We start from the raw sequence: 288,358 nt of genomic DNA on the forward strand, positions 1-288,358 counted from the left end.
AGACATATCATTACAATAATAAATTCAGCTGGCATAAACCCAGCGGACTCTTAGCACAGATGTGGGTGAGTTTGCTAGAGAGCCGCCTACTGGGAGTTGGGGGGCATCAGTCGGTATGTTTTCCAAAAAGAGTTAAGAGCATTTGTTGATCAGCTTTGAGTCAGCTTTGGCATGTCAATTAAGAGAGTTTCTACTGCTTTGTAACTTTATATAGCTCTTTCCAGGACATCCAAGGCTTTCCAGAGCTCTTTACTCGTTGTACATGTGGGATGAGCCATTCCCTGTAAAGACAGCAGAGGCATATCTCTGCTACTTTACTGCTGGGAAATATGGATTCGGAATCCAGCTATTACATGCTCAATGTTACAGAATTATGACACCGAATGCTCTTCCTGGATGCTGAGTTCTTTCTCTGTCCCATCAGTTTTTGTGACCACAGCATTGCCTCCTGCCCCAGCAACTTTATTATCTTTTTAAGAGTTTATTGTGCTCAAGACCTTCTGTGGCAGTTTTATTCTTTGGCTTTATTTCTCAGCATCAAGACTCAGTATCAGTCAAATGCTTTCATTGCTAATTTTCCGTTTCATTTTTAATAGGGTAGCTAAGTTGCATTATCGAGTTCCTACACAAGAACATTGGTTTCCATTAAAATTCACAGGTTGTCAAGAAGTCTGGACTTTAAAGGGTTAAGAAAATTCTATGGACTGAATGTTTGTGTACTATACCCAAGTTAATTGTTGAAGCTTTAACGCCCTATGTGATGGTATTTGAAAGTGGGGTCTGTGGGAGTTAATTAGGTTTAGGTGAGGTCATGAGGGTGTAGCCCCCATGATGAGATTAGTGTCCTTATAAGAACAGAAGAGACCCGAGCTTCCTCTCTCTTTCTTCCATGTGAGGACACAGCAAATAGGCCGCCTTCTACAAACCAGGAAAAGAGCCCTCAGCAGAAACTGACCATGCTGGCACTCGGATCTCAAACTTCCCAGCCTCCAGAATCATGAGAAAACTTTGTTTGTTGTTGAAGCTGCCCAGTCTATGGTATTTTGTCAAAGCAGCCCAGGCCAACTAACATATAAAACAGAACAATTTGAAAGTCATGCAAATTAACATTGAAATAGTATCCCTTATCAGTCATGGGAAGAAATAAGAGGGTAGCAAGAGCCGAAGGGGCTGACCTAAGCCATTGCATACATATGTGTGCAATGACCCCTCCAGCATTATTAGGGGAATTTCTGTGAGAAGGACACATCACTGCATCATGAGGTAACCACAGAGGTAAACCAGCTATTTTTTTTTATAACCATGGTAATTGAGATCCTATAATTTTCAAGAACATGATGTTACTGCCTACTTCCCATGCCACATACATTCTTTTCACCTTTCTTGATTTTTACACTCTTGCTTTCTTTTTCACTTGCTTTCATATTTTCATTACTCCTTTTGGAAGTATGCAATTTAAGATTTACACACTGCACTTTGCACTCCCTTGGTAAACAGGTGTTACAAAATAATACATAACAAATACAGAAAAGCCTTAGAAGGAAACTTATCTTGATGCTAGAGAAGTCAAATGGTAAAATAATTGCTAAAAGTGGCTTATAAAGAAATTGATTCAGATTTGGATGAAAGAGCTCAGTGGAAAAACAGGTTAAAATCTCTATATGTTATGATCACATTTTTTGTAAATGTTAAAAATCTACATATAAACATATGTGCCCATACATTGTGTTTGAGTGAGTGAATGCTAAGAAAGGGGGGGAAAAGGAAATCTGGAAGGATATATACCGAAATGTCAAAGTTAATCCCCGAAGGGTTGCAATTAAAGAGGCCTTCTTATTTTTCTCCTATATATTTTCTAAATATTTCTAAAATAAGAATTTTAAAATAAGAATGAACTTTTTTTATTGGAAAACAAAACTGTTTATATTTATTTTTTAAAAGGGGAACTCAGACGAATACATGTTACAAGTATTATCAAAACATATCTCTAACCCTAACAGATTGCAGAGTTCAAAATCAACCTGGTCTCTATTCTATCTTTTCCAAGGAAATTTACTCATTGAAATACCAAAACACCATTAATCTCCTGGACGTGGTTTTGAGGACATTAAAGTCAGTCTACAGTATGTATATGTCCATAGACATGTATAATGGGGAGATATAAAGGACTAGGGGAAATTATTAGTCAAAATGAAAGTTTACAAAATCTGAAAAAAAACATACTTGGAAGTCAGAACCAAAACATATATGTATATGACTACATTCGTCGAGTATAGGGACCAATGATACAAAGCACAGTATTTCTTCATCCTATCCATGTGTTAACCAACTAGAGTGTAAGAGAGCATATGCACAAAGTATCGATCTGCCTCCAGCAAATGCTACTAAAACACAAAAATCTTCTTTGTCAGTACACTGTCAAATTCAAAGAATAAGTAATTATTAATATAAGGAAAATTCTGGGGTTTTATATTGATTCATAATTTTTTTTTCCGGAAGTGGTCCTAAAGCAAACTTGGAAAACAAGAAGTTCAAGGGCCAATGAAAGTGTAAATTGAAGTTAAACTGGCAATAACAAAAAGATCCAGTTGGCTATATGACCCCCTTGCTGAGTTCTTGGTACACAGTCTCAAGACTTACAGTGTCATGGGGGGTTGGAAGGAGAAGAAAGAAAGATACATGAATGATATTTATTTTGAAAGTACAACATTGACAAAAGAATATCAACTCCTCTCTATTGGCCCTGATCCATTGGATTCCAAGTTGAAAGAATGTTTCCTACTTACTGATTTGGGAGGGGTGGAGAAAGGTGTTGAAGAGGGATGAGAATGGAAAAAGAGAATGCAACCTGATATGCATCTGATTTACAGATCATAGTGCCAAAGAGGGCAAAGTACTGGTTTCCTAGAGTTCTTTTTACCTGTGATTTCCCTTCAAATAAAGGGGAGGGTGGAAATTTACCTGTTTTAAATGGCAACATGGAACAAAATCACCATCAAGTGGCCATTCATTCATCCCACAAGAATTTGTGGAGGCACTGCCATGTGTCTGGCAATGTGTTGAGGGTGTAACAGGGTCCAAGACATGGTCTTTATCCTCAAAGAATTTAAGTTCAGGGAGAAGTTAATTGAAGACAGCATTTCTATAAATATCACTTTTTAAATTTTTTTTAAATGTCCATTTCAAAATTTACTTAATAACAGATATCAAAACACATGAGGAAAAATCTGATAAAAATAAAAGAAGAAATAGGAAAATCCGCAATTATTATTGAAGACTTCAACCCTCAAAGGAGTAATTATTGATAGAACAAGTAGACAGAAAATGAGTAAAGATATGGATGACATGAATAAAATTATCAACGAACTTGGCCTAATCAAAACTTGTACACACTCCATCCTAAAATAGCAGAATACATATTTTTTGGTGAACATGGGATATTCACCAAGATGTATCATATTATAGCCTATAAAAGAAGTCTTAACAAATTTAAAAGAATAGAAACCACACAAAATATGTTCTTTGCCAATAATGGAATTAAACCTGAAATCAATAACAGACAGCTGCAAAAATCCCCAAATATTTGGAAATTCAATAACACATTTCTAAATAATTTATGGGTCAAAGTAGAAGTTACAAGAGAAATTAGAAAATGTTTTGAGTTGAATGAAAATGTCAATGCAAAATATGTAAACATGTGGGATACAGATGAAGCAATGTTTACATAGATATTTATAGCACTGGATACTTATATTTGGAAAATAGTCTAAAATCAATGATTAGACTTCTGTGTTAAGAAACTAGAAAAAGAAGAGAAAATTGAAACCAAGCCGGCATAATAAAGGGAATAATAAATATCATAGTGGAAATCAATGAATAAAAAACAGAAAAGGCAATAGAGAACATCAATGGAACCAAAAGCTGGTAAAAACACAAACAAATTTCTATTTCTAGCTGTAATGGACTGGCTTGAACCACACTAATCATCCCAGAGAAAGCAACAAAATAAATAAGTAAAATAAAAATTTGGAAAAAGTTGAAACATGATGCATCAGAGAAGTACCAAACTACCCAGAAGTTGAGGCATCAAAATACCGGAGAAAAGGGAATTATGTCAATCTCATACCAATATTCTTTGCAACTTTCCCCTCAACTCATGTAACAATTCGCATCTGATGCCAGGCCCCACAGACTGAGAAATGCATCAGAAAGCACTAGCTAAAAGGCAGAGAAGCTAAACAGATTTTTTTCTTTTTTGTAGTTTACAAACATATGGTGATAAAAATTGGGATTAAAGTCCCACCAAGAAGGTGGAGCCCTGGTCATTATGACAGGCTTATAGTTGAGATCGTAAGGGTCCACACTGGAGAAATAAAGGTAAACTATAAATAAAGCAGGACTTACAATTCCTGAATCCTAGCCTCAAATCAGCTCAACTCCTGACTGGATTAATGTAATCTTCCCTACTCTCCCTGAAAATGCCAAAATAAACTTCTGTGAAGACAGAAATCATCAGCCAGAACCTCTACAATTTTTATACACAATATCCAGGTGTCAATCAAAAATTACTCTGCATATAAGGAGACAGGATGAAGACAATCCAGAAAAGAAAGAGGCACACAGATATTGAGATATTAGACTTATCAGGAACGGGCTTTGAAATTACTCTGATTTACATATTTTTAAAACAGTTGAAAAGAGGAAAATTTCTTTTTTTTTAATTAAAGTCTATTGGGGTGACACTGATTAGTAATAGTGTCAGATGGGTAATAGACTTACTGGGGTTATCATTTTGTGAGGTATATAAATGTCTAATCACTATGTTGTTCTGTACACCTGAAACTAATATTGTAGGCCAATGGTAATTGAAAAATAAATTTTTAAAAATTAAAAAAGAAAAAGAGGAAAATTTCAACAGAGGACTGGGATCTCTGAAAAGTAATCAGATGGAAATTCTTGAATTGATAATTATATACCCTAAGTTAAAAAGTCAGCAGGTGAGTTTAGCAGAAGATTTATACAACTGAATAGATAATAAGTAAATAGGAAAATAAGTCAATTAAAAATACCTAGAATATATCACATAAAAAATATAATAATGTATAATACAGAGAAGAGTGCAAAAGATATGTAGGATAAAGAACTAAGATACATGGAATTTGAGTCTAGAAGGAAAAGAGAGAGAAAATGGGGAAAAGTAAATATTAAACATATAATAACCAGGAATTTTTCAAAACTGATAAAAAAAAATAAAGGTCAAGATCTGATTCAAGTCCTACTGTGAACTCAAGCAAGACAAAAATAAAGTTACTCATAGCACATCAAGGTAAAATTGCAAATAAATAAATAAATAGAAAATATTCTTAAAATCATCTAGAAAAAAAGGGTATTACAAAAGAGCAGCATTATGAGTAACAGATAAATTCTGACAGAGAAATAATGGAGGCAAGATATTTTAATATGATACCTTTAAAGATCTGAAATAAAATAATTCCAATCTGGATTTCCCACTGAAATCTTCCCACTGAAAAAATCTTTCAAAGATAATTTAAAAATACAGAAATTTTCAAACAATCAAAAATTAATATTTTTCCTCACTAACAAAACTGTAATACATACATATGCATATATATTAGGCAGAAAAAATAATCTCTAATGATTTCACAGAAACCCAGAAAGGAATGAGAAGCAACAGAAAGGCTAAATCTATGTGAACATTGACTACACAAAATAATAATAATAATAATAATAATAATAATGCCTTATGAGATGCACAAACACACACACACCCACACACACACACAGACACACACTTAAAAATATAAAACAATACCATTCACATGGCAGGGAGATGGGAGGTGGTAAATAAAATTCAAAAGTTCTGAAGTCCATCTCTGCATTGTACAGAAAATGGTAAGAATATTATTTTTTATTAGATTCTAATAAGTCAAGGATGCTTGTCATAATTTCAAGAAAAACCTCTAAAGAAACAGTAATGACAAATGAGGAAAACAAAATAATAAATACTTGCTTAATCAAAAATAAAACAAGAAAGTAGAGCAAAATAACAAAAAAGAAATGTGATATATGAAATATAGTAATGTGGTAGGTGTAAAATATAATGTACCAATAATCATATTAAAGATAAATGTAATAAAAAATCCAATTAAAAGATAAAAACTTTCAGGCTGAATTTTAAAAATTGATATGCTGTTTACAAGAGATCACATTAAATGCAACAGGTAGATTGAAAGTGAGAAAATGAGAAAGGATGTATCATGCAAATAACCGAAAGAAAGCTATTACGGCTGTGCTAATATCAGGCAAAGTAGATTTTAGGGTAATAATATTACTGGAGTAAAACAGGGACAGTTCATAATATTAAGAGCATCAATTTATAAGGAAGATGTGACTATTAAATTTGAGTGTATCTAAAAATATAGCTTCAAAATATGTGATGAGAAATAAACTGTGTAAAAGGAAAAATAAACTAACTGCCAATCATAATGAGACATTTTAATACATCACTAGCATATCTGAGTTCACTTGCAGCTGGAGAAATAGTTTCCCATACACCGACAGCTTTCCTTGTCAAGTGCCTGCACATCTTTGCTTTCTGCCTGGGGGCTTTCTTTGGAACCTTGGGAGTGCCCATCTTTAGAGTCTAAAGATGCACATACACAGTCAAAAAATACAAGGGAGTTAGTGCTTCTGGATACAATCTTCAACTAATGGAAGATGAGAATTGATAGATAAATTATTTTGCCTTACTGTATAAGAGTGAGAAAAATTTGAGTCATGTGTTACATGAGTCAGAGGATCCTAAATAGCATTAAGACCCAGTTTTCAAGAGTGGTAACCAGGTCAGTAACATGCCCTTTATTGACTTTTTTCTCTATTCCTATCTCACTTTCTCCACTGCCTTCATGAAATTTCTAGGATTACCAGTCATATAAACTACCTGAGTCCAGGTACTTTTTTCAGTGTGTGATTTTTGAGGGAACCCAACCTAAGATAACAATAGCTCTCTTAGTAGCAAACAGTAAGAAATACCATTCAAAATACAGATTTTAAACAACATAATAAAAAAACCTGACCTAATTGAAATATACAGAATACTGCACCCAGAAACCACAAAATGCAAGAGTATTATTTAGAAAAGCATTTTTAAATTTCCAAACATTAGAGAATTTTTTTCTTTGTTATTGATTTCTAGCTTACTTCCATTCTGATTAGGGAACATATGCTTAAATTCTTTAACAAATTCTGTGATTTGCTTTACAACCTAACATATGGTCAATTTTGGTAAATGTTCCATGTGTTATCTGAACAGAGTTTGTATTTTGATGACTACATGTAAAGTGGTAACCTGGAAGGCATTCTGGAACAGATAAAGGGCACTATGCAAAAACTAAGAAAATCTGAATAAAGTATACACTTCAATTAATAACCATGTGTCAATATTGGCTCATTAATTGTATCAAATATGCCATAATAATATAAAATGTTAATATAGAAAAAATTGAATATGGAGCATATGGGAATTCTCTGTATTATCCTCACAATTTCTCTTCATGGTTTTAGTAAACATAAAACTTCTCTAAAATACAAAGATTATTTTTAAATACAATACCAATTATAATCACTTGAAAAAATAGAATACTTAGGTATAAATCCATACAGGATCTGTATGCTGAAAATTACAAAATATTGATGAAACAAATCAAAGAATATCTAAATAAATGGAAAGACATACCATTTTCATGGATTGGGAGACTCAACATAATAAAGATGTCACATTTCCTAAAATTGATAAACAGGTTAACATACTGCCTATAAAAATCCCAGCAAGGTTTTTATTAATATATACAAGATTATTTTAAAATTTCTACACTTGGTCTTAGCCAAAAAGCCGAGAAGTAATGTATTTTAAAATTTCTATGAAAAAAGCAAAAGGAATTACAATAGCTAAAATTTTGAAAAAGAAGAATGAAGTCAGAGGAATCCCACTATCTGATTTCAAGATTTGTTACATACAGACAACAATCAAGACTATTATATTGGCTGAGGGATAAACATAGATCAATAAAACAGAATATAAGTCTTAGAAATAGACCCACACATGTACAGCCAACAGATTTTTGGCAAAGGTGCAAAAGCAATTGAATGGAAGAAAGATAGTCTTTTCAACAAGTAATGCCAGAGCAACTGGATATCCTTAGGCAAATAGTGAACCTCAACGTAAGTTTCACATCTTATACAAAAATTAACTGAAAATTGACCATAGATGTAAATGTAAAGTTATAAAACTTTCAGAAGAGAACATAGGTAAAATATTTGGGACCTATGGCTTATCTAAGTGTTCTTAGACGTGATACCAAATGCACAATCCATAAAAAAAAAAATCAATAGAGTTCAGCAAAACAAAATCCTTTGCTCTGTGACAGACCCCTATAGTCAAGAAGGTAGAGTAAACACTGTGCCTGCATCCTTCTATGAACACATTAAAATTACAGCTAAATTATAAAACAACCAACCTGGAGAATCATCTGCAGTCTAGCCTAACAGAATCCCTATGACTAAAAATATAAAGAAGCCATGACGATACTGGTAGGAGGGGCAAAGACATGGAATTGGCCCCAAACCTCCGTGTGGCAGTTGAGAATCAGGAAGGATATCTTGGCTTTGGAGAGTCCCCCCAGAACAGCGAGGGACCCTAGCCCCCAACACCAGACTCCCCAGCCCGGAGTACTGGTGCCAGCAAGAGGACCCCCAAAACATTTGGCTATGAAAAACAGTGGGGACTCCAACCATCTGGGTTGGAAGTCTGCAGGAAACCCAGACGTCCTCTTAAACAGGTTGAGCACAGACTCACTAACTCACAGGCACTCACCTTGGGCTCCAGCAGAAGAACAGTGACTCAGGAGGCATTGGAGACATATGGGAGGGCAGACTGAGATGTGTGGCTTCGGGGGGGGAAAACTGGAGGACAGTCAGCATTTTCCCTGTGTGAGGTCCTCCTCTGTGCAGCCGGCAAGCGGGCGCCATTTTTCCCATGTTGAGCCTGCCCCCGCCACCACCAAATCTGAATCTGATTGGCCTGGTGAGCTCCACTGCTCCACCCTGCTGACTCAGGGAGACCCCGCCCCACCCAACTCAAACAATACCAGAGGCACTTTCTCTATGACCAGCCAGCTCCACCTGCATTGCACTCTTTCTTGAAAATCTATCAGAGTCCTCAGGATCCAGATGGGCGGCAGCTGGCCTCAGTGGGCTCTGAGATTTTGCTGAGTAGCTCCAGGCTCAGCACTGGCACCAAACCAGAGTCTACATTAACTTTTTGACCACAACTCTTCCCACTCTAATGACTCTCCTGAGATCCTGCCTCACCCACTCATTTACCTACCGCACAAGGCTTTATCAGTGGCTGAACCTTAAGGGAGTTGGTAGGAGGCAGCAGGCCTCAGGGTGTCCTGACTTTTTGCAGAGCTACCCCAGGCCTGGTACTGGTGGCAGCCATCCTCAATTCTCAGGCCTGGTACTGGTGTGGCCTCTCCCATGCACCTCCAGTTTTAGCACAAGGAACGAACAACTGTGGATCTCTTTGTAACTCCTACCAGGTAGTCCCTGGCTAGTCACAGGCAGTGGGTGACCTGGGCATGCAAACAGAGTCCCTTGCAAGAGGCCTCAGAACAAACGTACTTAGAGGTTGGCTTCAGAACACAGTAGAACACCACCTAATTAGCCCCACAGCAGTACACATAGGCACCAGAGCCCACTGGGGCAAACCCCATTCAGTGAGTTAAGTCTCCTACACAGCACCTTATAAGCTATGAATATGGCCAGACCCCAAAACCAGTCAACCTAAGGGTCAGTCTCACCCACAGACATGCCAATAGCAATCAAGGCTCAACTATAATAGAAAAAAAAAAGAAATAAATATTATGAATACTAATCGCAATAGCTATATGTCTATCAACAATTACTTTCAATGTAAATGGATTAAATGCTCTAATCAAAAGACATAAGGTGGCTGAATGAATAAGAAAGCCAAACCCTTACATATGCTGCCTACAATAGACTCACCTCAGATTGAAAGATATGCAGAGATGTAAAGGGATAGAAAAGATATTTCAAGAAAATGGAAACAAACAAAAAAGCTGTGGTAGCAATACTTATACCAGACAAAATAGACTTTAAAATAAAGTCTATAAGAAGAGACAATGAAGGACCCAGTATTCCCACTTCAGGGTATTTATCTGAAGAAATCCAAAATGCTACTTCAAGGGGACATGTGCATCCAGATGTTCACTGCAGCATTGTTTATAGTGGCCAAGATGTGGAGACAGCCTGGGTGTACATCCATGGAAGAATGGATAAAGAGAAGATGGTACATATATACAACGGAATATTGCTCAGCCTGGAAGGGAATGAGTTCTTGCCATCTTCAGCAGCATCAGCGGACATGGAGGGTGTTGTGCTGAGTGGAGTGTACCAGACAGAGAAAGACAGATGCAATGTGAGTTCACTTATATGTGGAGTCTAAGAACAAAAATAATGAACAAAACAGAAACAAACTCAGAGATACAAATAACATTTTGATGGTTGCCAGATGGGAGGTGGGTTGGGGGTGTGAGTGAAAGAAAGGGAAGGGATTAAGAAGTACAAATTGGTTGTTACAAAGTAGTTATGGGGGTGTAGGGTATAGCACAAGGAATAGTCAATATTACTGTAATAACTATGTGTGGTGTCAGATGGGTATTAGATTTATCATTGTGATAGATTGGAGGGGGTTGGGAGGCAGAGTGAAAAAGGTGAAGGGATTAAGAAGTATAAATAGGTAGTTACCAAGTAGTTATGGGGATGAAAAGCATAGGGAACACAGTCAATAATATGGTAATAACTATGTATAGTGCCAGATGGGTACTAGACTAATCAGGTGCATCACTTCTTAAATTATATAAATGTCTAACCCCTATGCTGTGCACCTGAAATTAATATAAAATAATATTGAATGTTTTAATAAGGGGGGGAGGTGAAGGGGAATAAGAGGTCCAAATTTCCAGGTATGAAACAAGTAAGACATGGGGATGTGATGGACAGCATGGGGAATATAGCTAATAATATTATAATAGCATCATACGGTGTCAGATGGTTACTGGACCAGTGATCATCATTGAGATCACTTCTTCAGGTGTATAAATGTTGAAAAATCATGGTGTACCCCTGAAACTAATATAATATTGTATGTCAGCTATATTTTTAATAAAGTATTTTTAAATGATGAAAGACAACCTTGGAAGAGTATGTTTTTGTAAACCACATATGTGACAAAGGGCTCATATCTATAATGTATAAAATCTCTTAAAATTTGATAGTAAAACAAGCAACCCAATTAGAAAAGGGGTAAATCACATGAAATGACATTTCACCTCAGAGGATATATGAATGGTGAATAAGCACGCACACACACACACACACACACACACACAATATAGTCAACATCACTAGGCATCAGGGAAATGTACATTAGGACTGTGATAAGTTATAATTACACACCTATTAGAATAACTGAAATAAAATGAGAACACCAAATGCTGATGAGGATGCAGATAAACTGGATCTCTCATATGTTGATGGTATAAATGGAAATGGTACAGTTACTCTGGAATACAGTTTGACGATTTCTTTAAAAACTAAAATGTGCTTACCGTGCAACCCAGCAAACACTCTTATGCCTTTGTCCCAGAGAAATCAAAATTTCAGTGTTCACAAAACAACTTACATACGGATGTTCAACTGATTTACATCTGGAGGAATCAGTTGGTTCCCCCAGATAATAAATATAGCATTACCTTGATGGTAGCTTCTCTAAATTCCAAATGTGCATTATAGTTTAACTTGACATTGCATGGCTCAAATGAAACTCTTCCATTCTACAAGGTTTGTCATCATAGGAAGAATTCAATCATGTCAGAATAGAAGACTCAGTTCACGCGAACTACAAGAAAAAATTAGCTTTAACATGAGTGGTGCTTGTAACTTTTTCTCTAAAAAAGAGGATATGGGACATAAAAAAATATCTGGAGAGACATAATGGCAGCTGTTCTTACAGAATAGCATTCTGAATATATTGGCATATTATCTTCCAAAATAATTCTTTAATGGTTGTTACCAGTTAGTACTGTTTAGTCTGAAATTTTGAAGTTTTGTCTGGGGTAACACCATCTGAGTAGTTCCCTTTTCCTCATTGAAATGGTCAGAAATATAAGTGTGAGAGAGAACAGAAGATTTAGCAAGGCTGCAGATTATGGCATTTATCCCATGTTCAAAGGCAATGCAAAAAGGAAGCCAAGAAGATGTCTTTATTCTTCTGTGAGAATTCTATTGTTCTTTGTGTTCTAATTATGAAATTTGAACTAAAAAGGATGAAAGGGGAGTTCAATCAACAGTATAAAGTGTATCATCTCTGGAAATAGTTCTTAACAATTTAAATGGCAGGCTTCTGTACCCTGGGCTGACCCAATAGTTAAAGCAATATTCTGTAATACTCCAAACAGTCTGCAAAGCTGTATTTCTTGATTCATGTTCCAGACAAATTATAAAGCTGTATGAGAGAGAGAAAACACTGCTAATCTTTCATGACTGTTAGGTGGTTTTACAGAAATGTAATTGTAAAAACAAATTTCTTGGGTGCAGGGGAAAAAAAATGTTGTGCCATTTCCTCATTTCAAAACGAATTCACTTATTCTTTAATCACAGAAAAGAAAAAGCTTTCCAAATTGAACTAAAGGAAATGTAGGGAATTTCCACAAAAGAGAATTTTAAAATAAAAAAGACTTCAAGAATACCTTCACTCGTTAGAGGCCCACAGGGGACTTAGAGTAACCTGTGGCCACAGCAATCTAGAATTAATATCTTATATTTGGAATATCAACATGTTTGGGAATTTAAAAAGAGGAAAGCTACATGAAATTAAAGCATCTTGGGTCATTATTTATGTATATAATTTACCCCTCTCAGGCACACTCAGACATATGTAAAAGACATAACTGTCTCTACTTCCATTTGAGATTTTTTTTCAATAAATGAAACTCCAACCATAAAAGCAGTTGACAAAGTGAAGTTACAAAAAAGCTGTCAGAAGGCCTGTGTGGGAGATACATTCTCCATAAGCTCAAGTGCTAGGAATCTGAGAAGCTTTTTAAATGGATTCAGAGACCTTTGAAAAAAGCAAGGTCCCCTTCTCCAGTAATTGAATTTGACACCAATGTTCTTTGGATGCTAGGGCTGTACAGGGTATTTTCCCATCCACATCGAGGCTAAATTGGAGACGGTGACCTCTGATAGACTAGAGCAATCCAGGAAGTAATGGAAACCTCACTTCATAGAAACTGGTGACAGGTTGGTATTAAATGCTGAGCTGGCCAGGAACAGTCAAATTCCTTTTCAGGGAGCCTTTTGGCTTCCAAAGAAATGGAGATTTTTCAAAAACATTCTACAAATGCTTTTTTCCCCAACTTGCTCTAACTAAATTGAAAGTTACCATCTAAGATCACCTCAGATTTGGGAAACAAGCAAGACAAATCCAAATGAGATATCCTAGCGAGGAAGTAAACGGAATTCACTACTGTTTTACCGAATTTACTGATAATAGATAAGAAGGAGTGGAGCACGTAGACAGAGGTTTGTGTTTAAGGATGTTCCTTGCACTGTTGTTTAAAATAGTAAAGAAGAAAACAACCTCCATATAGGAGAACAAGAAATTGGTTAAGCTAAGGTACATCATAAAATGGAATTTTATTCAGTCATTAAAAAGAATGTTTTTAAATAATATTTAATTAAAATAAATAACAAAATAAATTTCTCATGCTATATTATTGTGTAAGCAAGACAGGGAATTTTATCCTTTAATGGATATACATATGTGTATCCACATATGTGTAGAATAAGAAAATCAGAAATTATTGAGTAATCATCACTGGGCAACAAAATAACAAATAGTTCTTATTTTTATCTTTTGTTAAATTGTATAGTTACTAAAATGAATATGAACTGTTTTATAACCAGACAATTGAACAAAGTAGCTAAGCGAGTGAAGACATGATTACAGTCATTTTTAACCACTAAAATTTTGTTATATTTACTTGCTTATTAATAGTTAATTCAGTTGTTAAGGATTATTAAAAACATTGTGTTAGAACTTCTGAGAAAAAAGGTGGCCTAGAGAATATATGTTTGCATAACTCGCCTCCTAGAAATTCACAAAAGAGAATAAAAACAATTAAGAATAGAAAGTAAAATTTTATCTGTTATAAAACTTGAGAAATGACACAAACCTATACAACAAACTCTGAAGAATGTATGTAAACTATAATTAAGTGCCTATCACAAGAGTAGACTGAATATCTCCCTTATTCTTTTCCTTTCAAAATTAATTGGTTGAATAACTTCTGCTACATCCATATCATTATAAAGAATAATTTTGGTCTATACAAATTGACATACGGAGATGTATTATTAAATAAGAAAAGAAAGACACTGAAAAGTATATAAATATAGATATAGAATAGGTAAGTACATACATATATTATTTATAATTATACATTTCTATAAATATATACCGTGTAAGTGCACAGTGGAAAGTTCATGAACTTAATTGTCTGACATACACAAATACAGCCGACCCTTGAACAATGTGGGTTTGAACTGCATGGGCCCACTTATACACAGGTTGTTTTTCCATTGACCAGGGCAGTTCAATTGACCCACACAGTTCACTTTATAACAGTTCAATTTACCTGCTCAGTTCATGCCCATGTTTTTCAAGGGCCAACTGGCAGTTTGGAATCTATATATGTGGCAAACTAACTTAAGCGACACGTGGATATTTCACTTTCAAGGTGGTTGGTGTCCCTAACCTTTGTGTTATTCAAGGGTCAACTGTACATAGATTTCTCCTCTGGCCATGACAGTGTGATACTGAACTTGACTTCCCAACAATTGTAAAACTGGACAAAATATATGAGCCATTTTCAGACACTGACAAACAGACAATACAGGCTGAGAGAAGGGAAACACATGAGATAAGTCCAACAACTACTCCACAATTGTCCTGATTTTCTGCCTTGTATTTTTGTCTACCATAGATCAGGAAAGTGGAGCCAAGCAGAGCAGCAGTATTGCTGATTTGGGAGCAGTTGTTGGAGTTCCAGGCTATGGAAGCAGGGGGAATTTTCAGAGCAGCGTACATAAGAAAAGAGAGGTATGTGGGGTGGAGTTGGAGTGGGGAGTCTCATCGTGATTCATTAGAGTACTAGGGTTAGGACTGGACAGATTGTGCAATCGGGTGAGATTCTACAAAGCCAAGCAGAGATGGCCTGGTACAGGGCTAACCAATGATATTTGAGGTTGTGCAGTGTTAGGAGACATTGGAGTCCATTTCAGTAATAAACAAGAGATTACACTGAGTATAGTGCTCATTTGGTAGACAACAACCATGTGATTAAGAGGTACACCTTAGAATTTGGCCCAAAACTGAAATATACCAATCTTTGCAAAGACTAAAAACAATCCTTACAGAATCAAAATAATTTGACAGGATTTAATGTCTGCCAGAAAAAAAAGTTAACATGTTTCATAGCAAAACAACATAATTCATAGTCTCTACAACATCATTCACAATATCCAGCATATATTCCAAAATTAGTAGAAATGCGAATAAACAGGAAAATGTCACCCACAGGTGACAGGAAAAGTAGTTAACAATAACAGGTCCCCACATGACCCATATATTAGAAACAGCAGATAAATATTTAAAGCAGCTATTATAAAATGTTTAAGGTCTTAAAGGAAAAATATAATCATAATGAATAGAAGGATGGGGAAATTTAGCAGAGAAGTACTATTAAAAAATCAAATGGAAATTTACAAATAAAATATATAATATCTGAAATAAAAATAATAATTAAAAAAAAACCTCACTGGATGGGCTTCCTAGCACATAGGGAGAGCAGAGGAAAGAGTCTATGAACTTGAAAACAGATCAATAAAATGTATCAAATGTTAAGCACATAGAGGAAAATCACTGAAATGAAATGAACATAACCTCAATAACCCATAGGGGAATATTAAGAGAGTAAATGAAGCAGAACAAAAATTTAAAGAAATGATAGCAGAGAATTTCACATATTCAGTGAAAAAGATCAACATATAGTCCAAGAAGCTAGCAAAATGCAAATAGGAAAAACAAAGAGAACCACATCTACACACATTATAATCAAACTACTGAAAACTAAAGATAAACATCCTAAAAGTAGCCAAAGAATATGTTACATATCAGGGAACAGCAGTATAAATAATGACTAATGTCTCATCAGAAACAACAGAATCCATAAAAAAAAAAAAAAAAAAAAAAAAAGTAATGGTATCCTTAAAGTGCTGAAGGAAAAACACGTCATCTAAGACTTTTATAGCTAGAGAAAATATCCTCCAAAAATATAGAAGAAAAATATTTTCAATAAAAACTGACAAAAATCTGTCACCAGCAAATATTTACTAAGAATATTTTAAAAGAAGTCATTCAAACTGAAGGAAAAATGATACCAGATGGAAATTCAGATCTACAGAAAGGAATGAACAGCACTGAAAATGATAAATGAGAAAAATATATTAAGGATATTTTTTATTTTAATAACTTAAAAATTATATAATTCTTTATAAGAAAAATTATAAGACTAAGGGTTTAAAATGCATAAAAGTAACATATATAACAAGAGCACAAAGTAATTGATATGGATAAAAATATATATTCAACGACTGCAAGCTACACTTTTTTTTTAAAGGGCATAGCACAGCTCAGTCATAAAATAAGTTTTGATACTTTCAAAGATTGAAATATCACATAATGTTTTCTGACCAAAATAAAATTGAATTTTAGAAATAAATAAAAAGTTTATTTATAAAAGCACTTCCAAATATTCCATGAGTCAAAAAAATATGAGAGAAATTAGAAAATATGTAAAATGAAACTATAACATATCAACACTTGTGGGTTATAACTAAAGCAATGATTAGAGAGAAACACAAAGCTTTGTATTTAAAAAGAAGAAAGATGAAAATTGTCAAAAGTTTCTCTTTGAAAACATTAATAAGATGGATAACCCTAGCAAGACTGATGAAAAAAGAAAAAAACACAAATTATTAAAATTAGGAATGGAAAAAATAATATCTCTCCATATTCTACAGGTATTAACAAGCTACTAAGGGAATATAGTGAATAATTTTATGTCAATAAATTTGATGACATAGATGAAAAGAACAAATTCCTTGGCAAAATAGCAAATGTAAATCAAAAACAAGATGAACCATAAAATCTAAATACACTCATATATTTAAGAATTTCAATTTGTTTAATCAAAATCTTCCCACAAATCAAACTCCAGGCCCATTATTTTCACTGGTGATTCAAATATTAAAGAAGAAATAATGCCAATCTTACACAAAGTCCTTAAGAAAAGAGAGAAAGAGAAAACACTTCTCATTTTATGAGAAAGAAATAGAAGGAAACGTTCTCAAAATGAAAAGGGGAATTTTCGAAAAACTTGCAGCTACCATCATATTTAATAGTAGAAGACCGAAAACTTTCTTCCTGGGATAAAGAAAAAAGCAAGAATATCTGCTCTTATAAGTACTATTCAATAATGTACTGAACTTAACCTGAAAGACTATAAAAAGATCTGAAAGAAAGAAGCAAAACTGTATCTATTTGAAGATGACTTGATTGTCTTAATTTTTTAAATCCTACAAAATTTATTTAAAAAAATACTAAAACAAAAAGTGGATTTACCAACTTAAATATAAATTAAACAATTATCTTGTATATACTAGCAGCAAAATGTTGGTAAACAAAATTTTATAAACAAGTACTTGTGCAATAGTATCAAACCTATAGAGCAAATAAGTGAATGTAGCAATATCATAGGATACAAAATCAATGAACAAAAATCAGTTTTACTTTCATACACTAGAAACAAACATTTAAAAAAAATAAACTATTTATAATATAATCCAAAAATATAAAACACATAGACATAAATTTAATAAAAGATTTGCAAGACATCTCCACTAAAATCTACAAATATTACTCAGAAAAACTGAAGATTTAAATAAATGGACAGATACACAATGTCCATAGACTGGTGCCTTAATATGCTTAAGATGTCAATTTTCTTTAAACTTATGAATACATTCATCCCAACACCAATCACAATGCTGGCAGGCTCTGTTTTAAAATTTTTAGGAACATTAAAAGATCCTTGACTAGCGAAAACATTTTAAACGTAAAAACAAAATTGGAAGACTTACAATACCTGATTCTAAGGCACTCAATAATTAAAACCATATGGTACTGGTATAAGGCTAGGGAAATAGGGCAATCAAACCGAACAGAGAATCCACAAGTTGACCTGCACTTATACAATCATTAAATTTTGACAAAGCACTTAAGCCATAGAATGGGGAAAAGATGGTCATTTCAACAAATGATGCTGCAGCAACTTCACATTCGTGTGGGGGAAAAAATTGAACCTCAATTCCTACTTTATACAATACACAAAAATTTATCCCAGATGAACCACAGACCTAGAACTTCTAGAAAAATAAAAACAAAACAATGTCTTCACAACCTGGGTATAAGCAAAGGTTGCTGAGACGGGACACATAAAGCAATGACCATAAAGGAAATACACAGGTACACAGGACTACATCAAATTAAAAGCTTTTGCTCATTGGAATACAACTTTAGGGAATAGGCAAGAGTGTGAGAAACATTTGTCATCCAGGGTGTCATGAGGGGTCTCAGCTCCCGCTCCCCACATAAGAACGCAGGACATGGTGAGGCCAAAAAGGAACACCCATGGAGCCACAGGTAGGGGAGTCATACCACTATATTCTCGCTGGCCGCCAGGCGAGACACACGAAGTAGGAGCCACACGATCCTCAATCCGCCGTCCACTTCTCTGCCAACCAACCAGCCAATCAATGCATCAGCAGCAGCCAATTGGCCAACCGGCTACAGTCAACGGCCAACCACCACCCAAGCCAGCACCCCCCCTCCACATGAGGCCAAGAGCCTGGAAACTGCTCTCTGGGACTCTCTCCCCACAACATTTATAAATTATTTATTGTACAAAAGGCTTATATATGGAAAGTATGAAGAACAACTCAATAATAAAAAGAGAAACTCAATTAAAAAGGAGCAAAAACTTAGATATTACAAAGTGCTCAACATCCTTATTTATAAAAATGCAAACTAAAACCACTACACAACTACAAGACCAGTTAACAGTAAAAAGGATTCTAAATATTAGTGATGATGTACAAACAGAACTCTCATGCACTGTTGGCAGGGGTATACAGTGGTACCATCCATTAGCAGATCATTTGGTAGCTTCTTATATAATTAAGCTACGCTACCCAATGACCTCGCAATTCCACTCCTAGGCATTGACCCATATGAAATGAAAATATTCAGCCACAAAAAGATATGTAGAAGAATGTACTCATACATAATACTTCTCTTCGTAATAGCCCCAAACTGGAAACTACCCAAATGTCCATCAACACATTGTGGTTTATTCACCCAATGGGACACGCTCAGCTGTAACAGGTAACAGACTCTGATACTGACAATACCTTGATGAAACTCTAAATAAAAGATGGACACAAATACGATGTGTGGTATGCTCTCATTAATATAAAGCATTAAAGAGGAAACATGATGTAAGATTGAAAACAGAAGAGCAGTTGTCTTGGAAATTGCAGGAAGGGGCAGAGGGAAATTTCTGGGTATGATCCCAACGTGGCAGCAGCAGGTCCAGGAGTCATCTTGAGACAAGGGCAGGGACCGTCATTTGTTGGCATCTCTTTTCAAAAGTAAAAACTGATAAATTGGACTGCATAATGTTTTTAAAATTCAGCTTGTAAAAAAATCATCATAAATAAAAGAAAAATGACAAAATGGAAAATGTATTATTTGTAAAACGTAAACAATGGGGTTAATACAAAAGACTTTCTACAAATCAATAAGAAACAAAATAAACATCCCCATAGAAAAATGAATGGGCAATTCATTTTACAGCATAAGAAACTCAAATAGAAAAAAAGGGCAAAGCTTTTTTAAATATAGGAAAAGGTGGCCCTACTAGTAAAAGCAGAAAGTGAAAATCAAACCAAGGAGATACATATGGAACATCAAAAATATGGCTCTGTTAAAATATAGAAACGTGTTGATAGGGAAAGTTTTCTAATTTATGTTAAAAGTCCAGAGAAAGTGAAAATATACCAAGTATAGTATGACTCAATATTTTAGAAATGTATGTATTATAATATTATAAAGTCATATAATTATTACATACAAATATTTTAGTATATTAATTATATATCAAATCATATTAACAATTATTAATTATATATCCTTATTATATTTATATAATGAATTATATTTTGATCACATACTATATTATATTAATAAATATTAATACTTATTATCATTGCTTTTAGAATGTATTTAGGTATACATTTCTTAAAGATAATCAACAAAATATTAAAATGTTTACCTTAAGGCACTGGTGTAGGTGTGAATAAGTTATGGGGTATTTTCACTTTCTAATTTTATGTTTTATATTTTGAAAATTTGAGGGCCATATCTAGTAAGACCAGAGTGAAAGTAATAAAAATGAAGAGTGATAATAATTATTCTAAAACTGTCCGGGAAATCAATGCACAGGGTGTAGACCTATTAGACGTGCTTCCTTGGGGAGCAGGCAAGCATGCTGATTCCAGGGAAAGGCGTCTTCTCTGGATAGTGGGGAGGTGGAATGAGGATTGAATTGTAAAGAAATTAGAATTTAGATGAAAGGAAGCAGGTTCAGACAGTAAAAGACCAAATTTCCACTGGCATCAGAGGTGACGGTTTCAAAGTACTCTCACTCTCCTTGCTTACTTGACCCTTACTATCACTCGGTTAGGTAAACGGGGTGGACATGATGAGTTACACATACGTGGCGCACTGTGGGACCAAAGGTTACCAATCGAGATCTTATCACTTTATGATTTGGATTTTGGACAGTCCATCTGGTTTGGCTCTCAGGAATTTTAAGCTTCTTTTTTTTTTTAATGAAGTGTATTTTGTCCAGTTACAACATGCTCATTATTTAAATGGAAAAATAGACATAAAAATAGAAAAAAAATCACTTATTATCACTGCCTTTAAGACAACCATTCATAAAACAAGGGATTTCGGGGCCAAAGTGTATGCATGGGATATATATTAGTAGTTTCCCAAAAGGATTATGCTAATATATATTCCAATCAACAATTTACTTCCATTGAATATAACCGATTAAAAAATTGTATCCTTCCCTTGAAAACCCAATGAACAACGTCCCGGCCCCATCCTGTGTGACAACACACAGTCCCTGTATTCTCTTGAGTTCATTTCCGTTGTTATTTCTGACATTCTTCTGGGTACTCTTGCAGTACCCATACATTCATCCCAGTAACTGCTGTTCCTCCCGTTCTAAACAACTGCTCTGGGCCTCTCTGCATGTCATGTTGCCATCTAGTAATTTCCTTGCCATAAGTCTATGGCTTACCCAAATCTACACCATTCCAAATGTGGATACAGGCTTGACACTTAATTCCATAAAGCACAGCTAAAATGAATGTATTGGGAGTTAGTAAAAGGAGAACAGAATATAAGTGAAAAAACATTTCAGCTAGTTCTTTAAATTTCTTTGCTCCAAAAGCAACAAAAGAACAAGACAAACAAATGAGAAACAGAAACTCATAGACACAGACAATGGTTTGGTGGTTGCCAGAGGGTAAGGGGGGTGGGGGGTGGGAGATGAGGGTAAGGGGGATCGAATATATGGTGATGGAAGGAGAACTGACTCTGGGTGATGAACACACAATGGGATTTATAGATGATGTAATACAGAATTGAACACCTGAAATCTATGTAATTTTACTAACAATTGTCACTCCAATAAATTAAAAAAAAAAACATTTCAAGAAAAAAAAAATTTATTTGCTCCTTGTCTTAGTCTGTTTGGGCTGTTATAACAAAAATGCCATAAACTGGGTAGCTTATAAACAATAAGAATTTATTTCTCATAGTTTGGGAGGCTGGGAAGTCCAAGATCAAGGTACCAGCTTTCAGACTAGACCCAACTGTTCCTTTTTTACCTCAGCCACAGGAAAACATTACTACAAAAATCCTACCTGAAATCCAATTTCCCCCCCACTAAGACAAGATTTATATCACTTACATATAACTTACTACACCAATATCTGAAGCACCTTCATTCCGATTTTGATGCTGTCCCCAAAAACTCTGGGTGGCTTACATGTTCCTATCTCAACATAGACAAATGGAGAGTCTGCTAGGGACAAATTCCAGCTGCCACCCCAGAATGCAGACACTTCTTAAGACTCACCAAATAGTAATTTTTCATTTGCCAACAATTGTAAGATTCAAATTTCATCCTAGCCACAGGAAAAAACACACAAAAAACAAAACATAAACTCCCAGCAATGTTACGGCAGTCATTTGTCCATATAACAACATGAAAAATCAAAGCTCATTTTTTTCTTTGAATCCACGTCTTTGATGACATTCAGTTATTTATTCAGGATTTAGATTGTTTACGTAGCCTCTGACTCTTATCTTTTCATGTACCTGACGCTTGCCAGGTCTATGTTCTGTGGTTATCTCTGCTTCCTGCCACAACAGACCAGCGGATCATAAACTCACAAGGCAGGAACCACTAGATGAAAAGAAGGAAAATAACATGAAATTTAGGGAATGGGTTCCAATGATCTCCTAAGAAGGTTGTATAGGAACTGCCCTTACAGTGTCACCACAGGAACCATTTGAACTCTGCCAACAGGCTACAGGACTCAGGGCCAACTTGGGACACCTGAGTCCAACACTGGCCTCGTGTCAAGGTTCATTATCCAGGCTCTTGCTGCTTTCTCTGAAACCAAGACTGCTGGCTTCAAAACTTCTAGAAAGAATGTCCCTGAAAATTTTGCTTTCTGCTATTCATTAAGCCAACAATATTTGTGAGCACCAACTATGTGCCAGGAGCTCTGCTGAGCACCAGGTTCTTAGCAGTGAACCGGACCAACACTCTCTTGACCTTCTAGTAGGGAGCACAGACATGGGACACATCACTTTGAAAGGTAGCACAAGGTGCTGTGAGCACTGCACAATAATTGCTTTGGTTCCCCACCGAGCACCTCCTTCACTCCCTTTCCTCAGAGCCACACTAGCACCTTGCTTCTCCAGAGCTCTTTCCAACCTCAAGCCTCTGTATGGACTTCCATACTTCCCCCACCAGCCCCCTGCCTGAATAAACCTCTGTCTATTGGCAGATGACACAATATTGCTACCTGCTAGCACCTTCTCCTACCTAGACCATCCGGAAGCTCAGGGCCTCTTTGATGCTCACGCTCACTTCTCATCATTTCTTCCATCTGGGCCTGTCCAGTCTCCAGTGAGTAACCAGCCCTAATTTGGAGAAAGGACGCAAACAGATACAAGGGGTCCAGGCATGACATTAACAGAAGCTAAAAACCATGTAGAAAGAAATCTCCCTATGGTAAGTTGTAATCTAATATCCAGCTTTCTAAAGAAGATAGTGAGATTAGTTATGTTATTTTTCTTACCCTTGAAACTGTATTTGTTATTAAACTCATCTAAATGAATAAATAGGCACATAACTTGGGAAGAAAGTCAGTCAGACTTTAATTAAACAACTTGTTTTTCTACCCCAAGAGTTGTCTAATAGAGAACTGTGTTTTGCAGGTATGTGCATTGAGTCAAGTGTCAGAGTCAGACATTTTGGAAGAAAGTTCTCTGGTAGAAAACAGAGTATAAGGTATCATATTCATAATTTGTAATTAATGGACCAACTTCATGCAGTGGGGAGAAATACTTTGAATCTTATATTTTTAACACAGGTTGTAAAGTTCCACACCATTAATCAAAAGGAAGGAGACATACACCAGCCTCTGAAGTTTAGAAATTATTGACTTCACTGATTTTTAAAATTTTGTCCTTCAATTAGTACAATAAAGGAAAAATGAATTTTAGCTGACGGAGCAAATTAAAAGCACAAAAAATCTTTGTTGGGACAATGAAGCATTGCGATATAAAATGGAACAGTGCACAGAGTAGGGCCACAAGTATTTTTTTGCTATATCTATCTTCTGATTTTAACCCTTTATATACATAAACAGCAGCAAATAATCAAATAAACATGCAGTAAGTCATAGAAGAACATAACTGAAATTTAACCTGCTCAAGGTTTCAAGAATATGTCTTTTCCTCAATTTTATCAGTATAGAGTACAGTATAGTGTCTTACTCTAAAGAGAAACGCTGATCAAAACCTCACAAAAAAGGTACACATCATACTCGAATAGAGAATTTTACTCTTCTCCATTCTGACATTGTTAGCTACTCCATCATCAGGAGATCACTTGTGCTTTCCTTTCATGCTGGCCTGAAAGCTCTCCTTTAAACCACAGGCCAGAAATTTGGTCTGCAACAAGGAGAACCAGCGTGAGTCTCATGAAAAGGACTTTATCAGGTATTTTTAACAATTGATATTTCTAGGAATAGACTTAGGAGCTGACATCTCTTAGTAAATGTCAGAGGGACTCAGGATTTCCAGGATATTTTTGAATTCAGTACCAGATAATTTTATGACTCAAGATCCAATGGAACAAGAATAAATTAAGAAAGACTGAATGAACTCAAGAGGAAAATCTAATTGTAATTATTTTGAATAATGTTGAGGAGTCTTTAATGTTCTGTTTTCTGATGGCTGTATGAGAAAGCCCTTTCTCTTTCTTCTTAATCCATTTCTTTATTTACTTTGTGTTTTAATTGGGGTAAATATGTATAACACGAAATTTGCCATTTTAACTATTCTGAAGTGTACAGTTCAGCCGCATTATATTCACAATACTGGGCAAATGTTACCATATCTATTTCCAAAATTTTTTCATTACCCCAAACAGACACTCTGTACCCTTTAAGTAACAACTTTCCACTTCCCCTGCTTTGCACCCAGTTTCTGGTAACCTCCAATCTGTTTTCTGTCTCTATGAATTTGTCTATTCTGGATAGTTCATGTAAGTGGGATCATACAATATTTGATCTTATATGTCTGGATTATTTCAGTTAGCATATGTTTTCAGGATTCATTTATGTTGTAGCATCTACCAGAACTTCACTTTTTATGGCTAAATAATTTTTCATCGTGTGTATATATAACATTTTGTTTATTCATTCATCTGTTGGTAGACATTTAGATTGTTTCCACCTTTTTGCTAGTTCGAGTAAAGCTGCAATGAGCATTTGTGCAAAAATATCCATTTGAATGTCTGCAATTCTTTGGGGTATATTCTTAGGAGTGGAATTGCTGTGTCATCTTCTTGATCTATGTCTAATCTTGATTTTATAACCATGTGTTTAAATTTTGTTCTCTGACTTCAAAATTTGGAAACAGGTACTTTTACTGAGATTTTTTATTTTTTTACTTTTAATGCCAATGTGATTATTTTACATTCATTTAATAAAACTCATCAGAATGTAATTGAACAAAATGAATGTATAATAAAGGTTGTACAAGGAGTATCACATTTCAGAACAAATCTCATTTAATCAGATATGAAAAGCTCACTACTACAGATCAAGAGTTACACTTCATGGGTGGAACCAATGCCTGCAAAATTCTCCTAGGAAACTGCTCTCAGGTCTGTTCTTTGCTTGACAGGGCCCTAGACTTCCAGGTAGTAAGACGGGTCTCTTCCTCTTGAGCCAGGAACCTTAGGAGATTGGAGAACATTTCACAGAGAGGGATTCACTCAAATTTGTAGACACTGCAGGGTAAAGATGATGGAGATAAATTACTTAGGATTGGCTTTTTAGCCTCAGAATAGAAGAAAAAATATAAGCAATGTTTTATTACATTTTTGGAGAGTAGAGATTATTGAAAAATCCAAACGTATATATTTTTTACAAAACCTTGACCAAGTTTATTTTTCTAATTTTAATAGTTGCTTAAGGCCATGTGATTCTAGATTTAATGACCATACTACATCTTATATGCGTTAATACTGAATGCTGCTTCTATGAGAGCAGGTTAAAACATGAGACCACCCTCTTATGAACCAAGAATATTTCCTGGAGGTAATTTATGAACAACAAAACAAAAAAGAAAATACAAAAGTTGGAAATAGATGAAAAGATGACCCATCTCCTTTCAAATGTCCTAGATAATGTCCTAGGGCATTACCTAACAGGATTGTCCAAGGATTATAGGATTCTTTATGAGTATGTACTTTAATAATTTTACTATCAGGGTATTTTACAAGTCTACAAGGGTAGACTAAATTCTGTACAAAAATAATTATTTAAATGATTTTTGTCCTATGGCAATGTAAATGAATGTTGCCCTGTAGAGAAGATTTCCAATCAAAGGTGAGAGTTGTATTGGCCATAAAAATGGCATTCACCAGTCTTGTGCGTTAATGAGTTTTGTATGTGACAGAGCAGTCTTGTTTTTCAGTGACTATAAACCCTTCTGCCTCTCACACTTTTTATAGCCAGCTTACCATCCTCTTGGTTTTTTCATTCATGAGTTAAATAAATCTTTGACATGTGCTCACTTAAAAAAGAAGAAAAAGCTATAAAAGAATGGGTAAGTTAGACTAGCTGCAGATTTTCATGAAAAGCAAGAAAAATCCAGATTACATTGGAGTATTATCTTTAAAGAGCTCAGAGAAAATAACTGCCAACTTAGAAGTTATACTTTTATACCACTACTGACTAAGGTAAAATAAAGTTGCTCTCAGACACACAAAGATAAGAGAGATAGCCATCTCTTTAAAAGAACTATTAAATGAAATAGTTCAATGAAAAGAAAAGTAAACTAAGTAGGAATGGATGAAGGTCTTTTTAAAAAAGAAATGGTGAAAAAAAGTTCTAGACCCAATAACATGAAAGTTGAAAAATTAAAGGAGAGGTTAGTGTATAGCAAAACATTTTCTTGGAGAATGAGAAAATAATGAACAAGTTTAGATTTGGTCAAAATATTTATAGTTACCTATATATTTTTAAATTTTAAGAGTACTAAAAATATTAGAAATATAATATAACTTCCAAGCCAGCATAACAAAAAATGAACAAGTTAGAAATCACTATTAATCCAACAGAAGAGAGAAAAGTGGGAGAGAAAAACAATAATAAACCAGACAGGCTAAATTAGATATTGGAAATACATACAAACACATTAGTAAACATGAAAAATATATAAATAAATGAAACTCATCTATTAAAATACAGGGATTGTCAGGTGGGTCTTTTTCAGCTACATGGTGTTTTTAAGAGATACTAAAACAAAGTGTCACAAAAAGATTTAAAATAAATTGTACAAAAAAACATATTCCAGGCAAATATGAAAAAATAATAAAAATCTAATATAGCAAATTATGACCTGATAAAATAGAATTTAAGGCAAAATAATTAATAGAGATAAAAAGTTATACTGTATAACATCAAAGGGACATTTTCTAGCAATAAAGTATGAAAATCATGAAATTGTGTGCACTGATGGGCATAGTTTTAAAATATATAAAGCCAAAAATTGATAGGATTGCAATGCAAAATTGATATACTTTTATCAAACAGAAAGATCTAGTTGGGAAAATATTATTGAGGCCAAAGAATTTAATGACAAAATTAACAAGTTTACTTTAAGAGCAAACATAAAATATTTGCCAAAAAAATGTTCTGCCTAGATCACAAAGGACATTGTCATACATTTCAAGGAACTGATCCTGTTGAGAATACATTCTCTGATAACAATGTAACTTAACTGAAAGTCAGACAATAAAGACATGACAGATATTATATATGGCTGGGTCTAGTTTGATGTCTTTTCCCCCATGAATTTTGTAATATTTTTAGGTTACAGAAAACATCACAATAAAAATAACAACAGATTTAGAACAAAACAGCATACCAAAACTTATGAAATGGAGACAAAATGTGACTTAATTAGAGACTATATGGCCTAAGTCTATTATTGCAAAGGAAGTATTGAAAATAAATGTAGTCAGTCAGCTTATGAACCTGGGGAAAATCAATAAATTTAAATATAAGAAGAAAGGAAATAATAGATATGACTTCCAAAATTAATAAGATTGATTGGAAAATTTAAAGACTATTTTTAAGACAATTTTTTTTTAAAACTATATACCACAAAAATGTTTGACAACACTGATCAAGAAAAAAAAGAAAACACAGAAATAATTTTAGAAAAAAAGGGAAATTACTCAACACATTTAAGATTTTTAAAGACTAATAGAATATTGTCAACAATCTCATGTCAATATATTTGAAAACATAATCAAAATGTATAACATTCTAGAAAAATGCAAATCACCAAACTTACTTTATAACCATGATGGTTCATAAACCATTATATAAATTTACTTTTAGTATCTTTCCCCAAGAGTAGATACAAAACTCAGATCCGTTAACAAATCTTCAGGAACAAATAATCTTTATATAATATGAAATAATTTCAAAGACTAGAAAAAAGGAAAGATTTTCCTATATATCAAAACATGTCATGTACAGTTCAAGAAAGGAAAAATTATAGGTTAATATTATAAAAGTAGATGCAAAAATATCTAACTGAAGTATTAGCAAATACAATCCATTAATGTAACATTTTTTTTAAATCAGGAAAATATAACAAAACCACCAGGATGACCAATTAGAGTTTACCTCAGAAATGCAAGATAATTTGCTATTAGACAAAACCTCACACAGTAATAGATTAAGAAAGAAAAATTGTATGACTTTCCAATAAATAAAAAACAGAATTTAATAAAACTCAATAGCTCATTAATAATACTGTTAATATACTAAAAATAAAAGGTAACTTTCTTAAACCTCAATAAAGATTTCTACCAAAAACCTATAGCAAATGTTACAGATAGTGTCAACACTTTAAAAGCTTTCTCTGCCATCACCATTTTTATCGTGCATGATACTAGAAGTCTTAGCAAAAACAATAATAAATGAAAAATAAATTCCATATATTGAACTGGAAAGGAAAAAACACAATTTCATTACTTACTGATAATGCAATTATCTACATAGAAAAATAACAGAAAATGTGCAAAAACATTGTTAGAACCAAGCAAGAAAATTAATAGAGATTGTGGATTCATGGCTATCATATAAAATGAGTATTTTCTATGCAACAGAATAAAATATTGCCTGAAAGTAATAATTGAAAATGAACAAAAATCTACTCTTTAGTAATCACTCCTTCCTGCCGGGAAACCTTCAGGCTTTTATTCTTTATCATCCACATTCATGAATTTTGCCAAGATGTGCTTGGATGTCTGTCTTTTCTCTTCAGTCCTTCTTGGAACTCTGAGATTTTTCATTCTCAAGGCTGTCTCCCCTTACCTCATGGATATTTTCTTTTAGTGTTTGTTTAATAATACAGAATAACATATTCACATATGAAGTCTCTGGGATCTATCCCTACCTCATTTCCTTCGCGATTTCTGTCTCTATGCGTTTGCTCTGTGCTCTGAAATCGTTCTTATGCTTCATCCGCCAGCCTGCTGATCAGGGTCTCAACAAGCTTTCCATTCATTGTCACCAAAAGACTGGTACCTAGTAAGATACTTCTCAGCAGAGACTGAAACAGAGCCCAAGGCCTAATCTTTGTCCAACAGCATAAAGTGCGTGCATCTAACTGGCCCAAGAGAAGCATGCAGCTTGGGGTGTAGGAAATAAAGAAAATGTATTTAGGCTGCATATTTCTACTCATGCATTTGGCCAAACGATCCCACTCACTTTAGCACCAAAGTATATGAAACTGTACACATGTTGTAATAAATGCAGTAAAAGGGTAGAAAATCATTAGTGAGAACGTCTGAAATATTATCAAAGGACTTAAAAGAATTCATAAGGAAACGGAGAGACATACCATATTCATAGATGGGAAGGGTCAGCATAATGAAAATGTGACGTCTCTTCAAATTAGTTGATAAATTTAATACAAATTCACCAAAAACTGCACACAAATTTATGGAGCTTGATGAATCGAATGTAAAATTCATATGGACGATTATACATTCAAGAAGAGCTAAGATAACTCTCAAAAAAATAAAAGAGACAGAAAATTTTCCATCTGACGTATGATAGCTTACTTTAAAGTTAGAATAATTAAGACAGTGTGGTATTAAATGTAGTGATAGAGTTATAGATAATAGTAATAGTACCGTGTTTCCCCAAAAATAAGACCTAGCCAGACAATCAGCTCTAATGCGTCATTTGGAGCAAAAATTAATATAAGACTGGGTCTTATATTATGTTATATAAGACCCAATCTTATATTATAGTAAAATAAGTCGAGGTCTTATAGTAATTTTTGCTCCAAATAACGCATCAGAGCTGATTGTCTGGCTAGGTCTTATTTTTGGGGAAACATGGTAATAAAAGCCAAGTAAATTCATGCTTCTTTGGGGCTTCAAAGGATGACAACGAGGTCAGCCGATCAGTGAATGAGATTAAACATTTTAAAACTTCTTTATCATTTTTAGCTAAAACTGAAAGAGAAATTAATTTTGACCAATATTTAATATGCAGACTGGCATTGCATCCTTCTAGGTGCTTATGGCAATAGACAGGGGTCACCTACAGTGGGTGAGTACCCCGACCGGGTGGCAGTCCTGCAGCAAAGAGGAGTGGCCCTCAGCCACCATGAACTATCCCTCAAAATGCTCCAGATTAAGTTTGCAGCGATAACACTACATTAAAATACATTCCTCATGTCATTTATAGGAAGATCAGTGCAGCAAAGATGTTGAAGCCAGAAATGCACAAAGGGCTACAGATTGCCATCCGCATGGTTAATTCTGTTGAAACAAGACCTTTTAAATACAGTAGAAAATTTATAATATTTCATAATAAAATAGGCAAGAGATGATGAAAATCTGTTCGACAAAGATGTTCATGGTTTAGTTTGTAGCAAGCTATTTAAAATAATTGTAAAATTTACTGATGAGCTATACATTTTCTTTAACATAGTAACAACTGTTCGCAGTTTGCCAACCTTTTCTTTGATGAAAAGCAGTTCGAAGGAGTTCGCTACTTAAAAAACAAAAAAAGTTACATTTAATCTGCCCCTTAAAAAGCTAGGTAACTTTTTATCAATGGTTGACTAAGAAACTGCTTTTCAAAATTCAGTCTATAAATTAGATTTTGAAAAAGGATATTTGGGAATGTTTCCATAATTATGCAGTTCTATTGTTACAATATTACCTTCTATGAAATGTATTATATATGCGTATTTAAAATTGTAGAAACACAATTTTCTAACTTGTTTAATAATAAAACAAATGAAACATTTCTGTGGGTTTTGAACCCGGCCTCTGCCATGTGTGAGGTTTGATGGTGAAGAAAGCCTCCATTATCACATAGTGGGGACACAGATGACATGGGTCATTACTTCGAAGTACAGTAAATGCTACAGAAGCAGGGCTCCTGATTCAGTCTCTCGGGGGAAACGAAAGCTTCCTGGAAGAAGTGATATCATAGCTGAAATCTGAAGGAGACCTACGAAAGAAAGAACGTGTTAGAGGAGGTCATAAGGAAAGTGGGATGGTTCTCCCAAATGGACCATGGCTTCACAGGCCCTCTGGCTTTAGAAGGAATTTTGCTCTGATGCTGACATCACAGATTCTGACCTTGACAGGTTTGGTGGGTTTTTCACCTGGAAATTGAGACTGGTAATGTCACCAAGGGAGACATAGAGGAAAAGGCAGCTAAGATCAAAATGAGGTCTGGATACAGAAACGCTGCCTTCTTTTCCATACCCCTTCCCATCACCTCTCAACACTCCTCAGCCCTTAATCCCTGTTCCTTAAAATATCCCACCTATACGTCAGGATCAGTAACCTGACCCAAGACCAGCTGTGTCACTCTTTGTGTTTTTGTTATCTCTTTCCTACATATGCTTGACAAGAAAAGTAGTACCTAGATTGTCACTTGAATGTAGAAGGAATTATGGTGATTAATGCCTGTCTTCCTGTGCTCCATATAGGCTAGCAGAGGAGTCTCTTCACTGAGTTTTCCATCAAGCCCAGCTAGTAATGCAATGATACTTTTTCTTTTGCTATGAGGGGAATTCACACAGAGAGGAAAGACCATATGAGAACACAGGGGTAAGGCAGCCATCTACAAGCCAAGGCCAGAGGCCTCAGGAAAAACCAAACCTGTTGACACCTTGACTTTGAACTTCCAGACTCTAGAACTACAGGAAATAAATTTTTGTTGTTTAAGCCACCTGGTTTGTGGTATTTTGTTATAGCAGTCTTAGGGAACTAATACATGGCGGCATTAAAAGAATTTGCATGTAATCTTTGGGAAGTAAAAAATAGTAAAAGTACCTGCAAGTTGGAAATAGGCAATTTCAAAAAAGGCCATTTGACTTTCAAATCAGAAACAGCATGAATTCCAAAAATTGCAGGTGGGTAGAGTTGAAATGAATTCCCTTTGACAAAATTTTGGACAAGATTATTAAACAGGTGGCTGGTAAGCTCTTAGAAAATGGAGACATGGAGCCACAAAGCAGAAGCTAGGTTCACTCAGATAAGGTCATGCTGAGCTAACCTCGTTTCCTGTATTGATAGGATAGTAGATGGAGATCCTGGGGAAAAGCCACAATCATACTTTATCTAGATTTCAGTAAGATATTTAGTAAAAGGCCATCGTGCGATCCTTCAGGGACAGTTAGAGAAATGTAGACTGAATGAGATTTGGCATTGGGTGGATTTGTGGCTGAAATCAATCGTTGAAATCAATGATCCCAGGACATTCATCAAGAAAGCATTATGAACTTGGAGGTTAAGACCCACATTTATGTCCATAGCAACGACTAGTTAAAACTCTGATACATACACACATGCAAACACAAAAATTAGGTGTAGCAAAGATTGTTCATTGTCTTTCAGTTTCCCCCTTCTTTCAGGTAATAGAATGTTTAGCTGAGTAGACCAACATACAGAAAAACAGACTGCTTTTCCCAGCCTTTGTTGCAAGTTGGAATAGCCAGGTGACTAAGTTCTGTCGAGTCAGATGAGAGCAGATGTGATGTGTTCTGGGAATCGCGCCTCCCCTTTACCTTTTGCCCCTTCTCACTGACTAGAGTATGAACATGTTGGTGAGCCAACTTGGTCCAGGGATGGTGGACACATAAGATAGAAGGCACTTGGGTGTCTGACCCCGTAGAGTCTTCCCACCAGCCCTAGACTGCTTAGACCCAGATAGTGAAGAAAGAAATAAACGTCTTCCTTTTTTAAGCCACTGTCACGTTGAATCTCTGAGCACCTGAACCTGTATCCTAAGTAATTGAGCCTGCTTATCTGATTGGCAGAGGACATTAAGCTGAGGAGGATAACTAATACATTCACAGGAGGCCAAGAAACTCTGAATCGGGCGGAGTGATGAGCCTGAATTTACAGAACGCATTTTAACAGTCTTGCATTTATGCCAAAACAATCAATTGCATAATAAATGGTAGGAAGAGCCGCCATACAACAAGTCCACGTATTTAGAAAAAGGAAAAGAATGTAATCTGACTCCAAAGCCAGAATCTTAGGCTACAGTAAATAAATGTGCTGTCATCCTCAATGATATTCAGAGCTCCACCCATTTGACTCTGATCAGACCACAGGAAAGCAGCCAGGGGGCGACTAGGACAGGAGCAATGGAGAGAGTGCAACCTTTTTACTGAATGGTCTGATCTCCATGGACATGCAAACAGAAAAGGGGATTACTTTCTCCCACATGGCCTTCAAACACACTAGGTTGAACCTCTCCCTTTGTCACCACTTGGCATCTCACACAAACTCCATAGCTTTAGTGTTATATTCATTTATAATAATAGTCTCATGATTCAAAACTCATTTTCAGGTAGCAAAAATATCAGTCTTGATGACTGACAGTTGTGAGAGAAAGAGATTTCATCATATACTTTAGAGTTTTGTACCATAAATTCCAGTATAAATCAAAAGTTCCATGTTGCGTCCAATTCAAAGCTTCTCCCTTTCCCTGGTTCAGGCCAGGCTCCTGGCTCACGGCACCAAGGAAGAGGATGGGGTCTGCCCTAGCACGCTCTCTCCTGGCTCTTCCCATCCTCTTCTCCCACTCACTGCTGCTTCAGGCAGAACAGGTCGGAAATGGGGTAAAAAGAAACAGCACAAAATCATAATGATAACAATAAAGGGATCAAAGTCTTTTCACTTAGCTGGAGCTATGGATGTTCTCTCTCTCAGCTCCTGCCAGCTGGCCGTCCTGTTCTCCATCACGGCAGGACTCCAAATGCTGGCCCACTCCCAGAGCCAATTTAGGGGCTAATCGGTGACCCTCATCTCACTGCTAAACTGCACAGCTCTGTGACTCCTTCATGGATTCCACCGGAATTTTGTTAGCCTCCCTCAACCCTGACGTCTATGTAATGTGGTCAGAGACTCTTACTGCCCTCATAAGCAGGGCTACCCTGTGAGCTGGGGCCCATTGGGACGGCTTCTCCCAGCTCCCGTCTGCAGCCTTCACTTGGACCATGTCCAGGACACAGCCTTGATATACACACACTAGCAGTCCAGCCTCCTCTGCCAGCTGCCTCCCTTCCTGCCCTTTACCACAGGCAGATGCCACCAGCCTCGGGTCTCCAGTATCTTTAGGCAGGAAAGACACCAGTCCCCATGGGCATACATCCTCCTAGACTCGAGGGGACAGATGTAACCTCCCTTAAGAACACTCTGGGTCCTCTCTACTTGCATGTACCAGGATAAGCCTGACTTTCTACACTCCATGTGTCCGGCTCACCTCCTGCAGGGACCCAAATCTCTATGAACAATTCCCTTGGAGCCCCTCACACTTGGTTCAGGGTCACCTCTTCATTCCTCATGGGAAAGGAAGCAGAAGAGCAAAAGTTTTCACCCTACAGGTTGAATCCCTATGCTAAGCCAATCAATTGTCTCTCTGAGCTCTCCTTTCTGCCTTTATAGCGTAGATAGCTGCTGGAGGTAGGAGTTTCACCCAGAAGTATATGTCTGGCAGCTCTTCCTTAGACTGTAAGGGGATTTGGGGCTTGAAAGAGACTACTAATTGTGCCCCAAAAGTTCATAATCATAAACTTTTAGCATATAACGAAAAGCACATAGTTACCCAACCAGCAACTGTATTTCCCTCACCTCTTTGTAGCTATGGTTCTGGATTGAAATGTAGGTCTAACAGTCAGATTAACTTGCCTGAGATTAGAAGGCAGAAGGCAGGTACAGGTAACCTCTTCTGGCTATCGCTGCTGGTAGCAAGGTCACAGGCTCATCTCTAGACCAGGTTTTCTGGGCAGTGGCTCAGCTTGATCTTTACCTGCTGTCATGCCTTAATTTCAGCATCATTTCCCACCTGGAGAAGCAGGGAATTTTCAAAATCATCAAGTCCTTTCTGCTTTCAACAGCATTTCCTTTTGTTTCTCTCTCCTTTCATATTTCAGTAAGGGGCAAGAACAAGCCAGAAGGCAGCTTCGACAGTCTGTCTGAAATCTCCTTCGCTATAGATCAGCCAGTTCATCAGGTGCATTTTTCATTTTCATGTTAACACAGGCAACGACCTTGCTAAATGTGTTGCTACTATGTAACAAGTAGTATTCCTCGTATGACTCGAAGCCCTCACCACAGTTTCTTCCAAGGCCATCGCATTTCTACGGAGGGCTTCTTGATGGCTATTCATGCTTTCACGAACACTCTCCTCAAAGTCCTTCCAGCCTCTGCCCACGGTCCAGTTCCAAAGCCACTCCCCCATTTTTGGGTTTGTTACAAAAGCAGCCCACTTCTAGGTACCAAAATCTGCAGTAGTTATCTATGGCTCTGTAAGAAATTACCTCAGAATGTGCTGGCTTCACACAGTTTCTTTGGGCCAGGAATTTGGGGCATTTTACTGAATGGTTCTGGCTCAGTGCCTCTCATGAGTTTCATCAGGATGTGTGATGGACTGCAGGTTTGTATTCCGCCCAAATCCACATGTTGAAACCCTAACCACCAATAGGATAATATCCCTGGGTGGGAACGTTGAGAGGTAATTAGGTTAGATGAGGTCGTGAAGGTGGAGCCCACATGATGCAGTTAGCATCCTGATAAGAAGAAAAAGAAACTTGCACTCCCTCTCTCCACCACGTGAGGACACGTGGCTGTCTGCAAACCAGGAAGTGGGCCCTCACCAGACATCGAATCTGTTGGCACCCTGATATTGGGCCTCCCAGGCACCAGAACTATGAGAAATAAATTTCTGTTGTTTAAACCACCCCGTCCATAGTATCCAGTTATAGTACACCAACTAAGACAAGATGGCAGCGGGGGTTACTGTCATCTCAAAGCATGACTGGGCTGCAGTATCACATTTCAACGTGGCTATTGGCAGGAAACCTGTTTCTCACCACGTGGGCCAGTCCGTGATTTCAAGGCCAGGGCAAGGAAAATACAAAATCATCCTACAATATCTTTTAGCAGCACAAAGTAAGGAAGTGCTCAAAACATTTCTTTTTCTTTTTCTTTTTTTAATGAAGGTATGTCAAAAGAACCCAAGACTCAATCTGAAAAGGTTCCTGGTGACCAAAGCTAATGTAATTTGGACAGCACAATGACAATCATATTGAATTATCATCCACAGAATAAAATAAATACCCTTGAGTCCATGCTTATATAAATAAATAATTGGATAGATCAACAAAAAAGAAAGGACAAATCTTCCTTAAAGAAGAATTCCAATTAATACATATAGAAGGAATCAGGGAAGTTGAAACCACCATTAGAACACAATATGTATTACTGTAGGCAAGATTAGCTGATAATTGCTAAAATTAGTGGGTGAAACTTTAAGAAGAAACAAGGTATTTGCATCCCATTTGTATCTCTCCCCAAATTTGCTAATTGCTGTTGTGGTTTGAAAACACAACCACAAATTCTTTCATATCCTCCTCTCCTGGAGATGGAGTGTCATTCCCCTCCCCTTGAGTTCAGGCGGGACTTAATGACCTGCTTCTAATAAAGAGACTACAGACCCCGCCTGAATGACCTGCTTCTAATAAAGAGACTACAGAAAGGCGAAAATAATAACTTTACCATTGAGGGAGCCAACAGGCATCACCTTAACCAACCGATCAAGGTAATATCACTGTAACTGGCCTTAGGTACCCAATGACATGATATATGAGAAGGGTATATCACATCTCTGATATTGTTCCCTAAATCCATAATCTCAGTATATTCATGAGAAAACATCAGATAAATTCAAATCAAGGGGCATTCTACAAAATACCTGACCACTACTCCTCAAAATGTTTAAGGTCATGAAAGACAAGAGAGAGAAATGGTCCCAGATCAGAATAAACTAAAAGGAGACATGACTAAATGTGATATGGTGTCCTAATTGGATCCTGGAACAGGGCATTCATGGAAAAACTTGGTGAATTCAAATAAAATTAGTTTAGTTAATGGCATTGCACCAATGTTAATCTCTTGCTTTGAACAACTGTGTCATGGTTCTGTGAGGTGCTAACCTTAGGGAAAGCTGGGTGCAGGGTTATGGTGACTCTCTGTACTCCTTCACTCCTTGGTAAATCTAAAAGTATTTAAAACTAAAATGTTAAACAAACATAGGTTTGGTTGCAAATAATTTGGTGAGAGGCATGGATGGAGATATCTCTGATCTATGAGGTAAGAAGTCAAGTAATTTGCTGAGAAAAATAAGGATAGAAGAAAGAGACTTCTGAAAGCCCTTAATACTACTTGCTAGAAAGTCTATTCTGCATTTTAACAAATTATCTAAAAAAAAAAATCACCATAATTTGCTGTAATTGTGCTATGTCTCCACAGAGGTGTCACTCCTGTATTCTCTGGGCATGCTGTAGTGATGTAAGAGGTTCAAATCAACCTTTTCAGCAAAAAGACAAGTTTCCCAATTGATGATGTGAGGCAAGAAATGATGAGTTTTCACCTGAGTCAAGCATGGATTCCAGTGTCCCTCTGTGTGACACCAATAAATAACTGGCCACTGAACCCAGGATCTCAAGTTTAACAATGTAATGCCTCTGTCGCATGAGCGGCTAATCATTGATATAGATCTAAGATTAATAAGAAAAATATACTGTTTACTCAAGTTGCATTTTCATACTATCCTATTATATTGGGATACAGCTTATATATTCTCTATTAGCAGGTATGTCGCTAACATCTAGCTGAAATGCACAAAAGTAAACAACATTTAGCTTTAGCTTCATGATCTATCTAGAACGATGTCTTCATTTTTCTTAAACATTTGATATGTTACGCCACCCAGACAGAAAATAAAACACAGTGTAGGATACACACATACTAACCATAAAAACAACCATATTGCAACACCAAAACATATTTATAAAATTGGTCAAGGAAACTGAATTTAACATATGCTGTTATCATACAAGTATTTTTAATGAAATAACATTTTATATTTATATAGCACCTTTCTTCCAAAGAGCAAAAATATGCCTTACATATTATTACTCATCCTTGATAGGTGGGTAAGTAGCAAGTTTTAATACCAAGTTTTAATCACTGGGCAACCAAAACAGCATACAGCATACAAACAAACCACCCACAGTGAGCCAGACTTGGAATTTCCAGCCCCTAATCCCCTACTCACTTCTACTCACCCTTTTCTCTGCAATCTTAAAACCTAGTTGGAATACTGGTGGAAAAATAAAATAAAATAGAGTAACACTTGAGGGATAAAACAGGTTTCTACCAGCTTGCTAGGAAGCTGATGGTAGAAACTGCTGAAAGTTCAAAACAATGCTCAAACCTTGATCATCTGCCTGGGCAATCTATACCGCAGCCTGGGAAAACTTAAATACATTCTAAAATATGTTTCAAATGGCTGTCGAGGCTTTCTGTAGTTACAGGAGTTGAAGTAAAGCCCATGTCCCAGTCAACTGTCACCCCATGTGAAGATGGTCAACAGCAAATCAATTAGCAACACGGGACAGATAAATTTGAGTAGCACAGGAATTCTTGCTTAAACCCTAACTTCAACAAGATAGGAGATTTTGGGTGATGCACTACTGAGAGCTCGTTAGAAAATTATTCAAAGGACTGAAAAAGTCTCTTTAAAGATAAATGAAATTTTAGACATAGTCAGAGCCTAAAAATATGTCTTAAATAAGAAAATTACCGGAGGATGAATTTCTTAAGAGCAGGTATGTCTTTTAAAAGCTTTTAATATACTTACTTTCCAGTTAACTCTAGGCCATCCAAAGGTGTACACAGTACTCTTTTTTTGTTCGGATAATATGCAGTCTAAGGACCTTTATCATACATAACCATGTATTAACCAATGTCAGCGAACTTAGGAGAAATATCGGACATAAAGGGGGTAATACAAATGTTCAGGGGTCAATTTCTGAGTCAAAGGGACAAGGAAGGAAAGCCATATTATATTCTAATAACAAATTTCAATAATGTGAAAAACACACAGAAATAACAGTCACTGTTTAGTAAGCACTTTCTATGCACTAGGATGGGTCCAGCACCAGGAACATCGTGTGGATTATCTCACTTCATCATCACAAAACTCCTCTGAGATACTTTGATTTTATACACAGGGAGGCTAAAAAACTCATCAGAGGTCAGGCCGGTACCAGTAGCTGCCTGACTCCAAACCATTTACTGAAGCTGCCTGACTTTTTCTCTGGCTTCCCAATTAGTGCAGAGACCCACGTCTTACCTCTTGTTTCTTCCCATGCACGGCAGAAAAATCTAAAAGCCATCATTTTGTAACATCAAACATTGGAACAAACAATCCATTAAAATCTTACTGATAGAAACTCTCCCCAAAGCCTGACAGCAAGAAATTCAGACAAAAAGCACATATTTTCACTACTTTGTTGTTCATGGGTTTAAACCTTGATTCCTATTTTGAGCTTCGTTTGGCTGCTTTTAAACCTATGGCTTTGTACCATGAAGCTGCAAATATTGTTAAGGACTTTTTTTTTTAAAATGCAACCAACTACAAAATAGTTGATGACTCCCTCTTCAACAGTCTAATTTATTTGAACTATAGTAAATTACAATGATACACCTTTAATTAATTAATGGAATTAATTAGTTAGTTAATTAATTAATACCCCTGGCAGATCAAGGTTTTTATCCAGAGAGCTTCTTGGCCCACAAAGGAGAGGAAAAAGTAATGATCCTTCAGAAGTCTGAACTTCCCCACAGCTGGAGGCCCACCTTCAGGGCAGCATGCCCTCTGTGAGGTCACAGAGAAAATTAGATCTTCAAAAAAGGGCTGTGCAGTCTGCATACTGGCCTCCAATGAATCAATTGGGAGAGAGAGCTATTGTTATAATTAAGCAAACCCACCGGTCATCTTGATGTTTCTTCTTACCTCCACCACTGGACGGACTTACTTTTAATCTGACTAACTACTAAGGCTCTCCCCCGCCCCTAGAGCCAAAGCAAGAAAATGAGGAGGAGGAGAGGCCCGTCTCCAAAGACCCCATCCTTGGAATAAGGACTTTTCCCTTCACCTCCTTGACATCTACAACTGCTGAGCTGTTTCTATTTTACTACTCCCCCCACCCCCATCAGCTTTAAAGCACTAAGCAACTTTTCTGCCACCTGTGGAAACCTCAGGACACAAACACACACACACACACACACACACACACACTCACACACATTCACACACACACACACACACACACACACACACACATTGTCTGCCAAACTTAAGGCTTTGCACAACGCCCCCTAACACCACACCCACCGCCACGCCCCTGTCCCCTGACCAGTTGGTTGGTTTCTTGCCTTAGCATCACTCAGGCCTCCCTCCTAACACCCAACCCCACTGTGTTGATCCATGATGGAGTTCCTCTTTCACCTGAACTATTCTTGAGTGGTCCTCCCATTCTTTTAATTTTGAAGGCTGTAACACCTTTCTGCCAGAGTTGTCCGGGTCTTAGGTTGATATTCAAGCCACCAATAATATTCTCCTGACCATCCATGAACACACATTTTTTCCCCCACATTCTCCTTCTCCTAGCGCAGAGATCAAAGTCATCTTCTTTTACTTCCCCTGACCTCCTTTCTAATTGTCTGGCCTCTCATGGCATTTGTTCACTTGTCCAAATGTTTGTTTAACAACTATCTACTATGGTCCTGGCACTTAACTAGGTACCAGGAAACAAGTGACTAAGACACAGTCCTTGCCATAAATAAGCTTATGTTCCTGTGATGGAGACTAGTCATTAGACCATTAGAGAACACAGGTGGAAGGGAGGACATACAGTTAAGCCTAGGCCATTAGAGGACCCTCAAAAGCGCCAACCCACCCAAAGGGGTATTCTGCCTCTCTCTCCTTACTCTTCAGGTTTCATGTATTTCCAGAGCTTAGTTTCACTAATGTGTTTAACTATTTTCCTTCCTATCAGCCGTCTCCACAGAGACACCAGGTCAACCTGCCTAACTCCCAATCTGAATCATCATAACACGTCCCAGCCGGCAAGTCCTATATCCCTGCCTAGGTTCATCACCCTCTCACTATAAATACTCCCACAAACATCAGAATGCTTCAAACCCCTATAATCAAACCCACCTCAGCCCATGTTTGAGTTTTCTTAATCTGCCTATGATTTGGACATGGTGAATTATCAATAAAGTAGGTTTTAAATTACCTTTGAAATCAACATTTGTTTTATCTTTTTATCTCAACTTCTGATCTTTATGAAGATGAAAAAAAAGAAAAATCCTCTGTTCATGTTCATTCTTTTGGCCCCTAATTCTCTTAGTGACATTCCGCATGTATCCTCAGTGACTGGCCTTTCCTTTTCCTTCTGGCTTTGAATTAGCATTGGCCAACTTCAGAAAAATCATCTTTACTAAAGTGGCTCTGAGAGTAATTGAGTCAGAAGACATATGCAGTCCCTCAGAAATTGTTTTAGCTGCACTGTCAGTTTTGAAATAAACAGCCTAATAAGGGGTCACATGCATGAGTTTTAAAAGCTATTTATTTATCATGTATTCAAAACCCTTAATCAATTTATAAGCCTCATATTAAATTTCAGTTGTCATTCTTTTTCTCATCATGATTCCTTAAGAAACCAAAATACCATTATGGTGTTCCTTTTCTAAAAACACAAACAAAAAAATGACTGTGAGAGAAAGCTACAGAGAAGGACAGAAGCATGGAATTAGGACCAAGAACCACATTCAAACCAGGTTCCACAACTTACCTACGGTGTGATTTAGCCTCAATTATTTAACGTCTTTGAGCCTCAGCTCCCTTATCTATTAAATGGAGAAAATAACAATCCCTGCCTTGGTCAGTGTTTGTGAGGATCGGTGAGGCTGAGTGAAAGTCCTCAGCAGAGCGTTCCCCACCCCACCAAGCCCTTCTTTCTGACCGTCTCCCTCCCTGAGCTGTCCCCACACCCTGCAGATCTTGTCCTGCTGCTCTGGTCTCTTCTGATCCTCCACTCCGTGACCTATACCCAGTGGAGATCCTAATGTTCCCATCCTACACTCTGCCCTTTTCATTTTATAGCCTCTCTCTACGACATCTTGTCCACACTAGTGGCTTCCATTTTCAGTTGCCTCCAACCTCTAATTTGAATTTCAGACCTTTCTGTGTAGGGATTGACACAATATCTCCATTTGGGAATATCTCATACTCCATGGGTCTAAACCAAGCTCAAATTCTCTCCTAACTCTAGTCGTCCTATCTGCCGTCCCCCACCCATGTTCTCCACTTCAGCTAGTGGAACTGCCATTCAGCCAGCCATGCAAGCCAGAAACCAAGAAATCAGCCTTGACCCTCATCCACCCCCCCAAATCCAACCATCACAAATCCTTCCATAAAGAGCTCATACATGTACCTTTAGACCTGCATCTTCATTCTATCACACTGGTCTGAGTTACAAGCCGCCCCATCCCACCCACTCCTGTGCTGCAGCTGGAGTGTCCTTCCCAATATGCAAATATCATGGCCTCATTTCCCTGCATCAGCCCTTTCACGGCTTGGCATTGCTGTTTGGATCTGAAATAAAAATCTTAATGAGACCTATTCGATCCCACGTGGCCCTGCCCTGGCTCCTCCTCCAGCCTCCTCTCCCATTGCTTTCCCTCCCCTTTACCAGACCTCAGTTCAAGTTCACTTCTTCAGAATGATATCCTATGACCCCTTGAACTAACTAGTTTAGACCCTTCATTTAGACATTCCCTTCTCATCACCTGATTTTACTGCATGGCACTTATCACAGTTTGCTATTATATAATAGTGTGTTACTTTTCATCAATGTCAGTCTCCCATCCTAGAATGTGTGATCCAGCGGGACTGGAAATAGGAATGTCTTTTTAATCCTGAACTTCCTGGTGGCAGGTCCCAGTGCAATTTCAATATGTATCTATTGCATTGTCAATGGCATTTTATTAAATGATGACTCTCTTTTTGAATTAATTAATATTGAGATAGGCCAGCAGAGTGGTTAAGATTCCTGATTCCTCAGACAAACTGCCAGGATCCATTTCTGGCTCTGCCACTCACTAGTTGGGTGACATTGGTCAAGCTGCCACTGTCCCCAACACCCCCTCTCCAAAACTGAGTAATTGCATAGGAAACACAGCCAGACAAAAGTTAGCTTCTCAGCAACCAGTTAAACAAAACCCAATCTTTAGCCAAATACCAAGAATACATTTTGTGTCTTTTAAAACATGCCCTTCGTTAACATTAGTTCATTGCAGAGGACATTTAAAAAAAAAAAAAGAAAGAAAGAAAGAAAGAGTGGACTCACAGCCTATTGTGTTTTGCTAGCAAATAATATCCCTGATGACACCTTATGAGGACGTCAGCTCACACCCATTTCCAGTGCAGGGTCTCCTTGAAAATAGGTTTCCCTCTGAGTCCCTTTCCTGTGGTGCCCCAGCTCTCCTGCAGCCTACCAGCTGACAGGGCTTCTCCTCCCAGAGAAATACAGCCAGGCCCCAGGCCCCATGTACAGAGAACAAGGCTGGGCTATGCCCTCTCCTGCAAGCAATCAGCACAGGCCCTCAAGCATGAGATTTAATTGCTTGTTCATTATTTTAGCTCACAGGGGCTACAAGGAAGCATGGCATTTCTGAGCGCACCATCCAACAGGACCCTGGGAGCTGTCAAGATTCAAAAATAACAACAGAAACGAGAAAGGAGCCTGTCTTGAGCTGAATGGCTTCAGGTGCCCGTGACTCAATAAGAGGGCCCTGATCAAAACGTGTGGCAGACCCTCGCTGTTTGTTCTGCCCCTTTCAATTCTATTTGAGCAGGGAGGAGAGTGCCACAAAGAGATGAGAATTTGAACTCACAGCCCCTAAGTGTACCAATGTCCCTTTTCTGCCTGATTGTATACCCAAAGTGCCTGGAAAGTCAATAACTTCCCATGGTCTCACAGCAGAGCCAAAAGATTAAAAAAGAGACATTGTCCCTTTGAAGATGTGGAAAGTAATAAGTGAGCAGGCTGAATCCTCTTTGGGTTTAAAAGCCTGTGCAGTGCTAGCAGTTCTGCTTTAAGGTGTCAAAATTGCCTTAAATCTTTAGCTTTGTTATACCTACTGCTGCACAGATATAATAGAGCCAGGCTGACTCTCTCAAACAATTTGAAGATCGTTTTTTTTTTTTTCCTCGAAAAACTTTGTTGAAATATATATATTAGCACAGACTTTTTCCTTAACATTTTCTGTTTTAAAAGATACTGTTGTTTCAGATGCTTCTTAAGACATCAGTAGCTTGCTTTAAAAAAAAAAATCGGACACCATCTATGAGGTTTTGAACACAAAGGTTATAGCTAGTTCTCCCCCCCACATTTTATTTCCACCTTTGGAACAGATTTGACCTCGTCTCTCTAAAGGCAGAAAATTTCGACAAAGGCAGGAGGACTATTTAAAGTGATGAAAAAGATTCTGAATGAAGGATTATGCCTTTGATGAAGCGTGAAAGAAATGCAGTCTTAGGAAGTGGATAAAAGTCAATAGCAACCATTCTTTGCTTTGGAGAAAACCTTGAAGGTGCACTTCGCCCATTGATGTTAAAAATAAAAAATAAAAACAAACAGAGACTAGTGAGTTTTCTCATTCTCCCGTACATTCTACATTCGCATGATGGAAACATACTGAATTCCATAGGGCCCCTGACAAATTCCAGGCTCAGAAATGGGATGGGAACCTGCGAATACTAGGAGGAAACATGAGTAACGAAGCTCTGACTAGAGAGAAGCCTCCTCCAACTCTCTCATCCCAAAAGAGAAGATAAATCCTGGACATGCAAACGCAAACAGCTATGAACACTTGTCCTGCAGGAGAAAAGATGGGGAGAAGGTCATTTAGAAAGAAGACCTTGAAAGAATGCTACAAAGATGTCCTTTCTCCCTCTTCTCTTTCCACCTTTTCCCTATGATGACCTTGCTCTCTGAAGCAACCCCTCACCCCCATCCAGCTCCAGACTCTACTCTCTAGCAGGGGCCGGACAGACGCATTTCCCAAAAGCAGGTGAAAAACAGGCAGGGGTCTCAGACTCTGTCATGTACAACTCAGTCTTCTGTGGGAGAGACACAGAATAAACTGTCTGTGTCTGCCTGTCCTACATCTGTTGGACTGAACTACTTAAACATAAAGACTAAATGTTCTCAACAACGAGATTCCTCTTATGCTTTACTTATGGTGCTTACAGATGAATATTTACTAAAAAATTAAATTTAATTTAAAAAATCATCCTACAGCAAATGTGGTTTCTGAATCTTGAGTGGGAAGAATAGCAGTACACCAGGAAATGTCTCACTGCCCTCCTGTCCAGCTTCTCAGGGGCTGCAGGGTTTAGCAATATTCTGCATGGTATCCAGGAGTTCCATGCCTTTACTCCTATGGCCCATCCTGGCTGCATTATTTTATGAACAGATCCAGTCACTCTGCCGGTGTCTGCCGTGTCTGCATTGCTTTCAGAAGCCAAGCTCGCCAGACAGAGCAATTTCTTAATGGAAAGAATTTGTTATCAGTTTAGGCCACAAGCCTGAATCTTTGAAACAGCATGACTCAGATAGTTCAGCACTCAGAGAATTAAGGTTTCACGTCCCTTGTCTTTATATGAGGTTTCTTACTCTCTTGAGGGTGAGAGAATTAAATTACTGGCACCATCTCACTCATCATCCATTTAGTATTTATGAGTACCTACTATGTGCAAGAGGTAGTGGGAAGTATGGAGATCAAATTTTTAAAAAGCGACTACCTCCGAGGAAGTCAATTAAGCTTATAGATCTTAGAATCATAAGAGTTAGAAAATACTTTGAAGGTTTTATGTAATCCAAGTGCTTTGCTTTACAGATAAGGAAATAAGGCCCCTGAATTGTAACTCCTCATAATGAATGGCCAAGGAAATTCTCAGACCCAGGTCTCCTAACTAAAATACGGCCTGTCCCTTTCCGTGCTGTTTCCTAACACTCAAGGGACTCCAGCATCACCAGATCCCAGAGGCCTGCGTGGTTGACAAAACTGGTGCTGTGGTTGCCAAGCAGGAAGACACAGCACTCACTGAGTGCCACCCCGGGGCCAGCCAGCCCACAGCAGGAGGTGCACACACACACACACACACACACACACACACACACAGGCTCACACACTCACATAACACTCACCACACGTGTGCGTGACAGCATTAGTATTCTGGATCTACGTTAGAGATACCTGGGTGCAGAGCGGGTAAGTAACTGGCTCAAGGTTGAACAGCATGCGTGGTGAACCAATGACCGACGCCCAGGATGCCTAACTTCCAGCCCAGGCTCTGACCCCTACACGTCAGCAGCCTCACTCGCCATCTCCTTTCGTTATTCTCTTTGTTTCACTTCTACGTATTTCCAACACCCTCATTGGTACTGAATAATGGAATCATAATTTTTGAGACGGAAACATTCTTAGAGACCATTGAGCCCAGATCTCTGATGTTAGAGGTGAGGGAGCTCACCCAGTGACGTAGCTGTCATCATATCTCTAGTGTGGTGCAAGCTCCAGAGAGCGCACATTGAGAGATAAATAAGGTGAGGTCCTTTCTGTCCTGCCAACACTAGTCCATCCATGGTTTGGTTCAATGGGGGTGTCACCCTGATTTCCCCATGCCTCAGCAACCAGTAAGTGTTAATGAGGTGACATTATCAATAAAAACAAGTATAAATAAATACATACACATATGAGACACATATATATTTGTGTGGGTGTGAGCCACACCTGTTAATGAACTTCCTGCCTCTGCCAAAGTCTACACCTACTTACCCCGGAGTCTGCCTGGCTAGACCGCTACCCTCCCCACTGGTTGGTGCTCACAACCCCAGATGTCACTTGACAGTAGCCCTCCCTCATGACCTCAGCTGGTCAGACCATTCCTAAAAGTGTTGCTACTGTTTGGAGAGTTGATATCTGTACTGTCTGAATTGGAGGACCCTGGTCTTCAAGGAACCAAGGCTCCACTGTGATTCATGCTTGACAAGACCTCTCCTCTACCTCCAGGCACCATCTGTCTACAATGGTGAACCAGGTACAGAGACAGCCAACTTCCCCCTTCACCTTGTTCTCAGGTATTCTTAGCTAAACTCGATCGCAACTCCTCCGGAAATCAGCATTAAGGGGGCCCCCACCAAGCCATACAGCAGATTTTTGGAAGGACCTAAAGCCAGGTTAGGTGTCTGTTGGAATCCCCACTACATACAGATCACTAATCTAATTTAATTTGGTTTAAATTTTATAAATTATTCAACAGAAGTAAGAGCGCAGTTCGACAAACTTTTCTAACCATGTCCTAGGTATTTTCTCTCTCCTGGATATTTTAGGTGAAAGGGCATGTCACGTGCACAAATACATTTAAGCTGTTTTTCTTTAAGGGAAGCAAAGTTATTTAATTGCACAATAAGAAGCATATTGTTGGAGAAAACGACTCCCTGTTTATTGCATGCATAACTTCATTTATGCATCCATGAGAAAAGGGTAGATGTACCAGAACCTAGGTGAAGTGTAATTATTGAAATTGAGCATAAAAGTGAGCTTTGGATATCCTAGAAGCCAAAATAAAAAGTAAAATAGATGAATTATATAATTCTTAACTGTTATGCATCTAAGAGAGTTATAAAGTATTTCACCTAATATCCAAAAGCCTACCATCACATGAGGAAAGTGTAGCTCTTTATAGAAAGGGAATAAATCACCCAAAGAACAAGGTTGCCGGGGGCACTGTCTGGGTGGTCCACACTGTACTCCTCATAACAGTTTTACATAGAGGCAGAAACAGACTTCATCCGACTTCTCCTTATGCAGAGCAGAATATAAAGCTTATTCAGTGAGAGTTCTGAGCAGGTCCTTTTGCAAGGACCCGCTGCTCTGACCACACGTAGCTGTACCTCTGCTGGGCCCACTTCCTGGACGGACTACACAGCTGGTACAAAGCATCACGTAATACTCTTTAGAGCCTGACTTACAGATGATCCTTGATATTTACTTTCCTCATAATTTGCAGCCTAGGCTAGCTTTCTTGTATTGCTAGGACATAGAAAAGGTGTATTTTAACTCCTGTCACTTTAAACACCCTCTTCTCCTCCCCCATAACCAAAACACAAAAAGAAGCTTGGACCCTGGGTCTGGACTCAAGAAGACCTGTGGTAGTCTCTTGGGTTCAGGGTCACTGTAAGGACATCAGAGCTTACTTAAGCCAACCCCAGGTATCCAGAGTCAACCTCAAGAGGAAGGTAATGTGTGTCCAAAGGCATGTGGCTGGAAGGATGTGAGGAAGTCGGGATGGTGTTCCAGCCTGGAGGAACCTAGTTGGGGCAACAAGATCATGAAGGAACCAGAAGAAAACAGGATTGCGTGGGAGGCTCGAGAGTATAGGGTTCAAGAGAGCAAGCTGTGAAATCAGAAAGCCCTGGCTCTGAATCCCATCTATACTCCTTTACTAGCTACCTGGCTTTGGGCAAATTAGTTACCTTCTCTGTGCCTCAGTTTCATCATCTGAAGCACAGGGAATACCTCTTGATATTTTTGTGAGAGCTGACTGAGAAAATGATGTGAAGGATGTAGCAGAGAGCTGGACATTAAATTCTTGAGAAATGTAACTGTTATCATTACAATTTCGTTGCCATTACCACTATTGCTTAAATATTAGAAAATTCAGAGAAAGAGAGATCATTGGATGCTGGAAATAAAGTTCATAATTTTGCCTGGGCTCTGGAGTCTGAGAGGACCATATTTGAATCTCTATTGATTATCGAAACAAATTTACATAAGAAACTCAATCCCTCGTGGAACCTCAGTTTCTTCACCTGTAAAGTGGGAACATTAATATCTACCATGTGTTGTTTTTCTCTAAGGAAAAAAACAGGTTATTTAGTTGTCCAATAAGAATCTGTGTGCAGAAAATAACTCCCTATTTATTGCATACATCAATTTATTTATGCACCTATGAGAGAAAGGTAGATGCACCAAAACCATAGGAACAACATATAAGTCATTTGATTACAGTTTTTGGCCTTAGTAGACCCTTAGTAAACAAGAGTTCATATTAAGACTATGAGGTGACTAGATTCAAGCACAACCTCAAAAAATGAGCAGAATTAAATTGGTAAGTGGAGAGGTGAGGATGTTGCAAGATGAGGGGACAGCATGACAACCAGCATAGAAGGAGGATGAAGCATATGAGATCTGAGAGGAATTAGGGAAATAGCCAGAATGGTAAGAGGGATTCACTGGGAAGCAGTGACAGGCGATGTTGGATAAAGAAACAACAGACTCAAACACCAAGATGCAGTCTGAGGACCTCCCAGGAAGCAGCCATGGCGGGTTCTGAAGCAGCGAATGGGCTGATGAAATCAGAGTTGTGAAAGTCAGCCCTGATACGTGTCGTGGATGGAGCAAGGAGAAACTTGAGAGGTGTAATCTTGGACACCTAGGGCTAGTAGATTAATAAAATTCTGAACACTTCCGGCAGGTACCGCGCAACTCGCCTTTTCCCACCTAATTGGATTTCACGTGGATACCCACTTGCCCCATTACTGATCGTCACTATTCCAAGACTCAAGGGATCTGTAGATATGGATTCCATAACGATTCTAGTCACTCACCTTCTGCTGATTTTTAGCTTAAAACACAGTAGAAAATTATTGACATTATTTCCTTGAAAACCCTTCCCTGCCTGTACATGTCTGTGTCAATAATTGTCATGTTGGCAATTGGAAACGGGCCTTTGGCAGCTCGCCTAGGAATGTCAAATAGTCTCCATTAGCTTTGAAAGCTCTGAGTTTCAGTAATGGGTTGATACTCTACCTGATATGATTGTACAAAATTACATAATTGATTTCTGGGACACTGCACCGCACAAATTTTATAGGTTTCTTTTATTTTGTGCCTCAAAAGGCAAGTGCACTTTCGTTCATTTTCCTCAGTGAGAGGATTTCAAGTCTTGCTCCTGGCTGGTCCAGATTAAACTCAGGTATTTTATAAGCCTGTACACCCGTTTTCTCAGTTATTTTACACATCAAAGCCTGTGATTTCCTTTGGCTTCCAGGAGTTGGTAACTAAAAAGTGGCCCTGAGAATGTTAAGACTCACCAACTATATATAGGAGCATAAAATATATCATTCCCAGAGCAGGGGAAGTAATGAACATTTCTTAACTGTGGCAGTATTTTTACGGGTTTTGGGGTGTGTGTTTTTTCCAGCTTTATGATTGTTACAAACATAGTGTTTGTTACATATCTTTAGAGCATATTTGGTAAGTGCAGGCATTCTCCTCTTTAAAGAACTAGTTATTTCTAACCTCAAGAAAGCCTGTGGTCAGGGAACAATGACAAGGTAAGAAAGAACGGGCTGCCATGCCAATCTATTCTGTCTGTGTCCATGGCTGCAAGGACTAATGGGTTCCCATTCAGGCATGACTGCACTGTCTGGGCCAAAGCAGAGAGGAAAAGCTGAACTGGCCACATTCGGTGACACCAGCTAATTGTCCTTAATATTGAAACAATGGCCATGACAAATCCAAGGCTGAGAGGGGGAAAATACGAGACATTAGGCTGAATAGGTGCTGAGGGAACTGTGAGTGGATTTTGAAAGCCACATCTTACATGAAGAGAGAGAGGAATATTATGAAATTCAAAAGGCTTATAATGAGAATAATAATATTCTTAAAGGCTGTTGAAAGGCAAGAGGAACTGAATTCTCAAAGAAACCTTCCGAATGAAAATTATTTCATTTGTTTAATTAGGCTCATAAGCTGAATGCTAACCTGAGTCCCAATTAATCCATATTCAGGTATCCTGATTTTCAGACTGACGGACATGATTTTCAGACGAACGGACAAGCTTTTCATGCTTCTTTCTTCTCCTTGAGAAATACATTTCTTTTAGATAGGACTTTTCAAAAGATTAATAAAAATAGGTTGCCATCAACAGGCAATCCCCGAAATATTTCCAAATAAGAAAAGTGACAACCTGAACACTACTGTGCTATCGGAACCAAATGTTATGCCTTGTTAGGGAAGATGCCCAGCTGCACGCTGGAGTCTCTGAGCAAAGCCGGAACGCAGTCCTTCTTCTGATGTTCAAGGAAGTTGTGATAGAACCAGAAACTCCACAACAGATACGGTGTTCTTGTTTCATGCTATGACATTACCAGAAGTGTTACCTTACTTCTTAAATGACAATCAATTAAAACGAAGTTTGTTTTGAAATTTTCACAACTTCCTCAGAAGTGCATGGGACATGTGCTGAGGTATTAGAAAATGAATGCTTACTCCTATCTCATGCTCACTCATTATTCAATGCTTATTTCAGTCAATATGAATAGCTTGACTGTTCTACAATAGGGACCGTTGGACAGGCAGTTAAGGACACAAGAAATGGAAATTCAGTACAGTCCCCGCCCGCATGGAAAAGAGAAATACCCTGAAACAAAAAGACCACTCATTGTTTGCACTTGCAAAAAATATCACTTGTGTAGGCAGGGTTGAAAACCACTGTTGTATAAATGCCTTTCCTCTCAGGTCACTAGCAAGTAAACTGCAGTAATAATAATTATCACTATTAGTTGTTGATAATTATATTAGTTGTCCACAGTTGTCTATGATTGTTATCATCACTCTCATTGTTCAGCACATACAAGCAATGTCTGAGCATTCACGCATTTAATTCTCATACCAATCATATGAACTAAACATCGATATTATTCCCATTTTTAATATACTTGTCCCAAATCACATAGGAGCAAGTGGCAAAAGAAGAACTAGAACCCAAATACCCCAAACTCTAAGGGCCTTCTTTCCTAAAACAGAATCCAAACTCCTGATTTTAAGTTAATTGATTTTTTCCTGTCAAAACATAGCCACACCCAGGAGAGGTATCACGCTATGAAAGTTGGCCTGATTCTCTCAGTGGACACCGGCCTGATGTTTGCCAGTCTTCTGAGTGAATGCACAGGACAACCTCACCCGGCTGTGGAAGGCACGCATTAAGATGGCAGCAGCACTGGCTAGAAGGAGCTGGATTTCTGCGCCATCCCTTAGAGAAGAGCTTCTAGGAAAAGCACCCAGCTTGCCCTCAACTGTTGCAGGAACAAGGAGTAAACCTGGATCATCTTAAGCCACTAAGATTTGAAGGCTGCTCTCTCAGCCGCTCATTTTCTTATCTTGATGTATGAAGTCTGACAATTGTGAACTTGTTGCAACGATGTTGCTAACCTTTTTTGACATCACAGGGATTATTCATTATGAACTTGTACCAACTGGACAAACGGTTAACCAAGTGTACTATTTGGAAATGCTGAAAAGGCTGCGTGGAAAAGTTAGACAACCTGAACTTTTCGCCCACAATTCATGGCTCTTGAATCATGACAATGCACCAGCTCACACGGCACTGTCTGTGAGGGAGTTTTTAGCCAGTAAACACATAACTGTATTTGAACACCCTCCCTACTCACCTGATCTGGCCCCAGTGACTTCTTTATTTACCCAAAGATAAAGGGAATATTGAAAGGAAGACATTTTGATGACATTCAAGACATCAAGGGTAATACGACAACGGCTCTGATGGCCATTCCAGAAAAAGTTCCAAAATTGCTTTGAAAGGTAGACTAGGCACTGGTGTTGGTGCATAGCTTCCCAAGGGGAGTACTTCGAAGGTGACCATAGTGATATTCAGCAGTGAGGTATGTAGCACTTTTTCTAGGATGAGTTTGTGAACTTAATAGTCAGACCTTGTATATACTCTCCTGTGTTAACAATATGGAAATACTCATGAATGATTTACAGTTCAATTTCTCAAATTCAGCACAAATATTCCAAATCTCATCCTCACCAAGTACAAGTTTAGCAACCACTGAGCCAAGACTCTGAGGTTGGCTGAGTTAACTAACCAAAACCAACAATAGTCCAAAAAAATTCTCTAACAGTCTATCCAAGGACACTCACCCTCTGACAAACCGTTTCTTCTGGAGTCTTTCTAAGGTAATCAGCTTATTTATGTCATGCCCATCTTAGCTGACTATTTTGAGCTCTACCTTAGAAAACCATTTCAGAAAGCCCCCTTTTTAAAATCCTCCTAAAACTACATATGTGAGTGGGTAAGGCATGTCAGTTTATTCCAGCTGCTCACAGGATACAACCTCTGTAGGTTGAAGATGCTGTTCCAGTTAATCAATTACAACCCATATGGGGCTGTTTTAATCAGTGCTTCAAGATGCACCTGGCAATAATTAACTTTCATAGGTAACAATAGCAAGAATATAAAAAGTGTCCCTCTACTGTTGCAAATGCTGGTTTCATTTCGTATCATCTGAGGTTCTCTGGTGTCCCATAAGAGCAAGGTCCAGTAGCATATTCCAAAAGCAAATGAATGGTTTTTTCGGTCTTTTCATTCTCATGATCATGGTACAAAATTCTGATTGCCACAGCCTGGTGGTCAGTGGGACTTACACTCATACTGAATGATGGCTTAGGGGTATTGCATACACACAAGCTAAACTTGTCATACAGATGTTCGTTCACTTAAAATATTTTTAAAGAAAGTTTGGCAAAATGCAAAGCTGGGATGTGACAGCTCTATGACAGATCAATCAAATAAAAGAGATAACAATGGAAACTCTGCATCAACTTATGGCACAAAAATTAGCAATGGGCTGAGTGATCTGAAGACTCAATTCAGGGTTTCATGTTCTCATATTTTTAAGTTATTAAGTAAATTTGAGGGGATTTTTTTTGTCTTATAATAGGTTATCTAGAGATAGAGAAAATAAACCATCCGATAAGAATATTTAAAAATAAAGAACGACATTTTTAACCTGGATTTATTGTACATACAGCAGTATGACAGTATAAGAGAAACTAGGGGGAACAAAAATGTGTACACAACTGGCATTGGTCCAGTGGTGTTTCAGCTCAGGAATTTTTAAAAATAGCAACAAGTTTGATACACACACGCACACACACACTCACAGGCTTTCCTCATATAAAAGATGCTTCTTTGGGTAAAAGCAGTATTTCTCAAAGAGTGGTCCTAGGAAGCTGTAAAAGAGAATCACCTGGGATATTTCATAAAAATCAGATTGCTCAGCCTCACCCTAGATCTAATGAGTCAGAATGTCTGGGGCCTTGACACAGGGCTGTAACAATCACGGTATGACTCTGAGAACCCCTCGCAGAGACAGATCACTTGTGAGAGATCAAGTGGGAGAAGTATATCGCATCACAGACAGACAGCATTCTTCTGCAAGAGAAATTAACCTGCAAAAGAAGTGATTTTTTTTAATTGAGATATTAAAAATCAGAATAAATAAGAAATCATTAAATATGTCTATCTAAATAAAACAGAGATAAATGAAAGGTTATTATGAAAAAAAAATCATTCTGCTTCCAATACAGATAAATTTAATGTTTACCATTTTTATTCTACTAACTAGAAATAAAGATCTTAAGATTTACATAGATAATAACCAGATAGACAGATAGAGATTACAGTCCCCAATGTGACTAGCAAACAGTTGAAGAGAATACCTTTTATTCTTTATTTTATATTCTTCCCACTGCTAGCTTCCTTCTGTTTTTAACAACAAAGACTCCATACCAGTCAAAGGGGAAAGGTTTTGAAGTAGCTATTAGAGAGACAGTTTGTCCCCCAAAACAGCCAGCGCAATTCCACCTTCACATATCAGAACTGCTCAGTGGGAAGTTAAATTCTGAGAGCTGTTCGGTCAGGATTTAATATTACACCTTTCCATTTATAGCTTGGCATCCCAATCTACTCTATTCAAGATACTGGTACCCAGTCCCTTCATCATTGTTCGGAGACTCGTGCCAAGTGCCACTGGAAAGAGATGTCACTTGAGGAATGAAAATCCTATTTTCAAAGGAAAAAGATGAGATGTCCCACACTTTTAGACCACACGGACGTTTCAGTACATTCTAACAAGAACGTAAGTATAAGAGCAAAGCAGAAACCCACAAATGAAAATACGGTAAGAAACTTGGTTATCTGTACATGGAACAGATTTTAGCTGCCCAACACAATTCATGATGACAACTGTTGCAATGCCAAACTGTCTCTATGACATTCTAAGGTGCATTTGAGAGAAACACATAAAAATATCAGCATAGAAATGAGCATACAGTGCCCATATAAAGAAAGTGACTATATCATCCATAAGCACGAGAGGGCCAGCACATCTTTTTTGGCCCTTCATGAAAGCCCCACTGTCTTGCACACTCCTTGACTCTTGCAGTTATGCATAAATACATAAATAAATAAGTTTATTTTGAAAGGACAGAAAATGCAAATCTTAATGATTTTCTGAGCTTTCCCAAAACTATCAAAAGAAGTCCCAAGATATAACCTATCTTCACACTGTCTTACCAAATTACTTCCTAAATATCTTTCAAACTTCCCATGCTTCTCCATCCCTGCCCTGCTCACCTTACTATCAACCATCCTCAGCTCTCTCCTAGATCACTACAAGAATCTTTTAAAGGATCTCCCTGCATTGAGTCGAGCCCTCCTTCAATCTTTTGTTCATATTTCACACACAGTCATCTTTTTAAAATGCAAACCTGATACACACACACCACAAGTCATATTAAACCATTTCAGTGATTCTCATTGGTCTTAGAATCAAGACCAAAATGTTCGATTGGCTACTAAGACATTCAAGGTCTGGCTCCTGTCCACCTGCACATGGTCACCTTGAATGCTTCAGCCACTCAGACTGCTCTTGGTTCCTGTAATATACCACGTTCCTTCTGCCACACGGCTGAAGACACTTGCTGTGTCCTCTACCAGGAATGCTTCCCCACCACCCCCCTTCTTTGCCTTTCTTTCTTTGTCTAATTACAAATCTTCTTTCAGATCTCAGCTCATGTATGTCTTCCTCAAGAAAGCCTTTGTCACCATTCATGTCTAAATCACATCCAGTTACGTAGTCTTAAATCACGGTAGACCTCTCTCTTTGAGCACTTAGGGTCATCATTATTTTATGTTCATTTATGTGAGTCTTTGATTAAAACCTATCTTCTTTGCTACACTGATGCCCTATGAAGGCAGGGATTATGTCTTTGAGTTTTACTCACCAATGTATCCCCATCATCTAGCAAAGTGTTTGGTATTAAAATAAGTTCACAATATTTTTTAAGTCCATGAATCCATTAGGGGACCAGTGGTATCCCATAAGTCTGTTCCACACTGATTCCATATTCCTAGGTCCCAGGTTGTTGTGGTTATTGTTTTTAAAGCATGGAAGTTTCCCTCTTACTTGTCAAACTGACACACATTTATATGACTTCACCAAGTTAGTAATGGTGTGCAAAGTCAGAATCAGACATCTGTTGGAAACAGAAGTCCAAAGTATTCCCTAGAAAAGGAGTCGGATTTTTTTTTAAAATTTCAATAACCACATCCAGAACATTTTTAGGTCCTCAGGAAGCTTCTTGGGTGTTTAGGCTAAAACAACTGGTTCCAGGATGGCTACCATGGAATCTGGTTTCATACAGTTCAGAAAACAAAGTGTGGAATTACAAGACAGATATTGTTTAACAAAATGCTACTTCTCAGTCTCATTCATCAAACCACATAATATCCACCAGAATATGTGGATCGGTTAGTGAGTAGCTCTGCATATTTTTTAACTTCTAAAAATCTACCAAAATATTTATCTTTAATAAATATTTAATAAATAATAAAATTAACATATATAAAGAGAGATTTGGGAATATACACTATACAATAATTTTGCAAGGTAGATACATTAATGTTACTATTATCCAATTGTAAATGAAAAATCTAGTGGTTGCCAGAGGTGGGGGGTGGGCAAAATGGGTGAAGGGTGTCAAAAGGTACAAACTTCTAGTCATAAAATAAGTAAGTCCTGGGAGTAATGTACAGCTTGGTGACTATAGTTAATAATACTTTATTGCATATTTGAAAGTTGCTAAGAAAGTAAATCTTAAAAGTTCTCATCATGAGAAAAATATTTTTGTAACTACATATGGTGACAAAGATTAACTAGACTTATCGTGGTGATCATTTCACAATATATGCAAATATCAGAATCATTACATTGTATTCATGAAACTAATAATGTTATATGTCAATTATACCTCAATTTAAATAAAAATAAAAACAAGAAAAATCTAAGGCTCAGTTACTCAGTGACCCAACTGAGATTCAAACCTATCTCAATCTACCATGACCACCACCTACCCCCTTAAGAAAGAAAAAAAAAATGTGTTGATTGGCTTATGCAACATAGCACATTAAATATTTTAGGGCTGGTTTAAAAATGTATAAAAGTGATCCAGTTCATACCATTCAGATTTTCCCATTTAAGATAGTTTTCATAAATTTTTTTCTGAAATAAAGTCTGTAAGCAGAGTTTAGAATTTCATTCCACACTAAGACAAAGGATAAAATGTCTTCAGAGTTCCAAGCACGTTCCTTGCTATTTCACTCACACAGAGGTCTGCTCTTAAATTTTTTTTCTGTTTCATTCAAAAAGCAATTCCACTACCAACCTGAGGTTAGCTGCATTAATCTAATGTCAACTCCATTATTGTTAATTATTTTATGGTGGCTATATTTTAACAGAAGGGGTACAAAGATCCCTCATGTCATTTGATAGCCCACTAAGAATTATATTGAAATAGCTACATTGATTTCCAGATCTCAGCAAGCAACTAGGACATAATTAAACTTTTATCTCTGCAAATTTTGCTGTCTTTTTTTTTTTTAACCTGGTTACCTATTGTTCAAGAGACTAATCTTATTTTGCTTCTCAGGTGGCCTTAAAATTTCATTCAATGCTTAAGAAATAAATTAAAATAAAAGACATGTAATATCTGGACATTTCTCAAATAAGAATTTCCATTGGCATATTTTCTCTGGGTTCATTTTTTTTTCCTGTTTCTTATTTGACTTTAATAAAGCTATACTCTATTGAAGTTAAATAAAAGCATTCCTCTGAGCACTTGGAGTTAAATTAAAATAGCTATAAATCTGAAGAAGCAGCCATTTAAAGATTGTACTTGACCTACCTTAGCAGAAATAACCTGTAGCTGTAGAAAAAGTCGGCCCTACTGGGACCCGCTATGCAAAACCGACTTCAAGTTCCCATGCTTTTCCCTCCTACAGCACCTCTGTCACCTCACTGTACTCCCTCTTCATCCCCGCAAGAGGCCTTAAACTTGATGAAAAGGAAACTTTCTCTCGGCTTCTGGAAATTTTTTCTTCCATTTAAAAAAAACTTTCAAGTGAAGGAGCAGTATGGTGGACTAAGAAGCAGGGAGGGTGCGGAAACACCAGCCTAAAAATAAACTTGAATCCAAAGTCCCCTTAATTCTCTATGTTACACGGGACAGGTCTCTTGGTACTCTCTTCCTTCAGTTTTCACATCTGAAAATCTGATGGACTAGATTAAATCCCAGAGCCAGGACTAAGATGACAAAAGTTGAGGCACTTACCATCCACACAAAATATATAGAAGTGCCAAAAATTAAGATGTATGCCAAAAAGTCCAGGATGAGCAAAATGTTTAAATAAAGACAGGCTTGATTGTCCATTGGTCTCGGCAGCACAACTCTGCCACTGACCCTGATTTAGATCCACTTCACACCCTGCCTCCCTCTCACATTCTACGACGAGGCTCCTAGTCTCTGCTGGTGGCCTGGGCATGGCCATCACCCAGGCTCCCCTAAACCTGGACAGGAAGGTTCAGCCCACCACAGTCCCAAGGGACATTTTCAGGACAACCTGTGAGAGTGACTGGCGCCTTCCTTTTAAGTCTCCTCCTGTTGTCTCAGGGAGACGGTGACTTCATGTGCCTTCATATCATGACCCTGCGTATGATCAAGATTGAAATCACAATCTCATTTCCCTAAGAGCTTTGGGAGGGCACAGATTTCCAGCCAGCCGCCTCGGGCGCCACCCTGTACCCTGACTTGCACTGACTTGATTAGTCTGCAGCTTCAGGCTGAAGACAACGTGGGACATACTTTCAGAATTTCTGGAAGGCTGTCCCCTCCCGACACTGCATTTCCCTGCCCTTGCTTACAGCCTCAGTAGGGCCGTCCCTGCAGACTGCCTCAGGGAAGGGTGACATGGCCTGGAAAGAGGAGGAAGCAAAGGCCAGGCTGGACTGGAAGGGCAAAGCTTCCAGCCTCCCACGAGTAGATCCAAGTTCCCACTCTGTTCCTAAGGAGAGCTGGTTAGGGGGAGTAGGCTTAGAACACCAGCGTAGGGACCACTGTGATGTGACTCACAGCAAGCAAGATAACTTCATAAAGGTTCCCCCAAGCCCTAGGTGTGGGGGGAAGTGGTGAAAGGTCCTAGCATGCCTCTGAGGCTGCCAAGGGAGCAGTGAAACGATGGCCGGGCTCCAAGGAGCACAGGGGGGGTCTCCGAATTGGAAACACTGATTTTTTGCAAAAATATAGCAAGCTGCAGCTCTTTCCCAAGGAAGTTCGTGGCTTCCACTCTCTTTTTGCCCTAGGTGCTCTCCCTAAAGCCCTGTCTACACAGCACAGCATGAAATGGGAGCCCATGAGTATCCATTTCTGTGTAGGAGGCGAGTCTGAAGGAGGGAAGAAATAAAAGGCCCTATCAGGGTGCTGAGGTCCTATCGCGCCTCCGCTCACATCCAGGCAAGCAGCTCTCCACTGTTCACTGCAGGCAACATTCATAAATCCGGAGACGTCACCTTTTTTCTGAAACTATAGTTACTTAGATAATTTGATCTGCTCCCTCGCTTGCTCCCATACTGCTCCTGTGCCTGGAGATTTATAAGGGCTTCGATATTCTTCTTTCATATTTAAAAACCCTTATGCAAATTCTGCCAGCAGCACAGCAAACTAAAGTTCTTGCATTAATGCTCCGTATTATTCATATCCAAAAATTCCATTTAAATCTCATTAAGCTGGTGACATAAATCCAAACAAACTGGAAAATGCCCCGTTAAGGTGGAAAAGTGACATATGTCTCCCAGGCCCCCAGGCAGAACGAGTCAGAAGGAAACAAATGATGTAGGCGCTGCCCATTTGGGACAATATACCAATGGACACATACGTTACTTTTCCGCCTTTAACTGTTCATGGCCTTCCTGTTTTTATCTCAATAGCATTTAAATGAAGTATTTGTCAGCAACTATTTCTAGTAATGTGACGTATGTGATTCAGTGAGGCTGCAGGCTGAGTTTCTGGAAACAGAGCAGTACCCTGGGAAAATCATAAAATGTCTGTCTGCTAACGGCGTTTTTTGATTTCCCTCTAGGCATTTCGTAGGGTTCGCAATATAATTTATCTGTCATGTAGTATTAACAATATACCTTTCAGGGACTTAAAGATGAGTGGGGCCCCTGAGCTGCCGTCTCAACTTGCCAAACACTGAACATCCTGCATGTCATCGTGTCTCATCCCTAATCCAGTTTTTCCTTCAAAACAATTATAATAATATCCGCGGGTTACAGAGGCTTTACAATAGAACTGCACTCTTTAGGACCATTGTTAATTGCTAATTATTCTACATTTTAATTCTGTAATGTGTTTAGTTTAGAGATTTGGGGAGTTGGGGAGGATCAGCTTCGGCCTTTTTCAATTGCAAATCTGAGTTTATCTTCCCTTTTGAGGTGAATAAGCACAAGTTCAGACTAGTACTTTGAATGACACTATTACAATATCATAATCATTTACATATTTTCCTCAAAAAAAATGACTTTGGCATAGCTTTCAGCAGCTGCAGGACTCTCAGAAGGTTTAATAAGAGTATCTTAAAACGATATGAAAGCCCCTGCTTATTGAAAGTAAAATGAAGTCTTTAGCCAATGTTCACAGCTCTCCAACCACTCTTGTCAAACCTTCAGAGATGGCACCAGAAAAGAAGACATGTTTGCTTCCATGCCCCTGGGGACCTAGTTCTGTTCTCTGTGGTTGTTAAGAGCAACAGGCATTATGGTTCCCAATCCCTATCCATTTTAGAGAAAGAGAAGGAGAATGAAAGAGACACACAGAGAGAAATGGAGAGTGACTAGATCAGTGAACATAGCCAAAGAAACAAATTTAATATGCCTACTGCCTGGAATGCATTTCCCTCTTTCACCTACAGAGCTCCTACTCGCCCTTCACATCTCAACTCAAATGTGGCTTCCTAGAGGGAGCCTTTCCCCATTCCACCTCCCACACACTAGGTGGAGCACTCTTGTGACAGGTTCACACAGCATTGTGCTCACTTGACTTCACAGCACTTCTCAGTTTGTCATTGTGAACGCAGAATAATGAGGTGGATAGATCGTAACCTCTGCAGCGACCCTGCCTGGGTTGGCATCACCTCTGCCACTTCCAGAGTGACCATGGGCAGGGTGCTTACCTTCTCTGCCTCAGTTTCCTCATCAGTAAAACAATGAGTTATACTCATACATGTAAAATGCTTGACAAATAGAAAAGGATCGGTAAACTTGAACATTATTATTATTATTTTACATGTACAGTTGTCTCCCTCCTCCATTAGATTGAAAACCCATAAAGTTAGGGAGTCTGGTGTGGTTATCTAGAACATAACTCACTTTTTGGCTGAATAGATATTGATGGATGAAAGATACCAGTGATCGAAAGCATTCTTGTAATTATCAAAATGTGTCATTTCAGATGTATCTCTATGATGCTTTCTTATTTAAAAAAAAAAAAAAAAAAGAATGTTATTGAAGTCTAATTGATACATAAAACTGCACATATTTAAAGTGTACAATTTGGCAAACTTTGATATATGTCAATATACACAAAACCATCACCACACCATACGAAAATAGTGAACCTGTAGGTCCCTCCTACAGTGCCTCCGCCCCCACCCTCTCCCAGCCCGAACCACTGAATTGTTTTCTGTCACTATGAATCAGTTTGCATTATTGAGAGTTATAGAAAGGGACTCATACTATGCACTCGTTTTTGTCTATTTCTTTCATTCAGCATAATTATTTTGAGATTCATTTATGTTGCTATGTACAAGGTCTGACAATTGCTAACCTTTTTTGATATCAGAGGGATTATTCATTATGAATTTGTACCAACTGGACAAACAGTTAACCAAGTTTACTATTTGGAAGTGCTGAAAAGGCTGTATGAAAAAATTAGACAACCTTAACTTTTTGCCAATTCATGGTTCTTGCATCATGACAATGCACCAGCTCACACAGCACTGTCTGTGAGGGAGTTTTTAGCCAGCAAACAAATAACTGCATTGGAACACCCTCCCTACTCACCTGATCTGGGCCCCAATGACTTCTTTCTTTACCTGAAGATAAAGGAAATATTGAAAGGAAGACATTTTGATGACATTCAGGACATCAAGGGTAATATGATGACAGCTCGGATGGCCATTCCAGAAAAATAGTTCCAAAATTGCTTTGAAGGGTGGACTAGGTGTTGGCATCAGTGCATAGCTTCCCAAGGGGAGTACTTCAAAGGTGACCACAGTGATATTCAGCAATGTAGTAGGTAGCACTTTTTCTAGGATGAGTTTGCACACTTAAGTGTCAGACCTTGAATATCAACATTTTGTTCTTTTTTATTGCTGAGTTATATCATATTGTATGGATACACCATGGTTTGTTTATTCATTTACCTGTTGATAGATATTTGGGTTGCTTCTAGGATTTGGCTATTCCAAAAAAAGCTGCCAGAATGTTGGATGTATGCTTTCTTTCCTCGTGTGTGAATACCTGTTAGTGGAATAGCTGTCCGCATAATAGATGTGAGTTTAACTTTTTAAACAAACTGCTAGATTGCTTTCCAAATTGATTGGAACATTTTACATTCCCACCAGCAGTGTTACAAGTGTTCCATTTCTTTCTCATCCTCGCTAATACTTGATATGGTCGGTCTATTTAATTTTTCATTCTAATAGGTATGAAGTATTATCTCACTGTGGCTTTTATTTACATTTCCCTAATGACTAATGTTGAGCATCTTTTCATGTGCTTATATGACATCTATGCATCTATTTTGGTAAATTGTCCATTCAAATCTTTGGCCAATTTTTTATTGGGTTGTTTGTTTTCTTATTTTTGAGTTTTGAGACTTGGTTATACTGTTAAAAGATAAACTAAGGCATATTAAAATTTTTTAGAGTTTATCTGAGTAAAAATCAATTCCAATCAGGCAGTGCTAAACTGGAAGTGGTTAAGACAACTCTAAGCCAAAGGAAAGACTTTTATAGAGACGACACAGAAACAAGGCAAGGAAATTATTTGACTGGCTATAGCGTAAGTGTTTGCCTTATTTGGAAAAGCTTATTTGGTTGGTTGTCTTCAAGCTTTGCTTTCTTAACCTTGAGGCATTTTCAGGCTTAGCTTTGATTTGTTTACACAGGCTGCTAAGGTATTAGAACCACGTCAGTCTAATGGCCTCCTTGTTTAATTAATTTAACAATTCCACTTTCTTGGTCATCCGCTCATACTTGGGAAAAGTACCAATAATTTGGTAACAGTGCCATCCTCAGTCATCATCAAGGTTGTTTTTCTTGTCTCACCTTGAAACTTGTAGGTTATGATGTCAGGTTCGTGGAAGAATTGTTTCTGCTGTTCATTGTGTTGTTCATTTTGTTTCTGTTTTTGCAAGTACAGTGGGACCATCTGGTGAACCACTGATGGCTGCAAACACGCATTTAAGACCCTTGAGAGAACATCACACCAGGGAGATTATAGTGATCCCTCTCAGGAGGTAAAACCAAGAGATGGAATTCTGCTCTTTAGCCAGGGTTCCTATGACCCAAACCAGTTGGTTACCAAATCAATCAAAGAATGTGCCTAAATCAGGCATCAACCCAATTTAGCCAAGTGGCATGTTTGTTAATTCCTATATTTGCTACAACATCATCGGTATTGATCCAAGTAACAGGAGGTATTTGCCGTGGCACAGACTCCTCCTTGTTCAGTCAATAGTAATCTAAAGTAATCCTAGAACCTGAAACCACCTTAGCAAGAAAAGTCTAGGCACTTCTGTTGTGCAGATGAGGCCTTACAGGCAGATTCAGCAATAACTGCCAGAGGTAAGGAGTAGTGCCATCCCTTGCATTAACAAAGAGAAAAAGCACGTCATGGGTAGCAAGGCAAAAGGAATAAAGTTTTCATAACGGAGCTGAAGACCTTGATCCATGATCTTAGGAGAGCTGTTCACCCCAAGATGTCATCTGCTTCTGGGGAGGAATCTCTCTGATCAATTTTAATTTCAGATCTCCAGCTGGTATGCAGTTCAAAGAGTCTGGAGGAGCCTTTTTAATTGGGAGATGTGGACACAAGATTCAAGACCCTGAATGTTGTTGTGTTTTTTTTTAATTAAAGTTTTTTGGGGTGACAATTATTAGTAAAGTTATATAGATTTCAGGTGTTCAATTCTAAAAGACCCTGAAATTTGACTACAATTTGGGTAATGAGGACAACCTGGCATGCTCCCTTCCGAGAAAGTTCAAGAGCAGTGTCCGTTTTCAGTGATTCCAAATCAGAAGGGTAGGAGAAAATAAGAAACATTACTTTGGAGAGTCATAGCCAAATATTTGAGGAAACTAAAAGAATTCAGGATCTAGTACAGTTTATAGGTATATAACAAAATCTCAAAGCCAATGAACAGAATTAAAATCCAATATCTAATATCCACAAGATTATGCTGTGATTTCCTACTGAAACAGATTTTTTGCTCTCTGGACTCAGTCCAGTTTAAGGCAGATGCAACACAAAAGCTGTGGAGCTCAGATATCAGACAGGGACTTACACATGATCTCCAGAGGCAGCGAGAAAGCAGAGAGCAAAAGGGGCTCATTGGGTAGCTCACGTCTGCTTGTTGCTCTGGGCGCCATCAGGAGTCTCCACTTCTGCCCCCAGAAAGGTTGAGAAAAACTGAGTCATATTAAACATTTTAAGAATTTATTTGAGCAAATACTTGATTCTAATTGGGCAACATCCAATCAGTAGTGGCTAGGAGTGCTTCACAGACAGGACCTGGGGGAAAACATGTATAGAGAAAGGGCAGAATCAAAGCCAGAAAATATTTGATTGGCTGTAGCTTAAACATTTGCCATATTTGGGAAAAGCTGCTTGGTTTTTTGTTCAATTCATTGTCCATAGGTTTTGATTTCTTACCCTTGAGGCATTTACAGGCTTAGGTTTTGGTTTGCTTATATGACTCTTAAGGAACTAGTATCACCTTAGTGGCCTCCTTTTTAATTAATTTAACAATTTATTCTGCTCATAGGTTCTTTATCAGATACATGTTTTGCAAATGTGTTCTTCCAGTCTATGGCTTGTCTTTTCATACTCTTATTAAAGAGCTAACGTTTTTATTTTGGTAAAATTCAAGGGTTTTTTTATGGATCATGCCTTTAGCGACATATTTAAGAAATCTTTGTCTAACCCCAAGATTTTCTCCTGTTTTCTTACATGTAGAAGTTTTCTTGTTTTAGACTTTACATATAGGTCTATTTTTCACTTTGGAGTTTCTATTGATATGTCTTCAAGTTCACTAACCTTGGTTTCTCATTGTCTCTGCCACATCAAGCCATTGTATAATGTGAGGATAAAATAACGATAGTTCCAGGAACGCAAGGACTCAAAAATTTTGCTTCCCATGCATGTGTGTTAAAGATGCTATCATAGCACATGGAATCTTGGAAAAAGGAGCCAACACGACAGAAAAGCAACCAAGTCCTAGACTAAGCCTTCTTCAAAAGACCTAACCAGCAGACAGATCAGAGCAAGAGGAAAAAGGGAGAAGGAAGGTTTCCAGGAGAGAGGGGGCATAAAGCGGGAGGAGATGTGCTAATAGCTTACTGGATGTGCGTGATTATTTGAAAAATGGATGGTTACACATTTGGCAAGATTTTTATTCCAAAGAAAATAGTTTAAAACAAACAAACAAAAAAATAAGCAAATCGAAAAATTGCAAATAATTAAGTCCAAGAAAAACAAAAAGTTGTATAAGAAAGGAAGTCAAATAATACTATGCTATATGATTTGACAATGAAAGTATTTACTACTCATAATAATACAAAAACTGTCAGATAATTAACCAAAAATGTACTGTACTCATCTGGGAGAATGGGTAAGTTGGGAGAGGAATCGTAAGCAAGCTAAATCCTCAAATGCCACTAGGCAACATTAAAAGGTATTGTCTAAAATTAAAGAATCAACAGTATAAACAGATTTCTTAGAGATATGGAGGTAAATATCTGAAGTTAACAGCTAGAAGAATTTGAAGTGATTGTTTCTGGAGTGGGGGGTGGCAAGGAGGGTGTTCAGGGAGGGTCAAGCCAAAGAACTCTCTCAGAGAGCTGAGCAAAAAACCCAAAGAAATGGAAAATGTTTTAGTTTTTTAAACTATGTACATATATTACTTTGATCATTTTCAAAAATTGATCTTTCAGGAGGATGGTTAATTCAAATATTTACTTTTCAATTTCTGATCAGTGTTGCCTGAATAGAGCCCTTGGCTAAAGAAAATCAGCAGGGCAATATGGCCACCCAGGGAGAAGGCACGCCAGTAGTGTCTGCCTTTCTCTTTGTCTTGTGGGAACATCTCTCATATTCCATTTCCTCTCTTAGCCCTCTTTGACTTCTATTTCCATCTTTGCACTCTTCCCCCACCCTAAAAGAGTTCCTGAAAGGTCACTCTGCTCTAAAATTGGAATAAATCACTGCTTTCAAAGAGAAAGTTATGCTTTTGACAGAATTACATGCAGGAGTGAAGGGAGTGGAAGTTGTGGATTATACTCAAAATGCAGCCACCATTTACTCTAAGTGGTGTCACCCAGGAAAATGCAGTTCTGCTACAGGCAGATGCAGTTCTCTCAGGGCTGCTGGGTGTTGGTGATGTCGCCGTGGTCCTCTCCAGATACTCTGTCCAGGGGAGGGGGTGTTGTTGGTGAAAACAGCCCAGCTCAGACAATGCAGCAGCTGCCTTGACTAAGAATAGAATCCTGTGTTTGATTTGAATTAGCCATTTGAAACAAGAGCAAAACAGCTCTGAAAGTAGTACCATCTGTTTTCCTTTAAGGCTGGGTCATAAATAGCAAGATGAAAATATATTTCCTGTTCTGGATTTGTGACCTGAACTCCCTTTTGCTGCATTGTCACTGACCACTTTTGCTATAAACACACATGACATTAATTTGGCAGCTGTTGGCTATAAGGTGGTTAGAATTTGCTGTTTTGTTTTGTTTTGAATCTCTATACTTCTGAAGAGCTCCTTTATTTCACCCTTCACTGGTTAAACAAGGAAATATAAAGAAATTATTTTTGGTATTTTTTTTAAGGCAACTCACACACCAAATAAGCCAAGTGATCAAAGGGTACAAAACTATTGCTGAAAATTCCTGTGTGGTAGAGAATACTTTCAAGGTCAAGGTCAAAGTGAATGAAGATGTAAGGGAGAACACACAGAGTTCATCCAGCATCTATTACTAATCCCAATAATATAAGGAGAGAGGAGGGGCATAGAGAGAGCAAACACGAAGGGGGGGAGAAGAGGGAAGAGGGAAGAGAGAGAGAGAGAGAGAGAGAGAGAGAATTCCCAAAAGCAATAATTATTCCTTCCATGGAGATCACCAGATAATCCTTGAGTATTTCTTAGCTAAGATTTCCAGCAATTGTAAATTCTGGTTTATCAGCTCTTTCTATGATTATCTTTTTAACTCTCATTCATACTAAAAGACTGTTGTTTTTCTTTGATTACTCAAAGGGGAAAAGCTATGAAGGCTGGTAGTAACCCATTTGTTGGGTCAGCTTGCTCAGCTTCCAATGTCTGGGAGCCATTTCAAATGACAGACATGCAAACATGAAATGAATCATAAAGGGCTGTGGTTTCAAGTTCTAGATAAGGCAGCTGTGAAAGAAGCTATACCTAACAAGTGAATGTCTCCACATGTTAAAACGTTTTGTTTTGTTTAGTGATTTTGAAGGAAAAGACAGGCTTGAAACAACAGAAACGTTATGAGGCCACTCCCTGAGTTACTGAAGATGCTGCCTTAGAGACCTGGTGCAAATGCTGGGTGCCCGTGATGCAGCTGAACACTTGGGAGTGATGAAGCCCAAGCAAAGCCGTGACCATGCCGACATCAGCTGAGAGGTCACAATAGAAAGACAAAGATTGGGAAGAACTTGGTCATCTCATGCTTGGACTAACACAAACATCTTCTGACCGGCCTTCTGTCTGCAGCCTCAGACGATCCAGACTGTTCTGGACCAGGTCTTCAGATTAATCTCCCTTAAAACACAAAACTTGTAACAACAAAACAAACCCTCCATGTAGTTCCCATTTCTGCAAAACAGCCCCTCGCCTCCTCTTTCAGCCTGGTCTCCCGTGGCTCACCATGGCCCTGCCTCTGTTCCCCCATCTCCATCTAGATCCTACCCATCCATCCTCCTGGACATGGTCTCACTCCCCATTTCTCATCGTTTGCTCCATCAGCCCAGCCCATGAGAACTCCATGAAAGAACAGAAAAATAACAAATATGCTGGGGAAACACTGCCTATTGAGTCTTCCTGTTGGAAAGTTACTAGGTAATGTCATAAACGGCCCTGAGAAGTCACATGAGAAGTCACACTTCGCACAGTGAAGAAGCCTCTTTACAGCCAGTGCAGCCTCAATGTATTTGACCTCAGGACCCTTTTACTCCTAACAAATGAGGGGTTTTTAGAAACCACTCAGAAAAGCATTAACTCCAACTCCACCTCTTTCAGAAAATTACTTCTGAACACTCTATATCCTTGCTCTCACCCCTGACTTTAATGTGTAGTTATTGGTTGCACCTCTAGTGTGATAAACTTGTCATGGCTGGTTATCTGCTTATGGATGGATGTCAAAATAATGTTAATAGATACCATCCAACAAGAACCAGCTACTTTCCAGGAATGATACCAGATGTTTACAGATATTTCCTTTCTTTAGTTTATTTAGTTCTGACAATCCTGGGAAGTAGGTGGTATTAGCTCCATTTCACCCATAAGGAAAGCAAACCTCAGACACACCCAAGTCTGGGTAACACAGAGGCTAAGTGCTGGGCCTGTGTTTCAGTTCTGGTTCTGCATCTAGTCCCCATGTCAGGCTGTCTACCAGTGTTCTGCACATTCAATTAGACTGGCCACTCCTTGAGAAACAGAGACTGACTTGCCTTCTCAGGAGCTGGCACGTGGCAAATGTTCAGCACGTGCTCATTAGTTGGCTAAGACCAGCGATGAAACAACATACTTTATACAGAGTCGTGAGTCTTGTACAATCAGTGTATATTACACTGTTCCCTCCACTGCCCATTTTTTTAATTCTTTAAAATTTTTATGAGAGAAAATTATATATCCCCTAGGATAAATTCTTCTTCTGGGACAAAGCACCTAATTCTTACAGATGTTTGAAACTGCTACCCCTTCCTGGCATAATTAATAAAGAATAGCTATCTTTAGTGATGACAACTTGGAGCATCTGGCAGTCTTCTCTCTGAGGCTGAGGTTGATGTACCATGATCTGGGAGATGGGAGACTGAGGACCAACAGCCTCCTTCCTCCCAGAGAAGCTGCAGCATCTACTGGTTAAGAGCCCCAATTATTGAGTGGGAATCCTAGGTGGTACAGAATAGTGACCCAAAGACCGATTCTAGCACCAGCCCACCTGGGTTGAAATCTCAGCATCGTTTCTTACAAACTGTGTAGCCTCACGCAAGTTATTTCACTTCTCCTTGCTTGACTTTCCCCATATGTCAAATGGGGATAATAATGTTATGTACCCCATAGCACTGGAGTGAGTAGTAAATAAGGTAATACATGTCACATAATCCCAAAGAATGGCTGGCAGGTCGTAAACATTTAATAGTTGTTGGATATTTTTACTCTATTCATGGGCTACCTGGAACTCTTGGTTGATCATGTTCATAACTACTTTTAAATAATAATAATAATAATCTAATTATATTGAATGTTTATCACATGCCAGATACATTCTAAGTGCTTTCTAGATATCTTCTCACTCACCCTCCTTACAACCTTTAGGTAATTACTACTTTTATTCTCATTTTACGGATGGGGAAACTGGGAGCTAAAGTTGTTAAAGAGTTTGTCCGAGGCCATTTCGTAATGATGCTGCTGCTTCTAAATCAAGCTCTGCCTGAGTGCAAAGCCCACACTGCTCATCACTATTTTGTGTGCCATGATCCTGCCTTTACTCTTGTCATTTCACCGCCTGCTATGCCCACCTTATACGGTCCCCAGCTACTCAGATTCTACTCCTCAGTGAGCCTGACTCATGCGCTCTCATCCCTGAGCCACGTTAGCTCTCATGGACTGAGACACACCATCAAGCTCTTTACTGGTTTCATGTGTGTCCAACGGCATGTTGCAACCAAGAGAGGAAATATTTTTGTTTTTCTTCTAGATCACATAATTCTTAACAGAGCAAATATTCATGACTTGATCAACACGTTAGTTAATTGGGTATGTTAGATTTCAGCTACCATTTCAGTTTAAAATACATTTTATCAGTGACAGAGTTTAGAAGAAACATTCTTCCTGATCACTCTTGGAGACACCAGAATAATAATTGCAAATTATTATACTGATGATTAATCTTTACACAGGACCATAGTAATTTTTCTATGTTGGATTTTTCTGCATGTTTTGTTAGGAAGGTTATAAGGGCCACATGTCCTTCATAGTCACCTTTTGTCCAGTTTACTTTCGTTTCAGCATATAAACTAGGTCTTACATATCATTGGTAAAAAAGAAAAAAAGGAAAAGAACAAAGTTATATGCAATGGTTACTTTTTAAGATAAAAGAAAAATGAGGGTTAGGGGAAAGACTTCAAAGTTAATTTACAGAAATCCAACTATATCCTTGACCTGTGCAGACCCCAATAAGGCATTAATTACAAAAGGATTAACACTTTTCTCCATTGTAACAATGGAGTCCTCTGTCAATGGAAGGTGATAACGATATTTGCATTTATCCATTAGCATGGGATTCATAGATTATGAGAAAGGTCTTAACACTCTTCCCAAATGAAGTTAAGCAACACAGGAAGGGAAAGAGCTGCCTTTATAGCCTAAACAGTACTAGGTAATTTTTTAAAAATCCCAGAATGCCTTGCCCAGTCTCTGCCCAAGCTAGCTGGGGCACTACGAATGTGCTGGTTGCCAGTATTTACTCTGCTTGCATGGAACTGTCTGCATTTCATCAGGAACTGATTGCAAGGATATTTTACAAGAAACTATTTCCTTGTTCTTCTGCACTGTCTACTCAGCTTTCCCCTTTTCCTCTGCCCACTAGGGTGACTGTCAAATTTCAGAGTGGATGTAACGACTCAGTGAGAAAGGGATAAACAAACACTACTTCTTCCCTGAATGATTCAATATGTTGCAGCCATTTTAGAACAAAGAACAACAGTAGCACAATCAATTTTAGTTATATACATCTAGAGTTATTTTTTTTCATAACTAAATTCTGACACCAACTCCACTGCCTATCCCTTGAAACAGGATTTTATACTTTCCGTGGTATGACACGATTCTATAAAAATGTTGCAAATATGAGGAGACTCAGGCCAGCGAAAGAGAAAAAGGATTTATGAATAGTATACACACTCTCAGTGGAATTTTTCTTACTCTTTCAAGTTTGTCTTCCCATCTAGGCCAAGCAGTAATGCTGCCAACATCTTTATGGGCATGAGGAAGCTTTTCACACGCTGTAACCTTGAAAGATGAATGGAAGACTATCTAAGAACTTTCCTCACATGTTCATTTTTCCTCCATGAAAAGGATATTTGATTGAAAATAAACCAGACTTGACAAAGGTGCCAAATTCCACTGCATTTCTGCCACTATTTAAACCAGGCACTTTTTCCTCACACACCCTGAGGTTAGAGCGCTTAGGCAACAGAAAGGGATATGGCAGCATTATTTTATAGTCTTGGTGTGGTAGGCAGAGTACTAAGCTGACCTCCAGGATCTCCATCTCCTTGTGTTATGGCCGTGATTATGTTACATTACATGGAGAAAGAGATTTTTCAGACATAAGTAAGGTTACTAATCAGTTGACCTTGAATTAATCAAAATGGAGATTCTGTGGGAGAGTCTCAGGTAATCATATGAGACCTTTCAAAACAAAGTATTTTTTCCAGGTGGGAGCAGAAGAGGAAGTAAGTGAGCTTTGAAGGAGAGTGATTCAACATAAGGGGGCGCTCTCTATTGCTGAAATGGAAGGACCCTGAGGCAAGGACCTGAGTTGTCCTCTGGGAGCTAAGAGTGGTACCTGGCCAGCAACTAACAAGAAAACAAGGACTTCACTCTTACAACCACAAGGGCCTGAATTCTGCCAAAAATCTGAATGAGCTTGGAAGCGAATTCTTTCCACAACCCAAGGGTGGTGCAGCTGACCCCTTGAGTTTGGTCTTGTGAGACACTAGACAGAGAACCTAGTTGAACCTACCCAGACTATTAACCTACAGAACTATGAGATAAAACATAGGTATCGTTTGAAGTTCTTAAATGTGTGGCACTTTGTTACCAAGCAATAGAAAGTGAATACATTTGGTATTAACTGAGACTGGTCTGTAAACTTTTCCCACTATTTTCCTGCTTCATTTTCTTTCCAACCAAAATATATTCATGGATTCCTAAACATACCTTTTGCTTTCTCCCACTCAGTCGTTCCACACATTAATGTGTCATCTAGAAGGCCCTTCTTCTGTTTAGCCAAGGCCTTTAAGACCAATTCATAGCTCATCACCTGAAGGAAAGGAGCCTGACACAATTTTCTCTTCCAAATCAAGTAATCTTCACCTGTATAATTCAATTGCCATTCAATGATGCTCTACTTTGTGGCAACTTTTCCTATGTGATCCATGTTCTTATTACTATTTATTTTCTTGTTAATTACATAGTAAGGCTTTTGAAAGCAAATTCTCCTAATTTGTATTCCCCTTTCTACCTAATACATACCTGGCACATCACAGGCACCCAGTAAACCATTGTTGATTTGTTTTGTTATAAAGTATCTCCCTTCAATCTTAATGAGATTAAATGACACCAAAAGTCCAAAGAAATCCTCATTAGCCAAGCGATGGGAATCTCAGCAGTGACCTGCCCCACATTCTACTTGGCCTTTCACTACTGTGAACCCTGAACACACTTAAACTGTCAAAATTAAAAATGTATCTGCAAAAACAAGATAATCACAGAAAGTAATTTTTGTCAATTGATTTGTGTGACTTTCAGTGACATTGTAAGCTCCCAACTAGTCCCTGAGCTGCCAATTTGCATAGAAAGGGACGTGCTCTCTCTGTATTTATGAAAAATACGCTATTTGAATGAATGTGGAGGAGAAGAAAAGAGCAGCAGAAATATAAAGAGTGTTGAACTGCACACTGTTGACAATTAAGAATGATCAACATAACAGGCATGAAGAAGCAAGGCCGGAAGTTACCCGTAGTGTTGCAAGCCATGCAGATTTAATTCAATCCCTTAAAATACAAATAGGACTTAAAATCCCAGCTAAGACATTTACTAAACTAAATGAACCTATTTTAAAGTTTCAGGGAAGAGCAACAAGAATGCAATTGGGAAAAATAATGAAAGTCAACTTCGTCACACTCCAATGCCTTTGCTCTGATGTTACTGTCCAACCCCATAACAAGACGTTGTTCCATAACCATCTGAAAATTAAACTCAAACTTAAAAAATATCACTATCTATTTTTCTTTGTTTCTCGAAGGAAAATGTGAAATAAAAATCAATTTTACATGTCTTTTTTGTGCTCTCTGTTATATAGAGGGTTGGCTGAGACTCTGACAGGCTATTTTGTTTATTCTTCTGCATTAGGCAGGGCCACACTTAATCCTTTCTTGATAGGAAAATCTCTATCATTTTTAAAGACTTTCAGAGAAGGAGATTTCTTAGGCTCTCTCTAACCCACTAAGGTAGTTAATAACTTTTCTTATTATCTAGCCTAAATCCTTCACACTAGGCTTAAGACTCATTTCTTCTTGTCTGACTGTTCACGAAAGGTAGGGGGGAAAATTTATCACTCTCTTTCATGTAAGAAATACTCATATACTGATAATAATTATGGAATCAGCTCTACAATCTCATAATGAAATATTCCAAAGCTATTGTGGTTCTCTGCTAAATTTTCTGCAACTTCTCCTGCCTTCCTTCAACTATAAACCTGAAAAAATGGTTGCTAACCTCTGTTAAGGATATAATTAGCTGATACTGAAGTCCTTGGTAGTTTTTGTATGTTACACCTTGGGCACCTGTCCAGGGCCATATCTCAGGAATATAGGATGAAATAAATCATTCCAGGCTTTCAGCACTCCTACAAATAATTTTATGAGGATAATTTGGTTGGAATGAGTATTGAGGGCAGCTATGAAAAGTGAAAATAAGTCACAGAAAGGTTGCCTATATATAAAAAAGAAAAAAGTTGGAAAGGAAATATGTCACAGTGTTAATAGCAATTATCCCTGGATGATGGTACAATAATGTGAACGTGTGTGTTGTCTTTCTTTACATTTTTCTATATATTTTTTCCAAACTTTTTGTTATGTGTTAAGTTTTAATGAGAAAAGAATAAATAGTATTTGTAATGTGGTGTGTGTGTGTGTGTGTGTGTGTGTGTGTGTGTGAGTGTGTGTGTGTGTGTGTGTGTGTGAGTGTGTGTGTGTGTGTGTGTGTGTTGGAAGGGGTAAGGAGGAGATGCCTAGTGGAGTTATGTGAGAATAAGGTGGTGGGTGACCAGCCATCCCAGTTTTCACACTAAAAGTCTTATATTGTTAATTTTGCATGGGGCCCCTCACTCAGTCCCAAGCAAACCTAGATGGTTTGTCACCCTAAAGGAAACCAGGTGAGGGGACTTTGTACATGCTGCCCATGGACAGCTGGGGGTGGGAGTAGACCAGAGCCACTATTTTTCCCACCAGCTGGAAACCACTCTCCTCTTCCTGAGGACTGCTCAGGGTCCTTAAGTTTTGAGGACTCAAGCAACACCCCAAAAACCGGAGGTGCCAAAAAATGTATACAAGTGGACACTTTGGTCAGCGCTGCTCAAGCAGTGGTTCACCATAATCAGAAGTGTCTGGACACTGATGGTAACCACTCTGAGCACCTTTTGTAATTGCAGAAGTCAAACATGAATTGTATTCATCTTTTGTTATCGGTATATATTCAGTATTACAATTTTAATACAGTTTTTTCCTTTCTTAAAAATGTGCATATATTTTTTGGCACCCTCTACATGGAAAAGTAGGAACAACTTTGTGTTCTAATCATGTTCTCCTTTTCATCTACAGAGCCACTTTTCTGATTCAGGCCAAGGCAATAAAGCTATTTTAGATTGGATCAAAACAGAAGATTCTAGACGTATTGGCTTGCTTTGCTTTTGCTTTTTTTTTTTTTTTTTTTTTTCCCTTTCTACTCAGGTCACAGGAAATCAGAAATACCTCAATCACACCTTCAAGTGCCATCTTAAAGATACAGATGTGCCTTCATGTCAGCATGTTGACTCTAGTACCTTAAATCAGGCACTAGATTTTTCTACCCATGGAGCCAGCTTTGAGCAAAACTGTGCAGCAAGAACAGTGCTGACTTTTAATGAGTCTTTACTCTGGTCAGAATCACCCTTCTCTCCATCAAGAGCCCAGTGACTATCTCAATACCTTTGCTGTAGTGAAGTACGTTTGTTTCCAAAAATGTTGTATGCTGGTAGTGGATCCATCAGCGCCAGTATAATATCATTTTAGAGCAAAGGTTTTCAAGTAAGGCATGCATACATAGCTCAGAGCACATCCATGGTCAAATCTTCCCTCCAAGCCCCCGTTCACCCTCTTGTAACAGCAGTAACAGTCATATTACTATCGACCTCAGAGGCAATGCATATAACATGCCTAGAACAGTGTCCAGCATATATAAACATATGTGCATACACACACACACACACACACACGTACCAGCAAGAAAAGAGCCTTAACTCCAGTAGGGAATCCAGTGACTGCATATAACATGCCAGCATATATATATGCCAGCATATAACATATAAATGCCAGCATATAACATGTCCAGCATATATAAACATATGTGCATACACACACACACACACACACACACACACACACACACACGTACCAGCAAGAAAAGAGCCTTAACTCCAGTAGGGAATCCAGTGACTGGGCTAAATATCAGGACACAAGATGAGTAAGAGGTGGCCTGTGTCCTCAATGAGTTTAGAGTCCAGTACAGGGAAGACATGTACCCAAATAATTTCAGCACAACTTGTTCTGTTCTCTGAGAGCTCTCTGAGTAACAAGGCATGTGGGTAATGAGTGATGGGAAGAGGAACATCATGGAAGCTTACGCAGAGGAGAGCATGTTAGAACTAAATCTTTCAAGTAAAAATTTTTAAATTTTTTTAAATTTTAAAAGTATTCGGCTTCACTATTTAAAAAGTCAAAACACATAAGCAAAAAAAAAAAAAAAAGAAATTTAAGATTATTTGTGACCCCAATGTCAAGAGTTAACAACTTTTAGCATTTTTGTATCCTCCCATACTTTCACATACACAGGTAAAATACATATGAGTATGTATCCTTAGTGAGGGATATATGATACAGACTATTTTGTAATCTTTTTTTTTTTTTACTTAAAAATATAGCATGAACAGTCTTCCATATAGAGAAATGTAAAAATAAATTAAGTAAAACTTTTTAAGTGGCTGCATAGTATTCTACCATAAATGTATATGCAATTTTCTTTTTAACCAAATCCTCTAATGGTTTCCAACTGGGTTATGCTGGATACTCTCATTGAATGGGAACTTGGTTTACTTAAGAGGAGTGGCTTGATGTGATTGTGAGGAAACAGTCCAGGCATCATGGGAGATGGGTCCCAGCAAAAAGAATTCCAAGGGCACCAATATTCCAGCTGGAGACCAAGGTCTGGAATTAAGGCGATAGTGGGCATACAGAAAAGAGCCCATCCTGGGTATTCCTGGGTTTGAATTTATAGGATTTGGGAGCTGACCGTGGGGCACTAAATCAGAGGGTAGGTGTGCCTTAGTTGGGGCTTTCTCCTGGATGCTTATTAACCAAGAGAGAATCCAAGAACCGTGTGTTTGAGGGGATGTGGATATTTTGGATTCCTTTCAGGACGTGTTGAGGTTAAAAAGCACATGAAACACTGATGTGGTGATGATGAGACACCAAATCGATAACTCCAGATCTGTCCCAGGTAGAGAAGCAGGTTTGGAAATCTCCAGTATGATGTACACGGTGAAGCCTTGGGCTGGGAGAAGATTGTCTGGAAAGGTGTGCAAGTGTGCAGGACGGCAGGCAAGGACAGATCCGAGAGGAAGACTACAAATCAAGGAAGAGGGACCAGCCACTGAGTCTGAGATGTGAGCACAGGCCACTGAGGGGTGAGAGAGGAGAAGCATTGCCGGAAAAGAGCCTTGGAAAAGGCTTATCTCTGTGACAGTCTCATGCTGCTGGAGGACCCAGATAATTCCCACAGGACTTGTTAGCTCTCCTGTGGACATGCCCTTCCCCTGAGGTACAGCCACCATTGATGACGTAGTAAGAAATGTGAGAACCATATCGAAGGCCAGTGGGTGGTTCAGGCTTGGCTATTAGGATTGAACACTAAAATATCCTAGAGGGAATCTCTCAAACTCTACTAGAGCACACATAAAAAATGGGGGAGAGACTTTTATAGTCATATGCGTGCAAGCACAGAGGTAAGCATTCAGATTGCATTACTCACTGCAGGACTTTTCAGAGGCTTTGATATGCTCACTCTAATTGTGCTTCTCTAAGAGAGGAAAGTGGTGGATGACATCTTCCAAACTTCTGTAACCATAGAATGCTTTTCCACATTGAACACCTACTAACAACTCAGAGATCACGCCCATTCAGAAAAGGCAGTGTAGGGAATGCTGACCTAGAGAAGTGCCGGGCAGGTACCATGCATAACCTCAAAATCAGTTACAATAACAAAACAAAGCAGCTAATTTACTTTGTCTGCAACAAAATAGGTCAGATTCCAAAGGGAGAAAGGCAATAAAGACCAGGAGTCTTTTAGTGCCATATTTCATTAGTTCTGAGACACAAATTTCTTTTTACATTTTTATATCTCTGAGATCCAAAATCAGGATGTGTCTCAGAGTTCGCATCTGCCAATCTCTGCCCTGTGGCAGTCACAACACAGGTCTCATTGTCCAAGCATGACCAAACATTAGTGATTTGGAGGGGGGCGGAAATCCCAGAAAATTAGAAATGCACTCTTGTAATGAGCTCACAATCGAATGTTTGTGGGAGCAGGTTGGAGTTGGGAACTAAGCGTTCAGCCCCATTCTTGACCAGGGAGTCAAAGCAGGTCCATACATCATTGCAAAGCTAGGTAAAGAGCTGCATACCGATGGCTTTCAGAAATCTTACAGATTCCTTAAGAAAAGATTAGCTCCCACTGTCTTTGAAGGCACAGATATACCAGGGGTGCAAAAAAAAATGTACACACATGACTTGTATTCATCTTTTGTTATCAGTATATATTGAGTGTTAAAATTTTAATACAGTTTTTTCCTTTCTTAAAATGTATATACATTTTTTTGGCACCCTTTGTATATATACAAACATGGACATCAGTGACAATAAATGAAAGTGATGCAGAAGAACTGGACTTTGGATGTGAAGAAGCTTTAGGAATTCTTTAATAACTTAGTTCCCTTATAGTTTCCTTTTTTCTGTAGGCAAAAGAGTGATAGATGATAAAAACCTATGTCTAATTCAAAGAGTTCTTTAAATGAGTGTAAAATAAATTCTAAGTGATACGAAAACATTGTATCACAGTTTAATGGGCAGTGATTTTTCCTACTTAGTGGTATATAAAATAATGGGCATTTAAAATCAATTGTGACTTAGAATTAAGGGAATGCATAACTGGCTTTTAATAAATGTGTTGTATCCAATTCTCTCTCTAAAAAAAAAAATTGCATTTCATTCTTAAATGGCTAAAATTCCCAAGAAAAGTCAGTTAACTACCTTTAGAGTGAACTTGTGAGAACAGCTGTTGGTTATCTTATTTTCAGAGTTTCAAAGTCATCAGTCTCCTCTTACTGAAAATCTCTACCAAACCACCTCCTAAAGCAACATCTCTTTAATAGGCGTCTGCCTCTGAGCTGTCCTGGGGAACAAGACTTTGCACTAGACCAACTCTCTGTAGAAAACCTCATCTCCTCTTCTAAGTTCCTGTTTTACTCTGCAATTCTCTTTTTTATATTAGGTTGGTGCAAAAGTAATTGCAGTTTAAAAGGTTTAAAAAAAAAAATTGCAAAAACCGCAATTACTTTTGCACCAACCTAATCGTTGGAGCCAATGGTAAGGCCACTGGGCTTGCACTGATCTCAATTAAATACTCTGTGGGAGGCAGAGGGTAGGGTGACCCAACACTGCCTCTCCCCTCTTCATCTCCTCTCTGTAAAACAAGGGGATGAGATAAGACATCCTCCAGGTCCCTACTGCATTAACATCCTACATTTTATGTGGGTTTCTCCAAAAGACCAAATGTATTATTGATATTTTACTTGCATTTTATACAAAACAAGCATACTATACTTACTGTTAACCATTTCACCTTAATACCTAAGCAGACACAGTTCTTGACCACTCTCAGCATACTGCCGAATAGGGAAACGTGACCGATTAACATATTTCAAAAGGTCACATAACATATACCAGCACCTCTCTGAAATGTTTGACTGCCATGTTTTAAAATTATATGTGTTCTTATCTTGAAAGGAACCAGAAGTGCTGGATCTTAATAAGATCATCATTCCTAAGTTGAGATGGGCCATATAATGAAGTTAACAATTTATATAATCGACAGTCACTAGCCCACAAGACGGAGAGGTCAAGTTCACATCCATCTTGTTTGCTGTGGTGTCCCTAGCACGGAGCATGGCACAGTCATGTAGTAATTGCTCAACACCTATTTACTAAATGAGTAAATGAATGACCCAATGGCATTGAGAAACTGAGGGCAACATGTATTTTTAAACGCCTAATGCGTGTGTCTGTTGTAAACCACCACAGACAAGTACAGAAGATTTAATGAGACTAATCTTTCCTCTGAACTTTCTTCCGTCCAGCACACAGTCTAGAAATATAGTAATGAAGGGGGTCAAATACATCGTGACGGAAGAACTGACTGGGTGGTGAACACACAATTCTATATATAGATGACGTATCATAGAATTATACACTTGAAACCTATATAATTTTACTAACCAATGTCACCCCAATAAATTTAATATTTTTTTTAAGAAACTTGCATTGCTCTTGGCCCTAGGGAAATGGGTGATTGATATTGACATTGGTGGGATTATTTATAATATTCATGCACAGGCATCTTCTGTCACTAATTATAAACCACACAGCTTCAATTATAGCAAAAGAGGAATGCTAATCTGTATGTTTGAATTTTGTTTTTTGAACACTCATTAACCTCTTGGGAGAAATTTTAAAGAAAACAGTAGATGGAAAGATGGATGCCCAGACACCAGAATTAACATTCCCTATAAAAGGGAATGCTTCCCAAACTCTAATGGGAGATGTTATTTGGAAGCAGAAAATTTACTCTTGGAGAGGAATAAAGTCCTTGAGGCTTTTACCCGACAAGGAGAGATGAGTGTTTGAGTGTGATTCTGGGAAATGTGCTCAAACAGCCTCTATCCAGCCCCTGGGAGCTGGTCGGGAGGGAACTGGAAGGCTACTCGAAGATGCCTGCCCCAGCACGAGCAGGCAGGAAGGAGTCAGAGCAAAGCTGCCCTGCGCCTGTGGAGATGCCATGCATAGCAAGAGAGTGCCAAGGCTGCTACGGCACCCAGCAAGAAAGAGGACATGGCATGGGTCTGAATCCCAGACCCATCACTGGTTTAGGAGTCTGAGGCTAACACTGCTGCCACTCAGGGACTTGTTTATTCCCGATTTTATGTGACTTGGAAAGGGAAGAATAACACAAAAAGTCACTTAACATTGGAGGTGGACATTCAAATACTTACTGTCTTCCCTGACCAGTTTTCTGAATTCCCAGAATTCTTGTGAAAGCTATCTTTCTCACCAGAGTTCATAAAATTCATTCACTGAATTAAGCTGGAAATTTTGTCAGAACAAGCTCATTCTCATATGGTAGCATCTCTGGGTCTTTGCATGCTCAAAAAAAAATTATATATATGCAGAAAAACAAATTAAAAAATTGGGAGATGGTGAGCACAAGAGAATGTTATTCTGATATTTTCCAAACCTGAAGAAATATTTGAATCAGAGAATTCTGTATCTATCGCAACAGAAATGTACACCTTAATTCTATACTATTTTGATTCCCTGCATCATACCAATATATTATCTATTGATAGGAACCAGCCTATAGATTTTTTTTTTTTTGTCAGGCTGTGTAATTTAATTGATCATATGTAACTAAATACTATAGTCAAGTGATAAATTGTAACCTGATAGTATTACTCAAATCATCTCCATAGATCACAGAGTTATGTATTGAACAGAAGCATATTCAAGACCCTAAAACCAGTGGCACAATTTTTAAAGTTATGAGGCTATTTGGTGGTGTCAGGGAAAGTAGAAATGAAGATTAATTTCATCCAACATCTCTAATACTTATTTATCCTGAGGGGGGAAAATGCAACTGCAACATTGCTCATTATTTCATAAGAGTTTGGAATGTCTGTTTTCACCAAGACAGCCCCATCCTTTCGTTGGAGGGAAGTTGGAAAGGGGAAGAGATGCATACAAAGGGCATGATAACATTCTTCTCCACACATGTGCCATTTTTCCACTCTCCTTTCCTGTCTTCCAGTGTGTGGCCCAGTTGAGTTTTAACCCAGTTGAGGCCTGGAGAGAAAAGTTTCAACAGATGGCTTCAGACCAAGGCTGCAGACCTTTGTAAACTTGTCTCTGTGTCTTCCCACACAGGCCCACTCAGAGAGGGAGTCTGGAGCCCAGCACGTGCTGAATGGAAACTAGACATGCTTGTCTGTTTTGACCCTTGTCTCCATGGTAAAAGATGAGGTAACCTTGCATACTTCTCCCTGAGGAAAATATGATGAACACTAACCAATTCAAGCTAGAATAAATTAAACAGAAAGAGTTCGCCAATTCTAAGAGGGCCAGAGTTTTCTATACATATCGTCAAGTACCAGCCCCAATAAGCTTCCAATAAATGCGTAATAGATAAATGGATAATCATGAAGCCAATATTATTTCATCAAATTGGAAACAGGAAAATCAAGAAAAATCAAGTCAGAGAAGTTGAGAAAACACAGAGTTTAACTAAATCGTAATACAGAGAGATTTATTTCTCTATTTGCAAAGAATCATAGCTAAGCCCAGTAAATATAGTTCACGTATATATCTCATATTTTAACTGATTAAAACTTTCTAGGTATGCAAATAAATTATATCATCAACAGAAACCTCATCTGGATGTTCCCACCATGAAGAGAAGATTACTAATTATTGATGAAACAGCATTCCATGAGTCAGCAATAGCCATTCTGTAGATAAGTAAATAAATAATAAACAAAAGAACTAAAAGTCCAAACTGTGTATGTGTGTGTGTATATATATATATATATATATATATATATATATCCACATATGTACATATATGTAATATATGTGTGTGTGTGTATATATATATATATATATATATATATATATATATATATATAAAATTTTATGAGTTGTGATAAGTTCGCAAACTCGTCCTAGAAAAAGTGCTACATACCTATTGCTGAATATCACTATGGTCACCTTCAAAGTACTCCCCTTGGGAAGCTATGCACCGACGCCAGCGCCTAGTCCACCCTTCAAAGTAATTTTGGAACTTTTTTTTCTGGAATGGCCATCAGAGCTGTCGTCGTATTACCCTTGACGTCCTGAATGTCATCAAAATGTCTTCCTTTCAATATTTCCTTTATCTTCAGGTAAAGAAAGAAGTCATTGGGAGCCAGATCAGGTGAGTAGGGAGGCTGTTCCAATACAGTTATTTGTTTACTGGCTAAAAACTCCCTCACAGACAGTGCTGTGAGAGCTGGTGCATTGCCGTGATGTGAGAGCCATGAATTGTTGGAGAAAAGTTCAGTGCTTCTAACTTTTTCACGCAGCCTTTTCAGCACTTCCAAATAGTAAACTTGGTTAACTGTTTGTCCAGTTGGTACAAATTCATAATAAATAATCTCTCTGATATCAAAAATAGTTAGCAACAGTGTTGTAACAAGTTCGCGAACTTATTGTCAGACCTCGTATATTCCATATATAATAATGTTTTTAAAGGCAGGTCATGCCCAGAACAAAATGGAAATCACCTGACATATGAATGTCATCCACTTACCTCTAGTCTGTTATTATATAGTTATGTACTTCAATATAGATTTGGGGCATTGCAATTTATTTTATATTTAATATTACTATTAAATGTTTCTATGACTGACAAATATTTTACATTAAAATATTTTTAAAAGTCACATTTCATTTTTAAACTGTCTGAACAAAACAAGCAAAATGATGGAATACTTCAAAGAAGATAAACTATAGCTCTCATTTCCAAAAAAACCAAAAAGGGAGCTCTCTACATGATGAAACAATTAATTTTTGGAGCAGCCTAATTTTTAAAAATGCAGCTACTGTAAAATGTGCAGTGATGTTTCTCTTTCATTTATTAAAGAGAAAGTCTTGTGAAATGAGATTTATACCATTGAGCTATGAATGAAAAAAGGGGCTGGCAGCCAGGGGAAGAGCTGAGTCTACACCTACCATATGATCCAATATGACTTCTGATATTAGATGACTATGTGATCCTATAAATAATAGAAATATACTGTTCTCATTTTTAATGGGATATTTTTGAATGCCACATATTGGAGTAGAACAAAGTTATATGAATGATGTTTTATATTTCTATATATATTTCACCTTCATAAAATGTAAATGATTAAATTTATCTAATTTGTTTTTGTTCTGTTTTGACTAATTAAATTTGATCACTTCTTGCAGCAATTAATTTATCCAAGAAACCTTTTTTTAATATTTTAAACCAGACATTTTCTTAATATTTTAAACCAAACTTATCTAATAAACTACTGAAGTTCCAAGAGTAGATCATAATTTTAAAATTGCATCACATTCAAAATACAGTGAGTGCATCTTTGCCTTAAACACATAGCCAGAGTAGCTGTGATTTCAGCAAGTAGTTAAAAAGTCTACAGGACTTCTGCTTTCCAGTCCAGCATATAGGAGTTTGAAAGTTATCACTCCAAATAACAAGTCACAGGGCAAACCACTGCCTCAAAAACTGGAAAGATAGACAGAAAGATACAGAGAATCACAACTTACAAGAACAGAAACCCCTGAGCAGAAACCTCCAGAGTAACCAGTGCCAGGGCAGGAAAAACTGAACTGTAATTGAGGTGTTGCAGGAGTTTCAGTTTCAACTCTGAGAGATAAAACCTTTAAGGAGACTCAGTCATAGTGTCCCGTTCCCCCACACACACACACACTTGTGAGTTGTCTCTCCAAGAGATGGACCAGGTTCTCACAGTGAATATGAGAGGAGAGAAACCTTGTGCTTCTGGCAGGAGGGGGGAACAGAATCATTTAGAAACATGCCAGCGCATTCTATTCTTTACAAGTCCTGTCCTCAAGAGAATCTATTTAAAGAACCTAAAATCTTGGTGTTTTATTAGAGCCTAACTGCCCTAAAAGAAGGGAAATACCAAACTCCAGCCCACTCTAGCTATCATGTTTCACCTAAAAGGGCAGGGAGGCTGAGATGCATTTGTAAAATTCACAGTCCAGAGGCATATGCTCACTGAGTCTTATTCATAGGACTATGGATCTGTTACCTTCCCCTCAACACCTCACCACATCACTAAACACTTATTTACTGCAGCTTCTTTCACCCAGTATATCATGTACAGCTATCGGAAATTTACAAGGGACTCTAAAGGTAAAAAACACAATTTGAAGACACAGAGCCAGGCTTTGATATGGCAGGGATGTCGGAATTGTCAAAAATTTAAAAACAAAATTCTTGAAAGAAACAAGGAAAAAAGAAACAAACTTTAGAGGAACAAATATAAAAAATTACATCTGAAGAGATCCAAGATGGCAGAGTAGATAAACACTGTGCCTGCTTCCTTCCATGAACACGTTAAAATTACCACTAAGTTATAGAACAATCAACCTGGGAATCATCTGAAGTCTAGCTGAACAGAAGTTTTATAACTAAGGATATAAAAAAGCCATATGGAGACTGGTAGGAGGAGCAGAGACGTGAAACGAGCTGGCCCCAAACCTCTGTGTGGTGGTTGAAAATCAGGAAGAATATCTCATCCACGGAGGAGCAAAAGACCCCAGCCCCACACCAGGTTCCCGAGCCCAGAGTGCTAGGGCCAGGGAAAGGAGCCCCCACAACATCTGGCAGTGAAAAACACTGGGGATTCTGACCATCAGGGTGGGATGGAAGGCTGGGAGAAACCCAGACATCCTTTTAAGGAGCTCGTGCAGAGACACACTCGCTCACAGACACTCACCCTCGGCGCCAGCAGAGGGATTGGTGAGTTGAGGGATGTCAGAAGCACAAGGAGGGAAGAATGAGGTTGTGGCTTCTGGGAGGGGTGGCGGAGGACTAGAGGACAGTATTTTCCATGTGTGAGGTCCTCCTCCCATGCAGCCAGCAGGCAGACGCCATCTTTCCTCTGTTGAGTCCACCTCCACAGGCCAAATCTGAATCTGATTGGTCTGATGAGCTCTGCAGCTTTATCCTGCTGACTCACTGGTAACCTGCCCTACCCACCTCCCCCCCAATGCCAGAGGCACATTCTCCCTGAGCAGCCAACTCCACCCATACTGCAACCTTTCTTGGAAAAATATCAGAGTCCATGGGCCCCAAACTAGTGGCAACTGGCCTCTGTGTGTTCTAAGACTTTTGCTGAGTAACTCCAGGCTCAGCACAAGCACCAAACCAGAATCTACATTAACCTCACCTCTTTCCACTCTTGACTCCGTGTGACCCTGCCTCACCCAACTTGCGTACAACATGAAGTTTTATTACTGGCTGAACCTTAAGGGAGCTAGCAGGTGGCAGCAGGCCTTGGGATGTCCTGGCTTTTTGTAGAGCTAACCCATGCCCAGATGTGACAGACACCCTCAGTACACAGCATGGCCTCTCCCATGCACCTCCAGGTTTAGCACAGGCAGCAAGCAATGGTGGATCATTTTGTAGCTCCTACCAGATAGTCCCTGGCCAGACACAGGCAGTGGGTGACCTAGGCCTGCACCAGAGCCCCTACCAAGGGGTCCCAAAACCAACATACTTGTAGGTTGTCTTCAGACCACAGCAGAGCACTGCCCAATTAGCCCCGCAAGTAACACATCCAAAGAGCAGTTTCTACAGGTACCAGAAAATCCCGCTGTGTTGGATAAGTGCCCCACACAGCAACCTGTAAGCTGTGGATGTGGGCCAAACCCCACAGCCAATCAGCCTGAGGGCCAATCTCACTCATTGATGTGCCAATAGCAATCAAGGCTCAAATATAACAGGAGGGCACACACAACCCACACAAGGGACATTCATGGAGCACCCAGAGCAGGTGACCAAGGAGTTTATGCCAGGACCCCACAGGACACCTACCATGTAAGGTCAGCCGACCAAGATTGAGAGATGTAGGAGATCTACCGATTATATAGAAACAAACACAGAGAGGCAATCAAAATTTGGAAACAAAGATATACATCCCAAATGAAAGAACAGGAGAAATATTCAGAAAAAGAACTAAATGAAATGGAGGCAAGCAACATACCAGACACAGAGTTCAAAACAACGGTTATAAGGATGCTCTAGAAACTTAGTGAGAACTTCAACAAAGAGATTGCAAGCATAGAAAAGGACATAGAAACCATAAAAGAGAACCAGTCAAAAGTGAAGCATACAGTAACTGAAATGAAGAATACACTAGAAGGAATCACTGGCAGACTAGATGAAGCAAAGGATCAAAACAGCGATTTGGAAGACAAGCTAGTAGAAAACACACAATCAGAACAGCAAAAAGAAAAAAGAAGCCAATAAAATAAAATAAAATAATAGATTGGTTAAAAGACCTCTGGGACAGTATCAAATGTAACAACATTCGCATCATAGGGGTACCAGAAAGAGAAGAGAGAAAGCAAGGGATTGAGAAACTATTTGAAGAAATAATGACTGAAAACTTTCCTAACCTGGTAAAGAAAATAGATATACAAGTCCAGGAAGTGCAGAGTCCCAAACAAGATGAACCCAAACAGGTCCATACCAAGACACATTATAATCAGAGTGGCAAAGGTTAAAGACAAAGAGAGAATCCTAAAAGCCACAAGAGAAAGGAAACTAGAAATTTATAAGGGAGCTCCCATAAGATTGTCAGTTGATTTCTCAACAGAAACTTTGCACGCAAGAAGGGATTGGCACAAAATATTCAATACGATGAAAAGCAAGGACCTACAGCCAAGACTACTATACCCAGTAAGGCTCTCATTTGAAATCGAAGGACAGATAAAGAGCTTTCCAAACAAGAAAAAGCTAAAGGAGTTCATCTGGAGATTATAATGCTAAGCGAAATCATTCAGACAGAAAAAGCAGAGAACCATATGATTTCACTGATATGTGGTATATAAACCAAAAACAACAAACGAGCAAGACGAACAAATGAGAAACAAAAACTCATAGACACAGAAATTGTTTAGTGGTTACCAGAGGGTAAGGGGGGTGGGGGGTGGGAGATGAGGGTAAAGGGGATCAAATATATGGTGATGGAAGAAGAACTGACGCTGGGTGGTGAACACAATGGGATTTATAGATGATGTAATACAGAATTGTTCACCTGAAATCTAACTTTACTAACAATTGTCACCCTAATAAACTTTAATTAAAACAAAAATCAGACAGTCAAACACAAATGTCATATGATTTCACTTATAAGTGGAATCTAAAGAACAAAACAAACAAATGAAACAGAAAATAACTCAGAGAACGTTTTGATGGTTGCCAGATAGAAGGGGTGTTGTGGGTGAGTGAAAAAGGAGAAGGGATTAAGAAGTACAAATTATTGTTACACAGTAGTCACGGCGATGTAGGGTATAGCATAAGGAATATAGTCAATAATATTGTAACAACTTATTGTATTATTGTAATATTGTAATATTGTATATAATAGCAACAAGGTATTCAACTATTTATGCATATATATATATATATATATATATATATATATATATATATATATATACACTTTTATATAACTGAAATGAAAGACAGCAATGATAAAAGAGACAGGAGGGAGAAATTAGGACTATTTTCTTATTATAAGGCACTTACAATACCTATGAAACAGTATAATGCTAGTTTAAAATCGACTTGGGTTAATTGTAAATGTGTATTGTAAACTCTATGGAATCGTTTAAGAAGAAATAAAAATAAAATTGTCTTAGTTCATTCCATCTACTATAACAAAATACCACAGACTGTGTGTCTCATAAACAGCAGACATTTATTGCTTACAGTTTTGGAGGCTGGCAGTGTCAGCATGGCAGGGCAAGGGACTCTTCCAGGTCACAGACTTCTCATTTCATCCTCACAGGTGGAAGGGGTTAGGGAACTCAATGGCATCTGTTTTATAAGAGCACAAATCCCGTTCATAAGGGCTCCACCCTCATGACCTAATCACCTCCCAAAGGCCCCACCAACTAATGGTATCATTTTGGGGGTTAGGATTTCAACATATGAATTTGGAGGAGACAAACATTCAGACCATAATGGAGGTATAAATAATATGCTAAGAAAGGAAGAAGAAAAAAACCAGAACCATATAAAATGCTCAATTAAAACCACAAAAGTAGAAAAGAGTGAAAGACAAAAATAGGACGAAGAATAAGAGCAATTAATAGAAGCAGTAACTTTGTTGTTTTCAGTTTTATATACCACATATTGGTGAAATCATATGGCTCTTGACTTTTTCTGTCTGACTTATTTTGCTTAGCACCATCCATGTTGTCGTGAATGGCACTATTTCATTTTTTCTTAGGGTAGAATAGCAATCCATTTTGTATATAAACCACATCTTCTGTATCCAATCACTTATCGAAGGACACTTTTGTTGTTTCTATGTCTTGGCCACTGTAAAAAAGCTGCAATGAACATCGGAGCACATATATCTTTATGGATAAACGTTTTCAGATTTTTTTGGATAGGTAACCAGGAGAGGGATTGCTGGGCCATATGGTAATTCTATTCTTAATTTTTTTGAGGAAACGCCACACTGCCTTCCATAGCGGCTGCACCAATCTGCATTCCCACTAACAGTGTATGAGGGTGTATATAAAACTAAAAACAACAAAAGAACAAGAAAAACGAATGATGAAACAAAAACTCATAGACACAGACAATAGTTTAGTGGTTACCAGAGGGTAAGAGGGGAGGGGGGTGGTAGATGAGAGTAAAAGGGATCAAATATATGGTGATGGAAGGAAAACTGACTCTGGATGAACACACAATGCGATATATAGATGATGTATTACAGAATTGTACACCTGAAACCTATGTAAATTTACTAAAAATTTTCACCCCAATAAACTTTAATTTAAAAAAAGAAAAAATAATAGAAGCAGTAACAAATATGCTAGAATCAGTAACAGAAAGATAACTAGTAAACCCCAAAATATATAGAGATTAAACAATACATTTCTAAATAACACATGGGTCAAAGAAGAAATCTTTAGGAAAAATTTTAAGACATTTGTAACTAAATCAAAATTAAAGCACAACTTACCAAAATTTGTAGGATGCAGTGAAAGCAGTGCTTAGAGAGAAATTTATAGCATTGAATACATAAATATTTTTAAAAGACATAAAATCAATAACCTACATTTTCACTCTATGAAACTAGAAATAGAAGAGCAAGTTAAGTCCAAAGTAAGCAGAAGGAAAGAAATATTAAGAATTAGAGAGAAAAACCTATGAAATTGGAAACAGGAAATCAATAGAGAAAATAAAGACAACCAAAAGGTAGTTCTTTAAAAAGATCAACAAAATTGATAAGCATCTAGCAGGACTAACGAGGAAAAAATAAAGAAAGAGGACACAAATTACGAATATCAAAAATGAAAGAGAGAGCATTACTACAGATCCTATGGACATTAAAAGGATAATAAAGGGACACTATGAACAACGCTACATACTTACAGATCTGATATCTTAGATGAAATGGACCAATTCATTGAATGATACAATTTGACAAAATTCGTGCAAGAAATAGACAATCTGAATAGGCCTCTGTCTATTAAAGAAATAGAATCAATAATTAATAAACTTCTAAAGCAGAGAATACCACTCCAAGATGGGTTTACTGCTGAATTCTACCAAATATTGAAGGGGAAAAAATAATACCAATTTTCTACAATCTCTTTAAGAAGGTAGAAGCAGAGGAAATACTTCCTAACTCATTCTATGAGTCCACCATTACACTAATACCAAACCATAAAAGACATTACAAGGAAAACTACAGAACAATATTTCTCATTAACATAAATGTAAAAATCCTCAACAAAATATTAGAAAATCACATCCAGTAATGTATAAAAAGAATTATACACCATGCCCAAGTAAGATTTATCCCAGGTATGCAAGGCTGGTCCAACATTCAAAAATCAACTAATGTAATCTCTCATATCAACAGGCTAAAAAAGAAAAATCACATGATTATATGAATAGATGCATTAAAAATATTTGACAAAATTCAACACCCATAGAGATGAAAACTCTCAAAAAGCTAGGCATAGAGGAAAACTTCCTCAACTTTATAAAGTTTATCTACAAAAATCCTACAGCTAATATACTCAAACTTGTTCCACTAAGATGAGGAACAAGGCAACGATGCCCCTCCCACCACTCCTTTTCAACATCATACTGGAAGTAATAGCTTAATGCAATAAGAAGAGAAGAAAACAAAAGGTATAAGGATTATGAAGGAAGAAATAAAACTGTCTTTGTTCACAAACGACATCATTGTCTATGTAGAAAAACCAAAAGAATTGATTAAAAACACTCCTGGAACTAAGAAACATTTATAGCACGGTTGCAGGATACAAGGTTAATATACAAAAATCAATTGCTTTTGTATATACCAACAGTGAACAAGTGGAATTTGAAATTAAAAACCCAATACCATTTACATTAGCACCCCCAAAATTGAAATACTTAGATATAAATCTAACAGTCTAACAAAAATTTTCATGTTATCAGATAGGAAGCCTCTGGATTGCCAAGATGTCAGTTATCCCCAACTTGATCTATAGATTCAATACAACCCAATCAAAATTCCAGCAAGTTATTTTGTGGATATTGACAAACTGATCCTAAAGTTTATATGAAGAGGCAAAAGACTCAGAACAGCCAATATAATATTGAAGGAGAATAAAGTTGAAGGACTAACAGTACTCAACTTCAAGACTCACTTCATTACAACTACAGTAATCAAGACAGTGTGGTATTGGCAAGAGAATAGACAAATAAGTCAATGAAGCAGAATAGAGAGCCCAGAAATAGACCCATATAAATATATTCAACTGATCTTTGATAAAGGAGTAAAGGTACTACAATGGAGCAAAAATTGTTTTTTCAACACATACATATCAAAACTCCTGGAACAGCAGGAGAGTCATGTGGGAAAAAATGAATCTAGACACAGACCTTACACTGTTTACAAAAATTAACTCAAAATGGATCATAGACCTAAATGCAAAATTGTGAAACTCCTAGACTATAACATAGGAGAAAATCTAGATGACCTTGGTTATGGCAATGACTTTTTAGATACAACACCAAAGGAAGGTATAATCTGTGAAAGAAATAATAAGCTGGACTTCATAAAATAAAAATGTCTCTTCTGCAAAAGACTGTGTTAAGAGAAGGAGAAGACAAGCCATAGATTAGGAGAAAATATTTGCCTAAGACATATCTAATAAAGGATTGCTATCTAAGATACACAAGAACTCTTAGTACTCAACAATAAGAAAATAAACAACCCGATTAAAAAAAAAATGGGCAAAAGACCTAACCACACATTTCATCAAAGAAGATATACAGATGGAAAGTAAGCATATGAAAAAAATGCTCAATATCATATGTCCCTAGGGAAATGCAAATTAAAACACAATGAGCTACCACTCCACTACACACCTATTAGAAGGACAACAATCTTAACACCACCAAATGTTGGCAAGGAGGTGAGACAATAATAACTCTTATTCATTGCTGGCGGGAATACAAGATTGTATAGGCACTTTGATGACAGTTTGGCAGTTTTTTACAAAACTAAATATACTCTTACCATACAATCTAGAAATCACGTTTCTTGGTACCTACCCAAATGAGTTGAAGAATTATGTCCTTATAAAATATGCACATGAATGTTTATACCATCTTTTCCCGAAAATAAGACCAGGTCTTATATTAATTTTTGCTCCAAAAGACACATTAGAACTTACGTTCAGGGAATGTCATCCTGAAAAAATCATGCTAGGGCTTATTTTCCGATTAGGTCTTATTTTCGGGGAAACACATAACAGCTTTATTCATAATTTCTGAAACTTGGAAGTAACCAAGATGTCCCTCAGTAGATGAATGGATAAATAAATTGTGCTATCTCCAGACAATAGAATATTATTCAGCCCTAAAAAGAAATGAGCTATCAAGCCATGAAAAGACATGGTAGAACCTTGACTGCATATAACTAACTGAAGGAAGCCAGTCTGAAAAGGCTACATACTGTACGATTCCAATCATATGACATCCTGGAAAACTATGGATACAGTAATGGTTACAGGGATTGGGGGAAGCAGAGAGATGAATAAGCAGAGCACAGAGGATTTTTAGGGTAGTGAAAATACTCTGTATGATACTCTAATGATGAATACATGTCATCATGCATTTGTTCAAACCCATAGAATGTACAACACCAAGAGTGAACCCTAAGGTAAACTATGGCTTTGGGTGATAATGAGGTGTCAATGCAGTTCTACCAATTGCAACAAATATACCACTTGGTACAAGATGTTGACAGTGAGTAAGGCTGTGTGTATGTGGGGACAGGGAGTAGGAGAAAATTCCACCCAATTTTGCTGTGAACCTACTCTAAAAATAAGTTTATTTTTTAAATTTGTTCTAATAAATGATATGTTTTTCTTTTTTAAAAAGTCCACAGTGAACCGTTTGCTCCTCTCTTGCATTTTGATATCATGTTCACATGGCATTTCCCTGTGTGTGTCTCTGCTCCCAAGTTTCCCCTTTTCATAAGGACACCAATCATATTAGCTTAAAGGCCCACACTACTTCTACTTATCTGCAGCACCACTATTATCTAGAAGGTCACATTCACAGGTACTTATTGCTTGGACTTCAATATATGAGTTTTGGGAAGACACAATTCAACCACGACACATGTCTATGCCCATAACACCATGCTGGGCTCTGTTGGGGATCCAAAATATTATAAGGCAGCCTGCACTTGAGACCATGGCAAAACTTATACACAACCACAGCAATGGCACAAGTGATATCACTGGAAAGTAATGAAACAAGGATGAAGTGAGGAGTATTGATACTTCTGGTGTGGCTTCAAAAGAGGGCGTTAGAGACCACTCACAGGTTGGTATGGACCCTTCTGGGCTGCAAGCTTACAATCAAGCTTCCTAGAAGCAGTGAGGATTGAGCAGGGACACATCCAAGGTCAGTAAGTAGGAGCAAGATGAGAAAACTTCCTCTATTGCACTGGGTAGCACCTCCCTTCCAGGGTCTGAGAGTAGCTGGATGTTGGGCACTGTAGGGGGCTCATCTAGGGGAACAGTGAACAGATGATAAAGCTAGAAAATCAGAGGTGAGGCGAGATTGCAATAACCCGAAATGATAAATGAAGGCTCTGGGTGAAGTGAGGCCTCTGGGGTTTTGGAAATAGGAAGTGAAGTAATAAAGCAACATTTCAGAATGAGGGGTATGTGGACTTCATTGGAGAGGAAATTTATTCATTCAACACATGTTTATTGAGGCCAATCTCTCTGCATGAGAGAAGATGATATACAACACGTATTCTTTCTAAAGTAAAAGATCATGTACTATTAAAATACCCATTTATAGCGAGATTAAAGCTGGGGCCTGCCTGACATGTGAATAATCTCAGGAAGCTGGCGAGCTGGCCGGCTTTTATCTGTTTGTGTTTTTTCCTTGATTGCCATGTGCTAGATTTTTACTCATGAATAATCCTTGAAACTCAATTCCATCCTCACTCTTCAGCACACTGCATGTTCTCACACTCAATGGACCACAAAAACAATGTTAATAGACCCAAAATTCTACTCCAAAGAGGAAACAGGGTGGAAAAAACAGCAGCTCTATAAGAATCATAACTGACCCCCAGTCATCAGAGAATTGGGCCCTGGAGGAGGAAAACCAAACATAATTAAGTAAAATTGTATTTATTGCTCAAATTCCCAATTACATAAATCAAAGGTATTTTCCTCAATACCGCACTGTATACTGTATATCACATGGATTTATAGGCTTTAGGATTGATTGAGCCAACTACCATACGTGTTACCTCAGCAGGTTCTCTATCTCTTGGTGTCAGCAAAAAAAAAAGACAGTTACTTTTACATTCAAGATGAAATCACACTATATTTTGAAAGTACATGTCATCTCAAAAAAATTATGCTTAGGCAGGATTTTTCATATAAATAATTCCCTACTGGGCAATCTATCAGAGGCTGTTTTTTTTTTTCTTCTTTCTCCTTCTTTTTTAAAAGTTGGCTTTGTATTTTTTTTTTTTTTAATTAAAAGGATAAACCTTAAAAGCTCATCTCTAATAGCAGACTTGGTAAGAAAAAAACAGAGAAATTTTTTCTGAAAAATAATCTTCCTTATTAAGCGATTATAGTTTATCCTCTAGGTTCATGATTCAATAGATAGAAAATTTGTAACCCTTATCTTTTATTAATATTCATTACCTATGGTTATATATATTAATGTTGAGTTTGCACATAGCTGCAAATAATCTATCAGCTTATTTATCCTTTTTTTCTCTTGAAATTTTGACTTTTTATTTTATGAAATCAGAGAAATTTAAATTTCTATTATGAGAAATCTTCTGCCATTGGTCCAGAGTTTAAATTAAAAAATAAGAGTCATTACCTTTCTTTTGTTTCAGTGTAATTATCAAAGCAATATAATAACATTACAGAAAATGGACAAAATAGAGACTCTCCTATGGATTTCTACCTTCTAATCCAGCTAATGTGATTTTTGAAATATTTGTAGTATTTCTCCCATTTGCAAATATTTTATAATTATAGTGTTTATAAAATTTGGTGTCCTATTTTTTTCGGGTTAAGAGAGATTTCTAGTAGCAGCAGTCATTCTTCCTGACACAGGCATGTAGCTACACAAAGTCAAGTGTAGAGAAGGGAAGCCTTTCCTTTGAGCATGAAGCATGGTGGTTTTGGAAGCGTCAGCATGTCCTTGGGGAGAAATCTGCCTTCTTGGACCAAGGGGAGCACCATGGGAATTCTCAAAATTAACCCTGGAAAAGCAGCATGGGACCAGCTTTGGAAGGGTTGGGGAACAGCTTGAAGGTCCGAGAGCAGATCTAGACTTGTTGCAATTAAGCACATGAAGCTCTCGTTTCTGGACAAGAGCATGAACTACAGGAGCCCCAGCTTTGGAAAGCGCAGCGAGCAGCTGAATGAGGGCTACCCACGGAAGAGAGAGTGGACACGGGGAACTATGCCAGGCATGAAGTGGTAAGCCCTTGAGTTAGGGTCACAGACATGGAAATGGTGAAGAAATCTGGCTCTAAGACATTTGAAGTTATGAAGTGACGAGACTGGTCAAAAGACTCTTGAGGCTGAAGAAATAAAATAACTCAAAGGTCAAATTTGCGCTCACTCCTCATCCCAGGAATCGTCCTCCTTCCCACTTTTCCTCCCTTGTCCCCCACCGCACCCCCATTCCCTAAGAAAGGATAAGCCCCCCACCCCAACTTTAGATCGCTCAGAGTCTCAGGAGACATGTACAGGTGGGTGGGGTCGCCCAGCGTCGGAAGGAGACCACATTCTTTCTTATACTTCTTTTTCTCACAGAATTGGCAAATTTTGTTACCCACAGCCCCTTCCAGGTTCTGTGTAGCTGGGTGAAAAGTGGATCTGGGTGTACCTGGACCTCAGCTTCTCTGTCTCAAAGCAGGCACATGGGAGTGTCTGGTCCCCAGGACAAGACCCGGAGGAGTGGGAGCCAGGAAAAGGCAGGGCAGGGGAAGGCAGGGTAGGGCAGGAGACCCCACTTAGCCTCCAGCCCGAGGACCTACCAGATTGAAGAGCCAAGATCTTGTCTTACTATTACCACTAGACACCACTTCCCATGCAGGTGTTATCCTGAGTCTCTCTACATTGAGAAGCTGCGAGGGCAAAGAGAGAAGATGGGGCAGGGTCAGACAGGCCTGGGTCTCCTGTAGTGAGTCCACCCTGACAGCTTTGAACTGCTGAGTGAGAGCTGCCCACAGACCGTCTCCTCATTACCTATCCATCTTTAAAAACAGTCAACATTTAAAATGAGGAGAATCCATACAAAAGAATTTGGATTTCCACCTCCTTTACACAAAAAATTGTGTCATCTAGCAAAACTGTACTGGGCCCTAATTCACAGGTGGCAACATTTGGCTGGAGCAGAGCGGGGATGTCACCTGAGGGCTGTTTTCTCCTCCAGGGTCCCCACCTCTGACATCTCCTGAGATGTTAGGCATTAGACCAGAGACACTTGCCACTTATTTTAATGCTCTGGCCACTGCTTTTCCTATAGTGGTTAAGAGATGGATATATTTCTTGTACCCATGTCTCTACAAAAAGTGGAAATGTAAAAGTTAGATTAAGAGAGCCTATGTTCAAAAAACCAAAAATATTCCTATAGGTTTAATATGCAAAAAACATAAACAAAAACAAAAAATCCCTTTCCTCATTTAGTTTTTCCCCTTGTTGACTGAGGCACTTAGGGGCGACGATTCCACTGTCAATATGGTAATCCAGATGTCGGTTTTTTTTATAGAAATGATAATAGTTTGTGTTGTCCATGTCTGCATAATAAGAAAATGCCAAAAAGTTTGGCACAAACAATTATTGTTATTATTATTAAGCACTAATGTATGAAGAGCTCTCCGCAAGAAGCTTTTTCGTGTAAATAGCATCTAAACCTTTGTGGTAGGTTTCATTCTGCCTACTTTACAAATAAAGAAACAGGTGGAAGAAGATTAATTGCTGGGTCTCCAATCACAAAATCAATAAGCAAGCGGGGATCTGAACCCAGGTCTACTTGCCCCCTCACCCGACCCCGCCCTGAGCCCAAGTTCTTCCTTGCATCACATGGCCCTGCTTTAATGTGCAGATCAGAATCATGACAGGAAAAGTCTCCTAATGGTATTTTTGCTTGTTGTTTCAAAGCTCTAGATTATTTGTACAAAAATTAAGATGTGGGTCGAAATTTACATATTGTAGAACATAACAGGACTGGTGAGGTGAGTTACCACACTAGTTTCTATGCCAATCACCTAGCAGAGTAAAGAGGCATGTCCCCAGTGCCCATTTTCAACGGAGCATTAGGATCTCAGAGCCTGGCTAGCTCAGGCATCTTCAAACTGTGTTCCTCGGAACCCTAGACATTTATCAGAGGGGCTTCAGGGTCATTCACCCCTCCCTTCAGCCAGAGCAGTCCCACTGTTACCTGTTCCACTTGCTCGCACTTCCTAGCAAGTGTCAGAAAAGCGGTGACACCTGCAACAAGTTTGAAAACTCATGAGCTAGGCCAATCTCTTCTTTTTGCCAAAGAAAAAGAACGGGAGATTTTTTTAGAGATCTGAACTGACTCCCCTCAGATTATACACAGCTATTAGAGGGAGTTAAACCTAAAACTCTCGGAGATTGTTGCTGTGTTTAAGGCAATAAGTCTGAGGTTATAGCAAGGACCCTGGGGAGTTTGAAGTGCTGGTGACAGTGCGATTCTGCAATGCCACACGCCATGCTCTTTCACGGCTTAGTGCTTTTCTACCTAGTGTCATGCTTGGTTGTGCACATGCAGGCTCTAGAAGCTAAAAGATGTCACTCACTTTTTCCTACAAATGTCAAGGTTTTTGTGATGCACTCAATTGTTTGTACTTAGACTCCTTTCTGAATTCTAAGTAATGCTCATTCCTTTCCAAATCTAGCACGAGCCTTCATTGTCCATCAACTTTAGTGAAACTTAAATGGGTAGGGTATCTTCTATTAATAGCACTCTATGAACAATTAGGTAATAAAAATTAATCTGGAATTTAACCAGCTAGTTATATATATATGAAACCAAAAAAAAGTTAATATAAATCAAAGGAGGGGAAAAGTTTTAAAAAGTCCTTGGAAAAAAAATAGCAAATGGGAGAACAATTGTAAGGAGTTGGTTCATACTGCTTAAATGTGATTACTATTTATCATCATGTTGAGTGCTATGCAAAATGTAATGGTAATTTTGACTGAGGTCAAACATGTAATTTAGTAATTCTAAACATGCAATAGTTGTCTTTTTAAGTTGGCACAATAGCAATTATTTTCTGATCTACGAAACTGGCTCAGAGCCCCGATATCCTAAGGATTGATGATTCCCAGTCTGGTGACCCCGAAACCAAAATGCTCATGGCACCCCCGAAACCTGCGTCACTGTTATTGCCTCTAGTGGATCTAATGAATTTAGGTTTCTTATATTACTGTAGCATTTTATTAAAACCCTTTGCTTCATCTTCTATCAGATGAACAGACCATCCAACAAAACTGTAACCTAAAAACTGTTACGTAAAGAAACCACATGGCTCAGAGTGGGACCTCAGTAGGCTACCCCTCCGTAGCTATATTACTAAATAACACCAAAACTGCCATCTCACCTACTGGTCAATTCAGTTAAACACATGATTTTTTTGCCCTAACAAAGCTGTTGTTGAACTAAATTGATCAAATCCATTGTCCAATGTGGCATCACATGATTTCACCTCTAGTGCTTATAAAGTAACTCAAAGGCTGAAAATAAAATCTGTTCTTAATAAACCTAAGGGAGGTGGGTTCTCATTGTCTTTTACCTCAGTGTCCACAGCTATAAAATGAGAATTTTAATTACACCCAACTTCCTAGGAATTATGCTAGAAATCTGAATAAATAGTACACACTATGCCCTGCTAAAATATTTGGTGCTTGGGCATGGTGAGAAAGGAGACTCCCCTTTGCTTCATCTTAAGTTCTCCCCTTTTGCCTGCTGATATGTGAACGAACCTGCATCCCCCAGCAGTTCTGCCCAGGCTATGAGCTCTGCTCGTGAGCATCAGGGCAGGCTCAGAGCAGAAGGACCTAAAGGGTGCATTGATGAATGGACCCTGAGCTTCTGGCAAATGGTTCTGAGGACCTTGAGGGATGGAGGAAATGGGGAGAGAGAAAAAATACATTTAATAAGCAGGTAAAGGTCATTTTCTTGACCATTACAATTATCTCTGGCCCTTCTGACACCTTCTCAACATCCCCAGATGCCCTCAGCTATGCACAGCCCCAGAATTAGTATCCTAAGGAGCCTTGGACATTGTACTATCCTCCAGACCTTTCCCTCCTTCCCATCCCCTCTGCCTCCTGGTCCCATCAAAATTACTTCCCATAATGCTTTGCATTATGTTCTAGGCTTGCTTTAGCTTACTTCCTAGACCACAAGTCCCTTGAGCAGAGAAACCCTCACTTCCTCAATGCCTCACACATATCTGCCAGGCTCAGTCACATATCAAAGGTCAACTGGAGTGACCAAGCCATATATCTCGCATCATTCAAGCTTGTTCATATGGTGCTAATCACAGCAAGTCCCAAAAACAAGTGACTTTCAAATCTCTGCTTACATCGTGCTTACTATCATTCCATTGGCCAAATCAAGTCACATGGCTAATCCCAGAGTCAACGTGGGAGGAAACTACTCAAGGGTTTGATATAGGGAGACGTGACAAAATCAGGTGCTGTTATTGCCACCTCCCTCATGTGACCTCCACCCTGGTGGTAGAAGTGGAGGTGAGGATGGTGAGAAGTAGATGGATTTTTATTGTATTTAATCAGTGGAGACAACAGGGCAGGTAATTGATTTGGTGGGAGATGAGGGAAAAGGAGAAACAACAGATGACTGAGGCTTGAGCAACTGTGTAAAAGTCGATGACACTTGTTCACAGGTGGAAGATGGGAAGGCAGTCATACCTGTCCTGTCCACCTCTGTCTCTCCAACTGCGTACACCAACTCTCAAAATTTTTGGTTTCAGAACACTTTCACATTCTTAAAAGTTATTGAGAACGCCAAAGAGCGTTTGTTCATGTGGATTTTATCCACTGATTACTGTAACATCCGAAATTTGAACTGATGAATTTATAAAGTGTTAATTCATTTTTTAAAAACAACATTAAACCCATTACGTATTGCCATAAATAATATAATTTTATGAACAACAAGTACTTTCTAAAACAAATAAGAGTGATGAGAAAAGCACTGTTTTGTAGTTTTGCAAATCTAATATCTGGCTTAAGAGAACACAGCTGAATGCTATTTGTGCCTCTGAATTTCATCTGTTGAGATATTTGTTTTGCTTGGTGCATATGAAGAAAATGCAGTCTGGCAGAGATAGGCTGTTGGAAAAGGGCAGAGTATTTTATAGCCTTTCCAGATAATTGTGGGTATTCTTCAATACTATGGCAGAATTCAACAATGGTCATTTCTTAAATGTTAGTTATGATATGGCATCTATGAACTTTTTCCTACTTGGTTATGTTAAAGTCCACTTATGTATTCTGCACTTTGAATGGATCTTTTACTCATACATTGATTAGTTGGAAAAGATTGTTTACTAATTTATGCAAATCTTCCAATTGCTGATTCTGTCATTATATAATAATTTTTAAAACCCCGCATTCATTAATATTACCACCAACTTCACCAAAACATTTTTAAGCATTGGGAAGCTATCAAGCTCATAGTGGCAGATATAAGTTTTCCAAAATTGTAATTTTCACTTGAAAGCTCAGATTTTATCATTGGCAACAAATTCTGTCAGTTGTTTTCCTAGGAGAGTCAGGCTCCCTTCTTTTGATTTTAAAAGAAAATGTCTGCCAAGTATCCAAGTATGAATAACCAGTTTTTCTATTAGATGTTTTCAAGTGAAAAATAGCATTTTATGCAAAAAGCAGTTAGTGCCCCTCACGACTCAATCACACAACTGCTTCTCCTCCAGACAACCATTGTACGTCACCATGTAACAGAAGCATTTTATGTGTACGTCCCGATTTTTCACACAGAATACTAAAACGGTGTACTCAAGGGCCAAGGCTTAATAAAATTAATAACCTTTAATGCTGTATCAAGAACATTCTTAAGTGACATTGGCATTAGTTTTATTTCTTTGTTTTTTTCTCTGCATGTTTGGTGGTGAGGAATGCAATGAATTTCAGGACAGCTTGGGGCCACTGCTTTCATTCATGCTAAGACACCAACAGTTTGTACCATCACTGCTTTGGCACAATTAGTGCAAAAGAAAAATAACATCTAATGTTATTCTGAAAATAGTTTTTACTCACTGATCTCTCCCTTAACCTTGGGGACCCCCAAGGGCTTGTGGATTACACTTTGAAAACCAACCCATCCAGTGAAAATTTATATAGATGAAATTTATCTACTTAGAGATATAAATTTATATAGAAAGATTTTTCTTTCCCCATACCTTCCCACTAAGAGGAAATAGCCTCAAGAGAACGCCATAAAAATAAGTCATTTCTTTGCAAGTATTAGACACATATTAATGAAAGCAATTTGTATGTATAAGATAGTCAAAACAAAAGTAAAGGTGAAAAGATAGACATTCCCAGATGAAAATTCAGGACTTAGTTATGGAGTAACATTGGCCTGGGCACAAGACAAAACCCCAAGACCACACTGGAGAGCAAAGGGACATGGAATGTGAGAAAGAACGGAAGAGCGTGGTTTTAGACAAGAAAGCATCTCGGAAGCCAAATTTTGAAAGGCAAAAAGAGGCAAAGATTGACTAGAGAAAAGACCTTTCATATAGAAGTTTCTGTGTAAGCAAAGGCAGAACCTGACATGGAAGAAAGAATTGTTAGTGGTTAAGAATAGCAGCTCTGGAGAGCAACTGATCTAAGCTCGGATTCTGGGTCTGCCAATTTGGGGTGTGTAGTCTTACGACTTCAGTGAGTAATAGTACCTCCCTATGCCTCAGTGTCCTCAGCCATAAAATGGGTATAATACCAGTATCTCTTCCCTAGGATGATCATGAGAATTAATGTAATCCTGGATGCAAAATATTTCCCAGAGTGTCTAACCCATGGTAGGCTTTCAGTAGAGGTTCGCTAGTGGCAGTAGTAGCTGTCGGGAGTTGGGGAGGGAGGAGAAGGAAAGTTAAAGCAGGATTTGACAGGACATGGAGGAAGAACAGCACAGTAAGACAGCTGAGCTGGGAAGAAAAGTGCTCATAGAATATTCCGACATGACACCAAAAGGGGGGGATGTCGAGAGGCAGTTAAAGAACTTGAATGCCGGGCCAAGAGGGTTGGATTAAACTATCAAGCAGGAAGTTGCTGCTGAGAGATCCTGGCCAGGACAGTGAAATATTTTTTTTTTCTTTAAGACCAGTATTTGAGGAAAACTTACAGTGACCTGGGCCTAGAGACAAGAAGCTGTGTGTTGGGAGGCACGTCAAAGGTGGAACTTGTAGGTGGAACTTTTTATTGTTTCCAATGAAAGAGACTTCACAGATGAGGCAAATGAGACTGAGAAAATGAGACCTAGTGGCAAGGGGTGGCACCGTCTGTCGAGGCCTGAGTCCCTCTCTGGCTGCCCACTTCTGTTAACCGTTGCACTCCAAATGGATCGATCAACTCCCATGTCATATTCGAGTGAAACTGTTTCCCCATTTGGGGTTGAAGTTTAAAGCGCACACGCTCAAACACACACACACACACACACACACACACACACACTGCATTGCAACACTGACTATCTAAGATACCTAAAACTCGAAGTTCATCCTAACACCATTAAGATAAACTCAGAATTCTTTGTAGTCTGTGATTGCTCACCAACCTCATCGCGTGACACTTCCTCCAGTGCACTTACTTTATCTGGAGATTTTCAGTTCAGAGTGACCAGAAACCAAGTCCTACTAGCTCAGGAAAGTAAGTGTGTACAAGTTGTGCAAGGGAGGGGGCAGATGAAGGGAGCCAATTCCTCAGCAGACGCAACTGATGACTCAGTTGCATTCCAGCCACATCAAGCTGATGGAAGTTTTCCAAACACAGGGGCTCTCTGACCTCTAAGACGGAGGCTGGAACGTGAGGGCACACCCACCTTCCCAAGGGAATCCCAACCGACCTTCCCCTACTCCTTCCTGTACCTCTCAGTTCACCTCTGCTACCCCAGGAAGCCATTTCCTGACCACTGCACAGCCCAGCCCCTTCCCCACAGGCCGAAATGCCCTCCTCTCCCTTCCCTAGCAGCCTCCTGTGTCTCTTTTGAGAACTTGTCTTTCAAGAGTGGTCCCCAGGGTCTCTGGGGACCAGGTCAGGAATGCCGCAGCTCAGGCCCTTCTCCAGACCACTAACTAGGAATCCGCATTTTTAAAATTTATTTTCAATGACAGTTGACATTCATTATTATTTTATATTAGTTTCAGCATAGTGGTTAGACATGTTATATAATTTACTAAGTGATCTCCCCCATTACTCTAATACCATTTTAACAAGTTCTCAATTATATTCCTAGGCAAATTACAATTTGAAAAGTGCTATAAATTAGAGAATTGGCATCTTAATTTTATAACAGTTGCTTATGTACATGTTTCTCCTTGAAGACAGATATTTTCTGTTGCTAGCTACGTTACTTGAAGAGGACCTACAACATAATAGGTGTTCAATACATGCTTGCTGGATAGATAAAGGAATAATGATGAACACATTGAATGCGACTTGCTCTTACCTGTTTGTGAATGATGTCTAAACTAGAACTCAAATAGTTATCTAGGAGAGAATGCATTTTCTCTTCATCAGCAGCAGAAACATTAAACATATAGATAATAAATTCCTTTTAAGGGCCCTATTTTTAAATGCCTACTTATTTATATCAGCTCCACCTGTTCCTTTATTGAAAACTCCTATTTGGTTTTACAGAGAAATTAAAATATTCCAATAGTCAGAACATGCATATGCTCTAGGAATAAAACCATCAAAATACATACTTTTTAATTAGGCCTTAAATGTTGACCAATGAATCTTTATGACAATTATCGACTTTGTAAATCTCACCCTAGATTAATGCGGTACAATCTTGCATCTAAATTATTTTCAATCAATATTTTTATTTGGGGTTTTTTCCCCCCTTTTTCATCTTCTCAACAAACAGAGGTGGTTGTGAAGAGCAGTTTGTCATTTTTAAGGCGCGAGGATTAGGCTTTGACTAATTGGAAGATTCGCCCATTATTTAAATGAAACTTGTTTGCAGTTTCATCATCCGTGTGGATCTAGAAAGGCGGCCGACTGGCCCATCAATTTGGTTAGAAAAGAATAAATGAATAAGGAGACTGACAGTGTCCTCTCATGGGAGGCTCTCTGTCGTTATATTGTTTCTCCAGTATTAATTACCCACGTAAAAATAATTCACTAGGCTGCACTATTATCTGCCTTGCTGTAAGCTCCCCAGTCAGCTGCCTCCTGGCCTGCCTCTTCGCACATTTACATCTCCTGATGTCAGCAAGTGTTGTGCAGTGATGTGTTCCCTGTCAACAAACACTGGGAAGCGGCTCCAGGCAGCCGAGAGTTATTTCGGCTTTAGGCTGCTTCTGAAGGTGAGGCTAGCTCTCATCCACCCTGTAGGAAAGACGCATTGACAACCCTGGCACCCCTTCTCCTGCTAGGGTTTTAAAAGATAGTGCCAGCACCTTGTGCATGAGGTTTCAGAGGAGATGCCACAAAACTGATGAAAAGGGAGGGGGCAGAGAAAAGGAGGAGGAGAGGGAATTAGTGGGCCACCTCCATCTTGTTCTATGAAAGGTTCCAAACCATCAGCATTAAAGATTTGACCTACCCATCCCTGCACTGTGGAAGGGGTGAAGGAGGAATGGATTCTGATGACAGTGAAATGAAGGACTGACTTTGACTCAGGGAGCAGAGGGATGCAGAGATGCGGAGACACTCAGTAAAGGGCAGGACAAATGGGGCTTGGGCATAAAGGTCCACATGGTCTCAGTATTAGATGTTAAGGGGCCTTTTCTTTCTGCCCATTCTTTCTGGCAGATTCATGTATTCTTGACTACAATTTGAGCTCTCTATTAGACCCAGTTCCCAAATCCCGTGTATTAGTCTGCCCAAGCTGCTTTAACAAAATACCATAATCAGAGTGGCTTAAACAACAGGCATCTAGTTCGCACAGTTCTGGAATCTGAGTAGTCCAAGATCAAGGTACCAGCAGATTAGATTCTGGTGAGAGCTGTGTTCCTGACTTGCAAACAGTGCCTTCTCCTCACTGTGACCTCATGTGTCATGTGTCAGAAAGGGGAGTGGGGGGAGAGAGACAGAGGGAGAGGGAGAGGGGCGGGGAGACAGAGAGAGCGCACACTCACACTGGTGTGTCTTCCTCTTGATATCCCATCCTCACCTCATCTAAACCGTTAGCTCCCAAAAGCCCCACCTCCAAATACCATCGTATTGGGGGTTAAGGCTTCAATACATGAATTGTGAGGAAATACAAACATTCAGTCCATAATCCCTGTCAAGTGTTGACCTACCATTAGGTGATACACTAAAACAGCCTTTTCTTTTGCTTTTCACCCTAAACCAAAGTCGTTTTCTGGATATGCTGCATAATCACCATTTTACTAGATAGAGCTGGAACTTCATTCTCCCAGGTGCAGCCCAGGCCTCCCTCTCCAGCCTCAGAGCTTCCCACTGCCCACTGGGGCCCCACACCCTACTCTTCACGCACCAGCCACGCCCACTCACCGCAAGGCCAGGATGTCCTTCCCCCTCCTCCTTCACCTGGCTTCTCCTCCTCACACCTCAGGACCCAGCCTAGGCAATGCCTCATTCTCCAGACTGATATGGGTCCCCTCGAGCACCGTTACCAGGCTGTCCTATAACACCCTTCTAAAAAGGCGCCAGTCACCATGCAGCCAACATAAAGCATAGCGCCTTCCTCCAGCCTTCAAAGCTACTCCATGGTTGCTTCTTGCAACTGAGTTATAATAATACATGAAAGAAAGGAGGGACAGAAAAGTCACAGTCGTGATGATATTCTCTCATTCTCTCTTCTCTCTCTCTCTCTCTCTCTCTCTCTCTCTCTCTCTCTCTCTCTCTCTCTGCTCCCCCCTCCCTCCCCCCCCTTTCCCTTCTTGGAAAAGGATGACCAGGTTTTCATCCTAAATGGAAAAAAGCAGAGTAGGAATAAGCAGAAGGAAAATGCAGTCCCCATCGTGCTCTCCCTCTCTGCTCTCACCCGTCTTCCACAGCCCAGCTGAGAAGAGGAGGGTGTTCTTTCTCTGCAGGGGGATCCCTACAACCTTGCTCCTCACCCTGACCAGAGCAGGATGTCCTGAGGCAGATTGGGGGATTTCGAAATGTCCCAGCTCTTCCTGCTGCCTTCCTTGGTGGCACACTGAAGGTCCCCTTCCCCAACCAACAGAGGGGAAGCTTCTGGAGCAAAGAGAATGAGTGACTTCCAAAAGGCTTTTTGCTGCTTTCAGCATCACAGCCAAATGTCCTCACCTCTACTCTACATTCGGTGTATTTCAAATTTTGTTTTTGCCATCCCTTCCCTTTTCATCTTCAGACTTGCGTGTTTTCTTGCCTAAACTTCAAGTTTGAAAATAAAAACTCACCCAAAAATGAAGTCACATTGCCTACGGCAGTAGAGTTGGTTGGTTTCTTGCTTGTGTTTTCTGTGCCTGACTGTCGTACGTTTCAGTCTTCTTCCATATGGCCCACACAACAGTGCCCTCAAAAACCCCATGGTCTTGCATAGAGTAACACTACTGTACTGTGAACTCAAAAAAAAAAAAAAGAATGTTTACGATGGTAAATTTTCTGTTATATTTAACCACAAATTTAAAAAAAAAAATTAAAGTTAAAAAAAAATCATGAAGTCAGAAATCTCTATGGTTACTTTACTGATATGATAGCAAAGTATAATTTTCAATAGACAACTGTATGAATTATCTCTATGTAGCATGGGGTGAATATATATTCAAGTCCTAACCCCTGGAACCACGGAATGTGAGCTTATTTGGAAATCGAGTCGGTGTTGTAGATGTTAGTTAGGATGAAGCCCTACTAAAGTAGAATGGGCCCTTAATCCAACAGGACTGGTATCTGTATAAGAAAAGAACACACAGAGAGACACAGGGAAGAAGGTCATGTGAAGGTGAAGGCAAAGATTGGCAGGATGCAGCTACCAGCCAAGGAATGCCGAGAATTATTAGCAACCACCAGAATCTAGAAGGGTAAAGGAAGGGTTTTACCTTAGAGCCTTCAGAGATACCCTAGCACTACCAGCACCTTGATTTTGGACTTCCAGCTCCCAGAACGGTGAGAGAACAAACTTTTGTTATTTCCAGTCACCTTATTTGTGGTACTTTGTTATGGCAGTGCTAGGAAACTAACACACCATCTATATAAACCCCAGCATCTTTGGGAATTTACTTCTATGTGACACAAAACTTATTTCCACCCCCTGCAATGTCCCTTCTCACATAAACACACATGCAATGCTTAGTAGTAGCAATTCTTCCTGTTATCCCAAGGGTTGCCTACACCTCTGTGATATTACCATTTGTTCTTTTTGTAATCAACACAAGCCTAGATGCTTTGTCTATTCCATATAATCAAGTTCCCTGAGTCCCTGAGTCATTTTCATTGCTTTAGCTTTACCATCTCCATTGCTACAATATCCTTTTTACACCAAAGTGATAAGAATTGAAAATGATCCTCTAAATGAGACTCTGCTTGTCCTTTTATGTAATAGTAGAATAATTCTCTTTGACTCAAATTCAATACGCTCTATTCACACCTCTCAAAGCTGTTGGTACATTTTTGTATTGCTTTATCATTGTGGTTTCAAGTACTCGCTATTGTCACATAGGAACCACAGACTGCTGGAGGTTTAGAGGCTGTAACCCATTGGCCCTTTGCCTCTCCTTTCATCACTGTCTGAAATCACACGCTAATGACATGTATTTAAAATATGCACTTCATTCAATATTACCAATTTTCCATAGTAATTAGGTCAGGTACATAAAGAAAAGATCCTTCCACTCCAAGCTCAGAGTAGGAACAAAAGCTGACATTTATTGAACACCAACTATGCCAGGTACATAACATACCCTGCGAGTTAGATGTTCTTGTTTTTATGATTTCCATTTTATACATATAGATTCAGATCAGGGGAGCTAACTGGTCCCTGTTAGTAGGTTTCAGACCAGATCCAAGTCAGCACCACTAAGGACCACACCACCAGCAAGCAGAGGACAGGTGACATTACTCTCTTCTGCCTGGCAAAAACAGCAAGCCAAAGAATATAAATAGCAAGTCAAAGAGGCAGTGTGTGGTGTCAGAAAGGGCACTGTACTAGGAACAAGGAACCCCGAGCTCTAGAATCAGCCATTCTCTTAGCTCCTATAAGCCATAAGCTTCTGCAAATCATAAACTGAGTTTATTTCATTTACCCATTGCTGTGTGACATTGAACAAATCACTGACCCTTTCTGGGCTTCAACTTGTCATCTGAAATGAAGGGCTTAGAGGAGCTGATCTGTTAGTTTTCCTCTTGATTAGCTGTGAGGCAGGAGTGCTGGGGTGGGGTACAGGGGTCCCTTGCTCTAGTTCCTATGTGCTCTGTGTGCTCCATATTCATTCATCATGCTTAGCACAGAATACTTTCAATTTCATATTAACTTCTTTTTCTTCCAATTTCTTAGTTCTCTTGCTTTTCCCCAGAGTGAAGGACATATGGCAAAACAAGGAACAGGAAAGCTCGCTCTGCCTCTCTGTCAAATTCCCATGCGTGAGGAGCCAAACCACACTTGCACTGCTGTGTCAGCGACAGGAGGACACTGGGAGGGGCCATTGGTCCAGTTCCTGCAGCTCAGCTAGTCACCCCTGACCAAGCACAGCAGTTACCATGGCAACCATTGCACTGTGCTCTGTGGAGGCCACGGGTCACAACTGCAGATGCCACCACCAGCAAACACACAACCTCTCTCCTCCCCAGCATGCCCTGACTCAGTAGCGCCGGCCGTGCACCCTGGCCACCAGCCACCAAAAGCAATCAGTTAGATGGGGGTCAAACATAGAAACAAATGGGGGACTTTTCTCCCTGTATCTCTGCTGCACCCAAAATAAGCACTGCACACACAGCAGAGACCGCTTCATATGATGGATGACCAGCCATGGGATGCTCCTCAGCATACCACATGGCAAACATTATCTGCCCCAAAGAGAAAATTCTAAAAACACCCACATTTCCTCCCTGAGCTATGAGTTAAGAATTATCCTCTTTGGACTTCGAAGATGTGGGTGTGAGCTTTGCCCATCCAGCCAGTGCCTTCAATGTGTATACAAATTGCCTGGAGAGCTGATTAAAATGCAGATTCTGCTTCAGAGGTCTGGGGTGGGGCCTGAGAGTCTGAATTTCTTACAAGGTCCCAAGTGATGCTGCTACTGCTGGTCCATGGACCACACTTTGAGTAGCAAAGCCTCAGATCACATCCGCTCTTACTGAACATAAAACTGACCCTGCCCAATCACTGCCATTTATCACTTCAATAAGGATTCAGAGTAAATATTAGCTGGTTCAGAGCACACTTTTCTACAGGGCAGAGACTACATCTGCTTGGAATAAAGATAACAGCTACGATTTATGTAGAGCTTGCTCTTTGCCACAGCACGTGTACACGGACACGCGCGCACACACGTGCACATGTGCACAGATGTCATCTTCAAATTAGCCTTTACAATGTCATTGTTACTTAATCAAAATTTCAAAATGAGAGAACTGAGGCTCAGTCCTGTCCTGTGACTCACCCAAAGTCACACGGTCGGTAAGTGACCAGGCCAGGACTCAAACACATGTCTTGCTCCAGACCACATGCTTTTCTGTCACTCTGCTGCTTCTCTGCACATCTCCACAGCACACAGCAACACACAGAAGGGCTGGTGCACACTGCCTCCCAAGAACAATGATCTGTCATGAGTTTCTGTGTCCCCCTGATAGCCACTGCTTCACGGGAGGACACCAAGAAGACCCCAAATAGGAAAATCTCCATATTCACCTCTGGTCAGCCCCACGGCTGTTATCGCAGGGATTTGGGTTTTCATTCATTGAACAGCTATTTATTGCTTCCCATGGACAAATCAAGTGACAATTAGAAGAAGTAAAAGATAGAGGCTGTGCCCTCCTCATTCTAGCTCCCATCCCTGATTTTCAACCTCTTCTTCTCTGAGTCTCAAGTAGGACCCCAGTGTTTGCCCCAGTCTAGACACAGACTCTGCCACCAGCAGGCTTCTGCCACGACTTGTCCCAGGCTGAGATGTTCAGCTACCAGAGCTGAACTTCAAAGGTGTCACCAGCGGACACAAACATTCCAGGGCTGGAGTAGTGGGGTGGTGGGGTAATGAGGGTCCACGGCAGGCTGATCCAAGCTAGAATAAAAAGTCCAGTCCTTAGAGTCACACATCTGGCTCAGAGTTTAACTCCAGCACTTACTCGAAGTGGCCATAGAAATGTTTAGCCTCTCTCAGCATCAGGGTTTTCTTTTTCCATTTTTCATCTTAATGTTGGGATTATAAACAGCCACATCAAAGGCTGATTGTACAACTGTGCCAGTTTCACAATCCCGGGCATGTGATGGGTGCTCAGTGAAGCCTGGTTTCCTTCCTTCTGCCATTAAACTGGTCAAGGAGAGAAAGTGAGAAGTTTGGAGTGAAATCAAGGAACAGAAGAGAAGGAGATAAGAGCAGGACAGAGCTGGGGCAAAAGTTAAGTCTGGTGCTTCTTATGAGACAGGATGACCAGATCAGGAAACAGTGAAGAAAGGGACAGAGCAGGCAAGCAGATGGTAGTCACATGACCAAAGCCATGCTTGACAACCAGCAAGGAAAACATGGAGGCAAAGGCTGAGGCAGCGCGATTCTACAAGTAGATTCTTCCTGGGAAGTGTGTTGTACCAACAATGTTGTTTGAGCAGTCTTTCCTTCCTACTCTTCTCTTCCTGCATCCTTCTTTCCTTCCTTCCTTCCTTCTTTCCGTCCTTCCTTCCTTCCGTCCTTCCTTCCTTCTTTCCTTCCTTCCTTCCTTCCTTCCTTCCTTCCTTCCTTCCTTCCTTCCTTCCTTCCTTCCTTCTTTCCCCCCTCTCACCATTTATATACATAGATGATCTTCTTAAAAAGTGCCCACCTGCTCTGTTGCCTCTTGATCTTAAAGGGCATGTGGAGGGGCATATGGTTTTCCTGCTGGGTCCCTAACTCTTCCTCATGGTCTTCAGATGAGCTCCCCAGTGTGCACTCTTTACCCAACAATTCTAGGCCATTGTCAAATTTATAGTCCCATGCTCACTTACATAGAACACATGCATAAAAATCCATTTTGTCTCAAATGGGTTTCACCTAAATAAACACAGGAAGAGGAAGGCATCTTTTTTCATCACTTTCCCCATGAGTGAGGCAGTACTGATTGATTCCTCTGTTTCCAGTCAATGGTAGATTCTCCTCAATGGCCACCAAACCTATTTCCTCTCTGCCACATTCCCCAGGCTCTCCTGTAATCGGGTAAGGCCATGTGACCAATTTCTGGATGATAGACGCCAACTCAGGCCTGGCCCATGGAAGAATCCCACACAGTTCTCTCTTGAGTTCTGAATGAGGACAAGGTGACCTGAAGCCATGAGAGGACAGAGCCACAGAGCGGAAACAGTCTGGGTCCCTTATGTAAGGCTTTGGGTAGCCACCTGACCCACATCAGACTGTGGCATGAGCAAGAAATAAACTTCTATGCGGTTAGGCCCTGAGAGGTAGGGATATCTGTTACAGCAACCAGTAAGACTTATTCCTACTAAAACAGCAATGTGAGCCCTTGACTAAGCACAGACTAGTGTCAGTCCCCTCCATCCTCAGTTCCACTCAGCTGCAGGCACTAAGGACCTTCAGTCTTCACCGAGGTGCAGACCTACAGGCTTTATTTCTAACTAAGCAGACAGCCTTTCCACAGGTCCAGACAGATTCTATCCAAGATTGTTCAGATGCTGAGAAGTGACTGTCAGCCAGGATGACTTCCTGTCCCCTCTCCAACCCAACTCAAATGTCTCTGCTTCCTTACTGAGCTGAGCTGCCCCTTACATCCCGACATAGAGTTCCACATCACAACAACCAACCTGGGCATTCCAGCAAGTCTCTGCCTGGCGATTAGGATTTTAGACGTAGAAGATTATGGAAATAGAGGAGGAAAGGTGGGGGGATTGCACCGTAAGGTCGAATCTATCCTTTTTATTGCTAAGCTTCATGATGTATTTACTTTGAGGGGTTTTGTGTTTTGTTTTTGTTTGTTTTTGACAATTCAGTATCTAAGAAAAATCTTCTACCACTTTCTTGCTTTGTAACAGGTTTCTGATCCTACATTGCAGTGTTTTTCAGTAAGTATTACTTAAGAGCAAGAATTATCAAACTTTAATGTGTGTACAGATTTCATGGGAGTCTTTTTAATATGAAGATTCTGATTGAACAGATCGAGTGTGGACCCAGGATTCTGCGTTTCTAACAAGCTCTTAGGTGATGCTGATTGGCTGATTTGAAAGCTGTACTTCAAGTAACAAGTCTCTTAGAGGGAAAACAGGACTGACAAAGTGAGAGAGAGTACACCCCTGAATTCCACCTCATGCATCGTTGCCTATGTCTTCAAATAAATAGGATTTCACCTATTCAGATTTGATTGTCTTCTTGTGAATCCACCCCACATGTGAGTGCATACTTCCCTTTTCTGTACTGATAGAACAGAATGTGGGACCTAAAAGTGGCTCAGCCAAGCACAAGCACCCAAGAACTTCCCTCTGCCATCTGTATGCTGGTCCTATCAGGTAAGAGATGAGAAGGAGGAGGGCCATCTCCAGAATCATGGCAGTGAGGACCTCCGGAATCTCTGTTAGGAGCTTCAGAGCCAATTCTGACATCTAGAATTGTTAAATCATGGTACTGGGAGGGATCTTGGAAACCATCTTGAAAGTCATCTAATTCTGTGGTTTTTTAAATTTATTTTAGTTGCAGAATTATTTCTTCCAATGCAAGGATGCATACATAAAGCTCAAAATAAGAGGAAATAAAAAGGAGGAGCTCTCAGGTAAAGGAAAGATGAAGCTTTCACACTCTCAGCCCTTTTGACAGAACTTAAAGGACTTGCCATGTCTTGTAGCTCATTAGTGGCAGTAGCAGGATGAGAATAGCACAGAGGCTTTTTTCAATGCCTTGCTGCTTTCACCTTAATTCAACTATTACCGTTCGTGTGAGGAGCACACATTTTGTGTTCAGGTAAGTCTGGATCTGAATCATGACTTTATCACTTATCATTCATGTGACATTGAACAAGTTACTTTTCTCCTTTGCACTTGCATTTTCTCATGAATAAACTGGAGGTAATTCCTATATTGCTTGGTTGTTGAGAAGATGAGACATGAACTTAAAATTCCTGTGTTACAAAGCTAGGTCAACAGTGGGCACCCCAAAATCAATGATTCTGATGTATTTTCTACATATAAATATACTTGACTGTAAAAATTATCTCTGCTTTGGAAAAATTTCACTCAATTTCCTCAGATGCCACTCATGCTAAGGAAAACCCAATCTCAGACACACTTGACATCTGTAGGGAGACTTTCAGCATGGGCTGAAAGGGGCTAAGAGCATGCATCAAAGAATAGACCAGGCCACATTCTCACCCTAAACAGCTTTGAGATAAACATATAAGGGGCCAGTGAGGTCACTTTTGATATCCAGGGCCAGCACCAGTGATAGGGGCTGTCCAGCTGAGACAGGACACGTGGTTTAATGCAAGGCATCTCCCCATGCCTGGGAGAACCTGGGACACGTGGTTTAATGCAAGGCATCTCCCCACCATGCCTGGGAGAACCTTACTATAAAGAACATTACATTATTGGTCTGCTCTGTGCTTTATACGGATTTTATTGATACCTTTGCACAGTTTGTCCAAGCGCACTTTTGAGAACAGCCTTCATTATAAAGGAGTTGGGGATTGAGGACATGTACCTATTACACGCTTACATCAGACACAGCTTACAACCTATCACAACTGCAAATGTCATACACATACATAATAGGTATGGGCTCAAACCCTGACTCTATAGAAACAGCCAGATATTAAAGATGAAGGATGGATGTGGTGTAAGGAAAGAACATCATATTGTCATATGGGTTATCAATCACTTTCCTCTGAAAGCCAGCAACCCACAGGTGATGCTACACCTTCTGTACTCAAGATCTGAGAATCAAGGTCCCTGGGACTGGGGGAAGCCTATTGGAAGATGCAGATTCCAGCATGTGCTCACAGACTGACTGAGTCAGGATCTCTGAGATGGAGAACCGGGAAACTGCCTGTCAAAGAAGCTGGAAAGAAATGCCTATGTCGATACACAGACGTGGAAAACCCCTTTGTTGATCAAAATGGTGGCGTGAGGTGAGCCTCTATAGAGCTCCCCTGGAATTTACAACTAATTGAACAATAACTCCACAAAGGACTCCCTGCACAGCAGACAGGCAAGACGAAGAGGCCCACTACCGAAGCCACCTGCAGGGGGGAGAATCACGCGAGCGGGGGAGGAGGGAAGGGAGAAGTGCGGAGACGGAGCCGCGCGGGCGCAGGACGCAGACCTCGCTCAGTGCTCCGAGCTCCCTGCTCCCCGGAACTACCGCAGCTGCGGGAGAGGGAAGAACTCGGACTGCTAGGGCTCCGCTTACGGCCCACAGGGCTGAGGGGGCAGCATATAACACAGCTGAACCCAATGCTCACGGCAGAGACCTCAGAGAAAAGACTGAGGGAAGAAGGCTGAAAATGGTGGTTTAAGCCCTCACTGCCGAGCAGAGAACGGAGCCTTAGGCACTGAGACTAGCCGCCCCCTCCCTCCCTCCCAGAGCTCGCCCCGCCCCCACCTGCCTGGTGCTAGAAGCAGAACAATAGCAGTGTCAGAGCAAAAGAACAGAATATTTGCTGTTCTGAGAACTGTGGACCACAGACACAGATTCACTGCCCAACTAGTTCCAGCAAAGGCGAGGGAGCTGTGGAAGCAGGATGGGCTGTGGTGGTGGTTGCAGCCATTGCTCTGGGCCACCTCTCAGAACTCACCCGGCCCCTGGCCCCACCTATCTGGGCGGATCCCTGCAGGAGTAAACAGAACTGCTGAAACATACGGCTCTAAATCTTGTGCAGGAAGAGCTTTGGAACTTCAGAAGCTCTCCACATACCCACACGGACACTGCGCCCTGTGACCTAGACAAACTATTAACAGATGAGAAGCCTGTCTCCCAGGGAATCCCCCATTGTGTGAGAAGCTGGAATAGTGCAGAGAAAACATAGCACTACCGTGTGGGAGAGAAAAACAAAGGCTGCAGTAGGAGAGAAAATAAAACATTCTACCAACAAATACTGGAAAACAAAAGAAAGATCTCTTCCTATCAACCTGTTGCAGAAGCCACTCCTGTAGATGTCTAAGAAGAGAAATAATAAATCAGTAATTGCCATGAATAACCAAGGCAACAAGACAGCTCAGAAAGAAAGTGAAAAGTCTCCAGAAAAGGAACTTAAAGATATGGAAATATGTGACTTAAATGACAGAGAATTCAAGATTGCAGTTCTGAAAAAACTCAATGAGATGCAAGAAAACACAGAAAGGCAGATTAATGAACTCAGAAACACAATCAAAGAACAACATGAGCATTTTATGAAAGAGATTGAAATTTTAAAAAGAACCAAATAGAATTTCTGGAGATTAAGAACTCAATAGAGGAAATTAAGAATGAAATAACCAGCTTAGGTAGTAGAGTTGACCAGATGGAGGAAAGAATCAGTGACATCGAAGATAGAAACCTGGAAATTACACAGATGGAAGAAGAAAGAGACTTGAGACTTAAAAGAAATGAAAGAACTCTACAAGAACTTTCTGACTCCATCAGAAAGAGCAATATAAGAATAATGGGCATACCAGAAGGAGAAGAAAGAGAGAAGGGAACAGAGAATATATTCAAACAAATTGTTGATGAGAACTTCCCAAACTTGTGGACAGAACTGGATCCTTGAATCCAAGAAGCAAATAGAACACCTAATTACCTCAATCCCAACAGGCCTTCTCCAAGGCACATTGTATTGAAGCTGTCTAAAATCAATGACAAAGAAAGAATCCTCAAGGCAGCCAGGGAAAAGAAGACGGTAACCTACAAAGGAAAGCCCATTAGATTATCATCAGATTTTTCAGCAGAAACTCTACAAGCCAGGAGAGAGTGGAACCAAATATTCAAACTATTGAAAGAGAGAAATTATGAGCCAAGAATAATATATCCAGCAAAGATATCCTTTAGATATGAAGGAGGAATAAAGACCTTTCCAGACATACAGAAGCTGAGGGAATTTTCTAATACACGACCTGCACTACAAGAAATACTAAAGGAGGCTATTCGACCACCATCAACAGGGACAATTTGTGGCAAACAAAACATAAAAAGGGGGAGAGTAAAGGCCTGAACCAGAATATGGGAATGGAGAAAGTAAGCGTGCTGAAGAAAATGGAATACTCTAAATATCAAACTTTCTTTTACATAAACTTAAGGGTAACCACTCAAAAAAATCCAGAACTGAAATATATACTGTAATAAAAGAAGAAACAGAGGGAAACATCATAGAATACCACCACACAGAAATAATAGACAACAACAAAAAGGCAAAGAAACAATGGAGACACAGCCTTACCAGAAAACTAAAGATAGAATGACAGGAAATCCTCACATATCAATAATCACCCTAAATGTAAATGGACTGAACTCACCAATAAAAAGGCACAGAGTAGCAGATTGGATCAAAAAACTAAACCCAACCATATGCTGTCTCCAAGAGACACATCTCAGCTACAAGGACAAGCATAGACTCAAAGTGAAAGGGTGGAAATTGACACTCCAAGCAAATGGTACCCAGAGAAAATCAGGTGTAGCCATAATGATATCAGATGAAACAGACTTCAAATGAAAAAGATAACAAGAGACAAAGATGGACATTTCATAATGGTGAAGGGGACTATACAACAAGAAGACATAACAGTCATCAATATTTATGCCCCCAATCAGGGAGCACCAAAATATACCAAGCAACTACTAACAGAACTAAAGGGAGAAATTGACCAAAACACAATTATACTAGGGGACTTAAATACATCATTGACAGCTATGGATAGATCATCCAAACAGAAAATAAATAACGAAATAGCAGCCCTAAATGACACATTAGATGAAATGGACATAATTGACATTTATAGAGCACTTCATCCTAAAACATCAGACTATACATTCTTTTCTAGTGTACATGGAACATTCTCAAGGATAGACCATATATTGGGACATAAAATCAGCCTCAGCAAATTTAAGAAGATTGAAATCATACCAAGCATATTCTCTGATCACAAGTCTTTAAAATTGGATATCAATTGCAAAAAGACAGCAGGAAAAAACACAAATACATGGAGATTAACAACATACTTTCAAAGAACAACTGGGTCAAAGAAGAAATCAGAGGAGAGATCAAAAGATACATAGAAACAAATGACAATGAAAATACATCCTACCAAAATTTTTGGGATGCAACTAAAGCACTTTTAAGAGGGAAATTTACATCATTACAGGCCTATCTCAAGAAACAAGAAAAATCCCAAATAAATAACCTCACGTTACACCTTAAAGAACTAGAAAAAGAAGAACAAGTGAAACCCAAGGTCAGCAGAAGAAAGGAAATAACAAAAATCAGAGCAGAACTAAATGAAATAGAGAACAAAAAGACAATAGAAAAAATTAATGTGACAAAGAGCTGGTTCTTTGAAAAGATTAACAAAATTGACAAACCCTTGGCTAGACTCACTAAGATAAAAAGAGAGAAGACACTAATTAACAAAATCAGAAACAAAAAAGGGGAAGTTATCACGGACACCACAGAAATACAAAGGATCATCCAAGAATACTATGAAGGACTATATGCCACCAAATTCAATAACCTAGAAGAAATGGACAAGTTCTTAGAAACATATAGCCTTCCAAGGCTGAACCATGAAGAACTGGAAAATCTAAACAGACCGATCACCAGTAACGAAATTGAATCAGTCATCCAAAACCTTCCCTAATGCAAAAGTCCCGCACCAGATGGCTTCACTAGTGAATTCTACCAAACCTTCACAGAGGATCTAATACCAATTCTGCTCAAACTCTGCCAAAAAAGTGAAGAAGAGAAAGTACTCCCTGACTCATTTTATGAGGCCAACATTACCCTGATACCAAAACCTGGTAAGGACGGCACAAAAAAAGAAAACTACAGACCAATATCTCTGATGAATACAGATGCAAAAATCCTAAACAGAATTCTAGCAAATCAAATACAACAATGCATTAAAAACATTATTCATCACGACCAAGTGGGGTTCATCCCCGGGACACAAGGATGGTTGAACATCCGCAAATCCATCAATGTGATACATCACATAAACAAAATAAAGGACAAAAATCATATGATTATATCAATTGATGCAGAAAAAGCATTTGACAAGATACAACATCCATTTATGATTAAAACACTTAATAAAATAGATATAGAAGGAAAATACCTTAACATAATAAAGGCCATATATGACAAGCCCTCAGCTAATCTTGTAATTAATGGTGAAAAATTGAAGCCCTTTGCTCTATGTTCAGGAACACAACAGGGCTGTCCCCTATCACCTCTGCTTTTCAACATAGTGTTGGAGTCCTTGCCAGAGCAATCAGGCAAGAGAAAGAAATAAAAGGCATCCAAATTGGGAATGAAGAAGTTAAATTATCACTCTTTGCAGATGACATGATACTATATATAGAAAACCCTAAAGACTCCACCAAAAAGCTATTAGAAACAATCAACGAATACAGTAAAGTTGCCGGCTACAAAATCAACATACAAAAGTCCATTGCATTCCTATATACTAACAATGAAATCTCAGAAAAAGAAATACAAAAAACAATTCCTTTTGCAATTGCAGCAAAAAGAATAAAATACCTAGGAATAAACTTAACCAAGGATGTGAAAGACCTATATGCTGAAAACTATAAGACATTTTTGAAAGAAATTGAAGAAGACACAAAGAAATGGAAAGACATTCCGTGCTCATGGATTGGAAGAATCGACATAGTTAAAATGGCCATATTACCCAAAGCAATATACAGATTTAATGCAATCCCCATCAAAATCCCAATGGTATTTTTTTAAGAAATAGAACAAAAATCATCAGATTTGTTTGGAACCACAAAAGACCCTGAATAGCCAAAGCAATCTTAAGAAAAAGAACAATGGTGGAGGTATCACACTCCCTAGTTTAGCTTGTACTACAGGGCTACAATAATCAAAACAGCATGGTATTGGCAGAAAAACAGACACATAGACCAATGGAATAGAATTGAGAACCCAGAAATAAAACCACATAAATATGGACAGATAATTTTTGACAAAGAAGCTAAAACATACAATGGAGCAAAGACAGCCTCTTCAATAAATGGTGCTGGGAGAATTGGATAGCCACGTGCAAAAGAATGAAACTGGACTGCTATTTGTCACCATGTACCAAAATTAATTCAAAATGGATCAAAGACTTAAGCATAAGACCTGACACAATAAACTGCATAGAAGAAAACATAGGTACTAAACTTATGGACCTTGGGTTCAAAGAGCATTTTATTAATTTGACTCAAAGGCAATGGAAGTAAAAGCTAAAATAAACGAATGGGACTATATGAAACTTCAAAGCTTCTTCACAGCAAAAGAAACCACCGACAAAATAAAGAGGCCACCAACTGAATGGGAGAAGGTTTTTGCAAACAGTGCCTCTAATAAGGGGCTACTATCCAGAATATACAAGGAACTCATGCAACTCAACAACAACAAAACAAACAACCTAATTGAAAATTGAGCAGAGGACCTGAAGAGACATTTCTCCAAAGAGGACATACAAATGGCAAATAGACATATGAAAAAATGCTCAACATCACTAATCATCAGAGAAATGCAAATCAAAACCACAATGAGGTATCACCTCACCCCAGTCAGAATGGCTATCATCAACAAGACAAATAGTAACAAGTGTTGGAGAGGCTGTGGAGAAAAAGGAACCCTCATACACTGTTGGTGGGAATGCAGACTGGTGCAGCTGCTATGGAAGGCAGTGTGGATGTTCCTCAAAAAATTACGAATAGAATTACCATATGACCCAGCAATCCCTCTCCTGGGTATCTACCCAAAAAATCTGAAAACATTTATCCATAAAGACACGTGTGCTCCAATGTTCATTGTAGCTTTGTTTACAGTGGCCAAGACACGGAAACAACCAAAATGTCCTTCAATAGATGAATGGTTAAAGAACTTGTGGTATATATACACAATGGAATACTATTCGGCGGTAAGAAAAGATGATATAGGAACATTTGTGAAAACATGGATGGATCTTGAGAGTATAATGCTAAGCGAAATAAGTCAGACAGAAAAAGTAGAGAACCATATGATTTCACTGATATGTGGTATATAAACCAAAAACAAGAAAAGAACAAGACAAACAAATGAGAAACAGAAACTCATAGATACAGACAATAGTTTAGTGGTTACCAGAGGGTAGAGGGGGTCGGTGGTGGGAGATGAGGGTAAGGGGGATCAAATATATGGTGATGGATGGAGAACTGACTCTGGGTGGTGAACACTCAATGGGATTTATAGATGATGAAATACATTGTACACCTGAAATCTATGTAATTTTACTAACAATTGTCACCCCAATAAATTTTTAAAAACTAAAAAAATAAAATAAAATAATTAAAAAAAAGAAAACCCCTTTGTTGAGAGATAGTGGTTATTACTCTTCAATGAAGATGAGTTTATCATGATCTCCATTGTTTTGATTTAGGGACCTGGGTGTTTCTGGGGAGAAATGCTTGGGTCAGATGTAGCAAGTGTCACTGGAAGCTTTGGGTAGCCAGAGATCTTCTAGAAGGGGGAGAAGGGTGCTGCATGGCAGGGAAGGGTGGGAAAGTGAGGGTGGAGAGGTGAAGCTCACCTAGAAACCTCCAGATGCAGAATCCTCCCTCCCCCGAGTCTTTCCCTCACCCAGATGCAGCCACTCCAAGGAAATTCCACCTGGTAATTCCCTGTCCTGGTGCCCCTGTGTCCCCTCCCTCATTCTCCCCATGGAGGTCAGTTGCTCCCTTAAAATCATAAAAATCCCAACTCCCTAAACTGCAAACAGGGTAGTCCACTGAATTCTTCATTTTTTGTTGGGTGCTAGGGATTTTTCTTTTCTTCTATGTATAGCCAGTCATCCCCTCACAGTACCTCTCTCCGTGACCTGGCCTGTTCTCCTACACGGCCGCCACACCATTCTACGTCAGTGGTTCGTAACCTCAGCTGCACCACTGAATCATCTAAGGAGATTTTTTGTTGTTGTTTTTATTTAATAACAATTCCTAGATTCCAGATCCAGAGACTCGGAATTAATTGGTCAGGGATGTAGCCTGAACATGGCAGTTTTAAAAACAGTGCAGGGGCTTCTAATATGCAGCCAAGGTTAAGAGTCACTTCTCTAGACCCAGTAAGGGGTACACTGCAAAGAAATTGATGGGACCAGTGCCACTGACTCTGTGTTGGGATCACCTGGGGAGCTTTAAAAGTCCTGGGCCCCACCAAGTCCTGGGCCCCACCCAGGCTAAATACACCAAAATTTCGGGGGTGCCAACTAGGTGTCAGTAGTTTTCAAAACCTCCGGGGTGATTTCAATGTGCAGCTAGGATGGAAAACCACTGGTGTAGACCACAGACATGGTCAGAAACAATCGCTGGAGGAAGAAGGAGTGAATGACAGCCCCGTGGGAGGAAGCAAAGGAATAAGGAAAACAGTCTCCACTTACGTGCCCACAACGATGAGGGAGTCTTTTTCTAAGACTCTGATTCTACTTCATCTATTTGCCTATCTTTTCCAGTGTTGGTTGGTTACCTGCCTGCCAATATTTGTGTTTAGGCTCTAGGAGTTTACAGTCAATAAAGTATGCCACCTGTGGACTTAAACAGAGCTATTACATGGCACAATGTTGGCATGATTGCTTCTGTATTGCAAAATGATTTTATCTGCTGGCCTTTTACTAAGTCTGTGGGAGAGAAGATCGCCCAGCAAACTGGGGGCAGTTAAGAAGCCTGGCTGAGGGAATTTGAGATTTCTGAGCATCCACTGCCAGCAGTGACTCTTTTCCGAACGTTTGGGATAGTTGCTAACAAATATCTTCAATACACGTATTTATTTTGTTGTTGATATTTAGGATACTCTATTTTTGAAATCCCTGGAACTGCTTTATTACCTGTTTATCACATGAACCAAGGGGAGAAGTTTAGTTAATACATATATTCTGGTTTTAAAAGGGAAACATCTGGCACTAAAAACTTAGGTGTAACATTAAGAAATAAAGGTCAGGAAGAAATATGATTACTCAAGACTGTACAACGAGACTAATTGGCCAACGTAATTGAAACAGCCTAAATTCTTTAATTCCTAGATTCATCACTTATCCCAATTGTCCTCATATTTATTTTTGGTCAAATTTTCTGACAAGAATAGAAGACACTTCCTTCTTCATTTATGAAAACACTGGGATTTTGTTTATCGATTTTGTGGTCTCCCTTGAGTTCCCTTATCTGCACTCCTGTTATTGCTTTATGTTCAGCTCTTTTCCCAGGGGGTAGGTGATAGGGGTGAAAGAGAATTTTTAGAACTGTCAGTCCCTTGTGTATGTAGAGACCATTCTGATGACGTCTCAATGTGGCAGAGTAGGAAACATTAAATAAGTTAGTTTGGAGAATGATCTTGAGAGTATGAGTATAATTAGTTCCAAGTGACGTATTATAGAGATATTTGACTGTCTTTCTCACATCAACCCCTCATCCCCACCAACAGCATGTTGACTTCCATTTGAGCAATATTCTTCTCCAGCTTTACTCAATCAGGTCCAGAATAGCTGAGTCTGAACAAAGAGTTACATAAACAAGCCATATTTGCAGGAAGCAATCTGTCCATAAGATGTGGTGACGGAGAAAATAAGATTGTAAATGGGCCCATTTACAATTACTAAATTCTGCTAACTGACGAGAAGTTAGAAGTCAAACCATTTTCTCTCACACACTACCCTGTGGGATAAGGAGAATTCCTGAGAGCCATGAGCCTGGCCTGTCCACAGGAACTGCTTGCAAATAGGAGCAATAATTAAAAAGGAATCAGCACAGAAGCTAATATAATACTATTACCATAGTGAAAAAAAAAAAAAAAAAAGAATCAGGAAACAGCAATGACAGAAAATAAAATTACCGAAGAGCAAAAGTTTTTTAATTTTAAATTTCCAAAATATTTTTAACGTTTTTAATTTAATTTTTAAGTATAAAATCTCAGCATGTTTGAATGTTTCAAAATTCACTGACAGCGAATGCAGTTTTTAAGACGTCTCTTCTAAGAAACTTTTTTTTCACCAAATAGAACTTTTGATCCTCTCCAGGAGTGCACTAAACTCTATTTGCTGCAATCTCAGAGGAAGAAGGAAGTCATCAAATTTAAATTTCAGAATACCACCAGTGGAAATATCTGTTTAAAAATGTTTCTCTCTTCTCGCATAGGGATTGGAAACATATGGTTTCCATATTGGGGGGGGGGGATGTATTGGGAATTTTTATACTTATTGCAGTTTCTTTTTCTTCCTCTGAAAGAAGGGAATCATGAGAGAATGGAGAAGTAGTAAAGAATGCTATCTGTGTGTAAGCCATATATGAAGTAGTTCAACACAATTCCTTAAACTGCACTTGTCAATCAGATCTGACATGCTGAAGCTGTGACCAGGCCTCCAATGCAGCCAACTCCAAGGTAAGAATGAAAGGAATATAGGAAGGACCACGTTAAGAGTTTCTGATAAACCCACTCCTAGATAAAGCTGTGACTAATAATATTTACAAACCAAAGAGAAAGACAGTGAATTGATCCTTAAACCTTGGTTTCATGAAAATGTTGCTTTCAGTGTATTATTATTAAACCTGACCTTTGGAAATACTGTCTCCATAGAATTTTATTTCTAGAAAAACATGTCTGGAACATTCATGGGTATGAGCATGGTGATCTTGAATACATACGAGACAGGAATCTTAGCATCCCTAATTACAGGTTCTATTATGTAACCAGTGAATAAACCAATTCAAATCATTTCAACAAACATTTATTAAGATTCTTTAATATGAAGAGAACTATGATTTCACAAAGTTAAATATTCATATGGTGGTGAATACTATTTTATGTTAAACTATTTAACAACTGAAAGAGGCTCTAATGAACCCAGAAAACACATTTTTTTGAAGGAGAGAGAGGGAGAAATGTTAGTTTTTGCTGAATGACTGGAACAAATACCGCCAGCTCTGCCATAATGTGACATATGGATTCTTGAATATCACTGCACTATGCTCAATCACACAATAAAAACCAGAGAAAATGAGATTGGGGAACAACACTCAAGACCTTACACAGGGACATGTTAAAAAAAAAATTTTTTTAAATAAGAACCTATTAAAAACAGTCATGCATATGTCAGATGGTTAACAAATCATATGGATTACAACAAATATGTCATTTGACCACCATATTGTTGTGGGCCTCATAAGGTTGGTTGCTGCTTGTGCTTTATTGTGAAGTGGTGGCAGGAAGGTGACCTGGCCAGCATGGGAAGTTGTAACACCATTCATCTTGTGCATGGGTGTGGCTCATTACACACGTGGTGAACTGAGGTCGCTGGCAGACACTTGAGGTGTGTGCCTTTTGTGTATATCCCTATGGTGTGCCAAGCATTTCCCCAGGGTACCCCAGGAAGGAAGGAGCCACAGGACCCCAGGGTGCGTGTGGAGGGAGAACTTGAATCAGCCAACTACTGTTGCCAACATGGTTTCTGAAAACTTGTTTCATATATTGGGGTTCTCTATATATTTCATTTGGGTAAAAAGCTTCCATTTTACGTTTGAAAAATAAACATGTGATTCCTTTGCCACAAGTAAACATTGCTCTCTGGAAAGATGGAGCAAATCCACCATATTGTCGGCAATACCCCTGGGCATACCACCAAACAATCCCCAGAAATAGCCGGACCCGTCTGAGACGTAATTGTAGGTATTTTAGTAGCTATATTCTGGTTTGAGTCAATGAATCACATACACAGAGAGAATGCATCATTTGTGGAATTTTTCAGCTATGGGAACAATAATAAAATCTACTAAATTTCTCTGTGTTTGATAACTAACAAAGATTATTAGTTGTCACTGGGTTAAGAAAATGTAAATGTCCACTCTAACCCTGGGAGAAGGTTGGCATTTAGGTTACAGTTGCTGTCCTAAGACAGCGGAGTGTTATAATCACTTCTTTTCTTTTCACTAGCCATTAATTATAAGATGTGAATAAAGTAAAAAATAAATGAATAAAAGAGGGCAACAGCTCCTTGTTATTGGCTCAGGTCCCAAATGGGCGAAATCATGGTGTGGATCCACAGGGGTGACAGCGGGTACAGTCCACCGCAGGCCGTACTATAGTTTTGTGCATTCACCTAGTGTGTCTCTCCGGTGAACTCACACGTAAGCCAACGCAAATGAAATTCACTGCATTCCGCTTGTTTCCTAATGTATCAACGGCACTGGAACAAATTCGCAGTTTGGAAATGAGCGTTACAGCGGAACTGTTACATATATATTTATATTCCAGTCTTTTGCAAAATAATGTTCTTCCTCATCTACCCCAAAGTTTATCTGATTATTATTTTTGTCTAAGCAAAAATTTGAAAAATATAATATTCCAAAATATCGTTTGTGGTTTTAAAGTATGAACAATACCACTAACTGATAAAGCTGGACAAGGGCCCCACCCCAGCGGCAGGTTCTGCTTTCCACCCGCACCCTCAAGCCCTAAAGCACTCTGGTTAAAGGTCGGCCTGTGGATCTAGAACCAGAGTCCTCAGCCCCCACCTGAGGGAGGTTTCCTTTGTCCCTGGCAGTGAGGGCTGCTGGCACCTAACTACCCTGTGCAGCACTTCTACTTAAACAGCGTCACATGTGGGGAGAGCCTCCCGGAACATAGCACCCTGCAATGCATCACCCTTTCATTTCCTGTCACTTCCTTGCACAGCCCCTTAGAACAAAACTCATCCTTTGCCTTGATTTATCAGTATAACCTTGGCCATCTCACATCTACTACACGGTGGGCATTTGGGTACAACAACCAGTGAAAGCAGACCCTTTGGTATTTATGTAAAAACCTAGCTTTCCCCAAACTACTTGAATTATTCACCTTGAGTAAGTGCACATTAAGTCACAGGCTAATGGGTGGCACACTTTTTTATACGGACTCACAGTACAATAAAGCACTGCCAGGTAGTGGTGAATGCCGAGGGCACCGTAAGAGTCTATCCAGTCTCGAGAGGAGCCAGGCTTTCTTGAGTTATGTCAGAACCAAAAGTAGGAAAGAGAACCCATGGTACAAGGCTACAGAATACTCTGCATACGTTGCTCTCCCAAGGTACACAGGTCACCCAAAGAACAGCACACAGCACAAACACCATTGTGACACTGAAACCAATGGCATTTGTCTTGAGATAACACCACCAATTCCTCTTTATGTTTTGGCTTAATTTTGCTTGGTTGTACACAAATTACTCTATGGGGTTTAATTCCTGCAAAAGAGAATACAATCCAACCTTTTGCTATAAATACAGATAAAATTTCATTCCTGCACCAAGCAGCAGGGAGAGAAATCAAACGGTTGGCCCCCAGTGAATAATCTATATGCCCCAGTTTCCTAACACTAAGCACGCCTCAAACAACAGACTGGGTTTTAACTCTTTCTTGTCAAGTCTTCATCATAAGCAGTCAGACTGCATTCTTCTTCTCACTTCTCACCCCATTACTCACAAAGAATATCTTTTCCCATGAAACCTGAGCTAATATACTCGGCAACCAATGCTGGAGTTAGCAGTAAAAAGCCAGGTCTCGCCATCAGAAGCACATTACCATGCAAAATATTTCTATAGGGAGAAAAAAAACTCCATCAGTGCAGGAGCTGTACTCCACTGTCTTAAATGTTGCTGTTCTCAGTCAGAACTTCACCCACCTCTACTCTGAGATACCGCATGTGCAGATCAGGGTAACCTTTCCTAGCGATTGTGGGCCCTGGGTAGGAAGGAAACGCTCAAACTACATCTCAATTAGAATCTACGGAAATGGGGGGGAAAGGTCTTTTAGACAGAAATCGAGATAAATAGGGGGAAACAGTTAATTACCGTACACTTTGCAAGAACTGCTAGTTTCAGTAAACCTCACTGAGGAAAAATAAATCCCAACACTAGCCCTTTCTGTAATGTTATGAAGAAAACTGGGTAAAGGAATCCAAATGAAAGGAAAACAGGAGTCATTTCACAATACCCTGAATTTATCGCATCCCGCCCAGCGGTCAGTTAGGCAGGCAAATGAACAGTTAAAAAGCTCCACTGAACCATAATCCCCAATCGTTATACTTAAATGGCTCCTCTCAATATAAAGGAGGCTCTTCAATAACCATAGATCTAATTTCTGTTAATTTTATGTAACTCTAACAGAGTCATTAACATTCGTGGAACCCACTCCACATGCAGCCCCTCCCTCTCCTGCTCTCCTCATTTCTCCTACGAGTGTATCTTTTGAAAATTTAATTATTACCAGTGGAATTCCTGCACTAACTAAAGGCTTTTGCAATCAAATCAATAGTTGATGAAAGAGTGGTCTGAAAAAGCCATGTTAAATGCATTATCCCTTTCCATTTCCACATCATCCGTGTGGCTCCTTTCATGCGGTTACAATTGGAGACCCTCAAAATAACATCACTTTCAGGGAGTTAAAATGTCTAAGTGTTATCCAGAGGTGGCTATTATATATTTATAAGGGCTCCCCTATATGCCTCTTCTGGATTTATTAAGCGCTGGAAGAATCTGTTTGGCTTATACCAACTACCACAGACTGATTTGAGAAATCAAAGGGGAAATACTCAAGTGCAGGTCCAGTCAGGACGGGAAATGTTTGTGGGTATCATGACTGCTTCAAGGAGAGAAGTCGATTTTATGTTATTTAGCAATAGACCTTAAGTCGTCTCCTCCCCTTCTTGTCCTACTCTTATACCCCCCAGCGTTCTGTCTTAATGGAAGAGCCCAAATGCTGTGCTGTCTCTCTTTGTGCTTTTCCACCTATGGAGAGTCTCCAGCACAAAATAACGTGCCTTTGGGGAGAAAGAGGTGCTTCGGTGGTGTTGTGTCCTTTGCTGCTATTGGTGGAATGGGCTTTGGTGCCTTAATTAGACGACGATTGTTGCACCAGAGATGGTTCTATAAAGAAAGCATTTTATCCAGGCCTTGTGTAGTGTACCTTATGTCGTTTTGCAATACTTCCCATATATGAACATTTTTTTTAGACGTGTGGCACATGTATATTTATAAATGGTTCCCTCGTTCCCAACAGCGTGGTCAAGGGGAATTGCAGACAGTATGATGCATGATTGTGTTGTACATATTACTCGACTACCAGAGGCCAGGCTGGAGAGGTGATTTAGATGAATTCTCTGGATAAACAACCAGAGTCCTCTCCTAAAGGGCTGACAGCTGCATCCTAATATATAGAACCAGGTGTGCAAACACAGTTCAGATCCCCTCACTAAGTGAGATGGGAAACAGCCACACATTATCTTTTAAAGTTTAGCCTGCCACTATTTTCCTGCTAAATTGTCCAGATAATTACTTCAATTTTCTATTTCACTTTGACTTGCAAACCTAGTCACAAGATAATAACAGGTCACTGTACAGGGCAAAAGCTTACTTGCTTATTTATTTATAATGCTCGCCTATCAACAAGCAGCTCCCCGGTGCCTCTCACTGCCCTCAGGAAGTATTATTCTAATTGAAGTCAACTGAGACTCTAGAAAGAGCTGTGGATGTGAACAATGATCCATTGAGAGCTGGACTCAATGAGAGAGAATATAATGCTCTGAGATCTGAGGAGCCAGAACTCTCTGAAGTCTTCCTGGAAGAGACAAGCTTGCCGTAGGTGCTAGCAGGTCCCAACTTCTTTTCACATCACATATATAGAATGATATATACATGGATATACATCATGGGACAAACAGTTGCTGCTCACAGCCAGTGATGGCCGGAGCCATCAGCCACCCGAAGACAGACCTGGCAGCGCCAAGGGCAGAGGTCACCCGTTCAAAGCCCTCCAGTTCAGACACTTTGCTTTCAAGCCGCTCTATGTTGGGATTTAATTAAGCAGAGGGAAGGCTAGGAGAAGACAGAAGAAACATGTGATGTAAACTGATGCATAATTCTTTGAAGAAGAAGTATAGCTTTTGCAAAGAGAAATGTGACCAGGAAACAAAGCCTCAGGAGATAGTCTAATTCAGTGTTTAGGTGTCCGGGCTTCAGAATCAGAAAGTTCTGGGTTTTAGACTCTGCCCTACCACAAGCTAAGTGTGTGCCTTTGGGCAAATTATTTAACTTCTCCATGCTTCATTTTTCTAATCAGGAAAATAGGAATATCATAGTCCCTATCTATTAATACAGTTGTTCTTATCAATGTACATGGTGAAGAATAAATGAGATAATGTGAATAAAGCACTTTGCACAAAGTCTGGCACATGGAATGTTCAAAACACGTCAGCTATGATACTAGTAATACTCGTATACATACTGTTATTAATGTTGCTAAGGGATGTTTGGCACTAAAGGTCGGCATGTAAAGGGCAGAAATAAGTGATGAAAATATGAATTTTCAGAAAATGGGGATATGCAAACATTTTCTGCATTTACTGATGCAGAAAAAAACATAAAGGAAAAAAGCAACAATTATTTCAGATGCAGCAGCTCTGGTCAAATCAGAGGAACAAGGAATGTTTATAACAGCTGTCCAGGGCCAATTAGGACTCCCGTTTCAGATGACACATTCAGACACTTATCTGCAAAGTAGCCCTTTTTCTTTTCTCCCCCCCCCCTTTTTTGTGTGTTCACTTTTAGAGATGTGTGGACAAGCAGATAAAAAGTTTAATGTGACTGTCAAAGGGGCTACCCATCACTGTCATTCCAGCCGCAGTGTCTTCACCAAGGGACCTTCCATGTGCCATCATACTACCATGGAGAGAAGAATAACGGATCATAAATATTTGAGGACTATCCAGCAAAAGTACAGGAAATTATCTATTACCCATTGTGCAGCCAAACCTAAGTAAAAGTTAGTTATGGAATCTGAGATAAAATTGAATTTCCTTGAAATATAAGATAACATAATTTGTAGCCTAGGCAGTTGTGACATACAAATACAGCATCTCCAAAAGGAGAAAATAAATGATAAATTTTTAGTTCCTAGCAGGGCACCAAGTACAAAGTAAGTGATCGATGTAGGTAGGTGATAGATTGCACCTCCCTATTTGCAGTATATATTCATCAAAAATTTCTCAGGAAGAAGAAAGGTTTGCAATTGAAAGATGTCATTAATTGTGCATTTTGTCTTATTATTTAGAAATAGACGTTTCAATACCTAAAGTGAAATGTCTATATAAAATACATTTATAAAGCACTTCATTTACAAGTTACTTTATGTCTATTTATCACTCTGAACTTCTCCATCTCCCAGGGAAAACTACAAGAGCATTTTCACCTCCATTTTACAGATAAAGAAATTGAATCTAAAGAAACTTAGTGATTGACAGTAGACCATGTGATTTGGATAGCATTAGGCCAATACTAGAATCCAGGTTCCCCAAATAGGATCCACTCTTCATCATATGTCTTCTATTATGGAGTCATTATTCTAGGTGCAGCAGAGGTCAAGGCTGAGTATTAGTGATTAAAACTGTCCCCACAGAACACCTGGGGACACCTGTCCAAGCCAAGAAAACACATTAGGCAAAGTTCAGGAGCGTGAGGGCGTGGACACAATGGCTGCCTAACAAGTGAACTGGCTCCATCTATCAGTGTTTAAGGGGGGTGTGGAATGTGAGCCCTGAGCAGCCCTAAATGACACATGATGAAGGCTGGGATTTATCCCATAGGCCATTGAGAGCCATCCAAGGGTATTTTAACTGGGGAGTGATGTAATTAAACATGTGTTCCAAAGTCTGGCCAGGGCTAGAGCCTGTATTTCAAGGAGATGTGCTGTAGAGGGGGTGGAGGCAGAAAGACCAAGGGGAATGGCTTCTGTTTTAGCTCAGGGTTAGCCTTGGCTTGCATTTTCCTAGAGTGTGGACACTAACCCCTCCACTGGTCTGTGAATCATTTGCAGGAACTCATGTTCCTTTCATCTTCATGTTCCCGTGGTGCATAATATAGCGAGTTACACATCACAAAAAACAGCCGGCAGGGCTTCCCCTCCCACATAGTCCAACATTATGTCAAGCTCAGCAGGAACAAAACTAAACGTATCATCTGCAGTCAAATAGCACTTCTCTCCCATTTCTCTCCGTGGTAAGTATGGCACTGCCATCCCTCTGGTTTTCCAAAATCTGGCATTTATCCTAAGTCACTTCCTCTCCCTCATCCTCATTCCCTGTTCATCTCATCCCTGTGTAATGCCCCCATCTCTAACATCCTGAGTCACCCCCCTTCACTAATTTTGGTTTGGTCAGAATCTCCTAACTAAATGCTGTCTGCAAATGGACCCCTTTTGAATCTATCCTCAACACTACTACCAGGGGCATCTTACAAAACGAAAATGTGATTGTGGAGCTATTTCAAACCCTTTGTTGGGTCTACTGCCTACGTTACTGCCTGAAGTCCACACTCTTCATCATCACACACATGCAAACCCTCCATGATCTGGCCTCTCATCTCTGGCCAGTTATCTCCAGTCACCCACACTCCAATTCACTGATCTACTTCAGCCGCATGGGAGGGAGCCTTTGGACCTATGAAACCTCATGCACACACTGAGCCATAGGGCCTCCACCCAAGCCCGCCCACACCTGTTATCTGCCTGGAGATCTCCAATTTGTCCTGTCTCCCATTTGTCTACCAGGTCTTCTGAAAAAGCTTAACTTACTTAGTCACCGCCTCATACCAGGCCCCCCAGGCAAAAGCTATGTCCCTCCTTTCATGAAATCACTGTATTCATTGCTTATCTCTGAGAGTTCTCCTCACATTGTATTAAAGGCATTTATTTTCATGCACTTGAGGGCAAGGATGCTGCCTAATTCATTTCTCTTTCTAAGATCCAGTACTTAGTATATAATAGATGCTTTTTAAACATTTATATGAATTAGTGCATACATATTTTTTAAAGACTAAATGATGGAATGAACAAATGGATGAATGTTGACAGATTTTTTTTCTACTTTATTTTCTACTGCATGAATTCAGTAATACCTGCCTATAGAATCTGACAACAGAAAATTGAGAGCTATAAAAACACATACCTATATATTAAGATGTGTGTGTTCATGTGTTTTACAATAAATTCCATTATGATATGGTTACACTTTACACATAAAAAGCATCTTATCACTTACCTTGGTATGTGAATATATATGTAGCGAGATTTAAAGAATCTATCATTCAAATGTAAATCTCCACATTGCTTTAAATGAATTAAAAGAAACTTTCCTTATGTTGGTTGTATTTCTCTTCCCTAGATCAAAACTTTAGCTTCTATATCTTGAAAGCAGAAAGTTAGAGATACCTTTGGTAAATGGTTGGTGAATGGGTTAATGTACAGTAGTTGGCTTACCAACCAGCATGCCATATTTACCAAATAGACTCTATTTGGTGGGGACACTGGACAACGAAGGCTATTGAGTCTATACCAGTGACTTTCAAAGTCTTTATGTTTCCCCCTTCAAGCTCCAAATTGGATATTTTGTGAGTTAACTTGAAATATTCTAAATAAAATACAATTGCACTGCCTTGAACAATACAATGCCTAGCACAAAGGAGACATTTGACAAATATTTGTTATTGTTAAATAACTCCTCCTTGCTTGATTATGTAACCCCTGAGAGCAGGAAGTGTGTCTTGTTAACATTGCAGCCCCACCGAGCCAATGGCTCAATGTTCATTGAATAAGTATGTGCTCATGGGCATTTGAAATTGGGCGAGACAGACACATATCTCAAAGGGTATTTGTGTTGGTTCCATTACTTTAAGAATTGAGTTCATTGGTCTCTGTAGATACCACTCATTATTAAATCGAGCACTCTACTTGACTATTACAAGTACAAATCAAGTCCTTGTGCACAAATGCTAGCTTCTACCTGACACTAGAGACCCAAATGTGAAATCCAGGGTATTGTCTAAGGAGAAGTCAAGCTCAGAGCCAGGGAATAGAAACAGTAATGCGTAAATGTTGTTTCTTCATCTATAATAGTGATAAGTCACAAATAAGTGAAGAAGAGTATTATCACTGTTAACTGTTTCAGATCACAATCTGCAAAAAGAATACACAAGAATGGAAATTGCTCTTATAAAGTATTCAATACGATTTAAACACCTCATGATATGCAGTGGAGCTCTCCAAGATGTGCCAGATGCTATTACATACAGCATACTCTATGGGAAAATCATGCAAAATACATTCGCCGATTGAATTCTATTGTAGGGCGTAAAGGACTGAATACATAAATGAACCTCCATTACCTTGGTCTTGGGCACTTTTTTCTTACAGCTTTCAGATATACTCATAGAACATGAAAGATAAGAACAAATATAATGCTTTTATTTTTCAGTCAACAATATGTTTTCAAAGAATCCCACAGTTACAGCACAAAACACACCATAGGGTGTACCCATTTCTCATTTAACAAGACTGAGATTTGCTATTCATATTTATATGGTTTTTGCTTAATACAGCAGACTTGGGAATTGTTTACTGAAGGAGCCACAATGGGAAAGATGTACAGTAGCTAAAAATAATTATAGGCATCCATTCATTTGTTAAAACTATTTTTAAAATCAACAAATATGATTAAATCCAGGTAAGTGTTTTTAATCTGAATGTAGCAATTAACATTTGCAAAACTTTTCTATTTTGAGGAGAATTTTCACTTTTTAAATAGTATCCTCTAAAAAAAGGAGCTTACCTGTAAGATGCTTTAAGGTAGGAATAGGTAAGGCAAGTATTACTTAATAGACAAACTGTAAACACGAGGAAAGTAAGGTTCTCAGGAATTAAGTGTTTTAGCCAAGGACATCAAAAAACAGGACCCTGCCCCTAAGGGCTCCACGTAAATCTTCCCTCCATGCCCCGTGTTTTCACATCCCCTCTTCAAGAGTTGCCTGGGAGAAGAGCAAGGCTGGACAGGACTGCCTCCCCAGGACCCCACGTTCCGAGTATATCTCTTTTATGTATCATTCACTTGAAAACAAAATCTTCCTTTTTTTTTTTTAAAGAAAAGTTACTCTTTTTAAGTTTAAAAACCTATGTACTAGAGGAGGTTGCTGTGAAAAGCAACCTTATGGTTAAGAATACAGAACAGGAAATTCATGTGTTGAAATGGTAAGATTTGGGAGGTAAAATCCAGGCTATAGTATCTTAAGCAGAGACCAGCTATGAGAGCAGGAACCTGAACCAACACACAAAAATCAGGGTTCATGGTCATTGTCTATCTAGAAGCCTTATGTTCAGGACCCACTTCCATGCTCCCCACCCAAGGGTCTAGTCATACAGCATATAGCCAGCTAGCTGATCCATCAATTAACTCTCTCACATGAAAATGTTTTGCTCAATCCTCTGTTGATCAAGTAGAGTTAGTTCGCTTCAAGTGAGTTTGGAAATCAATGCACAAAGCTGTTGGCATCTTTTTGTGGAGGTACATGGGGGATTATTTTTCAAAATTGTAAACATTTGTGCTTAAGACCTGGCATGGCTAAGGCTCTTGCTCACAGACACAGAGTAACAAGCATCTTAAAAATAGAGCAACTCTTTGGTGACATATCAAACACAGAGGATTTGCCAGACAGCCCACTCTATGACAACTATATATATTTATTCATACCCTTAAATCATCTTTCTTGTGAAAGGGAAACTGACATAGAATTGTTAAACGAAGAGGAAACATCGCACATGAGGTAGAGTGACAGTACAGAAGAAGCAATGTTGATGAGATAGAATTTACAAGGTGATAAGGTGTAGAAACATCAAAAATAATGCCAAGTTTAGAACCAGGTGGGGCCATTAACAAAGATAGAGATATCAGATTGGTGAGATTTTTGGAGGAGAAAATACATAGTCTTGATGGGACCCATTTTGGGATGTTAACAGGCATCCAAGTTGCCCTGTTGAGGCAGTAGTGAGAAAGAGGAAAGAAGGGAATGGGTGCTAGTCACACAGGAAGAGTGAGCTTCAAAGCTTGGGAGGAGAGGAGATAACCTGGAAAATTGAGAGATGAATAGAAAAAGTGATTGAGATGGTTAGGAAATTGGACCCCAGGGTCAGATGCCTACATTTGAATCCCAGCTCTGCCATTTACTAACCTTGATAATCTTGGTCAATCATTTAACCTCTCTGTCCCTCAACAGCTTCACGTAAAATGGGAATAATAGTAGCCACTACCCCATAGAATAATTAAATAGGTTAATCATTAAATAAGTTAATATATGGAAAGGGCTTGGAAGAGTGTCTGGTGAATACTTAGTTGTCTAGAAAGAAATATTAGTGATAATAATAATGGCAATAATAATAATATAATTGGATGTTTACGTTTGGGTAAGAAAAGCAAAGAAAATGAGTAAAAGAAGAAGACAAAGGAAACCAAAAAAGGGAGGATCGATAAAATGAGCCGTTGTGGAAACAAAGAGCCAAAGGATTTTAAGCTGGAGAGGTTAATTAACAACATTAAATGCTACAGCAAGATCAAGGGAGATTATACCTGAGGAAACATCCTAGATTTGGGAAGTTAGAGATCACTGATCACCTTCAAGGAAGAAGTTCCAATAGAATATTGGAAGCAAAGGTCAATGTTAAAGGGACAGAGTAAGAATAAGGATTTCAAAGGTAAAACGAAGGGGAATTAAGAGAGTTACTGATAGGGATAGCAGAGTATAGGGAAGATTTGCTTACAGATTGGGAAACCTTTATTTATCAAAGACAGAAAGAGACCCGTGGAAGGGAGAGGATGGGGAAATAAGTTAAAATGAAGAAAACTGATGGTGCCAGACATTGGAGGAGATAAAAGGGAATTCAACCCACAGCACAGGGAGAGCAGCATGGAAGAGTAAAGGGCAGTTCCTTCCTTAAGGAGAGGAGAAGAAAAGGCCAGAAGAACACGCAGGTAAATGTCGGGGTGGAGAGGAAGGTGCAGAGGGAGCTGAATTGAAATGGCAACCCTCTTCACATTAAAGATGAGGTATGGCCATACTTTCACCTTCTAATTCTAAAATAATTTCTGGCGTACAACAGACCCCTAATAAATGTTTGCAAAATGAAGGACAACAAGAATAAGGGTTGGTAAGGCAGGGAAGAAGGGCCTCTGAGCAGTTTTGACAGGAATAGCAGCAAAATAGTCTCACAAATGCACCCCAGAAATCTACCTCTTTCGGCTGTTGTTGAGCTTTATTTCTAAGTTTTCTTATTCTCTGTGCTCTTTTATTCATTCTTCCTTTCTTGCTCCACCAAAGCTTTAAAAGAAATAGGGGAGTAGGCCTATTGAGCTCTTTAAAAATATTATTGAGCAACACCTCCCCATCTCTGTATGTGTTCTGATGTTACAGTGCGTGCCAGAAGGTCTGAATCCAATTAACCAGCAAGTTATACATTCATATCTCTATTTTGATAAATGCATAGCTACATAGCTAGATATATAGAGATATACATGCTGGAAAAATATAAGGCAGGTACAAGAGAGTCTACCTGCAATCGAATAAGTTATTTCACCATATTTTCTACCCAGCATTGCTCCATAATAGAAAACAATGAGAAATACTGCTAAGTGGTCTTTAAAATTAAATTATTCTTTGCAACTGCTTGTGGGAATGCCAAGGTGGATTTTAACCAACTCTGCTAAAAGGAATCTTGTAAAATAGGGCAGGGATCTCTGCAGGAGTTGGAATTAGACTTGAAAGGAAGGAAGGGAGAAAGGAACGACCAACCGATATGAGTCAGAAGGTCCGTTGATTGCTCAGCACCATTTCCTCCTGTACCCCCTGCATTGCAGAGCTGGGAGTCTAACAGCTACAGTTCCGGAATCTCTGCCTGCAGGGCACCCAGTCAGACTTACCCAGGAGGAGCACTCACACATGAGTTGGAAGGCAAAGAGAAACCATCATCAGATAGCACTCCTCTGGCTGTGGGGGGCAAGTGAGGGCTTTGGCAGACACAGGATTTTTAGTGAACCACCGCCTGTGCTGGAAGCAGATGCATCTGAGTTTCCTGGAGATGTTACAAGCTCCAGTCTCTCTGAATGCTAAGTATTCCCTAGTATTAAATCCCTTCCTTCTGAATACCTGGAGTTGTTATTTATCTTTGACCATCACAATAATATGAGAACTTAATCAACAGTACATATTATTATACTGTGGAACAGAGAACACACTTCTAGGAAATGCTGCCACAGGATCACCTTTTACAAACCCGTCCTTTTCCCTCCCACATCTAACCCACCTGCACGTCCTTCTGCCTCACCTTGAAAGTTAGCTTGCATGCCCACCTCCTGACTCCCATGGCAATCACTCCAGGGTGCTCTCAGCACCAGGCCCTCCCGTGAGTGGACAGTCCCAAGCCCCACCCATCCCCACCATCATACCTAAGTTCTCCTTCATCTCCTATATTGCTCTCATGCTCACGAGCCTTCTGTGGCTGTTTCCTTCCACTTCAGAGCCATCCAGTCTCTCCAAAGACTGGCGATACCCAACCACCTTTGCAGCACCACCCCAGAGCTGCCATCTCTCTAGTCGGACTGGTCTCCCACCCTATCACCAGCATACCATCTGCATTCACCCCTGGGTTCCTTTGTTCATGCTTGCCCCTCCCCCAGAACATCCTAGGCTATCTGACTAAACCCACTGGTCTTTCAGAGACAGCTCAAGTGTCAGCTCCTCCATGAAGCCTTCTCTAACCACGCATTTCATTAAGACCTTGCTCCTCTGAGCTAAAATATTTAAGCACAGCAGAGACTGCCTGCCAAGTCCAGCCCAAGTTGTTGACCCAGAGACGTGTGAGCCAAACACATGGCTTTGTTTTAAGCTACTAATTTTGCTAGTGTTTTGCAAAATATTGTTTTTGCAAAAATAATATGCAAAAATATAATAATAATTTTGCAATTATTAACCTTTTAAGCCACAATAATTTTGCACCAACCTAATATGTCTTGGGATGGTTTCTCTGCAAATGCTAATGGATAAATGCTGCTCCCACGCTTGCCTTCCTACAGTATCCTCTGCACAAGGCAGCCATCTTTTAAACCTGAATATCAAAGCACACCTCTGCTCCTGGTGACTTCCCCTACATCACTGTCCGATACATCAGCCCATCACTCACTCAATTCCAGTCACAACGGTCTTTGGCTATCCCTCCAAGCCCTGTTATTCCCCTTTTTTTTTTTTTTTTTTTTTTTTTGCACTTGCAATTCCCTTCATCTGGAAAGCTTTTTTCTTAGAACCACATGATTCCCTTCCTCACTGCATGTAGGTTCTCCACTCAAATGTCACCGCCTTCAAGAAGCCTTCTCAGATAACTCTCTATAGAGCACCATCTCCCTCATCTCTGCTCCCTTACCCTGGTTTATTTTTCTTTATTTGTTTAATGCTGATACTTCATATGCATTTGTTCGCTGGTTTATTTGCCATCACTCTAAAAGAGAAGCCTCTGAGAGTAAGGTCTGCACTGACCATTGTGTCTGTCATGCTGGAAAGTGTGCCCACCTTGCAGCAGGGTCTCAGGAAGGAGCTGAGGATTGAAAACATGGACAGTTCCATTTCAATCCCTCAGGGATGTTTGGGATATACCAAGTCTTGTGCTTGAGAACTCCAGTTAGGCCTGTAGGACTAGGAAAGTTTTTTGTATTTGAAAGCACGTTGCCCATAACGAATGAATGAAACCAAATTTGAAAGTTTTTTTTTCTTTTATGTAGCATTATAGTCATTGTGATGTGACACTGACAGTTCTCATGCTGCTTCCTTTTTATAACACAATTTGCACAATTTAAGGACAGTTCCATAAGATGTGCACAATTGAAGGCAGTACCAGAAAATGTATTTAAAGAGTCTCATGACTTGCAATCCTCACCCACTCTACGTAATTTCAATGTGTCATGTGGCACGAGCATGAGATGAAACACGTACATCACATGCAGTCCACTCTGGGAAGAAGAATAGGAGCAAATATTTAAATGTTCAGACACAGAACAACGTATGGGCTGCTCCTTTATTTCTGTCAACAGCGATTGGCTGCCCCAACGTTCAGCAACACTCAGGAAACTCACAGAATTAAAAGGTAGCCCAGCCTTCTTCTAGCTATTCCCCATTTAAACTAACCACTTAACAATCTGAAACCCTTTCTTATGGCTCTATTTAGAACCAAACTATGCAAATTCCCATCTTCCTGACACAAGGAACGCCCACCCAAAATGAGATTGAAATGTGTTTAGCTCAAGCAGAATAACTGGATCTATCTCAAATTACAAATAATTGACAACAAAAGTGAGGTTTGGTTTGGAGAACAAGGCTGCTTAGAAATTTACATCAATTCTCTACCAACTGTGAAATAGGTCCAGTCATAACCGCATGTTCCACAGACAAAATAATAATAATGATAATAGTTATTATTTATAACCTTTTTCAGCATTCTGCAAAGAAGTTAAAAAGTATAGAAAAATTTTATTTAAAAAATAAATATATAGTTAACAATAGTCAAATGTCCCTAGTTACCACAGGAGTAGAACTCACTTATGTTGTAATGAAAGATCAATAATTTATCTTAACATTAACAAAACATAGGAGTTTTGCAGAATTATAAATCATTGTTTAATTGTTCCATAAGTGTAATAGCAACATTTTTAATTATATGATGAAAGATTATTTTTAAAAGCCTTCCACTCAGCATGTACAGGAAAGACATTACTCCACAGACACACTCAGATGAGGTGAGGCTGCAGGGGCTGTTTACACACTTCTTCCTATATTTGTACCCTGCCACCATTAATTTCTCTGCAAGTCAAGAGCCTATTAAAATCATATTTACTTTATTGTTGGATATTAAAATGACCTGGCCGTGACAAAAAGAATTGTTGGTCAGATGCCACAAAACGCAGACACATCTTAAAATAAAGAAGTCAAAGGGCATGGAAAGATCTAGTCTTAGTGGACTGAAAGACTCTACAAGTCTTAGAGTCCCTCTTAAGAAAAAACTATAAAATTATAAATATAGGATTATTATGGAAATATATTTAATATATAATTGAGAAAAGAAATTTCAAGAAATTATATAATTTAAACTGACAAATACTACACAGAGTACAGAAATCCAACAAAACCAAAACAATTTTTCTAACTAAATAATTAACATAGCTCTATAATACTTTTATTCTTTTTTTGGCTGGATGTTCTTTAATCACCTTTTCTTAAGACAAAAAATATTGGATATATTCTACACAAAGAATAAATAGTTCAGTTTTTCCTCTAGCACAGTTGATAGGAAGATGTTGCATTAATGAATATATTCCTGATAAGAGAGAACTTTACATCTGACTGGGTGTTGATAAGACCAAAATTTTCAACTTACAATGTCATGCATCTGATGAAATTTTCACAAATTGGCCTCAGGCTCCATACATTTCAAACTTTGTTTCTCCTCTGCCACCCGCACACTTTGGGGAACAAACAAATGAGAACACGTTAATATTGCAGAATGGCATCCCACCCAGCAGCTCTGTGCCATGATGCCATGGGAGCTGGCACAGTGATTGGTACTATTTCTGCACCAAGATAGCTAGCAATGCTTGACAATACATAGAAGTGATTGTGAATCACAGGCGTGTATCCTACTAAACCCAAGGTGAAAGTACTCCCATCTCACCTTTACTTTGAGTTACCTCAGAATTGTTCAGGGCTTCATAGGCCTTTATACATAAATAACAAAACTTGGAAATAACCAAGGTGCTCTCAGTAGGTGACTGGTTAAATAAACTGTAGTACATTCAGACAACAGGATATTATGCAATGTAAAAAAGAAATGAGCTATCAAGCCATGAAAGACATGGAGGAACCTCCAATATATATTATTAAGTGAAAGAAATCCATCTGAAAAGGCTACAAACTCTATGATTCCAATTATATGACATTGTGAAAAAGGTAAGACTATGGATACAATAAAAAGATCAGTGGTTGCCAGGTGTTGGAAATAGAGAGGGAAGAATAGGTGGACCACAGAGGATCATTAGGGCAGTGAAATTCATCTGTATGATACTAAATGGCGATTCATATCATTACACATGTGTCCAAACCCATAGAATATACAGCACCAAGAGTGAACCCTGATGTACAAGGTGGACTTTAGGTGGTTACGACGTATCGATATAGATTCATTGATTACAACAACTGTACCACTCTGGTAAGGGATGTTCATAGCAGGGGAGGCAGCACCTGTGTAGGATGAGGGGCTATAAAGGAAAGCTTTGTACTCACCACTCAGTTTTGCTGTGAACCTAAAACGACTCTTAAAAAATATAGTCTATTACAAAAACAAAATTTCCCCAGGACACTCCAATGCTTCCCAAGATGAGGGAAAGTGCAGCAGAAGAGAAGTTTGGAGAGCAAAGAGAGAATGATCTTAAATGACTGAGTTTAAGTATTTCATTTCTGCAAATTTTACAAAAAATATATGTCCACTACATATTGGAGACCTCTCTGAGGGCCTTGGAAGGGTCCCTTACAAGTGGGGGATGGGAGCCATGACGGGTAAGTTTCATGGTCTATCGCGTGCATTCAAGATTTGAAGATTGGAGAAGTTCCAGGGTTGAAAGATAAAAGCCTCAGAATGAAAGCAGCAAAGTGAGTCTGCACAGCCCACCTCATGCAGGCTGCACAGAAAGTGGGGGTCTATGTCAGGGACAAAGAACATCTAGCTGGAGGCTATTGGGAAAAAAGCAAAGAAAAAACATATGTTAAATCTTATTATATTTCTATTTTTGTAGGTAAAAAAGGATCAAGTGCCAGCAATTTCATAAAGATGAACCTAGTGATAAGTCCTCATATTTAATGCATGCTTACCATGTGCTGTGTTATTAGCACCTCTTAGGCATTTTATGGGTTGAGTTACAGTCCTCCCAAAAAGATATGTTGGGCTCCTAACCCTCAGAATGTCAGAATGTGATCTTATTTGGAAACAGAGTCTTTACAGAGGTAATCAAGTTAGAAGGTGGTCATTAGGGTGGGTTTTAATTCAACGTGAACAGTGCCCTTATAAAAAGGGGAAATTCTGACACAGAATGCATGGAAGGAAGATGCCATGAAGAGACAAGGAGAACGCCATCTACAAGCCAAGGCTACCAGCAGCTAGGAGGGAGGCCTGGGATGTATGCTCCCTCATAGCCCTCAGAAGGAACTAACATACTGATCTCAGACTTCCAGCATCCAGAACTGAGACAATCAAGTTTTGCTATTGAAGCCACTCGGTGTGTGTTACGTTGTTATGGCAGCCCTAGGACACTCATACAGACAGACTCCTTAAATCTTCACTGTGCTCCCATAAGGTGACTGCTTTTACTATCCCACCTATCTCAGCTAGAACACTGATGCTCGGAGAAGCTAAAAACAAAGTCCAAGATCACAGAAGTAACAGGGGGTGGAATGGGGCTTTGAATGTCTGACTCCAAGTCTATCCTCATGATCAGAGTGCAATGCCAGCTCAGCGGAATTGCCTTTGCATCCATTTTTAATTGGCAACCTGCATGGGTGATAGAAAGACCATTGTAAAGTCCCTTAAGAGCCATTGTTCTAGACAAACAAACAAACAAACAAAAACTCATAGCCACAGACAACAATTTTACCAGGATGGTAAGGGGGTGGGCAGGAGGTAAAAGGGTTAAGAAGGAGATTTGACTTTGGGTGGTAAACATGCAATGCAATATATAAATTACATATTATAGAATTGTACACATGAAACCTATATAATTTTATTAACCAATGTCACCCCAATAAATTTAATTAAAAATTTTTGTTAAATAAAAACCCTTGTTCTGTTAAGTAAGCACTTAAAAAAAAAAAAAAAAAAACCCCACCATAATCAATCCTGTTTGTAGGACAGGAAGTTCTCCTCACTAAAGATAACTGACACCAGAAAAAAGAGGGGCACTTAAGGTGAATGCAGTGGTAAATAATAATGAGGGGTTAGCTTCCAAGACCTCATTTTGCGGGGGGGATGAACAAAAATGAACATTTTCGGAGCAGGCCAGTTACTAAATTTCTAATGAAATTATTTGATACCCTTTATTTCATGTTTGATTTTTCACAGCATGATTATAAAGAAGGTCATTTTGCAAAGAAACATGTAAAGACATCATTGGTTTTCCCAGGGCATTGGAGATTCAGAACTTTCTTGTCAGCAGACTCCACCTAGTCTTCACCTTGGTGAGTTTTTCTTCTTCTGCTCTTAAGTAGAGTAACTATTCCAGAATCTCATTTGTAAATGGAGTTGGGTAAGATGGCGTGTGTGTGTGGGTGTGTGGGTGTGGGGGTGTGTGTGTGTGTTTGTGTGTGTGTGTACACACACATATATATATATATATATATATATATATATATATATATATATATATATATATATATATTAGAGCTGGTGGAGAATAAAGAGGGAGTAGGGGAAGTCACTTTTGGGAAACACAGAGTTAAACATAAATTTGAACTTGCAAGAATTCTCTGAGACTATAACGTACTAATAATGTACATTTTGAATCTTCTAAGCACGAGGCACAACGTGTAATGTTTTCCAAACATTGTTTATTTGATGATAAAACTGTCTTTTCTAGTATTTAATAGGATCAGTGTTCAGAAGTGCACACTCTAGGAAATGCTGACTTAGAAAGCCCTGTCTGTGTATCTGGCACAAGATTATATTTTAGTTTACTGAAGGTGAATGACCACAAAATCTAACTCTAGGGCATCCAAATTAGCATGACTTCACTAGTTAAATAACAACAGCCAGAGTTTAGCTTCAAATGGTTTTGAGATCAGGCCATGGAATTCTATAGGAAAAGCACTAGACTGAAAGTGGAATTTATTCTGGCCCTCATGCTCTGGGGCCTTGGTTTCATTATCCAAAGTGGTAAAATAGGTTAATCCCTAAGGTTCCGTGTGGCAGATAGAATCAGAATTGATGGAAAGAGAAGACCCCGCTCAGCAGAAGAGGCTAAGGACAGGAAGGGGAGAATCCAGTCAGCACTGGCATCTTTAAAACCCAGTCAGCTCAGAAGTCAAGGAACTGAACACAAGATTTCTGCCGTCCTGTAATGCCCCGTCTAGTTTGGAACAGCATAGGGACGGACAACCAACAGGCAGACTTCTTTGCAAAGGAATTAACCTATTTTAGGCTCTTTTTTTTTTTTTTTTTTTTTTAAGATTATCAAGCCTTAGGCAAGGGTAAAAGCATATTTGGAGAAGGGAGAAGAGGAGCTAACAGGAAGGGCCGTAGAGGATGTCAAGTCCATGATGGGTGAGCTAAGCAGACAAGATAGAAATGCTGGAGAAGCCATCACATCCATGGGAAACATCAGCACCCTAAACAAAATACCCAAATGATTTCATTATTTAGTTACTCATACCACAGCTAGCAAAGGTTCTATCTTAGTATCGTGTTATAAAAAAGGCATTAACTGTAAAACTTCATCTCTTTTTTTAACCTGTTATTTATTTATCATTTCTACCCTGCTCACATTCCCCAGGAGGTGGGTTGTCTTACATTATTAAATCATATAGAAAGACTCAAGGTAAAAGACAGATCAAAACCAATTAAGAGGCAGGCATCTGGGTTTAATTAGTCACTGCAACTGCACACTCCAGCAGGCTCCCTGTTAGCTGACACTGGCTTCCTGGTAAAGGGAAGTGTCCAAGTTCGTTGAAAAGAGATTAATTTAGCTTCCAGGCATTATATTCCAAGAAGACTATATATAAAAAGCAATAAATAAGGAAAGTCTTCACCTCTAATGTTGGTGACACTCCACACCCTTCATCTCTCCCTTATCCCAAACTCTGCATGAAGGTCTCTCAGAGGGGTTGCCTGGCTGGATGCGTATCTATTCCCTCCTGCAGAATCTCCCGAAGGGAGCTGCAGGTTACAGAAAACTCTAGATTCCTCTGCCTTCTCTGGAAGGTGAAACTGGGGACTTGGGGTACCTTCCCCTTTAGGAGGAGCTTTGGATGTAGATGCTGAGCCAAGACCGCACCTGGGGGTGGGGGGTGAAAAGCTGAAGCTTCAGACTGTCTCTGGTTTCGGTTACAGAGACAACTGTGGCTTCTGTGTCACCTGGAGAGATTCAATGGAGACAAAAGCAGGCTTGGATTTAAGCCTGCTCTCTTCCTTGTATCTTTCAGGAACTGAACGCTGTTAGGTTGTAGGATGTATACAGTTATACATGGAAGATGTATAAAATCACAAAAATACTCATGCTATAAATGCTTCCTAAATTACACCACAAAGAAGCTATGAGAAAAACCTTAAATCATCATTCTCCCAACATTTACATAGCAGCACTGTAGTTTTCTTTCATTAACTCAACACACCCCAGGGGCTTATCATCTCATCTCAGTTTAGAAATATTTGGAAAACTAAGATAATAAAGTGCATTGACTCTATTTGTTCACTCTTTCTCAACATCTGTGTAAGGGAGGGAAAGATTTTAGAGACTCGAGAAGAATGAATGGGCAAAATTTCCTTTGGACAACCCCCTCAAATCAAAACTTGGTTGTGACCTTTTAGCAAATTCTGGCTTGTTTTTGGAGCTGAATCCTTGCACGAGAGCCTCAGTGTCAAGAAGTTATGAAGTCAGTGAAAGAGGAATTCTGAGTCTTTGGTGCCAGACGCTGAACTGAAATCCTCTGAGTAGAGAAATCTGGCTCTCACCTTTGTGGAATGTCTGCCCAGAACCACACCCAGTTTGGCCCCGGGATGGCCTAGAAGAGGGATTGTCAACCTCAGACTTACTGACATGCAGGAGGTAAATTATTTGAGAAGAGGGTAGAAGGGAGGCTGTCCCGAGCATTGTAGGATGTTTAACATCCTACCAGATGCCCACTAGATGTCAGTAATACCTCCACCCAGGTGTGACAAGCAAAACGTCCAATGTCCCCTGGGGGCAGGGAAGAGAACACCCCCCGTTGAGAACCACAGGCCTACATGTAGAGCCAACGCCCTTTGCAAAACTGAAATTTAAACTTGTCAAGTGCTTAGACAGATTTGGGGTTGCCCTTCCCATATTTCTGGGTCAAGAAAGGGGAGAAATAGTTTTGGTCTGAAATTTTGTAAAGTTAAGTCTTCCTGGTTGGCTGCCTTAATAATTTTTAAATCCCAATCTGTCCCCAGAAGAATTTCTGATTTTCAATATCTCTAAATTCTGATGAGCCCACCAGGATGTGAGCTGCCGTCGGCAGCCCCAAGAACACAAAAATTGTCTTTCATGTGACTGGAGCTTCATATTTTAGCCAGAACATTCACTATCTTACTTAACTCTGAATGAGTTGTTCATTTAGAAGTGTATAGTTAGGACAAAGTCCAACTCAAATCTGAGAAATTTTGGCCAAACACAGTAATTCTAATTTCATATGGTTGATACTGACACTTTCAGTGTTTTACAGCCATTACTAGAGGTGATATTAAGATTATGTCATAAACATAGGAGTGGACACGTGTCTTCCTAGTTCCCATGACAGGCAGAGAAGCATCAAAATTGTCTAATTGCTACGTTGGTACCTAAATATACATTTAACAGAAGAACGGCATTGTCTTACACCATTTAACATGGATTTTGACTTGACAAAAAAAATTCTTTCCAATTTAGATTTTGACAATAGCATTAAGAATTGGACTTTGGTAAACACTCATGGCTTGAACTATATGATGAGGTCTTACGAGCATGGCCTGGCCAACAACAAAAATTCCTATCCACATATTAAAGACCAATGAAACAGTAATGAACCTCGAGAAAAGTTTTGTGTTTTTCTTACATCATGTTATCACTGGCCTAAAACAGCGTATAGCAGTGATCTGGACTGAACTAGTTTTGCATAAAATCTAAGCCATTTTAGGATTAAGTTAAACACAGGGCAACAGATTACATCATGTCCCACAGAGTGCTCACTCTGTAATTTGTGAGCAATCGAGATTCCCTTTATGAGTCTATCCTGATAGAATAATGCCTGAAGAGTTAACTTAGCAAAGATTGAGTCCTGTTCCTCAGGAGAGGCTCTAAACTCTGTGGGACAGGAAAAAATAACCTCCTGGGACACTTTTAAAGTGAACGAAGGGCTTTTAACAGGCAGTTGATTTATTGCATTCCGAGTAAGAGGGCAGGAATAAGCGTAACACACAGCAGGACACTTTGTAGCAAAGTCCAGTGTAATTAGTCATCTGATCATCCTGTGCTCCTGCAGTCACAGAACCCCTTGCTTGGGTGGCAATGTCCCCAAATCTACATTTGGTACTGTTTCAGACAAGCACACCCAAAGATTCCCTCCAAAATCTATTATAACCTGATTTTTGGAAAGGATAAGTTGCTTATGAAAACATTTGAACCTAATAAGTTTACATATGATTCATCTGGATTCCATTTGCTGCATTATCTCAGTAACATGGCCAGGCTGCAGGGCTTACTGGCAAGCTTTATTCAGCAAGGAGACAGCCAGGGCCATCCACTGCCCAGAAACAGGCCCTGCTAGGCCAGTGGTTCCCAAGCCAGGTCTGAGGACTCACTATGTCAAGTCACCTGAGCACCTGCTTAAAAGGCAGATTCTGGGTCTCCACCCCGGATGTACTGAACCTGACTCTTGGGGAGAAGGGTCCCTGGAATGTGTATTTAAACAAACATCCTAAGGTGAGTCTCAAGCACACTGGAGTTTAATCCTCAAATGACTGATACATGAAACATGATTTCCACTGTCATTGCCATCTGTTCGTGGTTTCTGTCAGCCTTTGGGTTGCTGGGTCAGTCATGGGATCACATGTTGGGTGCCACATTCAGATGAAGAGAGGGTGCTGGCTTTAAAGCCTATGTATCTGTAGCCCCCTCCTAGTTCCCAGTCTCCCCCACAATCATCCTAACCGGCAGCACCATTTAAATCCACACGCACAGACGCAAGCACCCACGCACTCTAACACACAATAAAAATGCTCACCTGACTCTTTCTTCAGGATGAACCTGAGCTCTGACTTTTCTAGAGATGCTCATTTGACCCTGTGAATAAGTGTTGCACTTACCAGGGAAAAACCAAGCCTTGCTTCTTATCTCCTCTTCCATTACCAATCATTATTTTGTTTTTAAAAGAGGCTCTCCATTCCTCCATGACATCTTACAAAAACTACTCACCATATGCACTTGACATCAGCACAGCTCTTGAGCACTGGCTTATGCATTCTGATCAATAAACAGCACCTTCTCTTTTCTCTTTCTTATTGGCCGCTCTACAGTTATTGTTACCAAAGAGTAAGATCTATAGCCAAAAAATGGGAGAAAGCTTTGTGAAAAGGAAATGTGCATGAGGAATGAAAAAAGCTTAACACCTCCTTATTACTCGACCTTTATATCATGTCACATGACACAGGTTGTTCGATTAAAGAAGAGATCATATCCTTCAGAAGAACGACATTCATTAAGGAAAAGAGACTTTAGAAACTTCTACTCAAAGTGATAATCTTAAACCCGTCCTTTTGACAGAGCTATAATGTACGCACATCTAAATCTTTCTCCTGGGGTCAGCCAGTTAGCAAACTACTGTGTCCACTTTCCATCGTGCAAACCAAGCACCGTCTCCGACTTCCAGAGACTCCCAACTAAGATTGTGTTCTTGCAGAAATCAGGGTCTTCCATAGCTTATGAGCTTCCAAACTAGGACGCCATCATATCCTATAGCTCATTTGCACATGAACGTGGCTCTGAGGCAGAGCAGAGCGGAGCCCCCAGGTGCATGAATGTGCATAAAAGGCAGAGCACACAGTACTGCCAGTCTGTTCCCAGGAATCCCCACCACACCCTGCACCACTGACAACTGCTGTGGCCCAGCAAATTACACGAGATGCTCACCTTATAAAATTCTGTTGGTAAAGAGGGGTTGTGGTATCAAATTCATTTAGAAAATGCAATTGACTACACCCCCTGTATTCCTTTGCTAGGGCTACCATAACAAGGTACTGCAGACTGGGGGCTTCAACAACAGAAATTGATTTTCTCACAATTCTAGACACTGAAAGTCTGAAATTAAGATGTGGGCAGAGTTGGTTTCTTCTGAGGCCTTGATTTCCTCTCTCCTTGGCTTGTAGACAGTCATCTTCACCCTATGTCTTCACATGGTCTTCCCTTTGTGTGTGACTGTGTCCTAATCCCTTCTTCTTATAAGGACACCAGTCGCTTTGGATTAGGGCCCACCATACAATGGTCTTACAATTAAGTTCACGAACTCATCCTAGAAAAAGTGTTACATACCTCACTGCTGAATATCACTACGGTCACCTTCGAAGTACTCCCCTTGGGAAGCTACGTACAACCACCCGTGCCTCATCCACATTTCAAAATAATTTTGGAACTCTTTTTCTGGGATGGCCATCAGAGCTGTCATCATATTACCCTTGATGTCCTGAACGTTATCAAAATATCTTCCTTTCAATATTTCCTTTATCTCTGGATAAAGAAAGAAGTCATTGGGGGCCACATCAGGTGAGTAGGGAGGGTGTTCTGATATAGTTATTTGTTTACTGGCTAAAAACTCCCTCACAGACAGTGCTGTGTGAGCTGGTGCATTATCGCGATGCAGGAGCCATGAATTTTTGGCAAAAAGTTCAGGTCGTCTAACTTTTTCATGCAGCTTTTTCAGCACTTCCAAATAGCAAACTTGGTTAACTGTTTGTCCAGTTGGTACAAATTTGTAATGAATAATTCCTCTGATATCAAAAAAAGGTTAGAAACATCATGGCAATCAAGTTCGCGAACTTAATTGTCTGACCTCGTATGACCTCATTTTAACTTAATTACCTCTTTAAAGATCCTACCTCCAAATACAGTCACATTGTGGGGAGGGTTAGGTCTCTAAGGTATGAATTAGGGGAGGACACAATTCAGCCCATAAGAATCCCCTGTGTACAGAGCCCCCAAAGCATATTATCCTATCAAGGCTCTGAAACTTCATAAACAAAATGCTACCCTTGTGTGAGGCAGCCGTCCTCCAACTTATCTGACCTCAGAACTTTTTCCTTATCACATCTCTTCACGGGCTGTGGACCACTGGGCATCTCCATCAGGACCTGATTCTCCCGAGTTCCATGCTGCCTGCAGAGAACCCCACCCCAGCATGCCTCCACGGGGCCTGGGGCTCCCTCTGTCAACAGAAGCTTCAACTGAGTCTCCATTCCACAGAGACCTGTGCCAGGTGGCATGGGGAGTCTCAGGGAAATACCCGACATGCTTCCGAGGCATTCCAAATCCAGTTGGGCAGGAGAAGAAGTAAGGCAGAGTTAAGTAACAATATAAAACAGAATATAATAAAAAATTTGTGACTGATGGGGACAGCCTTGTTATAGGAGTTGGGGAAATGAAGTCAGTGTGGACCCCAGTGCCCACAGGATGTTGTACAGAGCACATGGGCTTGTGCTGAGCTGGTCCCATGAGTGGGGCATCGACATTGAGGTGGGAATGAATCCTAGGACCCATTAACTAGAATGAAAGTGAAGTGATAGGGAAAGAAAATGGTAAATTTGAATGCTGAGCTTTTGAACCCAGAAAATGAGAAACAGTAACTGTCCCAAATGGAATTAGCAAAGCCAGAACAGAAGAATCAAGTACATGCTTGGTTGTGTTTTGATGAATTTGAGGAAAAGCAGTACATCCATAGTGACTCTCTGTTGTGTTTGCCCATCAGCATCCATTCCCACTTCATTTCACAAAAGGATGCCCCAATTTTATGTAGTGTGGTAGAACTGATTCCCCTCAGAAGCTAGGAACAGAGGCTCTCTTTGCCCCGTCAGTGGCATGCTGGACAAAGAGGCAGCATGAGCACCTCATAAATTCTAGCTAAACTCCCAGCTGTCAGATGATGAGCCCCATCCCAAGGAAGGCAGAGCAAACAGATGAGAAAATCCAGGGCCTGGATTATACCGTGGGAGCCCCAGGGTCAAACCACACCCGCAGCCATATACGCTGGATGTTTCAGCTAAGAAACTTCTTTACCATTTAAGTCAGTTTAAGTTGTGTTTTCTATCATTACAGCAAATGCACACACACACACATACAACCTCTCTCTCTCACACACACGTACACACACACACACAAATGTTAACTGACAAAATATACAAATGTTACGAACTGGCAGGTGAGGCTGGTGATGTGAATTTGGGAAACCAGCTCACAGAGGTGATAAATGAAGCGAGAGATGCAAAGACGGTCCGGGGAGAAAGGAGTGAGAGAAAAAAAGATGACAACTGAGGATGGGATTGTGTGAATCATCACGTGTAAGGGAACATCACGTGTAAGGGAAATCGGAGATATGGATGAGTTTAAAAAAAAGAAAAAGAAAAAGAAACAGAGAGTTAGGGAGGTAAGAGGAAGACCAAGAGAGTAAAAGTATAAAAATTCCCAGGGCATAAGTGAAGAAAGGATTCCAACTTGATAGTTTTTTCTCAAGGGACGGTCCTTGGTCACAATAACGATGACTACTGTCTACAGAGCACTTTCTTTGTGCCAGGCAGTGCTCTGGGTACTGTACATTCAACAAAACTTTCAACCCTCTCACCATCACTATGAGATGGGTACCATCATCCATCATTCATTATCATGTTACGGATGAGAAAGCTGAAACACAGAGGGGTTAATAAACTTGCCCATAGTCACACAGCTAGTAAATAGCAGGACTAGAATTGGACCCTGGTATTCTGCCTCTAGAGTTCACTCTTAACCAGTATACTCTGTACTTTCAAATCTCATCCCTCAGCATCTGCCTGGAACTGCTGCTTTTGTGAGGAGGTCCAAGAATGGAGGTAGGGATCCATTTAACCAAAACTGTATCTCCTGCGGTCAGTCTGACTTGGATGGCTAAAATTCTGCCATTTATGGATAAGCACTGTTCTCTTTTTATGGTGCTCTGTTAAAATGTAAACAGACTAGGAACAGGCAGCTGCTTCAGTCACTTACATCTTAGCATGAATTAGTGATAGAAAACTTTCTTATACCAACAGAAAAACTTGGGGCCATATGGATTTGTTAAAAGCATGAGGTGCTACAAATCAAATAGCTCAGAAGAAAGAGGCTTGAAAACAAACGTTTCCCCTTTAGAATTCTCCTGTGAATCACGACATTTTCCCTCCTCTCCAGTTTCTGTCACCATGACCATAGGTTTTAAGAGGCATTATAAAGGTTAGTCTTACTGTACATGAGCCAGCCCCACACAACGCTTCTAGAATCACAACGCTTTAGTGTTGTGCTTTATTTTAAACATACCTGTCTCACTTAAGATGAAGTATTCTAGTAGTATCAAAAAATAAGAATAAAAACCTCAGAGGGTAGAATTTCCAAGTAAAACACCATGTACAATATACATGAATATAAATATTTATAGATTTTACTAATTTTAAAACCTTGAGATGTCAACAAGACCATAAGCCATTTTTTTTAAAAAAGAGCAGAGAACCAACTAATAAATATGTTTCTTCACACCTGGAACCCCATCTGTACCTGGCTAAGTCCTCTTTCTTCAGCTTCTCTCTACTCATCACCGCCTCCAGGAAGTCTCCCAGAATAGCCCTGTAATTCTCCTTTATTGCAGGTTTGAATTATTTCTTTTTTTATCCATTTCCCTCCCTGAACTTCACATCCACAAGGGCAAAAACTGGGACTGTCTTGTCACCACCAACACTGAACCCAGTGCTTGGCTGTGGAGCTGTTGCTCATGAATTAACAAATGAAAGCCAAGGTTGCTATTCTAAATGTATGAATATTCATCAATAAAGAGGCAAACACTGCAACAGAAAAGTGAGCAAAGCGAGCATGTTTGTAATAATAAATGCAAAATAAAATGACACCACTTTTCACCCTATTTTACCTTCCCTTTAAATTTGAAACATAAATAAAAGGAAACTAATAGATCCCCTCAATGTGGGGAACAGACACTCCAGTAGACGGCTATAACCTTTCTGGAGGGCACTTTGGCTCTACATATTGACATGTTTAAAATGTACGTGCCCTTTAGCTTGGCAATTCTGCTTTTAGGAGTATGTCCTAAGAATCTATACAAATATTTATTTATAAAACAATCATGAGAGCAGTGTGTATAATAAGCAAAGACAAATCTAAAGAAGCAGTAACAAAGGATGGGTTATATTATGCACATTAATTAGTGAAATGAAATGCAGCATTTTACTTACCATTTATTGGACCTTTGCTATGGGCACTTACTAGGCACTGCACTGTCTGATTTAACCCTCAGACACTTTATGAAGTGGGCATTAGTATCATGGCCATTTTCCATGGGAAGATTTAGAAAGGTGAAGTCATTTGCTCGAGGTTACATAGCTAATAAGGCACGGAGTCCGTGTTCGTCTCCAAGGCCAGGCTGTCGATCACCAAGCTATCTGCCCCCCCAAGTTAGAAGTGTCAGCTGTCCATTTAATGGGGTGGAAAGGTATTCCTGTGTTTTTGTTACATTAACTAAAAAGATGGATTACAAGACAGTACACAATATGATCACCTTTCAGTAAAATACATATTATATTAAAATATGTGTGCTTTTATGTTTATCTGCACTTTTTATGTTATGTGTGTATATCTGTTTATCTTTGCACAAGGACTGAAAGAATTTATATCTAAAGGTCATCTCAGAGTGGTGGGGTCATAGGATAATGAATTTGTTTCTTTCCTTTTTTTTCATTTCTGCTTATCCCAATGTTTTATAGCTTTCTACAATAAAAATAGGTCACTTGTATAATACCAAGTGTTTTTGTTTTGTTTTTTTAAGTTGAACTCAAAGTAGCCTAGAACTTCAGAAGACCTTCCACATGACCCAATCTAATCTTCTTACCTGCAAGAAGACTGAAGCCCAGGGAAATGGAGTGAGTCAGGAGTAAAATCAGTCTGCGTACCACCAGCCCACGGCTCTCAGCCCTGCCCTCGCCCAGTGAAGGAGCCTAACTACACTTTTTTCCCCAGTGAAGAACGACAAAACCTGCTGAGCATTCATTTTCCTGAACACCAAAGAGCCCATCCTCCCTGTGACATGCATTCTGAGTGATGGCTTGGTGCCCCATAGGAGGTGGAAGGCCTGGAGGATATGACAGCACAGCCTGGTTGCATAATGGCCTCCAAACAACTCTGGCTAACTTTTGCTAATCCATTGTCTTTGAACAGAGGTGTGCGTCAGTGTCCCCTGAGAACTTTTTTCCAAAGACAAAGGCCCCATGGAATTTCTGACTCAATGGGTGGAAAGAGGGGCTTAGGCCAGAATATTCCAAGAAATCTTTCAATGTGATACTAATGTTGTACCTTAGTCCCCCAGTGATGGAACACTGGCCGATACAAACCTGCAAGTGTCAGTGTCTGAACAGGGAACTCGACACTACTGGTTGCATCTTTATTTAAAACTCTTCCTGTCTGCTCTTAGAAAAGACAGGTGTAACCCACTCCTCCAGAAGCCTTATAATGGATCTGCATTCACTTTTGTGGTCCTTTCTAATTCTAAAGAGAAAAAGGTTACGAAGAGGGAAAGAAATGTTGGCACCATCTGCCATGCCGCTCACACAGGTCAGGCCAAACCCCCTGAACTCAGAGTTCAAGGCCAGTCCAAGAGAGAACGGGCACGAGGCAGAACGCCACTTGGGGACCAAAGCGCTGTTCTCAAGGGAGGACTGCATCTGTGGTCTAGATGTTTCCACCAGCCATTGCTGCTAAATCAAGGGTTGAGGCGTCACATACAAGCCAAGGACTTTTATACTGAAGGAAACAGATACAAGGTAGACCAGGAGCAAGGACAAAGATTCAGAAAGATGGCCTCATTCAGAAAATAACAGAAAACTGCAATACAAAGAGATGCAAAGGTGAGAAGCAGAAGGAAAGAAACACAAGAGAAATTAAGATGCACTTGTAAAAAATACATTATGCTATATTAGCACTCATTTTAGTGAACGCTCACTTAGGAAAGGTTTTCCTTAGTGGAACAATAATCAAGAGAATTTTAAATACTTGATTGTGTTTCTTGCTTCTTGACATTGTTTATATTTGTTATTTGTATATATTAATACATAAGCGGATTTTAAATAAATCCTACCTGGGAAGTATTTTTAGAAATTTTTATTTATTTATTTATTTTTGACATTCCTTTTTTTTAACTAGACTATTGAACTCTGTAAAAATTGCTTAGGGATACATTGTGATTGTAAAGAATATCACGGCTAACAATGAAAATTAGAATAATGAGTGTTTTCTTTTAAATTATATCTAATTTCTCTAACACGGGAAGGGCTAAGGGTTCCTTCCATTAAAATCATGTGATGTCCTTGCTCATTATCATACACAAGTTGGGCTATTTTTAAATCCTTCTTTTCTTCCGAATACCCACGGGCTGCGCAGATTCAGGATACCTGAATCCAACAGAGTGCAGTGCCAAGAAAGGCTGTGCCCTCAAGCCCAGGTGTGGGTCTTAGCTCCCGACTCATGTCCAGATTGCAGGCTGCATTGTTGAATGTCCCCTGCTCCACTACACAACTGCCACAAAACAGCTCAAGCAAATCCCTTGGGTAGAGGCCCGAGCCCTCGTCCTCTTCTCCCTCTGCTTGAAATCACTGTTGACGTCCAAGGAAGTTCAAAACCAACTGTCTCAGCCTTTCTCTGACTCAAAGCTTTTCTTTCCCAGCTAGAAAGCATTGGCCCCAGGGATATTAAACTAGCAAAACGCTGTGGAAAGAGCACTGGACATAGAGTCAGAAGGCAAAGGTTCAAGATGTAGTGACGTCTCTGGCTGGCACTTGTGATATGAAACCTCTCCGAACCACAGTCTCTCCCCCTGTAGACAGGAAGCACACCAGCTCTGGGTCCTTCATAAGGCTGCTGGAAAGCAAATATATATCAAAGCATTTGACACAGGTGATGGGGAGATAAAGGGAAACAGACGTCTACTCTACACTGTACCAATATACCAGTATGCCCGCTGGTCCAGAGCCTTGCCTGCCGCACAGGGACAGAGTGCTTCTGTCCCTGTGCAAGCAGAACCTGAGACCCCCTACAAGGAACTCCACGATGATCCCCTGGCCTCCCACCTGCGGGAGTGGAGAGATAGCCTTGTTCTGCCAAACCACCTGTCTGCTGACCCCAGGCAGCCAGCACTGAGGTTTGTCCATCTAAGATCTGCCGGTTTGCAGTGCTCCTGTTTTATGGGTTTCCACTCACTGTGATCTTTGCTTTCTGCAGCTGGAACTGGTTGAGTCAAAAAGAGAGCTGTGCAGTAATGGTGTTAAATAAATAGAACTGGACCTGGTATTTTCAGATACGTTAACGTTCTCTTTAAGCATGATGCGAGAGCCTGAAAAACTCAGGCCATTTCCTACGGCTGAGCAAATACTGATAAGAGCTTTATCCAATTTATAAGGCAAGGGAAGGAAATAATCAAGTGTGATGGAATTGGACAAATAACCCAGCTCCAAACAATTATGAAACATAATGCAATTACAGAGTACTGTGCCAGAGTTCTGGAAGTACCAGATTCTTCTCTTTCATGAATCAATGGTAATCTAGAATTTTAATGCTCACAGGCCTCGTGAGTAACCGAAAACTGTAGGCAATGAAAAATCAAGACAAAACCAATATAAATATGCGTGTATGCATCCCTTTACATTTTTGTGAACGGATTTCACAGTTACCCACAGACACACTCCTGCCTCCTCATCAAGCTGGAAAAAGCACTTTAATTAACGATAGCCAAAAAATCCAATTCTATAGACCTGGGAGAAATTCATATTCTACTGATGTTTTCTTGGAGAGACAGGGGAAAGTTGCATGACAGAATCCACACAGCAGCAAAGGATAAAGTTTCTCAATGTATTTTCTGTGCTCCACACCTGTTTCCTCTCTCCCCTACTAACTTTGCTTCTCCCCACTCCTCATCCCCTCCTACTCAGAAACGATGGAGATGGCTGATATGGAAGACAGGCTAACAAGGAATTCACAAAAGCCCAGATGATGAGTCTGGTCTTGGTCTGACCCCACACTTTGAGAGGAGCAACGATTAAGCTAGAGTGTACCCAGAAGCTGATACCATGACACATGGAACAGTGAAGGGCTCTCAGCCTGAATTGGCAAAGAATCACCTAACTCAGAGTAATGTCTTCAACTATCATATCCAAAGAAAGCAGGTATTTTGGTTGTTGTTGTTTTCATGGGCAAAATTGGGTCCATTTGGTACCAGCGTCAAGGAATAGATTTCACCTCTGTACAGAAACAAACCTGTTAATATCTCTGACTCTCCAATAATGAGCCTGATTACTTCACATGGCAGTGAAGTCCCTGTTGCTGGAAGTGATAAGCAAGGGACAGAAGAAGACTCCTGGGAAGACAATTTCTGTATCCAGTGAGAGGCTGGATTTCTATGATCCCTTTCCATTCTAAGACTCAAAGGGCCATGGAAAACCTTCAAAAGTTTTGAGCAAAGGGTGATGTGACTTTTTTTAAACAAAGTGTTATATTAGAAAGATCTATGAAAGCTTTTGAAAATGAAAAAGTTTTCAGCACTAAATGAAAGAATGAGAGGCTTCCTGAGATATTCTAAGACCGGAATGGAAAATGATTACTCCAAATGAAATTTGATTTGACAAAAACAGCATAAGAAAATAGCGTTTACAATATTTATAACAGCTATCAAAGTGTCCAAGATAAGAACTTTCTTCATGACTAACATCTTTAATGACAAGCAGATAAAGCCTTCTGCATCAGAGATTTTAGAACTTATTTCAATAAGAATGACCCCTCACCTTAACATTCTATGTGGGATACTCAATTATAGCAGTATTCAAGATCAAAACTTGCAGGACGTCTGATCTGCTTACATATATTCCAACCAGCAGTTGAAGAGATTTCTTCACTATAAGTAATTAAATAAGACTCTCTTATACCATATTTAAATTTCGAAAGCGGCCGTAAGCTATCTGGGCCACATGTAACACTGTGAGTACAAAACCCTTATTTAAGAATTGCAAAGATGCCAGCCTCCTTGTTTGGTTCATCATCACCTAAAAGTTCTTTACCTGTCTGTAGTCGTGGAGTCATGTGTTCACCAAGTCCGAAATGACCATCCCGCCAGGTATTCACATCCCTGGGCAATGATCAGCTCATCTGTGACCTCCCCTTTCCTTCTTCCTTTCCTTTTCTTTTTCTATGTGACTAAGAGAAGAGACTCGGCAGTGAAGACGCCATCTGCAAAACCCTGGGTAGTGATTTAAACGTTTGCCAACCCATCCAACTTCTGGAACTAAATGGGCTTTGCTCAGGGGGTAGTAGTGGTTACAATTTCAGTTTGCCCTAGATACACAGGCACAGACCTGTGTCACCCGGCACCCCCTCCATGGGTGGTGGAACAGGTACCTGTTGCCACCTGGTTTGATTCTCTTTTAACATTTAATGAAAAAGCAAGAAACATGTTTTTCACCATTTGCTGTTAAAGAGAATCTTTGCCTTCCATACTGGCATGGGTTCTGAGGATAGGGAAAGATAGTGACAGATATGGTGAATAGTCTACGTAGCTTCTTTTGGTCTGACTATGACCCATTTAGTCAAACCTACTGTAAATGTCAAATTTAAGTCTATGGTGCCAACTGGGATCATCATTAGTTAAAAAACACATAACCTCACTGGTGAATACTGAAATATATGGTGACACCTTTGCAAAGATTAAAAGGAGAGAATGAAAAAATAAAGAAAAGCCCAAGCTTTTTGCATTTTCTTTTTGATTTTTAAGTCAGCAAAAGGATATTTTTAAAAACTGAAGAGAGGGTGGCACCAGATTTATTTAGTCTGGAGGAATAGCCAGCCCTTAAGTACATGAAGTAACAGTGTCCACACCATACATAGCTCAGGTGCCTTGGCTGTCTGAGGCCACAGATTTTTTTGGAAAGAGCAAGAGGGTTTCAGGTTAAACATCAGAAAATATTGTAGCCACTGAAACAGGGTTGAGCTAAAACTTCACGGCGAAAGCCAATATGCAAATTAAAGCTGGTGATTTCTGCTAAGAGCTTTGGTTTTGGGAGATTTGTCAGCTTTGTGTCCAAACCCCTGATTCAAAACCACAATGTTTAGCAAGTCAGAGAGACTTCATGCTTTCATCTGAAACCCACACCTACAAATGCGTCTCTTGATGCAATTTGGGATCTTAGAATCTTCGCTAAAGAACCCAGCTGAACCGAGGAACTCCATCTCAAGGCCTTGCTCCTACCCAGAGGAGCACAAGTTCCATTTAAAGGTTCAATAAAAAGATCAGAGGTAGGGAAATGCTTGCTGGAACAGCACATTAGCTGCTTCATTTAAACCCCCAGCACAGTATCTGAATGTGACTGAGGTTTCAGAGGGAAACCTACATGGTATGAAATGTAACAATTACTGGTCTATTAATATAGGATGTTAGTTGCTGTCAAGTGCTTTCTCTGAAAGGGAGGTGAGAGAATTCTTACTGCAAGGTAAGCTGCAATCTTTCTTTTTTTTTTTTTTTTCCCAACCAGGCTAGAATGAAATTAAGAAATTTGCTGGAGCAGAATCTCAAAATGTCTCAGATGCAAAAATTCACTGTTGGGCCCAAAATGAAAGCTGGAAGAACAAGAGTCATGTCAGGGTCTCTTGCCTACCGTTTCAAGCTTGGAAATCACAGAATTTTTCAAATGCTGGGGTTAGTGTGGGACAGAGAAAGAAAATGTCAGAAAAAAAAGAGATAAAATTTTAGCAACGATTTCCAGCTTAATGACCTTCAGACACCAGGGCTGGAGAAAAGAAGGTGGTTGTAACCTCTTGGCCCCTGCACTCCAGGAGTGCTGCCGCAGGGGAGCCATCCACCAGACTTGGTATGCCCTGATGGCTGCCAGAAGGAGGTGCCCACATGCCCGGTGAGCTCCACTGAGGACACACCACCATCCCCCAGCAACCTCCGCTGTCCGGGTTTTCTTGGTTTTCTCTGAGCAGCCCCAGCACCTGGCCTTAGTGGTACCACATCCCCCGGTGCAGCAACTAGTTCACCTTTAGGCCTTTGTGATGGTCTCAGGTGCAGCAGCCAGGAACCCCGTGGAGCGACAAGAACACCAGGAGCCAGGGGAGGAATCGTCCCTGTGCGCCTGTTTCTTGCCCACCATGTTAATTACACCCCAGTTCCCACATCCCTAGGCCTGCAGGGAGGGGAAAAGAGGGCCCCTCCCAAGAAGCTTTCCCCTTTAAGAGAAGGGGACTCAAAGGTGTACAGAGAGACAAGCCAGCTTCAAAGGGACTCCAGACATTCAGTCACCTATGGTTAAGCAAAGACCTGCTGGAGAAACAGTTAATTCCTCAGACGCCCCAAATCACAACAGAGCTGGAGGAAAACGAACAGCTTGAGGAAGCGAGGAAAGGGAACAGGGTGTTGATCCGGAAGGATTCCTGCAGAGGTTGGGGTTTGGATTCCAACCAGGGAAGGTAATTCTGCAAAACTGGAACACGCCGCCACTGCATCTGTAGGCAGCTTCACAAAGGGCACGATCTAGGAAATTGAATAGAGAGTTGTCCCCTGTCTCTCAGCCTACTGACCCACTTTCCTTGGGCTGCCTCTCCCTGGATCCCTGCCCCCCACTGAATCTTCCCATCAGCCAATAGGGAAAGAAGATAAGGCCCCAGGATCGTCGCGTTGGTAGAATAAGCCACATGGGCCTGTTTGGCTTTTTTTGGAGAGACAAAAGTCTGTCTCTTTTCCCCAGAAGATCCTTTCTGAGCCACTCTTTGCTCCCACGTAGATACACACATACACCTCAGGACATCTCCACCAGCTGCCCACCAAGCCCCTGAAAATCTACATTAGTCACTTACTTTGTTTAAAGCACTGAAAACATCTGCACCTAAAAAAATATAAATGTGCTGCTTTGGGAAGAGAAGGCTTTGATTAGTTTGTAGGTGTTAAAGTTGTGGCTCTAAGTACTTCCTCAAAGAGTAGCCAGCCAGTTATCCAAATGAGGCAAAGAGTAAGTTAATGAAGATTAAGAGAAAGTCCTGGGGCCTGAGATGCTGGGTTGGAGTACACGCGCGCGAGCACACACACACACACACACACACACACACACACTTTCAGACACACAAATTCTCTTCTGATTTTGTCTAAGATTGGCCTTAGTCAATTGCCAGAAGCCCCATTTGGCTACTAATAGTGTTGATACCTCCACTGGAGTGGCTACGTATAAAGAATCAAAGGTTACATGATCATTGGCCCACAAGGTTGCCTCTGCCCTCCACGTGCCCAGGGACATGGTGAGTTACAAAGGTGCAAGTGTGGGCTTTAACATCAAGCACACTTAGGTTTGAATCCTTATTCTCCCACCTTCTGGCAAGACCGCCTCAATTCAAGTTCAGGCTTTCCCTCGTAGCAGCAATCTGACCTTGGGCAAAGTATCTGCCGTCACCTGTGTCTTGTTTCCTTCTCTATAATCTGAGCACAGTCGCATCAGACAATCCATGCCAAGCATTTGGCCCAGTGCCTGGCACATAGTACAGGACGTGCTCAATAAAAATGAACTGTTTTTACTTCGATTATTATTAACTGTGAAATTGGGCCAAGTGATTTTCCTTCTTTGAGCCTGAGATTCCTGACCTGTAAAATTGAGATAATCATAGCTACGTTTACAGGAGTGTTGTGAGGGTCAAAATAAGTATATGTGAAGGGCCAAGCACAGCACCTGGTAGAGTAAGGAAGCACTCAGCAAACAGAAGCAGTTATGGGGAATGAAAAGGAAGAGGAGGAAAGGGAGGAGGGGGAGGGGGAGGAAGAGAAGAGCAGGAAGCAGGAGGGTTTTCATATTAGTGGCGTTCAAGCCAAGCCAGGAAATTCACAGGCAGTAGTCCTAACCACTCACTCCCAGAAAAGGTGGCCCTCTGAGCACCCCCTCACCCTTGCCTATGCCTGGATGGAGATATCTATCTCGCCAGATTGCTTTTCTTTTGCTAAATCAGTGTTAGCCACAATAGTAAAGAGCTAGTGGTCTGGTCTGAAACTACATAGACCATAACCCAAATTCAGGGAATCTCAGCTATTTGATTGTTGCCTCCTCTTCCCCATTCTTCTAAACTCTGCTGTGAGGTTGTGTCTCAGAGAATTGACTCATCTGCCCGTATTTGTTCATTACAGCTGTTGCTAGGAAGTTATTATGTAAATGGTTCTGCTCCTCACTCTCCATTATGCTTTTTTCTTGTGAGATGGAATTACGTGCTAGCCCTGTGCTAAGTTTTCATTAGTCTTTCTATACTACTCCCTATTTTTCTCTCCCCCTTTTTCACTTACTTTAGAAGTTAATCCTTTTATAGTTTAAGAACTTTCAAGAAGAACGTTTGAGTTTGAGTTTGTTGGGGTGGGGGCTGGATTTCAAAGTGGATTTCGCCTCTCCCTCTTCAATGTGTCAATATTTAGTGCCTGACTTTTTTAATTTTCAAAATTCAAATGAAAACATCATCATGCTCCTACAAGCTTCACTACCTCTGATATTCAAAGAACAAGTTTCAACTTGACACATGGGTAAGGTGGTGCTGAACCACATTCATTACCCTCCCTTCCACAGGATTAGGTAATCAGGTTTAGTAAAGATGAAAATCTTCCAAGATAAAAGGAAAAATAAACACCAGTACTAAAAGTGAAACAAAGAAATAAATAATAAGTAAATACCACAAAACCAATTTGGAAAACATAGGACTAGGTAATTATTCTATTTTTTGCGGCATTCCAAAAGGTATTTGTTACATGTTCCAAAGTACAGAGTCAATACAATTTTTACCCACTGAAGCTAAATGAAACATGTATGGAGATTTCAAAACCAGCCCAGTAGGCTTTTAACCAGATGGAAAGGAAAGTTGCACCTTTATTTTAGATACCTGTTTCTAAATCATCGATTTTTATAGAAATGTCACACCTACTTGAAGAGAAGTCTCTCCAATCAACACAGAGCAAACCTCCCAGAAAATGGCAACATTTTTAGTTAAGAGAGAAAGCTTCAGAAAAGCCCATGAAATTCAACTCCTCCTCCCATCTCATGCACACAATATCCAGTGACTTCAATTGCACACCCACCTTTCATCCCTTAAAACTTCAGGAGGAGTTTTAAGCTTAAAACAAACAGGGAATTGGCCTTGACCTGCTGAAAATTTGTAGCGAGAACAGTGGGAATCAACTACTTACTCTTTAGTTTCGATCCACTGGGGAAAAGTTTCAACTCACTGCTGGAGGTAATCAGGCCAAAGCTGTAAGGGGTAAAAAGATGCAGGTTTACACCTGTAGTTTTGTTTTTTCATGATGCTCTAACCACTAGGCAAAACCTTCAAAGAAAAGAATTGGCACTCTAAGGTAAGAACACATGTTCAAGTTCAGTGTCCCCACCAAAACTATTTACATTTAATTTTCTGCCATTAAAAAATGTCAAAGAGAAGGAGGAAGAATAATAGGGTGAAGAGGAGTAGGAAGAGTTGGGGGGAAATTGTCAAAGAAGGATTGTCACAAGTCTAGATTTCCCCAAAGTGAGATCAAATCTCAGAACTTTGGGAGTTTCCAGCAGGAAAATCTCAGAGACACCGCAATCAAATGACATATGTGGATCTTATTTAATTCCAGATTCAAACAAACAATAAAAAAGGACATTTTTTGAAATAATCAGGAAAATTTGATTATGGACTGGGTATTAGATGATAGTAAAGAATTATGATTAGTTTTCTTAGGTGTGACTATGCATTGTAGTCACATCAGAAAATGGCCATATTTTTGAGAGATGCATACTCACATATGTACAAGTGAAATGAGGCAATGGCTGGAATTCATTTTAAAATGCTTAAACAAAAAGGAAAAAATAGAGGAAACAAAACAGAGAAATTCTAGATAATTATTGAATTTGAGTGAAGGGTATATGAAGGTTCACGATGACAGCTTTCACTGTTAATACTTTTGTGTATGTTTAAGCATTAAGAAATACTTAATGGAGTTCCTCTCATTCCAAAAGGCTGAGAGTCCCTAGACCTGGGGTAGAAGAGTTACTCAGGCATTTATCAGATGGTCAATGGTCTTCGGTCAAAAAGACCACCTGTGTCAGGAAGTATGTTGATGACTGATGATGACTTCTCCTTCCTAAAGGCTGAGCTCAATGTTCTTATGAACCTAATGTCACTTCTAGGGGGCGGAAATGAGGGAAGCTTGTTACTTATGGCTAACTGTAGCACAAAACTCAAGGCAGAGGTGATAAGACAGGCGGGAGGGTGGAAAGAGGTAGTACTTAACAAACTCACTCAAGTGCTAACGGTGCCCGATTTAGAGGGAATAGTGGGTGCAGAGAGCCACTGGCCACCTGAAGGTTCAGGAAGGGTTTCACAAAGGCGGTGACTTTCCAGCACCCGGCTGCCATACTGACGTGCTGCCCACACTATCTGGCACATGGCAGGCTATCAGCAAGTACGTATTGAATGTTATTGAACACTCTTGCCACTCCCTCCTCAAAGATTGTCAGCAGCTCAACTCTGGATACAAAAATAAACCCACATTCTTCAGCCAGTCAATCTGGGCCCATCATGAGCAGACCCCCTTCTTGTCTCCAGCCTGTCTAGCCTTACGTCCTCCGGACCCATCCCAGGGAGCCCATCTCTCCAAACCTGCTGACCCTGATCATTCAACATGTCCAGGTTGCACCTGTACCCAGACCAGCACTTCCAAATTGGGAGGAAAAGAGATGGAGGCAGGTGCTTGAGGTGGGGGCAGGCAGGCACGGTCAGCAGTTGCAGGGGGCTCAGGAGGGGGTCAGTGGCCTCTGCAACAGTCGCTGGTCAAAAAATAGGCAAATCTGTCAATAGTTAGGAAAATGTTTTTCATTATTGGGTCTCTGCATCCAAACAAAGTCTCCTGTACTCAGTTCTGCAGATGCACCACTGCCCTGCTTGGAGAAAGATTCTTTGCAGCATCTCTGAATCAGGAGTTACCAAGTAACCACACATAGAGTTTAGTGTATGTCCACCATGCCCTGAAGATTGGTGTGGTTTGCATTCCTCCAGAAGCAAAAGTTACAATGGGCTTGAGTACAAGCAGGGACGTGGGAGATGACCGTGGACTTGTAGGGGAAGAGGGTACATGAGACAGGGAAGGTAAGAAGCCAAAAAGAAGTGTGTTGAGAAGGAAATTACTACTGTGGGCCATTGGACTTCCTCCTACTGGGGAACTCAGAGGCAGTCCCCAGACCCCATGCTGAAAGCAACTCCTCCCCCAGGGGGAAGTAACTGGGACACATCCACCAACTCCAGCTGGGCATTGGTTGAAAACTTGGAGGAGAGCAGGGTCATATTAATTGCCCAGCATACCTGCCCTGCTCCCTATGCGAGGCCCAGCAGCTCTGGCAGCCGGAGAAAACCCTCAGCCAACGAGTTGTCAGTGTAGGAATTGGAAGCTGAGTCAGTACATCTGTAAATGTTAAATGCAGTAGGATAAGAAGTTTTCTGATATACACCCCCAGGTTTATACATCCGCACACATATATAAAGCTGTGAAGTCATGTTTATTAAAACCCCAAAGAAGGAAAAAGCACTACAAGACAATCTTAGGTATTGAATGAAGCCCATCTTTATATATTGCCTTTCTACAGCAGAAGTCAACAAACTAAAGACTACGAGCCAAATCTTGCCTGTCTTTGTAAATAAAGTTTTATTGGAACACAGCCATGCCCCATTGCTCCTTGTGCTCTGCAACAGCAGAGTAGTTGCCATGGAAACCATATGGCCTGCAATGCCAAAAAGATTTACTATCTGACCCTTTATATAGAACACACTTGTTTCCCTGTTGAACAAAACTAAGTTAAAAAGCAATCTCCTTTAACTTCTTCTGATTAGGCCTTCTACCCTTAAGAGAAATGACTTCCTGACTTGTATGTCCATCGTGCTATATCCATTCCTCAATATGCCTCTTACGGCACTGCTTTGTAAATATTCACTTTCACATCTAGCTCACCACCAGCTCAAGGACTGAGCTTTATTCATACTTAGATGCCCAATGACTAAACATTTAACGAATGATGTTTAAATACAATGAATGCATTTGGGAAATTTGCTCCCAAGGTCACATTAATCCAGCCCCGGTTGGGCTCCAGAAAGTGCAGACAACATGTTCAAGATCACGTTCGTGGCCAACATCAGGCCCAGTTAGGTCCCCTTATTCCTGGCCCAGGGTTTTCTGCGATATATGGGCACAATCAGGCCACGATTGCCCCTGCAGGGGCATGTCCTACATACAACATGGCATTTTGGAAAGAGCAACTTAAGGTGATCATTTTAATCTGAACATCCTCTGATGACCAGGACTTCCGTACTTGGTGACCTCCTTCTCTGTATGTGCCTCCCAATGGCCATGGCTGTGGTCTACATGTCCAAAACTCTCCTTCACCCACTAACCCACTGCTCCCAAGATCAAACTCAGGTCTCTCACCATTAGGGCTTCAACATCCATTATCTTTCAAAACCACCATAGGTGTCAGTAATAAATCTTTCACCCTCTGAAGAGGTAAATCAAAGCTTTGGACATCACTAGCAAAAAAAAAAAAAATACTTTTCATTATTTCTGCCTATTATAACCATAAGTGTTCAGATGGCACCTTTCAGACCTGCTCAAACAGTAAACAATAGCAGAATATCTTCACTGCCTGATAACGAGAAGCCACTTACTTTCATCAAAATAAATCTCAGCAGATTTCAACACCTTTGGAAAAAGCTAGAAAGCATTAAAAAAAAAAAGATAAACCTTAGTGGAAATGATATTTTATTTATATCTTTTATTTATGCCCTGCTTTTTTAAATAGGCATCTCACACCCTAAATACAGGCAAAGCCTGCAGTCAACCAGTTAAGGAAACTTGTTACCTGCTAAGTAATTTTTTTTAAATGTAATTCAGAGAAAGTTAAGCCAAACTACAGACCAAAGCCTTTGCCACAAATTCCCTGTCAACCCTAGCCCCTCCGAGGTCCATTTAAGGAACCAAATGATGAGGAATTTGTTGTAAATATCTACGTCCTGATACATTTTAAGAGCTATTTTTCCCTCTTTAAGAAAGACAGGGCTTCATTTTCAGAACTTCCAAAAATAGCAGCTCATCCACTCTTCATGACAGAATCCTACCTTAAAAAAAAGGTGGCAACAATCGTACGTCAAATATATTTCAAAATCAAAATTCAAAGCAATGCTTTGCATTCTGTAGATATTTTAAAGAGTTTTTTACTCCTGTTTCACATCTTTAAAATAATCCTGTGTGGTCTATCACAATGCGAAGAAAAAAAGGTGGGGAAGTAATCTCGCTCAATTTGGCGGTAAAGAGATAAAGTCCATGGTGGGTATAGTAAGTGTTATCATCTCCACTTTTCAAATAAGGATCATATAGCCCTGAAAATGCTAAGTGACCTCTCCCAAATTCACCTCGAGCACAGAAAAACGACTGATGTGCAGGGCTCTACCTTCCTGTGTAAGTCCTTTCTTTGGCATTAGGTGAACATCAGTGTCCGACAATGTTAACTTCTCTTAATTATACTCTTTATGCATCTCATAAATTTTAATTAAAATGAAAACAGTGACGATAGACTGTTCATATCACAAAAGCTACAAAATGAAATGACTGAGTAGCCTTTACATGGGAAATAACTCTGCTTTTCAACAGCTTTACCCCAAAACTTGTTCAGTAAATTGGTCCGGACTTTGCAGGGAGGGTGTGCAAGAGAACAATTTGAATAGGGCTGCAGTAAGGTTTCAGAAGTTATCGTTAGAAAGTTCAGACTCCTCTGCAATGTGATCGCTCAGATGATATGTTCCCCATTCCTCGCTGAGAACAAGGTCTGCCATCATTTAAGGACCCGCCAATGACATTGGTAAACCAGAAACTAAAGGTTTACAGAAAAAAATTACAACCTCAAAATGCACTTAAGATCATTCACTCTAGAGCCACTGTACATGTATGAACAATGCAGAAGCTAATATTTCGAGGCAAATATATGGAGAAATTGATCTATCCTAGGAGAAAATTACAATATCCCAGTGGGAATTTTTCTCTCTTTATCTCTGTCTTTGGAAAAAGATTTTTATCTGTAGGATTGTAAACAAGAAAAGTTATCCATGCATTAATAAAGATAGGAGGGACCCACTGTTATTCACTTACTGCAAACAGTAGCCCCTGAGAAAATGATCCATTCAAATAATAATCTCTTAAAATGATATTTGACTATTATAGACCCAATGTGGTTTGTGTTGAATTTAATTTCCATCCAGAGTTAAAATACAAGAGACATCTAAAGCCATTATTTCATTTGGAGTTGAATGAAGTAAGTCATTTGGAAGTTTAATTTTTTAAAATCATAGCATAACTAAAGGAGTTTTCGTCAGTCTATTTCTACTTTGTAAATACACCAGAGCAGCCTTCAATGCTTAAATGTAACGTGCTATATTATACAAAAGAGCAAAATTAAGTAGTCGGATGTATTTGCTACATTAAGGCAAAATGAAAACTACTGTGATTAGAGCAGTTTGAGAAAAATGGACGTAAAATGATTTCTATTTAAATTATAGCAACAACTACAATTAAAAGAGCACACTGCTACTTGCCGGGTAGCAGGAAGATTATTTCACGTGCAGTTTGGTGTTTGGAGTTTCGGCTGCAGGGTGTTTGTTTTTGTTTGTTTGATTGATTGTTGGTTTTTAGTGTAAGCTGGGTAGCCTCCGAGCGGGGCAGTCATGCAGCCCTGCTCTGGACCATCTCCAGCCTTCCTGAATAGCTCTCCTGAGAAGCAGGGCCTCTGCAGAGCAACCTGAAAAGGCCACAGGAAAGAAGAGGCTCAGGAAATCTAATCACGCCTGTATGGCCAAAAAGAACCAGACACAGGAATGAAAACGTCAATCAAACTGAGTTCACACACGGGCAGCCTCGACTGCTCTCCGCTAGCGGTTGCAAATGGCTCTGTTGGCTTTTTCAACGTGGAGAAAGTTAACCCACTGATACTGAGAAAGGCAAATGTAAATCTTTTTATTTTTTTTTAATTCTTATTAAAAATAAAGATAATAGCTCTTTTTTTTTTTTTTTTTTTTCGCACGATAGCAATACAAATCTCTCAGGACTAAAACATGTAGACCGAAAACCAAACCCATCCTGCACACCGTTCAGAGTTGGTTATGGCAGAGGTGTCTACTAATTTTCACATGTAGAAGAGATCAGACCAAGCACTCGTCTCTGCATAGCACACACCCTCGTACACTCTCCCCTTGCCCTTTTATTGACCAATAAAATTACATGAGCAGTTACTCAAAACACAGAAAATCAGGGTCTCTCCTCTTTCACTTTTTACATCATGGATGGGGCCGTTTGGTCCATATTGTTACCTAAACCTTCAGGTGATTTCTATAACTGGGGGGTTTGGTAAACTCTGTTCTATGCAACAAGGCAAATTCAGGATTCACTAGTCCTGAAGAAAAAATGGAAGGGATAGGGACAAAAATAACTCAGAAGAGAAGGAACATATCATAAAGAAATACGCAAAAGCTAAGAAATATCCTGCCTCACTCGCTTTTCATTTTTGTGTAGACCAGGGGTCGAGGAGCAACCATTACAAATTCCCTGTTTGTTATCTCCTATTCTACCTATCTCTCTCCTTGAGTTATTAGCAAAACAACAGCTTTTATATACTCACAATTAGGTAATTCTAAATAATTCAGAGTGACAGATAGTATATCCTTTTTTGTGGAGGACCTAGAATGAGGAGTCACCTCGGTTCGGAGGCCAGCAGAGAGAGAGGAATTGTAGGCAAGGAGCCCAAAAGTGATTCTGGGAATTTTTTTTTTTTTTAGTATCAAGTATGAAAAACAATGTACTAGTTAGACATTTAACCCCTCACAAAGTGATAACCCCCCACCGCAAATCTATGTAATACTACCCCTCTGACCTCCTATACAGCTGTTACAATTCCATTGACTCTATTCCCTATGCTGTACTCCACACCCTGACTATATATATATTAAATCGTAGTTGACATTCAGTATTATTCAGCTTCAGCTTCAGGTGTACAGTGCAGTGATCAGGCACCTACAACGTCCATGAAGTGGTCTCCCTAATAAGATAAGTGTCCATCTGACACCTACAAAATCTTTACGTTATGGATTGTATTCCCCAAACTGTCTTTCGTATCCCAGTGGCCATCTTGTGGTTACCAATTTGTACTTTCTAATCCCCTCACCTTCTCCCTCATCCCCACCTGCCTCCCATCTAGCAACCCTCAGTTTTTTCTCTATATCTCTGAGGGATTGCAGGTTGGTGCAGCCACTATGGAAATCAGTATGGAGGTATCTCAAGAAATTGGAAATGGAAATAACCTTATGAACCAGCAATTCCACTCTTAGGTATCTATCCAGAGAAATCCCAAACACTAATTAGAAAAAAAATATATGTACCCCTATATTTGTTGCAGCGCTATTCACCATAGCCAACACATGGTTCTGGGAATTTGTGCACTGACAGAAATTTCGAAAAGTTGTTGCAACTGGAGTATAATGAAGAAGACAAAAATGATGGAAGTTGTTCATTTTGATAAGAAAGTGGTGTGGAGTTCCAGGAATCTCTCAACCATCTTCACTGCCCTAGGACCTCTCAGGGGACAAGCCAAGACAACATTGCCTGATCATACTTTGTGAGTCAACTGTGACAATATGGTGTTCCCTAAGGACGTAACCATCTCCATCCCAGAAGAGGCCAAGTATCTGCGTTTTCTTGCTGGATGCTTCACCTAAACTTCTTATAAATGGAGGTCCCCTTTCCCCCTGTTACTTATGTAGCTGATTCCACACACCCCCTTTGAAGCCTGAAGGTCTAGGATATAATTCATTTCATAATAAAAATGAATATCTGTTCCTTTTTAGCCGTTACCACTGCAAGGATGTATTTCAAACACATTTGTAGTGAATGATCACACTGTATGGCACAGTCAAATTGATATGTGAAGTTCCCAGAATAGTGAGCAATTAATACTGAACGTCCTACAAATCAGTGAGGCTCAGCTGAAGATGGAACGCTGCTTCCACACACTGAGAAATGAATGTGGATGTCAGATGTGTAAGAGAAATGTACTCATGGGTCTGGGTTGTGGCTATATTACTTAGCAATGTACAACCCAGAACAGGGCAGCACACCCAGGAGCATGAAACCCCGAGTACAGCCACCTTTTCCTCTATGTAAGGTGGTGTTTGAGGAAGCTGGACTGGCCTACGGCATCCCACAAGCTGCCCCAGAACCCAAGCTGTAATAGGAGTCAACTTTAGAGAAAACATTTTGTGGTTTTATTAAAATCGGTTGGATGGTTCGTTTAACATTCACCTGTCTTGTGGTTTTTAAATTTTTAAATAGGTTACCGTTTAAATGAAGTTTGCTGCTGATCTAGAGACTCTGCTTCCTTCAGTGTCTAGTCTACCTACACCACTGCCCAATGCTAACAGAAGCACAAACACTTAAAGGAAAGTAGAATTGTTTTATTTTAAATAATGATTGCTTAAAATGATGATTTGGAAGTTAATTATTACTGAATTATGAACCGTAGTTCACACAGTAGTGATTTAATAACTGTCCTGAAGGAAAAAATATTCACTTTTCAAGAGTTTAACCCACTCCCATGATGCAACTCATGTCTTCGAATAATCTGATTAGATAGTTGTGGTTGACTATAATGAATAATCAAAGACAAGATGTAATTATTGTGAATTCCAACACTGAAAAATAAAATGTATTGGAATAATAAGGCAGAGATATATCATGAAGTAGTTACAGTTACACTATTTATATAAATTATCATTCTTAAAAATTAATGGTTTTCTATATATGAAATAGATTTATTTATAGAATATCAAGCATGCTGAAATTGAGAAAACAGTCATAATAAATATTGATATGATACTTAATCATACTACTTTTTCTGTTTTCCATCATTTTAACATGTCTGTTTAATCATTTTACCCTAAAGAGAATATAATGAATATATTATGCAACACATTTAAAAGAAAACTTTGCATAATATTATTTAAAAGCATATTATATTTTATTACATGCCACTTAAATTTTAACGTATTTTAAGCTATATTTAGTCTTTACACTTACAAAATAATACATGCTCACTGAAGAAACATTAGAAAGAACAGAAAAGAACAAAGAAGAAAATAAGAATCTTCTATAATCATCACCCAGAGGTAACAGTACTACTATTTTGGGATCCAAGTGACTCATGAATTTGGGCAGGAAAAAATACAATGAAACCCAAGAATACACACACAAAATTCACATACAGGTACATCACATGCAAACTGCTGAAAAATGAAGATAAGAGAACATCCCAAACATAGACAAAGATACATTACATACAAAAAAAACAACAAAAAGAATGAGTGTAGACTGCTCATCAGACATACAAGCCAGAAGACAATAAAATGGTATTTTTAATGTAGTTAAGAAAAAAAAAAGCTCTTAAACTAGAATTCTACACCCAGCATAGTCTTCAAAAATTGAAGTGAAATAATCACATTTTCAGATAAACAGGAGAAAAAGTTGGTTAATAGGAGACCGTCACAACAAAATTAAAGGAATTTCTTCAGGCTACAGGAAAACTACATAAAACAGAAACTAGGATTTACCTGAAGGAATAAAGAATGCCAGAAATTATAAATATATGGATAAATATAAAAGACCCTTTTCTTGTTTCTTCATTGCTTTAAAGAAAAATTGATTGCTTAAAGAAAAAGTAATAGCAATGCATCTAGGGGTTCATAGCATATTCACATACAGAAGTAAAATGTACAACAATAGCACAAAGGATGAAAGGGTATAAAAGACACATATAGTTGTAAAGTTCTTAGCTAACACATCATTACACATAAAGTAGTTAAATATTAATTCTAGCTAGACTGTGATAAATTAAGGCTGCATATTGTAATTCCTACAGCAAATACTACTAAATAAAACCAAGCTATTGTGGTAGGTAAAATAACGACTCTCCCAAAGATGTCCAGGTCCTAACCCCCAGAGCCTACGAATATGTTATATCATATGGAAAAAAGGACTTCGCAGATGTGATTAAATTAAAGATCTTGAGACCTGAAGATTATCGTGGTTTATCTAGGTGAACCCAATATAATGATGAAGGTCTTCATAGGTGAAAGAGGGTCAGAAAAAGAGATGTGATCATGGAAGCAGAGGTCACAGTGATGTAATTACTGGTTTTAGAGATAGAAGGGGGCATAAGCCAAAGAATATGGGCAGCCTAAAAAAGCTAGAAAAGGCAAAGAAATAAATTCTCCCCTTGAGTTTACAGAAGAAATGCAACTGTCCTGTTGGCACCTTGATTTGAGCCCTATGAGACTCGTTTTAGACTTCTGACTTCTGGAACTATATAAAATAATAAATTTGCATTGTTTTAAGCCACTAGGTTTTGATAATTTGTTATAGCAGCAATAGGACACTAATAAAAACATAGCTAAAAAGCTAACAGAAGAATAAAATGGGATATAAAAATATACAGAGGGTGCCAAAAAAATGTTTTGGCATTTTAAGAAAAAAAAAATGTATTAAAATTACACTGATGGTAACTACTTTGAGCACCTCTTGTAATTACAGAAGTCAAATGTGAGTTGCCTTCATCTTTTGTTATTGGTATATGAGTATATTGAGTATTACAATTTTAATACAGTTTTTTTTTTCCTTTCTTAAAATGTGCATACCTTTTTTTGGCACCCTCTGTAAACTAACTTTGAAAAAGTAAGAAAGAACCAAAAAAAAAACAACAAAAAAAAAAAAAAAGAATAAATGGGAAAAAAGCAAACTTCAATAACTTTTCAAAAGATTAAAATCATACAAAGTATGTTCTCTGACCACATGAAACTAATCTGAAATCAATAAAAAAAAAATCTAGAAATTTCCAAGCATTTGGAAATAGTACATCATACTTATAAGTCAAAGAAAAAAATCACAAGGGAAATTAGAAAATATTTCAAACTGAACAATAATGTACATCTAACAGATCAGAATGTGTGGGATGCAGCTAAAGCAGTGCATAGAGAGAAAATTATAGCTTTAAATGCTTGTATGATAAAAGAATAAAGGTTTAAAATTAATGATCTATATTTTCACCTTAAAAAGCTAGAAAGCCATGAGCAAAGTAAGTAGAAGGAGAAAGTCATAAAGATCAGGACAGAAAAAAATAAAACGAAAAACAATAGAGAAAATTAACACAACCACAGGCTTTATTTTCCTTGAAAATATTAGTAAAATTAATTAACCCCTAGCAAGACTGAATGAGAGAGAGAGAGAGAGAGAGAGAGAGAGAGAGAGAGAGAGAGAGAGAGAGAGAGAAATTGACAAACTGGCATTTTCCAATAAAGTTAAACCTAAACTTACCCTGTAACCCAGAAATTCCACTCTTAGATATTTACCCAAATGAAAGTAAAACTTATTTCCACAAAAGGCTTATACAAGAATGACAATACCAGTGTTAGTCATAATAGCCAAGAACTGGAAACAACATAAAAGTCCCTCGATAGGAGAATGGATAAATTATTTATATAAAAAAATGCTACCTCACTATAAAAGAGAATGAACAACTGATATACACAATAACATAGAGCTCAAAAACAATAAGCTAAGCAAAAGAAGTCAGATACAAAAAGTACATACTGTACTATTACATGACTCCATTTGTATAAAGTTCAAAAACAGGCAAAAAGTAAGCAACAGTGATAGAAATCAGAAAATGGTTAGGGGAGAGGAAACGGTGATGCATTAGTCAAAACTCATTGAACTGTACCTTAAGATCTGTGTTTTTCACTGTATATAAATTATACTGCAGTTTTTAAAAATCTAAGTAACATGTAAAAAAAAAAATCAAAGATCTAGAAAGAAAGAGAGTTTGAAGAATTCTTGTGTTCCTTGAGAGAGCTTATTGTCATCTGGTAAAGCAAGCTATGGAAGCAATTTGTTCTACTTGCAATGCTAGATCTTTGCAGATTCAAATTTTCACCATTTGTAACAATCACAAAGAAATAAAAATTGGTTGGATGTTCAACATAAATGAGTGTTGCCTTGGTAAAGAAAACAAAACCCCACAGTTTAATGTTCTTATTCAAACTAAGCCACCACAGCCTTCACACTGATTTGTCACTAAAATACAAAATGTAACTTTAGCATGACTGTATTTAAGTGTCTTCCTATTTAGTGTGATAATTAAAAAGCACATACATAATTATATCAAAAATTTTCTTTGAACATCTTGATGAATGTATTTAAATATAATTAGTTTCTTTTGTTAGCCTATTTTTTATACATTTAAAAACATTAATTTTAGAAGTTCATAGATTTCATGGAATAAAATAGGTTAAGAACTCAAGGAAATAATTTTAAACTTTACTTGAGATATATATATATATATATATATATATATATATATATATATATATACACACACAAAATGGAACCATATTGTAGTATTTTATAACTTGTTTTTTTTATTTTTGCTTAATAATATAAAATAACATAACTCCATGTTTTTAAATAGTCTTCAACAAGACTATGATCTTTACTTAACTGCATTAGTTCCATTTACCAGAAATTCCACAATTTTACCAGATTCTTGTATTTGGATAACCAGGTTTCACCCATTGTTCAACTATTTTAAGGAATACATTTTTCAATTAATTCCAGAATAATATCTTTGTATCATGAAGTCAACCCTTTTATAATTGATGAGAAATTTGATCCTCACCAAATGCAGGAATTACAGATCCAATATGGTTAAGGAGAGAAGATTCCTAGATTCTTATGGCACTTCAGTTAAATATTTTTATAGCCCTCATTGCATTCCACCAAATCATATAATTTATTCAATATTTGAGTGCTTATTATGTGCCAGGCATATGAAGATCAGGAGTGGCTGCAATTTTTAATAGGGTAGACAGGGAAAATCTCGAAGAAGGTGAAAAAGAAAACCATGCAAGAATATCTGGGAAAGGGTGTTCCAGACCTGAAGAACAGCAGATGCAAAGGCCCTGAGGTAGGAGCATGCCTGGCATATTCAAGGTAGAGCAGGGAGACCAACATGGTTGGAGTGGAATGAACAAAGGTAGAGTGCTAAGAGATCACGTCAGAGTAATAAGGGCAGCCAGATCTTGGAGGGCTTTCTAGGTCATCAAAAGGGTTTTGACTTTTATACTAAGTGCAATGAGAAGTCATAGGAGGGTTTAGAGCAGAGAAGGAATTGATCTCCTATATCACGAGAATCACTCTATTGTTATGCAGAGAGAAGACTATAAGGGGTTGAGGGGTAAAACAAGGAGAGTAGTTAAGGAGCTATGGCAATCCAAAGCAACCTACATATTCAGTGCACTCCCTATCAAAATCCCAATGGCAATTTTTAACAGGAATAGAAAAAAAAAAAACCTAAAGTTTGTATGAACCCACAAAAGACACTAAATAGTTAAAGCAATCTCGAGCAAGAAGAGCAAAGCTGGAAGCATCATACTTCCTGATTTCAAACTATACTGCAAAGTAATAGTTTCATTTTGTAGTGAATAGTTTTATTTTTAATAGTAATATATTACATAGTAATCAAAACAGTATGGTACAGGCATAAAAACAGACATGTAGGTCAATGGGATACAATAGAGAGCCCAGAAATAAACCCACCCATATATGGTCAGCTAACTTCAACAAAGGCACCAAGAATTCACAATGGGGAAAGGATAGTTTATTCAATAAATAGTGCTGGGAAAACTGGCTATGTAGAAACAAAAGAACAAAACTGGACCCCTATCTCACACCACTCACAAAAATTAACTCAAAATAGATTAAAGACTTAAATGTAAGACCTAAAACAAAAAATCCTGGAAGAAAACTCAGGAGAAAATTTCCTTGACACGGGTCTTGGCAATCATTTTTATGGATCTGACACCAAAAGTACAGGCAACAAAAGCAAAAATAAACAAGTGGGATTCCATCAAACTAAAAAAATTCTACACAGCAAAGGAAATAATCAATAAATTTAAAAGGCAACCTATAGAATGGGAGAAAACAGTATGTGCAAACCATATGTCTGGTAAGGAATTTATATCCAAAATATATAAGAAACCTTTGCAACTCAATGGCGAAAAAACAACCCAATTTAAAACTGGACACAGAATCTGAATACACATTTTTTGAAAGAAGACAAACAGATGGCCGACAGGTACATGAAAAGATTCTCACCATCACTAATCATCATGGAAATGCAAATCAAAACCACAATGAGATAACACCCCAAAACTGTTAGAATGACTATGATCAAAAAGACAAGAGATAACCAATGTTGGTGAGAATGTGGAGAAAAGCGAACCCTTTTGCACTGTTGATGGGAAGGTAAGTTGGGACCGCCATTTGGGAAAACAGTATGGTGTTTCCTCAAAAATTTAGAAATAGAACTACAACGTGATCCAACAATCCCACTTCTGAATATATATGCAAAGGAAATAAAATCATTATCTTGAAGAGATATCTGCACCCCCATGTTTACTGCACCGTTATTCAAACTGTCCAAGATAAGGAAATAAGTGTCCATCAATAGATTACTGAATGAAGAAAATGTGATGTGTGCTATGCACATACATATAGTGGAGTACTATTCAACCATAATAAAAGAAGGAAATCCTGCCATTGGCAACCTGGAGGGCATTATGCTAAGTGAAATAAGCCAGACAGAGAAAGACAAATTCTGTATGGTATTATTTATATGTGGGAGGTGGGGGACAATGGAAGATGCAGGTCAAAGGGTACAAACTTTCAGTTATAAGATAAAGTCATTCTGAGGATCTAATGTACAGCACGGTGACTACATGCTGTATTGTATAATATTAATATTTATAACCGGAAGTTCCTTAGAGACTAGACCTTACACATTCTAACCACAACAATAACTGAAGAAAAGATAAGTATATGAGGTAATAGATATGTTAATTAATTTGATTGTGGTAATCATTTCACTATGTATATGTATATCAAATCATCACATTGTACTCTTTCAATGTATTGCAATTTTATTTGACTATTATACCTCAGTAAAGCTGGAGGCAAAAAAAAAAGAGCGATGGCAATAACCCAGGTTGCAAATATCTGCATCTCCTCTGGGTTGTACACTTTGGGGGCGGCAAAGAGCATGCTTAGCTTATCTTAATATCCTCCAGTGGACAGGAATCAAAATGAAATGATTATCCTAGGAGGACCAAGGGGCATCCATTAGTCATTGGAGGTAGGCATGAGTTTATACTAGGGTGGAAAAAATACACACTTTGGAGTAAGACAGACCCTGGGTCAAGGCTGCGCTGCTTCTTACCAGGTTACTTAGCCTTTACCAGATTCAACGGCCTCATTTGCAAAATTATGAGTGACGCACCTCATTCATAGGGCTGCTGTAGGATTAATGGAGGCATGGCAACACAGTGCTTGGTAACAGTGTCTGGTACATGGGGCACCTAATGAAGTCTAGGTATCACTTTCCTCATCCATAAAATAAAAAGTTTTTAGAAAATGGTCTCTGAGGTCCTCCTTAGTTGTATGAGTCCTTGAATCTATGAGCATTCAGTCAGTCAACAAAAACATTGACTTCTATGTTAAAGACTGAAGATACAAAGGGAGTAAGACATGTTTCTGACTCTCAAGGAAATTATGGGCTAATGGATAAAGGAAAATAATAAATGCTAGAATAGAGGTAGGTAAAAAACGGTGGCAAGTGTATACATTTATTTTAAAAAAAAATAAAGCATCATAGAGTAGAAAAAGCACAGTGATATTACTCTTACTAGTATACTACAAAAAAAACTCGCCAGATGGATATAGACGATGAGAGACATGCTTTTCCACCCTATGTCAATAGCCCCCTCTTATGGATGAGCTAGAACTAGCCATGACACAGCTGGTGGGAGGGCTAGACTAGGGTCTAGTCCTTGTAACTTCTGGCTCTAATGGGCCCTGAGATCTAATCCGACTCAATGACTCATGCATCCCCTTGACATTCACTTCTACCTACCACATTTAGTTGCACCTGCAGAAGTAACCCAAGTTTGCAGAAGCCAATTATTGATCAAAAAGATTTGCACTATTTTTTGTGGGTGGATGTGCTGCAAACAGCAATATCTGTCAAAACGCATTTACGTAAAAGGAGTAGAGAAAAGGTCCTTATGGGAAAGATTAATGCTGATTTTTCTGGCTATACTTGGGTTTAAACTCAGAAGCTCACCTCTTCATTAACACAGGTTATTAAGCGGACTACGCCATTATAACTAGGAAACCATCAGATGGCCTGATTAGACTAATTTATTGTCGTTACTCAGACATGCATTTCTTGGAGATTTCTTGCTCTTCCTTCCACACAGCACAAAAGAAAAAGGAGAGTTTGTTTATAAATCCACAATCATTCATCAGAAATTCTTGGTGTCAGACGGTTTTGAAATTCAGAAACTTTTAGATGTCAGAAAGGTAATTTGATGCATAAACCTTTCAGTATAAAACACTCATAGCACAGTCTGGGAAGGCATTCTGCAATCAAACAGCAAGACATGTAAATTGTCAGATTAAGCAGGGTAAGTAAAGAATATAAAGAGCCTTATGTCCACTCAGGCCAGGTTTTGCTGTCAGATGAGTTTACGTCAGTTCAGGTTTTGCCATGTGAAAACAAAACATTTGGGATTTTCTGAGCTTTGGGGATTTTAGAATTGCAGCTAAGGGATTATGGACTGTATTAATTTATGTAGAGAGCAGTGCGCTAATTCTTACCTAAAACCTCTATTGATACATGTAGATTGTGCACACTGATCAATAGTCATTTTGATCAGAACCCTTTTTCACGGCATGCTGTAGGCACTCGCAGAGAAGGAAGGAAGGGTACGGTGGCACTACTTGCTTTCATGCCCACAGCAGACAGAGTTAATCAGCCATTACCTTTTCTGAATCTGGAGCAGGGGTTGCGGTGGAAAGAGGACAGCCTCGCAGAACATAGAACTGAATTGGTCTCACCTATACATTCGATACTTTCATTTGAAAAACCTCTTATTAAAAGCACTTTGCTAAAAATAAAGTTTCTAAGATACTGAGTAACTTTAAGGAAAAAGTACCTACTATCAAGTATGGCCCATGGGCCAAATCCAACCCCCATCTGTTTTTGCAAATAAAGTTTCATTGGAACACAGCCACACCTTTTGGTTTTCATATTAACTTTATGTTGCAACAGCAAAGTTGAATAGTTTCAACTGAGATCTTTTGGCCCCAAATATTTACAATATTGATATTTACAAAAATTTGCTAACTCCTACTCTAGAGGTAATAATAATAGCCCTTACCTCAGTGCTCTAGTCAGTTACTACCAATAGATCAGAGTTGACAGTCAAAATGAAACCTGTTTCCATTCCTGGCATAGTGGGTCAGAATTATTCATAGCAGCCTCCATTATTATATTATGTGCAATTTCCCTGCTTAAAAGGGGTGCGATCATTGCAACTATTGGAAGATTCATTGGTAATAAGATTCATTGATAATAAAAATGACACTGGGTACTTCTATGGCATAATATACACAAGTATCTCAAGTCTCCATTGCCTTAATGAGAATTATTTGCATTTTTAGAAAGATGAGATATATACCGGTAGGACAAGAAAGGTTGGAAGTTTTTATCAGAACCAACTGGCACAAGATCTGTTTCAATGGTATTTAAAAATAAGAAAAGTGATGACTGATTTTTCTCCAACAACGGATCTTACGGGGCTACCTTATTACCCTGAGGTGGGTGTACAAACTGGACAGTAGAGGAAGTATTCCGAGTATTAGATTCACCTCAAAGTGAGGCATGAATTATCTTGGCAAAATATAGCTCAACGTCAGTGGTTAATAGATGGCTTAATCAAGTTAGAGTCAACATGAAAGAGCGTTTTATCTTGTCTCTGTGTTTCTTCATTGTAACACCACAGTGGGAACCTGGAGGGTTAATTACAACCTAATGAATGGATGGATGTTCTTCACATAACCTAGAGCTATTTCCACCGTAATTCACTCTCCAAGGCCACTCTACTGATTGGCCACCCACCAACCAACGCAAATGCCAATACGTGGAGATATATGATGGCTTTACCGAATGACGACGTACACAATCTTCCCACTCAAAGTGTGCAGAGCTCGGTGCTAGGGACTGTGGAGAATTTTCTGGAAGTATAGCCCTTGCTTCTTGGCCCCAATCACCTCACAATTTAATTGGGAAAGCAAGGCACACACTCATAAAAATTAAACAATTATAAAGAGCTAAATACTGCCAGGCAATTTGTGATCATTTGCCAAATTTCAGGCCAACTTTCGAAACACTTTAACATAAATCACATTGTAGCTAGCGTTCAAAACTGTCTGGAAAATCTTTCTCATCTACCGTGTTTCCCCGAAAACAAGACCTAACGGGAAAATAAGCTCTAGCATGATTTTTCAGGATGACATCCCTTGAACATAAGCCCCAATGCGTCTTTTGGAGCAAAAATTAACATAAGACCAGGTCTTATTTTGAGGGAAACATGGTAATATCATTACTGCATGTTTCAAACAGTGAAATTCATGTTTATTTTAACAACTATTCCCAGTGTCCGGATATGGCAAACAAGTGTGAGAAGATAAGTAAACAGGAACATGACAACCTGATTTTATAATATGGATTTTGGAAATATTTATGGGAGAATTTTTATCCTATTTACTATCCATTCTCACAGAGAATCTTAGAGGCCCCAAATATTAGAGGTTGAGGCCCTTTAAAGGCAGGAAATATTACCTTTGTTTACAAAAGCAGAAATGAAAAACGAGAGAGCTTAGGTGACTTCCCATCAGCACATTGACAGCAGCAAACTAGCCCGGGTTACTGGTCTTCTAACTCCAGGCTGGGTAGGGGATAGTGGGTACGGCGGTTTACAATAGCCTGGACCACATAATATTGCAATAGTCTTCCTGGCCGGGAAAGCTATAGGAAGGTCCAGGAGGTCGGTAGAAAATTCAGGATAAGAGCTCAAAGAATATCTGGGGTTTTCAGCTGGTAGGAATGTAACACTGTTGTGAAAGCAGGGCGCCTGCAATGAATTCCAGCTTCCAAAGGTAGCTAGAATCATACTGCGCAGGCCTGAAGGCAGAGTCTGGATTAGTGGCTCCCTTTTCTATGGACAGAGCTTTTTAAAAAGGCTTTTCTTATCATGGATAGAAAGAGCCATTCCCCCAATAATTACCAGGGGTTAGGGTAACGAACCACATCAGCCTACCCAGAACTCTCCCAATTTGGCACTGAAAGTTCTGTATCTTGAGAAACCCGTTAGTTCCGGGAAAACCAGGATGGTTGGCCACACTACACAAGGGTTGTCATGGTGCGACCTGACAACAGTCACTCAGTTTGGAATTGGAGAGACACACCTGCTACTTCATAACAGTCTTCTGTGATGTTCAGTGCATATAGAAAGGTTCCCCCTATCCACCCGATTAAAAATGGATCATTTGTACAACTAAGTTGTTCAAGCTTCCAACTAAACAACTATCACCACACAGAAAGTCCACATCTGGGGACTGTCAGACTTGTCAGCCAAATCACACAAGAAAAACACTCTCTTTTGGAATAATCTTTGCATGAGTCAATCCGGGATTTTTTTAAAACCAATTTAACATGGAAAAAGAAGATATCTTTGTTTCTCTTTCTACTATTTCTTGCTTAAATGGTACCTTTGTCAAAATGTCTGTGATTATACAGTGACAGGCACGATGTAAGTCCTTATAGGTACTTTTCCCTTAAAGTTACTCAGTATCTTAGAAACTTTATTTTTAGCAAAGTGCTTTTAATAAGAGGTTTTTCAAATGCAAGTATCGAATGCACAGGTGAGAACAATTCAGGTCTGTGCTCTGCAAGGCTGGCCTCTTTCCACCGCAACTCCTTCCTGGGGCCATCTCCCTCACCATCAGTTCCTGCTGAGGAAAGCACAAGCCAATGCAGATATTGGCCTAAACCCAACATCACCGTGGAAGAAACTCTTCTGCCCTAAAAATGAGACCCTGCATGCCAAAGCCAACTATAAATGAGCAAATGGCACTGGGCTCTTACACTCCTTATACCACACGGGCTGGTCCAGGTAAGTGTTCTGCTACCTGCTACCTGCATCATCAGGAGAAGCCATTTTGCCTGCTTCTGTGTGAGCCTCTGTGAAGCAACACTGTTGGACTTACGATGAGCTCTAACTTCTTTCTAGCCCCACAAACCGTTGAAAGTATGACCTACATCTTTGCATTAACTCATATGATCAACATTTGGCTGATCTATTCACACAGAAAATACTGGAGTGCCTCCTCTCTGCTAGATAAGATCTAGGCCTGTGCTGGGTGCCATTTACATCAGTGAATATATAACAGGGCCCTCAGAGCTCAAAGTCTCATGGGAGAGAGACAGTAAACAAGAAAACAAATGAGGTGTATGAATGAAAGTGACTGCACCCAGCACATTAAAGGAGAATCATGGGAAATCAGGGAGTCCCCATCTGGTGGTTTCCATTTTTCCAGCGAGATATGAGGCGAAGTCACCAGCCATGTGGGCACTGGGGAGAGGAGGAAGGGGAGAAGTTTGAGAAGAGAGGAAAAGTATAAAATAGTCATCTCAGAGGAGGACAGGGATCTTACTGAGAAGTATGGCCAGATGACCAGGTAGGATTGGGAACACTCCGGAGGTCTGAGATCAAGAATTTAAAAGGAACCCAGTCTGCTCAGTTGGGATTTCCTCCAACTAGGCTCAGGGGCTCAGATGTAGGCAAAACAAAACAGACATTTTGGTCCATCAGGGCAGTGGTTCTCAGCCCTGACTGCATGTGAGAACCAAAGGAGAGTTGCTGTTTTTTTAAATATACTAACGACCCGGGGTCTTCCTCCAGAGATTGATTCAGTTGATCTGTGGTGACTCTGGCATGAGTCATTTTGAAAGCTCTCTGGTGTTGTTAAAGTGCTTTAGGCTATGAGTTTTGACAAGAAAGTAGGGTAGCCAAAAAGAAGCAGATGACTACAGGATAATACTAATTGATCAAGGAACCTAAGCTGGACCAAAAAAATGAAGGGGGGGAATTAATGAATGATGAGAAATTAGGGTGTTCAATGGACCACAATGCGGCCAAGGAATGGTTATAGTGGGGGTTCTTTGAACAGTTCACTAGAAGGATAAAAGCCTTTGGTAGGAGCGTGGGCATTAGCATCTCAGATATTTAAGGAATATTTGTAACGTTGTTATGGTGCAGAAATCTAAGATGCGGCTATGGGAATGGGTGGCTAACCAATATAGAAAAAAGAAAAACACTGCAGATGAGAATATCAAAGAACTGAGAGGCCAGGATGTGGTATAGACCATCCACCTGGATGCTGAGTTTGCCAAGAATCATCACAGGAGTTAGGGTGAGCAGAAGACTTTGAACTAGGAATTAATTCAACAATGAATGAAAGCCTGTGATGAGGATACAACCAGCTTCCCAGAGTCAGCAGAGCCAGGCAGTTATAGGAAATCAGTCTGGAAAGGAAGGCCTGCAAGAGGTCACAAAGCCTGAATCAGATAGATAACAGTCCTCAGACAAATGAGCTGAGGTTCAGGGTCTCATCTGAGAAACAAGGTAGGATTTATGTCTCAAGTCAGGGTGTCTCCATTGAACTCCAAACCCACCAATCCAGAGGTATATTCAACATCTGCACGGGATGCCTAATAGCCATCTAAGCTCAGTATGTCAAAAACTGAGCTCTAGATAACCCTGTCCTAGCCTCCTTCTCCTCCAAAGCCTTCCCAGCTCAGTTAATGGGACTTTTATCCTTCCCATCACTCAGGACAACTACGATGGAATCTTCTTGACTCCTCTTTCTCTCAATTCTGCATCAACTTTGTTTCACCTCCACTGTGAACGAGCACTGTGTTTCTCTTAGAGTATTGCAATACTCTGAATTAGTCTCCCCACTTTCACTCTTACCATCCTATAGTCTCTTATTAACCCAGCAGCCAGAGTGGTACTTTTAAAACTAAATCATGTCTTGGCTATTGTGTATAGCACTGCAATAAACATAGGGGTGCATAAATTTTTCTGAATTAGAGTTTTGGATTTCTCCGGATAGATACCTAGGAGTGGAATTGCTGGATCATAAGGTAGTTCCATTTTCAGATTTTTGATATACCTCCATACTGTTTTCCATAGTGGCTGCGCCAATCTTCAATCCCACCAACAGTGCACAAGGGTTCCCTTTCTCTACATCCTCACCAGCACTTGTTGGTTGATTTATTGACGGTAGCCATTTCGACTGGGGTGAGGTGGTATCTCATTGTCGTTTTTATTTGCATTTCTCTAATGATTAGTGACATTGAACATTTTTTTCATATGTCTGCCATCTGTATGTCCTTTTTAGAAAAAATGTCTCTCATGTCCTCTGCCCATTTTTTAATTGGGTATGTTTATTGAAGCACTATACACAATAGCCAAGGCATGGAAACAACCGAAATGCCCATCAGTCGATGACTGGATTAAGAAACTGTGGTACATTTATACAGTATTACAGAACCATAAAGAAGAATGAAATCTTACAATTTTCAACAATATGAATGGACCTAGAGAATATTATGTCAAGTGAAATAAATCAGACAGAGAAAGACAAATACCATATGATCTCACTTATATGTGGAATCTAAAGAAAAGAATAAATGAATGAACTAATCAGAAACAGTCTCAGAGACATAGAGGAAAAACTGAAGGTTGCTAGATGGGCAGGGGGGGTGGGAATAAGGGAGGAGGTGAAGGGATTAGAAAGCACAATCGGTAACTACAAGATTGCCACGGGATACAAAAGTCAATTTGGGGAATGTAATCAATAATGTTGTAAAGATTTTGTAGGGTATCCAATGGACACTTGTCTCATTAGGGAGACCACTTCAGGGATGATGTAGATGCCTGATCACTGCACTGTACTCCTGAAGCTGAAGCTGAACAATAATGAATGTCAACTACAATTTTATATATATATGGTCACAAGAAGTAGAGTACAGCATTAGGAATAGAGACAGTGGAAATGTAATGGCTGTGTGGGATGTCAGAGGGGTAGTGGATGGGGGGAGAGGGGGTGTCACTATGTGAGGGATATAAATGATAAATGTCAAACTATTACATTGTTCTGTCTAATAAAGAAAAATGTTTAAAAAATAAAAAGTTAAATCAGATTGCTCTTCTAAGCAAGACCTTCCAATGACTTCTCATCTCACTCAGAGTAAAATCCAGAGTCTACAATGTCCTTCAAGACCCTACACAACATGATACCCTATCATTTCCAACCTGACCTTCTGCTATACTCTCACGCTTGCTCACTCAGCTCCAATCACATTGGCGTCTCCTCATTTTCAGGCTCACATACAAGGCATGCTTCCATCTTAGGACACTTGCTGTTTTCCTTACCTAAAACAGAGCCACATGGCTTGCTCTATGTCACCTTCTCAGTGAGGCCTTCTCAGATGCCTCTATTTAAAATTGCATGACATGACATCAGCAAGATGAAGGGGTAAGAGGTCCTAATGCTCATCTTCCTCAAAAGAAAAACCAACAAAAACCATAAATAAATAACTACAGACTAAAGTACCTCTCGGAAAGTTCTGACTATAACAAAGAAGCAGCAGAAACACTGCAGAGCTCAAAAACTGAGGATGGCCACACAGAAAAGCATAGGAAGCATTTCACCTGCATCAATCCATGCCCCAGTCCAGAACAGCTTATGCCAAATGGGATCGCCTCAGAGGAATGTCACCTCACAGGGAAAGGAGAACAGGGGAACCCCAGCAAGTCTCACCACTATGGATGTTCACAGTCTTTGCACCAAGGATGCTCATAGTCTTTGCCAACACTGAATCCAGCTGATGGAGCTGCCTGCATACCCCACTACTGTGTCTTCCCCAGGGCTGGAGCTGTCACTGTGGTGAGACCTGTCGCCAGGGGCCCCCATCACTGCTGTGCTCCACTCTCTGGTATTGGGAAGTCATAGTCCTTCAGCATCTTCTGAACTGGAGGTGCAATGGCTCTGTGCCCTGCTCTCTGTATCCCAGCATGAGACTTTAATGTGCCATCACCAGGGCCTTGCTGCTGCTATTGTTCTGTGTCTGGCCCCTGGGCCCAGAGTTGGGACACTGACCTACTATCTTCAGGATGTGCTGCTACTGCACCCCATTCCCTGAGCCCAAGCCATCACTGCACTCTGTCATCCCAGGGCCCATGCTGCTAATTCACCCCTCTCCACTTGAGCCTGAGTCACTGCAGCAGGCCTGAGATCCAAATCCCAATTTCATGGAAGATCTACACACACCTGCATCTCAGACACCAATGTGACTGCTACAGCAAGTGCACCTGTGCACAGGACCCAGGCACCATGGTAGTTGCATGTATACCTGACCCCAATACCTCAGCTCTGCAGCTGCTCTGAGTGTGAGCACTTCACACCTAATACCAAGAAGAATCCCTTCATTTAGAAGTTTCTTCCACAGGAAAACAAGAATGGAGGACCCCAGCATCCTTTACCTCCAAGGACCACAATAGCCCTAGCCACCACTGCCACCCTCAGGAACCCCATAGTCTTGGCCATGGAAGACCCCCCCATAGTCTTAACCAATGCTTACTTTTGCTGATAGAGTTGAGTAGAGACTATGCCACTGTGCCTTCCCAGAAACCAGAGGCGCTGCACCCCATCCAGCTGATGCCCTCCTATTGACCTTCAGGTGAAAGTCTTTCCCTACCAAAAAGTCCAAAAAGTCTGGAAAAGGTAACTGCTCCCTCACATGCACAGACATCAGCACAAAGGCATTATAAAGACACAAAAAAGCAAGGAAACAGATACCACCAAGAGAGCATAATGATTTTTCAGTAACTGGTCCCAAAGAAAGGAAGATCTCTGAGGTATCTGAAAAAGAATTCAAAACAATTATTTTAAGGAATTTTAAATTTCAAACAATTATTTTAAGCTCAGCAAGATTCAAGAGAACACAGATAGGCAACTCAATGAACAAAAAAAGCAATGTGGGGACAAAATGAGATGTTCAACAAGAAGGTAGAAATCATTAAAAAAGAATCAAACAGAAATTCTGGAGCCAAAAAATACAATGAATGGAATGAAAAATGTAACAGAGAGCTTCAAAACAAGCTCAATCAAGCAGAAAAAAAATTTTTTTTGAAAGCTTGAAGACAGATCTCTTAATATTACCCATAGGAGAAAGAAGAAAAAAGAATGAAAAAGAGTGAAAGAAGCCTACAGGAATTATGAGATGCCATCAAGTGAAATACTATTCACATTATGGGAGTCCAAGAAGGAGAGGAAAGCGAGAAAGTGATAGAAAACTTATTTAAAGAAATAATGGCTGCAAGTTCCCAAATCTGAGGAGAGATATGACCATTAAAGTACATGAAGCTCAAAAGTCCCCAGATTCAACCCAAACAGATCATCACCAAGACACATTATAATCAAACTCTCTAAAATTCAAAGAAAGAATTTTGAAAGCAGCCAGAGAAAAAAGAGAAGAGAAAAAAAAGACTCATCACATAAGCAAGGGAAGCTTGACAAAGCTATCAGCATATTTCTCAGCAGAAACCTTGCAGGCCAGGAAAGAGTAAGATGATATATTCAATGTGCTCAAAGAAAAACACTGCTAGGCAAGAATACTTTACCCAGCAAAGTTATCCTTCAGAATGAAGGCAAGATACTTTCCATGAAAAAAAAAAAAAAAAGGTGAGTGAATGTATCACCACTAGGACTGCATTACAAGAAATGCTAAAGGGAGTTCTTCAAGCTGAAATTAAAGGATGTAATTAGTAACATGAAAACATCTGAAAGTATAAAATTCACTAGTAAAGGTAAATATATAGTAAGATTCAAAATGTTATAATATTGCAATGATAGTGTGTAAAACACTTTGAACTCTAGCATACAGTTTAAAATACAAAAGTGTTAAAATTAAGCATAATGACAATATTTTGCTAATGGATACACAATATGAAAGTTGTAACTTCAGACATAAACAAAAGGGAAGCAAGTAATTATGTAAAACTTTTTTGCACAATTGAAGCTAAATTGTTATCACTTTAAAATAGACTGCTATAAATATAAGCTGTATTATGAAAGCTTTGTAGTAATCACAAAGCAAAACCTATAATAGATACACAAATGATAAAGAGAAAAGAATCAAAACATGCCACTATAAAAGTCATCAATTCACAAAACAGACAACAAAAGAGAAAGAAAGCAACAAAGAGACCACAAATTAATCAAAAAGCAATTAACAAAATGGCAATAGTAAGCCCTTACTTTTCAATAATTACTCTAAATGTAAATGGTTTAAATTATCAAAATAAAAGACATAGAGTGATTGAATGGATAAAAAATTAAGATTCAATTATATGCTGCCTTGCAAGAGACTAACTTCTGCTTTAAAGACACTCATAGCCTGGAGGTAAAAAAATGGAAAAAGATAATCCACGCAAATGAAAACCAAAAGAGAGCATGAGTAGCTGTACTTATATTAAACAAAGTAGATTTTAAGACAAAAACTGTAACAAGAGACAAAGAAGATCATTATATAATGATAAAGGGGTCATTTCATCAAGAGGATGTGACAATTATATATATATATATATATATATATATATATACCCAATATAAGACCTAAGTAAGTATTAAACAATTATCAACAGATCTGAAGGCAAAAATAGACAGCAATGCAATAAGAGTAGGGGCTTCAATATTCCACTTAACAATAGTTAATAAATCATCCAGACAGAAAGTCAATAAGAAAATAATGACAAATAATAGACATATACAGAACATTCCATCCAACAGCAGCAGAACCCCATCCGAGTTCCCAGTTCCCTTCTCAAGGGAACATGGAACATTTGCCAGGGTAGATCATATGTTAAGTCACAAAATAAGTCTTTAAAATATTAAGAGGATTGAAGTTATATCAAGTATCTTTTTCGATTACAAAGGTGTAGAACTAGAAATCAATAAGGAAGGAAAGCAGGAAATTCACAAATATGGGGAAGTTAGACAACAAACTTCTGAATAATCTATAGAACAAAGAAGAAATCAAAAGGGAAATCAACAATATCTTGAGACAACAAATACAGAAATACATCTTACCAAAACTTATGAAATACAGCAAAAGCAGTTCTAACAGAGAAATTTATAGTAATAAGCACCAACACTAAGAAAAAAAGAAAGATCTCAAATAAAAAACCTAACATGATACCTCAAGGAACTAGGAAAATAAGAACTAAGCCCAAAATTACCAGAAGGAAGAAATTAATAAAGATTAGAGCAAACATAAATAAATAGGGACTAGAAAGATAATAGAAAATATCAGCAAAACTGAGTAGGTGTTTTTGAAAAGATAAACAAAACTGAAAAAGCTTTATCTAGACTAAGAAAAAAATAAAAATGACTCAAATTAATAAAATTATAATCAAAAGAGAGACAATACAATTATTACCAGAGAAATACAAAGAATCATAAAAGACTACTATGAAAAATTATATGCCAATAAACATGTATGGAACCACAAAGACCCCAAATAGCAAAGCAACCTTGAGAAAGAAGACCGAAACTGGAAATATATCATTTCCTGATTTCAAACTATATTATAAAGCTATAATAATCAAAACAGAATGATACTGGCATAAACACTGGCACATACACCAAAGGAACAAAATAGAGACCCCAGAAATAAACCCATGCATATATGGTCCATTAATTTTTGATAAAGTTACCAAGAACACACAATAGGGAAAGACTACCCTTTTCCATAAATGGTGTTGGGAAAACTAGATATCTACATGCAAAAGAACAAAATTGGACTTTATCTTACACCACTCACAAAAATTAACTGAAATGGATTAAAGACTTAAATGTAAGACCTGAAACCATAAAACTCCTAGAAGAAAACATAGGGGAAAATCTGCTTGACATTAGTATTGGCAATGATGTCTTAGGTAAGACATCAAAAGGACAGACAACAAAAGATAAAATTAAAAAGTGAGACTACCTCAAACTAAAGAGCTTCTGCACAGCAAAGGAAACAATAAATTTAAAATGCAACCTACAGTATGGGAGAAAATATGTGCAAACCATATGTCTGATAAGGGATTAATATCCAAAATATGTAAACTACTCATACAACTCAATAGAAATAAAAATAATAATAATAATAATTAATAATAATAATCTAATTTAAAAATGGGCAAATTGCCTTAATAGACATTTTTCCAAAGAAGACATACAAATGGCCAATAGATACATGAAAATGTGTTCAATATCACTAATTATCAGGGAACTGCAAACCCAAACCAAAATGAGATATCATCTCATGCCTATTAAGATGGCTAATATCAAAAAGGTAAGAGATAACAAGTGTTGATAAGGATATGGAGAAAAGGGAACCCTTACACACTGTTGATGGGGATATAAACTGGCACAGCCATCATGGAAAAAATGGTATGGAGTTTCCTCAAAAAAATTATAACTAGAACTACAATATGATCCAGCAATCCCACTTCTGGGTGTATGTTCAAAGGAAATGAAATCAGTATCTCAAAGAGACATCCGCACTCCCATGTTTATGTAGCATTTTTCACAGTAGCCAAGATATGGTAACAACCTATATGTCCTTCAATGGTAAATGGATGAAGAAAATGTGATACACACATACATACGATGGAAAACTATATAGCCGTGAAAAAGAAAAAGAAACTCTTGCCATTTGCAACAACATGGATGAAACTTGAGGGCATTATTCTATGGAAATAAGCCAGACCAGAAAAAAAAAAAAAAAAAGGCAGGCCAATTTCGTAGAAACAGAGAATAGAATGGTAGTTGCCAGAGCCTGGGAGTAGAGAGAAATGGGGAGATGTTGGTCAAAGGATATAAACTTGTAGTTTTAAGAATAAATTCTGAGGATCTAGCATACAGCTTGGTGACTCTAGTTAGTAACACAGTACCATGTACTTGATAGTTGCTGATTGTATTATACGTCTGAAGCATTCACACCACACAAAAAAGAAAAAAAGCAGTTAACTATGTGAGGTGATGGATGTGTTAATTATCTTGATCTTGGTGATCATTCCACAATGTATATGTGTCATGTTGTGCACTTGAAGTGTATACAATTACATTAATCAATTATTCCTTGATAAAGTTGAAAAACTATAATAAAAAAATAAAATAAAATTGCAACCCTGGCTCCTGACACTCCTTATTCCATTTCCGGTTGTATATTTCTCATAGCCCTTACCACCAACTAGTCATAGATGTTAACATTATATTACATAATGTATATAACCTATTATATGTTATATTACATATCATGTTTACAGTCTTTAATCCCACCCTAGAAATAAACTGCATGAGGACACGTATTTCGTCTCTTTTGGTCACTGCTATATTTCCTGTGCTTAGAACAGTGACAAACACGTAGGAGATGTTCAACACATATTTATTAAAGGGATGAAAAAATAAATGAACGATGAACACTTAGAGAGATGAATCAGTGTCCAGAGTTCACCCAAAGCATGACAGACCTGAATTTTTAATTGGGAATAAGGAGATTTGGGTCAAAGAACATGAGGGAGAAGCACGACAAAAACTTTTAATTCTTGACTAGAGAGTGTGCCTTTATTCTGCCACCCACCAGTTGAAGGAGTGAAGAATATTAATGTGTACTTTCTGCCTCCATCTGTGAGGTAGACGATGTGGGTGGGAAGTAAAAGAAATAAGGCAGGGATGAATGCAGAATTCTACTCTAAGAAAAATGCTTAAACATTTGCAAGCATAATGTTTCCCGGATGCTTCAGTTGAGAGAGAGTGAGATGGTCGTGTGAATGTTATGGTTTGCTGGATAAAATGTGGTCTCAAAACATGAGTCAGAGTCCCCTAGAAAGTCTGGAATTTCTAATTAAGTTTCCTCAGTGCAATAGAAAAACATGATCTCATCTGTCCCTATAAGCAGCTATGTTTTCCAAAGCTCAAACTTTCTCTTAAAAGGATTTTACTGGATGAGATAAAAGAAAACAAATGCTCATCTGCATTTCCCTGCCTAATGTCACCATAATTGCTTGGTTTTAATCCTTGAACAACCTCCATTCATGACTTGTTGACATTATTTTCACTTGCAAAACTATTTTTAAAAGTCAAAAAGAGTCCACAAACCAAGACCTCTGCAAGATCACGATTTTTATTACAACTGAAATGATGTGGGTAATACCAGTTCATCCCTTGGGAATACATGTCCTAATGAGCAAATCCATACCTCGAATTGGCCTTTGATCTGTAGTCTATCGGAGAATAGCAAAGTTCCAATACAGCGAAGACGCTTCAATATGGCCAAGGCTCAACAACAGAAATGAAGTATTGGGCTGGCCCTTCTGAAGAGAGCAGTTTGCGGGGGAAAAAAGAAAAAGAATTCTGGATTTAGTGGTGTGTATGTGTGTGTTTAATGTGAAGTTTAATTGGACTGCATTCTACCAAGAATACAAATGGCTTTCAGTTAAATTGTATCAATTCAATAACAAAAATATCTAAAACAAAAATAAGCTATGAAGTGTGTGTGTGTGTGTGTGTGTGTGTGTGTGTGTGCTATTTAAGAAGCATATACATAAGATTTCAGAAGCTAATGCCCCTCGTCTGGTAGAGGTGAACTACAACTGGAGAGTTGGGTAGTGATACAATAGGTGGTAATTAAACTACTGAGTTCCTGGCAGTTCAGAAAAATCTAAAATAAAGGAAATAAATAAATAAAAAAAGCTAACAAGAAAGCCTCAGAAGTAGAGAAAGAAAATAAATGAGGTCTTGCAGAGCAAGAGTAAATCTGTAGGGTCTTGGAGTCAAGAGAAGGGCCCCTAGGTCTTCATGGGCAGGTCCAGGGGTGATAAGTTTAGTCAGATGGTGTAGGGGCTGTGAGACAGGTGGTGCAGATAGGACTGAAGATGAAGGGAGGCATCCTTCAGAGAAAGATCCTTTTTTTTCTTTTTCCAAAACTGGTTTGGAAGTGAATTCATTAGTGATAGGGCATTTATTCATGTATTCACTCATTCATACAGTTACCAAGCATCCACAACATACTATTAATTTGGTGGTTCCCAAGGAGCCATTCCCCCCATCTTTGCGTAGTCTCCCATATTGATTCTGGGCTTAGCCCTGTGGCTGGCTTGAGCCAATCTGACATGGGCGATTATGGTGTAAGCAGGAGCTCTGTAAGGCTTGTCCTCAGTGCTCTCTCGAGAGAATCCTGAGCAGCCATGTAAGAAGTCTACCTATCAGAACTAAGGAGCCCGTTGAGAGGGAGCCCCAAGGACCCAGGTGAATGACCACACTTGAGCCTCACTCACTGCGACACGAGCATGTCAATAAAGAAGACATCTTGAACATTTCAACCTCTACCTACAGACAGAGACAAGGGCAGAGACGAGACTTTGGGGGATCTTGAGAGAATGAGATTGATATAAATGGTTGTAATCAGAGGACAGACTATGATAAGCCGTCTACAAAGATAACCCCACAGCTCCTTCCCTCACTGTATACGTGCCCTTCCTCACATCGGGAGACAGAGTTTCATTTTCCTCTGCTTGAATGGGGCATAACTCTGTGATTGTTTTAATTAATAGAAGGCAACATAAGGGGCATTCTGGGGCTTCCAAGCCCAGGTTTAAAAGAAATCTGCAGCTTCTCCTTCCTTCTTAGAAATCTTCCTCTTGGGCACACCTTTTCAGAATTGTTTCCACGCTTTAAAATCTCAAGCCACATGAAGAGGACACCTAAAACTGTAGGAATAGGGCCAAAAGCCACAGCTCAGCTCTCAGCTGACAGCTATTATCAACTGCCAGCCTTGTAAGTGAGTCATCTCAGAAGTTCCAGCCCAAACAGCCTGCAAATGACCACAGCGCCCGCCAATATTCTGAGACAAAGAAGTACCACCTGGCTGAGCTCAGTCAACCCAGAGAGCAGTGATAGATAATTATTGGTGTTATTTGAAGCAACTAGATTGTAAGTGGTTTGTTACACAGCTTTGTGTTTCCAAAGTCATGACAGATATTAATCTTTAGGATGTGGGAATGGGAATTTTAAATTCCTGGGAATTCTAGCAAGTTCCTGAGATTATAAGTTACTTTTAATACTTCCAACATTCTTCATAATCTATATCATTATTATGGACAGTTTTAAATTTTTAATAAATATGAAATATTAAATTTAGTAGTATTTTCAGAGAGCTTAACCTATAGAGAATATTCAAACCCTGGAAAATATCAGCAAACATTGTTGGGTAGTATTCAAATAAATGTTACATTTAGATCTCCCAGCAAGCACTGAAAGAATTCTGTGTTTAAATAGCCAATTTAAGGGCTTATTTTGCTTCCAAAATGTGTTATTTCTTGAAGCACCATTCATAGGATTTGTATAAAATATACTATGCATATAAACTTATTCATATTTATTTTATTTTCAAGAAGGTTCACCAACAGAAGCAGACAGAGCCACAAACGCACACGTATAACACTGAACAGCTAAAACAAGAATGACTGAGTAGACTGTCACCGATTCTTTCCTATCTGTCCCTGTCCCAGGTCCCATAAGTGTTGACCTTTCCATTTGACTCCAAATATCGGTGTTTTCTGCTCTTGCTTTCTACTTGACATAGTGGGTTCCTTAGACCCAGTAACAGTCTCTATGTTGTTTTGTGTTAATTTTTATAAAAATATATTATTTTCTCCAATTTTCCCAACTTTGTGATGAATTTTTCTCAGGACTCATTATTCAGAAAGACATGTAAATTTCCTAAGAAATGCCAAGAAAGAATTCCCACATGGAAACACTAGTAGTAATGTATAACAAGACCACAATCAGCCTGCAAAACAAACATGGTTCCTACAGTTACAGAGCTTACATTCAAATAGGGGAAACAAATACAAAACAAATGAGCAGAGACAAAGCTATATGATGACAAACCACCATGGGCCTCCCTGCTGCCATTGCTGAGGTGGAGAGGGGAAGCTCCCAAATGAGAGGAAAAGGTAAATTCTACATAGTTTATCTTGAAGAGCAGCCTACATATCTTTGTACCATAGGAATAGTGACTACAAAGTTACCCAGGAGATGCAACAACATGAACTCAGTTGAGAAGACATTTTGGTTTGGGTCCTGTTGTTACAAGGGCCACTCGCCATGACGAATATGGCCACCACCCTACGCCAACAAGAGTCAGTATTTCCAGGCTGCTGCAGCCTTCCTACAAGGTGGTGGGTCCACGCAGCAAAGTACTACAGTGAATTCCTTTTTCACAATATCAGTATATTCCCTCACAATTTATACCTTTTCCTTCAGGCCTATTACTTTTTCTTTATGGATATAATACACTATCACAATTAATCACATTTCCTGTAATTTGTGATCATTTCTCCTAAATCCTCAACAAATATCTCTGATGATGCTAGTAATTATATTACAAGGAAAAATAAAGTTCTTATACAGAGTTCTAACAAGCATATTACACCTTCCTTAGAGATGCCCATTTCACCAGGTTAGTCTCAAAGAGATGATTCATTTCACCACTTGGATGACTCCTCAGTTAATGACCCACCTGACAATAAAGATGGCACTTCTATAACCTGACCCCGAGGACTTGAGAAGGTTCTATCATGTGAACTCTTCTAGGCATTTGCCATGAGTTTAATTATGTCTGACTATAAAGTGTGATAAGAAAACGACCTAGTTAATTTAAGAGTTCCATCAGTTTACGCTTGCTTGCTACTTACAAAAATCCCCTTACACCATCAGGTAATTTCCCATTGGCAGAGGACAGATTTAATAGTGACCAGAGCAGAACTTAATGCCATGGAACAACCTATTCTGGCCAGCTTCAATCACTCCTGTTACTAAGCCTTACTTTCCCTGTGTAAAACACTGCATGATACCCATGTACAACCACCACTTAGGACTAATGTTAAGGCCCTCAAGATGTAAGTTGAATTGATGTGAGGAGAATAAACAAGAGAAAGAGAAGGCAATGGACAAAGAGAATTACAGTGATTTTTTTTTCAACAATGGAGTCTGACTCAATTAACATTTGCATGTTTTGAAAAGCTAGCATGACTCTGTGAAATCCTTTCAAAGATCTGACATAGCTAATGAAAATACATAATGAATTGCTTTCCAAGAACACCATGCAATTCACAGCTGATCCTCATAACATCTCAGTATGATAAAGGAGGGGAAGAGAGAAATGCATGGGTAACTAAGGAGCTTGCCCGAGGACACACAGGCAGCAGCATCACAGATTTGGTCTCCAACTCACATTTTGTGGTCTTCAGTGCCAAGTGCAATCCTCCCAGCACATAGCTCCCAAAAAAGTGGTTCAGAATAATGAATCAATTCCCCCCTTCACTTAACTCCAAATAATCAATCACAGAGGCTTAGGGATTGGGAAGCCCCTTTCACTGCCTCTCCTGACCCTGCCTCAGAACATTAACCACGATCAAGGCTAACCTGAGCGTGAACTTGGGGACTTTAGGGGAGGCAGTTTACTTGGAATTTGACCAGATGAATTTCAGTCTCAATTAGACATCTTGAAATACAACGTAAAAAGTTATATGGGTTATTTGATTCTCACACCTCATAAATTGAATGGAATGAATTTTGATCAACCTAACTCCTCCTCATAAAAGACTGTGGAGGGTGGGCAAAGGGGTTTCCAGTATATTTGGCATGAATGTTTCTCAGAGAATGCCCTGCGGAGGCTAGTCCTACACCCTGAGGTGCAGCACAAGTAGAACAATGGGGTGAATCTGTCCACACATTTCAATGGGGCCAGAAGGGAAACAGCGCACCTTAGCGTAGCCTAACCCATCCATCCCTTGCGACATCATAGGCTAGTACAAGTTATATGCAAATGCATAAAAAGGAAGTTTTGGCCATGCTTTGCAACTCCTTCTTGAAATCCCATATTACCATTAAGTGTCTCATCTTGCCTCAACTGACCCTTCCCACACTTCTTACACCTGGGCTCTTCAGCTCAACCAAATCAATCTACGAACGTTTCCTACCCAAGATACCACTTTGATGCCTCAGGGCAAGCCATATCATAAACATCCCCCCTCCAAGGACCAACTACATAATTGGTAAGACCCATAACAAAATTAAAATGTGGGGCCCCTTATTCAAAAATTAAGAATTCAACATAGCAACAGCAGGATAGTAAACCAAGCTTGGGGCCCTAAGTACAGAGGCCTGTGTGACAACTAGGTCTCATGCCCACAAAGCCAGCCCTGCTTCCTTCTCTACCATTAGAGATAAGAATGTGTCCCTCTAGCAAGCTTTGTCAGATAAATCCAATCTCCATTCAATCAGGGCCAATGGAGTGATAGAAATGTTGCTCTTTGTATTTATGTATTTTCTTACCAAGATGATAAAATCCTCTTTTAAAATACCACTGCTTTTTCTTTTTGACCCCTCAATAGTACCTAGCACTGTGCTCTCTATATATTAGGTACCTATGAAATTATTGTTTTCTAAATAAAACTTCAGAACAATTGTGAACTACATTCTGCCTCAACAGGATTTCTTGGCTCCACCTCAAGTGGCAATACCACTCTTGTTTAGCAAGTGGTATCAAACAACCTGGGATATGCAGAAGAGCTCCAGGAAAGGTTAGGGTGATAGGAGGAGAGCATGTTGCAAAGTATGTCTGCACCTGGACTCTATTTATTAGCTCTGCAGAAAGGATGGTCCTGACAGGAAGCGAGACAGTCAAACTTGTTTGAACTGGACTCCAGAGCATAGCAGTGAGAGACAGGGATGGGTCGGTGAACTGAAAGTATGGTCCTTGCAGAGGCCAGCTGCAATTCCCTGGGTGTGTGGGAAGGGTATGTCCACAAAGCATTGCACTTTTACAGCTCATGTTCATTCTTACTGTCATAGACTACAACTTTCATGGCTAGATAGCATCAGTGTTTATGTTTGTATGCAGATGTCAATCATTTTTTGTATGCGTCCCTCACTGCCTGCAGCCCACAGAGTGGAGGTGATTCTTGTTCCCTGCTCTATTGATGTTGGTTGTTTTTATATTATTTTTTCTCATGCTTTGATACCTATCAAGGTCTCAAATCCACAGTGAGCAGGGGGTTATCCAAGAATCAAAGCACAGAGTTGGTACAGTTAGAAGGATATTGATGGGAGCTGATGCAATTTACTTCAAAGAGATTTGCCACCATCCATCCTTCTGAGAATAACAACCATGTCCATGTATCCAACAGCCCCCTTTGTAGAAAGATAGCCAAATGCTTTGCATTCATCCTCCATCATGAGTGAGTTCCACTTTAAATGTTTATATCTCTATTTGGCCTTCAGAAAAAAAATTAGACTCCTCATTTTTTCCTAAGGTCACCTCTCTGCCATTGTCCATCATCCAATATGTAAATGAGAACCAGGAAGTCTCTGAATAGCCAAAATAGATGCACCAAAACCCTTATACTTTGTTCATAGCCAAAGCCCTCCCTTGGTAGTTAATTATTCTTATTTTAACCACTATTCTGATAAGTTTGGGTGCCTAATTTCATAACCAACAAAAGATGAAGGGCAGGAATTTCTAGTCAAGATGGCAGAGCAGGTAAACACTGTGCTTGCTTCCTCTCACAAGCACATCAAAATTATAATTAAACTACAGAACAACCATCATTGAGAATCACATGAAGTCTAGTTGAACAAAAGCCCTACAACTATAGCCATACAGAAGAAGCCACGTTGAGAATGAGAGAAGGGGCAGAGACATGGAACCATCTGGATGCATACCTACGTGTGACCTTTAAAAATTGGGAGGGGTATCTCAGCTGCAGTGGTCCCCCTTGAGGAGTGAGGGGGCCCAGCCCCACACCAGGCTCCTGATCCCAGTGATCCATTGCTGGGAAGAGAAGTCCTCATACCTTCTGGCTGTGAAAACCAGAGGAGATTGTGGCCAAATGAGATGAGGGCAGCTGCACTGGGCAGGCATCAGAGCCCTGCTAAAGCAAATCCTGCTCCATAGGATCAGCCCCTACACAACTGCTCCTCCATTGTAGTTATGGCCAGTCCTCACTACCAATCACAAATGAGGGTCAATTCCTCCCATTGACATGTAGACAGCAACCTAGTCTCTACTACACCAGGAGGAAAAACACAACCCACACAAGAGACACACCTGGAACACCCAGGTCAGGTGACCAGGAAGACTGTGCTGCTGGGCCACACAGCACACCTACTACATAAGGCCACTCTACTAAGACTGAGTGACATAGCAGCCCTACCTAACACAGAGAAACAAACCCAGGGAGGCAGCCAAAATGGGGAGACAAAGAAATATGTCCCAAATAAAAGAACAGAACAGAGCTCCAGAAAAAGAGCTAAACAACGTGGAGACAAGCAATCTATCAGATGCAGAGTTCCAAATGATGGTTATAAAGATGCTCAGTGATCTAGGGAGAAGTTCAACAAAGAGATAGGAAACATAAAAAAAGAGATAGAGAACATAAAATTAACCAGTCAAAAAAAAAAAAAAGCATACAATAACTGAAATGAAGAAAACATTAGAGGGAATCAACAGTATATTAGAAGAAGGAGAGGATCAAATCAGTGATTTAGAGGATAGAGTAGCAAAAAACACCCAAACAGAACAACAAAAAGATAAAAAGAATCAAAAAAAAAAAAAAAATGAGAATAGTTTAAGGTGCCTCTGGGACAACATCAAGCATACCAACATTCACATCACAGGGGTACCAGAAGGAGAAGAGAGCAAGGAATTGAAAATATATTTGAAGAAATAATGACAGAAAACTTCCCTAACCTGATGAAGCATATAGATATACAAGCCCAGTAAGTGCAGAGAGTCCCGAACAAGATGAACCCAAAGAGGCCTACACCAAGACACATCATAATTAAAATGACAAAGGTGAAAGACAAAGACAAAATCTTAAAAGCAGCAAGAGAAAAGCAGTTAGTTACATACAAAGGAGCTCCTATAAGACTTTCTCAATAGAGACTTTGCAGGCCAGAAGGGCTTGGGAGGAAACACTCAAAGTGATGAAAAGCAAGGACCTACAATCAAAATTACTTTACCCAGCAAAGCTATCATTTAGAATTGAAGAACAGATAAAGCGCTTCCCAGGCAACAAAAAGCTAAAAGCGTTCATCACCACCAAACCAGTATTACAAGGCATCTTAGAGGGACTTCTTTAAGACAAAAAGATAGAAAATATGAATAATGAAATGGCAATAATTACATATCTATCAACAATTACTTTAAATGTAGATGAACTGAATGTTCCTATCAAAAGCTACGGTTGCTGAATAGATAAGAAAACAAGACCTTTACACGAGCTGCCTACAAGAGACTCACTTCAGATCAAAAGACACACAGAGTAAAAGTGAAGGGGTGGATAAAGATATTCATGAAAATAGAAACAACAACAACACAAACAAGCTAGGGTAACAATATTTACTGTACCAGACAAAATAGATTTTAATACAAAGGCTATAACAAGAGACAAAGAAGAACCCAGTAATCCCACTTCTAGGTATTTATCTGAAGAATCACAAAACACTAAGAGACGTGTGCATCCATATGTTCATTGTAGAATTTTTTATAATGGCCAAGAATTGGAGGCAGCCTGGGTGTCTGTCAATGGATGAATGGATAAAGAGTAGGTAGTACATATATACAATGGAATGTTGCTCAGCCATGGAAGGGAATGGGTTCTTGCCATCTGCAGCAGCATGGATGGATCTGGAGGGTATTGCGCTGAATGGAGTATGTCAGACAGAGAAAGACAGAGGCAATGTGATTTCACTTATATGTAGAGTCTAAAGAACAAAATAAACAAATGAACAAAACAGAAACACACTCATAGATACAGAGAACATTTTGATGGTTGCCAGAGTGGAGGGGGGTATAGGCGTGTGGGTGAAAAACAGAAGGGATTAAAAAGTACATATTTGTTGTTACAAAATAGTTATGGTGATGTAGGGTATAGCATAAGGACTCATAGTCAATAATATTGTAACGACTATGTATGGTGTCAGGTGGGTACTAGACTAGTCAGAGGATTCACTTCTTAAATTATATAAATGTCTAACCACTATGCTGTACACCTGAAATTAATATAAAATAATATTGAATGTAAACTGTAATTGAAAATTTTAAAAGGGGGATGCTAAGAGGAATAAAAGATTCAAATTTCCAGGTATAAAATAATTAAGTTGGGGGATCAAATATATGGTGATGGAAGGAGAACTGACTCTGGGTGGTGAACACACAATGGGATTTATAGATGATGTAATACAGAATTGTACACCTGAAATCTATGTAATTTTACTAACAATTGTCACCCCAATAAATTAAAAAAAAAAAAAAAAAAACAATTAAGTCATGGGGATGTAATATACAGCATAGGGAATACAGTCAATAATATGGTGATTGTGTGGTACAGTGTCAGATGGTTGCTGGACTTATCATGGTGATCACTTCTTTAAGTATGTGTGTGTGTGTGTGTGTGTGTGTGTGTGTGTGTGTGTGTGTTTTGAATAACTGTGGTGTACACCTGAAACTAAGATTGCATGTTAGCTATGTTTTAATAAAAATCTTTAAAAAAAAATATGAAGGGCGGGAATGTCAGGAAGGAGAGAAGAGTACAGGCAGGCAGAGTGACAACAGAGATGCATAAAAAACTAGACTCCTGAGAGCAGGGGACAGTTTCAACCTCCTGTCCCAGAATCTCATACACCACCATACCCTGAACATCCCATCCTTTCCCCACTGGGACAAAATGCTTACATATCCACCTGCCTCTGCTCTTGCTGGGCTCAGTATCTGGGATGCCTTTCCTAGGATCTGTTTCCCACTCATCCTTCAAGACCCAACCCACATGGCACCTCCTATGTGAGATCTTCCCTTTACGTATTTTCCCACTTGCACCACTAAACTAAATGTAAACCTTAATGTGTGTGTCTGCTTCCCTGCTCAATCTTATTATAGCACTTCCTGATTGCAGAGGTCATTTTGAGTATATCTTCATATCCACTCTACCTCAAACATAGTAAGTGCTCAATAAATTTTGCTCAAAGAAAAAAGAGATTACCCGTGAGAAGTAGAAAGAGTAAAAATGTATAGCAAACTCAGAGTCCCTGGAACTATCTATCACCCTGAAATTCAACCAGTAGATTGACTGACAACCACAATGACAGTGAATTATTTAGAAAAGGTTACGATATGTTTCATATCCTTTGTGTTGAAAGCCAAGTAGGTGTGTAGGATATTTTTAGCAAGATTTTGTTAACTATAGAAAAGTCATTTATTGAAACACCTCATCTGAGTTAATATTCAATAAGTGGGAGATATTTACACAATGTTTGAACTAAAAACAATTGAGATTTCTAAGACAGGAGCTCTGACCCACACCTTCAAGCTTTCCTTCCTTATTATCATTAGAAAAGACTGGCGAGGAAGCATCTTGTCACCTGGCCAGAGATGGACTACAGGTGGGTCCCTAAATGAGACGGGCTGCAATCAACATGGATCCATCACAACAGGTGGCAAACAAAAGGAAGCTTTCTTCTCCCAGGGTGAGGAAATTCTGTTCTTTCTCTTTTGGCACAATTTTATCTACCGTTCAGCCCTATAAACGTATACGGTGCTGCCGAAATATTTATTAATCACCATAATGGTTGTCCAGACAAATAAGCTGTTTAGTTCTGCTTTTCAGAAGGTAAGCTGGGAGTGCGGTGGAGAGAGAAGTACACGAATGCATCTTTTCCTTCGTTCCTACACATTTATCTGCACAGGATGACAGTTAAAAGTCAGCCCTAACCAGACCAGGAAGTGACAGCACATTATAAAATAACAAATTCAGTATCTTTCAGGGAGGTGACAAAACCCATTGTCCAGTGTTTTCTGGGCATCTTCCGTGTGTTCAGCAGCACCATTCCCTAGGTTTGACATCATTTTCATTCAACAGTCATCTGTCTTTCAAAAAGAAATACAAATATTGCTTCTGGTGCCCAGTGGAGTTAAAGATTCTTTAGTTGTAACTATAGAAAGGAATCACCGTTTTGCAGACCCTGTGACTTCAACTCAGTCACCTCCGCGTCTACACTTTCACCTCTGGACCCTGATTTCCGTGGTCCAGAAGCAGGGGTTGAGTGGAGACAGTGGCCATGCAGATGAGAGGGAAGTGCCCATCTGGCAGTGTCGCCAGCACACTGATCCCATCGTCAATGATTTTCAAGGTTAAAACACTCTTCTTTTCAAAGTCACAGCCATGGGAAGATTCATGGCAGCTCTGCAAAGCACAGTCCGGTTCTGAAAATCTGCCCACTGTCGCCACTTTAAAAGGAAGAGTGGCTTTAATCTCCTGTAGATTGTCAGGCCCAAAGAAAGTCATGCCAGGCTGTAGCAAAGCAACCCAGGCTGACTGCATTTGTAAACAGAAGAGCACCTGGACACACAGTTTAAAGCAAATAGCTGAGATTGTGAGAAGGAGGGAGGCCAGAGTGTCCTAACAGGGTCAGAATGGTCCACAGGTGCTCCACGTGCACCCCAGGATCCCAAAGAAGGGCCTGCTCTGAGGCACCCAGACAGCTGGTACTAACAGTGTGGGGTGAAGGCATTTAAAGAGGGCTATTGTGATGGCCATTCCCAGAGTCCTCTAAAAATAGAATTGTACAGGTTTGGTTTCGTTTGTTTGTTAGATTTGAAAGGAAGTCTAGAGTTCATCTAGTCCAAATGCCCACTGTGCAGGTCAGCTAGGAAGCTGCTCTCAGATCTACCCTCCAGCCTTGACCACTGTCAAGGTTCCCTTGCCAACAGGCTCCCAGCTGTGTTTAGCCAATGGGAAACACTTGTTGGACACTGGTTAGTCACTGGCAGGCAGGAGGAAAGGGAAGGCCAGCGTATAGCTCCTGTCTCCCATGTCAGCAGGAAGTCCCTGCGTCTCCTCTGAGGCTCCAAGCCCGGGCAGTGCCTCTCTCCATGGCCCCTGCTCCCTCAGAGCGGCCCCACATGCCCAGAACAGCTGCAGTCTAGGGTTCTGAAATACCAGCTTTTCCCTTTGTCCCTCCAGTCCTGAGAATGGTAGAAGTTTCCTTTACATTCTAATCTCTAGATTGCCTTGTTGGCCAAAGTTACTTACCAATTCCCAACTTGAAACATCCCCACCCCACCTCCAGACTACCTAGAGTGGTCTTTGACTCTCTGGCTCAACCTTGAGTGATTCACTTAATACATGGGTCCTCTCCATATTATCTCCCAGGTACCTTCCTAAGCTTTGCTTAAACGCTTCCAAAGCCTTGGAATTTATTACCTCACAAAGCTTCCTAGTCCTAATACATTGGTTTCAGAAGTCTTCCTTCCATTTCTAAAGTATGTCTCCCACTTATCTTTAGCCCCGAAGCTTCACTGGGGAACCCTTCAAGCCCTCTACAGCATCACAGGCCACAGGTGTCCCCTCATGCAAAGGCAAGTTTGGGGTTGAGGTTGGGGTCTGATTCAAAGAGCAATTTGAAGGTCCTTCCTGAAATGCCATCATGTCTGAATTTCTTAGGATTAAAAGACTGACGCCTTAAAGTGTCCACTTTAGAAAAATACATCAGCAGAGAAATGCATGAAGCTGCTATCATTTACAAAACCATCGTAGAAATGTATCCTATTTCTTTCTGTACAACTGTTAGTTGAGAGCCAGGGCCATTTGGAAATGGGGTTTTGATGAAATAAGGGCTGTAAGAGTAATAATGCGTGAGTAATCTGTCCTGAGGTGGAGGCAGCCCCGGCAAGGGCTCAGGCTGGGCTTTGAGCTGCCAAAGAGAAGCAAGGTCACTGGACAGAGAGAAACATCAGAGAAGGCAGAGGGGACAGTCCCCTCCAGACAGCACTGCCCAAGGCTGGCCCTGCTCATCCTGCCCCCGCCTCTCCCCAGGCTTCCTCCTGTCCCTCTTGCCTCAGCATTTGGGCAGGTGGAAGCTGCAGAGGCAGGCTCACCTTCACTCTAACAAATTATAAGAAGAGGGAAAGCACCAATAAAATTATCATTTGCATTTATATGTGCAGTTCCTGCAAGTTTTTGCATATTTCCTTGGTAAGCACTGCAGGACATTCAAAGTACAGCTCAAGAAGACATTTGATCCAGCTGCCTTCTTCCCAGAAAGCAAACAGATAATAAAATAAATCTAATCAGCATTCCTTTTCACTTAGCTGAAATTAAATTTTACTCATCATGGGTAAGTGGCTAATTACATGTTTAGTGTAAAGAAAATTCTGAGGACATTACCTTATTTACTTTCTTCTTGTGTCAATAGATGAGAGGACAGTGGCATTCAAATGTAGGTGGGAACAGCTGGCTGCTGATGCCAACTTACCTTTTACAGCCTGAATTCAGAACAAGACAAAGCAAACAGCAGAGACACTAGAATGAAATTGCCTTCCACCCAAATCCAGGCAATCTGCCCATTGATTTACAGCAACTGCAAGTTGGGATGAAATTCCTTCCCAAATGAATTAAGCCCTGGGGTCTAAGAGTTTAAAAAACAACAAAAGCCAAAATTTCTTGAGTGATTACTATGCACTAGGCATTTTTATGATAAGATTCGTCATCACAACCCCATGAGGGGAGTAGTATTTTTATACCCATTTTTCGGTGGTGAAAACCAACATTTAAGAAGCTAAACATTATCCCCAAGGTCAATCAACTTGTGAGCAAGAGACCCAAATCTGTCTGACTTCAAGGGCCCTACTGTTAACTGTGGCAAAGAAGCCTCCTTTCCTGGCAAATCATGGCTACCACGTTTCCACACTCAGTGAACTCAAGAGTTCCGAGGCCATATGTCAGTAATGACGCATTCCCTTAAAAAAAAACTCAAAATGGTAACCTTACTCACAGCACTGGTCATCTCTGACCTGCTTGAAATTCCTCACTTGGACTTGTCCCAAGAAAATGTCTGGCTCCAAAGCCACCTTTTGGGTGACAGACCTCGCATATGGTGGCTTATTTCTCAGTGCTATGTCACTCTGCTAAGCTTTCCATTCTGGGAGTCACTGCTGTGTACACTGGCAGAGGGAACACTTTCTGCAAAGTGTTTAGGGAATGAAGCAGACTGTACAATTCACAGGCTTGTTAATGAGAGCTGTGTGTGGAATTCCCCGTGCTCTGAGCAAGACCCAGAGGTATTCTTTTTTAAGTCAAGAAAAACTGAAATGCAAATAATTCCATACAAATAGAACGGTCCTGAATTCGTAATGCTCAAATGAGCCTGTGTACAGTTATTTCAGCTCCTCATCATTACTAACCAGAGCTTATGTTTATGTCTTTACATTTTACTTACAACACACTCCAAACAAATGTGCTCAGTCTCTGAAAAAGGGGACTATTGTAGTCCGTTTTTTTTCTTGAGTTTATATATCCTAAGTCATTGTCAATATCCTACCAGGTTTTAAATTCAATTCATTTTCTTTATAACCGTTTTGAATTTTATTTGGAGACAGAGCTAAAGAAAATATACTGAAACCTACAGACCTGAAATTTGTCACAAGTAACCTCTAGACAATGAATAAAAAGAAACAAGTCAAATCACACCATTTAGGTGATGGCTACAAATACAGAAGGAAAGTCATTTCCCTCCATTATGAAAAGTTCACCGCTAAAATTATTGCTCGGCAATAAATGTTTCCATCAAAACATACCCCCAAGTAGTCTCCCAGGTTTGGCGTAGAGGACAGAGGATATGATATTTTTATTTATAGTGACCTGGGAGATAGATGAGCTAATTTACAGGATACTAAAGACCATAGCAAAAGTCATCAATTTTTGATGATGCCGAATCCTCCCTAGGGAACAAACAAGCTACTTGGCCTCTCTTGTTTTGTTTCTGGAGTCCAACCAGGGACACAGGACTAAAAGATGTCCCCATGTCACTTGAATTCAGACAGCAAGAAAACAATAGCTGGATCCCATCAAAAACTGTATTCTTATGAATGACTTACCCCGAGGGGAGAAGCTAGGTGATATGGGTACTGTTTTTGGTAGCTATCCAAAGTGAAACTGCAGCTTCAGGGATTCCACCAAAATATTATAAATTTTATATCACATTGCCGAGACCACAAAATCTGGTGTAGAAGTTCAAGTGCAGGGGAGGGAGACGTTCTACAGATTTCAGCTTTCCTGTGAAATTCTGTTCTCACACTGCAAGGCATCTTTCCTGGTCCACACTGGCACCTGTTTGTGCCTGTAAATTAGTATGCAAAATTTACCACACCTTCCCAAAAGACAGAAGGTAGCCTTTTGGGTTTCTTTCATTTGTGTACATAAGTTATGATTTAATATTTAGTAAAAACATAGGTCGTCCATCTTCCTCTCTACTTCTTTGTCCTGACTCATAGGCCATCCTCTTATCCATTCTATTCCATTTTCACTTGGGTTGGCACACTTACTCTTCCCCCTCATCCAGTGTCTCTATTTTTTCTCCTCCCTCTCTCTCCTTGGTTTTCCCATCAGAACAGAGAAAGTAAACTGGCTTATTGCTTGATATTTTTTAGGACCCTCATGCCCTTTTTAACATTTCCATTGTTTAGTATTTGGAAATTTCCTAAGATAAATTTGAAAAAGTCAGGATTCCATTTCCAACATCGCCTGTGATTTTAAATATGTCCCAGAGTGATCTACTTTTTACCAGAAATGAACCCCTCAACACAAGAATTATAGGTTCCCAAGCCCTGGGAACTGATTGTGGGTTGACAAATCAAATTATAGTGATTTCTCCTGTAACAAACAATATATGTTCCTAAATCTCTTCATGTTAGGGAATTTCGTGCAATAAAAATAACAAAATATAGCAGATGCCAGCAGAGCCTCAATCATATCCTGTCGCCCTCATCACTTGTGGGCCAGTTTCACACAATCCATCCACATCACTGTGTTCCTATGTCCGAGGGTCTCTGGCCTCTGAAGCCCTCATTTCCTGTCCACAGAGAGAATTCTAAGTGCTGGGGAATTACCACGTCCTGGAAGCAGCTCTAACCAACGTCTACCGGGGGTGGAGTATACAGGCCCCTCCCCCGTGACCCAGGCATGGGTAACTCAGGACCATGTGTTTTGCGTTGACTCCTGTGTCTACCCAGGGGATTGAGTTCCAGTTGCCCACAGTTGTATGGGTCCCAACACACTCTTTGTTGGCTGCCTTCTCTTGCCTGTCTCATTTCCCTGCTTCCCTTCCAGGACTTCCTTCAGCTCTCAGTTAAACTACTTGCACTTGCATTCTTGCCTCAGAGTCTTCTTCTGGAGGAACCATAAGAAGACCTGGGGCTAAGGGACAATGAGGCTGGGCCAGTCACTAAAACCTTTCCTGTTTCCTAAGTAATACACTAAAAAGAAAAACAAAGAGAAACAATAGCATTATTAAAATGCTACCACAGTGTAAACCTCTTACATTCTTAATAAATAAATAAAAATAACATGATTTGGCACATTACTTTGATAAATAGCATAAATTTTGTTTAGTGGAAGAAGTAGGTGTGTGGAATGTAGCTTTTCTGTTGTAAAGAAGAGGTGGAAAAAAGGACATCCTAATTTTTAGGATGAAATGTGACACCAGAGGTGACTAGCTATGGCTCCTCATTCTATACTTCTTTATTTTATGTCAACTTAAAATAGAAACCCAGGTTTGGGAGGGGGGTTCCCTAATTTCCTCTTTTCGTGACACAAAGTGCTAACTTGCTATATTTGGCCTTAAGTCATCTTGAATCCACAGCAGGTACTTTGAAAATCCACTTAAAGTAGCTGATTATTGCCACACAAGTTAAAGAGTGAGAATTTAATACAGGAGACTGGTTAAGTTGACATTGTGTTTCCCCGAAAATAAGATCTAGCCGGACAATCAGTTCTAATGCATCTTTTGGAGGAAAAATTAACATAAGAGTCGGTCTTATTTTACTTACGGTCTTATAGTAAAATAAGACCGGGTCTTTAATGTAATATAATATAATATAATATAATACCAGGTCTTATATTAATTTTTGCTCCAAAGATGCATTAGAGCTGATTGTCCATCTAGGTCTTATTTTCAGGGAAACAGGGTGGTAGATGACAGAAAGGCAAGGGGAAGAAACACTGAAACAACTTCAGGAAGCATCTACCATTCCTAGGGCTAGGGAAAAGAAAAGGAATGAAGCGGAACCCAGAAGGAATATGACATGGTGGGACCAGACCTCTGGTAAGAGGTAGGGTGACCAGCCACCCTGGTTTCTCTGGGACCCAGGCTTTCTGTGCTAACACCAGGAGGGTCCCAGGGAAACTGGGATAGTTGGTCATCCTAGAGGAAGGAGTGATGCTTAGCTGGTGGTGATGCCTCAAGGACTTAGAGGTGGGACCCCACAAAGCTGGTACTTACATCTCTGATCAGAAGGAACCAGCTGTACCTAGTACCTCCGGGCTGGTAAAATGGATCATGTTCCAAGAGTGCAGGAAAAAAACTAAAACTAGAACCAATGGCCACTCCTCCAGTTTCAATTCTCCCTCTAGCACCTCCATGGACAGAGTCTAACAAAGAGAAGGTGCCAAAGAGCAAAGCAGAAATGTGATTTGTTTCACAAAGCAGAGCATAAAGAATGGGTCTGGTGCTGGAAGCAACAGCTTATCAACCAGCACAGCCACCATTGTGTTCAGTTCAGCTTTCATTTCTTGCACTTTGTGTTTGTTTTTGGTTGGTTGGTTGGTTGGTTTTTCCTGGTATTATCTCTGATGAGGAATCCTTTAGCCCTATTGCCTGCTCTCTCATTCTCATATCTTTTAAAGCATTTTGTTACTTTTGGCTTCTCCTCACTATTTAAGGTGTTCCCTTTTTTGCTCGACATTTGAATTTCAATAACCAGGACTCTTATCCATGTTTCAATTGCTGAATTAAATAATTGTATCAACAAAAACATGTAAGCTCAGGAGAACAGCAGGATACACACTCATAGGAAAATGTATGAGGGTGAACCGGGGTACGAGGGAGAACGGGGTACATGTTGTGTGTGCTGTGTTCCTCAGAAGGTTATTACAACTGTCTGCGTGGGGTTTTTCGCCTTCACCTGCTGCTTCTTGATAGTGCAAAGCATAGCTTCCTAGTGACAAAAAAATGTCATTTGAGCAAACATGATTTTGCATTTTGGTGATTTTATTCCCCTGTGTATCCAACACAGAAGAGCCAATTTGTGCATTAGACATAGGCATTTTTAACAGAAGAGTTGGTATAAAACCTAGGACCATCTCCTACACCTGCAGTGGAGAACAACCAAGACTCCAAGCCTCACCTGGTCCCACGTGGAAGTTTCTAAATGTGTCTCTGCTGAAAATGGCTATATCGTCTGCCTTATCCCTCCCTTGTACCTAAAAGAGCACTAAGCCAAAATGTCCCTCAGGATTTACTTGATAACAGTTTATATGCATCTTTATTTGCTAATGGTGTAGATATGCAGGATTTATACATTGGGACAGTTGAAGCTTTATTTCCCAGGAATTCTCAACACTCCAACCAATTCAGCCCCATCAGATGAGTAGAAAAAAGAACTCACCAGCCAAACAATATTGCCAGGTGCCTGGATTCCCCACCTCTATCAGCCTCTTGTCTCTGCATCTGCCACCCACTTACTGCCCAAGGTTTTTATGATATGTCTAGTAAGCAGGCAAAAAAGCTAGAATCCTTGATTTGTTTTTTCAATTGACTGTACTTTCAAAAGCACAGTGTATTGCAATAAAGACCTTTAACAACTTTCATCTTCAAAAAACACCAAATTATGTTATAATTTATCTGAAACTTTAAATTATTTCGGGGATTGTTTCATGTTTTCAGTCTCTTTCTCTACTCGCATTACTCACAATTCCTGTGAGGGTCTTGGATGTAAGCTCAGCATCACAAAATAGGTCATAGGCCTGCCCAAGCCTGATTCCTCAGCCAGAAAACATTTTTTATTTCAAATGTAGGCAACCATAAACTTTCAGTTATAAAGGCAAATTTTCAGCTCCTTCTGCTGCTTGTATGAGAAACCTTCAGGATACTGCTGTCCAGGGCACCCCACCCCCCACCGCATATGTCACAGAGGGCTGGTCATACCAAGGCTGCCATTAGGTCTAGACATAAAATGTCATCATTATTCAATTTGCATTTAGCTTTTGAGTTAATGATGTTTTTACTGGATGGGCACTCACTGAACAAGGAAACAAATATATATCCCTTGAAAAGCACAGAGAAACTGAAAGAACTTTAAATAAATTTCTTCCAGACCACTCTTCCACCGTGTCCTGGAGGGAAATACGTGCATGTTTCCGCTTCTTTACAAGAGGGTTTCCTTCTGGCTTTGTGATCCTTGATCTTAACCTGAGTCAGTCAAAAGCCCACCTCGGCTTTATGCCTTTAAAGTCACTAAGCCCCAGATTGAGGGAGGTAAAAACACATCACTCAGAAAGTTTGTCTCAATGATAAGCTCCATGCAGACAGGGACCTACTTTTGTTTTATTACTATTGCCATTCTCTAACACATTGCCTAGCACATAGCAATAGATAGTCGATAAATACTAGGTAAATGTGTGAGTTATGTGTGCTGAGGCAGCTGCTTCTGTTTGGATATGCTCCCCACTGTGAAAGACCTGAGCCTTTTACTATTTAGTATAAATCCAACTACCTCCAAGAAGCTACCACTCAAAAACAATCCCTCCTTTCCTTATGCTCTCAGAATATGTGGTCTGTACCTATCAATTAGATTGGGAGTGCCGACATGACGAGGAGGTTCCCATTTTTAAAGTTTTGTTTACCTCACACTACTGGGTACAGTGCTTTGAATGTGAAAGGGGCTTACCAATAACAACAGCTTGCTTTTTTAAAGACCTCTTTTAAGTGATGGGCCTTGAGCTATTTGCAGAGACTCGGTGATAAATTTATGTTAATTCTCACCATAACTCTATGAGGTCGTTAATATCAAGCTCCCATTTTACAGATGAGGATCCTGGAGCCCAGAGGCCCACAGATAATAACTAGCCGAGATTCAAACCCACATGATCTGGCTCCCAAGTCCACCTCCCCAGCCAGGAGGAAGCAAAAGGCTACCTCTTCAAAGCTCGCTAGACAGAATCTTAACCAGTCAGAGCTACAGGGTAAGCACTCTTCACGCCCAGAGGCCATCAGAAGATCATGCAAAGAGACGAACAGTAACAAGTATCCAGGCCTGTAACTTACGTGTGTTAGATAACAAGCAAATAAAGCAAGAGATGCCTGTGATGACACTGGAGGAGTGCTTCTGGAGGCCCCAAGATGACGTGCCCAGGTTAGGAACTATTTCCATTAAACGCTTCCTGCCCTCTTATCCTTCTGATACGGGTTCACATCCATGCACGATGGGATTTTTCTTACATTCATCATTACACAGTAGAGTTTAGACTTTTCAATATTTAAGTATTCTAATTCAATATGAAATGTTCCTAATAACTCAAAAAATAAGTAAATAGGAAGTGCTTTTGGATATGATCTCTTTTACAGACTATCGAATTAATCATGCATTTTGCTCTTCTTTGTCGAGTAAGTTTTTGCCACCATTAAATAAAGGAAAATGGAATAGGTCACAAACATGTATTGAGCCTGAACTGTAACCTAAATGGCTTCAACTGAAACACTCTGTGTCTACCGTGTCCTCAGCATGAAATGCTTCTAAATCCTTTCAGTATTACAGAGACACATGATGGAATTGAACGCTTCACAGAGATCCTAGAATATTCTGTGTAAGTAATGTACACTATTTCAATTACAGAGATCTTTGGCAAACATGTATTGAACATTCACATTTATATTTATTTCTGACTGATCCCAAGTATTGGCGTCTCACGTAGTGATTGATAGTGGGATGATAGCATCTGCTTTATAGGTGTGTTCTGAGGATTTAAGAAGATGGGAAGCATTTTACATGACTTTAAATCACATGCACTACAGGCTGACATGAGGAATAGACCAGAGATCAACGAGTGAGACTTGCCTGCCCAGACTCCTCACCTCACCTGCGGTTACTCTGAGATTTGGAGACACAAGAGTTTCTGTATGGATCCCTCTCAAATGGTAAGAGTCTACTTGTGTTACAATCTTATACTGTGCAATCTTTTGGGAGGCAATTTTTCAATATCTATGCAAATTAAGATGTAGATTCCCCTCTGACCAAACACATCTATGCTCTTGGTCTATTCACCCCGGTACCCAATAACACATGTACAGGCGCATTTATAGGAGCAGCCAAATAACTGGCAATAAGGGATGGGTTAAATAAAGCATATGGCACATCCAAAGTACAGGTGATTTACAGCCATGAAAAGAATGGATGGTTGACTTGGAACCAAAATAAAATGATAAGTGAAATGAGTGAGATACCAAACAGTACAGACAGGATGCCCCATGGATATTTTTAAAATAAGGAAAGCCCTGCATATAATACTTGTATATGCACAGACTGTTTCAGAAACTACTCCCAAGAACGTGGGAAGAGTGGTTGCCCATGAGAAGCAGAACTAGAGACTGGACCTATTGGAAAGAAGATCTATTTTCACTATATAACCTTTGGTACTGTTTGAATTATTTTTTTACTGCATTGAAGTATATCACATTTTCAATTTACAAACAAGGCAATTTTTCCTGCATTATTAGGATCAACATTCACCAACTCAACAGTATGACCGGTGGCCAATGTTTGCTTCCGGGCATCTATTCTAGACGAGTATAATGTTGAGGCATAAGAGACAGAGCAGGGAGCCCAGTTTTTGGCAGGATCACACACACACACACACACACACACACACTTCAACCAGTTTGTGCAAATTCCCTTGATAAGGTTGCTTGCTGACCTGAGCAGTGATGCTTTTTGGGTAAAGTGTGTCTACATGGAGGGAAGTTAAAAGCATTTACAGGGGAAGATTTATCTGAAATAGCCTGGTGAAGAATATACAGATTGGGCAGTTTGGAGCTTTCAGTGCCACTCAAAACACACCTCACCAGCACTGTCTAGAGGGTGGGCCAAGCCAAATAACAAAACTTGTGTATTTAGAGCATTAAATGTTTAATGTTATGCATTGGTTGTTTTGTTTCCTCTCACAGACATTGGTGTAAAACACTTAAGGAAAACGTCCATATTTTAAAACATGAGCATGTTGCATAACTTAAGTCTCTAATTACACAAGAATGAATTATTAAATGAAAAATGAAATTAGATGTTTAAAATGTCACTGATAGCTCACACTAACAAAACAAACTGTGAATTACACTTTTTTAGCATATGATTTAGGCACCAGTTTTATAGATTTAATGTCCTTGAGGAGTATCAGATGTCCTCAAGATTTGGAATTTGATTTAACTGAAAGATATAGGGAGAAACTTTGTAGCCAGACAATCCTCCATTGGCTCCATGATCAAAGGCATGTGTTACTCCAGCGAAGGTTAGCAATAATTTATGCTGAATAAATTATCTGCAGTTTAGCTTCTTGCAGCCAGGGGCACAAAAGAAGTTATGCAATGCAAAAGGCTGTGTACACCAAAATGTACTAGCAAGCTACGACGAACCCGGCTGGGACTGTGGAATTTGACCCCAAGCCCAGTTTGCTATTGACTTGGTGCAAAGCCAGGTCTCTGGCTCAGCTGTGAGCAGTAGCACCTTTCCAGCCTCCAACCACTCACCTTGCCTGACCTGCCATTGTCAAGGGCAGGAAGCTTGCCTTAGAATTAAATGGAATAATAAGGCACCATTTCAAAATAAGAAAAAAATACACACAGATCAGGGGTGGTGCTCAAAAGGATGCTACTGATACAGGTGGCAAAATGGAATTAATTCTCTAAACTAGAATGCATTCCACATCTAGGAGGTGTCTATAAAGGCCGAGCCAAACTTTTACACACAAGTGGCAGGCAGCATGAGAACAGTTCCAGAAAGATTCACCACAAGAATCTCCTTCGGGGACCTGGAGTTACATGGGGACTGAGAGAAGGTGGGTCTGGCTCACTGTCCTTGTCATTTGAGAGAGCCCAGCCGACACACTCCTTTCCATGATTGAGTCAAACAAAGGAGAGATCCTTATTAGGCACGCGGGCTTAAACTGTCTAACACAAGTGCATTAGTATGTTCAGTCACCTTGCGAGCTAATGACTAGGCTCTTTAGAGCATAGGGGATCATTATTCCAGCATATCATCAGTGAACTTTCCAGAAAAGCTAATTAAAGGATCCATTAAAATGCTTACCAGAAAGTGAGGGTTTATCACAGAATCTTATTCGCATTTGAAGAATTTGCAAGATTTTCGCCTTGCCTGCTCCTACCACCTTTCATTCCGTTCCTGTGATCTCTAAAGATGAACAAAATTAATTAGGGAGATTCTTATTTTCCTTTTATCATAATTTAGTTATCTTATTATTTCCCCCCTTCTCTAATAGTGTTTGCTACCAACCTGACATGGAAACCTAAAGGAATTAGAGGCTGACAGATTCTATTCAGAGGTTCCTCTGTCAAAAGTACTGCAGCAGCAATCCCCACCTTCCCAGAAAATTCCTTTGGGGCTAAAGCCCTGTTTGCTTCTTTCACATCAGAAGTTGTTCTTAGAACGTTTTCAGGTCTTTCAATATCCCTTAGTTGCTGTCTTCCAAAGTGGGGTATACACATGGTAGGGACTGCATTAACCCAGGCAGTGCGGGAAGAAAATGCCTTATCCTCTGGTAATTTGTATTTTCGTATGTGAGGCAGTATGAACATAAATAAATAAATAGAACACATTAGAACAGCAATACTTATACATCATTTGCAAGTAACAATAAATAAAGGAATTTAGGTTCAAAAAGCTTTTGCAGATGAGGCGAGCAATCAAAGGGGACCCCTGGGTTTGCCTTGAAAACCTGAAAAGAATGAAAGGCCACTGGATTCCATGAAGGTTCACAGTCATTTGTGATTTAACCTTGCTCATCTCATATTTAGAAATCTTCAGGGATGAGCCACTGAAATTGCTAAATAGCCCCAGAGCAATTCTCTCCCCAGAACTGGAAAAACTACAGAAAACAAACAGAAAATGCCAAAGTCACCTGTAAGTGTGAGTCACTGAATGTGAAGATCCACAATCTAGGCTCCCTCTCCTCCAAGAGGAAGGTCCGAATTTGCACCATCTTTTCTTTTCAACTAATTCTTTTGGATTTTTTTTTTTTTTTTTTTTTTTTTTTGGGGTCATAAGATAATATGTGGCTACAACAAAAATAAAGATAGAAGGAAAAACAGTTGTGATGGTATTTTTTTTCCAAAATAAAAACTCCAGAGTCAAGAATCTAGTGAGAAAAATGTACCATGGTCATCATAATGACCACTATGCTTGCCCAGCTTCAGCGAGCCAATGGCTGGGGTAGAAGCCTGGGCTCAGTGCCAATGCAGGTGCCACCAGGGCAGGGGGAGTTCATCTGTCCACTGTAGGTCCCAGCGCCCAGCTCAGGGACTGGCCCCCAGCAGATGTTCAGTATACACGGTTGAGTGAAGAACAGTGCTACTCCACAAGATGAAGCCAATCTCCTCTTTGTAAATACATGATAGTGAAGAAATAGAAACAGGAAAATTAAACAAGTCAAATACCTGTCTGAGATTGCCTTTCCTCACTCATTCCTTGAACAAACATTTATTGGGCCCAGCTCTGGGCCAGGCCCCATGCCAGGCACAAGGAGCACATAAACGAATCCAGTGATGACCTCCTGGGAGAGAGAAACAAGATGATTCAGATACGGGGTGTGATAGTCCACATGATAAACCATGCTCCACAAGCTGGCGGAGCTCAGAAGTCGGCACCCAATAGCCAGGAAGCCTTCCTGGAGGAGGTGATTTCTGGGCTAGTTGAAAAGACATATTGGTAGTTTCCTCTGGGATCAAGAGTGAGAAAGGGAAATAATGAAAAGGATCTGCAATGTGTTCATGATTTAAAAAGAAAGACCACAGGATATTAATTGTTGTTCATTGAGAGTGGTGGAACATGTGTGTTCGATTTCTTTCTTTTTTATATAACGTTGTTAAACTTAATTTCTTGGGGAGGTAAGTGAGAGTTATCCTAGCAATGAGCCAGTGGTTCTGGGAAAGGCAGTATGAGCAAACGTACAGGCACAAAAATATAGGAAGTTCGGCAAAATGTTTATGGCCATGTCTGCCCTGCCTGCCTCATGAGAATATTAGACAAATCAGGTTAAAGAAACAGAGAGAAATATGAAAACGCATTGCAAAACATGCAGCTCTGTTGTGAGTATTTTAAACTCTAATTAGATTACATTTTATTTCATTTTTACTTAACTTGCATTTATTTTATTATATCATTAACATGTGATGATTAGTTCACGTAAACCAAATTCCTTTCCACCATCAGTTTTGAGACCCAGGAGATACTAATGGCTATAACTTGTCTTAATAAGCCAGGACTGAATGGGTAAGGCACTGTCTGTCACACATGGTAAACTTTTGGGGACCAATAAGGCATCAGACATGAAATTCTACATCAATGAATTACCCCTGATAAGCATATTTCTATGTCAGTTATCTCACAAAAGACACCAGAGACTTACTACAATGACAAAATCTTTCTGAATACCAAAAGTATTTCCCCTCCCCTTAATCTTTGCATTCATGACACTATCAACTATTAATGGAAAATTGATTTTGTTATTTCTGATGCTTAGTCTATCTTATCTACGAAGAAGTCAGAGGGAATCCCTATGGATACAGATGGAGGGAACCATTCTTTACACATTTTTGTATATGATTTGGAAGGCCTAAGAAAACAGACAAATCACAAGAAGAAGAAATTTGCGTCCTGCAGAGTAAACTCAGTACCTGGAAACTTCACTGCAGGAAGCTGAAATTGACAGATAGAAACTAGACCAGTTTCATAATATCACTTCACAAACTCACTGAGAAAAACTGTTTCAAAAGTCTAGGGCTTTTTCCTCACAAATGTCATAAAATGACAGAACAGAAGGGGCATTAAAAGGTCATCTTCCCCACCTCACCTGGTGAAATGTAAAGGAGCATTTCACCAGACAAGTGACTGCATATACTGTTTAATTTTGCTTTGTGATTTTTAAATATCCAGAGATATTTAAGTTTCTCTTGTTACTTGATCAATGTCCAATCAGCCTTTTAGTCACAGAAATTTTATCTGGACTTATTGTAGTTTACTCTTTCTTTTCTTCGGTTCTCTATAAACAATGAATTAATGATTGGCATTGTAAGAATATCATTTGATATACTCAAAAAGGGCCTTCTTTTTGAGTATATCAAATGATATTCTTACACTATCCAGTAGTACAGTAAACTAGATACTCTAACCAAACTATTTGATATAAACAATTAAAAATGCTCAGTGAAATCTAAATCTATCTTTTAGCATACATCAATGAGCTGATAAGAAGGTGAGCAATACTCAGAAGCGAATATCCAGGTAAAAGCCAGACTCTAAATGAATAGCAAAGCCCCAAAGCAGCCTCTCACCTGATGTCATTCACCAAACCAGATGAACTAAAACTTGGTCTTCAAGGCTTCAAGGGGCCCAGGGAACAACAGACAAAGTCAAAGATGGAACGTGAAATAGGAGATAAACACTCCAGCCCACATAAAGATATGAAATCAAAGGGCTGTATTCTCAATAACAGTAAACCAAAAATAAGTTCCCCACTCTCCAGGAGACCATGAGAAAGATAATGTCTTGAAACTTAAAGCTAAAAAACAATCTGCTCTGTGACTTTGTAACCGCAAAGAAGTCCCCCTGTCCCCCCTCAGGTAAGTTTGTATTTTGAAATTATACTATCTGGCATTCTGGAAAACCAAGGCTTTTATTTTAAAGGGATTCCAGATTGGCCATGCCCCCCAAGCATTGAGCTAAAGCAAACAAGAATCATTTCTGAAGGACACCAACTTCAAAAGAGATCTGATATAGTTCCCACAGATTTGGGTCTAGAACACATGGACCACAGGCAACCACCAAAAAACTCAAGGAAATCCGGCACCCTAATTTTGAATGGAGTTTCTAGCAGACAGTGAGTTTCTAGTAGAATGCAAAAACAAGAAGGGAATATCATGAGTTACTAAGCATTTGTTGTTTGATAAAATAGAGCATGACCATTTTCCAGGAAAAACAAGTTTACTACCACTAAATTATAGGAATAATTTTATACACAGATTGATACATAAAGGAGCAGGTTGTTTGTCTGTTTGGCAACGTCTTCATTAAGTTTTCACATTCATTGCATGCCCACCAAAAGGTGAGGGACCAGGTAGACAGATGTGGAAAACACATGTGATTTATCTCCAACAGCTCATAATCAAGTAGGAAAAATAAAAGGAATAGGAGTTAGCAGTTTTCTTGTTTTTCATTTGCTTAGTTTTTCGAGTGTCTATCAATTTTTTTTTTACATTTCATCAGACCTAAAAAAATCACATCAATATTACTTACCAAAAGCTTAGAATTACCATATAAGCTATCATTTCTATTTTTTTCCTAACAGCCTTCCACCCAGAGACTTCTGTCCTCCTGCGTGATATATTGTTGGAAATATAAGTTTGTGGCGAATTTCTAAGGCAAAGGAAGGGAATGCTAAACATAGAAGCATATTGGTTATATTTGAAAGGAGAAGGAAAAGAATGGGACCAAGTAGGATACAAAGCAAACTACAGAAGTAATGGTAAGGACTGACTGATCTCTAGGTCCTCTGTCATCCTGAGACTTTGTTCCTTCTACTTTTTTGTGTTTCATCCCCTGTTCTTGGGCCTCCAGTCAGCCTCTTTCTTGGTTTCTGCTTTCACTTTGCTAGAGCACAATCTTTCTTTAAATATATGTTTAAATATATAAATACATATGTTTAATAAATATATATGTTTATATATTTATTATATTTATATATTATGTTTATAATAATATATGTTTAATATAAATATATATGTTTAAATATATGTATCTTTAAATATATGTTTAAATATACATGTATATTAAATATGCATGTAATATATGTGTATATTATATATGACATATATATCATATATATATATATATATATATATATATATGGCATAAGAAATACAGTTTTTAGTCCTTTCACATCAGGAAATTCTTTTATTGTACCTTCACACATGATAGTTTGGCTAGCTACAGAATTCTATTTGATAATTTTTTTCCCAAAATTTTATAGGTCTTTTCACATCCAGTGTTGTTAAAGGGTATCAAATATATGGTGGTGGAAAGAAATCTATGTAACTTTATTAACAATTGTCACCCCAATAAACTTTAATTTAAAAAAAAAGAAATAAATTAAATACCGTTCTGATTCCCAATATGGTATTTTTACTCTGGAAACTTTTAGGATCTTCTCTTTCCTCTGTATCCTGGTATGTCATAATGAAATGCCTTTGATATGGTATTTTTATTCATTCATTATGCTGGATACTCGATAGGCCCTTTCAATCAAAAGATTCATGTTCTACAATTGTAGAAATTTTTCTAATATTAGTTCTTTAATATTTCTCTCACTTCCACTTTCTCTCTACTTTTAGAACCTTTATTAATGTCATGTCAGACATCCTAGTTTAATCTCCCAATTCTTATCTTTTCTCTCTTATTTTCCATCTCTTAGTTTTTTGGGTGTTTTGCTTTGTTCTGTTCTGTTTAGGGGAGAGTTCCTCAAGTTAATCTTCTAATTATTCTATTGGAAATTTATTCAGACATCAAATTTGTAATTTCCAGTAGCATTTCATCCTCTCTAGTTGCTCCTTTTTCACAGAATCCTAGTCTTTTCATAGAAATAATATATTTTCCTTTCTCCTGAATTAATTAAAATTAATTTTAGTTTTATAGATGTTTTCTTCAGCTTTCTGCCTTGCATCTGTTTCCTCTAATGTAACTTCTTTTTTATTTGAGATGAGATGAAGATCTCATCTCACAGATCATCTATCTGCAAATGCGTCGTGATTCTTAGCTGTCCGGTTTTATTTAAGACTGAAAACCTAAAAATCTAAATGGAAGCTCTAGTTGCCTGGATTGGGCTTGCTGAGCAGTAGTTTTCATGATAGTGTGATGAGCCATTAATATAATCTTTTCATTAGAATAACTAGAATGTCAATATGTAAAGGTCTTTTCTTTAAGGTCACACTGTGTCTCCAGAGAATCTATCAGTCATCTGCCCTGGGTGTGTGTGTGTGTGTGTGTGTGTGTGTGTGTGTGTGTGTGTGTGTGTTTAGGGGAGTGGAGGAAGAGGAGGCTAGGATAAAATGCATGACTTCTAGTATTTTTGTAGCAGGACAGGGGAAGGGAACTTGAGGTCAGTTACAGACATTCACTTCATCCCTTGTACTTAATTATCCACTCCACCTCTGTCCATCCCTGTGCCTAGTTGTCATTAAATCCTAATTCTCTGTGGTTTTATTTATCCAAAATATAAATGTCTCATCTCCTGCCTGTGGGAGTAGTCAACTGGATGCATGGGAGGGGGCCGGGGACCCAAGGAATCCAACTACTACATATGCAGACTTTCTCCCCATCTCCTGTTTTCAGCCTGGTGCTTCACCACACCCTGCTGTCCACTGTACCTGAAACCTCAAAGGGCCCATGCTCTCCCAGTTCTGTGGTGTGGATTAGCTCCAGCTCCACTCTTCACAGTTTCCCCTACAAAGGCTCTTGGGATTGCCATTTCCTCTGCTCTGCAAGTTCGCTTGCCATTCCCGGCTTCCAGAAATATTCTCTTAATTTGCTGGTGTCTCCACTCACCTTCTTTGTGTGCTTGTGGGTTGACCTGTTTTTATTCCTTTACTGCCATTTAAATTGGATTAGGGAAGGGAAAGGAGATCAGGATGTATGAGCATTCTTCCATGTTTAACCAGAAAAGGTTGAGTTGAACTTTGAATGGCCTGGGTGATGATGTGTGCCCATCAGATTCTTCAAACTATCTCTCAGACTACCCTTAGCCTATTCAAGTATCTGGCGCCTCCCTGAAAAGGCAGACACTGTGACTTACCTTTGTTGTATTCTCAAGGCCTACAACAATGGATATTTGTTGAATGAATTAAATTCAGATGGTTTAATTCTTGATCATCTACAATAAAATCATCCTATCCTTTATTTGTTAAGCACCTTGTATGTGCCAAGACCTGATCTAAACACTTTACAGATATTATTTTATTCAATTTAATCCTCATGATAGTGCTATAATGTAGATATCAGTCATGTTTACAGATGATAAAATAGTGGATTAACTTAGCTAAATGATTTGGTAACAGATGTATAACTAACTAAAATGTGGCCCAGTATTCATGGCTAAATCTCCCTCAAGCCAAAGACTTTATTTGTTCCATTTGACCACACTGCTCCCCACTATAATATAACATCAGGAGGGAGTAGCAGCAAGACTACCTATACACAGACATGGCATGAAAGGGCTTAAATCCAGAAAAGGCATGGACCAACACAGATGGGATGCAAAATACTATCTGAACCAAGGTTAAATGTTGCTGAGTGCTTATTTCAATTTAGCAGTTCAGAGTTGAAGACTGCTTTTCAAACTTCATAATTAATATGTGCTACACGTGGCAGTTCTAAAAGTACTTCCACATATATTATCTTGTTTAAATCACTAAACAAAATGATAAGAAGTCAACTAGATGTGAATAAGGTGCTTTTAAAGTCTGGAATGAAGAGTGCTAGAGAAACATTTTTATTATGCAAGCATGTGTGTATTTCAGAATAGTCGAGTAACTAATGTGACCAAAAATAGAGAAGTCAAATGCATACTGATTAACAGTACATTAAGTACGCCCAACTGTAAGTATGATGCAACCTCATATTCCCCAGGAAAACATTTGGACTTGGAATTATCCATTAAACAACATATTTTCATTCAAAAACATATTGAAATATAAGCAGCTCTCACAACACTTGCTTTTAGAATCATTGAATTTGGCTTTGTTGAAATTACTTCTCCCATGGCTTCAGTTTCTTCTGCATACACAATTTCATACCCAAATTGTGAAACAAAAACAGAATTTTTGTCATGGCGAAGGATGCTATGCAATTAGACTTAACATATTTTGAAAACTGACTCTAGATGAAGGTCTGTGCTAAGCATTCTAGTATATTTAAAGCTGAACAAGGCATGTTTCCAAACATTAAGGGAGAAAACAAATACATGCAGCATAACACAAAGCAGACGTGGGCAGCACTGCCCTGGATAGAAAGACATACATATGGATGTTCAGAGAATAGGGAGGTACCAGAACCAAGTAGATAAAGGAATATATGAACTGGCCTTAGAAACATGGGGGAACTTCACCAGCAGAAGCAGGAGAAGAAAAAGCCATTTCAGGGTCATGGTGAACAGACTTCTAAACCAGAGGAAGGAAGCAAGTAACATCAGCATGTCAGACATGAGTGGCTGGGAGCATGTATTAGTGTCCTAGGGCTGGCATCACAAATTACCACAAACATGGCAGCTTAACACAACAAAAACGTTATTTCTCACAGTTCTAGAGGCTAGAAGTCCAAAATTAAGGTGTCAGAGGGTTGGTTCCCTCTGGATGCTCTGTGGGAGAATCTCTTTCATGCTTTTCTCCAAACTTCTGCTGGCTTCTGGCAAACCCTGACATTCCTTGGCTTGTGGCTGCACAACTCTGATCTCTGCTTCCATCTTCGCATGGCCTTAATTTCTCATTGTTTCTGTTCCACCTCCTCTTCCCTGCCTTTCCCTTCCTTTCCCTTCTGTTCCCTTCTCCTCTCTCCTCAGGACTTAACATTGGATTTAGGACCTGCCCAAATCCAGAATGACCTCATCTCAAAATCCTCACCTCTTCAAGGACCCCTGTTCCAATAAGTTATAGTCTGAGATTCATGGTGGAAGTATTTGGTGGGGGGCGGGGAAGACAATTCAAGCCTCTATAAGGTATCTCTCACATCATTGTATAATTTAAAAAATAATTTCCCTTGTACACATACTTGGTTATAATATGAATCAAAAAATATCCAAGCAATGAATTCTTAAAGACAATTTGATTACCATTTTTCTGAATTTAATTTTAAACTAGTCAGCAGGGTTTTGAGCTCATGGCCAGATCCAGGTGACCAAATGCTGAGGGAGACTTTCCCAAACCATCTTCCACCACATGTGTGGAAGAACCAGCCACCTGGTATTACTGTATCCACAGCTGTCCCAGAAAATTGGCCATGAGTAATGCAGCCCCATGCTACACTTCACCTCCCGTACCAAGAGGAGAACTGATCTCCATATTTGAAAAAAATCCTTCAAAATCCTAAGCAAGAGACATGAATCGAAAGCATTGTAAAAATCAGGGGCAGAAAACAAAGTTTAAATTAATCCAGAATTTCCTTCATGCACAGGTAGTATTTAGAAGCTGAACCTTAAAAATGAGTTTTGTAGGGCATTCCATAATTGCCTTAATTATGGAAAACACTTTTTATTGGATTAGAGGTGCAATTTGATGCTCTTTGGGTACTGGATAAAGAACTCGGTTATAGTATAAAATGATGGACAGGTTTTCGGGCTCCTGCACTTGTTTTTTGATGCTGTGATTTAAGTGTGAAATTGATCTGAAGTCTGTACGGGTCTTCCATCAAGTATGCTCAAATGTAAGCAATGCCGTTTCATTTGCACTAATTCAGTACAAAATATCCTTTTGGTGTGCAAAACTCAAATGCATCTCTTAGACTAGAGAGTCCAATTTATGTCATGCTATAATCATAGCAGTTCTAAACTAATTTAACACCCTGAAGGAGTTAATTAACATCATTAAAGAGTGCATTCAGTCAAGTATAACATGTGACCCAAATAAATAATTGAATGAACTTTCCTACTCCAGGGTGACATGTTCCAAGGCTGTCCTCTTTCATCAGACCTGGTCCACGATTGTTTGAAACATCTGACACCGACCACATTAGATGATTTTCATGAAGGTGTAAACCTACATGGCAGCCTAATAAACAACTTAAGTTTCATGGCTGACATTGATTTATTCATCTTCTAAAGAGATGGTGCATGAAATGATCAGAACAGTCAATAATGCAAGCAAAATGTATGGGCTTGAGATAAGAGAGCAGAAAACAAAATCAATGCCTTCCAGCTATTAACAGCATGCAGCAGAGTTCATAATAGATGGCATTAAACTTGAACAAGTTGCATCATTCAAATACCTCAGAGAAACTGTCACTCCAACAGTAATTGCAAGAATAGTACTCACATAAATGAGTATATACGGCTTTAGCTTGGTCACTGAAGGCATTTTACCAACTAAAAGCTACTTAGATGAGTTGTTTGGGGTGCATTTTTATTGCAAAAATTTTAAAGAAGGTCACTAAGCATGCTAATAAGTATCATTAAGTGCATAAAATTTAGATAATGAAGAAAGTCAATATATTGCTATAAACCTTCACACACAAAATAGATGCACAAAGGGCAAAGCAATCAGCTGCAAATGGATGATATTTTTCCTTTAAAAGAATGAAGTTGAGTGGAATTAAATATTGCTATCTTGTAATCAGCACAGTCATTTTTAATCCCTACAGGTCAGATAAGTTTCTGATTCAGAAACATGAAAAGAGTTCTAGTAAAGTATGTGCTATAGCAGAGTAGTTGAGCACAGTGGCTTGGAGATCAAATCGACCTGTGTTTGATTCACACCTTTACCACCTATTAGCTTTTTCATTTAACCTCTCTGGGCCTCTGTTTATTCATCTGTAAAATGAGATTAATTAGAAGTACCTTGCAGTGTTGTTGTGAGAATGTAATAACAGATGTTGGAGTAGTCAGTCCCTGAATAAACTCTATTTTCAGTAAACGTATGAATTGATTTGTCTTCACACCAAATTTCTTAGAGGCTAGGAAATTAACATACACATTTCAAAGCAAGATCAGTCACTAATGATCTCTGTTAATTATGAAAATTATAACATTTAAATCCACAGTTACCTTAAAGAAACCGATGGTCGAACTGCTCTCAAGCAAGTTAAATACATTCCAGAGAATGTATTCTAAAGAATGATGCACTAACAGTAACACTCAAGCACAGATTTAGTTCTCCACTTCATCTTTCTTTATACATTTTCCAGGTAAAGGAGGATTCATACAATCCAAGTTTGCATGTTCCATTTAACCTTGAAATGATTTCAAGTATCAGAGGATCTTTTCGCATTCCAGGTCAGCTGCCCACAGCTTTGCACATTCTCTCATCCAGCACTATTTTGGCAACTTCAAACATGGCTACACCATTTTGAATTTCTACCGCTGTTTCTTTCCCCCCAGAAAGCAAGTGGAGAGTCACATGGCACATTTCTAATGGCATCTGGTAATTTTTATCTCACGGTTGTATAAACGATCACCTTCTTTCTTTATTTGTGCCATGAACAACTGTTGAACTATGTAAACACTTTGTTGAAATGCTGTATATGAAAAACGATCGTGTTAGGAACGCAAATGACTGTATCTCAGGACATCAGGGCTGAAATATTGGCTCTGGGTAGGAAAGTGCCCATGGCCCTGGCCCTGTGCCGCTATTCAGTAATGGGAATAGAAACACAGCCTCTCCATTAGCCGGAAAAGTGCTTCTGCAACAATCAAAGTCTGCAAAGCACAGGTGCTCCTGATCCAGGGCCCCCAACACAGGAACTTCACATTGAGGCAAATATCTTTCCATTGGGCTCCACAAAAAGCCATCAGTGGTGTTTTTTCACCTGACTTTGTGCTTCATTTTGTGCAACCCAGTCGACAAGCTGTAGGGGGATAAGCCTATGAACATTTAATTATTATCTACCACCTCACTAGGAAAAGACTGCATTAAAATGCCAATTTCGGTTCCTACTTTCTGAGCACCCATGATGTGTAATGACAAACCTGCCCCAAGACACCTCATGACTGGATGATACAGTAGTCATGATGGGAAATTGATGGCCAATGAAATGCTCCCAAATGATAGCACTGTGAAAAACAGAAAACTGAATCATTGGTTTGAGCAGTTAGGTTGAATCTTTAAGTCAACCCAGGGGTTCAAAAAAGTGTGTGGAGGGTGGCAAGGTATGTTTAATAATCTCAGATCTCTCTCTTAAACAAAATCATGTATAAACAGAAAAACCGATCGATACAAGCAGAACTTGGCACTCAAGGAGCAGAGGGGGCGGATGGGCCCATGGAGCAGGTTTTCAGACCCCTGCCAATTACCCTCTCTGCTGGGACCACGCTGGGTCCTCTAATATTGTCCCTTGCCCCAAAGAGTTTACAATCCCATTAGGAAAGCAATAATAACAAATATTCAATGACAGAGCAGTGTGAGAGAATAAATAATCTTGCCATGTGAGAGTGGCTGATATAAACAAATTCTGTAGCAGTTTACAGAAAGTGAACAGGCTGTTGGCACTGAAATATCAGTGCCCACCTAACCAGGCAGCCACATCTGTCAGTTTGTTTATTCCTGTGGATTAACGCCATCCTTGTGCCTTTGACTGTGTCACTCCCCAACCACGGACGCTCCCACTCCCTGATCACGACCCCCACCACGGAGGCATTTGAAGTTTCTCCCTCTTGCTGGAGCTGTCCCTGATCACCATCACCATGGTCCACAGGTGCTCAGGGCTCCTAGCACCTGCACCCCACCGCTCCCTGGACCATCTCTCCACAGCCATAAACATCTACAGAGTATTTTACATAGGTTTTTATTGAGGAAAAAAGCAAATCAGGATCTTTCACACACTACTTGTAATAGCAGCAATTGGTTTGCCCTTTTTGTATAATCTATTTAACCCAGTCATTCTCCTTTTAATAACTTCCCTTAAAGAAGTTATCATAGATGTTGATAGGTCTTAGCTGCAAAGATATTCATTGAAGCATTGTTTATAATAGCGAAAATTGGAAAATGTTCTAAGTGCTCAGTAATGGGGAATGCACGTAATGGAATATAATGCAGCCATCAAATGTGGTGTAGTAAATGAATAGTTATGAGCATAGAAATATGCTTACCATAGTAAGTGGGAAAAGTACAGGCTACTACACAGCAGACATAATGTGAACCTACAATTTATATGCATATAAACTATTATTATTTCTATATAAATCCTATAATTTATATACATAACTATGTGTATATATATATATATATATATATATATATATATACGTTTATATGCATGAAAACTGTCTACTGTTGGATGAAGTGCGCTCCTTTTTTTACTTTATTACTTTGATATTTTTGTGATTTTCCTTTTATAAAGAAACCAATACAAAGTTGTTTATAATGACTATTTGCACAAAACTAACACTTTCCTTTGTATTACGAAATATGTTATGCCTGTAAATGAATTCCTGGAATAATATAGTAAATACTTAAGTACCTACCACCAAGTTTGCACAACTCTATTTTGGGGCAACTTCGCTTTTAGCACAGGGGAGCAAAAGTAGGTCATAATGCTGAAATGCCGTACAGATTTACCCTCCAGTAATGAGAGGTTTCTTTTTGACATGCTTCAGCTCAGTTTTTAACTGCCCAGACTATCTCGAAAAAACACCCTTTCTCCCAGCCTCTGCACCAGTAATAGTAACATATAATGCAGGACAAAGGACCATGATTTTTCCCTATTCAGGGAGCTGTTATCAAGTATTGTGGTAAGCTGGCTGCAGAGCTGGGCCCAAGCCTGCACACCACTCACCTCCTGATTTACTTAAATCTTTTTGCTTCCATCAACCACAGGGAATGGGGACACTTACAGGTAACAACTGACAATTTGAACAGAAAATACAGAGAAAAGCTGTGTAAAGCAAGTGGCTCAGATTATAGCTGTTGGCTCCTAATATTATTTGATAGATGAGGCCGGTACAATTATCTCTGGCTCATGGGTTCCATTACCGGAACAAGAAGCACACAAAATAAGGGCAATTTCCCAAACAATATATAGGACCACTTAACTTTGTCAAGAGCCGTTTCTGCAAGTGAAGTCCTCCTTGCAAAAGACGCAAAGATAATGTGCTGGCAACTTGACACAAGCATTTAGTTCATACCACATTAACTGCCTTTTGTTATTTCTGCCATGCTCTAGTTAAGGCCAAATTGGATAGTATTTTTAACTAAACGTTTGTTTTAAAAACGCAGTCATGGAATCTACCATTTTCCCCTGAAATAAAGTAAAAGGAAAAAAATGTCTAAGAAAAATTTGAAAACCCCTCAAGGGTGAAAAAGTGAAAAAAGTTTCCACCTTAATGTTTCATGAATCTTCCTTGCAACTAGTTACCCCAAAATTGTTAAGTTTTCATTCTTAAAAATAAATAAATAAATAAAAATTACTTCGTGGTTTAACCTTATGTTACAATTTAAAGATCAAAAAGAAACTCTATCTCTAGAAGAAGAAAAAAAGCAATATATTTTGAAAGACAAAAATAATAAAGTGACTGAGAAGTGGACTGAAATACTACATCCGTGTTAACTATTAATTCATTTTATATTTTGAATTTGGATTGAGCCATTGTGTGGAATGAGCTTTGGAAATGTTAGAATTGCACTGGGAATTACACTTGTCTCCCACACCCACCTCCTTCCCCACCTTGGAGATTGGAAAAAGGAAGGAGGAACCTAAGGGCAATAAAAAAATATTTAAATCAGGAAAACCTAGGATAACCCCTGGCTACCGATCTTATGATGGATAAATCCCCATCAAGGGTACACTAGAAAGGAAGGGGGGTGGCCATCAGCAAGCTCGCCCAAAGACACTTGCCTGTATCTTCTAGACAGAGTCCATGTAAGTAAACTTAAATATTGTTTTATTTTCTAAATTAAAATCTCCCTGATATTTTTCTCTCTTTATTTGTGTTGCTTTGATGCATTTCCAAGACAAAATATGGGAAAATCTAAAAAGCATACAGAATATTGGACTCCTGTTCTTCCCTTTTCATTTTGGTCCCTACCTTTCAACAGATAAGCAGTTAACCAAGTGTGACTACTGGCAGGGCTGTGTCTCCCCCTTGGCCAGACGCTACAGATGAATTCTCGTAGGCGCTTATCCGAGAAATCCTCAAGTCCTCTAAAATCTGGGTCACTGTGAGCAACCGTACATGGAGCTGGTCAAAAGCCTGCTGCTCTTCAATAATACTCAAGAGATATGGTTAAGTCTGTACAGTTTAATTATAACACTCAGGATTTTTTTATTATTATTCTTTCTCAGCTCCTGAAGTCTTTTAAGTTTCTTTTAAAAGGGCCTCTATACAAAAGGTAACTTCATCCTGGAGAGAAAGAAACTCAGACTTGGCCATACCACTTCCACTTGGGCATTGATTAGATGTCTTTTTTTTTAACAAATTCAAAAAGAAAGGGGACACGATTTAAAACTAAAATAGAACCAGGCACATTGTACAAAGGATTATTTCAAGTAATTCTCCTTGAAACTATAACAAAGGAATGTTTCCTGGGGATTAAATGGACTGTCAGGTAATCAGAAAAGTTCTTTTAGGTTTTTCCTCAGGAAGAAAAAGAGCACTTTGGATGGATTTTGTTCCTGGCATTTTGTGACACTTTACAGCTTATTCCCTGGTGTCACACCGATTTATTTTATTATTCATGAGCTCCGTGAAGGAAGGAATGATCTTAGAGGTCCCCAGCTGGACCACACTAATAGATCCTTTCCCTGTCCTCCATCTACTGTTACTTTAATATGGATAAGATTGTTTTATTAATGAGAGCAAATGGGTTTCCTGAATATCAGCCTCTCCTTTGGTCACTCTGGAACTTGATATACTTGATTAATTGATTTTCAACTTTTTGAGTACCCACACTATTTTTGACACTGTACTTTTAAAATATTAGGACATAAAGGAACAAAAGCTGTACCTCCAGGAAGTTACATTCTAATGAAACAAGACTGACCTCCATTACTAATTGATGATGCTACAGTCAACTGCCAATTATTCATGTAAAGATTATCCATGTCACACTTTGTAGAGCATCCATTGTGAATTTCTAAATCCCAGCTTTCCTACTATACAGATTTAAGGGATATAATGTGAAATACCTCTCCACACTACAGATTTAGCTACAGCGGAAAGCAAGCCAACTGCCCCCAACCTCCTGTAGCTTTCCATCTTCATTCAGTAAGCAGGCATGGAGTACTTTGAATAAGGTACTATGCTGGGCCCTGCAGAAAAAGATGAATTACCTGTGTGTAAGGTGTAACAGATACTCACAGATAGGAGTGGTTAATTCTACTGGTGGAAAGACACAGGAAAGGAAAGGATTTCAGTGGGATGATGATACTGCACCTGAGGATTGAAAATTGAGTGGGTCCTGAGGGATGGAGAAAACAAGACGCATTCTATGCAGAGCATGAGCAAGGCAGAGGGCTGTGAAATGGTGTGCTGCACGGTGGGACCTTTGTGTTGTTTATTGTGACCATGGGGTCGGCAGGTGGGAGGAAAGTGATGCAGTTACTAACGAGACATAAAGCTGAAAGAATAAGCAGAGACGTAACCTCAACAGGACGTCTTCACTTTGGGATTTGAAGGGAAAGGTAAGAGTTGAGCGGGACCTCTGCCCCCTCAGCATATGGCTTATGTAACAGAGTAGTTGGGTGCCATCCCAACTACTGAGACTGGGAATACTGGAGGAGAAACATTTTCAGGGGGAAAATAATGAGTTCAATTTTGGACATTTCTCTGGCCATAGTGCTGAGAGCTGTGAATAGGTTTTAACCTCTTAATATCAACACCTGGGTTCCACATTGACTGTTACTGGGCTAATAGTCAAGTACACTCTACCAGTCATTCTGTTACACACCTCCATTACATAAGATAGGTCGCCCATTACCTGTGTGGTTTCTTTAGCCTAAATGCAAAAGTGAGTACTACTTCAGACAGGGGGAAAATACCTAAAAATCAAAGGTTGTTTGTTGTTGTTTTTTTATATTGCCCAATCTCATATTTTTTTTTTACTTAGTGTAATACTTACTCTTCTGCTTTACTTTGACTAGGTAGACACTACATAGACTATATTGGACACAACTTCTCAGTCCAAAGAAAGCCTTAAATTATAATTATCTTTCAAGTCGGCCCACATTGACCATGGAGGGAAATGGCACAGAAGTGTCACTAGGAAGATCATATATTCATTCACTCATTTATTCATTCAGCAAAATATACTGAGGGCTTAGCACATGCCGGACCAGTGAACGAGGGAGTCCATTTGGATCCTGCCCTCGTGGAGCTGACATTCCAGTGGGTGGGCAGACACCAGACTTCAGTGCTTGGTGCTCTGAAGAAAACAAAATGTAATGAGATGCCTGGGGGTGTGACGGCAGCTGTGCATAGAATGGTCAGAGAAGGCACCACTGGGTAGATGATATTGGACTGAGCACACACAAAAAAAAAAAAAAAAAAAATTGAAGGAAAACATTCCAGAAACAAGAACAGCAGAGGAACTAAGACCAGAGCTGGCCTGGTGTGGTCAAGAAGTAGAAGAAACCAGCACCATGGCTGCAGCAGCACTGGTGAAGCAGAGAGGGAAAGAGCTGAGGGGGAAAATAGGCCGAGCGGATCATGGAGAGACATGAGCAAGAGTTCCAGCCCCATCACAATCAAACCCCAGGTTCAGCCCTAATTAGAAACCTCAGTCACGTGACTTAAATTCTCAAAAGCTTTTTTCCATATCTATCAAAATAATAGTAGTAATAGTTTTATCACTTGAGGAGAAGAGTAAATGAGATAAACTATGCAAAATGCCGAAACACAGAGGAAGAGCCTCATAAATCTTAGTTCTGACACCTCATCCTTTTTTGCTTTTAATAGCAAGCAAGGAAGCTAGTGTGGATTATGCAGGTAAAAAAAAAAAAAAAAATAGGATCCTTTCCTGGTCTAGATGTGTGAGGTTTTCTTTCATGTAGCTCCTGATTCCCGGAGCTGACCTTCAGAACACCCTCTTCCAGGAACCCTGGAGTCCAAGGGTCACTGTTGCCAAGATAGATCAGGTTATATGATGGTGAAAAACGTAACCAGGTGAGTCAGGAGACCTTCAAATTAATTTCCTGTGTAACTCTGGCATTTGTGAGGTGACGTCTGGCAAGTTAAAAATAAAACAGTAGCTAACTCTTCAAGATAAATGCTTTTTGAAATCAACAATTACTTTGAGGTCCTTAGAGAAAGGTATTTTAAAATGTAGGTTATTCTGGTTGATCACCACCTATTCCCTGCCTCCTGAGGGTTTGGGGGCACAAGGGGACGACAGGGCAAACGGCAGACTTCTGACTTGCCAACACGCTCCACCCTGCTATCCTAATGGCAGACTAAGTCATTTCTGAGATGTTCTTTAAGACCTCTTTCCTCCTTGTTCATCTCCCCATCATCCTTCCATTTTCTCTACATCCTCAGAAGCTCCAGTGAGGTCTGCCTAGCGCCCCCACCCCACCCTTTGAGGTTCTCACCCCTTCCGGTTTTAGCTTCTCTTCTCAAAGTTAGAGGCGTCTCTTCTTTCCATGACTAACACCCTGCAATTCCATCTACTCTTGTCACACACAACAAACACACTCAAAGGCCAGATATCGGAGTCATGTGTCCCCAGGTTCTCCTGCTGCTTGCATTTTGCCTGGGTATCTATGCTGAAAAGGGGGATGGAGAAACAATCACAATTCACTGTTGCAATGAGTGAACCAGGTGAAATGCTTGACAACTTTTTTTAAACACTGGCTAACAAAACAAAACAAACAAACAAAAAATGGGGTTGACCTATGTACAACCTTCTTTCTCCATTCTCCTGAATACTCAAGCTTTGGTCTTGCTTTAATATTTGCTCCATAAAAAAAAAAAAAAAAGACACTTGTGAGATTTAGGTATACAGAATTGTGGTGCATAAAATCTCTTCAAAAATTGTATGTAGTGGGCTGAATATTGGCCTCAAAAGAAGTATGTTCATGTTCTTAATCCCCAGTACCTATGAAAGAGACTCAATTTGGAAAAGGAGGTTTTGTAGATGTAATTAAAATAAGGATGGTGAGATGAGGAGATCATCTTGAATTATCTCAGTGGGTCCTAAATCCAGAGACAAATGTCCTCATAAGAGTGAGGCAGAGGGAAATTACACAGAGACAGAAGAGGAGGTAGGGTGGACTTGGAGGCAGAAACTGGAGTGATGCAGCCATGAGCTGAGGAAAGCCAGGACCCACTAGAATCTAGACAAGGTATGAAACAGGTCCTCCTCTAGACACTCCAGAGAAGTGCGGCCCTGCTGACACCTTGATTTTGGACTACTGGCCTCCAGAACTGTAAGGGAATAAATGTCTGTTGTTTTAAGCCAGGGGTGTCCAAACTTTTTTCAACGTTTATTACCAAGGGCCATATGCGGTAAAATACACCAACAGCCGGGCCACTCACTAGAGGTGAAGTACATATGGCCTCACCTGGTTTATTTAAGTAAACTAAATATATTTTTGGAATTTGCTGCGGGCCAATTAAAAATGGATTGCGGGCCACAGTTGGCCCGCGGGCCACAGTTTGGACACCCCTGTTTTAAGCCATCCAATTTGTGGTATCTGTTACAGCAGCCACAAGAAACTGATACAGTGTATGGAGAGGAACCATCTCAGATACCACGATTTCTTGTGAATGAGGGCCTTTCTATAACGGCTCCTCCTGTCAGTGAGCACCTAAACTTGTCCTCAAAACTAGACTCTAGTATCAAAAAAACCCATTATCCATGTTCTGGCAGAGGAACAGTGGTGCAGGAGACCTAAGAAAGAGAGCGTCGTGATGTGCATTTGTTGTAAATCTCAGTCATCAGAAGATTGAGAAATCGGTCATTGGGGAGACCTGGAGATTAACTCACTAAATGCTAACATATTTTATTTTAACACTTTGGGAAGATCTTTCTAAAATGAGCCTTAAATTGTTCTGCCAATTAGAGATTACATGAAATATTATCAAACATTTCTTAATGAGAGAAGAAAGAGTAAATAAATTTAAAATAAATATCTGTTATAATATGCTATGGATGTGGCTATATATGTAAAGATGTTTATATGGTAAATGACTCCTTTCCCTCTCCCATGATTGAGCCAGGTTTCTAAACTATCAATTAATTGACAATGATACCTTCAAGGGTTACTGAACTACAGCACAACTATCTTTCTCCCTCTTATACACACACACACACGCACACACATACACACACACACACCCTTCATTCTTTCTATAATCAATTACTGGGATTCTCAGAAAACCAGTGAATAAGAAGAGAGTGCTGAGTGATACAGTGCATTCTGGTAGGAGAAGTCTCAACTGTCAACTTGTGTGGACAAAGGCAGATACAATAAGAGCCTTGGCAATTACTGCTCCATCGGCTAGGTTGTTTTGGTCTACCTGAGAACAGGAATAAAGTAGAGGAGGGGTGTTCTGGACAGAAACCTACTGTCCACTAAACACCAGACTGAGAGATGCACTGCCATCCCTTTAGTTGTGACTCTGAAGAGAGGATTCAACTATCACACGTGAAGGCAGAGAGGAGACCAAGGACCATGCAGGCTCCAGTCTGTGGACAAAAACAGGGTCTCGATGCCATTAGAGGATGAGTAAAGAGGAGAAAACATCAATGTACAGAATCCAGGAGAAGGATCCATACCTGAGCCACTCAGCAGAAGAGTAATATTGGGGAAATGATCTACTGAAGATTCCTGAAATATTTTAGAAAATTATTTGTGCACTAAGAGAGTACAAATAAAACAGGCATCTATGTGCAATAATACCAACAAGTATTATTCTGAATGCTTAGAACATAATAAATAAATGGAACAAAAGCTAATAGTCGTAAGTGGAAGAAAGGGTTCTGTACACCTTCTCTTGAAAAAGAGGAAATGGTAGAAGAGGACCCTTCACCTTTGACTACAGCACTTACAGAAACAGGTCAGATAATGCTTCTGGAAACTTCTGTGGAAACAGCAAACACTGATAGAACTATAAGCAGAATTTGTTTTTCCACAGTATTTGCTGAGTGCCTGCTATGACATCAGGCATCGTGCTGATCATGAACTAAAAAGATAGGAAGTTTCCAAAATTTTGCAAGAGATGAAAACATAATTTATATCTAAAATATAAAAATCAAAGGAAGGAGCCAGGAAGCAAAAAATTACAGACAACCAATTACATTGCATATGACAATAAATTTAAATGGATTGAACTCTCTAATGAGCTAAGAACTGGCAGGTTAAGAAAGATGGGGATGGAGAGAGAAGAAAGGGAAGGAGGAAAGATAACATAAAGCAAAACGTCCTCCAGAAAAGTTAAGAATAGGCAAAGTTAAAAAATAAAAATACAGTAAAATAAAAGCAGGATTCCCAATGTTAATATCATGTGAAAAAATCAAGAGGGGAAAAATGACTAAGGACTTTTGAAAGAGCAATTCCATTTCCAGTAATTCACCTTAAGTAAATTATTATGGATGTATTCAGAGACAGCTCCAATAACAGTCATTGCTACCTCTTTATTACAGTGAAAAAATTGAAAATAACCCATGTTACTAACAATTAATTAAATAAAATATTGTACACCCATGAAACAAGATGCTATGTAGCTATTAAAAATGTTTTACAAGCTTATTTGGTGACTTGAAAAATGCTCATAATATATTTTACAGTGAATTAAAAACAGATTTCTTAATAGTCTATATACTATATGCCATGCTTTTCAAAAAAGTCTACTCATATAAACACCAAAAAGCATTAATCACAGCAAATGACATGCATTCTCTGATCCCTCTTCCCTTGCTGCATTTTCTTTTTCCTGCACTGTTCCTTCCCTATACTTCTATCAGCAAATAATTTTAAGTTGGCCTATGTCTAAATACTTTCAAACTAAAGACCATCTGTACTTGTTCATGAGATAAAATACATATACCTTAGAAAGTGAAAGGAAGATATTTTGTCTCCTGGCCCACTGCTCTCCTTCAGTTGGCAAAATCAGAAGATAAATCTAGAACCAACCTGGACCCTTTTCTTTCCCTGATTCCACATCTCCAAGTTTATTGCCTTTTCTTCCAAAATTTTTGGTGTCTGTTCTTGCAGCACCACTGCCTCCATAATAATCCACCTCACCTCCATCACCTCCATCTCCTGCCTGTCCTGCCCCATCGTCCTCTGACTGACTCCACAGTCACTTTCCCTCATCTCCAAACTTGCATTCACTCTGCAATCAGAGCGCTCTTCAAAAGGAAATCAGGTCATGTCCCTCCCTTACTTAGACCCCTCCAGGGGCTCCTTGTAGCACTGAGGCTAAATGCCACCAGGCGTCACTGATCAGACCTGTCCTTCCTTCCACCATCCCTGTGCCTCCTTCCCCATCACTCCCTGGACTCCAGCGGCCTGGCCCTCCTTCTCCACCTCATTCAGCTCTCAGCTTCATATGTGTCTCAGGCCTTCATATATGTGCTGTTCCTCTCTGCACCCAATGCTACTCATAGTCCAGTTCTCTCACTGAATGTCACTTCCATCTGGAGCCATTCCCTGACTATACAGTTGAACTAGGGGCCACCCCATTTATTCTATCTAAAAACACATTAATTTTCTTCACAGCATTTAGCACACTTTTTAATTGTCGATCTATTTGATTACTTGGGGCATATTTGTTTCCCCCTCTACACTATGAGCTCTCTATGGATCAGGCCTTGCCTTTTCTGTCATCACTGTATACCCCACTTAACACAGTGCCTGGCACATAAAAGCAATAGTGATAAAATGCCCATAGCACTTCCTATGTACCAAACAGGTTTTCAGTACTTTATACCCATTAATTCATTTATACTCACAACAACTCTATGATGCAAGTGCTATTATTACTCCTATCTTACAGGTGAGGAAACTGAAGCACAGATTGTTACATCATTTTTCTAAGGCCTTATTGATAACAATTGGTTGAATCTGAATTTGAAACCAGACCATCTGACTTGAACTGTATGCTCTTTCCCATTACAGTATGCTGCTCCTCGTAGTATGTGCTCGATATATTTTGTTCAGTTAATCCTACTACCCTAAGAAATTGCTGTTATTCCATTCTTCCCATGCATGTATGGGGTACACTATTATTTTTTAAATTGGGATCACATTCTATTTACAACTTTTATTTCCACTAATTTTAATTAATACGACATGAGTATCATCGTATTACCCTTGATGTACTGAATGTCATCAAAATGTCTCCCTTTCAATATTTCCTTTATCTTCGGGTAAAGAAAGAAGTCATTGGGGATCAGATCAGGTGAGTAGGGAGGGGTGCCAAAGCACTTATTTGTTTACTGGCTAAAAGCTCCCTCACAGACAGTGCTGTGTGAGCTGGTACATTGTCATAATGCAAGAGCCATGAATTGTTGATGAAAAGTTCAGGTCATTTTTGTCTAACTTTTTCATGCAGCTTTTCCAGCACTTCCAAATATTAAACTCAGTTAACTGTCTGTCCAGTTGCTACAAATCCATAATGAATAATCCCTCTGATATCAAAAAATGTTAGCAATATTGTTGCAAGAAGTTCTTGAACTGAATTGTCAGACCTCGTAGTCTATTACTAACTGTAAACACTTCCTTAGGGGAAGGATTATTAATTTAGATTTAAACTGAAATTCAAGTTTTTAATTATATTCCAAAATATGATGTTATTCTTTCCTTTTCCATGTAAAAACACCAAGCAAAACAGACATTTTTACCACCTGCTGCTAGTTCAATATTATTTCCAAAATTAAACAGTATAAAAAAGAATTCCCAGAATAGAGACCCAAACAGAAAAACAAGCTCTGTATGTAGGTTAGACCACAATAGTAACACTAACAGACTACATTGAGAGGGTCTGCTTCCTTGTTTTTCTCCAATATTTCTGTTTCTGCAAAGAATCTGTGGAATGTTCCTGGGCTACAGTTAAGAAACTGCACCTTTTTATTGCCTCGAATTCCTGATGGACTGCAGTGAAATCTTGGAGCTAACATGACAGAAAGCTCATCCCAGCATTGGATTATGACACCAGAATAAGTTTTAAGAGAGACATCTAAATCCAACATATCCCATAAAAAGGGATACTATAAACCCACAAACAGAGCAAACTGGAACATATTTCATTAGCAAGGAAGTAAAGAAAAATTAACTCAGAAAAGTTAAGAACTTGACTACTTAAAATAAACATAAAAGAAACAACAGAAATGGAAACCCATGAAAAATGTCACACCCTTTATAAAACACATTACCTATTTAAATAAGTCAGTTGAGCACAAGAAACTCTACTGTTGAGAATTTTCATGGACTATACTGTAAATCCTAATTCATTCATATGATGAAAAAATATTTATAATACACATGGATCCTATCTATACCTACCATATAGGTTTATAAACAGTAAAATCTTGACATTGAGACATCTTCTAAACTTTTAGAAGTAGTGAAATATTTTATTTTAAATATGCACACAAGTAAGGGAAGCTCTCTGGCACTTCTTGAATTACACCATGTCCTCTCATTCAACTGCTTTCTCCAAATGGCAGCAACTTGCAAATGGGTTCTACAAATGGAAGATGCCAGAGAAGCATTGGGAGCTCACATTGTGTCAAGAACGTCCAGACTAAAAGAAAGATCTTCTTTCTTAGTATAAAAAAGAATTATGTCAAAAACTGTTATGTTAAACATGACTAAAAAATAGAATTCTTTTTTTTGTCTATATATAAAATAGTTGTCAGTAGAAATTTGCAAAACCCTAGGAATTGAAGCCCAGAGACATTTCATTGGAAGCTAAAACTCTATGAGTCACAATGGAAGAAAGTAAATCCCCTGGGTCTATAACTTAGTCATTCAGATAAAACTGTCCTAAGAAGAAGGCACAGAGAAGAGAGAGGACCAGGGGGAGGAAAAGCCATGATCTACCTGAGCTCATATAGTTAAAATGGGGCAGCCAACCAAGCCCCTGGGAAGAACTTACTGGAGAAGGACGGAGGCAGGAGTCCCTTAAGTTCTCTGTGAGATGGGGTCAAAGAAGTGAGGACTGTGACTTTGGCCCCAGTAAAACCTGACTCAAGTATCTCGGAGACTTTCACACCAAAACTGGGGAACCATACGAAACCCAAGGAAAGTTGACAAAATAATTATTTCCTGATGTTCAAAAACTCTGCAGGTGGATAAATGTTACGTAAAAACTGGAGTTTGACCTTGACTAAAACAAGCAGCGATTGCTAACACACAACGGAGTGGCCACACTTATGTAACGGTTTGAAAACTGTCATAGAGCTAGACTTTCAGATTACATGGCTCGGTGGTTTGATTGTGTTAGCTACCAGAATACTTTATTCAGAAGAAATATTACACGGAAGCCCATGATAGGTCACTAATGAAAAAGAAAAGAATAGTCTCGGCAAGAATGGAAGGCCCAGAGTTCATCCACGTGGCCTCAACCATTTCAAAAACCCCAAGCTGATTTCACAGAACATAGTTAGAAAACCATCCATTGGGTTCAACATTTTCATTTTATAACTGAAGAGAAAGAGACAGAGGAGAGAGAGAAGATTCAGTGATTTGCCCGGAGTCATGCAGGTAAAACCAGAATTAGAAGTCAGTGCCTCTAATTTCTTACTTAGTGTTTTCCCTATAACACAACTCTGCTTACCGAGGTATTTCTTTTTTTTTTTTTTTTTTCGTTTTTAGTTAAAGTTTATTGGGGTGACAATTGTTAATAAAATTACATAGGTTTCAGTGTACAATTCCGTAATACATCATCTATAAATCCCATTGTGTATTCATCACCCAGAGTCAGTTCTCCTTCCATCACCATATATTTAATCCCTTTTACTCTCATCTCCCACCTCCTCCCCCCATGTCTTGTTTCAGTTCCCAGTTTCTCTTATTATGAATATATAAATGTATCCAATTTATGTATGTGTTTTTGAAAAATATTTTAAAATATAAGTCTATTTTGAAAAAAATGTTGTGGATATACATGATGAATTCTTTTTGAGCCTCATATATTCCTGTGACAATCTATCTCGGCACATCATAAAAAGATGTCTTAACAAGGTGCCATAGACACCATGCTGAGGAGGAAACCATGGTCCTCTGCATGGCTTCTTTCCAAATCCAACCTATTTCAGTGTCCAAAATTGTTCACTTAGACACTGGGAGAGTCATCACTTAACTAAAGAAATAAATTAAGATATTTTTTCTAAAAGTAGATGGCAAAGACAATAGAATAATATCTTCAACATGCTGAGAGAAAAGTAACTGACAACCAAGAAATTGATACTTATCCAAATTATCATTTAAGAGCAAAGACAACATAAAGATACTTTAAGACTATAAAGATGAAGGGAATGTACCAGCCAAAAATCTTGGTTTTGTTTTTGTTTTATTAAAAAAAAAAAGGGAATCATCAAGAAAAAAGTGAACACAGAAGATGTGGAATTTGGAACAAATATAGAACTTTGTTTAAAAGTTAATGATTCAATTAAATATTGGCTATAAAAATCGCAACTAATAATTCTAAACTACAATAACAGTCAACAATTGGTAAGTACATGTGTTAAGAGCAGTGTTGTCATTGGAAAAAGGAAGTACTGAATAATTACAGACTTTGTTTTTTCTTTTAAAAAAAGCATAGCTCAGTAAGAACCTTTAAGATTGAGAGTAACTGCTAAACACTGAAAAATGCACGTTGTATCTTCCAAATCATCTGAAGAAAATTAAATATTAAAAACTATCAATACAACAAAAATCAGGGAAGAGAGGCAAAGCAAAAAGGTAGTGAACAGGAAACACAAAATATGATAGTAAAAATAAGTTCAAATATAAATGTAATCATACTGATTGTAAATGAATTAAGCTCATCAATTAAAGAAGTTAATATGTTGTTTTTTTAATCCAGCCATATGTTGCTTTCAAAAGACATATCTAGAAAAAAAAGAACACACAGAAGAATGAAAATGAAGGGCTGGAAAAAGATACAGCCTTCAAATACCAGACAAAATAAAATTGTTATAGCAATATTAATATCAGATAAATAGACTTAAAGTCCAAAAAGCATTAATACAAATAAATTTGGACAGAATATAATAGTAAAAGATACAATCCAACAAAGTAACATGAAATTATTGTACTTATCATAATTTTAAAATATATAAAGCAGAAATTTGTAAGAGTAAACGGACAAGTTGATAAATTTATAATCACAGAGGAAAATTTGTACTAGTTAGAATACAAAAGTTTGGAGGAGCAAAATTTCCAGCTTGATCTAATAGGTGTAATGAGACCCCACACCAAAAAAAAAAAAAAAAAAAAAAAAAGAGTATATCATCTTGTTAGGAATACATGGAACATTTACAAATATTGCCATGGCTTCAGAAGTTCAAAGAACTTAAATCATACATATCATCTCCTCTGATAGTGATACAATTAAATCAGAAATCAACATTGCAAAGTAACAAAAACGTAACAAAAGTATATGCTTAGTTACCTTAAACTGAACTCTTAAATAAAGCCTGATTAATAAGAAATTACAACATATCAAAACATGTGGATGAAGCTAAATCACTAGTTAGAGATAAATTTATAGCATTAAATTCATTTACTATAAAATAGAAAGATTAAATAAATGTTCAACTCAGGAATCTAGAAAAATAACTAAAAAGGAAATCCAAAGGAAGGAAAAGCAGGAAAAAAATAAGTTTTGTAATAAAGAAACAGAAGCAAAGAGACAATAGAAAGGATAAAAAAAAAAATCAAAGCTGATTCTTGAAAAAAATAATAAGTAGACAGACTTTTAGCAAGACTGATAAAAAATAAAAGAAGGTAATAAGAAGAGGGACAAAAATATACAGTAGCTGTTAAACGTCATAAGAGAATACTAAGCATATTATGTAATGAATTTGAAAGCTTAAAAGAAATAGATACATACCAGAAAAACATAAATTTCTAAAACTGACCCAAAAGGAAACAGAAAAGATAAACAAATAATCATTGGAGAAATTGAATAGATAATCAAAAGTCCCTGAAAGCAATACACTAGGGCTAGAATATTTTACAGGTGCTTTTACTCCAATATTCAAGGAACAAAGAAACACAAAAGCTTTATCATCCAAGCACATTCTGAAAACATAAAGGAAAAGCAAACTACCCAAATCATTTTATGAAGTTGGTGAAATCAGAACACCAAGTATGTAAGTCAGTCTAAAGAAAGAAAGTTATATATCACTTTAGGAAACATAGATGGAAAAATCCAAAATAAAATAGAAAATTAATTCCAGCAGTGTACAAAATAATTGTTAACAATTTTTTAAACATCATGCCCAAGTAGATTTAATTCCAAGAATTCAAAAATAGCTCAATATCAGACAATTCACTAGCATGCTCATCATCAGAAAACTATTAATATATAACATTTTAAGAAATGTTAAAAGAAAAATCACCATCTCAATAGATGCAGAAAAAGAAAATTAACAAAATGCAATCCTAATTGTTAATTAATACCTAGCAAACCAAAAATAAGTAAATTGTCAACCTAGCAAATGCTTTTTTATTAGGAAGTTGAATAAGAATCATAATAGTAAGACTTTTGAAGTATTTACATTAAAGTCTGCAACTTGTATTATAAAAGTGATTATCACGACTTTCATCCCACATGTACTGGAGGGCCTAAAAATTCAGTAAAACGATAAAGTGTATAAAGTTTGAAAAGAAAAACGTACTAAATAGTTATTCACAGATGACAAGAATATCTTCCTAGAAACTCCAAAGAATCCACACATAAATTATTAAAATAAAGAGTTTTTAGAAAGGTTGCTGAGCACAAAAATCAGCATGCAAAATTAATAATATTCTTTCACACTATTAATAACCAAATTGAAATGTAATGGGAAAAAAAACACTCTATTCAAAATGTCAGTGAATATTCCCTAGGTAGTCTTAGGAATTAACTTATCAAAACATATGCAAGATCTTTATGAAGAAAATTTAAAAATTTCAAAATTACAAATAAAAAATTAATTCCTCATTGAAGAATTAAAGAAAGACCTAAAGGATTGTAAGGTTAAATACATTAATTATTTTTATTATTTCCAAATAAATCTATAAATTCAAAATCGAAGTCCCACGTAGGATTTATCATGGAACACAATAAAAAATCTTTACATTGTTTATATGGAAACCCAAAGGCCTAGAATAGGCAAGAGAGTTTTGAAGAATAGCCAAGTTGGAAGACTTCAAGAATAATTATTACATATTAATAATCTCAAGAATTATTATAAAGTTATAATAATCAGGAGACTGGGGCATTTGCATGTATGAATAGACAAATGATGCCGTGGAAAGGAATCAGGAGCCTAGATAAACAAACATGCCTATGGGAAACTGGATGTGTGCTAGAAGTAAAAGTAAAAATCAATGGGGAAGAGATGCACTTCTCTTTAAAAGTTGATGGGATAACTGATTACAACTTAACAGTGGGTAGGGAGGTAGAGATACAAATTAAAACAACAATGATATATCATTTCATACACTAGCTTATCAAACATTTTACAGTCTGACAAACAAAATTCAGGTGAGGGAGGATGTGGAAAAATAGGGCTGTGATACTCTAATGGTGGGAATATAAATTCTTATTAACCTTCAGAGAGAAATTTGAAGATATCTACACAAATGACCCATCAATCCCACTCTTAGAGCTATGCCCTAAAACACTAGTTCTCAAACTTTTTTATCTTAGGACCCCTTTACATTCTTAAAAATTATTGAAGATCCCAAAGAGCTTTTATTTAGGTGGGTTATATCTACAGATATTTACAATATTAAACAGAAATGATAATTTTTTAATTATTTATTAACTAATTTTAAATAAACAACATACCTATTACAAGTTAAGATAACATTTCTATGAAGAATAACTATAGTTTCCAAAACTGAAAAACTTAATGAGATTTTTGCAAATCTCTTTAATATCTGGCTTAAACATAACTGGATACTCAGATCCACTTCTGCATTTTAGTCTGTTTTAGTTGAAGTACACGAAGAAAATTTAGCCTTGTACTTGAAGAGATCATTTACCTGTGCATTATTGTGTCATATCATAGATTGATCATTTGGAAAATACCAGTGCAATGAGTTACACAGATCTTCCAAATGTAGAAATACTTCATTATATAATATCAAAAAATAATGTCCTTTGTTAACATTACCCCTGATTTCATAAGAAAAATCTTTAAGTATTAGGAAATGTCAGGCTCATGGTGGCAGATTTTTTCCAAAATTCTAAGTTTTGCCTGAAAGCTCAAATAAACAAACATTGCTAGTAGTTTTGTTTGAAGTGAAAGGCTTGCTTTGTTCATTTTTGAGAAAGTGTCTGCCAGACACCCAATAGTTTCTCCGTCAGTACAGTTGAGCCATAGTATATCTGTCAGTCATTATTTCAAGTAAAAATGGAGTTCCATGAAAAAGCAGCTACTTCAGTGTGCGACTTAAGCAACTAACTGCATTGTGCTGCAGTGTTTTGTGCACACTCCCCACTGTGCCTCACAGAACTTTAAGACGATATGTATTCAAGAGCTGGGATTTAATAAAACTAATAGTAAACATAAAATAATTTGATTAAGCACTTAGTGCTTCATCAAGGACATTCTTTTTCTTTTTGACATACAAGAAGACATTTATTTTACTCAAGCTTTCCTATAAGATGTTAAACAAAATGATCGCTCATTGGAGGCATTACACGGAATGCTCTTAACATTGTTTCACATATCCCTTTAGTGCCCAGATGAAGAAAACACTTAACCTGAATGAAAGAATAAGAATGAACGTTCTTACTGTAGATTTACTTAGGGAAATGAATGGCTTTCATGTATTTTTTTTGTTTATTGAGTGCATGGTGATGAAGAAGGAAATGACTGCTAGCACTGTTTGCCCCATTGCTTTGATTCATGCTAAAGCTGCAATGGTTTGACCCATCATTGGTTTTCCCCATCAGTGCAAATATCAGTGCAGTGAAAAAAGCAGAAAACATCTCAGCATCATTATGAAAATAGTTTCTACCTTGAAGACCTCTTGAGAAAGATAACATGGACCCCAGGAGGTCCATGGACAACTCGTTGAGAATCACTGCCTTCGGGAAACTCTTAGCCATAAGTGCAAGCAGGCATAACAGTTCCACATTATTTGTACAGCAAAAAAGTGGAAATGATCCAAACGCTCATCAACAGGAGAATGGGTAAATAAAATAATGTATATTCATTCAGTGGAACACTAGGCAGTATTTAATGCTGAATGAACTAAAGTTATATCCATCAACAGGAATAATTCTTAACAACATGTTGAACAAAAAAGTTTGCAGAAGAATAAGTACAGTATTACATTACTAATGAAAACTTTAAAATTTCGACAATGATACTATGCATGCTAAACACTACCATATATTTTATGATTATACTACAGTAAAAGTACAAAAACATATGTGGGGATGATAAATACTGAATTCATAGTAATAGTTTAAGGAGGAAAAGAAGTAAGATTAAGGAGAGGTTTATAAGGGAATTCAATTGGATCTTAATGCTTTATATAAAAAACATATCTGAAGTAATATGGCATCACATTAAGACTTAATAAAGCTATGTGGTATATATAGACTTAGATATAGATATATTCTTTACATCAACCCCTATTTGTGTGTATATGTTTGAAACCTCTCGGAATTTAAAAAACAATTTTTAAAAACATAAGTTAATTGTAGATTTATGTTTTTTTTTACATGGAGCATCCTCTCTGCTTTTAAAATCACCATTAATAAATAAAATTTTGATTAAATAGATGTTCCTTAAATTTAGATTCAGAGAAGAATTTAAATTTTTTAAATGTACAAGTTATATTGACAAACAATTGCCTTCAGAGATTGACAACAGACATTTCACCACATCACCAGAGACCTCCATATAGCCAAGGAGAAATACTCTAGGACAATTACCAACCTTTTACACTGTTCCAGTATTGATCCCAGCCCATAGCCTGCTTAATTATTTGTGAAATTCACTATGATTAATTCACATTGATGATTCTAAAGAAAAAAGAGAAGCTTTTTTCAGGGGTTAAGGGTGGAGGGTGGGCAGGAAGAAGGAGGAAGTATCATGTGTTGAGAGACGACATAACGGCTTAATATGAGAAAACTGCTATACCATGTTTCCGCCCTGTAAACATCCACAAAAGTATTAATAGGAATTAATCTCCTTTTGCATTGTAATTTAAATTCAGTAAACTTTAATCTTTTTTTATTTATTGGGTGACATTTGTTAGTAAAATTATTTAGATTTTAAGCATACATTTCTATAATACATCATCCATATATTGCACTCTATGAGTGTCAAGTCTAAACTTTCTCCTAATTAAGAAACTTTTGCATATATTGATTTGCTACACAAATTTCTAATTTTTGTTCTTAAAAAGATTGTATTATATTCTTCAAATATTATTAACAACTTCTTGATTAATCAAGGAAGAAATAAGCAAACCTTTTGATTCTCTTACCATCCTATCTATCCCCCATTTCATTATTAATAGAACAGTTCTCAGAAAATGGGCAGAAAAAGGAAAAAGAAATTAAACATAATTATAAGAATTTTACTAAGGAGCTTGACACGAGTAGAAATTAAAACTATTAGATATTTTAATTTTATGATAACATTGATTTTATATATTTATCTTCTGTTTCTACCCTATCCCAGCAATTAACGTATAGTTAATTGTGGTATTATTTCAACATAATTACAAATGCCCTGCATATTATTTATTCCTCACAAAAACCTGATATTAACGACAGGATATTTAAGATGTGGATCAGATGGTGATGAACTGTATATTCTGGCTCAAACCACACCTTCCTTGATACTGCACAGTGTTTTCTTCCTGTTAGTTAAGCTCTAGATCCATCAGTATGCTCATCACCCACAGCAACTCAAGAAGAAACAGGGTAAATGAGATTAAGAGGCAGTACTGCACTGGGTCTAATGGGAAGATGTATATTAAATAAGAAATTGTCAAGGTAACAGGATATTTAAAGTAACTTTTGCTGGACTCAAAGCTAAGGACAAAGGTAAGTCACAGGCATGCACACGTGCAAACACACACACACACACACACACACCTGAAATTGGACCAGATAAGTCCTCAGGGCTTATTAAGAATCAGCCAACCTAGTTTTTTAAAAGTTAAAAAAAAAGACTAGTGAGAGTAAAGAAGGCTGAGAAAGAAATTGCTAATCCACCTGGGTAGGGGCAAATACCGTGACTTTTTCCTACATAAGTAAAGGGAGATCCAAGAAAATGTCCCCTTGATGCTGTGTTTGTCTTCCAACCTCACCCTGGTTGGGCATCTGCTTATGCAGCAGGCTTGCTGATCTGCCCTCACAGGGTGGGGGAAAGAGAGGAGAGGAAAGAATTGGAGAGACAATAGCAAGGCAGGAAGCAGGAACTGTGCAGAGGAGCAATTGGTCCACCAGGCAAAGATGCATGACTTTTCCTTGTCTGGTACCAAAGAAGGGGTCACACTTGAGCCATGTTGCAAACACTCCGTACAAGGGCTGGTCTGGCCACCCAGACAACTTTCGCTCTCAGCCAGAGGCTATGGGGTGTTCCGCAGGAGCTGAGGAAGGGTTCTAAGAGGTCAGGTAAGAGATGGCCTCTTGTAAGAAAATCTATGCAATGGAGATAGAGCCCTCTGAAGACTTTATACCCTAAGAGAGAGCCCATAGGGTTTTTTAAAACAAGTGAAGCCAGTGCTAGCCAGTGGCGCCATCATAGCCCAGAAAGGAACGCCAGCTGGGAGCCAGAAACCCAAGAAGACCCTTGTCAGTCTCCTGCCTCCTCTCCCAGCCCCAACCCAGAGGAGCTGAGACCAGGGGAGAAGGGAAGGAGGAGTGAAAGAGGAGGGGGGCCTCCCCTTTCCATTGAAAACCCTGGACCTGGGCTGAGAGGTGAGGAGGATTGGGGGAGGAAAAAGGGGGGGAACCTGCTTTCAACAGAACTGGTGTGGATATTTAATAACCGAAAGGGATCAGAGATCTAAGATAGCTGCCTGAGATTGAATTAAGAGGCGGGACTGGAAGAGTCAAAAAAAAAAATCACTGATTAAGGTAGTAATTAAAATAAACAAAACAAAATAAATTAAAAGCATATCTTTTCATACCCTTACCAAGTTCATACTGTACAATACACTGATTGCATAGCTGGGCCGAGTGTTAGAAAATCAGCCAGAGTGATGTGTGACAGGTACAAAGGGACAGTTGAAGGGGAAGAACAGGAAGAGGAGGAGGAATTAACAGGCAAACATGGGAGACGGGTGAAGTGAGGGGAGGGACAGCAGGGAGGGGTGGAACGGAGAAGACACAGCGAGACTCTGAGTAATCACAGCCAAGATGGCTGTTATGCTGCCTGAATACCCACAGACGAACCACATTAGTTGGATAAACTGTTTGCTCAGGTTCTTTGTTTCCATGCTCTTCCACATTTCTATACTACCTTCACCCTTAAAAGAGTAAACTACACTCAATGCCAATTTTTAAAACAAGGCTGAGTTGGAGTGAGAACAGTGTTATGATTAAAAGCACAAGCTCTACAGCCAGAATGCCTGGGTCCGAACCCTGGCTCTTCCACTTAGTAACTAGCTGTTTCAGTTTCCTCACCTGTAAAATGGGGACAACAATTGTATCTTCCACTTAGGGTGGGTTAAAGGATTAAATGCGGAAGCTAGAGTAATGCCTGCTGTTTAGCAACAGTGCAGCACATGCCATCACATGATTAACGGGGCTAATGTACACGAATGCCCCTTAAAATTTAAATTACAAGTGTCTAAGGCATTATCATGATTGAATTTTGACTCTATTTAATGCCCAGGGGCAATTCTCTCATAGCAGTACAACTTTTGAAGGAAAACATTAAGTATTTCTGTGCAGGGGCTACACAAAACTCATATGGCAGAGAGAACTCTTTTGAGAAAACTTCCAATTTACTTGACAACAAATTTATTCACACGGCTATTTTAAACATTTTCAATATATGTAGCATAATCCAACACATAAATACATATGTAATAGCCAATAACCTATGAGCTGATACAAATAATACAGTCTGAATACGTATACATAATGAGTATAATCCACAAATGGCCCTTCATTTTTTAACATGCTAATGAAATCATTTTATTGCTAAGCTGGTATCAAAGTTATTTTAATTATAATAAGCACATAGTAGGCGCTTAATACATCTTTGTTGAAGATGATAATTTCTTCATATACAGAATATACATAAATTCTGTATATTCAAGGAGGATTTTGGTTTTTGGTGTTTTTTTTTACCTCAATGAATGGCCTCTTTCAAACTGGTTTCTAAGTGTGTTTACCTTCTACATGAGTCCAATTTAGTACAGGGCCATACTAAATCACTGTCATGAGTAACCTAAGGACAAAAATCAGAATCATCATTTATTTTCTTGTTAAAACAAAACTGCACCATGAATTTTGAACAAATCTAATGCATAAATACATATTTGGGGTGATTCAATGTCAGCATATCCAATTCAAATTCCACCATATTATAAAACCAACTGACGGCCATCATTCACTTACACTTTCAATATCTGCAAGTTATTTCACATTCATTTCCATTTTTCCTTAAATGGCAGAAACCGAAACCTACTAATCAAGACTCCCTTCCACCCACTCTCAAGGAAAACTACGCGGAGCCTGTGATTCAAGTATCATCAAGTCACCATCACTTTTTGGAGCCCTACTGCCTCCTTTATGCTCGCAGCTCAGAAGCTTGGAATCACTGCCCGGAAGCAATCGGTGTGAACTGATATGGTTAATAGCAAAAGTGTATGTTTGTAAACTACCTACTGCAGACGTACAAGCTCTTGCCGTTTTTAACACATTTAAGTGTGGTACTTTGTAAAAACGATATGGCCCCCATCCGGAAAAAAAAAATGAAGATCTAGGATAAGAACATCAAAGTGACCTGCAGGTTATATCTACAAGAATGCAGATGAGGGGGGCGGGGGAGGAGAGAAGAGAGATGAGGAATAAATGGATGGATGATAGATAATACAAGATTAGACAGATAGATGATAGATAGATATACAAACAGATAGATGATAGACAATCCACAGAAATATTTTCACATGGAAGTCACAGACGTGCAGCACAAGCCTACAAGAGGAATGAAAAAGCCCAGTTATATTACAAGTCAACTCGAAAGTACTGACTGATTGAGTTCTTGGGTCCTCAGAACGTCCAGATAATACTGTTTATTCTGCCACAGACACTGGGCTGAGCCCCTCACCTGTGCTCTCTGTGTGGATCATCTCCTCAACACCTCAGAACCTTTTCAATTGTACAGAAACCCAAAGCACCTCAGAAGGAAGGAAGACACTCAGAGGCATGAGCTGACATACCTTGGTAAAGGGGGCCCAGGGGACAAGCTCCAAACTCCTCTTAAGACAGCATTCAGGGCTTCATGATTAGTAAGGGTTGGGACTGTCCCCATCAATGTTGGCACAACCAATGCTATGTACCATGGAATATGGGAACAATTTTTCTGCACACTCTTTGATTAACAAGATACCTAATTTCAAAAACACTGTCATGAATTTAGAAAATACTTTAATGAAATTTTATTTTGTTGATCACATCTGCATACGTTTGAGACTGGTAACATATAGATGGTGCCAACAATGTGACGATTGAGTGATGGACAACGCTTGATGCATATAGAGAGGTGATCCAGTCAGGGCAGAGCCCAAGGGTTCTGGCAGATGACAGAGCAGAGATCAGTTCCAGATTCCACATCCTGGCTGGGTCACCTTGATCACTCTGAGCCTTAGCTTTCTTCATTTGAAAAAGGAGGGGAGTAATACTCATCTCATAAAGTTACTTTAAAGATTAGATAACATTTATTAGGTTGAATCACAGGAAATTGCACATGTACAACTGTTTTTGATCTACAAAAATGGCAATTTCCTGTGGTTCAGCCTGTTACATGTTGTGCTCGGCCCAGTCTGGTGCATAGCAAGCACTCATGTCGTAGTGGTGGGGGTGGGATGCAGAGAAGGAGGAGTTGATGGTTCATGGACGCTTGACAAATGACTCCATGGCTCCCCCTTGCCCTCCTCACCCGAGTGTCTCTGGCATCAATAGAGAACAGGAAGCCAGAGAATCAGTTAGAAAAGACTTCATACGACTGGTTTTGCTGCCACAGTTGAAACTTTTGATTGGATAAAATGCTGAACTGGTTACCAAGGATATTCAAGGGTTAGTAGAATATATTACCCAGGTCGTGTCTGCCTTGTGGATATGTAGCCAAGCCTTGGCAGTATCAACGAAGCACATTTCTACTGCACATGAAACTGTGGTGGATGAGAAGAGGACTGAGGGGGGTACAAATATAGGGTCCAAGGTGCTGGCACCTCCGTATGGAGTCATGTGGAAAGAAAGCCAGTGAAAGATGGGCAGAGAAGTTCAAGATTACACAGCCTGCAGAGGTCAGGCAGGACAGTCTCAGCGTGCTCTTGTTATGAAGAAATCTGTTCTGTCTTTCCTCCCTGGTGGTAAAAAACTGCCGACTGGTGGATCACTGTTGTATCTATTCCAGATAGTCAATGAGGGGAATGAGAAAGGCTGCATGTACGCAGGAAAGCACACAGCTTCATTCTAGGTTAGTGGCTGACGTAGGTCCTATCGTTTTATTCCACTTCATAACATTATGTTGCTCCTCTTTTTAAAAATAGTATCACAAGTACAAATTCAGGATTTTTGATCAGCTATGTACCACCTGCCAGGACTCGGTATGTGTCATTCACTGACAGACAAATCCCTCCATTTCTTCCTTTCCCTGTGATACAGAAAATGCATTTTTCAACATAAAAAAGGAATGCTTGGAAGAAGTCTTCACAAGCAGTTTCACACTAGACTAAGTAAGATTCATTTACATGTAACATAGTCATCCAGGTACAAGAGTACATTTTTATTAATAAGCTTCATCATTTTCTAATTTTTCAAAAACCCACAAAGTGATGTTTACATAATAATCCTGAAACTTGTGCCAAATCATAATTGCTATTGTAAAATTATTTAAATGGCACAACCTTCTCGTTTACCATTTTGTTAGTTCAGTGCAGCAATAATTAAGAGATTCACCTTTTGAGCACCTGACATACCAAACACTGTGCATATAAAAATGAATAATATCTGACTCATGTCACCAAGTAGCTCATAGTTTAATTTAGATGTCCTAGAACAAATATATTTGAGAAAATGTCAAGTCAATCTCTATCCACCAAAGTTTCTGATTCAGCAAGCCTGAGGTGCGGTGTGGAAACCGGCATTGCGAGGGAGAGCTCAGTTCACCACACATTCGGACAAGCATATATTATGAGCTGGAGTCAACTGAAAAGCTTCCCGTCACACAGACACATCATTGTAAGTACTTTGAGCTTTTCCCCAAGTTTCACAGAGCCAACAAGGTCTGTGGTCAAAAAAGACTAGGTCATTGACACTAACAGTGGAAAACCCTCTTCTAAGAGGGACCTCCTTTATTATGACATTAGTGCCATTTTGGGATTTTTTTTTTAATTAAAGTTTATTAGGGTGACAATGGTTAGTAAAGGTACATAGGTTTCAAGTGTACAATTCTGTAATACATGATCTATATATCACATTGTGTATTCACCACCCAGAGTCAGTTCTCCTTCTATCACCATATAGTTGATCCCGTTTACCCTCATCTACCACCCCCATTACCCCTTTGCGACAACATGGATGGATCTTGGGACTTTTTTATAGCACACTCCAGTTCAGTAATTTAAGTTAGATATAATTTCAGTCTATTTGACTTAAGCCCATTCCATTGCACACTCCCTTTGGTGGACACTCCCCAACTGCACACTCCCCAAGAAGAGACATTAACCAATGTCTACACATCACACTGTCACATTCTGGAAGACCAATATGAATTCTCCATTGAGCATCCTCTTTTCCTGGCTCTGGAACCCTATTTATTCCTTTAGCATCTCTTCCTAAGGTTTCCCCCCAAATCTACTTATTTCCACTGCTCTTCTCTAGATCCTCTCAACATTATCTAAACCTTCAGATAATTGGCAACCAGAGCTGCCATCAGTCCACACAGTCATTTTATGTGAATTAGAAACCAGCACCCCTTCCTCAAGACACTTTACTTCCACTTCATGGAAGATTGTCACAAATATTAATTTTGTTAGGACAAGTTCCTGCTGATAGACATTTAATAAATATACAACTACAGAGGGTGCCAGAAAAATGCATATACATTTTAAGAAAGGAAAAACTATATTCAAGTTACACTGATGGTAACCACTTTGAGCACCTCTTATAATTGCAGAAGTCAAACGTGACTTGTATTCATCTTTTGTTATCGGGATATATTGAGTATTACAATTTAAATACAGTTTTTTCCTGTCTTAAATTGTGCATACACTTCTTTGGCACCCTCTGTATATAATGTGTAATGTGGCTGATTTATACTGTGGGTGCCAATAAAAATGTATACAAGTGGACACTTTGGTCAACGTTGCTCAAGCAGTAGTTCACCATAATCAGAAGTGTCTGGATGCTGATGGTAACCACTTTGAGCACCTCTTGTAATTGCAGAAGTCAAACGTGACTTGTATTCATCTTTTGTTATCAGTGTATATTGAATATTGCAATTTTAATACAGTTTTCCTTTCTTAAAATGTGGTTACATGTTCTTGGCACCCTCTGTGCACAAGGTCTGACAATTAAGTTCCTGAACTTGTTGCAACAATGTTGCTAACCTTTTTTGATATCAGAGGGATTATTTATTATGAAGTTGTAGCAACTGGATAAACAATTAACCAAGTTTACTGCTTGGAAGTGCTGAAAAGGCTGCATGAAAAAGTTAGACGAAAATGACCTGAAGTTTTCAACAACAATTCATGGCTCTTACATCATGACAATGCACCAGCTCACACGGCACAGCCTGTGAGTGAGTTTTTAGCCAGTAAACAAATAACTATATTGGCACACCTTCCCTACTCACCTGATCTGGACCCAATTACTTCTTTCTTTACCCGAAGATAAAGGAAATACTGAAAGAAAGGCATTTTGATGACATCAAGGGTAATACACTCTGACAGCTCTGATGGCCATTCCAGATAAAGAGTTCCAAAATTGCTTTGAAGGGTGGACTAGGCACTGGTGTTGGTTCATAGCTTCCCAAGGGGAGTACTTTGAAAGCGACCGTAGTGATATTCAGCAATGAGGTATGTAGCACTTTTTCTAGAGTGAGTTCACAAACTTAATTGTCAGACCTCGTGTGTGTGTGTGTGTGTGTGTGTGTGTGTGTGTGTGTGTAGTTTTCCATGCCCCACCCTCTGCACACCACATGTGGTGGCCCTAGCAGATAAACTTTGGGCACATTTGTGTCTTGTTCATAAATTTCTACTCTAGGTCCCAACACTGATATTTTCCACTGCCAAGGAAATGAAGGTAGGATAGATCTTTTGATGACGATCATGATTTACATCTTTAGGCAGCATTCTATTTTTCCCTAACTTGCTGCCTTGTGGGTGGAATGTTTGGAATAAGTTGGATGACTGGGAAATTAGTCTTTTTATAGGCACCCTATTTATGGAAAAAAAGGAATCGTGTCAGTTCAAGTTCTCACACTTTAACTAGAGGAAATGGAAGGTAGATAAAATCTGCATAGACACAATAGCAAAGAAATGTTTTCCAAGAGGTAAAGTGCAGCGCACAGGGATGAGTAATAATGTCTATACATGTGCCTTAATCTAAGAAATGAAGTGGAGAATTAATGCAATCAAGCTTTCTTTCTTTTCTCCCTCCCTTTTTCTCCCACTCTCCTCACTTTCAAAGAAAAGTACTACATGAATAATTGAGGCAAGGGGATTTTTTTCCCTTGAATAATTCAGGAAATTGCCTCAATTTTCCTCTTCGCTTTTCACTACATTTACTGTATAGGCTCTGACCACAGCTACTTAATGAGACTATGTTGCCACTACACAGTCAAGAAGGCATTTTTTTCTTCTGTCTTAATTTTTCAATTGATTATGTGACACTTATCTGTATCAACCATACATTGATCTGATTTCTTAAGAAAAAAGACGACTAGCCACACCAGCCTCGTCTCTTCCCCCCTTATCTCTAGCTGTCTGAGTCAGGTGGCTGACAATTTCAAAGCAATGAGCAGCACTCTCTCCAACTGGTATATTTTATTATGTTATGAGTGAGGTTGGCCTGTCCCTTTATAAATCAATAAGATCTCAACTTAATTCTGGAGAAACTGGACACAAGATGATGTAAGAAGGCTTGCAAGCTTCTTTTGAAAGCTAATAAAAAGTTGATTGACATAAGACCCATTATGTATTCTGTGTCCGAAATTTAGTTTTGGGTTCGGACATGGCTTGAATCACCACCAAATGCCTTGTCTCAATTTAGTAAGTCCAGCTTAGATGGGTATATCAGTAATTTTTTTGAAGCCAGACCTAAGAAACACATAGATTCCTGTTTACATCTATTTACATCTATGAGACTGGTATCTATTTAGGTACTTTCTCATTATTTGAAAGTGTTTCAATATGTTCAGTGTGGTTACAAATACTTCAACATATCTTTTCACTCTTGTTGCTATAGAATTCATGGAAAGCTTCCCATGTTATTGTTTCTGAATAATTCTTCTTCCCTAATTAAGCACTCACAAGACATTAGCAGGAATACTGCGAGGTCCAGAGGCTCCCTTTCAACCACACAGCTATAGTTGTTGACTGAAAAGGAAGCATTTTCTTCAGAATGTCAAGCATTTTTCACCCAGATGCAGGGTGTAGCTTGCTTTCCTTTCCCTGGCTTTATTAGACATGGCATGATTCCTGAATGAAAAATCAAGCCTGGCCCAGCAGGGGAGCTGAGTTATTAAATATCACCACTGTTAATGTCTGTACCATAATGTCTGTTTACACTGGACAATTGACTCACTAGCCTAGAGTTTTAACCTCTTCTTTCCCGTTCTTTGGTTTCTCATTATTTTACTCCTAATGGCCCTGTTTATTTTTAATTCGATTTCTTTTTTTCCCTCTTTCCTTCCTTTCCTTCGTTTTATTATACCCACTTTTTCTTTTCTTCCTTTTCAGTCCTTAGCTGTTTCTTCCCTCTCCTCAAAATACTATTTATCCTTGAATTTTCTTGTTGGAAAAAGAATTTTTAGTCTTTGGCCCAACCCTAGCACACATAGGAGAGCTCTCAAGCCTCTTGCTCTACTCTCAGAAAGGCTATCCCAGTCTTCAAATTATTTTGACTTCATTTTTGTGTACAGTGTAACTTAGGGGTCCAGTTTCATTCTTTTGCATGTGGCTGTCCAGTTTTACCAAGACCATTTACCAGAGAAATTGTCCTTTCTCCATCATATACTCTTGGCCCCTTTGTCAAAAATCAACTGACTGTGTATGCATGGGCTCATTCCTGGGCTCTCTATTCTGCTTCATTGATCTATGTGTCTGCTTGTATGCCAGCACCATGCTGCTTTGGTTACTACAGCTTTGTAATATAGTTTGAAATCAGGTAGTGTGATGCGTACAGGTTTGTTCTCCTTTCTCAAGATTGCTTTCACTATTTGGGGTCTTTTGGATGTGTTGATGAACTCAATCAGGGGAATCCTTTCAAATGCATACATATATCAAATCACCATGTTGTATGCTTTGAGTATCTTACAATTTTGTTTGTCAATCATACCTCAATAAACCTGGGGGGGGGGGGGGGGTAATCTCAAAAAAAATAAAAGGCTGCATAAGTCACTGCCTCTAGCCAAGAATGCTCTTCCTCTAATCCAAACACACCTCTACCTGCTAACAGAGGAAGCACTTCCCCAGCTCCACAAGCCTCGCCTCAGCTACCAGAGGCAACAGCCCCACACATTCCCAGTCTCCCCAGTTGCCATGTGTGATTGTTGACGGCATAGACTATCTGGTCAGATAAACCTGCACTGGGATCCCAGCTTTGGGATCTTCAGCAAGTTACAGAAACCCCCAACTGAGGGCCTCAGTTTCCTCCCCCATAAAATGGGGATAATCTTAATTGTTTCTGGTGTAAAAAGTTAAATAAAGCAATTAATGCGAAGCACTTAACACCGTGCCTGGTAAATCCTAACCCTGACATGACAGCCCATGCTTTCATGAACACTTTCACATGCCAAGCAATGAGCTAAGCACGTCAGTTGCATCATCTTGCAGCAACACAACGGGTGACGTATTTCATTGTCCACATCTTCTAAAGGAGACAAACGAACATCATGGTAAGTGCTCCAGTGAAGATCTTAATGACCATCGTAACCACCCTGAGAGCTGAGCCCCGGCGAGCACTGACGCTGCGCCAGGCAGTCATGATGAATGACTTCCTCACGGCCTTCACTTGCGCATCTCAGGGCCAGTGGCTGTCTCGGCTACTTGGCAGACGCCTCCATTCACTTCATCCTTGTGTAAACGAAATTGGGGGTGCAACGGGAAGGGGAACCACAGCCTCATACATGATAACAGAAATGTGGCACTACAGTAAGGGCACCAGAAGAGGACAGCAAAAGCCTCCAGGCCTGCAGAGCTAAGACAATATGTGTGTGGCAGAGGCCAATCAGACAGAGCCGTTCTCCTGGATGGTCCAGGCACAGTCCCCAAATTCTGACCAGGGTGCCACCTTGCTGGACCCCCAAAGACTCAGCACAGCATAGTGTGCAGACTTCTGCTATAGGCAAGTACAGACATTCTCAGCATCACTCACAGTAGGATATCTTTGCAAGTTTAACCTCTGGTCCACTACGGCCTATCCTAAATGGGTAATCAGACCTGCAGGTATTAATTCAACTTATGGTTCTATTTATTGCAGCACTCTGGGGATTGAGCAGACAGCAAATAGCAATAAGTACTTCTGAATGTTCTCTTTGGCTTAATTACTGTTCCATAGTTAGTCCATCAAATTGATGTATAATCAACAAGGCTGTACTTACTTCTACTGCTCATTTAGAGTGAGAATGTTCAGGAGCTGCCAACATCTTTCGTATAGCGCCTGAGTCCACTGAAGAATCAAAACAGGATAGACCCGAGGAGGCCTTTAATCCAGCCATCACCTATCCATTTGGCAGAGAGTGCCTCTCTCCCCCAGCCGGCATCATTTTTTACACATAACCTTGGCACCGGAGGGTTCTCTGGACTAACTACATCACACCCAGCCTAAACAGGACAAAGAGAAGGGCAGAGTTATCAAGCATCCTGTGGTTTTTGAGCCTCATATCTAGCCAACATAGATAATTGAAAGTATAGATTCTTGAAATCTAAAGGGACTCTAGAGGTTATCTAATGCAACCACCTCATTTTGTACAAGATGAAACTGAGACCAGAGAAGCAAAGTGGCTTGACTAGGTCACACAATGTCTTAGTAAAGGAATCTTGGGGTGCAATAAAGAGAGACCTACTCAAGCTAGTTTAATTAAGTAAAGGAAGATTTATTGTAAGAGTAAAGGGGACTCACAGAATCCAATCATGGCTTTGCAGGAAATGGAAAGTCACCAGCCTCTTATTTCACCAGCTTCCTCCTGCTCACTTGCTCCCTTCTTGTATCTGCCACACTCTTAATTCTTGCCCCTCGTGACTTCAGCTTGCATGGGCTTTGAGTTGCCATGGTACCAGAATCTGATCCCCCCTGTGTATGACCTTCCAGCTTTAAAGCCAAACACCTTCTAACCACAGGTACCATGTCTATTCAAATTCTGCAAATTATGAATTTGATTGGCTCACCTTGGGACTAGAGGTCAGGCCTGATACCATAAATTGTGGCCAAGATGTGTGTGGGTCACCCAGGCCCACCCTTCAGCACGGATCAGGAAGGAGGGGAAGCTACAAGGACGAGATAGACAAGACACCCAAATTTGTATTAGAGCCAACACTAATATCCCGATTTCCCAACTCTGCACCTAGAAGCCTTCTATATTATACTGCCTCTCAATTTCAGCCCAACAATTGTCTTTCAGTAGAAGGGGAAACAGAATTTGGGGCTAGAATTACTTAGAAAATGGTGGTTGTATAATGGTGGCCTTAGAGTAGCCCCATGTAAAACCAAAAGAAAAGAATTGCAGTTACCTCATATATTGAATCACAATCTATAAATACAATTAGAAAGAGAAGAAGAGGGAGAAAGAGAAACATTAAGAACAAATAAGAATAATCAGAACACAGATGCTAGACTTCCTTCCCCATACTTTCCATGAACATAGCAAGTGTGGGTGGTGTTAGGAGATCCTTTACCATCACTTGTAAGCCAAGTGATGAGCAGAAGGCCGTAGAAATCACCGTCTTCTCCTGGAAGAATCGAATAATGACATTCACATCTCATCCTCTAGTATCTGAACCACTTTGATTTGCTACTACTGTTTAGGAAGGAACAAACTGTGCCATTTTTAAATTCAGACTTTAGTTATCTTTCTATTTCCTCCCTCACATTAGATTAAGTTTCCTTCTACTGAATGACTGAGGCAAGATGCAACGTTTTCACTCATTTCTCTTTTGACCCATTTCTTTCCTGAGACTGCCTCTTTCCTTCTACTCTCTATTTTACAGAGAAAATAAGAGAAAGTTTAAATGAGGTAGTGAATATATATATATATATATATTGGGTGAGAGCTTTGATTACTGTCTTCAAAAGGAAAGTCATATCAGAGGAAAGGATGCTGAGCTGGTGTTAGGAGAACCTGGGAGTGTAACACACCAGCTGTGTGACAAGGTTGTCACTCTGGGTCCTGAGTGTGGTTTCATAACAGTGTGCTATAAGTGATCTCTTGGACCGCTTTTCAGACATTCGCAGCCAGACCTTCATGATCCCTGGTCACTCTAGAAGGTCCTATTCACCCCTTGGGGCACACCACAGTCTGTTACCGCCATGGGGCTGAGGGAGAGAGAATCAGAAAACAGAAATTCTTGTTCAGCTTGTGGCACCAACTAGCTTATGCATTTACTTCCCCACCCTCTTTCCTAACTGCAAACAGGGGACTTGGACCAGACGGTCTTGATCAAGGCAGATCATAACCTTTCCAGATTTTAGGCTCCTTTGAAAAATCCAGTGTGTCCTATGGACACTATCCCCAGAGAAATACAGAAACACCTCAAGGGTTGTATACACTTTGAAGGGATTCATCCTAAAGGCCTTTCTTGAACTTGTATTGATTCATACACCCTAAGTCAATGTCTCTTGAACTAGCCAACCTCTAAGGCACTTCCAGCTCTGGAAGTCTATAAAGAACCAATTACTCCCAAATCTCCCAATGGAATAAAAGCATTCCAGCACTCTGTGGGGCATAAGAGATCATTGATTCTCTTATGGAGAGAATCCTCCTCCTAAAAGGAGGTAGACCTCCTCCTTTTACGGACAAAGAAACTGAGGGCCAGAGAGCTTGGACCAGCTGTCTGTGATCAGAGTCTGCAGGGCTGGGGTGAGAACCTGTACAATCTGCCTCAGGTTCCGGGTGCTCCAAGGCACGGACGCTGTAAAGTACTGGTGAGGACTGGCCCCTAGAGGCTCCCTAAGCGACGGCTCCCCCTCAGGAGCTCTCTGCTCCTCAGGCATTTGCTGCTGAGATCTCCTCACCTAAGAGGCAGATAGGAATAGGATTTGGTCCAGGAGTTTTGTGCACTCCAATGAGAGAGGCGGATGCCACCTGGATATCCACTGGTTGCAACACCTGCCAGCACTGGTAGCCAATGGGCAGTGCGTGGAACCAGTGTGTGGCCAGCAAAGAAAATTGTTCATTTCAAAGAGCAGACAAAAGCCATTCTCACATGTTGTTCCTAATGGCACCGTCGGAACTCCCCTGATGCCAGCCAAGCCAAGAAAAGAAACTGTGCCCTCTCTTATCAGTGAGAGCTATCGCTTGGGAAAGTAGTGAAGTTCACTATTAGGCCCTGCCTTGCCTAAAAGCTCGAGCTTTTTGATAATACCACAGTCGTGTCACATTCCATAAATCACATGTATGGGAGCAAGGCTTGAAGCGTTTTCTCAAGTTTGTGTAAAACCAGATTATTTCTTTTTTCTTTTTTTGCCAGTCTCGATGAGCAGTGGGTGTCTGGGTGGGTGGATTGAGTGACATGGTAGTGAGAAAGTCCCCTCCCCTTGCGGAGCTCCTCGAGAAAGCAGTCAGAGAGATAAGCACTTGAGAAAGTGACAGGCAGATCACGTAGCCCTGCCGCTCATGGAAAAGCATTTAAATCTGTCAGAATCCTGAATTCAGCACAAAGCTGGTACAGAGAAGGGAGAGAACTGGACTTCACTAACCTTTGTCAGGATGTTTTCATTTAGGACAAGCCCCTAGAAAGCATTTCCGACCCCTCCCTCCTCTCTCCCAAAGTCCAGCGTCCAGCGTCCAATAAGGAGAGTGGAGCAGCTACATCACAGCGGGCACCCTTCACCTCCCACTTGTTCCCTAGGACGTGCCCCACATGCCCTCCCTGAGCTGGCTAAGAAGTCTCCCAATTATCCCCTCTACCTGCCATATTAGACAGTAAACTATGTGAGTTGCCAGAAATTCAGAGTCTGAGGACATGCCACGGTGGCACAGCCATGACATGAGAACAGATGGAAAACTTCTCGGGAACAAAATGTGCACACACAAAAAAATGGATTCTGGCTTTGAAGTATATATTCACGGTACAGCTTTCAAGTCTTCTAAAAAGCCCCAGCTCCAACCTGACCTACTTAGGCAGTGTTCTTATTTATGTCTCAGGCGAAGAAGCTGTATATTTAGCAAATGAGGACTATGCACCCCTATGCCCACTTCTTCACGTTTATAGAGTCAAGCAATTTTCGCTTGCTAATTTTTCCCCAGATTGTCTCCATAAAAGTGGATATATAAGTTAAACACTGTTAAAAAATCCATGAGTTCCAGGAATTCTGCATAAATGCATTCCGATTTCCATTGAGTGTATGAGTTAATATTGCTTAAAAGATTGAGAATGAGGCTACAGTTGATCCATGTTTGTTCATCTTTCTCTTAGTTGGTAAACCAACTGCCTGGCTGGTCTGTTATTAACACTACAGTTCAGTTCTCCTGATGTTCCAGCACACAAACTGGGTGAATGTCTACTAGGAGAGTCTGTCTACGTGTGCAAAGTAAAGTGTAGAATTGAAGCTATTAGCTCACGGATACAAGCCAAAATAGGTATTAGTTTCAATTATCTGGATTTTCAGGAGAAAGCCTTTATAACCTTCATTATCAGGATAATTACCTCACCCATTGTACATGTAATCAAAACCATAAAGTTTTAATCTCTTGCAACAAACAGCTGCCTCAGATCCTTTCTGAAAGGTGTGAGTACAGAAATAATAAGTGAACTACACACATGCAAAGAGCACACCTTCAAAAGAGAAAGTTGATTCTTGCACCTTAGTTTAAAGGAGTTCTCCAAAGAAAAATCTTTAGCAAGTTAGGTGATGCAAGGATGTCACATCACTCAGCAGTGAGATTCAGATTCCTTTGGATTTTTCTGAAAACAGAAAAGGTTAATTTTAAGGAATCCAGGGCCCACTCTTTCCTTGCATGCTAGAATGTGTTCTTTTTTTCCCCCAATAAATTTGCTAATCCCACCCCTTCTTACTGAATAGAGGAAAGATGGATGAATAGTATGTGAGAGTAAAAAAATAATAATATGAAGTCTTAATATATTATGTTCTTTTTATTCCAAGTCTCAGCACAGTTCTATGTTCCTTGTTTGATAATGCAATTTCATCGGCCCAGCTCTCGTCTTTGCAATTAAGCAAACATGCAGGAGCCAGGGTCCACTGATGGCTGTGTCTCCCAGTACCCACTGCCTCCTGAGCTGCGGCCATGGGCGTCAGAGTCTCCTGCACATGGCACACGGCCCCAAGGCAGGGGTGACCATTATCACTATCACCACAAGGACCTTCGGCCCTTATCTCACATGAAAGTATGACTTTGATGTACATGCTTTCCTCTGGCCCTTGTTCCTTGCCCCAGACCTCGTCCCTTCCTAAGAAGTTGTCTGGCCTGAACCTGAGCCCTCCTCCCGCCTCTCTGAAAAGTAAGAGCTTCATTTCTAGGTAATACTGTGGACTGCTTGCCTGCTAAGTTGGCACCCTTCATTTAACCTACTTAGTTTAGCACAGTACGCCCAGGGTATTTCTCTTATCTACAGCTGGGACAGAGCTCATGGGGACACAGCAGGACTCTTGAACTGGAAATGGTTAACAGATGTATAATGCAACACTGAGGTCCAATGACCCTACCACCACACTTCAGTGGGAATAACACTAATGTGAGGATTAAATTATGTGATACTTGTGCACAAAAACAAATGACTGACACAAAACAGACAATGTTGGAAGACTATTGCTACAGACTGAACTGTGTCCCACCCCCCCACACACAGAATTCATGTTAAAGCCCCAATCCCCAATGTGATGAAATTTGGAGGTGGGGGTCTTTGGGAGGTAATTAGATGAGGTTTTAGATGAGGTCATGAGGGCAGCACACTCATAACAGGAATGGTGTCCTTATAAGAAGAGACACCAGAGAGCTTGGCCTTCTCTATGTGAGGACATAGCAGAAAGGACACCTTCTGCATGCGAGGACAGGACTCACCAGGAACCAGGCCATGGTGACCATGGTGACATCTTGGACTTCTGTTACTGGCCCAAAGTCCATGTGCCCGACAACGCTTCAAAAGGCCAAAACTCAAAACATCAGAGTTTGGAGTAAGGAAAGCTGTATTGATTGAGAAGGCCTCAATCAATAAAATGGGAGACCTAACCCTCAAATCCATCGGAAGAAAGTACCAAGTTCAGGCGTCTTTTATGTCAAGGGAAGGGAACATGGAAGAGGCTGTTTTTGTAAAGACTCAAGCCCCAAGCAGAATTCCCCTAACAATTCTCATGACTCCAGCAGGAGCTACTAGCCTGAAGGCCATGGAAACCACACGGGCTTGGACAAGATGGAGTCACAGAGACCAAGCGTTTCACTCTGTTACACCCCCAGCCTCCAGAACCACGAGCACTAAATGTCTGTTGTGTGAGCCACCAAGCCTGTGGTATTTTGTTATGGCAGCCCGAACAGACTAGGACAAATACGTTCTCCTCTTCCACCTTACCCCTTCTGAGCCCCACATTCCTACATATGTAATTCCATGTATCAAAGCTCTTTTCTTTCCTGAATCAATCTTAACATTTTGACTTACACTGCACTCAAAGACTGGCCAGGAACCTACTATGTGCTTGATGTGTGAGGCAAAATCTTGTAAGATTCCCATACCCTTCAGTTAAACAACTGCTTTTGGTGTCCTGGGGAGTTGCCAATGGTCCCGCTCACGTCAGCTGTGAGGCTGGGTTCAGAGAGCGAAGTATATGAAATACAGCTATGTTGCCTTCTGCTCCATTAGGAAAGGGAAAAATCAATGTTTGCCAAATGTGGAAGGACAAAATCAATAGCAAAAGAAATTTTATTTTCAACCTTCTAAGGGAGTATTACAAAGAAGAGAGAGTGAAAATTATTATTATTTATTGATGTATATAGCACCTCCTGAAAGCCTCAAAGTGTTTTATGGAATTACAAACTGCCTTCGTCCTGTTTTGCGTACAGATCGCTTTGTTCTGCTCTTAAGCAGCCCTCTCTAGAAGGGGTAAGTACAGGAAGTATTAGGGCAACATGACACCAGCAGTTATAGGGGTGATTACTTAAAGTTGGTAACTCATTTATTTATTAAAAAACAGAAAGTAATAATTAGCAGTGGGATAAGGCTAGCACACTCTCATCTCGTGGAGAGTTCCTGAGGAACAAGCAGCCTCTTTAGATTTTAGATGGCATCATAATATGTGTGGTTTGTCAGAAAGCAGAGAGAATCCTCTCTCCACCCTCCTCCAATGTTCCTTTGTTGGATCAAGCAGCACATTTGGGGAGAATCAGCCACCTGCTGCCAACATCTTAATGCAGTTCCTGGCAGAGGAGTTTTGATAGATGGCTTCAAAGCCATGAGTATAAACTACTGAACAAAACTTTCCGGAGGATGAAACGTCAAAAGAGCGAGGCTGCAGGAAGCAGAGCTTCTGGAGGTTGGCAACTGTCTGAAAAATCCACAAAGGGAAGAGTCAAAATCAAATCCGACAAGAGCAGGGTGATTTCAACTCTTCTATCTCCTCTCACCTGGTTTTTTTCCTTATTCAAACTTTGTAACGATCCTTTGAGAAGGAGAGGGCAGGAATTATTAACCCCATTTTATAGGGGCTCCTAGAGTGTGACTTACCCCAAATCATTCGGCTATTTATTGGCAGAGTGAAGAATGAGAGCCTGGCTCCTAAATTCTTAGTCAGAAGGAAGATGAGGTTAACTCGCTCGACGTTCTACCTCAAGCAGGAATCCCCTCCCCCTCCACAGCATCCCCGAGAAGCAGGCGAATCCAGGGATGCTGAACTCATCACCTCATAAGAACTGCATTCACTTTTTAAATTGTTATTTGATCTCTTAATTATTAAAATACAAAGATCAATTCCATAGACTCTCTGGTTTCTCCTCCTTGTGCCTTCTAGAACTCTCCAGTCCAGCCTCACTTCCAAGTAAGAAAGACTGCTTAAGAAAGACCCCCGTCCACTCCTTGACAAACATCTCCTGTTCCCTCAAGCATTTTTCCTATTACACGGTTTCTAGATGTTTTTCTCCAACCCTGGACAATTCCAATTTGTCTCTATAACATATTAAAATATTATGCTAAGAACCCAACAAAAACTCCAAATATCACCTGACATCATGAGACAGACAATTTTCTCCCATTTTCTGGATCCTATGAGACTTGCTTTGGGAAGCACTTTCATTCACACTATGGACTTCAAGTCCTACTCAAAAATCTAAGGTCTTTTCACAGGAACTGCTGGATTTTCCAGACACCAAGCCCCCATCCTGCACCTGCATCACTGATTTTTTTTAAACCTCAGTGAAGGACTTTACATTTAGAAGCATTAAGTTTTCTTTCTTTTTTTTCTTATTCACACCTATTATTTCAACATATCACATTGTTAGGACTCCTGATTCTGTCTTCTAGCACACTATTTACCCCACTTAGATTTCTGAGTTAGGCATTCTACGTCTTGATTCAAATTATTTAAAAATGAATTCAATAAAATAGAACCTAGATTAGAGCCCTACAACAGGCCATGGGTGAGTTATTCATTGGTTGGTGTTAGCTCATTAATTTACACTCGTTGGTCATTCAACTAGGAATGAATTTCTTCAGCTAGTATTCAGTGTAAATGCTTCTTATCAGGCACTACTCTAGGGTTCGCCCCAGACAATAGCTACTTGAAGAATAAGATAGATGAAGTATGCCAAAACCCCCTGGATGCACTATTTTGCCACCCCCTTTGCTTTTATCCATGGCTCCGTGGGCTGGCTTCCCCTTTAAAGGCCCTGTTTCGTACCCCAGCTTCCCCTAAAACCTGATGTCCCTCCCTCCCATCCCTGTCATCAACTTTCCTCTGAGAGTGGATGCTCCTGGTGCCCCATCCCAGGGAACAAACTTACCCACTGTAGACTTCAGCTTGAAAACTCCCCCATGAAACCAGCTAACTTTGCTCTGTGATTCTCTTTACCCTCTTATGATATTCCTTGCCCCTGAGGCTCATCAGTCACTTCACACAGCTTCATCTTGTATACGCAAGTATTACATAAAACTTTGTCAAAGTCCTTGATAAAATTAAGATCTACCATACACAGCATTCCATTATCTATTAAGTCTGGTCACCATATCAGGAAAGGAAATAGCTCGGCTTCATGTGAACTGTAATTGCTGGATTGCAGTGTGTATACTACAGTAAACTCCTGTTTACTTCTGTTTCTTCTCCTGGAAACTATCCCTCTCCGTCACACACCATCTACACAGTTTTCACACAGTGAACGTGATCCCACTCCCGTCCGCAGCTCGTTAGTCCAGATGGTCAACTCTCTCAACCTGGGACAGTCACATTTCTTCTGTGGGAACTAGCACTAAAACGGACGCAGAGAAATTAATTTCTTTCTGGTGACTGGTATGGTGTTTGGAAACTGTGGGCCACCATGTTTGAGGTCATGTGGGCCCCAGGGAAGCCACCTACTGGTGAAGGGACAGAAGACAGAAACAGAAGTTTCAGGAGGCACAGAGAGAGACAACAGACCAAGAGAATCCTAAAAGCCCAAGACTCTGGTGCCTATCTTTCTTGAGAGAGTCATGTTTTCCTCTTTTGGTCCCAAGAGTCAGCCAAAACTTCTAAAAGAAACCCCTTTTTGCCTAAGCTAGTTTAAGTTCAGTTTTGTCGTTTGTGTCCAAAGAGTCCTAAGTGACACAGTGAAGACACTAACCCCACCCCCAGAGCCAGCCAGGTGCCCCAGCCTTTCAGGAATTGTTCAAACTCATGCAATCCCACAAAGAGCTTCTTGGTCTGAAAGCAGAAAGAGAAGTAAATGAATATATGTCACCTCACTTTCCCTATATGAAGTGAGTTGGAGCCATTGATAACAACAGGTAAGCAAAGCATTATAGTCTTTAATTTTCTCAAACAGTGTACCAACAACTACAACAATTCATTTTTTTTGTCATGCTGCTTATTTCAGAGTCTACTTGATTTTCCTTCTTCTTTCTTCATGTCCTTTCATTTATGGCAAAGGAAAGTCCCTCTGTAAGACCACCACCCAGATCTTGGACTATTACAGGCCCAAGGAGAGAGCCTTGGAGAGACCAAGGCAGCTGAATGTGTCTGCTTATTCCGGTTGCTTTGAGTTGAGTGGTGAAGGGTTTTTCAGTTGGACAGCCCCTCTGCACACAGTACAAATGTTTCATGATCCTGTCATGCTTCCCTCCTCCTGTTCACAGCCCAGGCAGGAGGTAAATACCTGAGACACTCACTTTTTTATTATACTTCCTGGTTAAATCAAAATAGCTACCAAAAGGCAGGTAGGGAAAAAATTGAACAAACTCTCCATAGTCCTAAGTTCAGTCAGATTCACAAACACAGACAACAGCTAAATATAGAAAGGCTCCATCCGTTCAAGGCCAGCAAACAGCGCCCGGAATCTGCTCTTGGAACCTCAGTGTCACTTGGGAGTCACTGGCCTTCCAGTCCAGAGGGTGGGGACTTTCCCTCCAGACCAGCCTGTGCATTGCCAAGCAACATGAACACAATGACCGCCAGTCTCGAGACCACAGAGATACTCCCTGCAATGTTCTTGAGGATATGCCAAGACAGAAAGCCACAGGGCTTAGATTTCATGGAACTAGAACAGATGTGTAGTGTAAATTCCTTAAGGTCATGCTCCCTGTTTGGTTTATTATTTTTCCCTCCTAGTATCTCTTATAATCAGGACAAGCTAAATAATTTGAAGGCCCACAGGAAAATGAAATTGCAGGGAACCTTGTTCAAACCTTCTTAAGAATTTCAAGACAGTGACAGCAGAGCATTAAACAAAACACACAGGTTGGACAGCATGAAGCCAGCCTTGTCCACAATACCTTGGCCAGGATTTATGTAGAATAAATGCTTATTAATGAATCGATGCATTGAATAACCTGGGACAGAATCAGAAGGAAGGGGAAGAGAGAAAGGATACCTTATTTCAAGCAAGCAACCCATTTTTATCTCTTTTGGGTTTCTGCTTGGAACTCTTATAAGAAAGAGATCCACTGTTAAATAAAGTTTGAGAAACACGCTCTATGAAAGCATCTTCGCAGAATTTAGAGCACAGTGTCACTTATAACTAGGTTCTTACTAAATCGATTCAGGTATAGATTGAATAGATGAAGCCATTAAGACCGAGGATCAGAGAAAATAAAAACCATAATCCAGCACGTGAAATTTAAATATCTTTTAGACAATGCTGTTCACTTACAAATAATCTGTGAATTCATGGGGATTCATTGTTGCTCTGACAATCCCCTGTGCTTAACCACCTCTTATCGATTCAATTTCATGCCACTCACCAGTTTGTTCCTTTACCTTTCCATTTTTACGTACGGTCTCAGGCTCTATTATTAGCATCTCATGTCAAAGTATCTGCTGTAGGGCTGTTACAAGCAAATGATCAATCTTTAAAGAAGGCGTTAAACACTTGTTGGATGCTTGCAGTAACCTTGATCTGCTCTTTAAAAGCAAAGAATGAGGATGCTTACCAAGCGTTTTCTGAGAAATGAGTGTAAATTGCAGGAAACAGTGTGTAAATTAAAGGACCTGCCTAATATAATTAACCACACAGGAAATGTAATGGGTCTGGAAAACAAAAATGTAATTTATGAGGAAATATCAATTGGAATAAGGTAAATAATGGGTTTTTCACTGTGGTTTCTATTACTTGTGGAACTAAGATGGTCATTAGGCAAGGAAGTGTTTATCAAAGCCTAGAAAGGTTCTCTAAAGATATGGCTTCAGAATGCGATACTACCTTAGGGAAAGATCCTTAATTAATTGTGTGATTATTGTGAGACACCTCATGGACCCTGCTGAGTTCCTGGCTCCTCCCACTATGCTGACTACACCTATAAACCTATAAAAATGGCCTAGCTCTTGGCCAGGGAAAGTTCTCTGCACTGTGCTTTCATTTGATGGTGAACTTCTCCTCCATGCTGGGCTTATATGTCTCAACGTTTCCTTCTGAAGTGGTCAAATATTGGCAACAGTGATCCGTTTATTATCATCCATCGGAATAAAAATTGTTAATGGTGTTCCTCTATGCCTCTTAATAAATCAAGTTAGCCAACTCTTCCGTGTCAGCCTTACTTTGTCTCTTTTGAAGCAGTTAGCCTCTCAAGATGAAAAAACATATACATAAATGTGTTACAATAAACTCAGTGGCTGTACATAAATGAAAGCACAACACAAGCCTCTAACTAATGATTAACCACATAAGCTTTAACTGAAGCTCATGCTCAGATACAGACCATTTTTTTAGTGTATATTTTTTGCTCTAAAAACCCAATTACTTACCCTGATTACCTTAACTCTACCCAATAGCAAAGGGGTTGACAGAGGTAATCCAGAAAAATAATGGTGGTGAAATGCAAACACTCTCAATATCAGTGTTTCTAAAGTCCCTTCAGTCCAGATTCCAAAGGACAGAAAATTGAACAAATTATTAAACATAGCAGAAAACAATATGAACAAGGTGTATTTTGTGCCTCTGTTTTTGTTCCACTCTTAACTCTTGGACTAAGAAGTCCTGCTAATTCATTCAGCTACAGCTACTGCCTAGTTCTTCTGTCTTCTATTACTCATCTGTCTCCCTGGGCCGGAGGCTTCGGTCTACACACTCCCAGACTCATGCAGGGCCTGCCTCCAAGAGGCCCTCCCACAGTGGTTCCAGGCCACCAGCCAGCTCCCTCCTCTAGTGGGAGCTGTGGCTGCAGAACTCCATTTCCTGCTCCACATGGAGCTTCCCTGTCTGTGGCCATCTTCCCTCTGCTTCCATCTTCCCAGGCAGCCTTAAGGGCTCAGGAAGAGAATTCAGCCTCCCCCAAATGCTATAACTCTAAAATCCTAAAACAAGCACTTTTACATATTGAACAACTCAAAATAAGAAAATGGAACAATACATTCTATAACTTTTATTTATTCCTCAGTCAACAAATGGTCAAAGGTTAAAAATTCAGTTTACCAGAACTGTCTGGTCTCGTGGGTCTTTTATGAAGGGTCATAAAAGGAGGGGTGATTGGCTTATTGGTATTAGCAGTGCTCTTAAGGTGGAGGTAGTGACATTTATTTCTACACAAAGAAAGAAAAAAAATAGCCTCTTCCTTATTCTTATTTCTGGCCATCACAGACATCCTTCTTTATAATTACTTGGGCTATTGCTATTACAGCCATCATTTTCACTATTTACTATTATGGGTATTTAGAGGCTCATAAAAATGTGAGCTTCCTCAATGCTTAAACAGCACGAGAGATAAATCAGAGGCACAGAGCATTGGCTGACACTGGATGAAACCTGACTGGGAACAGCTGGATTGCTCTCTTGACTAAATATTTACAAAAGGCCTGATTATATCACTGAGCGACACTGTGTGAATGTAACAATTTATCAATCATCTTGTTTAACATCAATCCCCACAGGAAGGGCTACATTCCCACTTAACAATAAGAATCTACTATATGCTAATTAATTTACTTATTTTCACTAAGGTTATTTCAGACACGTATGCCCTTGTGCTTTTATAACAGCCCATTTTACACAGAGGCCAAACAAATGTTTTATAGGCAAAAAAAAAAAAAGAGGAAGCAGGGTGGGGGACCAAGTTAACTGTAAATCTTGGCTCACACTCAACCTTCTGGGGTTAGAGTGAAGAAGAATGGACATGTTAAGGTGCATTCTAGGGATCTGGATGCAGATGCTGCGAATTCTGGAGAATATGAGAAAAAGGAAAGGAAAGGCCAGTAGCCTCTTGAATTTGAATTTGAATTTGTTATTTATCACATAAGTGGTCACTGTGAGGCAGGTCCATCATTGTCACTCATTTCAACCCAGTAAAAGCTTTCAGAGGGAAGCAGAGTGTGGTTTCCATCCTCAGGTACCCTTCAGCCTCAGGGGGGAAACCGGGTGAACTCAGCCTGACTTGCACATCACAAGTAACACAGAAGAAAGCTATAAAACCCACTAGTAGAGGAAATCTGGGGTGATGGCTGTGCTGTCAACAGAATAGTTTGGGATCTTCCAGAATCTTCACACAAAACAGACAGAGCATGTCCATAGAAAACCAAACCACATGGACATTTGTGCAAAATTTTTCTCAAAATACAAGTGGATAGTGCTAAAGTACCTACTACCCCAGCACCTGAGAAGGGAAAAGTAGAGGAAAGGAATGGGGCAAGCCTGTGAGCAAGAGAATAAAAAAATAAATAAATGAAAAATAAATTTAAAAAAACATATTTCTTATAAAGGTGGTGGGTGAATCTGAGAAGAACAGCTGAATCTGTGACTAGAAAGTTGAAAGCACTCCAACTGTCCACCTCCTCCCAACCCTCCAAACTGACAAGCCATCCCTTCCAAGAGAGAGCCCCACGTGAGGAGACACTATCAGGAATGTAACCAACACTAAGCAGGATAGGGATAATAGAGGCAAAGGAAAGAGCAGGTTTGGATAAAAGTGGGATAGGGAAGAGAGGGAACAGAGTAAGGAAATCTCAGAAGGCTAGCTGTCAGCTTTTCTTTTAACACTCTACAAAAAGTACATGTGACGGAGCTCCATGAAGTTAGCAAAGCTCTATGACACTCTATGTGTTCTAAAAATTCAGAACAACTAAATTCACATAAAGCTGAGCAATCAAAAAATATACAGGTCAATCCCATACAAAGTGACTACGAGAAAAAATAAAATGTGTATCAGAATACAATCCCTACAGACAATGAAAGCATGCCAAAAGACACATCAAAGAGAAAAAAAATCAATATTGTAATGTAATCTTTCAAAACAAACTAAAGACATTAAGAAAATGATATGAGACATGAAAGAACAATAAATCAGAATTAGAAAAATTCAGTAATGAGGGCATAAAATTCAAGAAAAAATTATACATAAAAGAAAAAATCATTTTAGAAATAAGACTAAATTATAAGGAACATAAAAGCACATAAACACATGACATCATTAAAAATGGTGGCGTGAGGTGAGCCTCTTGAAATCTCCCCTGGAATGTACAACAAATTGAACAGCTATAACTCCACAAAGGACTCCCTGCGCAGCAGATAGGCAACGCTAAGGGGCACACTACTGAAATCATCTAAAGGTGGGCAAATTGTGTGAGCAGGGGAGGAGGAAAGGGAGAAGTGTGGAGACAGGGCCAAGTGGGCTCAAGACGCACACCTAGCTCAGTGCTTCAAGCTCACTGTATTCAGGAACTACTGCAGCTGCAGGAGAGGGAAGAACTCAGACTGCTAGGGCTCTGCTTATGGCCCACAGGGCTGAGGGGGCAGCTCATAACACGGCTGAACCCAACACTCACGGCAAGACCTCGGAGCAAAGACTGAGGGAAGAATGCTGAAAATGGTGGTTTAAGCCTTCACTGCCAAGCAGAGAATGGAAGCCTTAGGCACTGAGACTAGCCGCCCCCCACTTACCCTCCCAGAGTTCATCCCGCCCCCACCTGTCCAGTGCTAGAAGCAGAACAGTAGCAGTGTCAGATCAAAAAAACAGAATATGTGCTGTTCTGAGAACTGTGGTCCTCAGACATAGACGTGCAGCCCAACTAGTTCCAGCAAAGGGGAGTGAGCCATGGAAACAGGACTGGCTGTGGTGGTGGTCATCACCATTGCTCTGGGCCACCTCTCACAACCCATCCTGCCCCTGTCCTCACCTATCTTGGCAGATCCCTGCAGGAGTAAACAGAACTGCTGAAACATACGGGCTCAGAATCTGGTTAGACATACGGGCTAGAACTTCAGAAGCTCTCCACATTCCCCCCACAGAGGTGGTGCCCTACGAGCCAGGTGAACTGTTCGCAGAGGAGAAGCCCACCTTCCAGGGAATCCCCCCATTTTGTGAGACGCCAGACTAGTGCAGAGAAAATATAACACTGCAGTGTAAGAGAGAAAAAAAAGGCTGCAGTCAGAGAGAAAATAAAACATTCTACCAACACCTACTGGAAAACAAAAGAAAGACCTTTTCTATCAATCTGTTGCAGAACCCACTCCTGCAGATGTCTAGGAAGAGAAATAATAAGTCACTAATTGCCATGAATAACCAAGGTAACAAGACAGCTCAGAAAGAAAATGAAAAGTCTCCAGATAATGAACTTAAAGATATGGAAATATGTGACTTAAATGACTGAGGATTCAAGATTACAGTTCTTAAAAAACTCAATGAGACGCAAGAAAACACAAACAGACAGTTTAATGAAATCAGAACCACAACCAAAGAACAAAATGAACATTTTACCAAAGAGACTGAAATTCTACAAAAGAGCCAAATAGAATTTCTGGACATTAAGAACTCAATAAAAGAAATGAAGAATGAAATAGCCAGCTTAGGTAGTAGAGTTGACTTGATGGAGGAAACAATCAGTGACATCAAAGATAGAAATCTGGGAATGACACAGATGGAAGAAGAAAGAGACTTGAGACTTAAAAGAAATGAAAGAACTCTACAAGAACTTTCTGACTCCATCAGAAAGAGCAATATAAAAGAATAGGGAGGATACCAGAAGGACAAGAAAGAGAAAAGGGAACAGAAAGTATATTCAAATAGTCAATGAGAACCTCCCAAACTTGTGGAAAGAACTAGACTCTCAAATCCAGAAAGCAAATAGAACACCTAATTATCCCAACCCCAACAGGCATTCTCCAAGGCACATTGTATTCAAGCTGTCAAACATTAACGACAAAGAAAGAATCCTCAAGGCAGCCAGGGAAAAGAAGATGGTAACCTACAAAGGAAAGCCCATTAGATTATCATCAGATTTTTCAGCAGAAACCCTACAAGCCAGGAGGGAGTAGAATCAAATATTCAAACTATTGAGAGAAATTATGAGCCAAGAATAATATATCCAGCAAAGATATCATTTAGATATGAAGGAGGAACTGCAACAAAAAGAATAAAATACCTAGGAATATACTTAACCGAGGATGTGAAAGACCTATATGCTGAAAACTATAAGACATTTTTAAAAGAAATTGAAGAAGACACAAAGAAATGGAAAGACATTCCATGCTCATGAATTGGAAGAATCAACATAGTTAAAATGGCCATATTACCCAAAGCAATACACAGATTTAATGCAATCCCCATCAAAATCCCAATGGCATTTTTTAAAGAAATAGAACAAAAAATCATCAGATTTGTATGGAACTACAAAAGACCCCGAATAGCCAAAGCAATCCTAAAACAAAAGAGCAATGCTGGAAGTATCACACTCCCTGTCTTTAGCTTGTACTATAGGGCAACAATAATCAAAACAGCATGATATCGACAGAGAAACAGACACACAGACCAATGGAATAGAATTGAGAACCCAGAAATAAACTCACATAAACATGGAGAGAAAATTTTTTACAAAGAAGCAAAAAACATACAATGGAGAAAAGACAGCCTCTTCAATAAATGGTGCTGGGAGAATTGGATAGCCATGTGCAAAAGAATGAAACTGGACTGCTATCTGTCACCATGTACCAAAATTAATTCAAAATGGATCAAAGACCTAAACATAAGACCTGAAACAATAAACGGCATAGAAGAAAATGTAGGTACTAAACTTATGGACCTTGGGTTCAAAGAGCATTTTATGAATTTGACTCCAAAGGCAAGGGAAGTAAAAGCTAAAATAAGTGAATGGGACTACATCAAACTTAAAAGCTTCTGCACAGCAAAAGAAACCATCAACAAAATAAAGCAGCAACCAACTAAGTGGGAGAAGATTTTTGCAAACAGTGCCTCTGATAAGGGGCTAATAGACAAAATATACAAGGAACTCATACAACTCAACAACAACAACAAAAAAGAAAAACCCAATTGAAAAATGGGCAGAGGACCTAAAGAGACATTTCTCCAAAGAGGACATACAAATGGCAAATAGACATATGAAAAAATGCTCAACATCACTAATCATCAGAGAAATGCAAATAAAAACCACAAAGAGATATCATCTCACCCCAGTTAAAATGGCTATCATCAACAAGACAAATAGTAACAAATGTTAGAGAGGCTGTGGAGAAAAAGGAACCCTCATACACTGTTGGTGGGAATGCAGATTGGTGCAGCCACTATGGAAGGCAGTGTGGAGCTTCCTCAAAAAATTATGAATAGAGTTACCATATGACCCAGCAATCCCTCTCCTGGATATCTCCCAAAAAATCTGAAAACATTTATCCATGAAGACATGTGTGCTCCAATGTTCATTGCAGCTTTATTTACGGTGGCCAAGACATGGAAACAACCTAAATGTTCTTCGATAGATGATTGCATAAAGAAAATGTGGCATATATACACAATGGAATATTATTCTGCGATAAGAAAAGATGAAATAGTACCATTTGCTCAACATAGATGGATCTTGAGATTATTGTGCTAAGCGAAAGAAGTCAGACAGAAAGAGTTGAGAACCATAAGATTTCACTGATATGTGGTATATAAAACCGAAGACAACAAAAGAACAAGACAAACAAATGAAGAAACAAAAACTCACAGACATGGACAATAGTTTAGTGGTTACCAGAGGGTAAAGATGGGGGAGGCGGATGGTAGATGACGGTAAACAGGATCAAATATATGGCGATGAAAGGAGAACTAACTCTGGGTGTTGAACACATAATGTGACATACAGATGCTGTGTTACAGAATTGTATACCTGAAATCCATGTAACTTTACTAACAATTGTCACCCCAATAAATGTTAGTTTAAAAAAAAAAAAAGGAAATAAACACAGCAAATAGTGCCTTGGGAAGTTAAAAAGGAACAAAATTTTTTAAATAAAAAAATTAAAGAAAGATTTGAAAAGAATCAAGAGAAAATGGCAAAGTTGTAGGTAAGCAAAGAAAATGTAACATGTAGATAATAGCAGTCCTTGTAAAAGAAAACCAAAGCAAAGTAGCAAAATAATAAAAACTATAACTCAAAATATTTTCTCAAAATTAAAAAGGCATGAAACAACATATTGAAAGTGCTCTCTGTATCCTTGAAAATATCAACCTAGAATGATCAACACTAAGTCATATTTTAATAAAATTTCTGGACTTTAAAGAGAAAAGGAAAAAAATCATTTGGATATTAAGCAAAAAGAGCATGTCATTTATAAAACAATGAAATTATCTTTTCATCAATTTATTAAACAACAACTCTTGGGCCAAAAGAAAATAAAGAAACGTGTTTCACATAGTAAAGGAAAGAAAATATGAGCCCAAAATTTTATACCCAACAAACCTGATCATCAACTAAAAAGGGCTGAAACTCTTGTTAAAATGCAAAATTCAGGGAACCTTGTTTCCCTGAGCCCTTCCTAAGGAAACTAGAAATTAAGATTCAGACAAACCAAATAACTAGAGAAGCATCAACAAAAAGACCTGTGATGAGTATTAAATGTATAATTAATTGAAGAACTAAGACTAAAATAGAATTAAAAGGGAGAGATTATAATATGTAATAGCTAAATGATCTGGCAGTGTAGATATAGAACAGCTGTTTGTGAAATGGGAGAAGAGTGAAGATAATGTATTTCCTGCAACCTAGCAGGAACTTACAATTCTCTGGATTCAGAAACTTGAGCAGACTCAGGTTTGATCCCTTTGAAAGACTATAGGTGCTATTACACTCTTTCATCAGGAGGATCATAATGTCTGGTTTTCATTCTTTTTAATAAAAACTATATTTAACTAATGTTAGTAATTTTATTTAATTATTTTCATTAATCAAAATTAGTGATGTGCTATTAGTATTGCTATTTCTAGATTTTTTAATGTGTAAAATGAATACTTATGGAATATTTCAATTCCAGCATTCCCTGTGGCCTTCTTGATGTGCAGAAAGAAGATGCAGATATAATGTAGAAGAGTTTAAGTAAAACTTTGTAGTACTAAATTTGTATCAGAGGCACCAATATGAACTTATGAGATGCTTTACTCTAAATATGCATATGCACACATTTATCTCTTAGATCTGTCCACTGGAAAAGCTTAGAAAGAGGGAAGAATCCAGTAACAATAAGCAGTTTTGTTTCCTAGATCATAATCTTAAAATGTCTTTATTTTAAAAGGGAGAAGAGTTTCTTGAAGCAATGGGTGAAACAAGAAATGTAAAGATGGGGCCGGCCCAGTGGCTCAGGCAGTTGGAGCTCCATGCTCCTAACTCTGAAGGCTGCCAGTTAGATTCCCACATGGGCCAGTGGGCTCTCAACCACAAGGTTGCCGGTACAACTCCTGGAGTCCTGCAAGGGATGGTGGGCTCTGCCCTCTGCAACTAAGATTGGACACGGGACCTTGAGCTGAGCTGCCTCCCGGATGGCTCAGTTGGTTGGAGCGCATCCTCTCAACCACAAGATTGCCGGTTCGACTCCCGCAAGGGATGGTGGGCTGTGCCCCCTGCAACTAGAAACAGCAACTGGACCTGGAGCTGAGCTGCGCCCTCCACAGCTAAGACTGAAAGGACAACAACTTGAAGCTGAATGGCACCCTCCACAACTAAGATTGAAAGGACAACAACTTGACTTGGAAAAAAGGCCTGGAGGTACACACTGTTCCCCAATAAAGTCCTGTTCCCCTTCCCCAATAAAATATTTTTTTAAAAAATGTAAAGACAAGAAGATAAGCCTGACACATCTTGACATACCAGGTATCAAGAAAACTATCAAGGCCTGTTTGAGCTTCAGTAAAGATAAAAATTGAAATGGATTGAAACACAACATGCATATTTAAATCTATGGGTTTATAATGATTTTTTTAAATAGTCACTTTCTAAAGATGGCAGAGAACCAATTCATGATCTCAAAAGTTGAGACAATAGAAGGAGAAAATCACGAACCTATATGAACTGTTCCTCTGGATCACTCACTAAATAGTAAATGAGGAGAAATATTATCTTGTAAAATTATCCCAGCTAATAAATAAAAACAAAATGGGAGAATTAGCACAGTACCATTTGGCAACTCCTGTAAGTTAATGGATCTAGGCATTGAGGATCAACAGTTGTCAACATCAAAAATGAGTGAAAAGCAGGTGTTGTGTCCCTCCTGGTGGAGAAACACAAGGCACCCAACACTGAATCTGATCCAGTCTCTCTATTCAGCTGCCAATTTGTAGAGAATATAGAGGATAGAAGCACATGTCAAAATGCCCCGTGCATATATAAGCAGCAAAATCTTGCCTCTGAGAAATTCGAATGGCACAGTTCTTCACATATATGTTTTAAGGAAAAGAGAAAGGATGTAAGTCATTCTATAATTACAAAAGTTAAGATATATATATATACACATACATACATATGACATATATGTATATATGAAACAAATGCTGTCTTGGATGCACAGTTGAGTGACAAAATCATTTAAAATGCAAGGAAATAACTATGCAAAGCAATCAAGACAGTGCCTGCTTTTGGAGGGAAAGGGTGGTAGCGGGATGAGCCATGTGCCTCCAGACCCCTCTAGGGTGTCTGGCAAAGTTCTATTTCTTGACTTGCATGGCATTTACAAGGGTGTTTATTCACCTTATAAAACTGCTAAGCTACATATTTGTTATTTTCTACATCTATGTTTTATTTCACAATGACCAAGATTAAAAGAAAACAATCCCAGCAAAAAGGTACAAATACTATTATTATGTAAAGAATATGAATCTTTGAATCATATAGGTCTATATTTAGGTCGTGATTTGCCGCAAAAAAACAAACAAACAAACTGCTGTGGTATTGACCTCTCTGAGCCTCAATTGAGAAATGATAATAAGAGTCTAAAAGTTCCAGAAATATAATAGGTACTCAATAAATATTCGTTGTTGTTTTTTTCTCTTTCTTCCTTTCTTCCTCCTTGTTAAGTATTTGCTAGAATGATCAGCACAACTGAAAGCATGTAGGGTTAGTTAATGAAGAATTTCAGAGGATTCATGGAGGAGTCTTGAGCAGGATTTTTCAAATAAAAGAGATGAGATTTTAACCAAAGAATGTGTGTGACAATCCGGGTAGGAGGACATATAGGAGGAATGGTTGAGTTACACAAAGGGGAGGTCAGTAAGTGGGTTTGCCTGGTGAGGTGACTGAGGTAGAGTTCACCAACCTAACTACCTACAGAGGGTGGAAGGTAACATAGCTGAGTCAAGTAGGCTCAGTGTCTATAAAAGACAGCAGCACAGGTCCAATGATAAAAAGTAACTAACCCTAAGACTCAGCCTCAGTGAAACAAGAGGAAGTGGGTGGATTCTATACACTGAATGCTTGCATCCCCCCAAAATTCATATATTGAAACTCTACCCTCCTATATGATGATAATAGAAGGTGGGGCCTTTGGGAGATAATTAGGATTAGATGAGTCACAAGGGTGGAGCCCCTACGAATGGGATTAGTGCCCTACAACAAGTCACGAGAGAGCATGCTCCTTCTCTGCTCTCGGCCACGTGAGGATACAGAAGTCAGGAGTCTGCAGCCCGGAAGAGGGCTGTAACCAGAACCTGACCACGCTGGCTCCCTAGTCTCAGACTTCCAGCCTCCAGAACTGTGAGAAATAAAGTTCTGTTGTTTATAAGCCACCCAGTCTATGGTACTTTGGTATAGCAATCCGAACTATGACAGTGGGGATTATAAAACTTCTAAATCCAGCTTTAATCATGGTTTTTGTTAAAGTCTGTTAACTACTAGAACATACATTCCAAAAGCTCCCCATTAGTTCTTCAAGTCCTTGACAGGGAAAATAGCAAGATATTTCCACATTAGATCTGTGCTGTATACTCAGATCACTCTCAACAGGGCATTGACACATTAAGAAGTCTTTACTATATACACATGGCCGACTACACTAGAGAGGGAACATAAATATACCAAGATCCTAAAATCCCCAAACTACAAAATAAATACGGGTCCATGCAATAATATTTATTCATGTTTACATTGCTGCAAGTTTAGATGAATGCTCTTTCTCACTGGGTTTCTTTTTACAAGTTCATTTTTTTAAATGTACCACCTTTCCAAGGAATTCCTATATCCTATAAATGATCAATGAATAAGTTTGATGCCTAGGGTGAGAATGAAGGAACTGGGACCAAAAGTTGGTCTCTTAGACACCAATGACAAGACAAAAGCCAACCCCGATGGATAATTAGAAAAAGCCAGACCTGTCCTGTTAATTCAAGTAATTATATGTAATAATAACATCTAACTCCACTTAGCTCTCACCATGTGTCGGGCACTGTGTTAAATGCCTATTTGCATGACCTCCTTTAATCTTCACCAACATCCCTTAGAGGGGTGTTAATGGCCCCATGTTACCAACGAGGAACAGAATCTAGAAGATAAGTCATTTATCCAAGGGCACACTGTTAGATTCAAACCCATGTTCTCTGATACCAAAGCCCCATGCCCTGTACTCTCAGATGTCATTGACAAAGAAATCTATATCATGTTAACTCGGGTTGTTATTCTGGTTCTTTTTTATTTGTTTCCAAGTGTCCCAGGATAAAGATTGTCATTGAGATGTTCTCACAGCAGAAGCCATCTGAACCTGAGAGGATTGGACCAACCACCCCAAATCCAAATGAGACACTGAGATGGCGCAGCCACAGACGGCATCCACCAGGCCACTAGCTGTACTGCTAACACCAGGAAGGGGACCGTAAGGGTACAGAATGTGGCGTTGAGAACTGAGTGCAAATGCCAGCTCCAGAATGTACTAGCTGTGACTTGGACAAGTGGCTTAACCCCCCTGACTCTGTCTTCTCATTGGCAAAAGTCTAAGATGCACAGTGGTTTGGGGAAGATAAGATAATATGTATAAAAAGCCTAAAATGCTCCAAGATCATCTCCCTTGTCCTATGTCCCCCACCACCATGTACTTCAGCCTCATATACACACAGCATGCTTCCCAGATTCGAGTGTTGTCGGAGTATGAGTCCACTGTTATGTTTTGTTTTGTTTTTCTCCTTTTAAGGTACGCACACATCCCCCTGAGTTCAACATATCTGAGAATACTTATCCCTACAGCATTTTCCAAACTGGTCCAAAATCCCCAGCAGAATCTCTCCTGAAAATAGTTTTACTCCCCAAATAACTCATGGTCATGAGAAGACACAGTTCCAGACAGACTTATCCAAATGTCGTCTGGAAAGTGTTCCTTTGAACAAGAAAACTGAGCTAATTCAAAAAGGGTCCCCTGCTTCCTTCAGTGGGATGGAAAAGAGAGAATAACAGCAGCCACTCAGACGTTTCCCTTGGCGTCCCTCCTGTCTGGGCTGGGCCAAAGAGGGAGTCAAGAGAGCCCAGCATCTCTTTGTTCTGCATGCAGCACCCAGCTGAGGGGCAGGAGGGGATGAGGCTAAAAAGGGGCCGCCCCACCCGTCCTGTCCAGGGTGTCGGCTGGCACACATCCCCTGGAGATTACTGACACCAGTCCTCAAAGACCTAATTCTCCAGATTTCACCACGCCAGGGGAAGGAAGGGGGAATGCTAAGTGCTGTTTAAGGTGTCTCTGTTTTACCAAAAGCCTTTGTAGGAAGTTATTAACTTCAAAGGAAAACTAAATTTATCCTTACTCCTTCTTTCCGCTTGAACCTCACATAGGCCCACACTGGGGCTGTACATAATGGACAGCCCCAGGGACAGTGGCCAAGCTCAACTCCCATCCCAGTTGCAAAGTGACTTTTAAACACACTCTAGAAAAAGAAAGGGTTTTTTTGTCCCTCTCACGGCACATAGGTTCCTTGGGTAAAAATATAATTATTACGTAGGCTTCTTATAGGTAAAGTATTGGAATTTAATAAAATAGAACTTAATGCACTATATTGTTAATATTTTAGCTTCAAACTGCCAAACTTTATCTTAATGAGAAGATTCTGAACCCACACAAAACTTCCTGTTCATACTTGTAACCCATAACGTGTACTTTAAAACAGTTAAATGACAATGCATTATAATTCCTACGCAGATTTCACAGAGAAAAAGGTATTTGCTCGTCACTCCCGCTTCCCTCTATTTGTGTGTGTGTGTGTGTGTGTGTGTGTGTGTGTGTGTGTACGCACGGGCATAAACACATTCGCACATACACACACAAATTTAAATGGTGTTATGTTAAAATAATATATCTACTCTGACAGCATTGGTTTGGCGACTCTTTTATTTTTAAAGGGGGATTCAGTCTTTGCCCATCCAGATTCCACTTCTAAGCAATGATCACCAGAGAATTCTGATGCCAGGGTCTCATCCCACCTAACTCCGGCAACTGTGACCTCTCTCTCTCTCTCTCTCTCTCTCTCTCTCTCTCTCTCTGTTTCCCATAGATACCACCTCAAACTGACCTTGACATTGCTTGAGTTGCTACGGCTCTGCTATCTCCCCCCCACCCAAGTTTGGGACCCACACCACCCAACTGGATGTTACTAGTCTCACCCCTCCACCAACATGTCAGAAAGGGAGGGGTCTTATGTCCCTGTAGGTCTGTTCTGAAGAACTCCACTTCTGGAGGGTGGTTGTGTGGGGCACGGTACACCCCACAAAGAATTGGCATAGAGACAAATCCAGGAGGGGCGCCACTGTGATGAGGCCTCAAGTAGTCAGTCCAGCTGGCCCTAAAGGAATAGGCGCCCTCTGCCCATGGTGGCTGCGTTACTAGAGAGACGGGAACCTGACATTAAGGCTCTCAAAGGTCCCCTTGTTGCCCTCCCAGGATGTACCAGTGGGTGTGTGCGTAAGTGCACGTTGGACCCCCTAGTTCCCGCTCACAGTGGGACATGAATGAATGACTCCGCATCCCGGGCAGGATCCTGTCCACCTGTTGGCCTCCTAAACTCCCAGAGGTGCTTTTGTCATTTGCTCCATCTGTGTCTCGCTCTCTCACCTGAGCACGTTCTCCTGCCACTTTCCCATTAGCAGTATTTTCCCAGTTATGCCAAAGGGAAAGGATAGTTTGAATCCTGCGTTGATGGGAATGGTCAGCTCCTGCCTAACGTCTGAGCACGCCCGGGTGCCTGCCGCATTGGAGACTGTTAGACATCTCGGGGTGCTCCAGCCGTGGGAGAGGCTACTTGTACAGATTCTTTAAAACAAGCCAACAAGATGCTGAGTTACAGTGCAATCCACCCCATCTCGCTGCTCTTTGATATTTCTATATTGTATATTAATGAGGTGTGTCCAATTGAAAATTCAAAACCAAATACATTCGTTAAACAATCTAAAAATAGATTCTCCCCTACATGATTTTAAAGCCTTCAGGCTTTGCCTCCAATGTTGATTATCTTGGTTTTGCTATAACCAAGATATAAAGATATAAAAACATGATATAAAGACATGAAAAATAATCTTTTGAGGTTAATAGCTTTGAACAATTAGTATAAATAATCACACTTTTATATTTTCTGCCATATTAATTTCAAAACTGAGTGTACCATTTTGCTGAGCCAGACACCAAGCTGACTAGGAATTATTTTCATCCTCAGTTCATCCACGGAAGTGAATCGGTAATGTTAACCATGTCGTTTACCATCTTAGACCAATGGTCCCATAGCCATTTTACCTCTGTTGGCACTGACACTTAATGGTCACATCTCCATGAGCCTAAGGAGTCCAGCCATGTTTTACCATCGGATCAAGAAACAGAGTTCCCTTCCTGAATCTCCAATTGTGCAGAAGACACTCAACAATCGGCTGGGCACACAAGTAGAGCAGAACAATGTTTCAGGTACTTTAAGAAATGAAGTCACCATGATACTTTTAGCCCCAGGGCCTAGTCAGAACATTCAGTCATTCCCACTCACCCCAGCTGGGTTAACACTTTGCCAGAGACAGGACTTACCTTTCCTCTGGAACCAGAGGGAAGCTAATGGACTTATGTTC

At 39.3% G+C, this 288,358-nt stretch overlaps 1 long non-coding RNA gene across 1 annotated transcript; it reads right to left on the reverse strand.

Moving 5' to 3' along the window:
- Positions 1-25,586: 25,586 nt before the first annotated feature.
- LOC141571920 (uncharacterized) lies at positions 25,587-154,290 on the reverse strand. The gene is made up of 3 exons (XR_012496963.1): positions 154,145-154,290; positions 142,003-142,087; positions 25,587-25,955 (listed from the first exon to the last, which is right to left on the reverse strand). It is a non-coding gene; the product is annotated as an uncharacterized LOC141571920 (long non-coding RNA).
- Between the last annotated feature and the right edge of the window lie 134,068 nt (positions 154,291-288,358).

This window comes from Rhinolophus sinicus, linkage group LG05 (genome assembly GCF_036562045.2).
Source record: "Rhinolophus sinicus isolate RSC01 linkage group LG05, ASM3656204v1, whole genome shotgun sequence".
NCBI classification, from domain to species: Eukaryota; Metazoa; Chordata; class Mammalia; order Chiroptera; family Rhinolophidae; genus Rhinolophus; species Rhinolophus sinicus.